The sequence below is a fragment of the Chlorocebus sabaeus genome, chromosome 12 (assembly GCF_047675955.1).
Source record: "Chlorocebus sabaeus isolate Y175 chromosome 12, mChlSab1.0.hap1, whole genome shotgun sequence".
NCBI lineage: Eukaryota > Metazoa > Chordata > Mammalia > Primates > Cercopithecidae > Chlorocebus > Chlorocebus sabaeus.
The window spans coordinates 22,873,667-23,124,370 of NC_132915.1; the positions used below are offsets into that span (position 1 = coordinate 22,873,667).

At 38.1% G+C, this 250,704-nt stretch overlaps 1 protein-coding gene across 1 annotated transcript; it reads right to left on the reverse strand.

The window, feature by feature from the left end:
• Nucleotides 1-33,021: 33,021 nt before the first annotated feature.
• RORB (RAR related orphan receptor B) lies at nucleotides 33,022-225,809 on the reverse strand. Its single transcript, XM_007969506.3, has 10 exons — nucleotides 225,061-225,809; nucleotides 93,181-93,266; nucleotides 88,788-88,929; nucleotides 80,689-81,090; nucleotides 62,685-62,806; nucleotides 61,158-61,290; nucleotides 58,214-58,321; nucleotides 56,085-56,195; nucleotides 52,067-52,179; nucleotides 33,022-38,785 (listed from the first exon to the last, which is right to left on the reverse strand). The coding sequence occupies exons 1-10, from the start codon at nucleotides 225,065-225,067 to the stop codon at nucleotides 38,630-38,632; spliced, it is 1,380 nt and encodes a 459-aa protein (XP_007967697.1). The 5' UTR covers nucleotides 225,068-225,809; the 3' UTR covers nucleotides 33,022-38,629.
• Nucleotides 225,810-250,704: the final 24,895 nt, after the last annotated feature.

Sequence of the window (250,704 nt, forward strand, 5' to 3'; positions counted from 1 at the left end):
TTTGAGTTGTTGTTGTTTGTTACTGTAGTTTTAGATGAGATCTATTGCTCTGGTTCTAGAAATCATGACACAGATTCCCTTGTTGTCTCTCGTTGTCCTTCTCAATTAGTCACCAACATCGAGCACAAAGGAAGGCACATAATATGCTTTCAACAATATTTGTTGAAAGAAAAATATCTTCAAGTAACAGTGGATTTCATTCACTAGGTAATAAACCAGATTTGCACTTTTAATCTAGAAGGAAGTAATTACCAATTCCTTAAGACCCAACACAATTCTTTTGATCTTTCTCTGTTTTAATTTTCTAGGAAATAGCTTTTAACAACCTACACCTTTTCTATTGAATTCTCACCCAGTTCTTGCCCTTATCACCGTTGGTGAGCATACCAGAGTGCGGTCCTTCACTGGTGACTATTGAAATGAGATGATAACTTTCCAGAAACTGCCTAGAAATAATCATCACTTTATTACCTTTTGAAAAGAAGATTGATAGAAAAGTCATTTGAAAGATGGTTCATTACCATACCCTAGTATGATTTCTTTACTCACATCTCTCTAAAGCATGAGAAAGGGAGGATTATTCTCTGAGGTCGGAATTTGAAGGCTGTGTGTTTGCCTCTTTGAAGTCTTGGTATTTAATTTTCTGTAGTCATTTCTTGGGCAATTTTCTAAGAAACTAGTTGAAGCTGATTTATCATAAGTTAAAGTCAAATGACAGAAAGGATTTTTCTCCCTTAACAGCATTTTATTCCACAGAGGTTAGCTTCTGAAGGAAAATGAGACTTAAATAGCATTTCGAATCTCTAGCCACATGGGTGGGTACACAGAACAGAAAGGATTCTGGAAACCACACTGATTTTTCATTTAGCATGGTTATTATTTTGTGACTTTTCTTTATAGACCATGATGTAGACATAAAGTACTGTATTTTTGTGAAACATCCTCCTAAAAATAATTAGATAAGTTGCTTAATTTTTCAAAGAAAGACTTTTAGTTCTCAAGGGATAATAAACCTTGGTCTCTTGTTCTCAAGCATTTAATATAACTTTATATAATTCATTTAACCTTTCTGTTAACCCCTAATGCTGAAATGGAGATGAAGATACTTTTTCAAATGAAGGTGAGTGATAATGAGAGATCATTTATGAAGTTCTCTGAGAATCTCATTTAAAAGACTCCTTGTGAGCATGGAATTCAGTTCAATAAATAATAAGAGGTTTTCATTTTTGATATTATGTGGTAGTGATTTAATGTTTACAGAGGATGCTCGGTGGACCTATTTCAGCATGAACCCAAGTGATTTCTGCTATTTCTCCCTTTCCAAGGGGAAAGAGCTCATTGCTGCCTTTTTGTTTTAAAACTTAATTAAATAGTTCAAGATGAGAAAACTCACCACTTCACAGTATGTCTTATTTATTTTGCTTTTTGATGGATTTGGGTTTACTCAGCTAATTTCTTTTGCCATCCTTTGCCCAAAGAAAGCATTCCAGGAGAAAAAGTAAAGCACCAAGCTGGCACCATCATTGGTGGCATTTTGAGGCATGAAAAGAGAGTAGGTTCAGAATCTTGATACTTATAAAACTTGAAGGTTTAAAAAAATTTGGCTGGGCGTGGTGGCACACGCCTGTAATCCCAGCACTTTGGGAGGCCGAGGCAGGTGGATCAGGAGGTCAGGAGGCTGAGACCATCCTGGCCAAAATGATGAAACCCTGTCTCTACCAAAAATACAAAAATTAGCTGGGTGTGGTGGCGGGCACCAGTAATCCCAGCTACTTGGGAGGCTGAGGCAGGAGAATTGCTTGAACCTGGGAGGCGGAGGTTGCAGTGAGCCGAGATCACACCACTGCACTCCGCCTGGGTGACAAAGTGAGACTCCATCTCAAAAAACAAAAACAAAAAAAATTAATTTTAATGGTGATTTAAATTTTGTCAGTATTGGGTTGTTTAGGAATAAGAAAATTCTGGTCTATAACTTACCAGCATCTGCTTTTAGCAACTGACTTTCTTTAGGATTTTCATCTTACAGTGCATTTTTTCATTGTAATTTTAAAAACTTCCATCTGCTAAATTAGTCACAAAGTTCTTCCAAGTATTATGGTGGAGACTCTTTTGCTAATGGCTCTCCCAATATGGACATAACAATTGCCTTTGGTTGGAGGGATTTGGGGAAAGCACCAGTGATGTCTCGTGACTGCACTTTGGCTTTGAATAAATCTTTTCTTCTGTATCCTAATGGTCACCCCCCAGCAGGTCACAGGACTTCAGGTGCTTTGGTAACCAAAAGAAACCCTTGGTATGTTGCCATGTTTTAGAACTCCCTAGTCAGCCTGGAAATTTTGTTGATAAGGACTTGGGGAGCAGAGGTGCTGGTAAAAACGATGAAGAGGAGGAGGAGAAACGATCATCAGATGTGTGTGTCTACTATGGGTGAGGTTAGAGAGTGTCATAGATGGTGGCAGGATTGGTGAATTATTTTACTGAGAAAGTAGGGCGTGGTGTGTTCTGGAAGATCACATGTATCTTGCAGATAAAAACAAATATAGGCTGGGCTTCATGGGATGGGATGTTTGCCTACCATGAAAGGGCTTCTGGGGATATCTTAGAAGGTGGGGTGGAAAGAAAGGTGTGGTGGTGATCTGTGATTAGGTCCTTAGTTTTGTGCAACTGTTCACTGTATATCCTACTTAAGAAATATTTTTTGAGCATTAGCACATGTTGTGCACTGACACTAAGATTCAACTTATTAGATAAGATCCATTTCTGCCTTTAAGGATCTCTAAAACAAATAAGGCGTTTACAATATGCTGATTCATCATTGCTCAGCCACGATCATCATCATGGTTGTCATACGTATTGAGCAGTCATTATGTCTTAGGCATTGTGCTAAATGTGCACTGTACATAATTTCATTTAATCTAAATAATGACTTAATGGGCCAGGACTATTATTCCCATTATACATATTTTAAAATACTGCTTATGAATTAAGTAACTTGACTAAATCAGCTACCAAAAGGAGAGCTGGGATTTGAAGCTAGATCAAATTGATGACGTAGAATTCTATGCAATGCTAGCCAGCACACTTGAAAGTACTAGAGCATGAATCCCTATGATGGTTTGAAAGATAGATTTGAAAATCAGGACCTAACTTAGGCTATCAGAAGAGAAAAAACAAAATGAAGTCTATAGAATGTTTCCCGATGTCTTCTCTGCTCCTGTCATGTCAGGAAAATCTTTCTTGCACAGTTAATGGCCATCTGTGGCCCCCGTGAGTCCACGGGAAAACCAGTCCCTCTTGGCATGTCGTGAGGGAATGGGTGGGTTCTTTTGAATCTGGTACTGTCAGCTGGTGAATTTTTCTGCCTCCATTTGTATGTCTGCCCCTCCCCTCCTTTTTCTGGCTCCTTAGACAATTTGTTGGTCAACACAACAATACTTACCATTTGAAAGCATTTAGTGACCTGCAGTGTATCAATTTATAGTGAGAAATAGAACCTATGCAAGTTACAAAACTTTTATCAGCCTGACCATCATACGGTGTCCCTGGAGGCCATGGAAGCTGGATTATAATCAAGAGGTTGCTTGAAGTGCATGGAATCAGAACAAAGAGAGGTAAATAAATCAAATTTTTACTGGTGTCAGGCTAAGACATCCTGTTTCATCTCATCTTCTCTGGAAGGATGGGCCTACCAGTGGGAGTGGAATACTTCAGACTGATTCCAAAGAATGCAACAGAATTTCAAGCAACTCTTAGATCAGCCTTGAGAAACATGGACTGTGATAAGAAAATATTTATTTTCTCTTTTTCCACCCTCTCTCACCTTTCTCCCTCTCTCTCACTCTTTCTCTTTTTTGTCTCTTTCTCCTCCCTTCTTTATTCCTTTTTTCTTTCTCTGATGCCCTCTTTATGTTACCTGTTTTTACACTTATTGGCTACAAATGTGGATCAATAAACATCACTGATTTTAAGAGATACCAATTTTCCCAAAAATGTAAAATTAGAAAATGTGAGCGCTAAAAGGATAAATAAGAAAAATTAAATCCAAAGAAATTGTGCTTTACCCCAAGTTAATTTCTATAACTATTGTTAGAAGACAGACTATAACTCAGGCCTCCTAAGTCACCCTTATTTAGTCTAATAATAGCCTTATTTGTATGTTAAAGCAAATAATTTTCTCTTGTGTTAAAATTTTAGTTTTCCTGAAAAATATTCAGATATGTATATAGTTAAATTTTAAACTTGGAGATCTTTTTAAGACTGTCATTAAGATGGGCCAAGTGATATTTTAGTTGTCTATGTCTTTTAATGAGGATAATTCATTAGATATGTGATTTCAGAACTCTAGTTGCAAAATGATATTACAAATTAATGATTTTTACCAATTCTCTTTGCTTACTTGTATGTGCCTCTGTGTGTGTGTGTGTGTGTGCGTGCATATAAATAAAAGGTAAACTATTTGGGTGATTTTTCAAGTGAAAAAACCCTGTAAGATTTGGATTTCAAATATTTCATTTTATTTAAATCATTTATAATTATTTTCCATTGTCATTAAAAAAAAAAACCTATTAGGCTTGTGGTACCTTGAGTTTTTCTAGGGAAAAACTAGGATTATAGAAAATTCTCTAGGCCTTGGAGCCAGATGGATTTGGGTTTGAAATGAAGCTCTGCCGCTGAGTAGTTTGTGGCCTTGGGCAACTCGTTTCACCTCTCTGAACCTCAATCTGTTATCTGAACATGGCAGGAAAATCTGTAAATATACTGAATTGTTATTCCTTCTTGCTGTTTTCTATCCCAACAAGGTAGTGGATGGTCATGCCTCAGGACGTTAATGGCATACCACAGAGGTGGCAAGGCCCCAGTATGACAACCTCCCTCCAAGACTTCTGGAAATGGAATGGAGCTGTTATTGGAGTTGCTGAGGCAGAAGGTGCCTTCCTATGGGAAAGAGAAGAGAGATTCATTTACAGAGATAGGGAAGACGATGATGTGTTTGGTAAGAAGTGTAGGCTAGTGCATAGATATCAGGAGGACTGACCATAGCTATAGCCTAAGAAGTCATAGGAAGCGATAATGTCCATGCCAATCGTGGAGCAGATGGAGTCACTTGCCTGGGAATCAACTACGGGGCCCTGAACTGTAGTCCTGATGACTTAAAGGTGAGAAACCCTCCCATATCTTCCAGGCCTCCTGTGAACTACCTTTGTCCTCACCCAAATTTGACAGACAGTAATTCTCTCATCATAGGGGACCTATATCTAGATTTAGACAAATAAGGTAGTGTACCATTTCTTGTGACAGAGCGTTATAAAGCAAATTCATCTGTGTAATAACTTAATGTCTAACAAGCAGGATTATTGCTAGAATTAGGGATGATGTACATAAGGCACTTGGTACAGTGTCTGGCACACAAATAGGCATGATGGGAAATTATGAAAAATGTCATGAATAATTTTATTTCCAAATTATGAATTATTATTTAAGTTATTTTTTTTAATCACCAAAGCTATCTCAAATCCAAGATTGGTAAAGCTAGAGCTGCTTCTCTTTTTCAAAGACTAAATAGTTCATGACATAGATATTAGAATGTCAGTATTGAAATGGTTCTCTATGATGTGGGCTAGGCAACATAATAAATAGGCACCGAAATGTGAAGACTTAACACAGTGAATAGTTATTTCTTGCCTACTTAAAAGTCCAGGGCAGTGGCAAGTCATTGGGTTCTCTGCTCCCCACAGTCTTTCTGGGATCCAGGCTGACAGGGTTCTGCCGTCTTCAACAGATGGATCTCAAGGTGGCCCTGGGGTTTCTCAGCCCAGTCACCTGAAGAGGAAAAGAATATGGAGGAACACACACAGGAAATTTTAGGGGCCAGCCCTAGAAGTGGTACACATCCTTTTGTTCACATACCACTGGCTAGAACTCAATCAGAAGGCCATGCCCACCCACAAAAAATGCCTTCTAGCAGTGTGTCCAAGAAAAAGAGAAAAATGATTTTAATGAACAGTTAGCAATCTCTGCCAAATTAAGGATTACCTATTCTGGTCTAATTCTTCATTTAATTGTGTATGGCTCTGGAAGTTGGAGTTTTTTGGGGGATGGCTTTTCCAAGTGGGTTTTTTCTTTATACAGAAGTACCTAACACAGAGTTTTTCTTAGTTGGAACATGGTACCGTTTCTACTAGCTCTCCATGTCTTCTTGCACTAGGCATCTTCAAAATCTCATGAAACATATCCCCTTTCATTTTCTCATAATTCATTTATAATGGCCAAATCGGTTGGATCCAGGAAGTAAAATCTAATTGTAACGAGAGTGGCTTTATTGAGTACTGTTGGTTTTTGACAACTATAAAATATTCCCATTGTAACTCTCCTCTTGCTGCTTGACGCCTATCTGTACCCTCTGCCTCCCCATCCCTCTAAGCAACATCATGTGAAATCAAACATTTCTTGTCCTCCTTTCTAAATTGCATACAACCAGCTAGCAGGCAAATAGGCCATGAGGTAAAAGCAGAAATTTACATAAGGATCCTATTAATATACCATACAAATTAGGGTCCTGTGGAGAATGTTTATTCATTTCCTATACTGAATGGCCATGATCACTGTAAATTTTCACCATGGCAAGACCTAATATGGAAGTGGAAAGCTTGGATATACATAAGAGATGGTAATTGACTAAATTTTATAAAGAGAGTTTTTTTGCTTGTTTGTTTTTTTGGGATTTGAGGTGGAGTCTTGCTCTGTTGCCCAGGAGTGCAGTGGTGTCATCTCAGCTCACTTCAACCTCCGCTTCCTGAGTTCAAGTGACCCTCCTGCCTCAGCCTCCCAAGTAGTTGGGTTCACAGGTATGTACTACCATACCCAGCTAATTTTTGTATTTTTAGTAGAGACGGGGTTTTACCATGTTAGCCAGGCTGGTCTCGAACTCCTGACCTCAGGTGATCTGCCTGCCTTGGCCTCCAAAATGCTGGGATTACAGGTGTGAGCCATCACACCCTGCCAAAGAGAGTTAATGATCATGTACCTTTTCCACACAGTAGAAGACCTTAAAGAGCGCTCCAACTTTAAAGGTTGTATTTATAAGCTTGAAAATGATTTTTAAGCTTGGATCATTTCTTGAAGGGCAATGGGTGGGGAATTGAAAGCTTATAATGAAATGTTACAATTCATCAAATTTTAAAATTGAAGACATTTCTTGAGTACTATTGTGAAAATTTATGATCTGCCGGGTGAGGTGGCTCACGCCTGTAATCCTGGCATTTTTTGGAGGCCGAGCCAGGCGGATCACCTGAGGTCAGGAGTTTGAGACCAGCCTGGCCAATATGGTGAAACCCCATCTCTACTAAAGATACAAAAATTAGCTCGGCATGGTGGCAGACACCTGTAATCCCAGCTACTCAGGAGGCTGAGGAGGAGAATCGCTTGACCCTGGGAGGCGGAGGTTGCAGTGAGCCGAGATCGCACCATTGCACTCTAGCCTTGGGGACAAGAGTAAGACTTCATCTCAAAAAAACAAAAAAAAAAACAAAAAAAAAAAAAAACAAAAGAAAAGAAAAGAACATTTATGATCTACCTTTTTTTTAAGCCCCAAGAACCACAGATGACAGAACATAGCTGAGACAGAGCATGTGATCTTTTCATAACTCCCCGGTGGCTGCTTGGTTTTTATTTGTTCAATTATTGACTTATGATTTAACTAAGATCAATTTCGTGCCTAGTATTTGTGAGGCACTATGCCCTGATTAGTAAGGTGGACACTCATGGGTTCGTGAGAAGACAGACATAAAATTATCTCCTTGCACCAAAAGCTATAGTAGAGGCATTTGCAAAATGCTATTGGAGTTTAGCTAAGGAGAGACTTTCTTTTTCGGGTGGGAAGGGAGGGCTTAACAAAGAATGATAAACGGTTTACTTGGTAGAGGAAACAGCATCTGGGGGAGATGTTTAGGGAATGGTGAATAGTTGTGTGGCTAGTTCATAGGGCATACCTTGGGATAAGGTAAAGAAGATAGCAAAAGATGAAGGTGGAAAGAATGGGTAAATGTGTTAAAAGCCTTTCATGTAATTATAAGGAGTTAAGTTTTGTCACGCAGGTTAGAGAAGTTAGCAAATGTTTTAAGCATAATTAATTCTAGGTCAATTTACTAATTAATTACTTCTGCAAACATTTATGAATCGTCCACTGAGTGCAAACTGCTTGGCCTTAGAAGTGTAACAGTGAATAAGATGTGGACTCTGCCCATGGGAACTTATAGTTTGGTGAATGATTACAACCAGCAGAGATGGCTCTAAGGTTTCTTGGGAAGAGCGTTAGTTGCTTATATCATCAACCTCTTCCAAATGCATTTGATTTCACCATTAATCTCGTTATTAACTTTTATGTGGCTGATGGAAGTTTCCTCAATCTTTGTCACGTGCGTTTTTGAAAATACTGCTATCTTATTGATCTATAATGTAAACCCTGTGTGAAAACAATGTGCTTCATGTACAAGCAAGAAAAATATCCCTCATCCACCCTTTCAATCTGGTTGTCCCCTCCTCGACAAGTTGCTGTAACTATGTGTGCACTGAGGGATACACAGCCCCAAATTAATTGTTCTGGCAGAAGGTGGTAAATGTAGAGAGAGAGACAAGGTACATCAGAAGCTATTCTGTGGGCACGCAGTATGTGTAGCCGGGGTTGGGGGTAGGGGCATGCGGAGGCTTCCTGGAGAAGGTATTGTGGAAGAAGATAGGAAAAGGACATTTTGAGCAGAAGGTATGTCTGGGGAAAAGGAGTGGTTTGCTTTGACTGGAGCATCAAATGTTTCAGAACGACTGTTTTGTTTGCTTCATGGAGGAGAGATTAGAGGCTGAAAGTGGGAGAATGATGTGGTCACCTTAATAAATACAAGATTTTAAAGATAGTGCTCAGGTTCATTTGACCAACATCTCTTCGTTTATGGCCATCCAGTGAATTCAAGAGAGATGTGAGAGGGAGAAAGGAAACACTCTTATTGACTCAACAAAGCTCTCCCATAAGTTCATATTCTTGCTTCAGGAGATCTCATAAAACAATGAAAATCATGGCCCTAGTATAAACTACCAAACACTTCTTCTGCCATAGTCTAGTTTTTAAGGTTGTTGGCATCTTTTATATGACCTGTCTTTTCTGAGATTTTGAGCGTCACATATTTGACTTTGCTTAGTTTCCCTTGGACTGAATGAACCACCTGGATTAGTGATAGATTTTGAATGGACCAGAGAGTCTGAACCTGGGCATTCAGGAGAAACATGCTGAGAAAAAAAAAACACTTAAAAAGGACTGCAGAGCCACATGTGGTGGCTCGCGCCTGTAATCCCAACACTTTGGGAGGCCGAGGTGGGCAGATCACTTGAGGTCAAGGAGTTCGAGACCAGCCTGGCCAACATGGTGAAACCCTGTCTCTACTAAAAATACAAAAATTAGCTGGTTGTGGTGGCGCATGCCTGTAATCCCAGCTACTCGGGAGGCTGAGCCACGAGAATCAGTCAAGCTTGGGAGGCGGAGGCTGCAGTGAGCCAAAATCACACCACTGCACTCCAGCCTGGTTGACAGAGAGAAACTCTGTCTCAAAAACAAACAAACAAATAAACAATGGCCTGCAGGTGTGCATAATTTTAAAAGATAGAAAATGGCCTTGCTCCTATATACTTTTAGAGTAAGGAAAGACAACTAAATGTTAAAAGTTCTAAGCAGGGAAGTAGAATTTCGTCAGGCCTCTGACCCCTGACCCTGCTCAAAGCAATTCCTAAATGATGAGTAGATTATAAAATTGTGTATCTCTGACTGATGTACTTTTGAGTCCACAGAGAAAATATTTCAATAGGCTTTGGCGAATTAGCCAAAAACTCTGCACTGTTCTCTGGGTGAGGGAGGATTTAACTGCCCAGGGCTCTGCTCGCGGCCACTTGCCTACCTGGGAAGATTTGGCATTCTTTGGGAGGAAGAAGGCCATATAAGGTTAAGGCAGTACCAGCAAGCTCTTGCCCTGTCTGCTGACACAGAAAGCTTCTGTGCCTTCTCATCTTGTGTTTGGCCTCACTCAGTTACAGTAACCTCCTGCTGGTCCCGCTGTGATCAAGACACTCACCCCAGCCTCCATCCTGAGCCTCCCAGCCCCAGCTAGGATTTGAACTCATGGTCCCGAGAGCAGAATGGATTAGTGCTCAAGGGCTCCCATGCTGACTTCATCAAAGCTTTTCTGTGCACATCTCCATTATGTGAACAGCTCTGTTAACCAAACCTATTATCTTTCCCCCTTGGTTTTCAACTTGAGAAAGGGAAAGCAACTTCTTTAATGGCCCACAGATTGATGATTAACATTTTACATGTCCCTGCTGCTAAGTAAAAGAACTGCTTTGTGGACAGTGAAAATGCCTAGGAGAAGGAAGCGGGAGTCAACTTGGTTTATTAAGTTGTGCTGCTTCATTAATCACAATCTTTTTTTATGGCAGCGCTTAAAGGCCCATCCATTGTACTTCTCAGGAATGGGGTAGATCAAAACCAAGTGCTTTTAGTGCACCTTTGACATCTGGCATAGCAGCCGGCTATCTGCGATATTGCTCTCAAGCAGTATGGGGAGCTGCATTTACTGTGACCATGCTGGCCCTTCTGATTTAAGCTACTGCAGAGGGCAATGAATTACCTTAAAGGAGCTCTACTGCAGAACTCCAAGTTTTATGCCGGACCCCTGCCAGCTTCCCCACTTTATGAGTATGAACAATCAGACAATTGAACTGATTTGACTTTGCCACTCCTGGAGTTTCATTGCTGCGAACCTGGGGATGTAATGATGGCAATGCCATGCTAAGTGCCGCTCTGACTAGCAGCCGTGCCTGCTGCCCATTCAAGTAGGGCACCCATTCTTGTTAGCTGAAAACTGCTCTGATTTGCAGCAAGGGGGAAAAGAGATCCCATGCAATCAGATTAACTCAATTCTGAATGTTATTTTCATTTAACACTGTGGAACCAGGCAGTGTCCCAATTTTTTTTTTTTAATGGTAAACTCATTAAAAGGCAGGGCTCTTTTGCAAGATGCCGTATAGCACTGATGTGGAAGGCACCTGCTAAGTCCTGATACAGATTGCAGACACACACGTTCATAGAAACTTAGAGATTGCAGACACACACATTCATGGAAACTTACATATATAACACACATATACACCTACTCCATAGACAGGCTTAGGCTGTCTTATACAAAGAATCAGCACCATTAATATTTATTGAATTGATTAATTAATCCAAGAAGATAAAACATTTCCCCATCCAGGGACAAAAATTTCATTGACTTCTGCAACAGTAAGTGTTAGAAGACGATAAAATGCTATTTACCAGCTTTCAGGGAAAAAGTTAAAATTTATTATCCAAGAATCCTCTATTCCACTAATTTCTTGTTACTGTGTGAAAATGCAAAAAAAAATCCAAATAAGCAGGATTGCAAAAGAATAGTAACTTCATGGTTTTCTTAGATAATGAAAAAAAAGACTATTTTCAAAGACATTTGTCAGACCACTGAAAGATGAATCAAATGCAAAGAAAGGAGGAAATAATATAATAATTAACAGTGCTTGCTATGTGCTAGGCACTCTTCTGGGTACATATATTTATTTAATTATTCTTGTGCAAACCAATGAGATGTAGCTACTATTATTATTCCCCATTTCCAGTGAGAAAGCTGAGGCATAAAGAAGTTCACTTTCTTGCTCAAAACCAGCCATCCAATAAAAGGTAGGGCCAGGATTTGAACCCCAGTATTTTGGGCTTCAAACTTTGCACTCTTAACCCTGACACTATGCTGCCTCTAATAAGACTTTAAACATAATCACAGAAATTAATATTGATGATTCTGAATTATTACCTCACTTATTATTTACAAAACTGAATGCTAAAAATATTTTTGTTCTAAATGATATGCTGCAAAACCCAAGAAAAAGATAATAAGGACAAAGGAAGTAGAGTAACTCATCTTTTAAGCAAAGATACTAAACATATGGCTTAAAACAAAAAATAAAAAATAATTGTTTTGACTTTGAAATTGATGATTACATGAGTATAGGCTTAAGCACATTCTTAAAGAAAAGATTTACTATAACCACTCATAAAATATTTAAAAGAATATCTAGCTATAATTCAGATCAAATATCTATGAAAGACATCTAAAAACACTGGATAAAGACATGAGAATCTCTAGCTAATATATTATGACTTAGGATTAACAGGACCCAAAGACAGCCATGTAGAATAAAATAGAAAACAAAAATATAGAAATCAGTCAATGTGACAATTATTTATAGTAATAAACATAATTTATAATGTCCCAGAGCTGACATAGGACAAAAGATGGGAGAAGTGGGTGGATACTTTACCTGGGGAAAAATAAATAAATAAATAAATATATATATGTATGTATGTATATATGTATGGAATATATATATGGAATGTATATATATATTTTAAATTTTTTGAGATGGAATATCTTCTGTCACCCAGGCTGGAGTGTAGTGGCACAACCTTGGCTCACTGCAACCTCCGCCTGCCAGGTTCAAGCGATTCTCTGGTCTTAGCCTCCCGAGTAGCTTGGATTACAGTGGACCTGGTATATTTTAAAGAAAGAACAATCAGGATTTGCTGATAGATTAGATTCCTGAAGATTCCTCATTTTACCATGTAAACATTTACTGCATTTAATTAGGCATGCTTCCCCCCCCCCCCCCCCCCAGTAAATGGCCTAAAGCACACTGACCCTTCTCAATCTGAAACATCTTTTTTGATTTAGCCTGAATTATTCCTCCTATTCCAATTTTTTTCTGTTCTCTTCCTTAATTGGCTAGATCCCTCTGACTTGTTCTTTGTATCCAGTTATTATTTTCTCAAATCATTTTTATCCCTTCATTCTTTTCTTTGCATTCCCTAAGTGCTTCTCAAGTTTGTTTCTTATTTTGTTTGTTGGTTTCTTTTGTTAATCAGGGGTTGACATTTTTGCAGTCCCAAGGGATGCATTCATGGCTAGACCGTCAGATCAGTGGTCACTCCTGAGACGTGGTAGACTGCAGTCTTGTGATTGGGGACAAGGAGGGAGATAGCAGCAGAGGGCCCCAACCTTCAGCAGATGGGGGGCATTCAAGCCTAGGGATCCTGGCAGATGGAAACACGGGATCAGCAGCAAGGAGAGTTCATGCTTACCTGTCAAAGATAGTGCTTGATCCCATAGATTCTCCTCTCTGAGTCAGCAAACAGTGTTCAAGCAGACTCAGTTGCTGGGAGTTTAAAAAAAAAAAAAATTATTTAAAAAGCTGCGCTGCTTAGAAGCCTAAGAGGAATAAACTGATAAAATCAATAGCACAGATGTATATGTAATTAAATTCTCATACTAACTGGTGATATCTGTTTGTAGCTCTCTCCCACTGTACCCAATAATCTGATCTGTCAGAAGCTTCTTTTACAACTTTTTCAGTCAACTTTTTGTTTTATTGATCAGTTCTACATAGTTTGGATTAATTTCTGCTCTTTATATTATTTTCCTTTTACAATTTTATTTGTGTTTATTTTAACTTCTTGAGCTGAAAACTTAGTTCAGTTTAGATATTGCTTTCTAAACTGTATACACATATACATATGTTCCACTAAGTTCCACTTGGTTACATCCCATAAATATTGGTATTTAGAACTCACATTATTTTCATTTCTAAATCGTTTGTAATTTGATTTCTCCTTTAATCCAATCATTACTTAGAAATTTATTCTTAAATTTCTAGGTGCTTTGATTTTTTGTTGGTGGTGGTGGTGGTGATGATGGGGTCTTTATTTTCTTGTTTAACTTCTGATTTTTCCATTATGGTAATTTCATGCTTTTGGAATTTATTGAGACTTTTTGTGACTCAATACAAAGTAAATTTTTATGAATGTTCCATGTGTTTGAAAATAATGTGCATTTTTCCCAGGGCTTTAAAAAAAGAAAATAATGTCCATTTTTTGTTTATTGGGTACAGAGTTAAATCTTTTTATGTAGTAGATAAAACTTGTTAACTGTGTTATTAAAATATTTTCTAAATTTTATTTTTTAAAAAACCTGCTTGATCTAGGATCTAAGAACTGTATGATTTTTGTCTTTTGTGGGTTATTCAATTTCCCCTTGGAACGCAAATAGATTTTGCTTTATATATTTCTTTTTTTTTTTTTTTTTTTTTTTTTTGAGACAGAGTCTCGCTCTGTCACCCAGGCTGGAGTGCAGTGGCCGGATCTCAGCTCACTGCAAGGTCTGCCTCCCGATTTTACACCATTCTCCTGCCTCAGCCTCCCGAGTAGCTGGGACTATAGGCGCCCACCACCTCACCCAGCTAGTTTTTTGTATTTTTTAGTAGAGACGGGGTTTCACCGTGTTAGCCAGGATGGTCTGGATCTCCTGACCTCGTGATCCGCCCGTCAGGTACACAGCAAAAGTAGATAATGGTCGGGCACAGTGGCTCACGCTTTTAATCCCAGGATTTTGGGAGGTTGAAGTGGGCGGATTACTTGAGCCCAGGAGTTCAAGACCAGCCTAGTCAACATGGCAAAACCCCATCTCCAAAAAAAAAAAAAAAAAAAAAAAAGCTGGGCATGATGATGTGCACCTGTAGTTCCAGCTACTCAGTAGGCTAAGGTGGGAGGGTCACCTGAGCCTGGGAGGTCGAGGCTTCAGTGAGCCGTGATCACGTCACTGCACTCCAGCCTGGGCAGCAGAGTGAGACCCTGTCTTGAAAAAAAAAAAAAAAAGTAAATGGCTATAGGTGAATTTAACTTTTTGAAATGCTAAATAATCCAAACTACAATTTTCTTGATTTTTTTGTCTGATTACTATTTCTGCATACTAAAAAAATCTTGCTAGCATTTGTCTATGACATTTTTTCCATTAATTTCTGTCAATTATGAGGTCAACACAAATACCAATTAGATATTTGAAGAGGTTTTTCTCCATTGGTGGAAACCTATCGGATATTTTTTCCAATATTTAATTTTTGATTTTTTTTTGCGATGGAGTCTCGCTCTGTTGCCCAGGCTGGAGTGCAGTGGCCGGATCTCAGCTCACTGCAAGCTCCGCCTCCCAGGTTCACGCCATTCTCCTGCCTCAGCCTCCCCAGTAGCTGGGACTACAGGCGCCCGCCACCTCGCCCGGCTAATTTTTTGTATTTTTTAGTAGAGACGGGGTTTCACCGTGTTAGCCAGGATGGTCTGGATCTCCTGACCTCGTGATCCGCCCGTCTTGGCCTCCCAAAGTGCTGGGATTACAGGCTTGAGCCACAGCGCCCGGCCTAATTTTTGATTTTTATAGATACATAATAGTTACACATATTTATAGGTACATGTAATATTTTGACACAAACATACAATGTGTAATGATAAAATCAGGGTAATTGGGGTATCCAGCAGCTCAAATATTTATTTCTTTGAATTGGGAGCATTCCATTTCACTCTTTTAGTTATTTTGAAATACACAATAAATTATTGTTAACTATAGTTGCTGTATTGTGCTACTGAACACTAGACCTTATTCCTTCTCCCTAACTGTATTTTTGTACCCGGTAATCATCCCTTCTTTATCTCCCCATCCCCACTACCCTTCCTAGCTTCTGGTAACCATTATTCTACTCTCTACCTTCATTTATTTTTTCAGCTCCTATATATTAGTGAGAACATGCAATATTTGTTTTTTTTTGTGCCTGGCTTATTTCATTTAACATAATATCCTTCAGTTCTATCTGTGTTGTTGCAAATGACAGGATTTCATTCTTTTTCATGACTAAGTAATATTTTATCGTGCATATGTACCACATTTTCTTTATCCGTTTATCAACTGATGGGCCCTTTGATTCCATATCTTGGTTATCTTAAATAGTGCTGCTATAAATATGGTGATGTGGCTGTCTAGATGTTTCCTTTTTTTTTTTTTTTTTAATTTTCTTTTGAGACAGAATCTCACTCTGTTGCCCAGGCTGGAGTGCTCTGGTGCAATCTTGGCTCACTGCAACCTCCACCTCCTGAATTCAAGCGATTCTCGTGCCTTGGCCTCCCGAGCAGATGAGACTACAGGTGTACGCTGCCATCCCTGGCTAACTTTTTCTATTTTTAGTAGAGATGGGGTTTAACCATGTTGGCTAGGCTGGCCTCGAACTTTTGGTCTCAAGTGATCCGCTCACCTCAGCCTCCCAAAGTGTTGGAATTATAGGCATGAGCCACTGTGCCTGACCTAGATATCTCTTTGATATATTGTTGTCTTTTGGATAAGTCATTTTACCTGGAGTAAGATGATATCTAATTGTAATTTTAATTTGCATTTCTTTGATTTTTAGTGATATTGAGCATTTTTTTCCCTACGTGTTAATCATTTGTATGTCTTTCTTTTTTTTTTTTGAGACAGAGTTTTGCTCTGTCACCTAAGCTGGAGTGCAGTGATGCGATGTGATCTCGACTCACTGCAACCTCCACCTCCCCGGTTCAAGTGTTTCTCATGCCTCAGCCTCCTGAGTAGCTGGGATTTCAGGCACACGCCACCACACCCGGCTAATTTTTGTATTTTTTGTAGACCCTAGGTTTCACCATGTTGGCCGGGCTGGTCTCAAACTCCTGACCTCAAATGATCCCCCTATCTTGGCCTCCCAAAGTACTGGGATTAGAAGCCTGAGCCACTGTGCCTGGCTTGTATGTCTTCTTTTGACAAATATCTATTCAAATCTTTTGCCCATTTTAAAATCAGATTATTATTTTTTTGCTATTGAGTTGTTTGAACTACTGATATTTTATATAGTCTGGTTATTAATCCCTTGTCAGATGAGTAGTTTGCAAATGTTTTCCTCCATTCTGTGAGTTGTGTCTTCACTGTGTCAATTGTTTCCCTTGCTGTGCAGAATCTTTTCAGCTTGACATGATCCCATTCATCCATTTTTGCTTCTGTGCCTGTGTTTTTGAAGTCTTACTCAAAATTTTTTTTTTAAATATTTGTTTTTATTTTTCTTTTCTTTTCTTATTATTATTATACTTTAAGTTCTAGGGTACATGTGCACAACGTGCAGGTTTGTTACATATGTATACATGTGCCATATTTGTGTGCTGCACCCATTAACTTGTCATTTACACTAGGTATATCTCCTAATGCTATCCCTCCCTACTCCCTGCTCCCCACAATAGGCCCCAGTGTGTGATGTTCCTCTTCCTGTGTCCAAGTGATCTCATTGTTCACTTCCCACCTATAAGTGAGAACATGTGGTGTTTGGTTTTCTGTTCTTGTGATAGTTTGCTCAGAATGATGGTTTCTAGCTGCATCCATGTCCCTACAAAGGACATGAACTCATCCTTTCTTATGGCTGCATAGTATTCCATGTGTATATGTGCCACATTTTCTTAATCCAGTCTGTCACTGATGGACATTTGGGTTGATTCCAAGTCTTTACTATTGTGAGTAGTGCTGCAATAAACATACATGTGCATGTGTCTTTATAGCAGCATGTTTTATAATCCTTTGGGTATATACCCAGTAATGGGATGGCTGGGTCAAATGGTATTTCTAGTTTTAGATCCTTGAGGAATCACCACACTGTTTTCCACAATGGTTGAACTAGTTTACAGTCCCACCAACAGTGTAAAATGTTCCTATTTCTCCACATCCTCCCCAGCACCTGTTGTTTCCTGATTTTTTAATGATTGCCATTCCAACTGGTGTACTAGTATAAGATGGTATCTCATTGTGGTTTTGATTTGCATTTCTCTGATAGAGAGTGATGATGAGCACTTTTTCATGTTCTGTTGGCTGTATGAATGTTATACACCAGTAACAGACAAACAGAGAGCCAAATCATGAATGAACTCCCATTCACAATAGCTTCAAAGAGAATAAAATACCTAGGAATCCAACTTACAAGGGATGTAAAGGACCTCTTCAAGGAGAACTACAAACCACTGCTCAGTGAAATAAAAGAGGACACAAACAAATGGAAGAACATACCATGCTCACGGATAGGAAGAATCAATATCATGAAAATGACCATACTGCCCAAGGTAATTTATAGATTCAATGCCATCCCCATTAAGCTACCAATGACTTTCTTCACAGAATTGGAAAAAAACTGCTTTAAAGTTCATATGGAACCAAAAAAGACCCTGCATTGCCAAGACAATCCTAAGCCAAAAGAACAAAGCTGGAAGCATCATGCTACCTGACTTCAAACTATACTACAAGGCTACAGTAACCAAAACAGCATGGTACTGGTACCAAAACAGAGATATAGACCAATGGAACAGAACAGAGCCCTCAGAAATAATACCACACATCTACAGTCATCTGATCTTTGACAAACCTGACAAAAACAAGAAATGGGGAAAGGATTCCTATTTAATAAATGGTGCTGGGAAAATTGACTAGCCATAAGTAGAAAGCTGAAACTGGATCCTTACTCCTTATACAAAAATTAATTCAAGATGGATTAGAGACTTAAATGTTACACCTAAAACCATAAAAACCCTAGAAGAAAACCTAGGTAATACCATTCAGGACATAAGCATGGGCAAGGACTTCATGTCTAAAACACCAAAAGCAGTGGCAACAAAAGCCAAAATTGACAAATGGGATCGAATCAAACTAAAGAGCTTCTGCACAGCAAAAGAAACTACTGTCAGAGTGAACAGGCAACCTATAAAATGGGAGAAAATTTTTGCAATCTACTCATCTGACAAAGGGCTAATATCCAGAACCTACAAAGAACTCAAACAAATTTACAAGAAAAAAACAACCCACCCCATCAAAAAGCGGGCAAAGGATATGAACAGACACTTACTCAAAAAATCTTTACTCGGATCAGTGTCCTGAAGTGTTTCTGCAATGTTTTCTTCTCAAGAAATATTTTTAGTTTCAGGTCTTAGACTGAAGTCTTTAATCCACTTTGATTTGACTTTTATATATGACAAGAGATAGGCGTCTAGTTTCATTCTGCTGTGTTTGGATATCCAGTTTTGTGACCACCATTCACTGAAGAGACTGTTCTTTCCCTAATGTATGTTCTTGGTATCTCTGTCAAGAATGATTTGGCTTTAAATACATGGATTTATCTCTGTGTTCTCTATTCTGTTCTGTTGGTCTATGTGTCTGTTTTTATGCCAATACCATATTGTTTTGGCTACTATAGCTTTGTAGTATAATTTGAAGTCAGGTAATGTAATGCTTCCAGCTTTGTTCTTTTTGCTCAGTATTGTTTTGGCTATCCTAGGTGTTTTGTGGTTCCATATAAATTTTCGGATTTTTTTTTCTATTTCTGTGAAGCATGTTATTGATAGGGATTGCACTTAATCTGGAGATTGCTTTTGATAGCACAAACATTTAAAACAATTTTAAATTTTTTTATTTCAATAGGTTTTTGGGGGAACAGGTGGTGTTTTGTTACACGAATAAGTTCTTTAGTGGTGATTTCTGAGATTTGGGTGTATTCCTCACCTGAGCAGTGTACACTGTACCCAATGTGTAGTCTTTTATCCCTCTCCACCCCTCACCCTTTCCTTCAAGTCCCCAAAGTCCAATATATCATTCTTATGGCTTTGCATACTCATAGCTTAACTCCCATATATGAGTGATAACATGTGATGTTTAGTTTTCCATTCCTGAGTTACTTCACTTAGAATAATAGTCTCTGATTCCATCCAGGTTGCTGCAAAAGCCATTATTTTATTCCTTTTTATTCCTAAGTAGTATTCCATTATGTGTGTATGTATATGTGTGTATGTGTGTGTGTATATATATATGCACCACATATATGTGCCATATGTGTGTGTGTGTGGATATATATATGCCACATTTTCCTTATCCACTTGTTGACTGATGGGATTGGAGCTGGTTCCATATTTTTGCAACTGCAAATAGTGCTGCTATAAACATGCGTGTGCAAGTATCTTTTTTTATGTCTGTTTTTCATAGTGTGATGGTGCACACCTGTAATCCCACCTACTCAGGAGGCTGAGGCACAAGAATTGCTTGAGCCGATAAGCCTAGATCACACCACTGCACTCTAGCCTGGGTGACAGAGAGAGACTCCATCTCAAGATATACAGATGGTCAAAAATGATATGGAAAAATGCTCAACGTCATCACTAATTATCAGGGAAATGCAAATCAAAACCATAATGTGCTACCAACTCACTTCTGCAAGAATGGCCATAATAAAAAATCAAAAGATAATAGATGTTGGCATGGATGCAGTGAAAAGGGAACACTTTTACACTGTTGGTGGGAATGTAAACTAGTACAGCCACTGTGGAAAACACTGTGGTGATTCCTTAAAGAACTAAAAGTAGATCTACCATTTGATTCAGCAATCCCCTATTAGGTATCTACCCAGAGGAAAAGAAATCATGATATGAAAAACATACTTTCAGTATTTTATAGTTTTCATTGTAGAGATTTTTTATAGCTTTGGTTAATTCCTAGGTATTTTATTTTATTTGTAGCTATTATTAGCAGAATTAGTTTCTTGGTTTATTTTTCAGATTGTTCACTGTTGGCATATAGAAATGTTACTGATTTTTTGTATGTTGATTTTGTATCCTGAAACTTCACTGAATTTATCAGTTTTAATAGATCTTTGTGGAGTCTGTAGGTTTTTTTCCAAAATATAGATCATATAATCTTCAAAAAAGGATAATTTTACTTTTTCTTTTCCAGTGTGGATGTCCTTTATTTCTTTCTCTTGTTCTATTTGCTCTGCCTACGACTCCTAGTACTGTGTTCAATAACAGTGGTAAAAGTGGGCATCCTTGTCTTGTTCCAAATCTTAGAGGAAAGACTTTCAGTTTTTCCCGTTCAGTATGATACCAGATATGGGCTTGTCATATATAGCTTTTATCAAGTTGAGGTATGTTCCTTCTATACCCAGTTTTTTAAGGGTTTTTATCATGAAGTGATGTTGAATTTTACTGAATGCTTTTTTGGCATCTATTGAAATGATCATATGGTTTTTGTGTTGTTCATTCTGTTGATATGATGTATTACAATTCTTGATTTGCATATGTTGAGCCATCCTTGCATCCCTGGGATGAATTCTACTTGATTATGATGAATGATCTTCTCAATATGTTGTTGAATTTGGTTTGATAATATATTGTTGAGGATTTCTGCATCTATGTTCACCAGAGATATTGGTCTGCAGCTAGTGGTGAAGCCAGCTAGGACTGAGCTCCTCCTACCAGGGCAGGGAATTATCCTCCAGGCTAAAATGCTTCCCCAGTGAGCACTTGCAGAACTCTTCCCTGTGCTGTGTTCTTCTGTGATAGGGAAATGCTAAGTTCCAATGCAAAGTTCCACACTCACTCCACTCTCCCTCCCCCAACACACGGATTTTCTCTCTGTGTGGCATTGTCTGGGGTTGGGAGATGGGTGGAGCAGAAATTCAAGACTGTCCTTCCTACCCTCTTCAATGACTCTTTCCTTGAAATTATATTCAAATTAGGTACTGTGATTGCTCACCTTATTTTTTTAGTCCCATGAAAGTGCTTTTTGCATGGATAATTGTTCAATTTTGTGTTCCTGCAGGGAGACAATCACTGGAGGGCTCTCTTAGACTATCTTGCTCCGCCTTCTCCCTTAAGGTTCTCTTTTAAAATAACACATATTTATATTTTAAAAAAAAACAACCTGATTTGTGATTCTATATATTCTTTCTTTTTAATTTTTTTTTTCATTCTTTGCCTTGCTATAAAACTCTATAAAGGGTAATTAACACATCTGTTACAAATTAGTGTGTATAAATTTATTTTGTGTCATTTTATTATATGTTTTCTGTTCATTATGCTGTCTATTGTTTCTCTTTTTTCCAGGAATGTAGTATGCTTCTCCATGTACTTCAATTTTTTTTTCCACCTTACAATAAGAGTTTGTAAGTGTGATCATATGAGATTTTGTACATTATGGTATTTATTACTGTAGTCAGTGAATTTTCTTCATTTCATTTCTTATTGATACAGTACTTTAAAATGTAGATTTTTGCGTATGTTTCATCAATGCCACTATCTAATAAAATTATCTTTTTACTTTGAATAGATTGTTGGAAAATAGTCTTTTTGTGTTTTGTAGATATACAATAATATTGCTTATAGCACAAAGATGATTTTTTTCTTTTATTCTGATATTTATTCCAAATATATAATTCTTTTTATCAGGTATATATAGTTTCCTTCTATTCATATATTAGTCAGAGGTTTTTTTATGAAGTATGTCTTTTTGGAGGCTATTAGTAAAACTGCAGGCTCTTCTTCTTTAATCAATTCCTATGTAACATTTATTTCAACCTAAATTTTATGTGGAAAGTTTATTTTATAGCTTTTAGGAATCATTTTTCTTTCCTTTCAGCATCTGCAGACAATAAAGCAGGTAATATTACTACAATAATAATACAATGTGATGTATCATTTATTTAATGGTATAATTTAATAACTTTATAAATGATCTTAATCTTGAATTTCTAGTAATCTAAAGATCTCAAGGTCTTTATATTTCTCATTTGTACTTTATTTTATAGTGGGAAATTGTACTTCAAAGCTGGATTTTGGAAGTACTGTTTGTAAATACTAATTTTCTGTAATACTTGTTTTTCTCATAATGGGCAGTTGTGTTCAGATAAAAATATATGTGAAAGATGTCATAAGATATAAAGAACTCTGCAGTGGTTATTCACTGTTAGTATACTAAGTACTCAGTCAGTATCTGTTAATTCAGTTTGATACCTAACTTGGCCACCTTAACAGCATATTTCCTTTTTCAATGATCTATGTCCTTTTGAAAAGGAATATGTGATCCTGTGCCCAGGGATGCGTTAGGTATGTAGGAATTATTTACTTACAGATGAATTACAACATAAAACCTTTTCTAAAGGCAGATTTTGGGGCTTGTTTTTACAGTCGATGCTGACAACACATCTGTGAAATACATGCTTCCCAGTGGTCATTTTGGTCAAACATGAAGCTGAGCAGATGCATGCTTGAGCTCCAACCACCTGGCAGGCCTTTGTTGACTTGGCAAGAGTCTCCAGGCTGGGAAATCTGAAGAACACATTTCATTCCAGCTGAAGGCAGGATTATGAGTTGATGATTTGCTGTGAGACCCAAGGTTTACTATAGGGATTTATATTCGGAATGAAATGGGAAGCTTGGGGATTTGTATCCATCGGGCACAAGGACCAGGAGCCAGAAGGTGAATTATAGACTAAAGCTGTTTCACCAGCTGGTGAGACTTTGCAATTCAATTCCAATGCAGGTAGAACTGCATTCATTAACAGAGGGCAATCAGGCAACCTGGCATAGACCTTGCCGGAGTCTTTACCTACCAGGGAAATGTCTTTCCACAAGGGAAGTGGAGACTTAGAAAATATTCCCTGTGGTTTCTCCTAGGTTGAGTTTCATGAGCCATTTCCCAAGTAAAGAACCTCAGAATGTCTTCTTCTGCTTTGTGGTCATCAGATGTGTTCAGGTACCAGAGCTCCTGGGAGTCACATGTTCCTTACAGAAAAATAATACCTCATTATCAAATATTACTATTAGTCATAAAATAATTTAATAAACATTTTGGTTTTAAATATTATTTCATGGGTGGTTAAATTCTAGTATAAACTTAATATTAGCCAAGGGTTTCTTATTTTATGAGCTCTAGCTTCAACACACAATTCCTTGCCCATGGACAGCTAAAACTCTTCTCAAGATTTCTGTGAGTTTCTGGGTATTTAAATCCTCAGCATCACAGAAATCATTTTGAGGTTTTTACAAAAAAATTGAAAGTGCATGGGAATGGCATTGTTCACTGAGCAGCAAACAACTTAAAAACTATACCTGAGCCATCCCTGTTCTTAAAATCCTCTGGGCCATTCTGCCACCAAGAGTTTCTCATTGACGTGTTGGTTCATCAGTGCCCAAATTGCATGATCTCATTGAGTCTTTTCTTGGTCTCTCCTCCCCTGGTTTCTTTATGCACTTCTTCTGTCTTAGAGAGCCTTGGAAACTGAATTATTCTCTTAAACTTTTAAGTACAAAGCCATACAGAATGGTTTTGTACTTAATGGACAGAATGGAACATTTTATGTTCAATGGACATTGTCTTTCTGAGCAGGTAGTTGTGATTTTAAGTAACAGATATTTTTTCCTGGTTCACCAATATAGATGAGTGGCATCCAGTCCCAATGTTTTAAAAAAGAATTATAAGAGAGAACAATCAACGATTTATCTAGCTTGTGGATGACCAGTCTGGTGAGGGAATAGTGGTAGAAACACTGGGCTAAAAATAAGCTTCCCAGGTAGGTATACTGAGCCTCTGTAACCAACCTACTTCTGACCTTCCTCTTCCACTCTCCCTCCATCATTGCTCACCATGTATTCAACTGCCTATGGAGCCAGGCAGGTAGCAAATGCTTACAAGAAGAAAACCAGAGAAAATATGTCCTGTCTAAAGGGAACAGCCTTGACTGGGTTCTCATCAATTTTTGCATGTGGGAATGTGGGAACCATGTTGCCATATCTTCTGGTTTTTACAAAATAATCTAGAAATTTTGATTTGATACAAAATTTTCTAATTAGGTATAAGCCTAACAAAACATGTCTGGGGGCAATATTTAGAATGCAGCTGCCAGTTATTCTATGTTCTAGACCTTTCTCTCTGTCTCAACATGCTTCTTTCACTACATGTTGTGACAAACATCTTGGCATCCTTCAGGGCTCAGTTCAAATGGCCCCTTTTCTCTGTTTTGTCATTCTCCCCTATAGATATTCCCAAATAGTTTTACGCACTTCTTCACCACTACTACTTCTTCTCCTTGTCCTTCTCCTTCTCCTTCTCCTCCTCCTCCTCCTCCTTCTTCTTCTTCTTCCTCTCTCTCTCTCTCTCTTTTTTTTCCTCCAAGTCTTGCTCTGTCACCAAAGCTGGAGTGTAGTGGCACGATATCAGCTCACGGCAACCTCTGCTTCCTGGGTTCACGTGATTCTTGTGGCTCAGCCTCCCGAGTAGCTGGGATTACAGATGTGCGCCCTCACCCCACCTGGCTAATTTTTGTATTTTTAGTAGAGACGGGGTTTTGCCATGTTGATCAGACTGGTACTTCTTTGTGGTTCCCAGAATTATCTCTTCAAATACCTCTTTTTAAATGTGTCATGGCATTTTTTTTTCTTGTTTCTTTTTTCGTTTTTTTGTCTTTGTTTTTTTGCTGGTCTGCCTGCTTTGCCACATTGTGAAAAACTTAAAGATAGGGACCATGGTAACCATCCTTTCATCCTTAGAATCTGGCATAGTACTTAGCACGTAGTAAGCTCTCAACATTTGTTGAATGCATGAAGGAAATAGACATGATTCTGGGATCTGAGACCTGAGATCTGTTTTCTGCTTTACCTCTCAAATTCTTTTTGCTATAAGGCAAGGCATTGTGATCAAGTGTAATGTACACTGCCTTTGAAAAATTATTATTCCTAATATTTGGGGGCAAGCAAAACAAATAGCTGATACAATCTATGTGGAAAACTAATGTGAAAAAAACTTACTGGTTGTATTGATCAAATGTCTGGGCTCTTTCCTTGAAAAGTCTGTTTTTGAAGAGTATTTTCCTGTGCAGTTTATTGACAGCGATTGGGCAGGCATTTGTTCTTGCCAGGGTAGGGGGGAATGTGTGAGGAAGGTACAAGGTGGAAGCTGGATGAAACTGTAAGCATCTGGAACTCTTTTTTTCTGTAATGTGAATTAGAAAGAGCAATTTAAATTTGAATCTATGTAAAAAAGAGATTTAAATTTTACTAAGGAATAAATTAGTATTTCCCCCAAAATACTCTCAGATGGTCATTCAACCATCTGAGAATTGAGGTCTCCACAAGTTTAGATTAAAATTACTTTTAGAATTTAAAATCCTAACTTCAGGGAGGAATGGTATTTTCAAAAGCAGAATTTAAATAGAGAAAACTTAGAGCTCCCTCCCTGTTATCCTGAAATAATTCATTTGATTTAAAAAATCAATAAACGTGAAGATTTTCTTTTAGTTGGAAGATGTAGAATTAAGATCTGTGCCAAGGGATTATTTTAATAGCAAACATTTTTATGACTTTTTTCTTCAAGACTAGAAACATTTTAGGGCTTAATGGCTTTAAGCACAAGACAAAAAAAATCAAGTTTCTGTGTATGTCACGTTTTTAGATTGTCTACTATGTGTGCAGGGAATTCTGAGGTGTAATGAACAAGAATTCTGTAGCCAATGATGTGGATGTGTGGTTTGAGAAGAAAAAGTTTCCGGCAACTGAGGGGCGTGAGAGTTGCTATTTATTTTGGGAAAGTCTTTCCTGACTCTTCTCTCTCCACTCGCCTACTTCCAACCCATCCCACCTTAAAATAATGTTTAATCTTTCCAAAGGGGGAAAATCCAAATGGCATTAAAGCCAAGCAAGTTTGAAGACTGCAGGACTTTAGGCTTGTAACATGTGGTGAGGATGGAAAGTACAGAGGAGGAAGTTGTTAACAGTCTAGATGATACCAGGTGGTAGCTCAGTATGGCTCACAGCTCGGGTAGAACTTGTCCTGCCATTTGGTGAGTCTCTTCTGCTGCCACTTGGAGCTGTAAAGGAATTCTTAATTCCCTTCCTCATCCTCCTGGTTAAATATTTTTACCTTGCTGCGAGAAGGTGTTGTAAATTCTTTTGGTTCATGTTTAAATACACAGTGGGCCATTCGATCCCTGGAAAATCTGCATGAGTTAATAAACAAATACCCTCTTCACATCAGAGGCCTCTGTGGTATCTAGAAATTGAGATTAAGTGCCTGTGTTCTAGAGTCATCTTAATCACTGCATATTCCTTCATGATCCAAACGTTGCAGATTGAAAATTCTTCTCTTTGGTGCCCCATGTGAGACACAGTAATCTTTGCAAAGCCCTCAGGAGCCTGGGAGTCAGCTTTCTACCCAGTGAAAGTCCTTGAAGAAAGGAAGTACAAAGAGGCTTAGGTATGAGTCAGAGGAGGGAAAATAAAGGAGGAAAAGTACAGATGAAATTCTCAAAAAAATTCTTTTCCGTGATGGACAGATATTCCTTTATTCTTCACACATAAGGTTTGAGATCAGGTATTTTCCCACCGTGGGCCAACATGCACAAATCAATCTGTGTTGAGCATCTTTTTATCCTGGTGCTTTGACATCGTGGGCCTCACTGATGCAGGAAAGACTGCCCCTTCCAGGGCTACCCAGTTCCTTGAGACAGTTAATTATTTGCCTCTGAGCCCACTTTTTGAATGCAAATTCACCAATCCAGAGTCCATACTCCCCACTATCTTTATTGAGCTCTCACACAGGGTGACGTTAGCCCCCTTGCCTAATCGCCTAGAGCCAAGTACTAAACAACTAGAGACAGCCACCACACCACAGAGTCAACTGAAATAATTCAAATTAGTCAATCCTAAACCTCCTTAGTCTACTTTACCTGTTCCTTTTCACAACCACAATAAAGGGTCTTACCCACATGTCCCCCTTGTTCCCTCTGCCTCCTGGCACTTACACCGGTGCTTCCCCTTGTGCCCCAGGTGGTGTGGCATGTCCCCTTCTCTTGGAAACTGTGAGTAACAAACTATCTTCTCAATGGTAATTGTCTCCTGATCTCCTGGCTTCACAATACCTGAATATTAATAAAACCTACACTGTAACACAAGTGCCTGCAAAAAACATGTTCTAAATGGGTATAACTGGCATCGATGACATAGACAGGATCCCTGATTGGTCTCCGTGTCAATAATCTGTGTTCCTGGTTGTTCTGATGATGTTCTTCAAATGAACACAACTTGTTTTTATGAGCAGATTAAATTGTGAGGGATAGCAGGGATAAGGGAGAATTTTTATTGTGCAAACAACCAGACTGCGAGCAAGGACTGAAAGATGTATCAATTTTATTGAAGGTTTTTTTAAAATACTTTAAGTTCTAGGGTACATGTGCACAGTGTGCAGGTTTGTTACATATGTATACATGTGCCATGTTGGTGTGCTGCACCTATTAACTCATCATTTACATTAGGTATATCTCCTAATGCTATCCCTGCCTGCTCCCCCCTACCCCATGACAGGCGTGTGAGTTAATAAGACAGAGATAGGTTTGGACATGCACTTGCTCTGCTTAGTCTCAATGAGCAGAACTAGCTATAACCTGGGGAAAAGATATGAGAGGAAAGATTTTATCTCACTATTAAGAAACTAATTAAACAATTAACATTATTAAAAAACCAAATGGGCTATGGTGGGTGATAATGAGTTCAAGAGTAGAGCTAAATAGAGAATAACAGATAATGTGTAGTGACATCTTATGATTTTGTCTGTAGCTGGTGTAGCAGTTGTAATAAGGGTTACTCTTTATAATTATTTATATCTTTTTCCTCTGTATATCCACCTTTCTTGGACCCAGACCATAGATTCCACGAGGGCAGAGTCTGTACCTGTCATATTTCACGATTGCATTATCAGTGACTTGGTTGGCATTGTAGTGGGTCAATAAATACTTGTTGAATAAATAAGTTGAATACATGTTTGTTGCAGTATCTGATGGAAGATGAAATGAGAAACTTTCCTGAATTTCTTTCATATTTGGGTCAGGACTTCTAACTGTTCCCTAAACCCTGTTTACTTTTCTCTGTGGGCACACAGAACTAACTAGGCTATGTATCTCAGCCCCCTCCACTGCTGTGGTGCTATGGGATTAATTCTGGGTGATGAAGTATGGGTAGGCCTAGCCCATGTGAATCTGCTGTGTAATCCTGCATATTCTTTCTTGCTTCCTTCATCTTCTAGCCACATGCAAGGCATCTAGCGACTAGATAGGTATCTAAAATGACATTTGATCTGCTGTTTTGACTGCTGTAACAGAACATATGATCACAGATATAATGGTTTCCATCTCTTAAAAAGTAGGACCTTTTCTAAAATTTCTTACCTGGGCAGGGATATACTTCAGTAAGTAATCAGTTATCCAGATTCTCTACTTTTTGACTGAGATTTTGTGATTTGATCAAACCAGACTGGAAAGTTGGAGAAGGGCATGCCAACACCAGGCTTTGATGCCGAATTTGCTTTACACATTAGCCTCCCAGATCTCTCTGTTTCTTGTTTTCTGCCCAGCTGAGTCTTCCGTGAACATCCGAGAAGATATGTCTAATATCAAGCTCCTTCTCTTGTTGCTTTTGGCTAAATCTTTGGAGAAAGAGAAAGACCATTCTTTCAATGTCCATTGCCAATGGGCCACCACTTTCCTTCTCATTGCTTATGGTGAAAAGCATGTCTATGTCTGATGACTCTGCTGGAGGGTGATTTTCTCAAGGGCAAAATCAGTGAAATCACAGCAAATAGTTGGGAAGCTGGAAGTAGAAAAGGAGAGCAGACTCCAATAAATGTAGTTGACACATTTATCGAGTGTCACCATGCCATGGCCTACCTCATAATCCCGGGTGGTTTAAAGGTCTCTGAGACACAGCTGTCAAGAATTTTACAGCCTCTTAGAATAATATTGAGTCAACCAGTTAAGCTTAGCAAGTTCAAGTTCAGAAAACAATGAGAGAAAACTTACAGCATGGTGGCTTTGTGATCTGAGACACCTCACTGCCAGATGTTATTAGAAGTTTCACTTCACTTCTACCTCTTCTCTAAATGGATCAAGGAGCTGCTGCCACCTGGAATATGTGGCCACACCCGGGCTATGCCTTTGATAGTTGCCATGCCTCATGCACACTGGCCTAGTGTGATTGTGGGAATGTGTCGCCAGGACTTGCTCTTAAGTAAAGAAGAGGATCTATGAACAGAACAAAGCTTTGTGCATAAAACGGGCTTAATTTATAATTTTTGATAACTCTGTCAAAAGCTAATAATTATCATGTTATATGGTCCAAGCAGAATTTTAAAATGATAAGTTTTACCTTGTATTGCAATGCTGCATAGATCTAGGTTTCTGAAAAAAACTTTAGATGACTTTTTAGCCAAGAGTTCTAGGACCAGTCATTGACGACAATTGACATGAGCCTGGGATAGGTTGAGGTAATATGTTTGCCATCTCTGACTAGACACTTGAAGACCTCATTATAAACCAAGGGACCTACATGGTGCTCTCACAGAACCATCAGTGCAGTTCTCTGTTTCTGTAATCTCTCAGCAGAGCCACATGGGATCTGAATGTCTTGAGTAGAGATATGGCTTGAAACATACTGGAAGGCTTTTCATTGGTTCCAAAGACCAGCAAAGGTTGGAAGAAACTTTACAGAAGGGTTTCCAGGGCTCATCCTGTCACTTGCATCAGTGCTTTTACTTTTAAAATCTGTTAAATGTTGCTTTAAACTACTGTACTTGGAGCATTTCAGCTCTGGGGACCCCAATCTGCAGCAACTTCCAAGCACCTGAAAAATTGCTGACCTCTCTTGGAGCTACCTTTTTCAACATCACTATGAGTCTGTGATTATCCTCAATTGCTCCCTAATCCAGCTCCAAATGAGATTCAGAGCATTCATATGTTGGTGGGCATTGATTTTGGTAGTGGAGCAGCTTGATTCAAAACAAAAAAAAATCAGACCCAGAGACTTAATCATTAATTATCTGAAAGCTTTCATCAGATGTAGGGATTGTCACATCCATTTCAAACCTGCTGCACGTTATTTCAACAAAGTGCTTGCAAGGGAGTTGCTTATGGTTCTGCTAGCTGGGGCTTCCTTTTATTAAAGTGCTGAGAAAAAGAGTTATTATCTTTGAGAGATGCTGCTCTCATTTTAATTGTAACTTGGTAAGCTATTTGGCTAGCATGGACTCTGAGTCTTTTCTCAATGAATATTTCCAACACAGGCCAGGTCCCTGAGGACACAAGAATTCCTGAAAAAAAAAAAAAAAATTAACCATTACTTACTAGAAAAAGGAAAACTCTGTAGGTAAGAACCCATGGGGTAATGTTTTCAAAGCTAAATCTTATCTTTTCTACCCATTCGTTGTTCCCAGGGGTGAGAGTGGGAATTGGGGTGGGGAGGAAAGAAAACCATTAGGCAAGTCCTTTTTTCTTTTTCTTCTTTTAATTTTGTTCAGCATTAAAGGAGGGAACTTCATAAACATTGATTGTCATTTACAGAAAACATTCAGAAATCATGTGTGCATTATCCGGGAATGCTAACAGTATTGAACTAATAATTTACAGGACATAAAATAAGGACAAAAACCTATTACATTCTAAAGTAATATAAAACTCTTTTTTAATTGTTAGGGAGTGCTGTTTTATTCTAGTATATTTATAATTAAAAAAACTCAATGCTTACTTCCTAAATGACTCAGGCTGCAGTTTTACTCACATACACAGAAATTAGGGCTTATATATTAAACAAGGAGAGAGAGATCAGAAAATTGTAGATTTTAAAACTATATATGTCACTGGGTTTATTTGTGATTTGCCTTTTGCCTCTACCGGCCAATAAGAATACATGGTAATAATGTAATTAAACTCCAGAAAAATCAATGGTGACTATAAGAGACATTATTGTTTTAAAAAAGTAGAATTATTATGCTTTTTAGAGTGAATATTTTTATTTTACATACTTGTGGCAACACAACTTTTATGCATTGCCAACAGTGGTGTGCATGCTAATGAGATGCAAACTGTACCCCTCCCATGCTGCCCCCCAGGTGCAGTAGGTTAATGGGCACAGCCAAGCCCCAGGCAGCCCAAGGTTTCACAGGACTTAGAGTCGCTCTTCACTTTACAAGTGTAGGCTGGAGCTGAGGTGAAAACATTAAATCTCTGAGCGCTGGAAGTATATGAAAATCATTTCTCTCAATCCTAAAAGCAAGGAAGCATTGTCAGGGATTTCAAAAATATTGAAATGTCTCATTTAAATCTAAATATCTTTTTTATTATTATAAATCGATCATCATAAAATACTAGCCTTTTAAAGTCATATTTGGGATGCAGGAAAAGCATCAGTTTCCACGACTTGCTCCTGCCTGTGTTGCTATAGCTCATGACACCTTGAATTTTCCTCCCTCTCAGTCTCTCCCCAACCCTCCCCCAGGTTCTTTACAACATTTATTTGGTGAAGGTCAGTTATGGCTTCAGCAAATGTGTGGTCTGACCTCAGGTTATTAATAAGAAATAAATGTGTACAAAAATATTTTGTTCATCAGAAAGCGGAGTTTGTTTTCTTTAAGCTATTCCATGCAGAAAGGATTTGGACAAAGCCATTTGCTACAAGGAAAGATGACTTAACTCAGGCCTAACTTTTTCTTTTTTTAAAATTTTCCTTTTTCATATTGTCTTGTTAGAGATGGAGTTTGCAGGTCTTAGGCCAATCTTCGATACAAACTCTTTGGAGCAGATTTAATTGACAGCCCTGTCCCTTTCTCAGTCATATTACAAAAAGAAGCATACACTTAACACCAATGACCCGTCAAGATGCTTAAACTGTTACAACCAGTTTCCATTAAAAAACTGAGAAGTACATAACACGCAGAAAGGAAGCAAGTACATATTTGCTCTTTGTTGATTTCCCCCTCTAAAAAAATTGTTACAAAGTCTTATGCTTAAACAGAGACATAGAAAAATCAGTGTACTCACTGTCTCCAGTTATTTACAGCAAAAATTACAGAGACAGCATACATTGTATTAGACCTTCCACAAGCATATATTAAAAGTAATTACATTTGAAAAAATATTTTTATTTTTCCTCTACATTTCTACAATACATACTCAGTTTTCTGTGGGTGTAATTTTTCTTTCTTGTGTGTGTGTTAATCAGATGAAGCAGACGGCACTGTGCTTGGATGTGGGATTTGTAGCTTTCCAGACATACCTAATGTGTGTCTACGGTATGGTTGTGACAGAGGCACGCGAATGCTTGCCACCAACCACTGCCAGAAGAGTATAGTTGAATACAAGGATCGTGCTGCCCAGCTGGGGTGCAGATGCCCCGTGCGGCCCTGAGCGGGGCTCATTCAATTCCGGTAACCCTTGTGCTTTATTTTTGGCCATGAGAACAATCACTGAGCTGCTTTCTCTGATCCACTGGAGGCCATGCTTACGGTCACGCAGGAGGCAAAGATTGCTATGGCCCATTCACATCGGAGGAATTTCAGCAGCTTAGGAAAAAAGTGCACAAATAGAAAACCCCCATCTGCTGCATAGGTCCACGGTCTGCACTTCCAAACAATGGAGGACTACATGATCACGACTATAGAATAGATTCTTCACATACGACGAAGGGAAAACAAACACTTGTCACAGATGTTGAAGTCACACAGTTAAAGAAACACGTCGAGACCCAAAAGAATCAAAGTCACGTATTTGCCTTTCAGAAAAAAGTGGCAAGAAATCTAGCCCCTGGCTCTATGAAGAAGGGAGTGTGGGCAAGACAAGTTGACGTGCCTTTTAGAAGCCGTCACTAAATTGAATTGTTTTCATTTTTAGACTGTTGGCTATTTTGTAAACTGACCTCCTGTTATATCCTCTAGTTGTGACAATCACATACGAAAACAAAATAGAGTATCAGAAGGGGAAGATCTCCATCCCCTCCTTCCAAAACTAATATCGTTCTAATATCGCCCAGGGTTGAATCTGGCCGGACTTGCCGCCGTTGAGCTGGTCCCAGATGCGATGTTGCTTTAAACCAGAGGCTGCAAGCTGACCATTTACGGGCCCTCTTCTGCTCAGTGATGTATTTGTTTGGTCTGCACTAAGCTCTGAATCAACTCCCATTATGTATAATTTCAGAGACTTTATAAAATTCAGAAGCTCTAGCAGCATTCAGCTTCAGCTAAATCGTGGATGTCCCTTTTTTCACAGGGCATTTCCTGGCCAGCTTGTCACTGGGCTGCTTCACCCATTTGCATTAAGCCCCCCGGCCCTTTTAGGCTTTCGAATTTTGAGCCCCTGCTTTAAATGGCAAACTACCCTCTACCCTGTACCCTCTGGTCCTGAGAGCCAAAAATGAATAGAGTGTCAGCTTTTTTTTTGAAAGACCCCCATAGTTTCCCACATCAGGTCTTTACTCTAGCTGCTGCTTATACTGGCAGTTGGAAACAGAACATGAAATAGCACTTCGTCTAAAGCAGATGGTAGGCTTTCCCCTCTTCTTTATGCCGGGGGCTTTGTGCAGAGTTTCACTACAGAAGCACACTTTAAAATTATTGCTGTTCTGTTGGACGGTGCTTCTGTCAGGGCACAGACATCCATGGCCTGAATTGACTGTCAATTGTAGCAGCTTCCTTGGAAATAAAAGTTTATAGAAAAAAAAAAAAGAGTCAGGAAGAAATTATTTCTTCTAATTTCCAGTAGAAGTAGACTTTTTCCTTACTTCTATAATGAACAGAAACAAAGAACATAGAACAACACTGCCATTATTTGCATCTGATTGCTGTTTTTGAAAAAAGCTGGTAGGTTTTAGGTTGTCCCTGGGACCCAAGACTTGTTTTTTGCCTTCAAGCCTGGGACACATTACATTGTAGAGAGTGAGCATGAGTTGATCTTTGTGGTTTTCTACAAACAGTTTAACTTCACTGCTGTGAAGTTATGCTTTGAACAAGGCAGCTATGATAGGAAATGTACTGACACCTCCCTGGGACCTCTTGTTAATATGCAGAGTTTATTATGATTCAAGATCTCTTAGAATCTACCAAAGAAATCTAATCACTCAGGAGATCGTTATAGTCTCTGATTTTACCTACTCCGAGGTACTTTAGTCCAGAGCCCTGAACGCAGTGCTAAAACAAGGGAAATTCAGAAAGGGTATGTTTGTGGAGAACATCTCCACCTTCAGCTTTCAGTCTTTGGGGGATAAAAGAGCTACCGAAGGCAGGGCGGGGTGGCTCATGCCTGTAATCCTAGCACTTTGGGAGGCCAAGGTGGGTGGATCACTTGAGGTCAGGAGTTCAAGATCAGCCTGGCCAACATGGTGAAACCCCATCTCTACTAAAAATACAAAAATTAGCCAGGTGTAGGGGCATGTGCCTGTAATGCCAGTTATTTGGGAGGCTGAGGCAGGAGAATCACTTGAACCCAGGAGGCAGAGGTTGCAGTGAGCCGAGATCTCACGCCACTGCACTGCAGCCTGAGCAACATGTTGAACAAGATCTGTCTCAAAACAGAAAAGGAGCCACAGAACAAGGGGCACAAAGATTAGCTGAGTCATGGACAGTACGGGTATATGCGGGTGGTCAACCCAGATTTGGAATCCTTTCCTGTTCTATTTTCCCTCCAAAATTACCCTTTCTTTTTATGGACCACAAATACACTGAAGTTTGAATTCACCCAGTTTCACCTCCCTTGTCCATTTTATCTAATGCCAGTTAGATTTCTGTAATTGCCTTGTTCAGGATCTGTATAGAAAAGTTTGGATTTGCAGGGAGATAAAAATTCCTCTGAATGGGACAGCTAGATTATTTGGCTCTTAGCGGAGTTTAGAAAATGAGACCAAGTTGTCCTTACTTGGGTGCAACTTTTCAGCAAGTCCAAATAATTCAGTCCAGTTTATGACATGAAGTTACTGCTTGTTGGCCTGAAAGCCTTGTCAGAGAGGTGCTCTCAGCGGCATAGTTAATGTATACCATTCACGTTTTGTTGTCATTTTCCCGTTTTTAATTTTTTCCTCCTTCTTGATGTATTTTTTTTTTTTTTAATGAAACATCCCTGAGTGGACACAGTGCAACATCTGCATCGAGCAGTGATTGTCATTTATGAAGCACGAAGTGAGAAGCCCAGATTGTGGATTTTTTTCTTCCAGTGCACACTTGATCATGAGTGTTGTGAACATTTGTTAGTCCTCATGGGGAAGGAACAAAGTTCTGGGATTGTAGGTACAAAATACCTTGACATACAGTCATAGGAGATCTTCGAAGGGCACCTTTTTAAGGCTTTTTACCATTGAAAACATGACTGGATTCTCTTTTAAGGGAAGGTTAGGCAACTGTAACCCAAACTAGAAATATCTTGTCTCAACTAAGTGGGCTGAGTACTTCCTGGTTGCCATTGTTTTGTTCTGGTTCAGATGCTAGCTCTGTTTCCTTCCTCCCAGCTTCAAAAGGTCCATGCTGTCCCAATGAAATGCTTACACTAGTGGAAACAACACAAATTCAAAAGCAGTACCTCCCAAGGTAAATGTGGGGAACAATCTTTTTCCTATATCACCCATGGGAAAAGGGAGGAATAAATTCTGAGCCACTTCATCAATTGAGCCAATTTAAATCCTCTAAGGTAAATTGGAGGAAATAAATAATTCCCTCTGCAACTGAGCAGGAATTACAGGCTGACAATGGAAAACACCAGGCCAACAGAACAATGAAAACAAAGTTTGACATAAGTTCAAAGCTCAAAGGGAAACACCAAGTAGACACATGAAGCATCGCCTATCACAAGCCAATCATAAAACATACATTGCATTTGGAAATGGCTTCGTTTAATTGAGTGCCTTCCATTACCCTGTTTTCCTAGCAATCAGTAGAGTAATCTTTCCATTAGAAGGAAATATGACTCTGGGAATTAATTCTTTATACAAAGAGCTAGCAGGAGTGACATTTACACCAAAAAGAATTGAGTCCCTGTAGCAGCATAATAAGCAGTCTACAGCTGTCTTCTTAGAACCAAAGGTAATTTGGTTCAATGTAGTTAAATTAATTGAATATAACAGTAGTTGAGAAACAGATTCATTATTTTAAAGCCTTTTTGTTTTTCCCCATTGGTTTAGAATTCATCAATCATGAGGTGAGAAAATGTTCCGTTTTCTAAAAGGAAAAGGCGACACTACTGTTTTGATCATCAATCAAGAGGTCTGTGGTATCTTGGAGATGCTGCTCAACCATGAACTTCAGGAGAGCACAGAGATTAAAAAAAATAATAATAAAAGTTTCCACTGATGGAAACTTTACAAAGCAGGGGTGTGTGTGTGTGTGTGTGTGTGTGTGTGTGTGTGTGTAGCAAGGAGAAAAGGGCAGTTCTTTAGGAGTTGGTGGCTGGGATATGATTACAGGAGACCATAATTGTCATTGTCTTATACACAAACTTCTCTCCTAGTTTTTTTGTTTTGTTTTGTTTTGTTTAAGTTTTATTTTGAATCAGAAAATACCAAAGGTATAGGTCTCCAGGACACAGGCAGAACAAATTTCTTGGAATATATGCTTTTCTTATGATTAATTTCATTGATGAACAGGTGGAGAAGTGAGGATTTGTACAAGGAAGTCTAAAATCTCGGATCCCAATGTCATCCTTGTATTCTTTACTTCTAAAAATTGCTAAAAAAAAAATTCTAGGGTAAATGGATGATATAATTGTAAATTGCATAGGAATTAGTTTTGCCTTTGGGGTACATTAGATCTCCAGAATAACACAGATCTTTTTTTTCTAATCTGTCGAGTTTTTGCTACATTTTTATATTATAACATTTTATAATATGCTTCCTCCTTTATTGCCACTTTTCCTAATAAAGGTATTAAAGAGAAGGAATATAAAGATTACTTCTTTACTTTAGGTCTTCTCTTTCTATCTTTTCTTGCCAAAACATGGTGAGAGAGAAAATGTTTACATGAAATGGCATTGTTGCCCTGGGTTCTGATTTATTCTTTTAATGTTTCTAGAAAAAATTGCTGGTAGTCATAATCCACGGATTGTAGTTTTCAGTTGAAGACACAATAAGCACTGAAATCAAGCTTCCTTCACAACTGGAAATCCAAAAGAGAAAAGTGTTTTTATGTGTTCTGGTGAAAAATAGAAAATACCTACTATTTGGTCAAAAAAGTCTTGGACCTTGCAATATTATCTGTGGCCTAATTCTTGAAACAGGAAAATGGCTCCAAATACTGCCCCCTTCCTAATCATCTTGACAAGGCTTTGATGTCACTGACAGAAATAGAGTTTGTATACAGAGGCCACACATTATGTTTATTCCTTTGTAGACTTATTTCTGAGTTCGTACCGTCCTGCCATTGACTATAGATGAAAACTCTGGCTGGGAAAACAAAATCCTGATTGTCTAACATAAAGGTAACATATAACGCAGAAGGTAAATCATAGAAGAGAGCCTGACTGAACCTCCATTGCTAGTAGGTATGGTATTTAAGCTACAGTGCATGTGCATGTATAAGTAATAGTCATATATAATATGCTCACATATTATATACTTATTACATACATGCACAGTACTTTCCAAGACAGCTACAAATTTACACATGCATCAACTACCTAAAAACATAGAAATAGGTAAGCCTATTTAGTGGAATTTTCTTAAATTATATTTGAACAATCAACAGGAAAAGTAATCATGTAAAGTACCGCTCTTTTCTTGTATATATCTACAATAAAATTCTATAAACAGTTGTCTCCCAAAACATACCCGAATAAAATTAAAAAAAGGATAACACCCAGTGTCCTATATTTGTATATTTATGGTCATTTCAAAAACAAACAAACAAATAAAAGAGCCCCACTCAGGTGCATATTTACATTCTTCAAACTGTAGCGGTGAAAAATAATTCTATTAAGTGCAGGACATTCCTAATGTTGCAGTAGTGACATTTTTCTTAAGTCTTCATGAACACATTGCTTTTGTCTTAATGGTGATGCATTCCATGACTATGAGACAGTTCTCTTGTCCCCTTCATTTGCAGCCGGTGGCACAGTCAGGATTAAAGAGCTCCTTGTATAACGGAGGAAACAGTGTATTCACTATCTCTGGATGAGATTGCTTAAATACCTGCAGCTTCTCCCCGTGCAAGTTGCAAACTGCCGTGATGGTTGGTATCTTGGCTATTAACTGCAGAACGGAGAGACAGAGAGGGAGATAGAGAGGGAAGCTCATTAGTGGAATCAGTGTCCTTTCTGGCCCCAGATGAAGGTAAACGGCTTTGGAAAAAGATGTTCAGAAAGAAAGAAGGCTCACTTTCAGCTTTTTCTCTTAGAACAAAACAAAATAAAATGTATTCCCTGCCCCTCGCCACTCTATCTCCTAAAGGAAAAATAAAGAGTAAGGAAGCAGGCAAGAAAGCAGGACCAAGATCCCTGATTCATTGCTCTTAAATAAGTATTTATGAGAGGTTTTCTAGTTTAATAGTTTTCCAGTTTAATAGTTACAAGTGGGTGCTCTGTAGGCAGGCTACCTGAGTTCCAAAAGAGCTTAGTAATGACGTAGCTGTCACTTTGTCTGTGTCTCAGTTTTCTCATTCATAAAATGGGCTTACTAACAGTACCTGCTTCATTGGGTTGCTGTGTGGACTGAGGGAGGTAATTCCTATAAAAGTGTTAAGAACACTGGAGATGTGAAGTGTAATTGTTAGTGAACATTATTATCACCCGTAATTTCCCATAGATTTTCGTAACATGAATTTGTAGCTTTGGAAGATGATAATATTTAGGGATATACAACCAAACTGTATGAGGTGTAATCTATAATAATCTGGACTGCTTGGCTATCAAACTCACTAGCCCACTTGTATAGTGGCTCTCTAATCCATTTCCACTGTAATGCATAATATGAAACACAAGGAGAATTTGGGCGGTCACTGGCACTCAGCTTCCTTAGGAAGGTGTTCTAAAAATGAGTGGAAGGATATCCACTTATACTTGTTAGGTTTTGATATACGTATCATGTAAGATGTAATTTTTTGGGTTAAGATACCCAGAAGACAGTGTTTAATAATAATTTAAATGCTGTGTGGGCCTTAGGAGATGAACAATTCCAGCTTTTAACACACTTATAGTTTAGGAACACTTCGAATCCATCACTTTTGTGTCAAAATTAGCTTAAACAAAAGTCACTGTGATTAAATTATTGTGAGAGAAATGTTCTTGTGTAGAAAACACTCTTACAAAAGGTAAGCATGATAGCTCATATAGCTGACTAAAGACACACTCGAAAGTGATGAAAAATACAATTAAACAAAACCTATTCTCGTCACCAGTTAGGCTCATCATCATATTCCCTACCCTGTTCAATAACCAGAATCCATTTCAGCCTTCGAAATAAAAGAAGAAATAGATAATTAGTTGCCTTGTGGTTTTTAAAAATCAGTAACTTCCACTCTTTCATTAACTTTCCTTTTAACAATTAATGACTATATAACCATACTAGGAGCAATTTAAAAACAGCATCAGAATTAGGGCTGTTGGCACATTCAGTAAAGGGATCTAGAACATGTAAAGAAGTTTAGAGTTCAGACTTTCCAATCTTGACCATCTCCACTGCTATTTAAAGACGGGGATAGACATGAAAAATGAGGAATCTTTGTCAATAGAATGGATGCTAAATTTTAGACTGAGAATCAAAACTTTATCTCCAACATTATGAATTTTTTTTTTCATTCTTGATACACCACAAGGAATTGCATGCCTAATAGGTAGCAGGCACCTTGGCTAAACACTAGAATGCACAAAACATTATGACTCTTGTTTCCAGTCTACTTGATGAGACTGATGAAATAAGTTTACCACACAATCAAAAGCAGACTGAAAAACTGTGGTGAGTGCCAAGGAAGAATAGCGGGAGGAAAAGTGGGATGGAAGAAGGTGCTCTGACTTGTGGCAGGCCCGGGAAGGCTGCTCTGAGAAAGTGACATTGAAGCTGAGCTCTGATGGAAGAGTGAGAGAGCTAATTAGGAACTGGGGCAGAGGGTACCTACATAACATGCCCTAGGATCATGTGCAAAGATGCTGTAGCACTTGGCACTCTGGAAGAACCGAAGGCAGTTCAGGGTCGCTGGAGCAGTGGGTGAGGTAATCCCAGAGAGGTGTGCATGGCCAGATTATGTAAGCCCTCATAGTTCACGTTATGTTCTCTGAGAAGGTTTTAAGCAAAAAAGAAAGATGATTCAGAGTCCCATTCTGAAAGACTCACTTTGGGTCCAGGGTGGAAAGCTGTGTCTTTTCTATATTTTCATAGGTACACAGTGTTCAAGTGTCCACTTAACTAGAGTCGCTTGGGAAATTATTCAAACTCTCTTAACCAGCTGGCTCACACAGAAGGAGACTACAAGAATTTAGGAACAGTTCTTGTACATTGTAATTCTCCCTGAAATAGCTGTTGAATGCAGAGTGGCATTGAACGCTTTCTACAATCATCTGCAGTTGAATTGATGATGTGCAGAGCTCCTGAAACTTCCAGACGCAACTCTATAATTATTGTCAATCTTGTCAATAACAGTGACTGAGGAGTTCTTAAAAATGCAGATTACTGGGACCTACTCCTGGAGGATTCAGTTGCAGTGAGTTTGGGTGAAGCTCAGACTCCATATTTGGAACAAACATTCCCTACAGACACTGATGCAGTGGGTTCATGGGATCGACTTTGAAAAACACGGCTTCCGGGGTTCAAATGTTATAAATTTACAACTGGCTTTCAAAATTGAAAAGTTGAGCCAGGCACAGTGGCCCAGTTCTGTAATCCCAACTACTCAGGAGGCAGGAGCAAGAAGATAGCTTGAAGCCAGGAGTTCGAGACCAACCTGGCCAACATAGCAAGACTTTGTACCTTAAAACATTTTAAAAAGTAAATTATACATTGAATTTGAAACAGTCCTGTGAACTACGTGTAGAATTAGCTGGTTTTCCAGGAGGCAGACGTGGAAGTTCTCACATGTAGAGAGGGAAGGTTCCATGTGCTTAGAGCTATTAGTTTGGTGGGGGTCAAGTAATGAAATTCCTGAGTTCCCTGTGATACACAAATACTACATAGAGAGGATTAGTCTGTTGATAAAGAACATGGGCTTTGGGGTTGGGCTGCCTGGGTTTGAATCCTATTTCTGTCCTTTACAGCTATGTGATCTCTGGCAAGTCACTTAACCTCTCGGCTTTCTTATCCATCAGATGGCGATTATAACAGTCCCTGCCTCAGAGGGAGGTTGTGAGGATTAAGTGAGTCAACAAAAATTTTTTTATAGTGGTTCCTGACACACAGTGGTGATCTATGTGGTAGCTGTCATGCTTCCACTCCCACAGTCTGAGATATCTCTCTTCCTTTCAGGAGAGGAAGAGTCAAGGCCATGCTTTTCCGTCAAAGGACATGGAGGGCAGGAAGCCAGCTTAGCTCTGAACCAAACTCCAAAGGTGGAGTCATTAACCAAAAGTTAATGCATGGCAAAGTCAGCCATTGACGTTTATTGAAATGAAAAAGCAAAATCATATTGATTTTTCATTCTCTTATAGCAATTCAAGTAAGTTGCTTATTTTACTAACTGTGACTCACAATGTAGAATCCTATGTATAACAATTCTTGAAGCATTTTTTGGCTCCTTTAGTGACAGGGTGGTGTGGGACATGAAATGTATAAGAGGATGACTGAAACCCTTTTATAGTTGCTCATTTGCCCTGGAAATATTTAATTACGTGACTGGTTTTGGGATGTTAATATGGACTCTTCCTCCTTTCCTGGAAGAAAACTGGGATTTAAGAGTCCGGTTCAGGACCCAGTTCTGCCTTCTTTTATGCAATTTGGATCTAGTTCCTGTTGCTCATCTGTAGAATGGGCCGGATGGTGGGAATTGCTTTCTGTTAAAGAGCACCCAGACCGCTTCAGCAAACAGCACCGAGAAGGCAAAGAGCTCTCCCAGCGTCCGTGCTCTCGGAATAGGCTGACTGCAAGACACCCAGTCGGCTGTGGAAACAGAAGTGCCGACAGGGGCATCCATCACCCTGAGGCATGGTGGGCCAGGAGGCCATGCGGAGGCGGCAGCAGCACTTGTCAGAGCCCAGAAGAGCCTGGTGTAGAGAGCAGCAGGCAATCACTTACTGCTCATTAATATTATGCACTGCAGCCAGGGGACCCCCATTTCAAAGGGAGCTCAGAGCAGCCTCCACAGCAGTTAATAGCTCAACAACTTTTTAAACAGCTGGGGAAGTGATCCAGAAGCACTTGGAGATGGAGGGGGTAGTCAATTTTAAATCATCGTGAAATTCCTTCATGTTTAAATAATCCCCATAGCAGAAGTAGACAGAGGGTCTATCAAAAGGCATTTTCACACCCATCTCTTTCTTATGACAAGCATTTCTTATGAGAAGGGAGCTTTAGCTTCTACCTACAGGGGTCTACAAGAAGAAAAAGCAGCTGTTTGAGAAGAGATAATAATCCTATGCTTCTCTCCAGAGGGCGGTTTTATGAGAAAATTCACAATTTTATAACTGGTACATTTGATGTTAGAAAAATGGAACATGCAGAGGGTAAAACTAGTGATCTTGTTCATGCGGGCTTCCAGGCCACCAAGTGCCCTCCAACCTAAAGCAGGAAGCCAGCCATGGTTTGATCAAATTGGAAGAAGCTTCAGTAGCACTAATGAAAACAGGACACATAAAGTGAAGCTGAACACATCAATTTCACATGTCCATTTGATTTTCTTTTCTTTGTTTCTTTTTCTTTTCTTTTTTTTTGTTTTTGGTTTTTGTTGAGCCAAATCTAGTTGGATTCGAATTATAACATTAAACTTGAGATATCTTTCCAGGTCATAAGCCCTGCCCCCACCATCCTGACTCCATCCTTAGCATCTGTGTGGCAGTGCCTGTACTTTCTACCCTGGGCATGGCTGACCAAAGTGGAAGTGGACACTTGACTCAGCTGGGGCTGGAATAGGAAATCAGACTGAGAGTCAGCAAGCTGCTGTCTAATTGTAGCAGAAACTACCCGTAACCTAAGGAGCAAAGAACTAGCCATATTTCATCACGTGAACCAGGGAAGCACAGAAAACTGGTACTAAGAGAGGGAGAAGAATGAAGTAGATACCTATGGAGAGATAAGTGTGTAAGACGAGTAATTTGGAAGGCTTCCCAATTCATCATTCCAGTACTTTCCTGATTGATGGCTGCATTTTAAACCTTGGGTTCTGTGAGATATTGCTTCATTATTTGTTTTATTTTTATTTTTTATACTTTTGCTTAACCTAGTTGGAGTTGGTTCCTCTTGTAACCAGAGTCTTTTTTTTTTTTTTTTTGACAGAGTCTTGCTTGTTGACAGGCTGGAATACAGTGGTGTGATCTCGACTCACTGCAACTTCTACCTCCCGGGTTCAAGCAATTCTCCTGCCTCAGCTTCCCGAGTAGCTGGGACTACAGGTGCATACCACCACGCCTGGCTACTTTTTGTATTTTTAGTAGAGATGGGGTTTCACCATGTTGGCCAGGATGGTCTCGATCTCTTGACCTTCTGATCCACCCACCTCAGCCTCCCAAAGTACTGGGCTTACAGGCCAAAGAGTCTTAATGAATACATCAACTTGCAATTTGATGAATGAGGAGTAATAGCAAAAGCTTTCTTCTCATTTACAGGCCATTAATCTGATGGACAACCCTTGGAATTTCTGGATGTTGTACCATTAGTATATGCCAGCAAACCATAAACAGTTAAAATACATTGAAATAATCTGGCTTATCAGTGGAGTTCCTCAAGGAAACCTGCCATGTGTTATTCACCATTGTCTCCTTGCACCTGGCACGTAGTACCTATTCATAATAAATGCAGGTTCAAACAGAAAACTATCCCAGGAGAGAGCTGGCTTTCTTCAGTCTAGATTTGAAATTTAAAAACTTGGGGGATCTGTTGAACTGTTTTCTATAATTTTGCCTATTCTTGCATTCGTTTAAAGTATATTTACTGTTGGGAGGAAGCGTGAGGGAGGCTTTGGGGATACCAGTTTTACCTCGGCAGTGGTCACACGGGTATGCTAACTTTGTGATAATTCACTAAGGTATGTACTTACGACTTGGGAACTTTTCCCTATGTGTGTTATACTTTTTTAAAGTATAGACATTTCAAAATATAAAACAAAGTCCTGACCAAATAGAAATGCAAATGGGGAGACTAAGACCACGAGTCACATTGTCTGGGTAAGGGCTCCTCGAGTGCTGATTAGACAGACTATGCTGTTCAAGATGAAAGTGAACCCAAATCTCTAGTCACACCTGCTAGGAATTCTAATATAACACCCAGGTTTTTTTGGTTTTGTTTTTTGTTTTGTTTTTTGGGACGGAGTCTTGTTCTGTCTCTCAGGCTGGAGTGTAGTGGCGCGATCTCGGCTCACTGCCACCTCCGCTTCGTGGGTTCAAGCGATTCTCCTGCCTTAGCCTCTGGAGTAGCTGGGATTACAGGTGCCTGCCACCATGCCAGGCTAATTTTTATATTTTTGATAAACATGTGGTTTCACCGTGTTGACCAGGGCTGGTCTTGAACTGACCTTAGGTGATCTGCCCACCTCGGCCTCCCAAATGCTGGCATTACAGGCATGAGCAATGGTGCCTGGCCCATCCCATTATTAATCATAGTGAAGTCTATTTTGATCTCAGTGAGAAAGTGATAAAAATCACTATAAATGATCTTTTGCAGTTTTCATTGATCTCTCAATCACTGGTCCATAGACTCCATCTACAAATCAACATGATTGTTTTCCCTAAATCTGAATGATAATGCACTACCAATGTGACCAGAAATGATTTCTTTCAAGTGCAATTTCAATTATTAACATGCAAAATAGGATTGTTTAAGCCTTCCATCTTTTAAGCTTTTTTTTTTTTTTTTAATTTTTTTTTAGTAATTCATTATTGTTATAACAGGAAGACAAGCTTCTCTCTCATATGGATGATATAGTTTTGTTATCATTATGCTAGAAACAAACATAGGAGTTAAGAAGTTAGTGAATCTGTTGGCATGTACCTTTCCCAGCTCAGCTTACTGCAATTCTCCCTGGGAACGTGCAGAGGTCTGAGCTGGAAAGAGACTTTTTCTGGGCCTCTCAAACATTTAGGAGTAGCTGCCAAAACATTAAGAGTTCAGGTGCTGGAAGTGGCTTAACTGGGTTCAAATTCTGGCTCTCCCACTTAGAAGCTGCTTAACCTTAGGCAAGATATGTAATCACCTGAAGTTTCAACTAATGAGAGTATAGTTTTGAGAATTAAATGTTAATCTATTTAGAATCTATCAGCACAGTGCCTGGCCCAAAGTAAATGCTCAATTCCTTTCAACTTTTGCCATTCTTTTTATCAGTCATGTGATTCTGATCATGTATTTCTTTTCACTGTAGTCAGTGAGGCACTTATTTTTTTCCTCCACAGCATGTGAACTTGTATCTCATCTATGTCTATTTATCTTGCATATTTGACCTGCAGTAAATATTTATTGAGTGAACAAAAATGATAAAAATGAATTTTAGAAACACTTCCTACTTTGCCCTATTTCCACGTGAATGTTTCTTTTGCACTATGAAAGCTGTGGCTCTGATGTTGTATTAATATATCACATTATCATTATATCCTGCAAAGTGAAGGCTGCATACTCTAGATAGTGTCTCACCTGAAAGCTGAAGGTAATGCTCAGGTTCCTCACCTGGATAAGAGGATTTTGCTCAGACAGAATGATGGAAGCAAGAGAATGTGTCTGGAGTAGGCAGGTGAATCTTCCTCTTGTCTGAACCCCAGAGATTCTAGATCAGCCATGTCCAATAAAAATAAAATGTGGACTACAGATGTGACCTAAAACTTTGCAGTAGCCACATTATACAAAGTTAAAAGAAAGAACAGGTGGAAATTAATTTTATAATCTATTTTATATAACTTGAAGTACCTAAAACATTATTATTTCAACATAGAATCATAAAAAGTATGAATGAGATATTTTCCATTCTGTTTTAAATCTGAACTCTTTGAAATTAGTATATGTAAGTCTAAAGGCCTAGGAAGGAGAATCTTGTACCGTAGATGCCCAAGGTAGTGCTGGCCACGGCATAGTAGGTCAGAAGTCAGGAAATCAAGGGAATGCCTCCCTTTCTCGTCTTTCTGCACCTTGTTGGAATGGGATGGGTGCGTGATGGGGAAAGGTGGACTTTGTACACTTGATTATCCGGAGTTAGACCAATCTCCTCTCTCTACGTCGTAGCCTGTATGGATTACGTCTTTTTGAGAAGTCTGGCTTCTTAGCAGTCTGTGGGGGACCCAGAGAAAGGCCTAGTGTTTACTCTGGGGCTCAGCTGTGTGAGGGAGGATTTGCCTCCTCTGTGGCCCACGTGGCAATGGCAGTGAATCAAGCAAACTATTTGAGGAGATGAACTTCAAAGTTCAAAGTTAGCACAGGCTTCAGTCATTCTTCTAAGTCAGGATATTCTCTTTCCATGGGTACCCTTAGATTCCCACTGCATTTTCATTAACATGACATAACCTTAGACTACACTAATTCCTTGTGGGTGCAGGTGTGTGGTTAGGACATCTACATGGTTAGCAGGAGCTTAGAAAGAATAACAGGAAAAGAGAGAGCCCTGCGGGGGACAGGATACAACTTTCTGACCAGCCAGAAACAGGAAGAGAGAGAGGGAGACTGTGAACTTCAGCAAAGTAACTATAGACTCCTCTACATCCTAGGAGAATTAGAAAGGATTTATCAGCATAGAGCTATGGGCCTAAAATCACCCAGAGGTGTGGTGTGGCCCATGATTCCTGGAAAGCTTGCATGTAAAGCACATGGTGAGGCACAAGCACTTGAACATGTTTTCAGAAGTGAATTGAAGGCATGGTACTCGCTGAATGTTAGTTGTGAGAAAATAAAAAGCAACATTCTCTCTAAGCCTGCATATGGTGAGCTGAGTGGGCTTTGCCTCTGAGGGATATCAGCAGTTCTCTATGCCTTCCTGTTGGATATATGTGTTGTTATAAAGTTAGCTATTTTCAAACTTCTCAATACAGCTTTGGGCAAGAACACACCTCCAGGAGTGTTGTATCTATTTTCAGGAGTGCTGGGAAAAATAAATATGCTATCTAACAATATTTCATGACTCTAATTAACCAGGAGGCACAAAAGGAGGGGCTAGACTGGGGAAGGCCAACATTAAGCAAGGCTCCAGCTATGGGCCTGACCTGGAGGCTGCATTTGGGAAAGGGCTGGACACATGCATTTGAGGACAAGATGTGAGCATGACACCACAAATCCAAGCTTTGGCCTTGGCTGTGAGCACACCGCCACAGCCTGGTCCCAGCTGGACTGGCCTTCCTTATCCTCCACCCTCTGCACCTCCCGTCAGGGCAACAAGAATGGCAGACTCAGTGACTTTAATAGAGAAAGCCCTAGAATGGAAGCATCAACAGTCTTTACAGTTCAAACATTTACTGCCCTATCTCTCACCCTGTCTCTACCACTGGCAGTGGTCCTGCTGTGCTAAACTGAGTGGGGAAAGAGCATCACAGGTTCCTAATCCCCACAGCTGTCTTCACTGAGGAAGTAAACCTCAGAAAGTGAGTCATGGCGACATCCAAAGCACAAGTCACGGAGCTCTTCCTGGAAGCCTCACGGGCATCCTGACCTCTGGACTTGGGCTTTGCACACACTGGATGCTTTGCAGCTTTGAGGTTGGAGTATCGTTCTCAACTAAATGACCATAGTGCACTGAGTACTAATTTGGATCCATAAAGCTTGGCAAAATCAGTCTTTTTCTTCACTTATTGTAACAGTAAAATATCAAAAGCATCCTTAAAACAATCTCACTGGACTGGATGTTGGAAGGCAGCACAAGATGTCAGGAAGAACCTTTGTTTGTCTCTTTAGGGAGTCAAAGAAGATAATACTGAAGAGACCTTAAAGACCATGCAGCCCAACCTACTCATTTCCCAGACAAGAAAAGTGAAGCCCAGAGAACAGATGGGCTGCCTCCTCTAGTCATATGGGGATTAAAAATATATATGTATATTTATTTTATATATATATATATATGTGTGTGTTTTTTCCATGAGCTTTAGTGAAAGTGACCAGTGTTATCTCATTTCCTGGCTTCTCAAATCCAAGATCCAGCCAAATCTATTATTTATAGACTGAATATACCTTATGCTTTCCTACCTCCATGCCATTGCCCCCATCACTTGGAATGTCATCCTGCACTTCTCCAACCTCCCAACTTCCATATTTTGAAATAATTTTTATCTATCAGTGATTAGCTCAAATATGCCATCTCTTAGATAAAAATTTCTCTGTGAAATAATTGTTTTTTCTGTCAACAACAACAGCTACCACACAGGAACAGCACTTACATATTACCCATTATGGACTGGGCAGCTTGCTTACATTTTATCTCATCTAGTTCTCAAAATAGCCATATATTGGTATATCTTTAGTCACATGTCCAGGGACACTCAGCTAGCAAGTGGCTTTGATGGTTTATTATAAATATGCTATGTACCATAATTATGCTGATAAGGAGAAGAAACTAGATTCTTTAATAGGGTCCCCCCCCACCCCATCAACTCTCTCTTTTCCCCAAACCAAAATACAGGTTAACACATGGGGATTGAAATCTTCTAGTTAATATTAGGATACATAATCCTCACGTTTTCAAACCTTCTAAGGTTAAAGTTTGGCCCACAGTAGAAGGCACTGCTACCTGAACTTTAATTTCAGGAAGTGGGCATGTGGAAAGTGTGTTGGAAAGTGTGCTCTTGCAGGATGCAGTTCAGTGATTGTGGATGAGCCTTGTACCTCTAACCTGGTGTCTGTTAACACCTATTCAGGGTTGAACACGTCAGCGGTAGAAATAATCTGTGCACACGTCACAGAAGGCAGATGTACCCTCTACCTACTGGAGATTTCACTGGAGCCCCTGGACTTCAACACAACATTTTGGGCACATGTGCATTTTTTTAGAGACAGGTTTCACGACATTCACTGGAGTCCCCAAGGGATCTATGAATAACAAATATTAAGAATGGCCCTGTTTTAGAGGTATTGTGGAAGGCAGAAGAGCTCCACGACTACGATGGCATAAGGAGCCTTTCTGAAAAGATAAGAAGAATCTGTGGTGGGATGAAACAGTTTCTGTCTCATTTAAATAAAATATTCCTTTTCGGGAATTGTTGAGAGGGCATCCTAGACAGTGATGGTACATTTGTCCGGAGTGTTAAAGCAGCCAGGAGCTAACAGGGCTCACTCCATATTCCTAACCCTCCAGCATTTGGTAATGGACATTTGAGACTTAGACAAATGCAGTGACTTATCAGAAGCCACAAAGATCACAGATGAGATAAATGAAAATTCAGTTCTCATTCAATTTCACGGTCAGTCTGCATTCGTTCAGATAACACCCTATTAAAATGATAACTGTTACAAGAAAGGGGCCACACAAAAACCCAGTATCTGCACGTGGCCTATAGAAGCAATGCTTTGTCACCTGGTTCTAACCAATTTTATCCAAGAAATAATCCTCTTCCAATGCTTTTTCAACTTTGCAACATTACCTGTCTATAAGAACCGAATTGTGTACTTTTCCAAATAAAGATGGAGAAAGGGAAGTTAATCTGATCTACAGCTGACATAATTTTGTTTCTTGCCTTCAAATATCTTTTGTTCTTCAATTTCTGTCTTCTTCCTACCTCACATACCTCAGATCATAACCAGGACAGTGGGAAGTAGAAAGTGGTGAAGCACAAACATTTTACCCTCCTAGGGGAGTAATAATCACCATTTCGCAACGTGCTAGAATCTCATTTGAACATCACAGCACATCTGTACAGGAGAAGAAATGGTAATCTTCATTTTCTAGATGATGAGACCATGGTTTTCATACAAGCAGACAATCCTCCCAAGCAAGCAGAATAGCAAGAATTTTCATGTAACTTTGTGTTTTTTCAAGACTTTAATTTTAGGATGGTAAATATGGGGACAAAAGTCTTCAGGAGATCCCAAATGCAGAAAACGTCCCTCCACATTAATTAACAAGATGTATTTATGCAGATACGCTACCAAGCAACTATAGAGACACACGCATATATTTACATTATTGTCTTTTCTGCCCAGTGAATCTGAAAGAAAGCATGTTGAAGTTCTGCTATTGATTGGGAGAATACAGGTGCAGAGAGTAGGTGATTTGTCCTTGACCACCTAATAAATGAAAAGTTACGTCAAAGAGAACTATTGCTCTATAATGTGGAAATGTTCTTGCTAGTGATGCGTTAATTTTAACAAAATGTTGCCATAATGAAGCAGCATATTTAACTCATGGAGGTTTTTTATAGCAGTACTCTGTATGTGCAAAGTAAAATCTGATGGTGTTTCCAAATAGAGTCTTTACCATCCCCCTTTTTAAAACAAAGAACTTCAAGGGCAGAGTGGGAAGGTTTTAATGATAAAAATATAAAGAGTAGGATTCCTATGATCTTCAACGAAGAATAAGCTCAATTTCTTAATTTCTTACCCTCTAAAATATTCTGGTTCTTAAGAAATCAAAGATACTTTAAAATCTAAGATAATTCTGGCTGCCCAAAAATTTCAGTTCTTGACAAATCAAAGGTACTTTAAGATATAAAATAATGCTGAATACCAATCATTGAGAATTACCTTTTCCTTTGGGATTATTTTACTTTGGTAAACACTTTTTTTCAGTACTCTAATTAAAGATCATTCTTAATTAAGCTGAATCAAGAAATTGATGGCATGTTGCATGAATTTTGTTCCAGGGAAACTTGCCCATTTTGAAAGAACGTCTCAGCATGAAGAGATCAGCGTCGCAGGGAAATTTACAAGTCATCGGTCTGATCTTGCACTCTGGGTAGGAATGTCGTTTATAACATACCTGAGAAGTGACTAGGTAGTACCTACTAGAACATGACCTATGACACGTAGCTCACTGCTTTACACAGTAGTCCGCCCCCCCCCCGCCCCCCGCCCCGTGCAACAATTCTTATCATTTGCTGGTTCTTATTTTGAATAAAAATCTACCTACTTTTAACTTTGTCCAAGACCTGGCTCCTGAACCAGCACAAAGCCCTCTCTTTCTTCACATATGAATTTTGAAGACTTGTTTCCTTGCTTCGAGTGTTTGTTCTTCTGATAAAACACCCTTGGTTTCTTTGATTTGTCTTCCTGCACCTTGGGTTCAGATCTGTCAATATCATCCTTCTACAAGAAAGCTCTTTTTGCAATCTATTACAGTTCGCTAGTCTCTCTTTTAAATTGCATACCTCAAAATTTATGCAGTCTTTGGTAACTTTCAGAAATTACTGCTGCTGAGAAATTTCCCTTGATTTATAAGCAGGCCTTTTTTCTCACTGTGCTCTCTTTTGGTTGTGGTGGCTCTGTGATCTGGGGACCTACCTTTGCCAAGGTCTCATCATCCAGGTGATTCTTCTGAATCACATGTTGAAGTGCAAAATAAATTTTTTCCTGAAGCTTCTGGACCTTCCTTGGTTCTATAAGCCAGGCTCGGTCTGATGAAAGAAAGAGTAGATAAGTGGAGGGAACATCAACTTTATTTTGCTTCACCCACATATATAAGTGCCAAACTTCAGACCCATTTCATATTATTTAGTTCTAAGTTGCTTCTGAAGACATGTCATTATTTACATAAAGCATAAGTATTTCATAGGCAATACCATGATGCCAGGAATGCACAATATTATGACACAGGAAATCACTTTGCAGAAAAGGACACAATGGTTCAGATGATCTGCTTCTTTGTTTCTTATTGTCTGTGACAATTTACATCTCTCACTCTTTGCTTTGGACATATGCTTAGGTTTTCTTTCAAAGTAGAAGTTAGCGATTTGTGAAGAAGAATTATAGAAGTGAAGAAAATCACAGGAATATTTTTGGTGTTCAGGATCCCTTTTCCTTTTCTCAGCTTATTTTCTCATCAGATATAAAGCTGAAGCTATGTTAGAATTTATGTAGCATAAACATAAATCAGTTTCAAAAATTCACTTCTAAGTTCTATTTTCCTATATTGAATTCTTAAATGGTGAATAGGATAATCCCTTCTTTCCTTCCTCCCTCTCTTTATCTGTTTCTCCCTGCCCTCAGACCCTCTCTCCCTTCTTTCCTTCCTTCCCTCCTTTCTTCCTCTCTTTTTTTCTCCCTCCCTTCCTCCCTCCCTCCCACACTTCTTTCCTTCCCTCCTCCCCCTCTCCTTCACTCTTTCCTTCCTTCCTTCCTAGAAGATTTATATACTGTGGTGACAAAATTCAGCCCAGTGCCTTAGTTTGGACCTTTATGGAAGAGACACTCCAAATCTTCAAATGCCGAACAAATACTCATGGAAAAGAACTTGAACATGATCTTTCTGAACACAGTTCAGGTCAGGTAAGAAACTCAATTCTGTAACCCTATACAGGATGAAGACAAGTCTAGCCAACAGTTAAGCAAACCCTTACGTAAGTAAGTACAAAAGCTTTCAGTGACAATTGTCAATCAGAATACATTAAGTTCCCCTCCCTCTCCCTTCCCTAAGCTGTTTGGAGCTGAATAAACAGTGGCTTTTATGTCAGGACCCTGGAGAAAGAATAGGGGGCTGTCTGGCAGGAGATGGAGCCTACATAGGCTGGAAATCTTTTTGAATATGGCACTAAGCCAGGGTGGCAAATGAGGTATTTGGAGTTCGTAAAGCCTCTCAGTGTGGGTCTGCTAGCAGCACTGGAAGAGTCCCCACTAGGTAGAGTAAACCAAATTGCATGCTTCCAAACTTCTCAGAATTTAATGATGATAGCATGTTTTTTTTTCTAGAAAAAGGCCAAACAGCTCAGCTGATTTCTAATTCAGAAGGTAGAGGCTAGCTTTTCTTCTGGAGTGATCATTTTCACAGATCGTTCATATTTAATATATTTGATATTTCATGTCTTAAATATTTGCTGCTTAAAATTTACTGACTTGCTACAAATATACCTAAAGAGAAGAGTGACTCTAACGCTTCCTTTGAGCAAACAAGAACTAGAGGAAAACCATCTCCCTCATCTATAGATCCACTGGCTTAGATTTCGTTTTCTATTGAACTATTCTCAATGGAAATAATCAAATGCAATGAGAAAATGGTAGAAGGAAAATTATTTGGCATGTGGCTGCTAACAGAGAAAAGTATTCTTGTCACTTCTTCCATCTATCTTTGTGCTTCCAAGCCTGGGAAACTTTCTAGGGTTTAAAAAAAAAAAAAAAGGCCTAGAGGAACAGCTTGATTTTAGACAGAGCCATAAAAGAAACTGTTAGTAAAAACACTCTATGTGATAACTAATTTCCATTTTTGATAAAGTGGTTAAATAAAAAACAGTAGCAAATTAAAAATATCCTGATAAGACCATCAAGAATCGTATTAGGAATAATAAAGCCTAACAGATAAAAACTGTAGACATTAGTGTTACTGGAAAATAGAGCTACAATGGCATGTTAAAATTATAATATGTAATCTTATATCACAGGTAAGATTAATTTCTTTCAGTTTCATTGAAAAATATAATAGGGCATATATACGAAAAGAGTTCTGGTCTCTACAGATAAATGGTTAACAGAAGAAATGAGTCTCTTGCCTTAAAAATTAGGCAAGAATTTGTTTTGCTTTCTGTAGAGACTTGTCAGTGATGCTGTTATCCCTTAACCGAAAATGTAATAGAACAACAGCTGAGTAAGTAACTGAATTCTCATTCTGGCTAGAGAGCCATGTATTTATTACTATATTATTGTCGTTATATTATTATGATTATATTATTCATTATTATATTTTAAGCTGGCATATACTTTGTTTTGTTTTGTTTTGTTTTTCTGAGACAGAGTTTCAGTCTTGTTGCCCAGGCTGGAGTGCAATGGCACAATCTCGGCTTACTGCAACCTCCGCCTCCTGGGTTCAAGTGATTCTCCTGCCTCAGCTTCCCAAGGAACTGGAGTTACAGGCACCCACCCCCATACCCAGCTAGTTTTTGTATTTTTGGTAGAAACGGTTCTTCACCATGTTAGCCAGGCTGGTCTCAAACTCCTGACCTCAGGTGAACCGCTGGCCTCGGCCTCGGCCTCCCAAAGTGTTGGGATTACAGGCATGAGCCACCACGCCAGGTGTAGCATATACTTTTAAAAAGTATTTCACTCACTACAGTTCTAGTTGATCTATAAATATTGTCATACCTTGAATTCTTTAAAAACTTGGCATTTCTGTGCATTTTAGAACCAGCAGAGGTCTTAGTTATTATGGAGTCCGTCCCTCTTATTTTATAGACGAGGAAACTAGGGCTCTGAGGGGTCAAATGTTTAATATCACACAGATACATAGTGACAGAGCTGACACCAGAATGTCCACCTCCATGTCTGAAGTTTTTCCTCTTCTACCGGGCAGTCTTCAGTATGAGTAATTTTCCCCTCTGCTGTCCTTACCTCCTTTTAAAACTTCTGATACAAGTGACCCTTCTACAATGTGGGTTTGAACTGTGTAGGTCCAGTTATATGAAGATTTTCCTTCTGTTTCTGCCACCCCGGGACTGCGAGACCAAACCCCCCTCTTCCTCCTTCTCCTCAACCTACTCAGTGTAAAGATGACCAGGATGAAGACCTTTATGATAATCCACTTCCACTTAATGAAAAGGAAATCTGTTTCCTTTTGCTAATAATTTTCTGAGTACCATTTTCTTTTCTCTAGCTTACTTTACTGTAAGAATACAGTATACAATACATTTAACATGCAAAGTATGTATCAATCAACTGTTTATGTGATCAGCGAGGCTTCTGGTCAACAGTAGGCTATTGGTAGTGAAATTTTTTGGAGTCAGAGGTTACATGCAGATTTTTGACTGCATGCAGGGGACTGATGCTCTGACCCCTGCATTGTTCAAGGTCCAATGTATTGCTAAGAAAATAGGCACTAGCATTTGTCTGAAGTGAGCACATCAACATGAATTTGGGCAAAGATGCCAACACAAGAGGTATTTAAAGAGTAGTAAGTGTTCCTTTTACTTATGTAGGTCCCCATTCTGGAGCTTTCATGTAGGTACATTTCTACTGTGTCTCATCCAACTGGACATTTATTTTCTAGGTACTTTATTCTTAAAGTCAAAATAGAACTTGGCTGTAACTCAGGCCACTATTGGTCTTCCTTTATTTGTTAAGGAATGATTCTGCTTATCTGAATCTGGAATAACCCCTACCCCATGCTCTACTCTTGCTTTTGGGCCAAAATTGGTCATTTTAATAAACTTGAGGCTACTTCGCTTTTCACTGTCCAAAAATATCAGAAGCTTGGTCTTTACCAAAATACAGTTCTGTTAAAGTTTCTCCCGAACACTTTGGCTTAGGCAGGTGTCATCAATGTTAAAAATAGTAAAACAAGTTTTTAAAAAAGGTAAGAGAACTGAGACTGCCCTACCTGGAGATATCAGAACAGCAGATGAGAACAAAGCGATCTCCTCCTCGGTCAGCTGCAAGGAACACAAATTCTTTGCAAAGTCAAATGCTTCATTCACTAGGTCATCAGAACCTATAAAGGAGAAGAAAAATGGAATAAAAATACTTGAACTTGAAATGGGGCAATAGTAAGAAAAATCTCATAATCAATAAGCTATCCAAGGAGGTGCATACTAGACTTCTAGAAAAGATATTTTTTAAGTTTCTAATTATGAAAAGTGATTGACACTAATCAAAGAATGAGAAAATTGGGCAACATCTTGGCCAGGCAATCGAAGTTAACATTACCTACCAACAACAAGCAAGTAGACCTGGTGCGTGAGCAGTGTCACATCTGCCTGGGAGTCCATACTATGATTATATCCTTATAAATTTGAAATGCTTTCACATTAAAGAATATAAAATAAGTGATTTGGGGATCCTTTACAATAGAGATAGTATTCATAGAAAACCTAAAACATTACATATAGGGGCTGAGAATTGTCAGTCTTCGTAGCACTTGAAGCTAGCAATGTAAGGTATTCTGATCTTTTAAACTGAGACGTTAGAAATATCTTTTGGAACAGAGATGAGATACACTTCAGTTTTGCAATTTCCTTGGAAATTTGATTAAGGAGCTAGAGTTCATTTCTTATTACCTTCTAATGAATGACTCACAGGTCAGTTGCTTAGCTGTTGTGAATTTTGGAAAATAATGTTGCATCTCTACACTGATCCCTGGTAAATGTTTATTTGATGAAGCTGGAAATATTCTGAGGTTGCTTGCCAAGGCTTTTCCTCCTTTCTTGAAAATCTAGCCTTGGAGATGACATGGATGTGTATCAACTGTAGAAGGGAAACATTGCCAGCCCCGATGGACTTGTTGTTGGCTGCCATATCAACTAACAGCACAAGAGGTGAAAGGGCAGTGGCCTTCTTTGGTGTCCATGAGCAGGATATGGAACAAATGGCACTATCAATCGTTAAAACGTTTCCTGGCATCAGCCCATCTTTGCTAATGTTCTTCCTATCCATGCCATGCACTGATGACTGGATGTGATGATATACAACACTTCCAAACAAAGACTGACTCTGTTAGTGCATTCCCGCAGGAATGGTCTGGGATCATTGTGGACAGGTTGGCATGAACTCTCTGTGCTCCCAGAACTTTGTGAATTAACTTCTGTGGGTGAGAAACAAGTAGAGGAGCTCCTCTTTGAATTAACTATCTTAACTCATGATGATAAATTGACATAAGAAACTTAAGAGGTCACCCCCATGGATGACCAGGGGTCTACGCAATATACAATAAAGTTGGAAAAAAAAAAACTGATCTCACAAAGAATGATCCGTAATTCAGCCCAGCTCTTTTAGCATCAGTCTCTGGTTCTTTCTTTTTCTTTCTTTCTTTTCTTTCTTTCTTTTCTTTTCTTTCTTTCCTTCCTTCCTTCCTTCCTTCCTTCCTTCCTTCCTTCCTTCCTTCCTTCCTTCCTTCCTTCCTTCCTTTCTTCCTTCCTTCCTTCCTTCTTTCCTTCCTTCTTTCTTTCTTTTTTTTTTATAGGGTTTCGCTTTGTCACCCAGGCTGTAGTGCAGTGGTGTGAAGATGACTCACTGTAGCCTCGATCTCCCAGGATCAAGTACTCTTCCTGCCTCGGCCTCCCAACTAGCTGGGACTACAGGTGTGTATCACATGCCTGGCTAATTTTATTTACTTATTTTATTTATGTGAGATGGAGTCTTGCTCTGTCACACAAGCTGGAGTGCAGTGGCATGATCTCGGCTTACAGCAACCTCCGCCTCCTGTGTTCAAGCGATTCTCTTGCCTCAGCCTCCCGAGTAGTTGGGATTACAGGCGTGAGCCACCATGCCCATGTCTCAATAGGGTTGTTTTCAGGAGGGTCTTCAGTTCTCTCTTTCTTTTGTATTGGAGGCCACAGTTACAAGATCAGGAGAGGCTCGCCTGAATTAGAAGCTCACCTGGTCCATCCCTTATCGAATAATGAGATACTGGTTCACATCAAAGAATCAAGGCATTTCATCTGCCAATTTCAATCTAAGTGGAGAAACTGATGGTAGCTAATAAAATTGTGTCCTCATCAAAGGGAAACTTACCTAAGGCTTTGAACATTTGCATTCCTCCATATTTTCCTTCAAACAGAACAGTGTTGTTTAATGGGTTGAAGGCACGGCACATTCTCACTAAAACCACTTCCAAGCAACCTATGAGTAAAAAATAAAAATAAAAATAAAGTAAAAATATACATATATATCCAATAATAAGAAGTTATTACTGCATATAGCTAAGAGACTTTCAAGAACTTTAAAACACATAGAGAGACACATACAGACACACAGGCACACACCTGCAGCAATCCCTTAAGTTCCTTCCCCTAAAATAACTACTAGGTTGGTGCAAAAATAATTGCAGTTTTTGCCATTGAAAGTAATGGCAAAAACCTAATATATTTGCACCAACTTAATATGATAGAAATAAAGTTTTCTTGATACTTACATGAAGAATTAAGGAGAAAATATATTTTACAGGTGGCTAAGCTGGAGGGCAGTGACATTACTTGTTGAAAATAAATTTCTCTCTATTTTTTGACTAATATTGAAGCTAGTTCGATTCTTGAATTCGCAATTGATGAAATGCGGGCAGGAATTGTGTCGGCAGTGATAGGCAGCCATGATTATTGTATTCACTCTTGCATCTCCAGGACCAAGAAAAGTTTCTGGCGTGTAGTAGTTGCTAAGTAAATATTTATTGAATGAATTTGTTTACTACCATTGTTTTTCCCTTTGAGCACTATTAACATCCTGAGGAAATACTGCTGCATAGCCTCTCCATGTTTTGGAGAAATGGACTTTTGCCCCACAGTGTAGTTGAAATTAACAGCCAGACTCAGCAGCCACAGATTTGTATGAGAGCATCACACTGGTGATTAGCCTACAACTTTGGTACCTGTCTTAGGCCACCACTTCATCTTTGTGTCTCTGTTTTATTTCCTTTGCTGTAAATATGTTTGCTGATTTCTCTCTGCTTGTCTTTGGTATGTCACCTAGCATAGAGGCTTATACATGGGGAGGATTTTCAAGTATTAATTGAAGGAATGCTTTTCTGACACACACAGTAGATGGGTACCATTTATTGAGTATCTACACAATCGAAGGAACTTTCTTTGGCCTCTTACATTCATTTTTTATCTTTGCTCCTTACAGTAGCTATTTCAGATGAGTTTATTAGCCCTATTTTATGGAGGAGTTACGCGAGGCTTGAAAATATTAAGTACCCTACCTTTTTGACTAGAGTCAACATTTTTACACCAGGTAGAGATGTTAAAGATTATATGGTTCAGTGGTTCCCAAATGTCAGCCCATGGATTGGCTATATCTGAGTCTTAGTTAGAGATACAGTGAACTGGGTTCCCCTCCAGGAGATTTGGATTCCATGGGACTCACAGTGCCCATGTCTCTGAACTGTCAACAGTCTCCTTTGATGTTGTTGATGTAATTCCGAGTTTGGAATTCATTGTTTCTAGTCCATCTCTTTATTTTATAAATGAAGAAACTGCTACCTAGAGAGTTTAGCTCAAGGTCATATATCAAGATTTCACTTTTCAAAGAGGGTCAGAAAAAATATCTTCCATCCCATATGTTTTCTAGGACCTTACCACTCCCCTATCAAGTAGTAGAATCCATGTCTCCTGTCCTTAAATCTGGGTGGGCCTTCATGACTGATGGTATATAATGGAAATAACAATATGTGTTTTCTGAAGTTAAGTTAGAAAAGTCTATGCATTTCTGCCTTGTTTTCTTGGGGAGCTAGCTTTTGGAGCATAGTGATTATGTTGTGAGCAAATCCAAGCAGTCTATGGAGGGTCTCACATGGAGAGGAACTGAGGCCCCCAGCCCAGTTCTAGGCTGTGAACCAGCACAACTCATCAGCCATGTGAATGAGCCAATTTGAAAGTGGATTCCTCTGCCCTCAGCTGAACTGACTCAGTGAATGCCACATGGAGCAGAGATAAGGTCATCCCTGCTGAGTCCTGCCCAAATTGTAGCTTTGAGAGCAAAATAAATAATTCCTGTTGTTTTAGTTAAATTTTGCAGTGGTTTCGATGACTGGTACATCAAGTTGGCACTTCAGTCTAGGTTTTCATCAGCTTGCGTCATTGGGTAAAGAAGCAGCAATATCTTAGAATAACAGTTATATTTGGCCCAAGTTCAAATGCCAACTTTGCCATGTACTGGTTTTGTAATATTGAACATAGATCTTCACTTCTCTGAATCTTTTCCTCCTCCTCTGTAAGATGGAAATAATAATATAGATCTCACAAGATTACTTGAGATGTCATAGGGAAACAAACATATATGTGTGTTATTTTACATATAAGTATGTTATTATTATCATGGCTTAGGACTATGAAAATTCACATAAACACCATCGTGGTTCTTATTTTCTATTTTCAAAGGGGCCCAAGAAAGACAAATAATTTCTTTTTCCTGTTTGGTAATAACATCTGCAAAGTCAATCGTATGCAGAGTTTCTTGAGCTACTTCCGTTAAAATTGTGTGTGTCAGAGAGTGTGTGAGGGAAGGGTAGGGAAAGATTAGAGTACCGTGGAGTTTCTCCTGGTGTATACTGGCTGCAGGCTATCCTCATTAAAATGATTGGAAATGACCACAGAGGCAGAACTCAGCTAGCCTGCATTTTTTTTTTCCTTTCACAGAAGGCAAGGAGTACATTTTAGCGCCGGCTCAGCAATTCAGCCACCTTGACACGCTAATTACTTGCACTGCCTGTCAAGCTGCGTATCTCAACCTCCGCAATTAATAGCTCCACTTTCAATAAGCAAAATTGTGTTTGACTTCAAAGGGGAACTGAATGAGTATCAGGGCATTTTTATTACTGAGCGTTTCCTCGGGGAGTTGGCTGACAATGTGGGTGGTAGAAACGAGCTGCATATCGGAAGGAGGATTTTCTAGAACCAACACAGTGCTAAGGGCTGACCACATCCTTATCTGAAATAGGCCCCCCATGAATCTTCTTGCTTACCTGACTTCAGAAGTAGAATTTGATCATTTTGACAGAGCTCCATGAAGCCTGTTATCCGCTTTGCAAACTCCACCACGTATTGGATGGCGTGAGTGATCTGGATGGCACATTGTTGCCACAGTGCTTCCCTGGACTTCAGGAGAGAAGACACGCAATGTAAAGAGGGCAAATGACTTATGGAGAGTCCACAGAACACTCAGATTTGCCTTCCTGGTGTTCACCTGTCAGTTGGGGCCCAAGGAGGGAATTTATAGGATTCCTTTAAAAGAAGACGGCACTACTTTTATTTTATTTTTTCCCTAAGATAACATTTTGACCTGTTTGGACTTCAGTAGGCCAAAATGATCAAAGTACTGAGGCTAAAATAACAGCAACATTGTTTATAGTATGTAAGGATAGCTTTGTTATTTTCTTTACTATTTTTTCCTCCTTTTTCTCCTTCTCACCTAAACGAAGCCTGAGTTTGTAAAGAAAATAACAGATCTATCTTTATATACTATTAATATAAAAAGCAAAGCTTTGCATTGAGGGATAGTGGTTTCATTCACAGGCCTCCATGACGTCATTTTCATGGGTACCTGATGGACACTAAATTTGTATTATTTTTATGTTGTGTCTTTTTTCCAGACCTACAGAGATTGTTTTTTGGCATAAAAAGAATTCCGAGGAAAAAGGCATTATATTAAGTCAAATCATTCTCCTAAGTTCAATAGAATCCCCCAGATATATTTAGTCCTTGGGTTATTTTTTGAAATGTGTTAATTCTAATTTGTATTGACCATAGCGACCCAATACCTTTGTTTCCCTCTTTATATAAAAATACTAAGATATAATTGTTCTGGTGGAGAAAAATCAGCATATTGTAAACATTTATTTAGATATACACATACTTATATATTTTATTAAAGTTCCATCTACTGGTAGATTTTGTAATTGGGGATCTCTATCCCAAAGTAATATAATGTAAATGCTGAAAAACAACAATAAATTCCTCTTAAAAACTTCTTCAATAAACCCAAAGAAATAACATAGTGTAATAATAAAAATACGGGATGAGTTGTTCCTTTTTTTTGGACTCTTTTTAACATATAGGGCAAGAAGAAAATTTAGAAAGCTTTGTTCTATATATTTGTTGTGTAAGTTTGTGACAGTTACAACTGCTGTGATTATTACATTGCTCCTGCTCCTTGCCTTGACCCAAGAAGTCATCAAGAGATGTCCTAAAGTCATTTGATGAAGGCACAGTCTCTGTAGTCACTCAAATAGGGCAGTGGTTTTCAATCAGGGTAGTTTTGCCTCCTTAGAAACAGGTGGCAGTATCTGGAGACATTTCTGGTTGTCACAAGTATGTGTGAGGGCAATGCCACATCTAGTGGGTAGAGCCAGGGATGCTGGTAAGTATCGAAAAATTTGCAGGATGCCCTTACAGAAAAGAATTGCCCAGCGCAACGTGCCAATAGTGCTGAGTTTGAGCAAGACAGCAATAGGGTAATCACAGGAAAACTTTCTCATGGTTGCCCAGAGTACCTTGCTTTGATAAGCTTTAATTTCTTCATAGGTGTGGGTCTGCCACGCCAGCTGGTGCAGCTCTTCCATGGTGTACTGACATGTCTCCAAATGGGACTTAATGATGTTCTGTGCAATTCGATCTGTGAGAAAAGATATCAAGTCAAAGTTTTGTGAATAAAATCACTCTGCTCATTAGCTTTTAATGTGTTTACTATAAGAATGCCTTTTGGAGATACTCCAACTGTATTAAAGTGTCTTTAGCATTGCTATCTATCTTAAAATCTTCAGACAAACTCTTTATTGCCTTTTTTCAACTTTCAGTATTTTAATCAAAATTTACTGCTTTCCCCCAGATCTTTTGATCACAACTTAGGGGTTTTACAAGTTGTAAACCATTCAAAGGTATTTATTTTTTAAAAAGACATAAAATTATCATATTTCTTGCTTTTTGGCTTGAAAGTCAACTAACAGTTTTAACACTTGTACTCCAAAACACTTTAAAATGTTTTGAAAATCACTAGAACCCTATTGTTTATCTCAGAAAGGGGGCATTAAAATATAAATTTATTTTCCTATATATTTTTTAAAAGGAAGCATTAAAGAATAAACTAAAAGAAAGGCTATGTATAGAGGAAATAGGGAATAGAATGCAGGGACAAGGAAAGAAATTAAATTTTCTGATAATATTTTTGTAGGTTTGACTTTGGGGCAATGTAAACATCTGACATAATAATAGGAGAGGTGGTATACACAATACAATATTGGCTTATGAGTTGATAATGATTGGAATTGGGTCATAGGGACCACTATATTCTCTTTTTAAATTTTTTATATAATAACCTTTTTTTAAAAAAAGTTTAAAAATGATTAAATGATTATATTCACAAAAATTAGTAGCAAGCATAGTTTTGGGCAGTTTATCTCAATCAAATTGTACTTCACATTGTATCTTAAATACCAATCATTTTGGGTTTTGAGACATGAAAGTTGAGCAATAGAACCAGATAAAAGAGCTGTCCTTAAAAAAAGCCTTCTGTGGGAGATCAAGACCTCCTGGTCAGCATGGTGAAACGCCATCTCGACTAAAAAAACCCACAAAAAATTAGCCAGGTGTGGTGGCACACTCCTGTAATCCCAGCTACTCAGGAGGCTGAGGCAGGAGAATCACTTGAACCTGGGAGGTGGAGGTCGCACCACTGCACTCCAGTCTGGGTGACAGAGCAAGACTCCATCTCAAAAACAAAGCAAAACAAAACGAAACCAGCCTGCTGTGAGTCCCCTGAAGGCGGCTGGAGCTAGGAGGCGGTCCCTTGTCATCCCACCTGCTATTTGAAAATAAAATTTTCTTGTATTTCAGGGTGTGCCATTTCAAACGTAAGTTCTGTTCTTTCTAAATGGCCAACCCCATCTCTCCAGGACAGCCCTCAAAGCAGCATTTGGGTGTCTCCTTTCTATCTCACTCAGCTTCTGGTATACAGGGTACGAAGTAAATTACATTTTAGTGAGGTAAAAAACAAAAATTTGTAAATTTAAGCTTCTAATAAATTTTCTAAATAAAAATCTCCTATAGACCATCACCCGGCACATTGGGAACACCGAATAAATGGTAGCCACCGTTATCCTTATTAGGACAGTCTGCAGAGTTTGTCCTCAGGGGAGCAATATGATGACTCTAATGGAGATAAAATTCAGGGGATATATTTAATTCTGCAATCCATCCTACTGAAGGAAGATATTTCAATATTTATTAGAGTTTTTCAATCAAAATAAAATAATACATGTAGAAGATGCTACCAAAAGCTAACTTCTGATGATAGTTCTACTCTATTGGGTTCAGCATTGAGCATTTCAAGACTTGCATTGCTTATGATATTACAAACTCCTTTCTTTAGAAAATCCTGTATTCGAAGTTTTATTGCACATTCTCCTATAGTATAAAAGGGATAAAAATTCCTCTATCCATCATATTAAAATAGATTGGTATGTCATGGCTCATCATTTTTCAATTTCACTGGGGCAGTCTAATTACTTAGAATCTAGAAAACATATTTGCTCTCCAGTAGGTATATAATGATAACGAAAGATTTTATGGCTTTATAGTTTTCAAACTATTATCTTCTTGGTGTAGCTTGTTTTCATCTTCAAAGACATGCTGATGTGTTGGTAATTTACAGGCTTCAAGGTTTATAAACAAGACGATCATTGCCACTCACAATTGTATTATGAAAAACTCTATCTGTTCCTTTATGATATCTGCCTGGAACTATTGGCTGAAGCTTAAGAATTCTCTGGCCTTCTGATATCAAAATATAGGAGTCTATGGTTTACGAGGAAGGGTAGGTACAATAAATACGTGGGAAGGTTAAGGAAATAGGAAATTAAATCCACATGCATGCTTCAGGACTCAACCCGGATGGCCATGCCTGGCGAAAGTTTCCCTGCCAACCATGTTCTCAGGAAGAAGGGCTGGCTGCCATCACACTTTGATTCTGCCTTAATTGAGCCCTTGTTCCAGTGAGACTCCTACTGTGGTTATTTGAATCCCTATGTTTGTCCCACACCCTTCAAGATTATGAGCTCTTCAAGAACTGGATAGCAGATCCCAGTATAATGTCTTCACATATTCATTCACCAAATATTTTTGAGAAGGTACTCTATATCAGGTCAAGGTATAGATTAAAAAACAAAGATTTTGGCTTTTCTATTCTTTTCCTTTCTTTTCTTTCTTTATCTTCTTTTTTTTGAGATCAAGTCTCACTCTGTTGCCCTGGCTGGAGAGCAGTGGCACGACCTTGGCTCACTGCAACCTCTACCTCTCAGGTTCAAGCTATTCTCGTGCCTCAGCCTCCCAAGTAGCTGTGATTACAGGTGCCCACCATCATGACTGACTAATTTTTGTATTTTTAGTAGAGACAGAGTTTTCTCATCTTGGTCAGGCAGGTCCCGAACTCCTGACCTTAAGTGATCCACCTGCTTCAGCCTCTTAAAAGTGCTGGGATTACAGGTGTGAGCCACCATCCCTTACTCTTGCCTTTGTTTTAAAGTATCTTACAACAATATAATTTCATATCATGATGCAATAAATGCCCACAGTTATTGTGGGAGCCCAAAGAAGAAAGTGGCTCACTTAGTCTGGGGGTAGGGGCAGGAAAATAACCATAGAGGAGATGCCTGGGTCTTGAAGGATGAGCACAGTTTGCCACATGGAGAAGAGAAAGATGCATCCCAGGTAGAAGGAATGATAGATAGAAAGCTAGCTGTAGGCTAGGTAATTTCTGACATTACATCTTATATATTTACAACCTTTACTTCTTTACAACCAGCCTCCCCTTTACTGAGGATAGAAGTGAGGTGTAGAAAGAGCAAGTGAGGGCCGGGCGCGGTGGTTCACGCCTGTAATCCCAGCACTTTGGGAGGCCAAGGCAGGCAGATCACGAGGTCAGGAGATCGAGACCATCCTGGCCAACATGGTGAAACCCCCATCTCTATTAAAAATACAAAAAAAAAAAAAAAAATTAGCTGGGCATGGTGGCAGGTGCCTGTAATCCCAGCTACTCGGGAGGCTGAGGCAGGAAAATCCCTTGAACCAGGGAGTCGGAGGCTGCAGTGAACCAAGATCAGGTCACTGCACTCCAGCCTGGCGACAGAGCGTGACTCTGTGAAAAAAAAAAAAAAAAAAAAAGACCAAATGAGTCTAGACCAGTTTCTATGGAGCTAGTAAGCAATGTTTTGAAACCGAGTCTGTGTTTCCTGGCTTGAATTTTACCAATTCAGAGATAACTGGTAACCAACCAAAGTTGTAAAATATTATCCGTTTTTTGGCTTATTTATTTATTTTTGAGACAGAGTCTCATTCTGTCACCCAGGCTGGAGTGCAGTGGCATGATTGTGGCTCATTGCAACTTCCACTTCTGGGGTTGAAGTGATTCTCCTGCCTCAGCCTCCCAAGTAGCTGGGACTATAGGTGCACACCACCATGCCTGGCTAATTTTTGTATTTTCAGTAGAGACAGGGTTTCTTCATGTTGGCCAGGCTGTTCTCGAACTCTTGACTTCAGGTGATCTGCCCGCCTTGGCTTCCCAAAGTGTTGGGATTGCTGGCGTGAGCCACCATGCCTGGCTTTGGTTTTTGTTTTAGCAAGGTGACTTTGGTCATGGTAAAGATGGGATGGCATTAGTGAGTACATGAAATTAATCAGGCTGTTGCGAAAATTCAGGCAAGCTCTGAGGAAGGTCTGGACTAGGTCATAATGACAGAGGTGGAGTGGAGGAGCTAGATTCAAGACAATTTTGAAGGAGAATACATGGGACCAGCAGATGTGGCACTGAAAGAAAATATTAAATATAGTAGGTGCTCAACCAATGTTGAGTTAGGGAAGATAATGCTGAAGATGATCCGTCCATCCCTTCTTCCTTCCTTCAATTGTCTGCTTTATTTTGCAAAGGACTTGTAAGAGTTAAGATTGATCCTTTGTTTGATGATCTTAAAGCCTAAGCACTCAGATGGCTTTGAAGTCAAATGGTAAGCATACAAAATTATTGTCCATATCCTTGTGGTGGGAAATACAAGTCAAATCTCTTTTGAGCATAAGACTTATTATGAATGGCAATGAAGGCAAAAGCACAGTAGCAGCAATTGCAGACACATTCCTCCCCCACTTTCTCTCACTGTTCTGCAGTGCAGAGGTGAGCCACGTGCAAAAACCAACTTGACCCTCTCAAATCTCAGGTTGATACAAGACACGGTACAGCTAGACTTAGTCTCATGGGAGCAAGGCTGGAGGGCTCATTCTGTCAATTAGAAAGATGCTTGAATGTCCAAGGAGATGGTTTGCTTAGACTGAGAGTCTGCAGTTGTGAAAAGAGAAGGATTTAAAAAGAAAGGCCAAAGGAGAGACAATGAATACAGTATGCAAATTCCTGTTGGGAGCCAAAGGAACTTTCAAGAGTCCTTGCTTGGAAAAGTAGAAAACGTAAAAGTAAATGTAGTCCTCTCTAGGGACCAGCCACATGAGAAAGTCCAGACAAAAGAGACTGAGGTAAAAGAGCAGAGGATATGGAATCTTTCTGGGCAATCTCACATCCTTCATCTGTTACCCTAACTTGGATTGCAGCTGTTTTCAGCTCAGTTTTTGTTGGATTCTTTGACTGGCTTGGGCTGCAGATGGTACATGTCGAAGAAGAAGTCAGCATGCTCTGTGCTGGAACAGTAAGTCCAACAGGAATATTGCCCAGATAACTAACTGATGGGAAATTCCACCACCTCCAAAGGAGATGCACACAAACCCTACACTCTGCGATTCCTGAGACCAGAGATGAGGCTGGAGAATTCTTAAGTGGGTGTGAAAGAAAACTTGTAATGAAAATGCAGCTACATCTTCTCAGTAGTTAAGATTTCCTACACGTGTTCAGTGAGACAGAGGTTTGTTCAGTTTACTAAGAGTATGTGGGCTGCTTTGATAGTTAATATAATCATGTAGAGGAAAGAGAAAAACAATCGTATATGCTCAGTCTGTCCAGTCATTCCTTTTAACCATGATAAGGAAAAAGTGAACATTGATGCAGGCAAGGAAAAATTGGGTGTGTATTACAGGTTAATATTAAGTCCACATTCCTCATTTTCTATTTGTTAATTTCATGAACAATCACTTGCTATCACTTTCTTTCTCTTCCTTTCCCTTCTATATTCTCATATGTATAAACACGTAAAACTTCCCCCTCTGCAAAACTGCTGTTTTGTTTTCAACTTTGGCCCTGATACTATTCTTCGTGGAAGGCTTATTTGAATCCAAGATTTATATTCAACTAACAGAATTTGTAACTTTATATATTAAGCAACTTTATGGGATAGAAATGGCAATGTGTGATTCAAATGAAAAAAAAGTCTTAGAAAGTGTTAAAATAATTGATATAGGTAAATATACTTCTGTATCACTTTGATGAAAAAAATATTTTAAAATATTGTTAAAATTGTCACACCTCCCTAGAAGTCTTAAGGGTAATCTTTACTTTTGATGTGGGCAATAAGAAGAGAGAAATTAAATTTTTGAAGGGAAAACTAGAATAAAATTGATGGCAATTCTCAATAGTGTGTGCAGTAATTATAGAACCCTGGGGCTGGAACTAACCTCCTTCCTCCATTTGCAAATGGACTGTATCTAAATAATCCTAGAAATTGGTTGACTCTCCTTTCTCTCTCTCTCTCTCTGTCTCTTGTCTCTCTCTCTCTCTTTCTCTCTCTGTCTTTCCCTGAGACTGTAAAGGACTTCTACATATCCTATCCCATCCTCAATACTCTTCATTGTGATCTATTAATAAATCAAAGAAGAAAGTCCAATGTAAGGATTTACAGCATGATTGAGATGTGCGTGATAAGGTTTATACAGGCAGGTAAATAGAGTTTTAAAAGGTCAATTATATCAGACGATGTAAAAAGGTGTAAGAATAATATTTTGAAGCAATGTTTAAAGAAATACATGAAAAATAACTTCTCTTACATATTGATCCACATAGCTAAGCAAAGTTTGGAAACAAGTCATCCAAATTACCTAATTCTATGTAGAAAGAAAAAGGGCTACATCTGCTTATTTTGGTGAGAAAGAAGTAAACTGACAAGCAAGGTGACAATGTCTTGTTTATAACTGTGATGTTATAAAATGAGGACCAGCTTGCAGCTACTAAAATAGCAAGTGACCTTCTGTAGCTCTGATTTCAACCACTCAGCGGGTTTTTTCCACCAAAGCGGCTTATTTTAGCTTCACTAGACATTTCAGCAAATGGCGCTCTCCAAAGGCTACGGTGTCTCAGACACGGATTGCACGGGTAGTTTCATTAGAATCCCACATCCTGGGAGTGGGGAAAGTTGAGTATATCTTTAAAAACTGCTGCTTTCAGTGTTATTGCCAAGAGCACCCGAGGCCCAACTGCACCAAGGTGAGAAAGCTGAGACTCAGAGCTATATATAGCGCTAGAGGGTGCTGCTCCTGAACTTCCTAATTCTCTACCCCCACTTCCTCCCTCCATTTTTTTTTCCTCATGAGAAAGAATGGTTTCTTCTTGGTGAACTATACCCTCTATTCATTTTTCTCCACAAGGGACTTTTTTTTTCTTAAGTTTTAAGTATTCTTCCTAAAGTACCGTATCTCAGCCTCAATCGAAGTGATTAATGAATTTTTAATTTGTCACTTGCCTTAAGGATCTAGAGTACCACTGAATTCTCTGTTTAGTTTATACTACTAGTGCGAAAATGGAATTCTTAGGGGATTCACTTTGAATTAGTGGCAGGATATCTCTATGGACTTGCTCAAGGCATGTTTTAAGTGCCTACATTAGGTTTTCATAATATCAAGATTTCCTAGAATCTGTGCTTAGGCGGTAACTAAAACATGTAAAAACAGTTGGTTGAAAGGTGAAACATTTAACCAAATGCACACACATTTTTCCTTTTTCAAAACAGACTGCCAGTTTTGTTTTCTGTCATTAGATAGAACAAGTGTAGTGGTTTGTCACTGATGGCAATGTCAGAAAAGACAATGTCATTTAAAGACCTTTCTGATTTTTCTAATCCCTAGAGATGGTTATTTTTAGCATAAATAGAATTCTGCTGTCAGAATAAAACCATCAATATATTTAAGCTTAAAACAGCAGTCTATTAGTGATCTCTAGATTCAAAGGAAGAGTAGTAGATTTAGAATTTCGTTTCCTCAAGGTTTTTAAAGCAGAAATTGGGGGCATCAATAATTTATAACTTATTTGTTGGCTCTGTTCATGGTCCAACCGCTCATTACTTCCTCCTCAATTAATCGGGATAGCTTTCAGTCTCCTTTACACGCAAATTCTATTGCCAACTCACATATCAGAGAATGGCATAACTGATTTTTACTTCATGCAGACCTGAATATTCTAAGACCAATTTGCTCCTAGAGTTCTTCAGAAAAAAATATGTTGACAAAATGTAAGCTTATGCTGTTAACTTTTAAAAATGATAAAAATATAATAAAATACAGTTCAATAAACTATGAAATGGAAAAAAATTTAAAAATCAGATTAATGCAAGTAATAGTAATAGCTGGGCAAAAACCGAATGAATAGATTAATAAAGTAATTAACATTTTCTCAAATTTTAGGAAGCTGAAGTAAGATAGCATTTTTTTTTTCTTTTGAGTTGGAGTCATGCTCTGTCGCCTGGCTGGAGTGCAGTGGTGCCACCTTGGTTCACTGCAACCTCTGTCTACCTGGCTTAAGGGATTCTCCTTTCTCAGTCTTGCAACTAGCTGGGACTACAGGCACCAGCCACCACACCTGGATAATTTTTGTATCTTTTAGTATAGAGGAGGTTTCACCACGTTGGCCAGTCTGGTCTCAAACTCCTGGCCTCAGGTGATTTGCCTGCCTCGCCTCCCAAAGTCAGCCACCGTGCCTGGCTTCAAGTAAGACAACATTTTCTAATAGAAGGTAAGAAAGCAGGAAGTAAAGCTGAAAGAATCTACATAGCATTTGTGTTTAAACAGAGTATATCTAAAGCGGGGGAAAAAAGCACAAGCAGCAAAAACAAGTTAACTATCTAAGAGGGTGCTGTCTTTATTTAACAACAGAAAGCTGTTTTGGATCACAAGCATTTTGCTGTATTGCAAGTGTGTGTCTAATTTTTGGGAAATTAGAGTTTCCTTTCTTGAAATCGGGTGATGAAATTGAGAAAGAATCTATTATAAAAATATTACATTTAAAAGTGAACTTTTACAGTAAAAGATCTCCTTCACAGAACAATCAGAAAGATGAATTTACTTAAATGTCCTGCAGTTGATGAGTTTTAAGGGAGTTATATAGTAAGACCAAGGAAGCCAACATGGCCCCTTTCAGTCTTTTAGTTTGTGCATTTGGGGAAGTCGCTTAACCTATTTAACTCGTTTTTTGGGGTTTGATCCTCCATCTGCAAGAGGATTTGGCATCGGCGATGTTTTCTAAGCGCTGTGTGAAGCTTGACAACTTGAGGCTGAAGAGGCTACATGAGAATTTCCTTCCAATTATTTTGAGGTGAAGTCCCGCTCTGTCACCCAGGCTGAAGTGCAGTGGTGCGATCTTGGCTCACTGCAGCCTCCACCTCTCAGGTTCAAGCAATTCTCCTGCCTCAGCCTCCCAAGAAGCTGGGATTACAGGCACATGCCACCACACCTGGATGATTTTTGTATTTTTAGTGGAGACAGGGTTTCTCCATGTTGGCCAGGCTGGTCTCAAACTCCTGACCTCATGTGATCCACCCTCCTCGGCCTCCCAAAGTGCTAGGATTATAGGCATGAGCTGCGGTGCCCGGCCGACATGAGAATTTTCTTTGTTTTGACACATGAGGGAGAAGCCTTGCAGAGTTACAGAGGGTGAGAGTACAGTTTACAGGCTTAAAAGCACTTGAAGAGTCTTAGATAGGACAAACCAAAACAGCACAATCCAGAGGCCATGAAAATCTTCCTTCAGTCTTCTTAAAAACTGCACCTCCACATGCTACCAAAGGACAACAAATGGGTCACAGATGATGAAACCTCATTATGAAAATTGCTCAGGGCCATCACTAGGATTGATTTTCACCATTTGAATTTTGTTGACATGTGGATTGATTGTTAATTTAAACAGATGCCATCTCTCCCCCACCTCGCCACCCTTTTGGAGGTTTAGTGAATTCATTTCTGACCTTTTGAAGAACTAATTTAGAGGTAATCTTTGGAGGCCATTTTTATATTTTCAAACACCCTAAATTTTAAAAAGTACATTGGTAATTTAAATAATGATTTAATTGACTAATGCTTAAAAATAGTGGGTTTTTATGGTTCCTTATTGTGTCAAATTGTTCCAGAACAAACCTCGCTGGAAACCACATAGCAGTTCCCCAATAGGCCTCATAAACACGCCTCAAATATAAACAGCAAATTCACTCTCCTCAGTATTAAGATGATGTTGTCAAGAGAAAGCTTACCTAAACAAAAAATAAAATAAAACAAACAAAAATTTTTTTTCCAGTTGGGACAATTTCCAACAGGTTTCTCCACATTTGCAAACATCACAGAAATAAATCCTGTATTGGTTAGCAGAGAGCACCCGTTAAATTGGTTGCATACCATGGTAATCACACCAGAATATACTAATCTCCATCAACCTTGTGATCAATTGGCATTTCTGTGTTCCATAGCCCGTGTGGTATTTTAACCCTTACCAGCTCTTCCAAAAATGGGTGCTTGAAAATGTGGCTAATACATTCACCCCCACCAGTGGAAAAGTAATTCAGAGCTCTGAGAGCCAATGTCAAACCCTGCAATGCCTTAAAAGTATGGCTTCTCTGCAGTGTAACATCTTGAAATACGATTCAATGTGGAAACTGTCATTAGGGACTGATTCTGAGGTCACTTCATAAATAGAAACATTTCCTACTCCTCCAAGTCACAGGCAGAACCTCCTGAAATCTCCTTTCCTTTTGCTTACTGTAGAAGATTTTATAATTACTATGGCTTTTGAAGTTGAATGTATAAAACGGAGTTGGCTTTCCAGTAGCTTCTCAATAACATTTTGTTCTTGTTGTTGTTGTTGGTAGATTCTAGAATCTTCTTTCGAGGTTCTGAATTCTAAGACAAAATGTGATCCCAAACTAGTTATCTCCAGGAGAGATACACTGAGGAAGATAAATTTTGCACAATTTCAGCTCAAAATAAAAAAAGGTGCTTTGGAAGATTAACGTAATCTAGTGAATTGCTAGCACATAGGGAAAACTGTATTAACAGAGGCACAAGCATGTAGTGACTGATATGCACACGTGTACTGTAAGTAGATATGTATGTCCATGAGTACTTGAATTGAGCATATATCTGTGTGTTATTTGTGACGTAAATCATATTTATATTTGTTTGGAAACTGGCTGGTTACAAAGTGCTTTGTATACATTCTATCATTTATTGCAGTTGTGGGGAAGCACTGCACATGTTATTAGGTGATTGTAGACCATCATTGCAGGGTTATGAGAGGATATCTAGAAAGATATGCATTCAAATAACCTTAGGGATTAACTGTAGAGTCCGTGGTTCCAGGTATCGTCTACAATAATTCATGGCCATAGACTGGTTAATACTATAGGTGTAACCATGATAGGGGTCCTAGGAATATGACACACTGGCCCCAAACTGGAAGAATTCCTTTTTGAGACAGAAAGCAGAATTTTGAAATTAAGCAGGCTTTGGGAGATATTCTGGGGTTGGCACAGAACAAGGTGGTGTTAAAATTTCAGAAGAGTCAAGAAAGCCGCCCTCCAATGACCCAGGTGACCCAGGTAGGTGGGTTCCTTAGTAGTCAAGAACATATCTTCTGCCAGGCGTGGTGGCTCACGGCTGTAATATCAGCACTTTTTGGAGGCAGAGGTGGGTGGATCACCTGAGGTCAGGAGTTCAAGACCAGCCTGGTCAACATGGTGAAACCCTGTCTCTACTAAAAATACAAAAATTAGCCAGGCCTGTAATCCCAGCTACTCGAGATGCTGAGGCAGGAGAATCGCTTGAACCTGGGAGGCGGAGGTTGCAGTGAGCTGAGATTGCACCACTGCACTCCAGCCTGGGTGACAGGCAGACTCGGTTTAAAAAAAAAAAAAAAGAGGGCTGGGTGCGGTGGCTTAAATCTGTAATTCCAGCACTTTGGGAGGCCAAGATGGGCGGATCACAAGGTCAGGAGATCGAGACCATCCTGGCTAACACGGTGAAACCCCGTTACAAAAAACTAGCCGGGTGAGGTGGTGGGTGCCTGTAGTCCCAGCTACTCGGGAGGCTGAGGCAGGAGAATGGCCTGCTCCCGGGAGGCGGAGCTTGCAGTGAACTGAGATCGCGCCACTGCACTCCAGCCTGGGCGACAGAGCAAGACTCTGTCTCAAAAAAAAAAAAAGAACCTATCTTCATTTTATGAACATATTTGCTTTTTCTTCAAGAGGAGCTTGGAAGTGATCAGGTTGTAGTGAACTAGGGGGGACAGGTGTGTTTGCCCGAAAGCTGCATCTGTGCAGCAGCTCACTCTTTAATTGGATTGTACATGAACTTGGAGTGGTTTGGGATTGGCTACAAGCCTTTCCTTGAGCTGCTCCTGGTTGTCTTTGACATTCATTTTAATCTGATTTCTTTTTTTTTTTTTCCAGGAGGGTGGATGGAGAGAAGAGGCTGGTGCACAGTTCTGACTTGGCAGTGGTTGTTAACTGCAAGTTTGTCATTTCACTCAGTGAAAGCCCCGAGCATCGTCCTGCTCTCCAGGAGGGAGGTGTGCTGGCTACTGCCATAGACAAGTTATTCAGCATCATTCAGAATTGCTTAGTTGCTTCCCAGTCCTCTCCTCTCTTCTACCCTATTCTTGTCTGTGTCCGTGGCTATAACAAGGGGGGAATATTAATGCACATGACCAAAGCTCTCTGGAAGGTGAGAGAACCATAGTCTTTAAAAGTCATTTGGTCCAATTGTCTTATTTTTCAGATGGTGAGACAGAATCTCAGACAGCTGGACTAATTTTGAATACGTTCACGTGGCTAGTATGCAGAGTTAGGACCCCCAGTCTCAATGTACTTTCCCTACATTGCTTGCAAAGGGGGTGTCGTTGGGGTGGGGGTGAGAGAGAAGTTAGATGAGAATGAAAGTTCACAAGATGTCTCCTCTCAAGGCAAGGAAGAAAGAGCTAAACACTGAATTTTCCTGTCCCCATACTGTTCAAATAATTTTTCTTGCTAGTTTGGTCTACTTCTATCTGTTTTAATGATGTATTGGACAGTTACTTCTAAATGGAATGCCTACCTGTATTTGATACAGGTTCTATCACAGAACACAGGAAATATATAGCAAGAGTTAAGTTCTATTCTCTGCATCATTTCTGCGTGGGTAGTTAGATGTGCATAATAGATTTAAACAGTATAAGATATTTATCCTTAAAAGCATATGCCATTAAAGGTGCTGCTTTAAGACCAAAACATCTTCTTGGGGTTCTTAATAAGCCACAATTGAAACACCACCACTTTTAATAGAATTCTGCAAAATAAAACACTACTAGTAAAATCTTCTGTATTTTTATGTAGCCTTAATAGAATGAAGTAGTACATTACAGTGACTAGATTGCTTTTAGGCCAATACCTCTTTGTAATCTCCTTTAACTATTAATACTCAGTTTCTGTAATAGGTGAATTTTTTTAAAAAGAGATTTCTATTTATTTATGATGCTTAACATTCCAGGTTCTATAAATAGAACACAAAAGCAATATGAAAATAAGTCTATGTTAAAGACTATACAAGAAGAGATCAATTAATTCACATTTCACTGTCTTTATCTGGAGAGAAAATTACTGAATAGAAGAGCAAACCAAGGTAATGTTTGTAAAAGGCAATGTATACCCTTAGCATTGTAGCTAATTTGATGGATTTTTTAAATATAAAAAAGCGTGTTGTTTGGCTGTTTGAATTGTCTTGTTATCTGGGATCTTGTAGATACATTGTCAATCACTTCCAGCTTAAATGAGCTTTCATTAAGAGTATTAGTCCTGCAGAATTCCCCAAGTCATCTGAGCTCGTTAGTGGTGGAGCAAAGACAAGATGTTCTACTTTCCTTTTCTGCGTGTTTACGGAGCATCTTTTAGTTAGCTTCCTCTCCTTGCCACCAACCACTGCAAAATTTCATCCCTAAAGATGTAACACATCCATCACGCCAGCTTGAAGTAAAATTCCAGCTAAACCCAGTTCATACTGCTGTCTAAATATTAATTTTCAGCTTACTTGTTGCCATTCTTTTATTTCATGGCTTATTTTTCCTACAGTTTTAGGAAAACCCAAGAATGTAACTCCTGAAATGTTTCCTGGTTTTCTGTTTGCTTACCCACATTTTATCCCCCTCAAAAGTAGGGGAATAAAACATTCCTGATAAGAGACGTGGCTCAGGTTGATCAATACCTGCCGTCTCCCTCACCTCCAGAAGAATGTGGTAGCATCCTGCCCAGAACGCATTCTGTGGGATGTGGTGAATTGCCATGACTGTTCATTTTCATGGTATCTCCTAGATGGTGAGGGCAGAAACCTTGTTCTGCTCTTCCTGAGGGTATGGTACATTTCAAAAATAGGTATTTAAAGAAATGCCTGGCAATCTAGGACAGTGACTTAACATTAACCTTAGAATTTAAGTTTTATCGCTTAACTAACTCTGTATCCTAGGAACATCACTCACTGTTTCAGACTCTCAATTTCTTCATCTGTACCATGAAATGGTTTCTTCACTGCTCACCTGAAGGAATTGGCATGAGCCTCAAAATCACTAAAATGCGTGAAAGGATTTTCTACATTTTTCTCCATATATCAAACATTATCATGAGGGGCCTTAACCTAGGAATTTTGTAGTTTCGTTGGTGAACTTTCAGCAAGACAAGTTTGGTTTTTGGGAGAATATTCCTGACTCTGCTAATATTCAAAAACTGACTTTTGGGGATCTGCATGCAGTTGCTTAAACAGTTGTGTTATGGTTCTTACATGTGTGTTTTTATCAAACATTTTAAACTCTTGATATCTATTCTATATGGACTGATCTAAAAACTGGTTTTTAAAATCGATCTGCTTTTAAGATGACCCAATATCAGAAGCATAGTGACCTAGTTGCACACATTTCATTATTCTCTTAGAATCCAGAGGAAGCAGATCAGGACTTCTGGTGGCCAAGGGTGATGTTAAATTTTTTTTTGGTGTGACATAATCTCAAATTCACCCAGTTGGGATGTGGCAAAATCCGATTTTCAGTTTTATATGCATAGGGTTTTTTTTCTATGGCAAGTTGCCACCAACCAGATTGGTTTAGATGCCCATTAATCAAATCAAGTCAAAATGACAGCGTGCGTACTCTGAAAGCTCCGGTTTGCAGCGCCTAGAAGGAGGTCAGGTAGGCAGCAAACACCAAACCTGTTTTGCTGTGAGAATGGCAGTCAGCTTGTGAGGAGCTGCCATTGGTGGGAGGAAATATAGTATAATGGTTAAAAGAATGGGTTTTGATGTTACTTAGATATGGGCTCATATGTGTTCTTTGTTTTTTACAAGTTGTATAACTTCTAAGCCTCGATTTTTCCATCAGTAAAATAAATACACAAATACTTACATAACAGGCATAATGGGATTGTTATGAGGATTAAAATAGGACATTGCTCATCACAGTGTAGGAGCTCGATCAAAGGTAATTATATTATCTGCAATAACCAGTGATATTAAGTAATAGTCCAATAAAATATCAGTTATATTATTAATAATAATGGTGCTTACACATGATAGGTATTGTACTAAGAACTCATAAATATTAACTCATTTAATCCACACACACAGATAAAGACTGTTACTGCCCTGGGTTGACAACTGAGACTCAGAGAAGTTAAGTAAATTGTTTAAGGGAAAAGGCACAACTGGGTTTTGAACAAAGGCACTTTGACTCCAGAAGCAGAGTTCTTAGCCACCATACTATACCACAGATGCCTTCCTGCCCAGTGATACTGTCAAGGATTTAATATTTTAGTGAAATGAATGTCAATGTTTTGGACGGTGCAGGAAAGATAGTATATTATACTCTTGTGGCTCTTCATAGGTACCTAGATTCAACACTCAGAATGTGTTTGTGTCCACTAGGTGGCATTGCTGTTTTAACGAAATGTGAACCAAGCCAATATTTAGGCTTAGGGGTCTGCTAAATTTGAGAGCACTGGCAGGACGGTACATTTGGATCCCTAAATGTCTGATGAAAAAATCCTCCAATATTTGAAACATATTTAAAGATATCTGAAGACTAGAGGTTGAAACAATTGAGAAAAATATATGTGAGTTTATTTTGCATGTCAACGTCTGTGCAGACTATCTGGATAAATTTTGAGATTCTCTAGTCTTCTATCAGTTCACAGAATAGACTCAGGGTCAGAGGGGAAAAATGACTTGTTCAGGGTAACCCAGACCTGATGGTTTGGCTGTAGTTCTCTTTCCATAATATTTCCTATGGTTGCTAAATCACAAAAAAGTTGTGATTTCTGAATTCTTAGAAGACTCCCCTTTTGAATATAGGGCAGAAGATCGCTCCACTGTTGCGAGTTTTTGTTGTATAAGGATTCAAACATGTCTCCCGAATTAATAGTAGACTCAGGAACTTAGATATTAAGTAGTATAAATGCAAAGGAAGGTGCCTTTTCCCTCTTGAAAAGATCGAATGACTGTTTTAAATGACCATCCCTATTAGTTGACAATGCAGTTTATGAATTGAGACCCATGGCAGGTAGCAGGTTAACAGAGAAGTGGAGGGACTCTGGAATCAAACTGTCTGAAGTGAACCCTGGCTCTGTCATTTAGTAACTATAGGACTCTGGGAAATTATGAGACATCTCTAAGCCTTGGTTTCAGCACCTGTATAACAGAAATACTCTTTTGATTTATCTTTTAAGATGTTCATGAAAAGTAAATGTGTGAAGGGCCCATGATATAGGAGAAACAAGGTAAAGGATGACAGTAATAATTGACTATTTTTGTTATTATAGTTGATTTTTTTTTTTTTTATGTCTCTCAGCTGTGAAAGTCATTACAGGTGCTTTGTCAACAATGTTACTCACTGTCACCTGCTGAATTGCTAAAAGGGAGAAAGAACACTTCAGGTTTATAACTGTGTACCATCGCTTCTTCCTCAACCAGATGGTACAAGTAGCCAAGAACACGGCCATGTATTTCATGATGTGTTCACAGCAGCTTAATTCAAAACACTTGTAGGCTTTAGGCTCCTATTTGCAGGTTAGACAGAGAAGGTGACTGAGCATCCAGCACAAAACAGTAATAGCTAAGAGTTACTGAGCACTTCCTGAGTGCCAAACATTGCTATGTTTTATACGTATTAACTCACTTAAGCTTTACAATGTCCCTGTGAGCTACAAACTCATGCTTTCCCCCTTGTAAAGATGAAGGAACTGGGATTGAGAAACTTGCTCCAGCTTAAATAATAAGCCAAAGAGCCCGGATTTAACCTCAGGCAGCACAATTCTTAATCGCTCTGTTCTGCCACCTCTTTGGGTAACGTGTCAAGAGCCCTCGAAGGTTCCTGAGCTCTAACCTGCTTTCTCCAGTACACTAAATATTGCAGTGAAGCCTGGGATCACATCGCCACTGTTTGCTTAGCTCTTCTGGGTTACTGATAACATGCAACCCTGTTACCCAGGAGAGTAATGTGTTAAACCTACTTCGATATTTTTATGGCAGTTAGTTGATGAGATTAACTGGTTAAACATTTAATAGACTCCTGAGTTTGACGGAGTAAAACAAAGTTGCAGCGGGTCAGAAGAGAGCTTGCCTAAGACAGGGCACTCTTGAAGATCGCTCCTTAGGAATCGAAGGAAAGAGGATCAGCTTTCTGATGCAATCATGCCTGTGACTAGCTTATTTGTTACTCTCGTGTTCTGTAACATTCCAGACTACACTCTTTTCATTGCTGTAATTCAGAATCCCATATGGAATTCTTGAATTCAGATTTACAAGAGCCTTGGCGGTCTTCTGGTCTATCGCCCTGACTTCACCAAGAAGGAAGCTGAGATACTGTTTGCTTAAAGTTTGTCCCCATTTATCTTAGAGGAAGAGTTGGGCCCCTGTTCGTTTGGTTATTCCCACTTTTTCTATATCCTTCAGCAATTTCACTTTGAATAGCATCAACTTTGAATACATGCCGAAATTTCCCTGTTTATACCAATAACATTTTCCCTTCAGTGAGAACCCAAATTCAACAGATAGCATCTGTTCTTTACAGATAGCATCTTTCTATTTATAATTTCTTCTTTCTTCCTTTGCTTGAAATAAACTTTTATGGGGCGGGGAAAAATGACATTTATTAGAATATATTTTAAAATAAATTTGTTTTCTCAGTAGAAGCTGTGAATCCAAGTAATTCAATTTAAATCTAAGAAAATGACCATATCAAATAGGACCAAGGTAAATTCAAAGCAGAATCTCAAAAAAAGCCACTGGGAGGAGACTTCCACTTACCGATTTCGGTCATGGTTATCCCTGGTGCTAACTGCCCATTGTTGAAAGAGCTATAGGTAAACAAGTTGGGTACGGATGTGAGGTCGTAGATAGGTTCTTGCTTTATCTGTTTGATTCCAGTCATGTCAAGTCCTGACTGATCAGGGGACGGCTGACCGGAATCGACGTTGTAATAACCCTCAGACTTGGGCAGGTCAATGACGTGCCCGTTGGCGTAAGTGCCGCTGGTCTCGTTGTTCAGGTTGCTCAGGCCGTTGCTAATGCTGCTGCTGTACACCCTGGCAAGGGCTTCTGCCTCTCCACTCTGCTGCTGCCGCTGTTCCTGCAGCCGCTGCTGGTGCTTCTGCACCTCAGCATACAGGCTGTCCCTTTGCTTCTTGGACATCCTCCCAAACTTCACAGCTGGGTTGGAGAGAAAAGCAGAAAACAGCACTTGTGGTTATCATTCGCGTTAACCACCTCGGGTACAACGGGTCACGGGATGGTTGTCCCTTCAACATCAGATGCACACATGTCTAGCACCATCACTTAAGAACCCATTCGTTTGCACGCCACATCTGGGGAAAGGTTATATTCAGAGGGTTCCTGTCCTGGTTGACGCCCACAGTGAGAAATAAATCAAAGCCAGGAAGAAATGTAAAAACTTATGTATGTATTTCTCATTGCCATGAAGATAGAAAGCATGTCTTCCTCTTTTTTTCTTACCTGTGAAAAAAAATCGCAAAAAACCAAAATACCAAATACCAAAAAAACCAAATACCAAATTAGCAATAGTACCCACTATTAAAATGTTAACCAACTAACTTTTATTCATTAGGATTACTAGATCGCTAGATTGGACCCTAGTATTTCACTTTCAAATCTATTTTCTGTTTTCTTTCTTAAATTTCTCTTTACTTTTTACAATAATTTTATTTAAGAGACAGGGTCTTGCTCTGTTGCCCAGGCTGGAGTGCAATGGCATGATCATAGCTCACTATAACCTCGGGCTCCTGGGCTCAAGCAATCCTTCTGCCTCAGCCTCCTGAGTAGCTAGGACTACAGGTGCTTGCCACCAGGTCCAGCTATTTTTTTTTTTAATTTGTGTAGAGATGGGGCCTTGCTACATTACCCAGGCTGGTCTTGAACTCCTGGCCTCAAGCAAGCCTCCTGTTTCGGCCTCCCAAAGTGCTGGGATTACAGATGTGAGCCACTGCACCGGGCCAGGTCGATTTTCTAAATAGTGTGTTGGGTAAGACCAAAGGCATGGGGCTGGATGATAAACATAATTTTAAGTGACAGCATCATTTGCCTTCAGTTGGCTTTTGGGATCAAATGATAAGAATCTTTGGAAAATAGCAATTTGGGGCATCCGATGCCCAGCAAGTGATCAAAACAGTAACTATCTTTTCTCATTCTACCATTCCCAAGTTTTATTTTTCCTATGTCTTCTGGCAATATTCTCAGGCAGTCAGAGGAAAAAGAAGGCAGAAGTGCTGCAAGTAGTCACAGAGTAATATCAAGGTGCTTTCATTTCAGTGTGTTGTTTCTTCAGATACTTAACCTCCTGAACTGCTGTGAATATTGACATTTCTCCTCACAGGTTGTCAACTGCCTTTTTAGGATGTGAACATCCTGAGTCACAGGCCTACCTTCTTTGAATTATCAAGCATTGTTCAGCTCATGTTAATAGTGGGGGCTATGGCAAACTTGGAGGCTCCTGTCTGAGTTTCTGTTTTCTGTTCTTTTGTGACGGTATGCCCACCACCTCTTGGTGCTAGGAGCTCAGAGAATGAAGAAGGAAATGGAGTTTAGAAAAAGGCTCAGTTCCTGGATTCAATCACGAGGGTTGATGCTTTTCTGAGAATATCTAAATGGTGAAGTGCTTAAGAACTCTCTAGCACAAAGGGAACACAGAAGAGATTCCCACAGTCTGAAAGAGCTGCCATTCACCCTTCTCCTCCAATATTCTTCCAAAATTCATTTTCTTTTTCCATTGGGTACAGAGGTACCATATTTATCTGAGCATAGGCTGATCAGAGTGGAGACTGTACTTCCCCATCCCCCTCACTGGCGGGTGTGTAGGTGATTAAGTTCTGATTCATGGGAAGTAAATGGAAGTGTCGCATTCACTTGTGGGTATTGGGGCATGTTTTCCTCCTTCTTGCCTGCTGGATTGTGGATTTAAGGGCTGGGCTTAAAGAAGCCAAACTCTTTCTGTATCTTCTTAATCCTTCTTAAAAACCTACATTCTGGGGCCAGGCGCGGTGGCTCACACTTGTAACCCCAGCACTTTGGGAGGCCAAGGCGGGCAGATCATGTGGTCAGGAGATCAAGCTTATCCTGGCTAACATGGTGAAACCCCGTCTCTACTAAAAATACACACACACACACACACGCACAGGCACACACACACACACAATTAGCCGGGCATGGTGGCATGTGCTTGTGGGCATGGTGGTATGTGCTTGTAGTCCCAGCTACTCGGGAGGCTGAGGCAGAAGAATCCCTTGAACCCAGCAGGCGGAAGTTGCAGTGAGCCAAGACTGAGCCACTGCACTCCAGCCTGGGTGACAGAGGGAGATTCCATCTCAAAAAACAAAACAAAACAAAACACAACACAACAAACAAACAAACAAAAAACCGTACATTCTGGCTTTCTGATGCTGCCTAAGTAGGAAAACAAAGTGATAATTATCTAGTAATTTTTTCTGTGTGAGGACAAACAATCTGACTCATTCAGACTAAACTCCCCTTTCCATTTTAGTGGTTGGTTTTATATGGTCTTGAATTATTTAGATCATTGTATTTAACTTTGTTTGTAGAGACACTACCTTTATTAGATTCTGATTCTCAGAGACAAATTTATTTGCTTACTAATTGAGGTGACATTTCCAGTTTGTCTATGTACCGAATTCTACAGTAACTTGTAAGGCAAGCTTCCTCTGTATCTTTATATTACATCTTTCTAAGCAATTTGTTACATATTATTCTCTAGGGGAAAAACGCCTTTTGTATAGGAAAAAATAAACAACTATAAATATTGATTAAGAAAGAACTTCCCCTTTTCCCCCAGGAAAGGAGGGCTCTGTATTTGCTGCCCCTCTGCCCTTTGCGTTTGGGTAGGTTCAGAATAGCTCTTTGTTGTAGAGTTGTGGAAGTGAATACAAGGTTTGTATCCACTGCTATAGATCAGGATTTTTTGTTTTAGCTAGGGTAGATCTGCTTTCTGATTTATTTTAGTATAGTAATTTTGCATTTTATTGGTTTGAAATTTATAGGAATTAAAGACTGAGAATAAGAAACTCTTCTAACATAAATATAGAAATGTGTGTGTGTGTTTTTGTTTGTTTGTTTGTTTTTTTTTAAAAAAACCCTTTTTCCATTTAATCCTTGCTTTAGATTTCTGTTTACTCTATATTTAGGTGAAATATACTTTGTGGAGGACTGATTGCATTAATGACCCTGATTCCATCTTATCATGGAAAGGGCATTTCTTTCCACGCCCTTCCACACGTCAATTTGCAGTGCTCTTTCATTCTTTGCAGGCATCCTGCCCAGGGTCATGTGACCTACTGTGGACCAATGGAATATTGACAAATGTGACACAGCAGAGACTTGAAAAAGGCTTGTGTGATTGTGGACCTCACCATGACAAGGACATGCCTGAGCTATCTTGTTGGAGGATAAACTTACTGGGGGATATGTGAGGCAGAGCCAAACCTCCTTGGTCATACCAGGCAATGCCATCTACAATCAGCAGAGCCATAGAACTGACCTGCCGCTGGTGTACGCAGAAATCTGCTGTTAACTACAGACATCATAATCACCAGCTAACAATGTCAAAAGAGTATGTTGTGAAGACCTCTGCCATGGTTAACATCTAAAAACTCAACAAAGAAAAGCTCTGCATTTTTTACAAAATTGACTTATCAGGTCACTGAGCAACTGAAATACTTTCAAAGAAGCAACTTAAAACGAATACATTTTAGAGTTATTTCAGGTGTAATCCTAAATCAAAGACTTCACTGACAATGACTATAATGCTATTCTATGATTAATTTTTCATTTATTTCAGAAACATTGATGAGTCAGTGTTTCAGTTTTATGCCCCTTCTTGCAATAACAGTGGTGACAAATTTGGGAAAAAATTACACTACATGGCCAAAATAAACCCACTGACTTTCTTAACATAATTCATTTTCACTATTTGTAAATACATTTGTTGAATGCATAGAACTATTTTAACAAAGGCCATGTTAATATTTCAAATATTAGCATTCTTCTTATCACTGCATATTAATCAGACTGGCATATATTTTAACTCTTTGCCCCTCTCAAACTTGAATTATTCTGTTAATGACATTCACTTGACTGTAAAGACAGCCTCTTGTTAAACTGCTACCTCTTAAAGAAACCAGCACAATTCTGTATACATTGCAAGTGCTTTATAAATATTCAACGATGACGGTATTTGCTCATAATATGCTCTTAACCCTCCTTTTGATCCCATAATAGCGAAGAACAATTTTATGTGAAAGTATTGGAAATCATTTTATATTTATTTGAATTGTGGTATTCTAAATGGAATGAAAGTTTTTGATATTTGAAAAATAAAGTCATAGCTCCTTCAAAGATTTCTGTTTACATAACACATGAACATGTGTTTTTGGTTTCAAGAGAGCCCAACTGACTGTCATTTATGACTTTCTATAAATTTCTAAAATTATTTTATCTACTACCTTTGGTTGTAAAGTTATCTATATTTACATTTTGCTGCTTACCAATGAAACTGGTCTTAATTTAACTCTTTTCAGCTTCAGAGATGTGCCTCTTCTGCCACCCTTTTTGTAGTGCTGTAGGCTTTGTATTAGAAGTCTGATTCAATCTAGCTAAACCTATTCATTATTTTAAAATCCCTCTCTTCTCCTTCCTCTTTTTCTCCAACAGAACTCCCTGTGATGTTGAAATGTTCTCTGTGCTTTCCAATATGGTAGCTGCAAGCTGCATGCTCCTAATGAACACTTGAAATATAGCTAGTGTGACTGAAGAACTGAATTTTAAATTTTATTTAATTTAAATTCATTTACATTTAAATTATTTATATAGTGACATGTGGATTGGGCAATGCAGTTCTGGATAGAAGCAGCTTAATCTGTGAAACCTGTCCTTTTAGGGCAATTTCTGTCTTTTTGTAGAGACATGCCACTCGGGAGGACATATTCTAGTGAGTATCAATTTGTAGTAGCACAATTGGAAACAGTTATCCTGAAGATTCCTTTGTAAAAAGTGTAGGAAAAAGAAAAAAAATAAAATGATCGAGAAGATTCAGTGGGCTTATGCATGCTTCCAGTTCACACACAGACACACACACCCATGCACACATGCCTTCACCTTTTTATACACATAAAGACACATGTATGTGTATTCCAAGTGGATTTGATTTTTGATTCTTCGCTTAAGCTAAATTTGAACAAATTCATTATTGATAAATTTGATGACTACTGATATATTTTCGATAGCTAATACACCAATATAGCAGTGAAATTTCAGGAGAGAATGAAAATCCAGTGTTTTCAACAGTTATTTTAAGCTGTCTCCTAGTGGCCACAGTAAACAGCCAGGTATGGTGAAATAAACATTCTTGGAGCCTAATCGACAGAGAGCAAATGCATATACCAAAATGAAGATGCCACTTTATCTCTGAGGGAAGTGGGGGGCTGTAGAAAGCAGTTAGGTATGAGGGCATCTCACTTTGGCTATTGGTACAATTTCTAAAGCACTTTAAAAATACTTGCTGAATCAGAAGAAGGTAGGGATTCTTCTGATTCAGAATAACCCTGCCTTTCATTCTTGACCCCTTACTAGACATAGGGAATCAACCATAATTTCAGGGCTTTTGAATCGTTCAATACTACATACTAGGCAATACTTATCAATAGGAGAGAAAACCTATTCGGCTTCCCTGGTATTAGCATAATTTACTTGGCATGAGGCACCCGTTCTAATTAAGGTTCAGACCAAACTTTCTCTGTGTGATATAGTGAAGAGGCAGCTTTTTCTCTTATAGAGAATCATTTGTTTTCTCTCCTGCTTGAGCCCCTTCTTCTCCAGATTCCCCACCCCACCCACACCCCTGACCATTTCTCCTCATGATAAATTTCACATAAGATGTGCTTAGGAGGCATTTTTGAAGATGTCCCAGACAGCCTCAGGATTGTCTCTGGACCTGAAGTTGAAATGAATCATTCTTAATCCTCAGTGTCCTTAGACACTATATTGCTTTTATTTGCATAGAGGTTTATGTGCTGCAATGAATTGCTTCCTCATTGAGCATAAATTGTGGCTCTGTCAAATGACCCTCCCATCCTCCTGACACATTTCTTTTATGTTATGGGATTCAGACCGTCTAGATTTTGTGGGCTGATGTCACTAAATCTGCTGAATCTGCCTTGGGTCATATATTTATCTTTTGCCCATAATTCTGTTCACCAGCACAGACACAGACTTGCCCTTCCAGAAAGATACTTCCTTTCAGTGTAGGAAGAAGTAACAAAAACAAATACCCTATGGCTTATCTCTTTGCACAATTATTAATGGGGCTTTTAGGACACTGTGAATTAATGTGTTACCTACTGCCATATGGTAGAAATGAAGTGCAAAACCATCAACTCAGATTCCCATATAATTATACCAAATAAGTATCTGAAACTACTCAATCCTCTCTCTTAATTTATTTGCCTTGATTATACAGAAGTATCTATTGCTATAAATTTATCTTAGAAGTAAATACATATGGTTAGTGAGTCAAGTAAAACAAATAAAACAAAAAAGTCAGTTAATAGAAAAATTTTGGAAACTTCATCTCTGTAGCTTTAGAAGCTACCTATAAACTGAAGGGTTTCAGGTCAGATTCTTTTTTTTTTTTTTTTTTGGTCAAATTTATTTTATAGGTGTACTTTTGTGCAGGACAAATTTAGATGGATTGGGAATTAGAGAAAAGGTAAAGAATCTAGTCACTCATGAAATCCCTTTATACTAAATGCATGCCAATTATTCACATCTTTTTAAAACTTGGAAGTTTCTTGTTTTGTGTGCGTTTATACAGCCTTGAATTTCACCAGAGGGAGTGCGACCAGATGCGCAGAATCCACAGTGATTGACATAAAAACAGAAGGTGTCGGGGCATTGTCTATGTCTTAGGCTCTAGGTAGAAGGGATTTCCATCGTTCATTCAATAAACATTTAGGTGTGTGCTTTTAAGCAGAGCCTGATGTTTTAGTGGGAACAAGACAGAAATGGCCCCAGGACTCAGGACCACTCACTGTATGACGCAGGGGTGATGTGTCCAATGTCAACAGGGAAAGAATTACTTTGGATGAATGACTGAAAATGGAAACAAAGCTAGGTGAAATTCTTCGTTCATCTTGTTTGAGTTCATTTGTCCTCTTTCATTACTCTAAGATGTTCCCTCAGGAAACCAAGCAATTCAGTGTGGGTAGGTGTGAAGTTGGAGTGCAGATGGTATCATATTCTGAGGAGGACATCACCTACACAGCCCTTCCAAGACTTGGACTTCGCTCTAGTCTTTGGAAACTTCATTATGGGCTCAGATAGTCCAGTTCCTCCTCTGGGTAGCTATGACCAGCCAGCAGGACTTCCAGGCTTCCCATAGAAGCATATGCCATTCCTTAGTGTCTCCACACAGTAAGCAAGCCCAGTCAGACCTACCCAGTGAACATACTCGGATGTGGTCCTGGTTTGCTTAGGACTTTTGGGCATTATCTCTGAAAGTCTCATGTCCCAGGAAATCCCTCATTTGCAGGCAAACCTAGACAGATGGTCACCTTCAACCTAGGCCTATGTGGCTTCCGCTAAACCTAGTTAGCACAAGTTGCTCCATGAGCTACAGTAAAGTCTTTGTTTTCTTCTTATTTCGTAGGCAATGCTCTCTTTTTGTATATTCTTACTTTTCCTTTTAATGCACTACCAGCACGATGATTTTCTTTTCTTCTTATCCCCAATTCCCTCGTCTAGAATTCTTCCAGCAGCTTAAATAGACTCCAGCAAAGCATCCATTTGAAAGGGCTTAAGTAAGAAACAGGAATGTAATGCCTTACCATCTCTTGACATTCCCAGGGCAAGACACTTCTGCAGTCGGCAGTGTTGGCAACGGTTTCTGTTGGTTCTGTCAATTAAACAGTTTCTCTGCCTTGGGCAGGAATAAGAGGCATTGTTCTGCTGGCTCCTCCTAAAGAATCCCTTGAGGGAAAAAGAGAAGGGGAGAGAAACAGATTTATAAGAAGGGAAACAGAGAATATTAACATATACATTTGCTACATTTTCTGCAGTGAACATAACTGAGTTTAATTTTTAAAGCTCTTTGGATACCTCTTCTCATATGGCTTGCAGATATTTCTGCTGGGGAAAATAGATGCTATCTGCAGAGATATGAGGGTATCATTCATTTACCCATTCACTCATTCATTCATTCCTTGAATAAATGTTTGCTAAAGACATTTGCAGCTGTGCTGTTCTATGCAGAAATAAACAGAAGTTTCTGTCCCGCAAAGAGCAGCGGGGAAGGAGTAGCAAAGGAGAGTACTAAACCAAACATGACAGAACTTGGTGGGGACAATCACATAGGCTTGTATCAAGTGCTGTGGTGGTGAGGAACTTGAGGTATTGGTAAGAAAAAGCAACACTGAGGAGTATGTGCTACTGTTTTCTTAGTTTCTAAGATGTGTTTTCCCCCACCATAAACTTTTCGAATTTGGCTAGAATGCAGCTGAAAAGTGTTTTATTTTTCTACCTTTTTGAGGTGTCTTGCTATGTTGTTCATGCTAGAGTGCAGTGACTATTTGCAGGCAGGATCATAGTGTACTGCGGCCTCAGACTCCTAGACTCAAGTGATCCTCCTGCCTCAACCTATAGCTGGGACTACAGGTATGTGTGTGCACCGTGGCTGGGTCTTGAAAGTTGTTTTTTAATAACCATACTTTTGAAAAAATAAAATATTATATATAAGCTGTTCAACAACAAAAAGTATTAAGTAAAAACTGAACGAGTGGTCTCTACTTGGCCTCAGGTTACTCAGTGTAAGATGTCTTCATGCAAGTACATTTGGGTTCGTCAGGTACAAAATGAACTGCCAGTGACCATATACTGCTTCTCTAAATAAATCCACAGCTGAGTTGATTTTTTAAAAAATTTTTCCTTAGTTGTCTTATAGAAAACTCTGTTGGGGAAAATAAGCATTTTCTCCAGAGATAGATTAAGTTATCATTCATCCATTCATTGACTCATGTAATCGATTTCCTTAATCACTCTTTGCTCTTGAATTGTCTAGAGAAAAAAGGAAAAGTGCAATGTATCATGAGCAAAATGATGGTCTACATTAAGCTTTCTAAGACAAATTTTGGGAAAAGATATCCCACAGCATCATCTTTTGGAAGGAGGAAATCTAGAAAAGTTCAGGAATGGTAGATTCAATGCCTATCTTGCAGAGAAGCCTAGAATAGATCCTTTGACTTCCCTCAAACAGCTTCTTTGTTTCCTCAACTATCTACAGGAAGAAGAAGCAGAGCCAGGGCTGGGTGAGCCTAGTGAGGCAAACACTTTGCCCACAACATTTAAAGGTCACCTAAAATTTTTGTAATTAGAAAATACAATATTTTAACATAATGTGTTAAAAAATCAACATCAATGCAAAAATACCCAATAACTTAAAGAAAGGATCTGTGTTACTGATTTTCCTTTTGTCTTGAGCTCCAATATGGCTCAGCATGGCACTGGTGAAGAGAGCTTAGTCAGTCTGTGAGGAATCTCAAACATGGAGGTGTGGTCGAGGATCTCCTCAGAGAGAGTCCCAACTGGCTTCGCCATTCAACAACAAGGACTAGTGTCGTCCCCATACATCCACGTGCGTTCCTTATTTAATAAACCAGTGATGGCAGAATGAGACACCTGACTGTCCAGTTTGACTGAATTCATGGAGCATCTTAGAATAGAGATCAAACGTAAGCCCCCAGGGATTGAAATGATGTACTTTATATACTGTGAAAACTGTCAGAAAGCATAACCTCAGTCCATCAGTCTTGATTAAAGATGACTTGAAATTTACATTTTAAGACAGAATTGTGTAGTTTTTATCTTTGGATACTCTAGTGCTACTTAGCAAAAGAGTTGACAGGACAGAAAAGACTTTTCTGAAGTCACAGCTACAGCCCTAATTTAAGACCAATTTGACATTAATTACGACACATTTCTTGCTTATCTGTTGCTCATTATTGCAAATGAGGTTTTTGGCATGAAAGAGAGATTGTGTTCCAAATTTTATTGAATGAATAGAAATTTGAATAAGTGCACAAGCTGAATTGATGTTATTCAGAATGGGTTGTTTATGTTGACTTGAAAACAGCATTATGAAAACTCAGAGGTTGATACTGAATGTGCTGACATTGACATCAAATTCTGAAGAGAATTTTGAAGTTTTCTATTTGCAGAAAATTGTAGCATATATACAAATGTGAGTTTTTCCATGAATTAAAAAAATAGTGTGGTGTATAGTGCCATTTTAACTAAAACCTCAGAGTATGCTTCATAATAACAACATAATTTCGTTAATTGTGGATTCTTCCTTTACATAGAAAAGATGACACTTGTTCTTGGCTATTGACCTGTTGGGTTATATTTGCACGTTAGTTAAATCTTTTGGAAATTACTGTTTAAAATATTTTGCTTTTTAACCTGAACATATCCCCATCTTTTGAAATCATACATTTTTCAAATAGAGCTTACACAATCAAATGCCAAACATCACCATTTTGACATTGATCTAAAAATCAGTTTTAGTAGATATTATGTAAACCAGAGTTCTCAAGATTGCATAACGAGCCAATATAATGGTAGAAATACTTTCAATGGAGAAGATTCTGACTCCTAAGTTATTATTGTTTTTGAAGAAAACTATTTGTCTATCTGCCTAGAGGATGTAATAACTTATTCAAGGAGGGTAAAAAGTTGCTGACATAATTTTGCTTTCTTGTTTATTCTTGATGAGTTGAAAAATTGCATTAAAGTGGATAACATGCAATTCTTAATTCTAGGGCTGCAGAGGAACAGAATGCAAAGAACAGCTCATGATATTCACAAATAGATTATCACTAATCATCTTTAAAGTACAGCAGTGTGTTCACAGGTTAGTACGTTAATATGCTCCCTCTTCTTCCCTCTCCCACTTTATTCTTATTTATTTCCTTTCCTTTTCTTCACTCCGGTTTTAATTCCAGGACTCACGCCTTTTTGAGACTATTATGAAGACACTGTCAATTTATCACACAGTACCAGTATTTGACAGTTACAGTATGTTTTGCCTTGTGTACATTTGAAAGCCTGTTTAAGATTAAGATTAGATCTTAGACTCTATGACTGTACTACCCCTCCTTCAGTTTACTGATCTTAAAAGAATAATTCACTTTGCTTGCATCTTTGATCAAAAACACAATTGCTCTTGCCAATAACTTTACCAGCATATTACCTTTCCCTCCCAGACCGTGGCTGCATTTTATTTGTTCTGTTTACACATGGTCCTTTAACTATAGCTATAGAACTGTTTAGATTTTCCCTGGCTATTATGTCTCTCACACTCACTTTCTTTCCTTCTAAGGATTCGTTATTAAAACTTACTGTTAAATTTCAAAGTTCTTTTATTTCAGATTCAGTCTATGTTTACTGCTATTCCTTCAGCTCTTTATTTAAGAGAGCAACTTGCTTAGAGGAATTAGTTTGCCACGGGAAGGGTGGGTGGAATCTGTCTGGAAGTGGAACGCTGGATTGAGACTGAAAAACCCTGTGTTTTTGGCCATGCTCTGTTCTTCACTGTCTGAATCAATGATGTTGATCAGATGACATAATCTTGTTTATACCTCAGGACCTCATTGGAAAATGAAGGGGTGCGTGGGGGTAGGTGAGTTTTAGTTGATTTAGAGATAATCTTGTTGGCTTCTAACATACCACGCTTCCAGTTTTCTTTTCTTTCTTTCTTTTTTTTTTTTTTCCTGTAACGTGAGAATAAAGGATGGCCATATGCATATTGTAGCTGTTACCTTCACTTCCTCTTTCTCAAGCAGATAAATATGTACTTATTAGTTTATAATCTTTATTTTAACCTTTAGTTTTTTCATATGGTAGTAAGTGCCTTGGAATTTACTGGAGACAATACTGCTAAAACAGCAAGAGTCAGTATTTATATCTCTGTAAATGTGAATAATTCAAGGTTTTAAATACGAATCCATTTTTAAAGAGCTGCTGACCAGTTAGACAATAACAAAAAGGTAAAAGGCGAAAGAACAGAAAATCAACCCTCCCACCCACCACGCGAGAATTCCTCAATGTCAGCAGCAGGCAGAAGGATCCTTTAGCAAGCCTTCCTGAAAAAGGTGTCACCTCGTCTTGTGAGGTACACAGATGCCTGAGGCAAATACAGAACCGTGCGGTCTGAAAGTCCCATACCTTGCAGCCTTCGCATGTGATGACTCCGTAGTGGATCCCAGAGGACTTATCGCCACAAATTTTGCATGGTATCACTTCAATTTGTGCTGAAAGGAGAAAATACACATTTTGAGCATACAAAAGTTTTCTTTCTCCTTTCACTCTTCCTATCTCCCCATCTATCTCTGCCTTGATGTTTGTATTTGAAAATACTGGATGTGGGCGGTGGTATGGGAGTCATCCACTAGTATTTGCATGGCTGTCCTAAACTTCTTCTAAGTCAAAGTACATTTCTCTGCCATTGTTTGCTTTATTTTTCTCAAACTAAAAAAATATAACCAGAAACCAGTTTTCCAAAGTCTTGCATTCACTGTTTTCTCCTTTGTGAACTTGACCTTAAAAATAGTGGGACTCAAAAAGCCTTTGAACCCACAGCTTTTCTTTTCTTATTTTGCACTTGAAACACTAAGTTACTGAGAGCTTTCACAAGGCCTTATCTCAGTGATATTTAAAATAAATACATAAATAAAGCAAAACTATGGGATGGGGCAGTGCATGGTAGCTTTATACATTGTGTGGCTGGATATTTACTTACAAAAATGCCAATAATAAATCAGTCCAATATTTATTGAGCATGCTGTATATGTTCTCTAAGATAATAAAGGCTGTTGATGGAGGATAAGATACGCTAATTATACAAATAATCTAATTAGTAAAATAAAATTAATACAAGGAGAAATCAGGATGAATTATGAGGGTACTAAATATGAATTCAATACAAACTGAAATAGTTTCATTGGAGATGAAGGCATTTTTGTTGATTCTGAAGATTGTGCAGGATTTAGTTAGGCTGAAGGGAAAGGCAAAGGGCATTTCTGTAGGCAGGAGGGAAATTAAAAAGATTGGAGGCCTGGGATGATTGTGGATTGTGATCATTGAGACAGTAACTTGGCTATAATGTAAATTCAGGTCAGATGATTGGCTAGAGGGATGATGCCAGATTATGGAGTTCCTGGGGTTAGGTAGCGGGGTTTTTCACCTGATCTCACTGGCCATAAGGAATCAACGAAGTGAACAGGGAAAAGAAATGATGAAAGTAACTCACCTTAGAAAGGTGAGTTTGGCAGGCTACCCATAAACAAGCGGAAGACCAACTAAAGATTACTTCTAACTTGCGTGTTAGGAGATAAAAACATGGCTTCTTACATCACTGGCAGGATAAATGGAGAGGAAGATGTAAATAGAAAGATGGTTTAAAGGCGAAAGCTAGATTATATAATTAAAAAAGGGAACAGATGTGGAAATGGAGAGTCAAAGGTGACTCCTAGCTTCCTAGCCAAGAGGCTGAGATAAAGTAGTAGGTTTGACAGAAATGGGGTTCTTGGTAAGGCAATTACTTTGGCGGAATACAGTGGGGCATGGGATTTCTATTTTCTATGTGTGCAATTTGGTGTAATGTCCTGTATATAGAACCTCTTGGTAAGATGATTTTAAATAATCAGCACACAGGTTATGGATGAATCCATGAGATAAAATTTATTTAGAATGTAGTGATTCCTATGTCTGATAGTATTCTAAGAGTTGTTAAAATTACACACACTAGAAGATCTGCTATTTCCTCTTCCAATTTAAAATAATTATGCAAAATATACTTCAAAATGCTTTGTATATCAATCTGCCACTTGGATGCTTTTCTACAGTTTCTCACTCTTGAATATACAAAACAAATAAATGCAAGACATTGCCCTCTTTTTCTTATTATTTTACATTTTTTAAAAAAGACAATACTTAGCTTTAGGGTAGTACATTACATTTTTTAAAAAGTAAATATTTCACAGAAATTTCAAATCATCTTTGTAAGCAAAAATACCTCAGTGTTATGTGCCTATTTTTCATGTGAAAAAATTGAGGATCCAGGTTAAATTCTGCTTTTGAGTTGAATTGGGAATTGACAACCAGAAATTAGCTAAATATCCTGATACTTCATTCAGTAACCATTCTCTGACTTCCACACAGACAAAATAAGATTACAGTTTTAAATTCCTGTATTTCTCCAATAGCTCCAGCTAAAGAGCTAAAGACAAACAGCATCAGAAGAGACAAAGTCACCTAAAATACTTATGAGACTAAGTATACGTTTCTTTTCATTTCTTTTTATTTTAGCTTTTAGATTACATGAGCTAGTATTTGTTTTCAAGATTTTGTGATAGGAGAAAACTATGAGATTTGATGTTATTCTATTCTGTCCTTCCGGACTCCAGTCCTTAGTCTGCTAATGATTGGAGCCACGGCCAAGATAAAATATCTGATCTTATGTTTTCTGGTTTGTAAAGCATAACTGACAAACTTCATAGATTTGGGAGGATCAGATAGATATTTTACATGAAGCACCTTGTAAAATGGTTAAGGAGCTAGGAAATGTTAGTCTTCATTATCATCATCATCATCACATCAATCATCCTTGTTAACTGGTTTTCTAAAACTTTTGGACACAAAATATGGCAAGTTACACTATTATTCCTTTATCAAAGATCTTTTCATTTAAAAATAATCTAATGAATGACACTGCAAGTCATTTGTACTACGGGTTTTTTTTTTTTTTTAGCAATAACTTTTCAAATGTTGGATTGTTTACAGCGATTATAAAATTGACTGAAAACCTCAGGTATCCATCGTATGGTTTTTGGCTTATATAATATTAAGTCAAAGGTTCTCTTTGCATAAATTACTCCCCAGGGAGTAGCTTACACGTGGGAGAATCTGCTTCAATAAGTTTTTAATTATAAAATGATCTAACTTTAAAGGAAATGAAAATAGAGATAATTTGCCCCCTGGGGTGTGACAAGATGTTTTTGAAAGCCACAGAGGTTATCTTACACAACTTTGGAAATACAAATGAGATAAGGAACATTCGATAGAGCATCTGCATATTTATACATATTTATAATCCTGGCTCAACATGTAATCCTGAAGAACTATAAACATCTTAACAGCATTTTTAAAGAGAAGTAAGTCACTCAAAATGGTATATGTATACAGCTGTGTATGGAAAGGGGTTATCGGTTTGGAAATCTGTGACCATTTTAACTTATTGCAATAGAATAAATCATCTGAGGTTTATGATAGGTAAAGGTAGATTAAAGTCATTTAAAGTACTAATTCTTTTCTCTCTTGTAAGGAAATAAACTGCTTCTGAGCTACAGTTTTATAGTTTATACTATTTGTTTGTTTGTTTGTTTTTTTGAGACAGAGTCTTGCTCTATTGCCAGGCTGGAGTGGAGTGGCGCAATCTCAGCTCACTGCAACCTCCACCTCCCTGGTTCAAGAGATTCTCCTGCCTCAGCCTCCCCAGTAGCTGGGACTACGGGTGTGTGCCACCACCCCCAACTAATTTTTGTATTTTTTGTAGAGATGGGGTTTCACCATGTTGGCCAGGATGGTCTCAATCTCCTGACCTTGTGATCTGCCTGCCTCAGCCTCCCAAAGTGCTGGGGTTACAGGCGTGAGTCACCACACCTGGCCTATACTATGTATTTTATAAAGCACATCTTCCAGACAGCATTTCACAAACTGATTAGAACAACAAATCCCATTATTGCTTCAATGCCTGCCATTTCTAAATATCTTGCCATTATAACAGTTATAGCCTCTGGTGGAATTGTCTTGCAGTGAATACAGATCTAGTGACATGCTATTGACTGTGGTTTCCAACTGAATATCTTGGGAGGATTTGGTTGTTTGGACTTCACCAGCTGTTACAATGAAGGTAATAGAAGGAAACTGAGGAAAGAGTTTGACTTTTGTACTTTTGCTTGACCAGTGGATTTATTCAACAATAGTATTCCCCAAGAGACAAACTTAGAGGAAATGAAATGCCCTGAGAGATGGCTCTAGTGAAGTTTATTCATTTTTCATATTTTTCAATTTCTTATATATTCATTTCACTTACATTTTTCTATTGGTAATCCTTTGTGAAGGCTATGGTTAAAATGTTATGTATTAACTAATATTTTTGTTTATAAAATCAATGCTATATAGTTTTATCTTTTTTGAAACAATATTCTGACAGTGTCAAAGAGTGTCATGAAAAATTTAAAATAATTTGCTGCTTTATTTTATATTAGAACAATTGATGAAGTACAATTAGTTTACTATCTAGCGATCTGGCAGGCAGAGCCTATTCAACAACTATGGAATAAACCAAATTTCTTTCCCCTTCTGAAGTAGCAATTCTCTCCCCCGAGTTCCCCCTGAAAACTCCTTCTTTGTTTAGAGTTCCTTGCCACAACTTCGCACAAATCTACCATGTTTTCACTTCTTTCTGCGTATCAAAACACACATATTTTTAGTTCTGCCCCCTCAAAACCTCTGCTAGTAACAGCAGGTGTTAAGATTATATAAACTAATCCAGCTAATTAGTTAACTAGAAAATGTATCACTTTGATGCAACAAAATACCTTAACTCTTAAAAGCATCCATTAAGAATGGTAATAATAATAGACTTCTCACGTACTTTCTGGTTGGAGGAAATATTTTTACTGTGTTTGTTCTTATGGCTCCCAATTCTCACCATTCCAACTCTTACAATTCAACTTGCCCATTCCTATATTCTGGGCATTTTAAATCAATTGAAGACAGAGACAAGATCATACTTTGTTTTCTACTGTGTCTAAAGGAGAATTTTTATAACTCCTTAAAGTAGTTCTAAATGTTTTATTTATTTCAGTATAACCACAAGATTTGATATACTCCTTCTTATAAAAGAGGCGAGAGGCAATATTAATTTTTTTTGAGTCAGGGTCTCACGTTGTCATCTAGGTTGAAGTGCAGTGTGATTGTAGCTCACTGCAGCCTCAAATCCCCAGACTCAGGGTATCCTCCCATCTTAGCCTCCTGAGTATCTGGGACTATAGGTGTGCACCACCATGGCTGGCTAATTTTTACATTTTTTCATAGGGATAGACTCTTTCTATGTTGTCCAGGCTGGTCTCTAACTTCTGGCCCCAAGTGGATCCACTTACCTTGACCTTCCAAAGGGCTGAAATTACAGGCATGAGCCACCATGCTGGATCTGATTTTTCATATTTGGGGTAAAGAGAATGAACCAGAGATTGTGGGGCATATATATTTTGGAAAAGGCCCCCAAGTGATTCTTGTACATGAGAAGGCTCCCATTGGGAATTAAATGAGTTAAGTTATTAGCTAGGAATTTTCTCTACCATATAAATCACCTGTGAAGGTGGAAAAACTCAGAGACAGGCCAGATCTGAACATTTTAAAGAGTCAACAGTATTTCTCTCTATGTCTTCTCCCTTTTGGTTTGGGGCTATACTTGTAGCATCTTTGTTTTCTGCTCTCTCTCTCTCTTTTTTTTTTTTTTTTTTGCCTTAAGGACATCTGACCCGGCTATGATTCCTGGACACCGGACACTGTATTCCTCGACACAGACTACATTCCTGAACATTGGATTCACCTGTCAGCTTCTGTTTCCCATACTTTTACAGTTATGCTAAAAGTGGGCAGTGCAATTAAATCTCTTAATGTCTGAGTAAAGCACAATTTACACATGTAGAAATTTCCAATAAAGATGACTATTTTGGTTAAAAATCCTTTTGCAGATGGTCTCAGTAGCCCAAGTTGTATCTCATCTACCCAAATTGTATCTCATCTACCATCTGCGACAAATCCAAGTTAAAATCTCTGTTTGTACTCTTTCCCTCTCTCACTGGCAGACTGATAAGTATCTCTATTAGGTACAAAATATTCTGATGTCACCTAATAACAAACCCAAAGGTCTGTGATGCAGCAGATATCCCTAGGAACCAGTTCCACTGTAACTGTGATTCATCAGACAGTAGCCCCAAGGTTGGGATGCTATAGGAACTTGGAAAAATAAGATCCTCAGAGGACAAATATAAAAGTCTTGAACTTCGTCCCGTATACCATGCTAGAAGGTGGTGATTCTAAAAGATTCCTGTCGTTGGATTGTGCCCACGTGTATCTCATCAGTGCAGAGTGCATCTCAACATCAGCTTCCTGCCTGAATATGCAATACAGTGCATGAAATTCAGTGCACTCTAATTTCTACTATAAACCTCTCACGTCTATCAGCACCTGGGGTCTTCTCTGTAATACTCTGGGTGGTGGGCTGTGTGAATTTTCTGTTCCAATGGCTGAGAGCTCCTAAGTAACTTAAATATACATTTGGTTTTATATTAGCTTTATATTACTTTAATTCCCAATACCATTTATCATTGAAATCTAGATTAAGAAAAAAATTACTACCGTATGATAATGACAAAAGAAGATCATTTTCAAAGGCATCATGTGTAGGATTATCACAATAGAGGCTGATTTATCTTTTACATGTGAACATTTACCCCTCAAAGGTTGTTCGCTCACTCCCCAGAAGACTGAAACCATAGAACACAAGACCAACAAATAACGACAGCAATTAGTATAATCATTAAGAGAAAATACTGATAAGTTAAATATTCCCCTTGTAAACAAAGTAAATCACTTTATAAGTTGCAGTGGCTTTAAACTCATACTTTAGGAATTAATTCCCATTAAATTCCTCTTGTCCTGTCAACATTTTAATTATAATGGGATAACTTGTGCGTGGAACCTGACGTTATTCAGGTTGAGTGAATGTCTTCCATGACCACTCAAGGTGTGGTCCACAGACTTGTGGCATTGGCATTGCCAGGGATCATGGTAAAATTGCAGACTACCATGACTCACTCAAGACCAGCTGAATCAGAATTTGCTTTAGGATGAGATCCCGAGGCTAGCGTTTGAGTTTGAGAAGCACTGTTCTGTGATGTCCAGGTAGCCACAGTTTTAGCAAATGTAAGAACTGATGGCATTTTAAATTTTCCTGGATTCTGGAAAAGTGGTTTCTGCTTTTGCCTTTTAGGTATTTCCTTTGGATTATAAAGGCAGTAGGATAAGTGAAAGGTTAGAAGAAAATAAAAAAAAAAAAAAAAAAGAGAAAACTCTGGTCACTAATTGACGAGGCAGAAAAGAGAGAACACAGCATATTCCTGAAATATCTTGCGTTACTGTAATTAACACCCAGTGTACCAGGCTTCCTTTGCAGATTTAATGATTGTTACCTGCACCCACATTTTCTCCACATTCTAGCAATGCTTGGTAATGACACCTCCCTCTTCTGTACACTCACTCTTGTGGTTGTGGCAACTAGCTCGCTCCTTGGATACTCAGTACTGACAAAGGCTCTCTTGAGAAGGTTATAAAACATACAGTTTTTCTATTTTGAAAATTGGATGGTACAAAGTCTACTTCTTTTGATAAAGGTAAGGGAGATCAAGCAGTTTTTTGAAACCAAGCAATGAACTCATTTTAGCGATTCACGGTAGTTCTGGAAATGCAACACTTGAAAAGCTGTCCTGTCTCATTGAGACAGATTAGTTAACACGGAGTTCAATGGTCATGATGGATATTCATGGCATTCCTCTCATCTGTCGTGTGCTGTCCTGAGACTTGCTGACTCAAAGTGTGGTCCCTGACCAGTAGCATTGGCCTTCCCTGGGTGCCTGATAGAAATGCAGCGTTTTGCTCCTACCCTGGGCCTATAAGAATCTGAGTTGTGGCTGGGCGCAGTAGCTCATGCCTGTAATCCCAGCATGTTGGGAGGCTGAGGCGGGTGGATTACCGGGTCAAGAGATGGAGACCATCCTGGCCAACATGGTAAAACTGTGTCTCTACTAAAATACAAAAATTAGCTGGATGTGGTGGTGTGCACCTGTAGTCCCAGTTACTCGGGAGGCTGAGGCAGGAGAATCACTTGAACCTGGGAGGTGGATCCTGGGAGGTGGAACCTGGGAGCTGAGATCATGCCACTGCACTCTGGCCTGGGTGATAGACCAAGACTCTGTCTCAAAGGAAAAAAAAAAAGGGAATCTGGGTTGTAACAGCATCTTTGTGATTCATATACACGATAACATTTGAGAGGTTCTAAAAAAGAGGAAAGCAATACATTCTATAATTTACCCCTCAGGATCTCTGTTCCCAAACCTCTCCTCTCTGTGAAGAGAACTTTATCTATCTCTTGCTTTCTATATGAAGACATGTACTCTACTTGATAGCTCATTTTATCCAGTTATGAAAAGAAGAAACAGAATTATTTGCTTCAGTAAATAAAACTCATCTATCTTTAGTTCCTTATTTTTTTTCTAAACCCCTTTCTCTAGACTACATTTAGTTAAAACCTTCAACAGGAAGCCTGTGATTACACAGCATCACCTTCACTGAAGGACAGGGATACGGCACACCACAAAACCAGGTCTCAGAGATAATTTAGAATGACCAGGCAGAGTTTATTCCTTGGAGAATAATTCAAAAAGAGCAAAAAATGTCGTTTCAGACAATGAAAAAAAATACAGATTTTCTATGTTGAAAATCAAATTGCATTAAGAGAATGGAGAGACGTCAGGACTGAGAGAAAATATTGTGAAACATGTATGTAATAAAGTACTTGAATCCAAAATATACAAAGCACTCTTAAAATTCAAAAAGTGGGTAAAATACCTGAATAGACACTTCACAAAAGAAGATTTATGAATGGAAAATAAGAATATGAAAAGATGCTGAATATCATAAGTCATTAAGGAATTGCAAATTAAAAGCAATGAGGTGCCACCATAAACCTATTAAAAAAACCGATAATACCAAATGCTGGAGAGGATGCAGGGCAAATGGATGCTTGCTTGTTGCTGATAGGAATGCAAAATGGTACACCCACTTTGGAATGCAGTTTGACAGTTTCTTACAAAGCTATACATAGTCTTACTAAATCACCCAGCAATTGTGTGCCTAGGTATTTACCATTGAACTGAAAACTTATGTCCACATGACAACCTGCACACAAATATTTATGGCAAATTCATTCATAATTACCCCAAACTGGAAACAACTAAGATGTCCTTCAACAGGTGAACAGACAAACCAACTGTGGTACCTTTGTACATTGTAACATTATTCGGCAATATAAAAAGAGCTATTAAGCCAAGAAAATAAATGTTGGAAACTTAAATGGATATCACTGAGTGAAAGAAGACAGTTTGATTCCAACTACATAATATTTTTCAAAGGGCAAAACTACAAAGATAATTTAAAAAATCACTGGTTGCCATGGGTTTGGAGTGGGGGAAGAGGATGAAGGGTAAAGAGCAGGGAATTGTTAGGGAAGTGAAACTATTCTGTACAGTACCGTAATGACAGGTACACATCATTACAGATTTGTCAAAGCCTATAGAACAGTACAACATGAAGAATAAATGGTTAATAATAATGTATCAGTATTGGTTTATAATTGTAACAAGTATACCATATTTATGCAAAATAACAATAGAGGAAATTGTGTCTGGGGGTTAGTGAGTGCATAGAACTCTATGTACTATCTGCTCAATTATTTTGTAAATCTAAAGTGGTGCTAAAAATGTCTATTAATTTTTCAAAAAAGTGAATTGCACAGAGGTGCTTCTTTTGTTGGAGGTAGTGAGGAGCATCTGAGATGGTCCAGCAAAGACAAGTAAGGAGTACGTTAAGAACAATCAACTCTCACCACTCAACTACATAGAAACTGAACAACCTGCTCCTGAATGACTACTGGGTACATAACAAAATGAAGGCAGAAATAAAGATGTTCTTTGAAACCAATGAGAACAAAGACACAACATACCAGAATCTCTGGGACACTTTTAAAGCAGTGTGTAGAGGGAAATTTATAGCACTAAATGCCCACAAGAGAAAGCAGGAAAGATCTAAAATTGACACCCTAACATCACAATTAAAAGAACTAGAGAAGCAAGAGCAAACACATTCAAAAGCTAGCAGAAGGCAAGAAATAACTAAGATCAGAGCAGAACTGAAGGAGATAGAGACACAAAAATACCCTTCAAAAAATCAATGAATCCAGGAGCTGGTTTTTTGAAAAGATCGACAAAATTGATAGACTGCTAGCAAGACTAATAAAGAAGAAAAGAGAGAAGAATAAAATGGATGCAATAAAAAATGATAAAGAGAATATCACCACCGATCCCACAGAAACACAAACTACTATCAGAGAATACTATAAACAGCTCTACACAAATAAAGTAAAAAATCTAGAAGAAATGGATAAATTCCTGGACACATACACCCTCCCAAGACTAAACCAGGAAGAAATTGAATCCCTGAATAGACCAATAACAGGTTCTGAAATTGAGGCCATAATTAATAGCCTACTAACCAAAAAAAGTCGAGGACCAGATGGATTCACAGCTGAATTCTACCAGAGGTACAAAGAGGAGCCGGTACCATTCCTTCTGAAACTATTCCAATCAATAGAAAAAGAGGGAATCCTCCCTAACTCATTTTATGAGGCCAACATCATCCTGATACCAAAGCCTGATCTTCCAGATACCATCATCCTGATACCAAAGCAGAGACACAACAACAAAAAAAGAGAATTTTAGACCAATATCCTGATGAACATCGATGCAAAAATCCTCAATAAAATACTGGCAAACCAAATCCAGCAGCACATCAAAAAGCTTATCCACCATGATCAAGTGGGTTTCATCCCTGGGATGCAAGGCTGGTTCAACATATGCAAATCAATAAACATAATCCAGCATATAAACAGACCCAAAGACAAAAACCACATGATTATCTCAATAGATGCAGAAAAGGTCTTTGACAAAATTCAACAGCCCTTCATGCTAAGAATAATCAACTCCTGTAATCCCAGCACTTTGGGAGGCTGAGGTGGGCAGATCACGAGGTCAGGAGTTTGAAACCAGTCTGACCAACATGGTGAAATCCTGTCTCTACTAAAAATACAAAAATTAGCCTGGCATGGTGGTGTGTGCCTATAATCCCAGCTACTCAGGAGGCTGAGGCAGGAGAATCACTTGAACCTGGGAGGCAGAGCTTGCAGCGAGCTGAGATCACGCCACAGCCCTCCAGCCTGGGCGACAGAGTGAGACTCCGTCTCAAAAACAAAAACAAACAAAAAAACCCCAAGAAAACAAAAACAACTCAGCCAACATCTGTTTATTTTAGACCACAGTTATGTGCAAAACCAAGTTTCTATCTTCACAATTAATACTATAATTCTACAGCCACACACGTTTATATCACCTGAATGCAAGGCAGACAGATGACTGCTAAATAAACCTAGAAGAAGACGATGTTAATATGAACTGGGGGAAGCTGGGAAGCTTTGGTGCTGAGGTGGCTTTTGAGCCAGGTCTTGGAAATTGAGCAAGTTTCAAGTAGTAAATACTGATGGGAAAGGGCAATCTTAAAGTTGGTGGTTAAAAAGTGAAAAAGGAAAATCTAATAACAAGAACAAAATTCCAGATGACATGTTTATTTTGGAGACTTAGTTAACGGGGTTAAATGAAAAGTAACTAGTAGCAGAACGCTTCCAGAATTATCAATCCTGCCTTAATCTGTAGTCACTAACCATATATCAAGTTGAATCATATGAAATTGCCACCTTTTTGTGCAAAAAATGGTTAATATTGCTGATTTCATATAGTTCGACCAAGTATTATTCACTGTATTCTGAGATGTAATTCCTATACTACATTGTTTTCCAGAATATTTGGAAAGACCAAGGATTTAATGCATGCTTGCTAACTATAAATATAAAGCCATTAAATTAGATACTTGGAGTCAGACAATTCAAAGATTGGGACAATAACCTTTGGCCCTCCACCCCCCACAATATACACACACATACACACACACACACACGAGCAAAAGTCAAGTAACTAAAGTTTGGTGTAGAAAGCATACATGCTGTTTCTCATTGTATTCATTGATAGACACAGTAGAGACCATTCCTGAAGTTCTCAGCACTTGTTCAGAGAGTTTGAAAATAAGCAAAACATGTCTTTTTCTGGTTGGTGGCAAAGAAAGACTGAATCTCTTGAGTGTGTTAAAAAAAGAGACGAGACAGGACGGCAGAGAAAAGAAGGAGGCTATGTTCTAAAATATAGTGATCAGAACCAATTTCAATGCCTTTGTTTTAGAAAAAAGAAACGTTGTAAAATAAAAGTGACATCATATCTTCTCATGAGGTGTGTGAGTGGATTATCACCCCACACTGAGATAATGTCCATGTAAGATTAGAATGTTAGGACTCTATTAACATTTCTTTTCCTAATCTAATAGTAACCTTATTTAACTGGTTCATAACATCTTACCAATTTGCCTGTAGTGTTATTTGTCCCTTTTTCACGTTTACAGACACTTTTGATTTTTAATGTGCCTTTAGCCACTGATGCCCCAAATACTTATATATACAAACTATAGAACATAGGTGAGATATTTACTGGCATGCGCACGTGTGTGTGTGTGTGTGTGTGTGTGTGTGTGAGATTGTTTGGATTATCTAAAAGAGCTTTGACTTTTTTTGAACATAGATGATACTACGACTATATTGTCAATTTCTGCACTGAAAATGACGTTGTTACATAATTTATGTTCCAGCAAATTTGCAATTTAGCCTCCATTGCTTCAGAATTGAATCTTGATATAAAAGGAAATTATAGAATTAAAGAGATAATTTTAGTTCTTATTTCATCTCTAGAGATAAGAATGACTTTAGAGGTCAGAGAAAGGCAAGTTTGAGTTTAGTTAATCCTCACCCATGGGGTCTTTTTGAAAAGGAGACATACAGAATTTAAAGGAAAGTATTCTCATTTGCACGCCATATCAGAAATTGCTTCAGGAGCAAAATGATAATTTAGAATGTTACTCTAGAAGTTCCCTCTTACAATTTCACCCTATGCGAAATGTTACAAAGGCCTGGTGTCAGTGTGGGACTGAGGTGGAGGTTTAGTCACCCAGCAAATGTAGAATTAGTGAATAGCTCCCTCAAAGACTGACGCGTCTGTTCTGCTGATACTGCACACTTTCTCTAAAGAGATTACCAGCATAATCCTAAATATTATGGGACCCGAGATATCTTATATTTGAGCGCATCAGATCCAGCATGCTGCACCTAATCCCTAACAGCTTTATTCAGTGTTTATGTAAGCTGGTGAAGTTGTATGAACATGTCGACTGTCCCTTATTCCCAGAGACAACATCACTGTGTATAATTGCCACAAAAAGTAGTGAGAAACGACATTATAATTTTCAAATTTCATTTTAACAAATTTCCATCTTTCAAATTCCTTTTTTTACAAGTAGAACAATCTAATGATCTTTTGGTGATCTATACTAACATTTGAACGGAGATACTTATGGTTGTTCCGTTTGTTAGCTGTGTTTCTTATACATTAATTTGTAGCAAAGGCATGTTGATGCTACCATGTAAATTGGATTGGTACAAAACATTTCTTTTCCATTTTTTAGACATTTGAATTACTTCTAAAGAGGCAGAGTTTTTTGGGGGGGCAATATTAGACGAGAAAACATTACCGAAAACTAGGAATTACTAAGTATAACACCAGGTATTCTACTGTAGGAATTTTTTTTTTTTTTTAAACTACAGCTTTAATTTGGGATACTCATTTTAATTCTACTAAAATTTAAGTGGAGAAAGAGAAATATCTGGTTCTCTTTGCAAAAAGCAAAAACACATTTGCTCATATAGTTCATTTAAAAAGTGAATTGTGTGTGTACATAAACCCCAAAAATCGACCACTATGTTTTATATAATTTTACAGTAGAAGATAACTTCACGTTTTTTTAAACGCAAAATCAGAGGAGAAAGAAACATTTCTGTTCACCTTTGAGCCCCTGCTTATTGTAATTCAGACCCAAAGAAGATTAAGTACATAGACGTTAGTATGTCTAGTGTTATTAATTTCTAAACAATAGCAGCAACAATCCTGAGTAAATCTGTCAGTAGCAAGGATAAATACTTAAAGACTCCATTGATGTCAGAAATGCAATCTGCTGGTTATAGCTTATTTCACTAATAAAATCTTTAAATGCATATATTTTGAAATTGGTAATTGCATAGAAACAGTATTTACTTTTTTCCCTGCAAATACAAGCACCAGGAAGCTATAAGCATTGTGAAAAGATGTGATTCTGAGTTTATATATTAAAGGAGTTCTAGTTTGATAAGTATCTTTTTTGAACAATGCAGTGTCTATATTATTTGAAACAATTATATCAATTTACATTTTAATATTTCCAACTGTTGTGCATTGCTATCTAGTACTAGCAAGGAAATGACAATAAATCATTTTACCCTGAAATATTCTTAAAACCAGTGCTCCAAATTTGCCTATGTTATGAGATAATGTGTGTCTAGGGAATTATGCACTAACTTGTAAAAAATTTCGGAGAAAAACTGAAATGTAATTCACCTCATTGTTAAAAATCATTCAACCAAATAGCTATTATGTTTGAAAATACATTTCTTACATGTGATAAAGCATCTGGTATCATATATATAAATCAAATGGATTTTTTTAAAACTTAAAAAAGTAAAATGACTATGATAGCAATGCCGATGACCAAAATCAAAGCTACAAAACTGTGAGAAGGATATTCACATGATTAACCTAATGTTAGTATAATGTGGTGGATAACTACTTGAATTTAATCTCAAAACTTATGCATTTGGTAGTTCACTCCAGGGTATGACAGTATTTATATACAAATATCTTCTCCAGTGTAAAATTAAGCCTGAGTGACTTGTTTCACTGTATACATTCCTGAGTCAGAAAACATTTTATTGTTCCCACACCTAGCTATCAATTTATTTTGCTGAGAGCTTATAAATGCTTACTTCCTTGCCTGGGGGATGGTCCATACAGTTAAATGTCAGAAGAGAGAAGAAAATGTAAAACTCACCAGTGGCGTCAGCTTTAGTTTTGAGCTGGTTCTCACACATTTTGACGCAGCAATTAAAAGTCTAACTGAAAAATATGACACTTTTCACTGGGGAGGTCTGAAGACTGTCCCTGCGTTAACCCACAACTACAGTCCTAACAGACTGCATTAATGAGATTAAATGAAAGAGGAGTTAAAGGCATCAACGGCTCCATTTCATTAAGTAAGGGTGAAAGGCTGCTCAGGCGCTGAAGGTGGGAGGGAGAATATCGGTTTTTCTTTTTGATGCTACTTATTCGCTAAAGAATGCAGCATTTACTTAATAGCAATCAGCAACTTCAAGATGTTCCCACCCCCAAATTATGCAGATACATATAATTTCTGCACTTAAATTCCCCTTTGTTTTCATCCTGTTGGAAACAGATTTGATATGCATATGGCATGTAACAAAAGTTATCCCTGTGACTATAAAAGTACAACATAAATTTTCTTCAGAACTAGTTTGTCTCAAATTATTTTGGATGAAGGATTGCATCAAGGTATTACCATGTTCCTATCCTGTCAGATATTGGATCACAGTTGTCTATGAAGTAGTTAATACAGCAGAGGAGCATTTTAGAGTCTAAGAAAATACGCACACCTAACAGGACTAGCAGTAGCAAGAAAGCGTGAACACCAGTGTAGAGACACCACCAGGTGACCTCACCCGGCCCCACACCTGAAGTCTAAAGTAACTTCATTTCCCCAGTGTGCCCTGGTGCTCCCACTTGCAAGAATGACGAAGAAACAAAGACAGAAATTTCTGATCCTCGCTAGGAAGGCTAAATATATGAATAGGTAAAAATTGCGTTAACTTCCATGGGAACAAAATATGTTCTTTATATGAAAGCAAAATGCCTACATATGTATTAGCTTTATTTAACTTTACTTAGAGTTGCTCAATTGCTTGCATGATGAATCTCAGATCTTTCTCTTTGCTCTTCTCATCCCCTACCACCTTTGACAGCTCTTGATTTCTTTCCACTAATCACTTATCACAAACCGTTTTCTTCTTAAGTTTTTTAAAATAAATTTTATTATGTATATTTAAAATATACAACATGATGTTATAGGACACATGTATTGTATGTAGTAAAATGGTTACTATAGTGGAACAAGTTAACATATCCATCATCTCGCATAATTACCCATTCCCTCCTGTGGAGGCCATTATCCGAAGTAAATTAACACAGGAACAGAAAACAAATGGTTTATGAACCCTCCTTTTGTTCCTGTCTTCTCTTAAACGTCTCCACTTTTTCCTGGCTTACATTGTAGTAGAACTGCTTTTTGATGGGGAGAGAGGCAAGGGGTGGACAGGAGGCTGGGAAATCCATTCAAGATTATTTTTGGCATGGTAGAGCTGAACTTAGTGGTTCCCAGCTGTGGATGCCCACTGGGATAACCCGGAGAGCTTAAAAATATTGATGTCCAGGGATTTCCTTCTTACTCTCATTGATTTGTTTGGTGGGCGGGTCGGGGGGAGCTGGGCCAAGGCATCTGGAATTTTAAACACTTCTAAAGTAATTCTAATGGGCAGCAGGGACTGAAGACCCTTGGAATGGTCCTCAGAATCACCGGAGACAAATGGCATAGATTCCTGACCCCAGCAACTACTGAGTCAGAATCTGGGGGGGGGTCTGGGGATCTATATTCATAAGCACTTAGGTATTCGTTATGATTAGATACATTTGGTAAAAACTTTAGCAAAGAATCTTGGGCTTTGAGTTAACACATTTGGTTGTCACTTCTTGGGTAAATTACTTAACTTTTTGTACCTTAGGCTACTCATGTCTGAAATAGGATTGTAACACTTACTCATTAAATCATAAAAGGAGTAAATGTGAAAGTGCTTAATATTATGTCTGAAACACTTGGGAATCAGTAAACGTAGTTCAATATGAATCTTCATGCCTTTGCTCATTGTGGCGATATGCATTTTGGCTGTTAACTTTGGTTATCATTCATTCATTCAATATTTATTAATTAATTCATAAGTAACTCCCACCATTTGTACTTGGAAATAAATATGAGGAAGCTCACAGTCCAGTGTGTATTTAAATCCTATGGATTTAATCCTATTTGATTGTTTTCATTGTAATTGTTAGTTTTCTGTATTATACAAGAAATAACATTCTAACTTAGAAGATCTGTAGGTAATGAAGATAAGTAAGAAAACCATTTAAGAACTTCTTTTTTTTTTTGTCAGAAAGAAAATCGATTTGGGGGATATCAAATATTTGATGCATTATTGTTCAAATGTGGAGACAGAATTGTTCCCTGTGAACTATTTAAAGGTTATTAAATATTAACTTGAGTAAATGAAATTAGTAGGCACCCTTCACAGGGTGCTGAAAGCCAAGTATTAGGTGTAGAAACTTATACATCTTTATGTCTCCTGAGCCTTGATAAAAATCCAACTCCCGCTCTTGCAACCAGGAAGTGGGTACAAAAGAGCATCAAAGGAGAATTAATAGCATCTTGATGCAGCGTATGCTCATTGCCTAGAAACAAAGGGCAGAGTTGGAGATAGGAGCTCAGATAGGAGGGGTGGATCTAGCCTGTGTTCAGGAAAAAAGGAGGATGGCTGGTATCTCTCTAAAGTTTCAGTCTTATCACATCACCTTCCTTATCAAAAACTTTTCAGCCCTCTAGGTTCCACAAAACAAACCCAAGCACCTCCTTGGCCTACCTTTCTACAACCTGGGCCAGCTCTGTCTTCAGGCACTCACCTCTGATCCTAGATCAAAGCCATCCATTCACCTGAGCCATCCCAAATGCCTCACGCCTCTGCCTTTTCATGCCACCTCTATCTCCTCCTTGAACTTCCTGACAGCCTGTCTCCACTCTGCTCCAATTACCCGCACCTAACCTAAGTTTGAAGACCCAGCTCAACTGCCACCACGTTTGCAAAGTGTCCCCTGACCATTCACCCACAGTAATTTCTGCTTACCTTGGGATCCTATGTCCCCACCACTCATTTGGTCCTGGTACTCTTCAATAATCCTGTTTATATGCTTCTCTTTCACCTTGACTATAAGCTCCTTAGGGATAAAACCCTCTCTTTATGTGTCTCCCAGTGTCTAACATAGGGATTCGATAAAATGAATGGAGTTGGCTGGGCGTGGTGGCTCACGCCTGTAATCCCAGCACTTTGGGAGGCTGAGGCAGGCGGATCACCTGAGGTCAGGAGTTCAAGAACAGCCTGGCCAACATGGTGAAACCCCGTCTCTACTAAAAATACAGAAAAGTTAGCTGGGCCTGGTGGTGGGTGTCTATAATCCCAGCTGCTCAGGGGACTGAGGCAGAAGAATCGCTTGAACCTGGGAGGTGGAGATTGGGATATGTTTGTTTCCTTGCTTGCCGATGTTTAGTGGGGATGAGAGATAGTTTAAAAAGAAAAGCACTTGCCTCTTTTTATTCTTAATTTAATCATAGGTGGTTCTAAGTGTAGGAACAAGGAAGTTGAAACAAAAAAAAAACTTCTCTTGATTTCCTGTTTTCCGTTAATATACAACCTGTCCCTTCATCCCCTTGATCTGGCGTTTAATTGTCACTTTGAACTGTTGGTCCCAATGGTTTAGGTCTGTTTCTGTCTTGTTGGTAGATTTCATTTTCTCTGGTTAGGGATCTTAACTTTAGAGGCAAGAAGGAGTTGATTTCTCCCCTGGGTAGCTCTCCCTTGACCCCATCTCAGAGTAGACAGCGGCTATTACGCACTTTTCACACTAACATGGTGCTTACAGCCATCCCTAGTATCAGAAGACATTACGCTAGGTGGACAGAAACTCCAACCACCCACCGCTGCCAAGATTCGGGGGAAATGAGGGTTGAATTCCCTTAAATAGAAGAAATGTCATAAAAAATAGCTTGATTTTATAGAACCCATCCCACGGTGGTTCTTGAAAAGTGTAGTCCCCAGACCAGCAAAGTCAGCGGCATCACTGGGAAGTTGTTAAACATGTAGACTCTTAGATACCACTCCAGACCTACTGATTCAGAGACTCTGGGACTGAGCTCAACAATCTATGTGTTCACTAGCTCTCTGGATGGTTCTGAGGCATGCTGATGTTTCAGAACTGCTGGTTTGCACCATGGGTTTTCTAGTCAGAAGGAGCTAGATTTAATAAACAGCTCTGTTACTCACTAGCTATGTAGTCTGGATAAGTTAATTTTCAGATGTTTCCATTTCATCATCTGTAAAATGGTGATGCTATGGTCTGAATGTGTGCATCCTCCCCAAATTAATATGTTGAAATTCTTACCCTCAGGATGATGGTATTAGGAAGTGGGGTCTTTGAGAGGTGATTAGAGAATGAAGGCAGAGCCCTCATGAATTGGGTTAGTGTCATTGTACAAGAGGCTCAAGGGAGCTGCCTTGTCCCTTCCATCATGTGAGGACCGGAGAGAAGACTGTGAACCAGAAAGCAAGACCTAGGCACTGAATCTGCTGGCGCCTTGATCTTCGACTAACCAGCCTCTAGAACAGTAATAAATAAATTTCTGTCACTTATAAGCCACACAGTCTATGGTACTTTGTTATAACAGCCCAAACAAACTAAGACAGGTGATAAGAACACCTACCTGATAGAAGTGTTGAAGAATTTAAAGTGAGATAATTCCTGCAAAGCAGTCAGTCCAGCCCTGGGCACACAATAAACATTCAATAACTTTGAGCCATTACTAGGATACTATTTTCGTGGAGAATAGAAAGTGTTCCATACTTTAAAAATCTCTGTTATTTTTCTCTACACGTTTCTCAAAACTTGGCTGCACATTAAAATCACTTGGGGAGCTTTTTAAAAAAAATATCTGATTCCTAAGAGATTTACATCAGACTAATTTAGCAAGAATTTTTGGGAATTGAAACCAGGCATTTTTATTTTACGGAAGATACCAAGATCATTATGAGGTGCAGTAAAATCTGCTGTTGCAATGTATTATAATCAGTATTGTCATGAGAAAGTGTTGTGAGATTAAAAGCAGCTGAGAATTAATCATCAGTAATGTGAGATGTTGTATTCATTATTTCCATGATTTTGCCCAAATTCAGTAGTACAGAAGTCCAGAGAAATGCCAAAAGTCAGGTTCTAGAACAGGGTTTCTTATGCTTGTCGTTGATATTTTGGACTGGATAATTTTTTTGAGGGGGGAGCTGTTCTGTGTATTTGAAACATCCTTGGCCTCTATCTACTAGATGCCAGTGTCGCCCCTCACCTATGACAACCAAACAGGTTCCCAAATGTTGCCAAATACCCACTGGGGACAAAATAGGCCCCAGTTGACAACCACTGTTCTAGAGTTTCAGTGCCTGGACCCAAATCCAGGCTTTACTATGTAACAGTATGATTAGTGCAAGTTACTTAATCCCTCTGTGCCTCAATTTCTTCTGTGAAGTAGAGATGAAAATTATACCCAACTGATAAAGTTCAGTTTTGCTGTTTGAGAAATAAAAGAGAAAATGCATATGAAGCACAGGTGACAGTGTCTGGAACATGGTAAATATTCAGTAAATATCAGCTATCAATTATATGTTTATTGATAGTCTTATTTTGATTCCATTCACTGAAAAAAATCTTCTCCTGAAGTCTTTACATTGAAGTCATGTATCCTTCTGGAGGCAGTATGGGTCATTTAAAAAAAAAAAAGAAGTTGTGTGTCCATTCATTAATTCATCCTTTGAGTTGAGAATCAGAATACCAACTACTCATTACCTCCTAGGGTCAACAGTTGGTAGGTGACAAAGAAAAAAGCAAGGGTGAAAGGATGTGTCAGAATTAGAAAAGGGTTCTGTTTCTACACTTCTCTAGCTATGCAAGGCTGGGAAGTTACAGCTCCTCAGAAACATTGTTTCCTCATTTGTAAATTAGGAAAAATAGTTACTATTTTGTGTATTTGTTATGAGAATTGAATCAGATAATATATGTGAATGCACTTAAGCCAATATCCTGGTATATAGTAGGCACTCATTAAACACTTAATTCCATTAAAATTATAGATGAGAGCATAGAAGGAAACAGTGTGGGAATAATGTGGGTGTATCTGTGTCTTTCTGAACTTCGTATGACATCATTTCATCTGAATTGATGAGTAAGTAGTGAAAAATATTTTTTCAATCATGACAGCATTTTGTTCTGTCAAATCTGCATTGGCAAAATGTATCTGAAGGGTACTTACTAAAATTCAGTATTATTAATGTAGTCAATTCTTTAGAAGGCTAAAAGAATGGGTTAATCTGTTTACAGTTTGGCAAATGCATCATTTGTGCTATTGAGCACTAATTATTTTTTACAATTCACTAAGAAACTTGAGCAGTTTAATTTTTGTGCAATGTAGAATAGGGATTATTGCTTTAATTAGTAGCAAAATTATTCTGGTGACTGGGTTTGCAAATATCTTAACTTTGATTCAAATCCATGTTATAAAAAACCGTTCACAGTTTCAAGTATTTTCCCAACAGTACTTCTATTTACTTTTCATCAAAGGGAAAGTTACACAGATAATGGAGTAGAAAACAAAGAAACTAGCAATTTTCTTATTGGATGACATTAGGAGTAGAACCCAAAATTCAAACAACAGAAATCTTGCGCCCTGATTGCTCATTTACTAATATGTTTCCCAGCTTCTTTCCAATATTTTTTTATTTTAAATCATAAGAAAACAAGAATGACTTCACAATATCATGTAAAATAGAGTCTTTCTGTTCCATTATATTGTATAAGTTATTAGATAGAGAAAATATGTAAGGTAGATTTTGGGGAATAATTTTTGTTTGCATAAAAAGTGCTAAACATTTTTTATATTAAGTAAACATCCCCTAACTCAGTAGAAATCGAAGCTATTTAGGAATAGAGATCTGGACATTAGAAAAAGACTGTAACAATCACTTCTTAGATTTTGACATTTGTTCATTTACCAAATACCTCTTTGTTGAGTGGATATTCTAGTACCCGAGTTAAGTACCTCACTTCATGGAACTTTCAGCCCAGAAGCTTATTGTGCAGGAAGAGAAATAGACTTTCCTGGTTCTCATTCAGCATCTATTCAACAATGGGGAGTTCAGCACGTTGCAAAACAAGTTCCCCTGTTGCATTCTCCTGCAACCAATTACGATTCCCTCCAGCCCATATGTAGGTAGTATGCCTATGAACCTTGCTAAAATAAAAACACAATTTCTGTGTTGCCTTCGTTGGTCTTATTAGTATAGAAAACCCTATGAGAAATGCTATGAGATGAGTTTGTCATTACCTAATATCTGGTATGCCCAAGATGACTACCAATGACACCACTTTACTTCCCAAGTCGTAAGGCTTTAGTCAGTAATTCGTCCTACAGCCATGGTGTAGAGTGTCTGTAGTGTCTGCAGTACATGTGTGTCTATATGAATACATGTATATATGTATCTAGATATACTTATGTACATATGTATACACTTATGTGTGTGTATGTATATATATAAATATATGTAGAGTATAAACATGTATCTATGTGAAACACATCTTTGTCTGCTTTTGAACGTAGGACATTTCAATTATTTCTAACTTCTGAAATGTTTTCATTTATCCAGGAATTACAAAGATTGCCATCAAAGAAGAAACACATCTGTAGTCCCCCAATATACCTTTCATCTGGACACTTACGCTTAAGTAAAGTGGCAAGCCTCACCGTTACAACCCTCAACTCAGTGGTGAGCTTCAGTCCTGCCTTAATGATGTTTGTTCTACCTCCTTGCAATCTGAAGTAATTTCCCTGAGTGGAGGAGAAACCATTCAAAAAATAGACAAAGAAATTGATAACGTAAGAATCTTTCCCAAGGGATCTTAACTTGGAAGTTGACTTCAGATAAGTCCCTTCAGAAGCCCATATATGATAAAGACTTCTATTATTCGGTGTCATGGGTGAAGGTAGTAATTTTGCATGGTGCTGAATATGCAGCATCACAGGATGAGCTTTGATTGTTTTAATCCAGGATACATGGCTATAAGCTGCTGCACCCGGGACCTATATTATTACGCATTCGTGCATGGGTTTCATCCGTGCTAGCTCAGAATTTTCTACCAAAACCATTCCTATCTCTCATGAGTCTGGTCTTCCATTGTGGTTATCACAGCAACAAGAACAACAACAAATAGAATAGCTGCTTCTTTATAAACATTCGTACTTTTTAACCCTAAATGTGTAGGTTTGGTTCATTTATTGCTATTCTTTAGATCTCATTCTGTTTTTTTTCTTTCTGTACAAAGGCACCAACAACATGTACTCATTTACATAAGAACACAACAACCCTGTCAGAAAGAATACAAGTACAGTCATTAATGTTAAACCACCTCAGCTCTGTTCCAAAACCAGCAAGAGAGCTGAGTTTCTCATCTTATATCTTCTAAGGAACATATTCACCAGGAGACAGCTTAACAACCAACTACAGTAAATTTACTTAAAAATGTAGAAAAGTCCAAGAATGGTAGCATTATCTCTGTGTGCAGCCCAAATTTGCATTCGTTGAAAGAAATTTGTCCCTGAGGTATCTTACAAGGTAGAACTGTGTACGGTTCTTTTCCCTCACTCATCCTGGGACATCTCACAGCCAACCAAAATCATGAATATTTTACTGAACAGAGTGAGAAACAAATGAGGGATGTGAAGCCATATGAACAATTCACATTGCCAAACTAAATGCGGACTTAGCGTCATTGAAGAACTACATCTTTCTAACTCAAAAGTGAAAACAGGAGTTTAGTTTACTTAAAGGTAAAAGCAGAAAATTCAGATAGGCAACCAAAGGCAAATATATCATACCATTCATTATCTTCATTTTCTGATCTCTCCAGGGTCCATAGAATTAAACAGTAGTAATAGCTAGCATGGGTTGAGAACATATTACAGTACGTGCCAGGCATTGTGTTAAGATATTTAAAGGCATTATCTCATTTATTTAATCACAACAACTCTGGGTGGTAGATGTTAGTACTCTCAAGTAACTGGTGAAGAAACTGAGGCACAGCAGGGCTAAGGAATGGAACTTTAGATTGGCGATTCTCCACATGTGTTCCTCCAATGAGTAACATCAGTACCACTTCCTGCTCCTGTGTATTTTTTAGAGATGCCAATTCCCTGACCCACCTCAAACCTACTGAGATGTGGTCCAGGAATCCTAGGAATGAAAATTATAGCAATCTGTGTCTTAAAACATCTCCAGCCTGATTCTAATGCTTGCTAACATCTGTGAAGAATGGCTTATATTACACAATTAATAAGGTGGATCCATGTCTGTTTGAGCATTTAAGCCCGTTCTCTAAATCACGTACACTATATATAGACTCGTTTACAAAGGTGAGTGAATTTAGAGCATTTCAAGAAAGACATACTTTTTAATGTTTAAGTATTAAATATTGATATTTCTTCTATTTGAAGAAGTCTTGAAGAATTGTCCTTCCAACCCCCATATTTTCAGTAGGGCTAGGTGATCTTTGCCAACAAAGACAAACTACATATTACACAAGCCTTTTCCTCTTTAATTTAAGGAGCAGATGGACACTGGGTCCCCCCCTCGCTAGGAGAAATTTGGTGGCTACCATGGTGGACACACCGCCTATACTGTGGAAAATACGGTATGTCACTGTTGTTGAAGTTTAAATTCCCCAAAAGGCCTCTGTTGGGATACTACTGGTCCATAGGAGGTTACTGACCAAAAATACCATGAGTTTTTGGTTTAAGAGTCTATCTACAATCCTCCTAACCCTCATGAAATGTGACTACCTGCTGTAAATCCGTGTTTCCGAATGAGAATTGTCACTTGTTTTTTCTTTCTACCTTTTAATCACAGACATTAGGCTGGGTCGGCATTTTCATCATTACCATTTTTACTTATTATCATTAATACCTATGCTATACTTAATGTTGAATGTTATTTCGGGACTGAATGAAAACATATTAAACTCCAATTTCCCTGAAGAAAGAAAAAAGTACAAAGAGAAATACATATGCAATGATCTCTCTCCTTTCCTTTCTAGGATGAAGGGTTACTACATAAAACTTGGGGGCTTACCTTATTTTATCAGAACAAATGAAAAAGTACTGAATGTGAATACAATTTACCGAATGTAGTAGCGTTTTCATTTCCATTTTATTTACTTTTTGTTTCGTATCCCTAATACTTACCAGTTGTTCAAGTTGCTGTCCTAAGTACCATTAACTGGTAAATTAAAATTATTTTCAAACTGCTTGAAAAGCATTATTAAAATATAGCTGCTTTGGAGGTCAACAAAGCTTGGGGAATCTTCAGTGATGAATGTCATATCAAAGACTTAAAAGACTTCTTCTTCTACCTTATTTAAACAATTTATTTTTTCCTGAGCTGAGATGAAAATTGCCAAGTAGAAATAATTGCTATTTAACACCACTACACTTACTAACAAATAATAATTGGGTGATCTAGATAAATAAATGTTGAATTATTGTCTGATGTTAGAAAATTAAGAGCTGTATCCCAATGGCTAAAGAATTTTTCAGATGAGTAGGAACATTTTACTAAAGAACAATATATATTGTCAACTCTGTGATAAAAACACTCATAGAATGAATAACCCAATTTGCCCATGCCCTTGCAACTAATGGGTCCAAGAATAGTTAATGCTGGGAATGTAAAAATGATCTTCTGTTTGCTAAAGGCAGTTGATGGGTGATGTGTTGAATGTACAGCTGCCTTAGGTATGTTTTAGAAAAGTGCTTATTCTGATTTTCTGAAAAGAGATTAAATGGCCTTGCCAAGGAGTTTATATTGCTTAGAGTATAAAAAAGACAGCTTCCTTAGCATACCTCAAAACAGGTAAAGATTCAAATAATATTTACTCAAAAAAATGAATCAACCTGTGAATTAAGACCTCATCAGTACTGGATATATCCTGCCCTATTCGAGATTCTAGATCATTAGTTTAGAAAATAATAGAACATTTTTAAAAGAATTGTGTTCTACGTAAATTAGAGGGATATGAGAAAAATAAAATAATATTTAGTGCTTAAGTTACCTTTCCATATACAAGAATATAGTATCAGCTTGCACTGCTCCGTTCACATGGAAGGGAATAAACTTCTCTCTCCTCTTTCCTTTTAGCCTAATGGTTAGGATGATGACACTCAACCTTTTAAAAAAATTATTACAGCACACTTAAGCAAGGCAAAGACCTCACAGTCCACCTACCCCACCCACTATCACTCTCCAGTGGATTTCCAGCTCTCTGTGTGTCACACAGGCGAAATAGCAACGTTACAATGTGTTATGTTAGCCTGAACCCTCGGTAGAGTGATGTATTAGAGCATCTATAAACTATCTAATAACATGTTCATTTTAGTTTGTGAATACCAACATTTTAATAACTCCTAGTAATCAACTAAGTAAGTTACTAGTGAATTGGTCCTTATTCTTATATAAAAATGAAACTCAGCAGAATAGTTATCTGTGTATTATAAGACCTGAAATAAGGACTTCTGATAGTTAATTAGAGTCTTGCCTGGAGGAATTCATGATCCTCCCAGCGGACTGAGACTGAATCTTTGGGAAACACCAGTTTGTGGCATGAGCTTTGGACTTGTACTCATGTTATGACTAGTCCACTTAAGAGATGCATCCTTAGTCAACAGAATCAACTTCTCTGTGTCCAACTTTCCCCATTTATCAAACTGGTGCCATGATTCCTTCCTCATGTTTGGCAAATAGAAAGCGGTGAGCAGATAGATGGTGGTCACTACTGAGCCTCATCCTATCGCTGAGCTCACTGCCACTGCATCAAAAAGAGATGCAAAAGCCCAGACATGATGAGTGCCTGTGTTTTCTTCATCACAGGAGGCTGGGCATCCTCTCCGAGAGCCACTACTGGGCATGTGCATGTTTTGGGGTTGAGTACCTGAAACTCTTCTGACTTGGCAGATCATGTACCAAATAGAGCTGTCCCGACAGACCATGCATTCCTTCCCCTAGAAGCTAGTTCTTATTCCCTACAATTCCAAGACAGGGAAAATCACACCTACTGATTAATTCAGCAATAAATTCTTACCAAACGCATACTAAATGCCTGGGCTTATACTCATTTACACTAGCTAGTTATCCAGCTAACAAGTTGCTTGTTATTTTGGGAGACCATTATAAACATTATCATTCTTATACTAATTATAACAGCAACAGTTGTTACCATAAATAATAATACTTTATATTTATTTAAATGGCACTGTACATTTTTAATTTAAAATTTTTCACCATTTGTAAATGAAACCAATTTATACAGTGGAGAATTTCTCTACAGAGCAGAAAGAAAGGCATTCAATAGCCAGATATAGGGAAAGGAATTGCCAACAAAGTATAGGATTTCTTTTGGGGGAGAAACGTGCTATATTACTCAAGAATTGTTAATTTTCTTCTCCTCTGTGGGTACGACTCAGTTCAAACAAAATAGCTTAGGGACATAACAGTCCATTAGTAAGGTCAGCTGCCAAGGACAGATCGTCACTTGTCATCATGTGTATCCTGTTATCATTAGGGCTTTGGAACCGAACACTGCATTAAGAATTTCTCAAATACAAATCCAGAAGTCCTTTTCTCACTATCAGAATGTCCACCTCTGCTGTTTTCATTTAGTACCATACACAGTGCCAAAAGGTATCATGCATGCATCTTTAACATTTGTTCTTTAAAACAACAAGATAGGATTCCTTCATTTAGTCATTGCTTGGAAAATTATTAAGTGCTTATGATGCTTCCGGTCCAGAAACTCATTAAACAGTTTCTATAACAAGTTTTACATCTTGGGATTTTTATCTGAGGGAAAAGCACAAAGTTTTGGCAAAAAGGTCATTTGGAAGACATTTTATTCAGCCTGGGGAGACCGTGCGTGAGGGTTGTCTTCCAAGGTTTGTGATGTTTCCTCTAAGCACAATGAGGGCAGTGGTGTTGATGGAGGACCTGGATGGAAGTCAAATGTGCCATGATGACATAGTGGGGACCCTGGCTCAGCATGATGCAGGGCAGGAAGTGTCGGTGTGGGACTGGCCAGCACACCGTTCTGCTGACCGTGTGAGAAGCTAAGTTCAAGGTCTACTTTTGCTTTTAAGGTGTTTCCTTGTCACTGTAGCCAGTGTCAAAATTAAGAAGTTGCTTTGCTTGTTCAACTCATCTCTTCTAGTGGGTGAATGAATCTCATCTAGGCTGAGAAAAAGGAAAACTCATTCACTTCCATTCACCCCCTAAAACACAACCAGCGATTAGGAATTTGGAGGGCAAGTGCCCGCATGACTACAACTCCTTATTTCTTTTGCTCTTAATCAGAAGGTCTCTATAGACAGGTGGGCAAATAGGATTTCTAGCAATGTCCCATGGTAGGAAGTTCTTCTATATGGGAAAATTTGGAAATCTCACAGGAAGTTTTGTAGTGAGAAATCATAGAGAATTGAGTAGTAATCTTTTTTAAAGTTCCAAATTTAATGTGGTGCCCTTGAGGAGAACTTTTATTCACATATGTTAGAAGTTGTTTATGCATAAAGTATTTCTGATATGATAAACAAGGAACTGGTAAAACTGATTGCCTTGGGGAGATGGTTAGGCATGTGAGGGGAAAATATAATTGAAAACCTTCTCTACTACTAAAATATTTTATATATATATATAATTCAAATATTCTGTGTGCAAAATTAAATTAAATTAACATTTAAAATAAAAAACCACAATTGTTAAAGATTACTTTTAGTGGATATGTAATATTTCTTCATGTAATGTGCCTTAATTTATTCAAATTTTTTCATAAGTGAATATTTAAGTTGTTTCTAAGCTTCTTTTCTCTACTATAGATTGCACATGTCTGTTTACTTCTCTTATTCCTAGAAGAGGAATAGCTAAGAAAAGGAGCATAATTATTTCGAAAGTTCTTTGAAACATTGCACATTGCATGAGCATGTCTATCTCATGGCTCTTACAACATTGAATACTATTATTTTTAAAAAATAGTAATTGCTAATGTAATAGGTGAACAATGGCCTCTTGAAAACTTCATGTTATAATACAATAACATATTTTACCCCAGATTGCCTTCTACCTGCCATTTAACATGAATTTTTGGTTTTTATATGTTTTGTATCAAGCATTAGTCTAATAGAATTATAATTTTAAAGGGAAATCTGCTCAATCCTAGATAGAAGTCATCTGTAGATTGCCCATAATTTTGGTAAACTATGCATTATTTTAGATATTGCTGGGTAAAGAATAGAGTTAATTATCAATGTAGAAGATGTACTGATAAAATAGGACATACACTTCAATAAAAAATTTCATATATTAATGTTGTTAACTCTAAAGCCTTTGAAATATTTTAATATCTTGGTATCTGAGTCTATCTCAGTAAGAAAAGTATACCAAATCTAGCAGGAGACCATAAACTCAGTTCCGTAGTTTAAGTTGGGACCAGCTATGGCTCAGAGGATGATCTGAAATGACTGTTGGGGATGATGGACTGTGCAGCCCAGCAGTGATCCCAGAAACACCAATCACCTCAGAAGGACTTCATAAAGTTTTCTACATCTTCATTAACTTTCAGCAAGATGGCCAAAGCACCTCAGTGATGAACAGAGAGGTATAATTTAATTCACTTTGAATATGACTTTCACCTATAAATAAATGTTTCCATAATGTGATTAAAGACACCATCAAGTCTGAAAATACTTTTGGTCTGTCTAGTGTCCAAGATTTTTTGATCATTTATTCCTTTAAGACATTGTCTTTGCCCAGGAATTACTTTCAAGAATAAAACCACCTCTAGGAGAAATACTGCAATCTTGAATGTGAATTAGTCTTTTACGAGTCTGGAGCTTATTGCTAAGACACAGGATGGGTAAGTTTTAATGTAGCTGGGGAGAGGGACATGTCCAGAGTTGCCCTAAGTGTCATTATTGCAAACTAGTCCTTATAAGACTGCTAAATTGTTGGCTATCTGAGAGGCAGACATAAGTCTGGGCAGGAGATGGCAGCATAAAACGGGAAGGTAGAAATTCACTAGAGAAAAATCTCAACTTCATAATTTGTCTAGTGCTAGTCCTCAAGTTTCTTACCTGGTTCTTAGTGGCTCCACAGCTAGTAGTTTGTAAAATAACTAGAATTTCTGGAATGTTTAAAGTTCATCCCACGGTCTGGCTCAATCACTATTCCTGGGCAGTCATTAGCACCCCAGAGGAAGGTCAGGTATGGGGCAGGTAAAAAAGCCAGGGCATGGAGACAGAGTTCTGGCCCTGCCACGACTCAGCCTTATGACCTTGGGCACATCATTGAACCTTACTCCTCAATGTAGCTAATTATGTATTGCTACATGGTTACAATGTGGTTGGTGGTATAAATTGAAATACTGTATTTTTAAAAGTTTTGTAAACATTTTAGCATTTACAAAGCCTTTTAAAAGACCATGCTAAATACAACACAACTCTGGAATGAATGTTATTGTTAGTATTACTACTATTAGTAAGGATTCTCTGGGATTGAGTGCTCTTTGGGGAGAGCAGAGGAAAGGAGATAGTAGATAGCATTCAAAATGTTAGAAAATCTGTGGGCTTGTTTTAATTTCTTTAAATGTGTCTATATTATTCATTCTGATTGAAGTAATTTTCATATTTTTGACCTTAGAGGCCGTTGAATAATAATTAGCATTTCAATTTGTGGCATTTTTTTTTCTGGTGGAAAGACTGGAGTTGGGAGTCCAATGACTTGCTATACACAAGACAACAAGCATATTTTTACTTAATTACATAGGTATGAGTTTAAGAAGTATGGTCCAAAGGGTGGAGTGTGGGGAGAATGGGGAAATATTAGTCAAAAGGTACAAAGCCTCTGTGCTATGGTTTGAGTTTGTCCCCACCAAAACTCTTGCTGAAATTTTATCTCCATTGTGGCAGTGTCAGGAGGTGCAGTCTAGTGGGAGGTGTTTGGGTCATGCAGGTGGATCCCTCATGCATATCTTGGTGCTGTTCTCATGGTCGTGAGAGAGATTTAACAAGTTATTGAGGGAACAGACTATTCATGAGAGAGGGGATTGTTGTAAAGTGAGGTTCCTCTTCTGGTTTGGTCCTCTCTTTGCATGTGTCTGCTCCTCCTTTGACTTTCTTTGCTGTTATGATACATCATTAAAGCTCTCACCGGAAGCCAGGGACATACCTTTGACTTTCCTAGCTTGCAGAGGCATGAAATAAATAAATCTCTTTTCTTTATAAACTACCCAGCCTCAGGTATTCTGTTGTAGTGACACTAAACAGGACACTCAATTAGGAGGCATGAGTCTGATTATTATTATATCAATTGCACAGCATGCTGAATGCGGTTAATAAATGAGTACTGTATACTTCAATATTGCTAAGAGGAAATTTCTTAATGTTCTCAACACAAAACTGTGAATTAGTATAATAATATTCCATGTTGTATTTGGAAATCATAACACAACTTTGTACCCACAAATATATACAACTATAAACCATACTTTGTCAATATATAATTAAAAAAAACAAATTTAAAAAAAGTACAGCCCAGTTGGAAAAGTGTGTGTGGGTCCAACATGCTGACCCACTCTGTGGTTGAAGGAGATTCAGTTATAATTGCTCTTTTTCTCTGAACTGCAGATCGAGAGTGCGCTGTCATGATCTTTAGAGGGGAAGGAATGGTAGATTTTGCCCAGTGTTTGGAGGAAAAACAGAACCTAAAAAAGATGATCTCCTAGTAGGTTGTCTAGGAATCACAGACTTTGAGATAAAGTGGCCTTAGAGGTCATTAATCTACTGCTCTTCACCTCCAACACCCAGGGCCCCAATCGATTGATGGGCAATTGACACACCACGCCAAGAGAGTGAGTTCGAGCTGCAGATGAGCACAGTCCAATGCAAACATAATGCAAAATATACGTGGAATTCAAATTTCTTCTAGTAGCCACGTTAAAAATGTAACACAAACAGCTGAAAATAATTTCATTAATGTAGTTTATTTAACCTTATATATCAACTATTATCATTTCAGCATGTAACTAATATAATTTTTTTTTTTTTGGAGACAGAGTTTCCCCCTTGTTGCTCAGGCTGGAGTGCAATGGCACTATCTCGGCTCACCACAACCTCCGCCTCCCAGGTTCAAGCGATTCTCCTGCCTCAGCCTCTGGAGTAGCTGTGATTACAGGTTCCTGGGGCCATGCCCAGCTAATTTTATATTTTTAGTAGAGACAGGGTTTCTCCATGTTGGTCAGGCTGATCTTGAACTCCCGGCCTCAGATGATCCACCTGCCTTGGCCTCCCAAAGTGCTGGGATTACAGACGTGAGCCACCACGCCCAGCTACCAATATAAAATTATTGAGAATTTTTACCTTCTTTTTTCATACTGTATTTCCAGTATGTGTTTTACATTTGGACCACATCTCAACTTGTTTTCATTTGAATTTTCTCAATTTCTTTTAACGTTAAATTTTCAAAGATTGGAGTGAAACATAGTTCTGCCAAAATGATATAGTTATGCTTAATGGAAAATATTTTAAATCGCTTTGATATTTAAATTTAATAATGTTAAAAATTTCATTTATTCTGTGCATGTTTCAAGTGCTCATTCACCCCATGTGGCCCTGTGGCTGCTGTATTTGCTGGTGCCTCTCTACATAATATTCCTTTTCAGTTATAGAGTGAAGACTTGATATTTGCAGTCTGGTGCTTGGCTTACAGAAGAAACTCAACAAATGAGTTTTGACTGACTTGAGACTAAAACTTGGGTATTCTAATTCATTTTTCAGATGTACCAGTTACCAATGATCTGGTATTGCTCCTACTTCCTGTAGAGCAGTGGTTCTCAAAGTGTAGTCTCCTATGGAAGCATCTGCATCACCTGGGAGCTTGTAGGAAATGCAAATCCTTGGGACCTAATTTCAGACCGACTGAGCTAGAAACTCTTGGGGTTGGCCCCAGTGATCTGTGAGAACTACTGCTGTAGGTCTAAACAAGTCTTATTTTCCCTAGGGCTTTCCCTGGGAATGAACGGATGCCGAGAGAGCAAGAGCTTCTCATTCTGCAGTGCTGTCTGATAGCATTTTCTGTGATAGTGGAAATGTTTTATATCTGCACTGTCTAATATGGTAGCTACTAGTCACATGACCATTGACCATTTGAAATGTGGCTAGTGCAAATTAAGAACTAAGTTGTAAATTCTCTTTCATTTTAATTAGCTTAAATATAAATTTAGAGAGCTGCATGTGGTTAGTGGCTATCTAATTAACCTCTTTTACCAATAAGCGGGAAAAGCATGGGTTCAGTAATTGTAGTGAGGAATCATCAATCCAAACTTGGAGTGAACTCAGGGTTAAGTCTGAGGCAGAATCTTTGAGGCAACAGCCCTGTCTTCTCCAGGGATACTCTCTGAGAATGGAGAAAAAATGGATTCACTGAATCAGTGTGTGTTCCAAATCCAGGATTAGGGTAATCAAAACAACCCGTAGCCCATTGTTTGTTCGAGACCTGTGGACTTACATTTTCTAGGTCAGCAGTAGAACCACGAAATCTCACAAGGAGGCCACGACACACAATAATCATATTTTGTATTTAGTGATTGGTCAAGCTGTTCTCATCCTCTGGTCCCTGAGTTATCAGAACTGGAAGTCTATTAATTTTTTAATGACACAGGCTCTCTGGCTGTGCTGATGGTGACCCTTTTTATTTGTTAATTCTCTTTTCTAAAAAGTGCTTTCTGGAGCTGACGAATCTCTCTACCTTTGCCCTGGACTCTTCATCCCTCTGCTGTTCTTGGGGGCAATTACTATGATTTCCTGTGCTTCTAAAGTACAGGTGTTTTCCATAATGACATAGAGAAAAAGAAAATGACTGGATTTCAAGGGATGAGGATGAGACAGAAAGCCCTCAGTGCTACAGCTCTTATTACTCAAAATAAGAGTAAATTAGAAGAAAAGTGACTTACATTTTTTGTTCAGGTCATCATGCCTTACTTAAACCAACTCAAACTGAGTTTCCCTGGACACAAATCATACTTGATCATGAGATTGAAGTGGGCTCTATGGAGCTGGGATGTAGCTCCTGTGGAAATTTACTAACTAAGACAGAGGGACTACACAGTTCTGTGGGACCTCTGAGGCCCATCGCAACATGCTTGGTAAATTAGGTGCCCCTAAAAGAGTAAACATGACCCCAAAAAACTCCAGCTTCTCAACCTGATCCTCACCCACCTACTCTTCCCATAGAGAGGAAATTTAGTTTGTATTTAGTCGTAAATCTTAGATGATGGCTAGACCATCCTTAACTTGCAAGTGGAACCAAAAAAACAACATATGATGAACAGAGGGTGTCACATAAACTGGTAAACTGGCAAAACAATTCTTTCTTTGACAAAAGGAAAGGGATACCAAGCTGTTGTTTTCAATTGCTCCACCTGAAATCTTGCCAAACACTGTGCTCTCTCTACCTCATCGATCTAATGCTTTAATTGGCAGACAGTAAAGTCTGATGGGAAAGTAATGGTTTCTTAAATACTTGAGAATGAAAAGCAAATCAAGTTAGCACAGTGTAAAAGGCAAGTAATTACATAATGTCAATCTTGTTTTATACAGTTTAGTCTTAAACAGCATACAAAGAAAGGGCATGGTCAGGAGTGAATAAAGTAAGACTGCTTTGTTAGGTTACTTAAGCTCTGCTTACTTTTGGTGAGCCATGAGCTTCAGGGAGCCTGTCTCCATGTTGTCACTTTCTACTGCCTATCCTAATGTGTACTAACCATTGACAGGATGATCGTCATTCTGAGCCAAGGATTGGTCTCAGTTCGTAGGCATGTTTCTGAACAGGAAGATAACCTGACTGTATTATGGAACCGAAGCAGAGGGTCACAGCATACCTTATGGTTCTGAGAGAGTGACTCAATTGGTGAAGGCTCCCCAGTTTTTGGCTATGTCCAAGGCTGGATTTATGGCTTCAGGATGTTCTTCATCCTTAGGGCCTGGGTTTTATCATCCACCAAAAAGGGACACCCTCAGGGACTGGATGTATAGAATAATCAATGGCGTGGTCAGGGACATACACGTAAAAAGGGAAGGATATCCTGGTGTCGAGAAAGATGAATTGGAACTTATAGGATAGATGAAAATTGGGATATCAATGAAGCAGCTTCCCTCCATCCCTCCTTCCCTCCTTTTTCTCTTTTTCTTTCTTCTTTTCCTCTCAAATGAAAATAGTGGAATTTTATATGCATGTGTTCGTGTGCATGTGTGTACTCTTTACAAAAGCTTTATAGGCTGCAGCCAGAGATGTAAAGAAGAAAGTAGAACTGCAAGTAATACTATTTCCCAGAAAACAATCACTGTTAAGAGTTTAGAATATATTTTTATGAACTTTCCCTATGCATATTCCCAACTTTTGTTTTATTCTCTGTCTCTCTGTCTCATATATATGAATGTGATGATATAAAACATTGTATTAAGTATACTATATCAACATATATACTACATACAGATTATGTATATGATTTTCATATTTTGGATGCAGATAGCCCCAGTTTTGAATATGCCTTAAGGAGTAGGCAAATAAGGACTGTGGTTCTTTTGTTTGGAGCTTCCATGAGGTTTGATTGAAATAACCATCAAGGACCTGGAAATTTGGGTTGAAGTATGAGAGGGGTGTGCTGACAGCTGTGAGTGCTTGGATGCATCGTGGGCAGTGCTATGCAGTGTTTATACCTGCACAGCTGGTGCAGGTAATGCAAAGGTCTCACTCGTGCAAAAGGCATATGGATAACTCAGGGTCCATCAGGGTGAATGTTCCTTATTTCAGTCAATTGACATTATGCTAAGTAAGTTTTATTCTTATAAAAACATACTGAAGTCTCAGCCATCCAGAATTTTATAGATGGAGCCTTTGCAAATTCCCCAAAAATACTGTGGTTGCTATTTCAAGCACCATTATTTTTCTACTGGAGGCTCTTTGCATGGAGTGCTTTCTAAAATATATTACATAATTTTTATTTTTTCTGATTATAGTATTCTGAATATGAGTTAACTTTTTGTGAAGACTCAGCTCCCTTTTCAGAACCCATTGCACTGATGTAATATATCAAGACCCAGGTCTTTTGAGGTATGTAGAAACGTTGGTGTTTACACAAAAATGGCACCAGATGGTCATGCTTTATAAGCTCTTGTGTCTTCTATTTGTAGGTCTCTGTTCCTCTATTTGCTGAGAATCTATTGCTCTTCTGGCTGGATTAGTGCATTTTCCTGCAGCAACATTATCCACCATCCTGTCCCTTCCTTTCTATTGACTCCAATTCACCCCTTCTTATGGAGGACTTGGAAAGCAGATATCCAAGCTTGCTGGAATTATGTGTAATGTAGAATAAAATGGAAAAATAAAAATAGACTCAGCATAGGCCCAGCCTGATTTTACATCCTGGAAGAGTGATGAGGTTTAGGAATGAACTTTGCCACCTATTTTGGTTATTTAGAAGTTCTTCTTCCTCTTCTGCTTTTTTTTTTTTTTTTTTTTTTTTTTTTTTTTTTTTTTTTTTTTTTTTTTGAGATGGAGTTTGGCTCTTGTTACTCAGGCTGGAGTGCAACGGTGTAATCTCGGCTCACTGCAACCTCCCCCTCCCAGGTTCAAGTGATTCTCATGCCTCAGCCTCCCAAGTAGCTGGGATTATAGGCGTGCACCACTGTGTCCAGCTAATTTTGTATTTTTAGTAGAGATGGGGTTTCACCATGTTGGTCAGGCTGTTTTTGAACTCCTGACCTCACGTGATCCACCCGCTTTGGCCTCCCAAAGTGCTGGGATTATAGGTGTGAGCCACCGTACCCGTCCTCTTCCTCTTCTGTTTTAATCAAGTCATGGTTATGGTGCCTGACTTACAATCAATAACAATTTGTTGAGTTGAATTAAGCAAAACTTACGGTATGTATCTTGGGAAAACATCACTAGATGTTTCAGTAATGGATGGACAAAGGGCTGTACCTGAAGATACCTTGAGTAGAAAGCTGCTGTGATTCTCATCAGCCCAAGAAACAGTCAATAGATACAAGGAAGACTTTCCTAAGGATCAGAAAGCTCCTTGCAGGCCTCCTGACGGCTTCCCCTAGCTCTCCTCATCCCTGAATCATGGTGTTTGGAATGTTCTTGATAGACTCCCAGTGCCTCCTTATCACCCACCGCAGGTTTTGACACATGTTGCTGACCATTACTAGCCATTTGGGTCTGGCTCTTCAGATCATGTACAGGTGGTACTTGTTTTTCTCTCGGAAGTACTCTTCTTTTCATCAGCATGTAAGTCATCTATTCCGAGGCAATGGGTGGTAAAAGAAGGGTTTCTTTATGCCCTTGGCTGTTTCCTATTATCCAGTTCTATAGCAATGTCATGGGGATATTCCAAAGTACCTGGTGGCCAGCCACGTGGGAAATCTCCCAGGGCAGTGCTTCCCAAACTTAATGTATGTAAAAATCACTTTTATAAAATAGATTCTGGTTCAGTAGGTATGAGATGGGGCCTGAGAACTTGAATTTTTAATAAATCCTTCCGCTCTAGGTACTACACTTTCTGTAGCAAGAAAGCAAATTCTTGTCTTATCATTCCTGAAGTTCTGCATTCCCACTGTTTATTTTTCTAGGGATGTGAGAATCCTGAAGCAGGAGATTGAGGGTTCCAAGAAGATTCAAGTGAGTATGGATGGCTATGGTCAGTTTCTGAACTATCAAAATTTGAGCCATTGTAAACAGTCATCTACTTCCTATTTTGCAAAACCAAAAAGAAAAAACACTCCATAAAAATGGCACACTGTCAAAACAAGCAATTATCCTTTCTCTCTCTCTCTCTCTCTCTCTCAGTCCCTCTCTCTCTCACTCTCACACGCACACACACCCCATACAAGCTTTGAGTAGCATTCTAAACTTTAGAAATAATGAGAAAAATGTTTGGTAAAATATGAAAGTCAGGGTCTCTTCTACTTGTTGTACATTAATAAATAAAACATATTTAATCTATCTACTGGAATCCCTGTGATATAAACAATTTAGTGTGAATACATTTGGCTTCCAGCTGTCAGTGAATTTAGGTAAATCCAGCTTTAAGAAAAACATGTTTTATGTGAAAAACAATTTCAAATTCCATGAAAGCATCTACTTATTATTTCAATCATATCACACTAGGGCAGTAAAATAAAAAATCAGACTAGTCTCCAGGATTTTATGATCTATGTCCACGTAGTATCAGCTATCCACATTAAATTAGAGTGTTTATGGCTTTGTTTTATCTAGATTATTTGCCATAAATCTGGAGTTTTCTTTTCTTTGTAACTACAGTGTGTGTAACTTTCGTGTTCTCCTAAAATGTTTTCAAAGCGAAGGGACTCCATCTTGAAAAGGGAGTTAATGAGGAGACCGTGATGGTTTACCTGCTGAATAGACACCGATTCACACAGTGGAAAGCGGTGCATTCACATGCATAGGATATCACAGTCCCAAATCTAGACTGGGGCCGTTTTTAAAAGGCAATATAAAGCTAGTTGAATTTTAGAAGTTTCAGTCTACACTAAGGTCCTTTTTACAAAAACTCAATTAGAAATTTCAGTGCTTTCTAATGCTTGGAAGAAGGGATCTTCATCGTTACCCCTTTTCACTCTATTCAGCTGGCTCTGCTCTGAAGCTTCTTTTAAAATAACCAAATTGGCCTGGCACGATGGCTCATGCCTGTAATCCCAGCACTTTGGGAGGCTGAGGCGGGTAGATCACGAGGTCAGGAGATTGAGACTATCCTGGTTAACATGGTGAAACCCCATCTGTACTAAAAATGCAAAAAGTTAGCTGGGTGTGATAGCACACGCCTGTAGTCCCAGCTGCTCGGGAGGCTGAGGGAGAAGAATCACTTGAATCCGGGAGGCGGAGGTTGCAGTGAGCCAAGATTGCACCACTGCACTGCACTCCAGCCAGGGTGACAGAGCGAGACTCTGTCTCAAAAGCAAAACAAAAAAATAGATTAGGAAGATTTTTGAAGTGAAAATACAAATGTCTCCTAAAGGGCAACGATGTATGTCTGCAAAATCTAAAATCCCCCTTGGGGCCTTGTGAGGTCCATACAGAACCGCTATTTGGCTGGACCAGAGGTCTCACTTGATATGAAAGCATATTGTGGAAAGAGCTCGCTGTGTGCAAATCAACCTGCTTGGCATCTTATATGGATTATTTTATTCAATCCTCATGATGATTTTCATGTACAGGTGAGGAAACAGAAGATTAGAGAGGCTTAGTAAATTTCTTCAAGCCACACAATATGTATATGGCAGAAACAGGACTTACACTGAGACCATGGTACAGCATTTTAACCACTACAACGCTTAGACTATAACCCAGATGATTATATAGGTAACAAAGTATTTCTATTATAATTTACAAAGACTCGTAATTGCTCTGAAAGCAATCAGTCTGTCACCAAATGTATCTGAGAGCTTACTGTGTATCAGGCACAAAGCTAGGCACTTAGAGTGGTAAACAAAAGACACTGCATTTCAGTCCAGTAGACAGTACTGCTACTCCTAGAGGTCTTAGTACTCCCAGCACTGCTGCTGCTACTACTACTATTGCTACTACTACTACAATTATTGTCACTACTGAGAGCTTACTATGTCCTCAGCAGGATTTTAAATACTTTCTATACATTGCCTCATTGAGGTAGGTAATGCTGTTATCCCCGTGTTACAGATGAGAAAACTGAAGTGCAGGTAAATATTAAGTAACTTGCCCAAGGTCACACAGGTAGTGAATGGAGGGGGTGGAATTTGAATTTAAGTAGTCTGACACCAAAGTCTATGTTCTTATCCACCACAGAAAGCCACTAACTATAATAAATTAATTAATAGCAAGTGTGCAAATTGTGGCAAAGAATAGGGCATGTATAACTGGAGACGCAACCTGGTGTCTGTGGTTAGAAAGGACTTCCCTGAGGAAGACCTGATGCTTGTGGTTTGGGTGGAGCGCAGAGCATGCAAGGCCAGCAAGTCCCTGGGGGAGGAGACCGTGGGGTTCATGTGAGGGCACATGAGGAGTCTCCAGTGACACTCATCCTGTGCTTTTTTTCCTTTTCTTTTTAAATTTTGTTTACATGAATGTGGAGACGAAACATCTAAGAGTGAAAAAGAAAATGAATATTTATTGAGTTTTAGGCACTTTGTTAGCCACAGCTGTACAATACATTATTTTAAATTATCAAAAATGTCCTATGAGAGAAGTCTTGGTATCATTTTAAGAATGAGGTTTACAAAGTGACTTGCCCACTGTCTCATAGGTTGAAGCTAGGATTTGCATCCAGTTCTGGTCTGGGCTCTTATCACTGACCCGTGGGGACCCTATTTGAGGAGAAAATTTGGGGCCATGGTTTGTGTGTTGGGGGAGGGAGGTGGGAACCTGTGTAGTCATATTTCAGGAATGGAAGAAATAGAAAGACACAGGAACCCACTTAAAGTTTTTTGTTCTTTTAGGGCCACAAATTCTTTTATTTAAACATTGAAACTCTCTACTTCCTCCATTCCACTTTCTGTCTTTCCTGTCTGTTTGCAAAATTACTAAATCCTTAGATTGACTCTAACTGTGGACAAATGATTCCAAGGAATATTCTGACCTAAAACATGGACAATTATTTTCAAGTGATGTTCCTGAGACGCTCTGTAATTGGACGTCCAATAAGTCCTCCCTATACTGTGCTGTGAATGTTAACATCATGTTTCATTTTAAAGGAAAGTTATGATTACAATAATGATTTTCCTAAGCATGAACATGAAGCCTTCACTTCTTTTTGTGTCCTTTGTTTTTTTAAAAAATCATCATTTAATAGTCCTAGCCAAATCCAGAGGAGAACAAAAAGAAATAAGAAACATTAACAGGGAAAGCAGGCCAGAGAAAAATATACAACTGTTTTCCTCAGAGGATTAAAAGATATCTTGCTTTGAATCACTTTGTACCCATGAAACAAGGTAATACATGTGCTTTAGCTGACTAAACAAGATTCCATTGATAGCTTAAAAGCTCCAGTTCTTATGTAATGAATATACTATTTCATGTACTAATGGCCCGAAAAGAATGAGAAATGTTTTTTATCTTACTTTCAGAAGGAAAGTTAACTGGGTGATGAATTAAGAGTATAATACCTTGTTCTAAATCAAAGAATGCTCAACCATAATGAATGATGATCTATAATAATATTACACCATATATAATGGCATATATTAGGATGAGAGGTAGACGTATTTCCATCAATAACTTTGGCTCTTAAAAGCATTATTTTATGTGTAGATTAAAAACATAGGTATTGATTTCTTTTAAGGCAAACATCAAAATTCATTGACCTGACTTTGCAAAAGTCAATATTTTCCTCATAAGACAGTATATCCATATGTTTACTGAACCACAGAATCCCTTTTTGTACTGTTCTACATATTCCAGATGTCTTATAGTTAAAGAATATTAGAGTCAGAAGGAAGCTTAGCTCAAATCCTTCAATTTCCAGACGAGGAAATTGAGTCTCACTGAGAGTGAGAGACTTGCCCTAATTATTACGCTTGCCCCACTATCACGCTGGTGGAAAAGCAGGCTTGTTTAAATTTAGTCTACTCTTCTCGCCACCATTTCCCCCGCCTTCATTAAATATTTTGAAAACTGTCTTCTAAACGCAGAGAAAACTTACGTTTAAAAAACTCCTATGAGCAATATAGAATTCTATAACCTAAGAGCCATGTGTGAAAGGGGAACAAGAATCAAAATCTAGTGACAAATTATGCACATTTATATTGGAAGGATTTTTTAGACTAAATTCACGCCAGTTTAATCTGGTAGATTATTGCAGTAATGGCTCCCAATGTTGCACATTTCCCTATATCCACACTTTCTGGTAGTGCCTCCCACTCTGCCTTTAAAATTGGCCATGTGATTTGCTTTGGCTAATGGAACAATAGCAATCCTAAGAGTAGCAGAGGTTGACATGTGAGCACACATTGTGCCTTGCCATCACTTGTTGCTCTTTGGAATGCTAACATCACATGTGAAAAAGCCCAGGCTAGCCTACTGGAGGATAAGTCATGCCAGCTGAGGCCCCCTTCCCTTGACCAACCATCCTCCCAACCCCAAACATGTGTGTGAGGTCATCCTGGATCATCCGTCCCTAGCTGAGTCCTCAGCTGACCTCAGAGATCAGCTAAACTGACTCAGACAAGAAAAACCACCCAGTTGACCCACAGACTCACAATTAATAATACATGTTTGTTTTACAGGTTCTTAAGTTTTGGGGTAGTTTGGGGGACAGTAAGGCTATGACTGAAAAACATAGAGAACAATATATAAAATAGGCAAGAGGGCGATTCCAGGTTAATCCATGTAGTCTGGCAATTCTTCAATAGTTCCAAGAATAAAAACCATCCAATGCCTCTTATCTTTAGAGGTGACAGAAGTTTGCATATAACAGTAACTTCTGATAAAGAATTTCACATATCCCACTGGAAGATGGTTAGGAAAAGACATGCTATGAATCGTATCTGATGGGAGCAACAAAGCTCTAACCAATGAAAGCTCAAATCCTGAAACCATCGATTCAGAACACCGTGGATTGACTAGGTTGGACCTCTTTAATTATTTGATCATTATGAATTCATAAGTATTTATATCATTCATAGTATTACTTTCAGTTTAGATCAAGTTGCTTAATTTGTTGATGGAGAAAGTTAAAATTCAAAGTTAAACAATCTGATCTGTAAGGCAGTACCAGCTAACATCTGTACCAAGAGAATGGACAGATTGGTTAGGAGCTCACTGGGTATCAGATATGACATTTAGTATGGAGCATGAGGTTAAAAAAAAACTGAACAATACATCTACATGGACATGGACACGAGAAGGCTACAGTGTTAATCACATGATTAAACCAAAGTTAAAAAAATTTTGTTCAATCTCATTGTCCTCCTGAGTGATACTAGCACGTGCTCTGGTAATCCCTGTTCTACTCTAAATTTAAATACAGGGCAAAACACAAACAAAAACATTTGCCAGATTTAGAGAAAACATTCCAACTTTGTCCATGTGGAGTAGCATAAAAAGTAGGAACAATGATTCCCAAATAAAATACTCTGAAAATACACACACACGCACACACACAGACATTACATACACAGTCATTTGCATACAATTTCATTGTTTTCAAAACAACAGTACAAATACAAATAAATAAAACACGCTTCTCTTGTTTTTTTTTCTTTTCAGGTAGGGTCTCACTCTGTCGCCCAGGTTGGAGTGCAGTGCTACGATGTTGGCTTACTGCAACTTCCACGTCCCAGGCTCAAATGATTCTCCTGCCTTAGTCTCCCAAGTTGTTGGGACTACAGGGATGTGCCACCATGCCTGTCTAATGTTTGTATATTTTGTAGAGATGGGGTTTTGCCATGTTGTCCAGGCTGGTCTCGAACTCCTGAACTCAAGTGATCCACCTGCCTTGGCCTCCCAAAGTGCTGGGTTTACAGGCATGAGCCACCACACCTGGCCCAAAATACAGTTCTCTACAATATATCTGTTAGCTCTAGATTTTCTATGCCATTAACATCTGCGGGTCATTAACACTTTGGTAAATTTATAAGTACCTTATGCTCTTTAAATATCCCCTGTGAAAAAAGGGCTGTGTAGATTTTTAAAATATCTGAATGCTCATGAGCTTATATAGGGTTAAAGTTGAGTGGCGATATGCATAAACCAAGTGAATAGCTTTTTATAGTGGAGAAAAAAGAGACTAGCTGATGGTATATACCAATGAGGCTGCTCTTCATAATCTAATGGTCAGGGCAAGGCAAAAGGTGGACTATAGCTATCAGCTGCCTTCTTTCTAACACAGAATTCAGAAAGAGGAGAGGACTTTACCAAGATTACCAAAAGGCACTACATTTTCAGTTTGACAACTTCAGAATAATTTATGAACCGGTTAAAAAATTTGATAGCAGACACCTGCTTACATTAAAAGAAAATAAAAGTGTGGAGTTTCATATAGAATATGTTACTCAACCTTTGGAGAACTCCATTTCCTTTTGTATTTCGTATATTTTTACTCTTTCAGTCCTTAATATATTTTGAAATTAGGCTAGGGAGAGTAGTTTCCAAAATTTGGCATAAAAAGGCCTGCTTTGGAATAGGTACGTTTTCAGACCCATCCTGAGTCGTACTTTTGGAAGCTGTCGATGGGGAGGATTAACAATTATAAAATGCTATCAATGCCCTCAGTAAAACATCTACATTTGAAAAATGACTGTACTTATCTATTTGAGATTATAGTTATTTAGTCTGCAGGCAATACTTAGTGTGGGTATAGGTTGGGTGGCTCTGCCATTACCCTGAAGATCTCTGGCTGGACCACTGCGTTAGGGCTGAGATTGAAAGGGGGATGGGGACCCAGTCCACCAGAGCCCTGGGTGTATCATCACTTTCAACACATTCCATAGCATTTGTTTTTGTATGGCTGTTTTGTCTCCAACAACCCAACTTCCCATCCATTGATAGCCAGTGCTAGTGCTGGAAGCTTTTGTTAGCATAACTGGCTATCCACTCTGAAGGCAGCTCCCAGACTCATTCTGTGGCTCCTGCCTCCCTTTTTCCTATAGCTCCATGAGTCTGAGGGTCTTGACAGTAGCTACTGTCTCCATTACCAATGATGTATCTCCAATACCAACAAACAATGACTTTAAATAGAATAAACTAAAGTCTTCCTGGGTGTGTTTCATTAATGGCTTTCTGTCCTCTGTGATACTGGGCTGAAATGAAGAACAGTAGACTCTGGGCTCTGAGAACCAACAGATAACCTTTCTGATGCAATGAATGGCATGGTGAAAGTCCCAGACTGCTCTTTAGAACAAAGCATACCACACTTCCTGCAGAAATAATAAGAAACTAACATTTAAATGAGTACTGACTATAAGCTGAACATTGTAGTGAGTCCTGTTTTATCTATTATCTCATTTAATCTTCACAACAACCCTATAAGTAATTATATTATCATAATACCCATTTTGCATAAGAAAACTGAGAGGCATAGAGAGGATAAATGTTTTGCCCAAGATTATGCAGCCAGTACAACTCCAGACAGACTGGCTCCCAAGGAACTCTCTACCACTCCATCATACTATCTATACATGCTGCAGTAATGACACAGCAGTATTTAAAAAAAAAAACTACAACAAAACCCACATAATTGGTAAGACTACAGGGAATAGCAATAAAATTCTGTATGATTTGCTGCACTGAGTCTACCAGTAATAGCCTATTTCATGATATTAATATTTTTTAATTCTCAGCTTCTCCAGCCAAAGTCTTGAGGTTAGAGAAAGTGTTTGTGGCTGTCAAGACTGGTACACGGAGAGACAGCGCAAGCTAAGTCCTCTGAAACGTTATCTCACAGAAAAAGTTGCATTTTTGTACCAGTTCTACACAAAGACAACATTTGCATAAGCTTGAGCAACACCATCTAAGTACTCAGTCTGTCTCGTAGTGAGCTTATTTTCTGGCTGGCAAATGCTGAATTCTGCCTTATAGAGGGAAGAGACATCTTTTACTAGTAGACGGCCCACCAGAACTAACACTGAGCATATTTGGATTCAGCTTTGAGAATCTCAAAAAAGTTGAGAGGGTTAGTGCTAAATAATATTTACTCCTTAGATGTTATACTTCAGCCATATGCCAATATCCTCACTCCAGCCTGAGTTCTAAGGATGGATAGAGCTGGTTTCTGGTCTGAACTGTTCATCTTCTACAACTGACAGAACATCAACCTGGAGGTAACTTTTGGAAATCTGTTTGATTGAAAATGCTCCCTGGACAAAACAATCATTTGGCAAACAAATAACTGCCTGTAGAATTAGTAACCCAAATTAAGGATATCATAAATATTCGGAAATAGAAACACTCCTGAACAGAGAGGTAAAGCAGTATCTGTTTTGCAGAATTACCATGACTGTGTACAGAAAATGGATCCATTGTTTCTGGAGGAACTGTTTGGGTGTTCGGGGAAGGTGCTTGGGGGCATGTGCAACTTTGAGAGTTGTCTGCATGGGTACGTGGCAGTTCCTCTTTAGTCTATCAGCTGCTTTATAAGCATCTACTGAGGCAATAGTAAGTTGGTAAAAGAAACACTTACATGACCGCTACATTAAAAAGTAGGTTTGCGTCAGTCCTTGAAGTGGTATGCCTTGCAGACTTTTGGGGAAAGAGGGTGGGTACAGGGAGCAACGTATGCATTCCCCAACCTTCCCCTTGTGTACTTGGGGGCCAGTCCATGTGCCACATTGCTGCCTTATTCATGAGTAGGGCCTGTAGGACATATGATCCCATACAGACACCTGAGCAGGTCCAAGCTCATGGGTCATCTCTTGAACATTTAGTAGCTCTCACTTTTCTATCCCTCCTACAAAGAAAATTTTGATGCCTACCAAAAAGTGAATCTTTTTTCTTTTTTACAAGATACACTACTCAGATCCTACTACTGTTTGTCTCATGCATACAGGATCTTTAGGAATTTGCAAGCTAAAGTGCCTTCTGAGACACAGTTGAAGGGAGATGGGCACAAGACTACAGGGTGTGTGGGCTGAGGTGAACTAGTAAGTACCTGCTCTGTCCAAAGGAGCAGTGGCTGCTCAGATCCAGCTGATTGTTGCTAAGCAAGTATGCAGACTCAGACATCTTCCAATCTTGCACTGTTGGTAACTAATCCTAGTGTTTTAAGGACACTGTAAGGGCCAAAAACAACAACAACAACAACAACAACAACAACAACAACAACAACAACAACACTGTGAAGGGTATTTGGCATGCAGTCTGCCAGTTTGTAACCTCTGTAAGGTTCTCTTCAATTTAATAATTTGCTCACATTTTTGAGTAACAATGGCATTCCTTATCTGCCATTCATGGGGCATGAGCTCTGAGCCATTTTTCTAATATGGGGGAAATCTTCCAGTGGCCCATTTGTCATCTTGACTAGTTCTTTATTGTACACATAGGAAAAGTCAGCTGGAAATTCATAATCGAGAAAGGTAGGAAGCCAATTACCCTAGAATGGTTAACTGGCTCATAAATTCAACCCTAAATCTTGGTCTGATTAATATCATGGCCTAAACAACTAAATATGGTTATAAACTTTTTAGTCTTATAATTTTCCCACTCCACTTAAAGCACAATGCTATTTTGAGTGTTATTTCTCCTGACAGAATGCACTATTTCATCCATGCTGGTAACTTCAAGAAGAGATATAAATAGACATTGAATAGATGATAGAATATTTATACTGTCACCACAAACCCAAGGAATCTGATTTTTCTTTGAACTGATTGATACAGATGAAAATTCTTCGTTTCACTTCATGAGTATAGACTTTAAGAGCTAAAATAACAATGCTATTTTTTAGAACGTAAAATAATAATCTACAAATGTATAAAGTACATAGCAGGCACCTTTGAGTTTCTGAAGCCCTATAGAAACTGTGGCATAAAATATATAATGTAATAATCCATCAGAGGAACGCCCTGTGTTCTCATGCCTACTTGCACTCATGAATTCAATAACAAATGATGCTTGGTTCTCAGGGGGTAATCAGTTTATTAAGAGAGAATTTCATTGCAGACCAGAGCCTCTGAATAGATGGATGCAGATCTCCCGACTTTTGTAGGGAGAGTAGAAGATTAAAAGAGGAAGATTTAGGATCACATTTTATGGTTAATGTCTCTTGCTCCTTTGTATATTGGTCTGAGGTCTGCAGACTTCCTGCTCAAGCAGGTGGAGACAACTTCCAAATGTGTGGTGAGGTTGTGAAGGCAATCAATTCATTTCTGGTAACCCTCACTTGTTAATAGAAGCCTTCCTTTGGTTTTAAGTTCCTGGGATAAGAGATGAAAAACGAAACAAACCTGGTTTCCTTAGTAAATGATCTCTTCCCCGTTTTTGCCCTGAAACTAGTCTTAGTTTATCAGTCAGCTGATGTAGCAGTAGAGCACATGGAGAATGTTTGTTTACAGCTCCAGAAAGAGTAAACCTTTTCCTAACCTTTTCCCACTATCTGTTGTATATGTCATGGGTGCATTTTCTGGTCTCTGAGATTGCATGGAGCCTTTTCTCTGGGGCTTAGGACCTTTAAGAAGGTTTCAAGGGTTGAGGTTCTTAAGGGGCTGGTGAATATTTATGAGGGAAGAAGGAAGCTAGGAAATACATTCTTTTTTATTATTATTATTATACTTTAAGTTCTAGGGTACATGTGCACAATGTGCAGGTTTGTTACATATGTATACATGTGCCATGTTGGTGTGCTGCACCCATTAACTCATCATTTACATTAGGTATATCTCCTAATGCTATACCTCCCCACCCTCCCCACAATAGGACCCGGTGTGTGATGATCCTCTTCCTGTGTCCAAGTGATCTCATTGTTCAATGCCCACCTATGAGTGAGAACATGCAGTGTTTGGTTTTCTGTTCTTGTGATAGTTTGCTGAGAATGATGGTTTCCAGTTGCATCTATGTCCCTACAAAAGACACGAACTCATCCTTTTTATGGCTGCATAGTATTCCATGGTGTATATGTGCCACATTTTCTTAATCCAGTCTGTCACTGATGGACATTTGGGTTGATTTCAAGTCTTTGCTATTGTGAATAGTGCCACAGTAAACATACGTGTGCATGTGTCGTTATAGCAGCATGACTTATAATCCTTTGGGTATATCCCCAGTAGTGGGATGGCTGGGTCAAATGATATTTCTAGTTCTAGATCCTTGAGAAATCGCCATACTGTTTTCCACAATGGTTGAACTAGTTTACAGTCCCTCCAACAGTGTAAAAGTGTTCCTATTTCTCCACATCCTCTCCAGCACCTGCTGTTTCCTGATTTTTTAATGATTGCCATTCTAACTGGTGTGAGATGGTATCTCACTGTGGTTTTGGGAAATACATTCTTATTTCAACTTAGGGACACAGAGAAATTATGTAAGATGTCTGTGATTCTGTGCAACCAAGTTCAAGGACTACTCAGGAATAAGCCTGAGAGGGAAGAAATCAGACTGCATCCCCATCTGAACTTCTGGCTCCTTCCCACAGCGGAATGGGGCAAAGCTTCATTCACATCTGGAGATTCAATGGAGTATTGGATTCTGAAAGAGCTATGACTTCCCCTTATTTACTTGTGGACTTTCTAGAGAAATTTTCCTGTTACTACTTTTGCTGTTATAAACGTTCCCATCATGCAGTAAAAGTAACAGAGGCACAGTTTATTTCGGTTTCTTCCCCAAGGTAAGATGACATCATTATAAAACACTGGCTAGCTGAGTTTTCTTGTCACCTGTGTGGGCTGATTTCTGTGAATTGGTTGGGATCAGCAGTTTAAGGAAAATGCAACTAACTGATTTACTATCCCTGATGGACATATTTTGATGGCCTTAATTCTTTTCAGAAAAAATAGTATATTCCTAAAAAATCATTATAGAATTATTTTTGGAGCACTGCAGTGACACACAAGAAGTGATAATCTCTCTAGTCTTCCCATTAGCCACCATCAATTAGTGTACCAGCAAGACTTTACTCTTGGTCTTACACTGTTTGCTAGGCAGTATCTCACAGAAAGATGATTCTGGATCCCAATCAAGGAACAAGATCTATTAGAATAATTTCACTTTCTTAAGTATCCATGCAAATCTTGGCAAAAGGTAACACTGGGTTAGCAAATTACCGCAGAAAAACATTCAACTGTATTTTATTCAACTGTATTTTGGAGATTCTTTGTGTCACAGGGAAGTTTATTTTACACTGGCTGATGACTTCCTAATCCCTCCAGTTACACTCTTGTTGAGGTATATTATATCTGTGCCATTTCCAGGTTTTACTCCTGCTAAATACGGTTGTCACCACTTATTCAAACAGTTATGTTCTTAAACCCCTAGCGGATGCCTGAAACCACAGACAGCACCAAACCTTCTAAATACCATGTTTTTTTCCTATACATACATACCTATGATAGTTTAATTTACAAATTAGGCACAATAAGAGATTAACAACAACAATAATAAAATAGAACAATTATAACAACATACTGTAAAAGGTTATATGAATGTGGTTTATCTCTCTCTCAAAATATCTTAATATATTCAGATGATAGTTAACTGCGTATAATTGAAACTGCTGAAGGTGAAACCGTGGATAAGAGGGCACTACTGTAAAACCCTTTAAGGCTTCTCTGAAAATGCCACCCCTGCTCTCCCAATGTTCTGTGGTCAGATAAGGCTTCCCCAAAAGAAACTGTCCACTGACAGATGAGAGCCAAGGCTGAGTGGTACGAATTGAAATAAAAATCTGGTATTTTCCATTTCGTATTGCTGGGGCTTTCTGTGTTACTCCCTTCCTTTGTGGTGAGTGTGATACCATAGGAAAAGTCAATGAAAGGGCTTCTCAAGTTCAGGTTTGCAATTTACATTCTTAGGCAAATAAGCTGGTTATCCAGAAGCTTTGTTAACCATCAATATTTTCATCTTGTGTCAATCCATGTTTTGTGTATTGCAACATTGTAGCTTTTAACAAAACCAGGAGAAAAAAAAAGTGACCCACCCCTCAGAACTCATTTAATTCTGTTGCCCCGGAGGAAAGCCTTTGGAAGTTCAGCCTGTTTAAAATGCTCAAAGATGCTGCCAGCAACTTAAAACAGGCAAACTGAAAAAAAGAAAGAAATATAAAACTGTGAGAGTACACTTTGCAATGTGTAAATCATTAATTAATGTGTTTAATTAATTAATTAATGTGTTTAATAAATAATAAAACAGCAGTTTTGCTACTGTCCAGCACTTAATATCTATTTAGTTTAAAGTTCTATGTTCATTTGCTTGACTTGCTGAAAGTCCTATGAAATGGGATGCTTCTTATAAGACTAAATATTACTTACTAAATGTAAATTGTTGCTTATTAGTCTAGATGAGGAAACAATGGAGTAAACATTAGAAAATCTCAAAAATATAATTCAATGATCAACTAAAAATCTTCATACATAGGATTAATACAGTATAAACACTGGTTCGTCGGGAAGAGACATTCGTCTATTCATATACATAAAATCAAGGTCGGTGAGTGCTCTCTTTTCACTTGCAGATAATTGCTGATTGGCGAGCTGGAGTACAGCAGGGCAGGCAGAGGACGAGGGATGAGGACATGCTGAAACACATCAACCAGCAGAGTACCTGATTGGTAATCAGAACTCGTGCAAATGACTTGGGTGGAAAGATAGAACCCCAGTAGCAATTTAACCAGAATATACTTCATATAGAAACAGTGCCAAACACTAGAGGCTTGTACCATTTTAACTACACTGGTGGTATATGGTATTAAAAAGCTATGCTTAAAAGAATCTTCTACTCCAAATAAACCTTAAAATTCAAAATAAAATATCTTTTACAGCATTTTATGTCACAATTTAAAGAATTCATTTGATAAGGCAACTGTATCACTTGGTTGTCTTTTCTTATTTCATTAAAAATTTTTTCTTCCATCTTTTATTTTAGGTTCAGAAGATACACGTGCAGGTTGGTTACATGGGTAAACTGTGTGTCATCGGTGTTTTTATGTGGTTGTCTCTGTCTTCCCAAAGTCCTTCATTCCCTAAACCTAAACAAACTTCACTCAACCAAATAATGTGGCAATAGGACCATCTCTAGGAATATGTTCAGTTTGGATCTTCCTAATGCTCTCTATAAACATTTATTGCCTTCTTTCTCACATGAGCCATTAACGACCTAATATAATCACTATCTTGTCCCCTTCCTAGACCCCTGTTTTTATCATATGATCTTGGTGACTGGAAACACTAAAAATTTAGAGAGGATTGCTCTTGGATGACCCCTACTGTCCTAAGACTTTTAGTACAAAGAAAAACAGCAAGCCTAGTGAAAAATGCCCGATAAGGAGGCAGAGTGTTTAGTTCCAATTTTATCTTCCTCATTTGCTCCTGTATGACCTTGAGCAAGCCACTTACTTTCTCAGGTCCTCAGTCTCCTGATCTGTAAAATGGGAGGGTGGGTGGGGATTAATACTTTATCCAGTTAGGCTGCATAATATTTTCAGATTTCTTTCAGTTCTGCTACTTAGGATTCTTTGAGTTGGGACCCGAGAGCTGTGGAGACAGTCTCAAGGAGGGTCCCAAGGTTCCTTTTAGTTAAGAAACCAAACTGAACAAAAGCAATTACTGCTTGGCACCATAACCAATCTGTCACTGTGTCAGGCATTTTATACAGGTTTTCATTTAGTTCTCATAACAAACCAACAGAGCCAATGTTTTTGCCTCCATTTTATAGGGTGGGAATCTGGGGATCAGTGAGGCTAAATAACTGGGAAGTAAAAGAGCTGGGGCAAACCTGCTTATCTGGTTTTGGTGTCTCTGCCCCATTTCACTTTGTATCCGTAATGGGTGTCGCCTTCTGCTAACTGTCTCTCGGGAACTGTTTTGCTCTTGTTTTTGGAGGCCATCTATCATTCACCTTGCAATTGCATGCCCATAGCTCACAGTTTCTTCCAAATAGAAATATACACATTACTTTGCCTCCAGACAGGTATTTTCCATTTGAAGAGTATGTACTGTGATGCCTGATAGTGCTCCCTAGAGCAAATTTAGGGTGAGGAAGAACAAAGGAAACTAAGTAGATTCCTAAAAGTAGACTGACTTGCATTAAAGCCCTTGAGTACAATTGGAGGTAGTAATAATTTGGAAGACAAAGGAAAGACACTAAGATCATTCTTAAAAGGAGGATGGGACTCTTTTAGAGAACCATTTTGACATTAGAGAAGAAATTAAATCCAATTCATAGAACTGATTGTACAAGAAGAAACTGATGAACATAGACAGAGAGAAAAAAAAAAAAACAGCAAAATTCAATTGCTTCACTGTGTAAGAAGATAAGAAACATGGTTTTTAATGGGTAAACATTTTCATCTTAAGCATCTCACTTAAGCAGAATACATAGACACACACAAGCAGTCTTTCTTGTAACCTGCATATACTTGAAACCTCTAGAGCACTGGCCTTGGAGGCAATGTTGGCGGGGTAGAGCATTATTTCTGCATCCAGACTGCCTGGACATGAAAACTGGATTCTCCTCTTATAGGCTGTGTGACTGTAGACAAATGAATGAGCATTACTGCCACGGTTTCCCCATGGGTTCATTATGAGTATTGACAGAGTTAACATATATAAAGCACTTGCTGGTACATGGCACGTAGTACCCACTAGTGAAGTGTTAGCTATTATTATTATATAAGAATGTTCTTTAAAAAAGGCTTTTGGAACCCTACCAGCATGAAACTAAAAAAGGCTTTCAAAATAACATTTTCTAAGCCCACCAATTGCTTTCCCAGGCAGGTTAAAAAAATGTACACTGATTAAAAATTTCATTTTAAAATGAAGCTATAAAGATTGATGGATAATTTTCCAAAATGAAATCCAGAGGTTTCCCCGCTAGTCTTAAAAAAATTGTTTGCATTATAATCATCGTGACATGTACAAGGACAATTCCATTTTCTCCCTCCTACTGAGCCCTCTTTTGTCCCCTATGAAATCTTGAATTCCCTTCAAGTCTCTTTCTCCCTAAGCCTAGCTAATGCTGTGGTCTGCCACTGTTGCCCTTATCCCCACTTCTGTGATGTTTCCATACTTCAAGGCAGGCCACAGAATGGCTGGCATACAACTGGGAATTCCTGCAAGGCTCGTCAAGTTAATAGTGATTAGCTGTTACAGACAGGAGCCAGGATGGGTGTACATGGTCCCAAACAATGGAGTCTAACATGCATCCACAAAAGCTTTCATCTTGAGAACATAGCCTCTTGTAAGATATTACCAGAAGTCTCAAGGTAATTGCATTTTACTGGAATCAAACCTAACAAGTATTTTATAATTAAAGATCATGCTGGTTTCCTTTACTATCACCTGCAACTTAATCATGTACTTGAAGCTTCCCACAAATAGCGAGGCTGTTTAATATTTATTGAACACCCACAATTACCTTTACATTTCATTTCTCTGGAAACACGCTCCTTTGGTTTGGCTTCGAGAGACCTTGAAGAAGACCATTATTTTATTAAGAAGGAGGCAAAGAAATCCTGCGTGACACTATTAATAATAACACCAGCTCACATTTCACAGCGCTTTTTCATTTACAAAGTGCTTTTACATTCATCATCTCATTTGATCTTCATAACATTGTGTCTGATTTGTCCTTCCTACTCTGTGGAGTCTAATATTCCCTGTGCCACTCTATAAGGAGACTGCTTTTTATCCCTCCCTCTTTTGACTTTTAATCTATGCAAGATTTTAGGAGGCAGATCTCTAACTTATACAGCAAACCGCACAACATTTTTCTGTGTCAACTGCCTTGTGAGCTCTACTAGTCAGATTTTTTAACAATTGGGCCTTTTGAAATAATGAGCCTATTCCTTGGTGAGTGTCCAGGCATATACATTTGTCCTGGAAGATAATAATAGTAAATGAAAGTTAGAAAATTTTGCAGGCAATCCATAAAAACATAGGCTTTCCTGTCAGGCAGGTGAATACAAATCATTCTGGCTCTACCACTTCCTGTACTGCTCCGGGGGCTTCAGAAAAGTTTCTCAAGCGCTCAGGTGGAGAGAATGGCAGTGTTAAGCCGTGTCAAATGAACAATCGACTTGGGTGAAAAGAAGGTAACTGCGAAGCGAATGCAAAGCCCTGCAGGTTTTCCATCTTCCCTTTGTCCTGGGACTGTCTCCAACGAATGGACATTTTCCTGAGCAATTCTGGAGCCATCACGGAGGCTGAGACTCAGTTTCCTTGTTTGTAAAATGAGAAGAGTAATACCTGGTAATGTAAAATTACCAGGGTCATTTTAAAGGGTAAACAATGTGATTTGTTACACGTCTGGGCATAAAACTATAGTCTTGCGGTTGTTGTTATTGAGAGAGGCACGGTCTACCTTTGTTGTATCAGTCCAGGTATTCAAGGTGTCCATACTCATTGTCAACATGGCACAAGCCGTTTTTCGAGGGTTTAGGACACACTTTAAGTAATTTCAATTTCTTATAGTTATTTACTTCCATATTCCTCCTACGCAATACTCTTTTGGCCCCCATCAGTGCTAAGTTTCAGTCTCACAGAAGCTTCACTCAGCTCTGAGCAGTGTGATTGGGACTGATGGTAGGAAAGGGCTCTCATTTGTGTTAAAACTCCTTCCTGAGGCATTGCTTTCTGTCTTTTCCTCTTTATAATCTCAGAAGTCACTAGAATTTTAAGATTTCTTCCTGCTTGTGAAAATCATATCACTAGTGGCTTGGATTCTCAATCGTATGGCTAGTTTATGGTTTTTTAATGACGTTTTCAAGTTGCAGGTTTACATGGTAAATTTACCTATGAGTTACGGGAGATCCCAAAAGGTTGGAGTTTGTGCCCAATTCTGACTGCAAGGTTTTGTTGTTTGACGATAATCTGGTTGCACTATAATGTGGTTGGTGGTGAAGGCCTAAGGACACACAAACAGCCATGTTTCTACCAGATTCCATGCTTTACTTATTTATTTCTTAGAGCTCTTTAACACTACTATTTATGCAATTGTTGTTAGCAGCATATTTAAATTAATAAAGAAAGAAATATTACGGGAAAATATCTATGACGTAAAATGGAGAAGATAATTTGAGGACAAACATTGAAGTAAACCATCTTGAAGTATCAAAGTGATATAACAACACAGCAGAATACTGGCTTATTTTCCCTCGTAAACTTTCTGTTAATTAAGATCACACTTTATTTATTTGATACTGTATTTACGGAGGACCCCTGCAACCGACTCAGGGCTGGGTCTGTTTGCTAATCGGGTAGTGGGGGTTGTATGTGTGAATCAAAGCTGTTCCTGCTCCTTTTCAGGGGAAGGAGTGGGTATGATAATGAGACTGCCAGATGATTGGGAAAGACACAATGAGGAGGCCGTCAATAAAAGCTGTGGAAATCTAGAATGGACATCGTCTTCATCTTGCTGGATTGATGCGGGCATCATAATGGCGCCTCTGTTCCTTTAAAATACTGCTCAGATAATGGCCTGGCCTCCCACGCATTCCGAGAGGGTGCCTCTAGCCTTACTGAAACCCTATCCTGACTACAGACCTTATTTCCCCTTGCAGCTTTGATACCCTGTCCAGCCAAGTTATCCTCCAGAGACACAGTTGCTGTTTCTTTCGATGTGCTCCACAGTGGTTTTAGAAACTGCTTCAAGAGCACCTGAGGACAGAAATTCCCTCTGCCTTCCCTACCCTTTCCCTCTCATCACACACAGATGTTGTCAAGAGTTTCATTAGTGAAGTTCTTTAACATTAATCTATGGAGACAATCTGGCAGTTGGTTATTGCTCTGAAAAGCAACCAAAAGGAGTTGGAAACCAGACAGTAACCGGGAGATTTTTGGCCAAGTGCTTTGTCCTTGTGAGTTTTTGAAGCAGTGTAAGTCATTAGCAAGCCCCTGCTAATTGAATTTGATTTCATGTCAACACTGTCACAGTCACATAGAGTGCATCAATAAAATCCCAGTGCTGTTTGCTGCAATCATTAGGCCCAGTTTTTTTTTTTTAAATAACAAAAGCTCGGCCTTCGGTTGAAGGTTGTCACATCAAGCTCAGGGAATACAGTGCTTCCTGGCCTTCCATGGAAAAAATTCAAGCACTGACGTTGTCATTTAGAGTGGAGCCAAAATTGAATGCGAAAACACACTTGTACAAGTGACATGCACAAGTGGCTGAGTGGCCCCTCACTGATATCTGATGTGCAACCCCCTCAAAACAGTTACAGATCATGCTTGAATTCTTTACAACATGTACCAGTTAATTAAATGTCCAAAATGGCACCACATACTTTATTCAAAAAAGTGAGGTCCATGGAGTTAAGATGTAGAAAAAAAACACATAGAAAAACTCTCTAGTCTTCAGTAATTGAAGTACGTGTAAAACTTTTGTTACTTTTACCTCAAGTTACATACTTGATAGGTTGGGAAAATGGGCACCTGACTAAATTACCAAAATTGTTTAATACAAAGAAGATAAGATTTTTGTGATCTACAATTAAAAGGTTCTGAAGGGTGAGAACTTGCCCTCTCAAATTCAGCTACGATTTGCTAATTTTGAAACAGTTGTTTGATAAGCAGTTTCCTCACATTCTTACCCTTTGTGCCACACGTGAAGGGAAAATTGGGAGTATCTTTCACAAGGTGGCACTGGGAATTGTTTTAACTTATATTGTCATGTTACACCCGGATGAGGAAACATATAAAGTAATTAAGTGAAACCTACTGAGGAAAACCGGGATTGCGGCTGAATCAAGTGTAGAAAGAAAAAATATTCCAAGGGGTTTTCCTTACCGGTTTTAATTTAGCTTTGGGCAATGGCAGTGTGATTCTGCTGGTTTTGTATCTTGTTACCCTCAAGAGCACCCTTTTTCCCTCCTGTGACCCGCACTTCAAGGGTGATACCATCACCTCATCAATTGTCAATGCTACCAGTTCAATAACCAGCTATCAAGGTGGGGCATCTTTCTTGACGAGAAGCAGATCTTGGCTCTCTCCAAAAACAGCCTGCATGCAGTGCCAGGTAACCCCAGATTTCCTCAGTCATCTAAGCTCAGGAAAAAGACTTCACACCTGTGCTTTCTTTGGGACATGTTCATAGTCAAATAAGGATTGTATTTCCTGTGACTGGTCTTGAGACATAACTGACCATAATATTTTTTTTCCTATCAGTACCTATCATAACCATCTTCTTTTAAAACCAGTGAAAAGTGTCTATATTAACAAATGTTATCTGTGCTTCCCTATCCTGTTGAATTTAGCAGTCTGAATTTTAAAAAGAGACAGAATGATGGAACTTTTCATGTAGTGTCGCATGGTACAATAATAGTTACTCTAGGGAATTAGCTTTCACTAAACCCTAGCAAGAGTCGCAAATTAATATCTCAGGTGGTGCTATGTTAGAGTTTAGAAGGCCTTCCCCAGGTAGAGAAAGAAAGTTCCCCAGAGGTCTCTGCACTATGCAATATCATGTTATGCAGAAACCAGGTAAGAGCCTCAGGAGGGCGGAGGGAGGTGCAGAGATGCGCACCGACTGGGAATGTCCACGGAAGGAATTATCACCGCTTCTTTGTGTGAGGAAGATGGCTCAGAAAGCATTTACTACAACCTGTGCTGGAAATCCTGCCTTGCAGCCTTGCCTTTCCTCTACGAGAACAGGGCTATATTTAACATCTGCAACCTCTCATTTTATCAAACTGTAGGAGCATGACATTGTGGAGGTCAAAGTTACCATATTAAAAATCAGAACTCTCATTTAAAAAATTAACCTCAAATGTAAAAGAAATTAGTTCACCTTTTACTATTATGAAAAAATAATGTTGAGTAATATTAGATGCTCTCCGGCAGTGGTATTATTTGGTTAAAATATCAGAGGTAATTTAAGTAAAAACAGGATACAAATTTAGTTTTTAAAATTCTTTTAACAACGATAACCTTTTTCAAGTAAAAATGTGAGATAGTGAATAGAGAATTCTATCCTTTTTTTTTTGGAGAGAACAACTGTTCCCCAACTCTAGTAATTAAAACTATCTGTTTTTTTTTAAAGGAAAGTAGCACGTGCTGTCGTGAAAAATACTGCTCCAGAGTACTCTGTGCTGTGTAGTACTGTAAAGCATCAATTTTCATGTGTCTGCATACCACAATATTTCGTGCATACCGCGAAACTTTAATGCACACATTTCTCCACAGGTTAAATTATTTTCTATTTTGTTTATAACTTTTCTATCTATAAAACTAACAAGCATTTAATATTAATTAATGCACCTCCCTCCGCCCTCCTGAGGCTCTTACCTGGTTTCTGCATAACATGATATTGCATAATGCAGAGACCTCTGGGGAACTTTCTTTCTCTACCTGGGGAAGGCCTTCTAAACTCTAACTTCCAAATTCGAAGTCTAGAATTTGAGGGATGGATGATTTAGTCATGGTTTAGGTGAAATTCTTTGTTTCAGATTTAATCGAGACAATATGCGTTTTAAGACTTTAATTCTGCTTATAGCAATTTAACCATTTTTTAGGAAATGCTCCGACTTTGCTGTCGATACCAACATCAACCACACGATGTCACCAATAACTGCAGTACCGACAGCCTTGGGACGAAACTAATGCACACATTTCTCCATAGGTTAAATTATTTTCTATTTTGTTCATGACTTTTCCATCTATAAAACTAACAAGCATTTAATATTACTTATATTATTTATTATTAATTTACACCACTAGTGCGATTCCCAGAATTTACAATTTTTGAGGTTTACTTTAAAAAATATTAATAATAAAATGTAAAAGTAATATCCTTTTAAAAGATCCATTTGCTTAGTCACCTTCACATATGTTCTGATGATATAACTCAGAAGTATAATAAGAATTAATCAAAGGGCATGTATTGAACACTATTTTTCAGGCTCTGTGGTGAGACACATTCATACACACACACACACACACGTGTGTGCACACACAAATTCATAAGCTGTAGTACACTTGAGTCCTAATCAAGAATTCTTCTAGAACTCTTTTCTTATGTGAAAGCTAGAAAGAATAGAATAGTCTTGCCCCCCTGAAATTGTACCACGTAATATTTATGTGTTCTATAATTTTTCTTTTTGGCATAACACAATATTAATTAAAGTAACATTTGACCTCTTTCCATGAAGGTAAAGACAATCTTTTCTATCTCCAATTCTTCCCACAAATGTATTCTGAATTTGCAAGGTTAAAAAAAAAAACATATTGTGATTGTAAGACCAACTTTTTCCCTTGAAATGGTTTATCATAATATTATGCTTAATTATGCAAATACGCTGGAGGCTTTTTTTATGGATGCATCAGCCAAATTCAAATACATTAAAGATGACAAATACATATTCATTTACACATTCAGCACATATATGCCTGTATGCAGAATTCAATTAATTTACAAATAAATTGATACATGTAATGATACAAATATTAAAAAGTGAGAAGGTATGGAACAAAGCTATTTGAAGAATGCTTATGGAAAACGTCCTTCCATTAAAAACAACAAAATTCTAAGGAATTAAATTTATTGTGTGGATTATTCTCTGTGTCATTCCAAAGAAGATTTCTGAAGAAGGAAGAACTTTAGTGTTATAAGATTGACAGTTTTACTAGCTTTAAAAAATATCAACTGAAGTTTTATATTGTTAAAATGGATATACTGTTATTTTTAAAGTAACATAGGAGGGGAGGAGAAAATAAAAAAGATCTTAATCAAAAACTTTAATGAGATCTAAAAAAACAGAATAAAAATTTCAAGAGTTTCTAAATATTTAGTGGAGAAAACATGCAGGTGAATCTTCAATTTAATAAGCTAGATATTTGGCCTTATTTATATACAATCAAAGAAAGAGAAATGTATATTTGTATTAGAGTTGTCAGATAGATAGATTTGTGAAAAATGGAGTATGTAATTTTCTTTTTATTATTTTCCTGAGGTATGTTAAAATCATAAACCAAACTTCAAATTTTTTAATTTTGTGGATTATTTTTAAAGTCACCTGGTTTCAGTGATGAGCAGGGGCTTATAAAAACAACACACATTTTACCTTTAAGGCTAGGATTTGTGATTGGTTTTTACATTTGCTATTTCAATGCAACACGTCAGATTTACAAATTAATCTTATCCCCAGACATCCAAAAATACAAGGTAAATAGTTTTTACTTTTTTTGGTATGTGATAAACACTCTTGAATTGACCTTACTTTTAAAACTGTCATCATAATGAACTTTCACAAAAGAATACCATTGACATTTATAAATAAACCTGCCTATGGCTACACTATACACTATATACTTTAATATACATATACATTCCTAATGTCTTTGAGTACCGTCTTTTTAACAACAAAGTTAAAAAAGCATCTCATGTATTCATAAAAACTAAGAAAAATAAACACAAGCTTTATAAAATAAAGCTTGAAATAATGACAGATATACCATTGTATTAATTAATGACCTCCCAATTTGGACTTTCATAATAATAATAATTATTCCATTTTATAATGATTTATTAAGAATTTTTCCACTTGTGTCTGGTGACTAAAGTGGATTCATATATGGTTATTTACACAATAACATATCAATGGTTTATATTTATCCTAGCAACAACCTGCTCAGCTAACAAAAACCTTAACATTGGTACATTCACACTAATGTGTCTAGCTAAACACGTTATGTTTTCTTAGAAGAGTTCTTCTAATAAGGGCTTTTTCGAGTGTATGATTGTCAATATTTGATAAAAGACGAAAGATTTTCATAACTTTGTAACTGTGACACTATAAATATCTTGAGGAAACTGCAAATATTTTAATATACATTTATACTTATGATTTTAGGTTTAGATTTTAAATATTCATTTCACTCTAAGTGATAATGCTAGTACAAACTATTGTAATATTTTTAAAGACAAACTTCCAGTTAATTTTCTTTTTTTTTTTTTTTTCTGAGACAGAGTCTTTCTCTGTTGCCCAGGCTGGAGTGCAGTGGCACGACCTTGGCTCACTGCAACCTCTGCCTCCTGGGCTCAAGCCATTCCCTGGCTTAGTCTCCCGAGTAGCTGGGATTATAGGCGCCCACCACCACACCCAGATAATTTTTGTATTTTTAGTACAGACGGGGTTTCACCATCTTGACCAGGCTGGTCTTGAACTGCTGACCTCATTATCCACCCACCTCAGCCTCCCAAAGTACTGGGATTACAGACGTCAGCCACCGTGCCTGGCTCCAGTTTAATTTTCTTAAGGAAGAATTGATTGCTCCTCTCATAGTCATATTTACTGTGCTAATTTTCATAATTTTAGGTGACCTCTCTCAATCCCTTATAAAATGACCTAAAACATACCACGATAATTTTGTTGAGTTTCTATTTTCAAAAAAAAAAAAAAAAAAAAATACATAAATAGATGCTCTAGGCCAATATGGAAGCAAAATACTTTTCACGTGAATCAAGCAGCTTTTGGGAGTGTTGTCCAGTGCTGAATTTTATTTTATTTTGTTTTGTGTGTCAAAACTGCACACACTTAACTTGTGAAAGGTGTTATAAAAATTTGGAATATTGAGTTCTGTTTGGAATATTGACAGCAGGAAGAATTGGGGATGATATGTTAGCTTATTAACCAGGATAATTTGTCCGTGTAAATTACAGATTTGTGGTTAATGAACACCACAAATAAAAGCCTCTTGAGTTGCTAAAACCCTGGGTTGTAAAAGTAAAATGACAGTAGGCTTAAAAGCTCTATGACAAGTCACCTGGCAGTTCTTGATGCTTGCTCTGGAATTCATCAAAATATGTTTTCTTTCATGGCACTTCCATTCTAAAGAAAGCACACATACATGCAATGTCTTCGAATGAAAGGAACCATTGGCTCAGAGAGAGGAACACTTCAGAGTTTTGAAAATGGGGCTGCCGTCTTTATCTGTCATAAGTGGTACCATTTTCCTTATGACTGGGAACGAAGTCTCAGAATGAGGGGAGACTGTGGTGCTGAATTCAATTCAATTTAACAGATCCTGTTAAAACTATGGTTTCTATTAAACCACAGGATCTATTAAAACTATGGTTTCTGTGGAGACCATCATTTCCCCCTACATTTATCATGTTCCTGTTCCTGAGAGCTGGGAAGAACTCAACTTCTCTGTCCTCGCCATTACCTACTCTGAATTCCTACCCCTTTCCCGATCTTGGTTATGTGAGCTCAGTAACCAAGAAGAAAGCGTGAAGATCCAATTCAATGTCATCTTGTGTCAATCTCTGTTTCCTTCCTTTGGAATCCATCCAGCTTTCCTAGCACTAGAGAGTGTCCTCCTAAGTAGAGGGCATTCCGGCCAGGCGCGGTGGCTCACACCCATAATTCCAGCACTTTGTGAGGCCGAGGTGGGTGGATCACTTGAGAACAGGAATTCAAGACCAGCCTGGGCAACATGGTGAAACCTCGTCTCTACTAAAAATACAAAAAGTTAGCTGGGTGTGGTGGTGTGTGCGTGTATTTCCAGGTACTCAGGAGGTTGAGACAGGGCAATTCCTTGAACCCAGGAGACGGAGGTTGTAGTGAGCCAAGATCACGCCATTGTACTCCAGCCTGGGCGACAGATCGAGCCTCTGTCTCAGAGGAAAAAAAAGGGTTGGAAGGGGGGCATTTGTTGCCCCAAATGAGGTAGGCAAGCAACAGCTTTTGGAAAACCAAGACCCACAGAAACTTCTGGGTTATTTTAGGTTCCTACATAGGAAGAACACTCACATAAACGAATGACAATGTCAATATGGCTGAATAACTGATAAACTTATGACATCTCTGATTTATTTGGGGCTATCAGCCTTACATCTTACCCTGCTTCTTTATTTTATTTATTTGTTTTTTTGAGACGGAATCTCACTCTGTCTCCAGGTTGGAGTACAGTGGCACCATCTCAGCTCACTGCAATCTCCATCTCCTGGATTCAAGCGATTCTCTTGCCTCAGCCTTGCGAGTACCTGAGACTGCAGGCCACCATGCCAAGCTAATTGTTGTATTTTCAGGAGAGACGGCATTTCACCATGTTGGCCAGGCTAGTCTCGAACCCCTGACCACAGGTGATCCACCCGCCTTGGCCTCCCAAAGTCTTGGGATTACAGGTGTGAGCCACTGTGCCCAGCCAGAAGGGCTTATTTTATAAAAGATGAAGATTTGGAGAAGAAGATATAAAGAACCACTGTGGAAACACAAAACTGTTGATAGTAGTAGAGACAGAATAATACAACGAATACAACTAACAAAATAATAGAAAATAACATAAATAATGTGTTCTCAAAACATGAGAAGAAATGTGCATGCATTATCAAGTATCTTCCCAACAACTCTATGAAGCAGAATGATTTTGAGATTCTAACTTAAAAAGTTTAGATTTCATAGAGCCAGAAAAACATGAATTGCTGTAAAAGCTTTTGAAGAAAGGCATTAATGGAGAGCATATTTGGGCTAATGAATTTCCCGGGTCTTGGATTTTATCATTTCCTCACTCTTCCTTTCATCGTTTGAGGTGACAGGGGTTGGTAAAGGACAGCAGAAGAAGGAAGCAGATTTAGCATTGCCCTCAATAGGTAGCACATACATTGATGACTGTGGTCTTTTTCACCTATATTAACACTTTGTCAGTGCCTAAGAGCAACTTTGGAATGTATGAAGTATTTTTATACAACCCTTTGAACGAGGAATTTTAGGATTGGAGATCATCAGAACATCTTCAAAGAGCACTTGTCATTTATCAGGGAAGTTTCATTCGAATCAGGCAATTCTGATATTCATGTAAGATACATGAAGGGACTCTGACCTAAGTGTAAGTACAGACGATGAAACTAGGAGATCTCACTCAACAGCGTATCCATAGGACAATCACATATAACCTGAAAAAGATTTATTTTGCCAACACACAAGCAGAAAAGTTTAAATTAAAATATATGAAAAAGAAGATGCTTTTTAGGGAAAAGCATGGTCTAAGATATTAGGACACGTCTTTACATTTCACTTTTTGAATAAATGTAAAGATAAATAATTTTCATCTTAACTTCACAATTGAAAAATTTAACTACTGAGGGGTCATGCGTCTGCCTATCAAACTAAAAATAAACAAAACCACTTTGATCTCTAAGGTACAGAACTCTTATGAAAAAAGTTTGATGCTGATATTTGCCAGCAAAAATGAGAGCTGGCAGTGAACAGTGACGAAACACATCATATATGTGACGTTACTCAACATTGATTTTGATGTTACTATGTCTCAAAGATTCATTGTTCTTCTGCTCAAAGTCACTAGATGTTCAACCAAAGAAGAAACAGTCAGAAATCCACCTGTTGGTTCTGCCTAGCAATTCTCAAATAGTAATTTTATTTGTATACATTTGTGAATAAATGGATTTTTGCACAGGGCCCTTTCTGCTGAGTGAGTATATTGCAAAGAGTGTGCCTTTGCAAAGAGTGGGTGTTTTTAGCTCAGAGTTATCCTGATATCTGGTATTCATGTCATTAGTTACTGAATACCAGATTCAAGTAACACATAATAGGAACCACCACTGACAGAGATGTAACAACACAATAGGAAATTTAAAGAGATGCTTGTTTTCTTTTTCTGTGTCTGACAAGTGCCCATTACAGTAAAGAGATCTTCTTTGTGATAGTCGCCACTGCTCAGAAATGCCAGTGAACCAATATTTACTCAACCCATGCTGAGAACTTGTAAGCAGAAAGATGTTCTGAATGTGTGCTGCCAATCAGAAAGCCACACTTTCTCAATGCCACCAACCCAAGCCTAAGCTTCTGGCCTCTTTACACCTTTCAAAAAAAAAAAAAACTAAAACTGAGAAATTGAGATCCCATTAAATCTCAACCTGTCAGTGCTTTCTCCTAGTCTATTTCTTTTTTAAAATCTTCTTTTTCATTTCTAAGTTTTTTTGAATCCTAGTGAATGCTATATATTTTAAAAAGGAGACTTAAATAAAAACCATGTTTACATTAACTCTACCTACCTTTCACCAGCTGCATATTTACTGACTACTCAAAGAACCAGAGTTGGCTATACAAAGTAATGACTGCAGAAATGCAAAGGGGGAAGGAAAACAGAGCAACCAAGAGATACAGCAGCCAAAAAAGTACAATTCTTTTCAGCAATATACCCAAATGGGAGAAAATGGTGGGCTTGCAAGTTACAGTAATTTGCAGTTACATAACTCACAAGGAAGTAGATGCAGGAAAGGAAAACTACACTGGAAAATGGTTTTCTTGGAAAACAATTCGAATACAGAGGCATAGGCATTATTACTTTGAACATGAGGCATAAACACAAATCCTTATGCTTCATTTGCTTTTTCTGTAAGTTAATGAATTGTGATTAACTTCCTAGTTCTATGCCTATTATATAGCAATGATAATGATCTTTGCAGCTACATCATGGGGGAGATGGACAGATGTTAGAGTACTATCTTTATGGAGACTCAGAGGGGCTAAGTGCCTCCTTTAAGGTAACATGGCCCAAAGCAGGTGATACCAGCAACTAAGACCAGGTTTTCTAATTCATAGATTAGAATTCTTTATATATTTTCTTGTGTAGGACATTGCACATGACAGCTTGATGATATGTGTCAAAGAACAGAAATGAGAAACGGGCATATTAAATTTTGCAGTGGCTATTCTCCATTTACCTACAGCTGCATTCTCTTGCCATTGTTTGTCTTGTTTTGGGCCTCAGAAGACTGGCACTTATGACGGACATCACTGGTCTTTCCTGCCTTCTGGCTTCGAGTTATAGTCACCATTGGAAGGCATCTATTTCCACTCCTGTCTTTGGCACAGCTGTGGCAGTGTCTGCATCTCTCTAAGACTTGCTTTCCTCAGTCTCTAACTCACTCACTCCAAGGTTCTACCTGGAAACAGGCTCCCCTAGAGTTGTAGCCACTTCCTCTGTTGTTAGCTCTGTGTGCCTCAGCATCCCTTGGCCCTGCCCATACCTGTGTAGGTAGTCCCTTCATTACAAGTCTCTTCAAGACACATGACTGTCAAAAATGCACAACTTCAGTCTAATCACAAAGGAACACTGAACACATCCATACGGAGGAAACATCAATGAAATAACTGGCCTTTACACTTTAAAAAATGTTAATGTCATAAAAGAAGAAAACGAACTGAGGAAAGAGTTCTGATTAAAGGATACTGAGGTCTGGGTGTGGTGGCTCACGCCTGTAATCCCAGCACTTTGGGTGGCTGAGGCAGGTGGATCATGAGGTCAGGAGTTCGAGACTAGCCTGGCCAATATAGTGAAACCCTGTTTCTACGAAAAATACAAAAATTAGTCAGGCGTGGTAGCGGGCGCCTGTAGTCCCAGCTACTCAGGAGGCTGAGGCAGAATAATCACTTGAACCTGGGAGTTGAAGGTTGCAGTGAGCCAAGATTGTGCCACTGCACTCCAGCCTGGCGACAGAGTGAGACTCCGTCTCAAACAAACAAACAAACAAACAAACAAAAAGACTGAAGAGACATGACAACTGAAGGCATGCGTGATCCTGGATTGGACTCCACTTAAGATTTTTAGTTTTTGCTAAAAACAACATTATTGGGAAAGTAGGTGAAATATAAATAAGGTCTATTCATTAGGTAGTGGCAACATATCATGGTTAATTTCTTGATTTTGATTAGTGTACTGTAGTTATATGAGATAATGTTTTTATTTTAAGAAATGCACATTAAAGTATTTAGCGAAGTAAAAGAACGTGGCTCCACCTGCCTTAAAATGATTTTTAGATGGGGGAGAGGGAGAAAGGGAGCAAGAATGAGAAAGCAACAGTGATAAAGTGTTAATAATTGGGAAATCTGGGTGAGGTGAACATGGGAGTATTTTTGCTATTCTTGCAACTTTTCTGTAAGTTTGACAGCACTTCAAAATAAAAAACATTGAAAAAGAGTTTTCAAAAATCCTAGTTGTGTGCTATCTCATTCTAAGTTCCTCACTGACATGGATTCCAATGTCCATGTTGACTGGTGTTTGTTAAGAAATGATGATCCCACCATTCAACTCCTTTATTGCTTCAGAGATACATGAGCCAACACTGGGTCATGGTGAAAGAGTAGGGAGAAAAAAAAAAAAAAGACAGCTTCCTAGTACATCCGGTGTAAGAAGAGGCAAACTAGCAAGACAGTGATTGGAGTGCCTCCCAAAGCATTCAGAGCTCCACCTCCGGTCTCAGATGGGATTCCCAAACAAATGAAAATGTATAAATTTCTTGATATCCTTGGTATAAAATGCATTGCAGTAATATTATATATTACAGATAAAACAATTTATTCATACATACACACAGAGAAGATTACGGGAATCACAGTACATTATAAAGTATTTTACTTGAATTCCTACTTCATTGGATCTAACTTTGAGATACCAAGAATAATATTTGAGCATATCCTTATAGGAAAGATATGGAGTCACACCTGACATATAATTGTGTGTACAATAAGACAGTAGACTGAAATATATAGCGCATTTGGGTATAGAAGTTTTCAAGGGTTCAAGGGTAACAGAGTCAAGATTACTAGTGATTTGCAAGACCCCACCTTAAGAAAATGGTCTAGGTAAACATCATCAGCAATATGACATATTGACAACATGCACACTGAAAGGCATACAATGTTTTATGATATTCTGGCTAAAAATGCATATAAGCAATCTACTTATGAAAATATCAGACAAACCCACATTGAGTGGCGTGACATTCTACATAATACCTGGCCAGTACTCATCAGAAGTGCTAAGGTCATGAGAGACAAAAAAGACTGAGAGATTCTCATAGATTAGCGAAACACATCATCAACTAAATGCACACAGAATTCTGGATTGGATCCTGGAAGAGAAAAATGATATTAGAGCAAAAACTGGTGAAATTTGAAAAATGTTTGTGATTTAATTAGTATTATTGTACCAATGTTAATTTCCTGGTTTTGATCACAGTATTCTGGTTATATAAATTGTTAACATTAGGGAAAGTTGAGTAAAGGCTGTGTGTGAACTCTCGTACTATTTTTGCACCTTCCTGTAAGTCTAAAATTATGATATTTCAAAATAAAAAATAAAATATGACTAAGGACTCATTCTTCCTAATAAAGCTATCACAATTCTAGTTTGAATGTTTCCAATTTTGTAGATGAACATGGCACATTAAATCCTAAAATGTTATTTTATACTAGAAATAAAAGATTTATTTTATTTCTATTGTTTATTTCATGTAGTTGGTACTTAGAGACAGATGTCAAAACATGATTGTATAGGCTTATGTTATTTATAAAAAAAATAAGATATTTACTTTAGTACCTTTCAGGGGAATGTATTTCTTTATTAACTATTTCTCCTGATATTTCACTCCTCTTTTTGATTGACATTTAGAACAAGAACGAGAGAAACATAGAATGCAGCGATGACTACTTAATGAGCTGAAATAGTCCATTCCTCCCATCTCGGGGAGAGACTCAATGAAGGCCTCTCAGGAAGTTGGAGATTTCTACTCCTACAATTTGATTCTAATATTTCCTCTTCTCATTCAGTTATCTGGGAGTATGTAGAAGAGTGTGGCTTACTCTCTTACAGAAGAAGGGAAGTTGAGTCTATTGGCAGCAACATCATCTTTCATTTGACTCAGGAGCTGGGAGGAGTAACTTCTTCTTACCCACACTACAGAATGAAAGCAAAGACTACAGTCTCATGCTGGATGTCAAGGTTTAATCCTGATAACCAATGTGTTTTCAGATAGAATGAAGGCAAACAGTGTACATTCCCATGGCTCTAACTGGACCGTGTAACAGAAACAGAAACCCATGTTGTTGTATGAAAGAACCATTTATGTGTTTTACTTCTGATTTTTAGTGAGGGCAAGTAATTATGAAATTACAAATAAACTGTGATAATCACATACCATTTATCTATACGGAAATACGTTTAGGTTTATTATCATATAAATTTATTATTTTATTATATAAATTATTATTAGACAAATTTATTAGAAAAATTTCCAAAGAATGACTAAGATCTTTGGAATCTGCCTTAAAATTTAACTCAACCACTTTTGGTCTCTCTTTGGAAAGATATCAGATGTTTCTACCAAATCTAAAAACTTCTGAGAATATATGTATTTTCTTAGATCTATCAGAAAGCAACCCTACTCATGCCACTTTCCCTGATGTTTTCAGTTCAATAACCCGGTTTAGAGTTGGAAGTGATTGCTCACAGATGGAGACACAGTGCTGTTTAACACACTTTGTGTGGATGACGTTCTTACATGGCTAGAGATGCTCTTTAACACACTTTGTGTGGATGGCGTTCTTACATGGCTAGAGATGCTGTTTAACACACTTTGTGTGGATGGCGTTCTTACATGGCTAGAGATGCTGTTTAACACACTTTGTGTGGATGGCGTTCTTACATGGCTAGAGAACTTAAGGGATGTGGCACATTGAGCCTTCCGCCCTACTTCGAATTCTGAGTACTTTCATGAAGCCACACTGACAAGCACACAACAAATTAAAAACATTTTGCACTTCAAGTCGTGACTTGCAATTTGAACTTTGTAGACTAAGCTGTAAGGTAAACACCCAAACGATGCTTCTAGAGATGGTTTCTTACTCCTAAACGACATATTGTATGACACAACCTTGAGGTTCTCACATGTCACTGAAGAATAGTGAATAGAAATGGGTAAATTGTAGAGGAAACAAATGCTCCAATTCTCTTGGCATTTTCTGAATACCTTTGCTTTAGTTTTTTGAGATGTGAATTTCAAGCAGGATTCATTCCATACGACTATTCAATATTAATACATTCAAATGACATTTTGCGAATGATTTGCAATGTGGTCATATGACATTTATGCGGAATTCTTAGATGTTTCCTTACTGTCCTTGCTGGAAAGATCCTGAGAGTCCTAACTTAAATACTTTCTATATGACCTTGAACAATGCCTTTAAAAAAGGGGAGGCCTTGTTTTTTTTCATAAACAAGGGAGGGTAACAGTATTACATCTACTGTATGAGAAGGTTATGAATATTTCAATATTGCTATCAAGGTGCATTCATCTCTTTGGTAGGAAAATGTCATAGAAAACCAGAATATTACTATTATTATCCTGTCTAGCCTGAGTGATCTTTAAAGTCCAAAGGTCCTGTCTTTGTGTATAAAAATCCAGTCTGAAATATCTGGATTTGTTGTTAAATTTCATCAGGTTTTTAGCTCTGTCAATAATGTGCAAAGTCAAAGGTGAAACCGTAGCTATATTAAAAAGAAAAACAACTCACCACGGTTTAAAAACATGCAAGGAATCATGGTAGCTAAGGTTATATGAAATGGGTTTCATGGGTCTGGGTCGAGGGAGTTGTCATCCAGTAACTCCACGCAATACCAGTCTCATTTTCAGATTCTGGCAGGAGCAGCTAGGTCTAACGTGTCTGCCTTCCATTAATTTCTGTACCTTGGAGCTTGGGAGGCAATGTATAATGACTCACTCTACCTCTTCCAGGGTTTTAGAAGCCTGGCATTCTGGTATATACGGTAAATAAAATGATTTGTTAAAAAGACACAAATATACAAGGAAATATTGGGAAATAGTTTATAGAGATCTGGTGCCTTGGATTTTTTGAAACAGTAGTAGTTTTATATATTTTGCCCCCTGCCCTGGGCCCATGGTAGTTATCAAATCATATGCACAGAGTTTGGAAAATATGGCCACCAAATACAACATTTTAAAGTGAACAACCATGCTCCAGTCCAAGAGACTGAAGTCTTAATTAAATGGATCAGTTACACTCTCCCTAGAATTTTCTTTTCATAATTGTTGCTAGCAATGACCACTTACATGTGTCTGATTTTAATAGACTCTCTTCAATAGGGATATTTAATATAGCACTCAAGTACTTATATCCTTTCTACAGCTAAAAGTCCCAGGATGACTGGCAAATAACCAGGCTTAAGGCTTATGTAAAATGACATCATACAGATTGCAAAGCTCCTGAAGACAAGCAGGGCTTGCAGATTCTCATTGTTTCTCCCTCTATCTCTTCTCAGCACTTTGTCCTTATTCTTCTTACGTTGCATTACTGTGATATTTTTAAAGTTCTGTCTCTCCAAATACACTGGAAATTCTGAAGGTCAGGTACCATAATCCACTCACTCCCTACAAGGGTGTTCAATAAATATGAGCTGGATGAACAGGCGAATGAATGGATGCAGTTTATGATAACAAGTGAATCTTCCATTCATTTGAGTTCTAAAGTCAACATATGTATCTGTTTAATATAGGCTTAAAATGGGAAGGCGAACTAAGTTAAAAAGGTAGTGAAAGAGGGAAAACTGGCAGAAGTAATAGGCCTATCTCAAAGAAGTGCCCACACAAGGACAACAGATTCTGAATGATGAATAATAACAGTCCCCAGCTCTGACAGTCACCCGTCCTGCTCTAGCTCAACTGAATATCCTTTCAATCCGTAGGCACACAGGCTGGATGTAGCTATTTGAGGAACAGCCGCAAAAGGAAGGGTAGCTCTGAGGGTTGTGAGAATTCAAATGGAATATAACATTAATCAAGATGTTCACAGTATGGGAAAAATACAGTAGTTTTAAAAATAGCAATATTTACATAAAGTAAATATTAATGAAAATGTGTACACAATGAAGCATATATAAGTATCTGCTAATAATTGTTTGCTCTGGAGGACAAGACTATGACAGGCCATTTTTATTTTCTTGTTGTTTAAATATTTTCTAAATTTTACACAGTAATTGATTATCATATCTTAAGTTGTATAAACTTAAAACTTATAGAAAAATACATCATGAACCAATAAATGTGCCTCATAAGAGCAACCAGAAAGAAATCAAACATGATGTTTCCTCCTTGTTAGGAAGTCAAAAGCAAAACCAAAAAAAGGAACAAGACAGAATTTTAGTCTCTATGCTTCTGCTTGTTGCAATTTTGTGCTGAAGCCCTAATAAGTTTGTCCTGGTTACTTGAGTTGTGAGGGATATTATAAAGAATCCTCAGCCATTACATAATTAAGGCCAAAGTTGTGGAAAACCATGTTAACAATGATAGTGGGATCTTCTGTAAAAGCAAAATCATTTCCTTAGTCCAAATCATAAGTATTGGTATATTTGCATACCTGAATACATTAGTGTGCATGAGGTTGGATGTTTCAACCACAGGTCACAGATCTCCTGACCCAAATTGGCTGAAACAATTAAAAAATGTATTAACTCCCTTAAAATATCCAGAGACAGGAAAAGCTCAAGGTGCAATTAAGGTTCAGATTGTTCTCTTGGCACTATTCTCCTCTGTGTGTAAGGCTTGTTCCTCAAGCTGGCTTTCTGCATGGTTCCAGATGTTTGCCAGCAGCAACAGGGGTTACCTGCTTCCTCATTCATGTCTGTGGAGGGGCAGGAGTAGCTCTGTCTCAAGTATAGAAGAGTAGCTTTCTCATCTATTTATTTGAGCCAACAATGATGTTAGAGAATGCCATGTGATGACTGGCTTAAGCCTGTTTCCCAGAGCAATCCCAGGCAAAGAAGAGGTTACCTTGATTCATTTAGACTGATTCAATCTGATAATGGGGATGAGAATAGGATCAACTTCACCTGCATCTTATGAGCTACATGGGGAGTTTGCTCCTGGAAGAAAGCTGGGAGGGGAGGTACTAGTGGGTAGAAAAAAGGGAGAAACGAACACTAAATAGGCAAGGACATATCTACTACACGATAGTATAGTCAGAGTAAAAAAAAAATTATCAAGAAATGAGTCAAGACAACCAGAATCTATTGACATTAACACATCATTTGACTGTGAAGAAAGCCACAAAATTTCTGGGTTTCAGCTATTGTAGCAATAGCAGGATGGTGTGAAAATATTTCTATGGCCCCATTCAGCTCCATTATCAGATCATTACTCATTTCCTACCGCCCCCATCCTGGCTGCCTGCTACCCAGCACACAAAGCACCCACTACAGCATATAGGTAAATACTTTTAAAGGAATGACTCTCCTGGTGAATTTTTTTTTTGTTGTTGCCATTTATCTTATGGCAGATCAGCCAATTGCTATGACCCAGCAAAGTAAAACAGTGTGTGGTGCAATTATCTGGGAAATATAAGACCATCTATGCCATCAGATAATGCAGGGAAGGGTGGGCTTTGTTTCCTGAACAATCTGCCTGGTCGCTGTGGATGGTCCCCAAATCCTCAGATAAATGGACAGGGCTCCACTTTTCTTTGACTGCATAACTCCAGTTCTTTGTGAATCAGGATCAAACTCCTTGCTGTAGAGATAAGATCATTTATGCCACATTTTAAAAGCAAGAGTTCCTTTTGAAAGGCTCATTTTACTCTTTTAGTGTCATATGACACTCTTTCACCATCCCAGAGGGTCCTACGACCTACAGCAGAGGCCCTTGTGTTTCTACAATAACATATCTCAGTAATAAGTATAATAATAAGTATATAAATGAACTGGATTCATATAATGCTCTGTCTTCCCACAAATAGTTCCAGGGACTTACAGAAGTTATTTCAACCACTAGCCTTCACGTTGATGGCTATACATAAATGTTTAAATTTCTAGCAATAATTATATTATATCAGCATCAAAATTACAAAGGCAGAAAGTAACAACATCAACAATTTGCAATAGAAAACTCCATCTCAGAAAAAGTGAATTTAAACTTTGCAAATACATGCAAATAAGGAACCATTGATATTTTATGACTCAATTAATTTTAAAAAACCACCAAAATATATTTTAATAATGTGAACACTGCCTAAATTGTGGAATCAGCTGTATGAACTCGAGAAGTGACTTCTCTGAGAAATTTCTGCTGGGCTTACAGATGCTAATACCTTCTTATTTTCCCACGCTGACATCATATGCAAACTACCATGTCAAGAACGCATTTGCAGAATACATAAGCAGTGGAATGAAACATTATTAGTTCTTATTTGCAGCTGCTGCCAACCCCTGAGCCCAAGCTCTAATTGGAATTACAGTGAATTTAAAAGCAGTGGACACTCCAGGATCTGAATAATGTACAGGGAGCTGCCATCCAAGACCCACGTTCTTTCAAAATGCATACTTCTGAAAACTCAAAGTTAAATAAACCCTTGAACTTCATGACTTGATGAATGCAGAGTTTTAAAGATATGTGACTTCAAGTCTTTGCTGAATTATGTATAGATTTGTTTGAGCAACAATAAATTTAAAATGGAAACGTACCATATACTTATATGTATTAAGGTTTTATTTCTCTCCCATCAAAAGTAATTTTCAAAGAGCCGTTGGTTTCTGGATTCTTCTCCTTCGAAAAGAGCAAGCTCCCACTTTAAATGTCTCCTGATTACTGGCTGCTTCTCAGGCTAATAAAAGCTGCTAAATCACTGCTAGGACAAAGGTCCCCACTGTGGTGCATGAAAAAGAAGATTTACAGTCATATGCTATGCTGAACAGCCTTGTCGAGGGCAACACAGTGCCCTGCGTCTGTGACAGGCTAAAACAAACCGCATGCCAGATCTGATTTCAGACCTTACATAAGAGGCCAGCCAGGCTGTAGCCTCAGTGCTTAGGAGAATAAACTGAATTGAGAGGGGGGCTGTGAGGGAGAAAAATGGGGGCCAGGCCGTGCAATTAGCATGTGCCTAGTTTTAATGACTGATTTCCTCAGATAGCCAATTCCCAGTGTTGATTTTGCTTCTGTGCCCACGTTTCTCTCTAGGTCTTTTTTTTTTTTTTTTTTCTCTCTCTCCTCTTCTGTACACAGACACATTCTGATTGAGAGAAACACCACTCAACCATTGGGGTAACTGTATCGTATTTGGCTATATTCACAACTATAGAAAGGAGATGCTGGGCAACGTTCTAGGATGACAAGATATCTTTTTAGTGGGGACTGAATTCTTAATGCCATCTTACTAGCAGAGAAAGCAGGGGGCACACTGCTGTGGCCTGGTGCTACCAAATATTCATTGGTCATCTGAATTTTCAGGCTAGTATTTCAACTATCTTTCCACGTTTACTGAGACCTTTGTATTAATTCAGTCCTCAATAAACAAACAAACAGAAAGCTTGTATTGAAGCTATGATCAGATAAATGCTTGTGAAGATAGATAGTGGCCTTCTATTCTGTTTTTTTTTTTTTTAAGTTATTCAAATTACATCTGGAAGAGGCTGGACTTTGGGTTGTTCTACACTCCCTTCTAAGGTTTAGCTGTGGCTAAACAGGGCTGGCTGTGTCTGCTTGTTATTTATGCAGCTTTTAAATAACAAACTCCTGCAACTGTCCAAAAAGAAATGAAAAGCCCAGGTGCTTCGGTGAAGCATAACTTTCCCTGATGTAGGATAGGAGGGCACAGACAAAAAGCAATGATTGGACCTAACCTGGGCTTCTCAGGTTGCAATGGCAGAAAGAGGAAGGAAGTTCAGTTCAAAATGCAAACACATGGCACTAGGAGTCAGGAGGCCCAGGTTCTGGTCCTGATTTTGATGCTAAGCTGGATCACCCCAAGCAAATTACTTTACTTTTCTGGTTCTCAGTTGTCTCACCTGTGCAATCAAGAGTTTGGAGTAAATCAGTGGTTATCAAACTTAAGTGTGGATTGAGAGCTCCTAACAAAAGGGCTTGTTAAATCACCAATTGTTGGACTCCATCTCTAAGGTCTGATTCAGCAGGTGGGGCCCGAGAATTCACGATCTCCAACTGTTAATTGGAAATTAACAATTTCCCACGTGATGCTGACACTGTGAGTCAGGGAGTCACTCATTGAGAACTGTTGAATTAGATGACTTCCAAGAGATCTTCAAGTTCTAAAGTGCTACAGATCATTTCATGTCAGTTCTAGATGGTTGCATATTGTTTACGCCTGGGTCGAAAAAACTAAAGACTGGCCCCATAGCTCAGCCTACTCTGATTTTAGTAGGAAATCATAAGATCCCAATTTTCTTTGAAGTCATTTGCTTGATACTTAAAACAGAGGGTGTAAAATAATTGAAAGTGCAAAGTAATTTTTTCAAACAGGTAAATGGTCCATCAATTAGTGGCTGTACAAATTGGCCTGCAAAGATAGGTTTGGTGATTCATTTAAGTTCATGCTTATAGAACTTGTGCTTTCTCTTGGAATCCATTTACTCCTTGCGTTTAAAAATCACATTTTTGACATAAACTTCACCTCACTGTTGAAGACTACCCTCAGTGCCTGATACATAAGTGGTAACCTGTTAGTCACTGGTAAGGTATGTGATGCCAATTCTGGTTATAGTTCTGTTACTGACAAAATATAGCCTTTGAGAAGTAATTTTACTACTCCGGGTCTCAAAATTCTTATGGATAAAAAGAGCATTCTTACCCGGAATTCTTAATATTTATTTATGATTCTGAATTTTCAAATATGTAAGTAGATGAAATGTTTGGTTCCTGAAACAGAACCAAAATGCAAATGAAAAAAGAGGCAAACTACGTAAGTCTCATCTGGTGGCTCCAGATTCAGGAAGAAAAATAATTGTTAAAACCCATCTGCTCTCACCAGGACTACCCAAAATTGGTCTTCCTGCTTCCACTTCTGCTCCATACCCCTCTGTGTAAAATCCTCCAACAGCTTCTCCCTGCTCTCAGAATAAAACCCAAACTCTATATCAAGGCTCCTTCCCCTCTCCAAACTCATCCGCCTTAAGTCAGCTTCCCGTGGCTTCCTAAACTCCACGGTGGCCTTCTTTCTGATCCTTGAACACTCCAAGTTTATTTCCTCCTCATGGTCTTTCCACCAAAAACACCTGTCTGAAATGCTGTCTTGCTTAGGTCTGCCCTTTGGTTCAGATCTTCAGACAGTTCTTCCATGACTGCCAATCTTTCTCCATTACATTGCCCTGTTTTAACGGCATAACACTTACCATTATTATTATTTTATGTCTTTATATCTTTATTGCCTGTCTCTCTGTGAGGGCAGAAATCTTCTCTGCATTGACCACCTTATACTGAGAGCCTAGAAGGGTGCACCGTGCAGGATATGTGCTCAATATATTAGTTTATGGAATGAATGAGTGAATGAATAAGTGATATTATAAACATGATATGGAAGAAGCCCTTTTGCTCAGTATAGAAACATGACCCTACATTGAACGATTAATAGCTAAACACTTATACTGTGTATATTACATGCTAGGCATTTTTAAAGTTCTCTGTTTATTAATATATTAATATTTAACTCTCATAACATACTTGAGGATGTAGGTCCATTATCATATTCCACATTTTACAAAGGAGGAAATGGAAGCGGAGAGAAGTTACTTGACTTGCTCAAAGTCAGAAAGCCAGGAAGTACATGGCCAAGGTTCAAACTTAGGTTGTCTGTTTTCAGAGACTGTGCTCTTAATCATTATGTTATAGATGATAAGGTGAAATTCTAAAAATCCTCCCCACAAAACATATCCTTGCCAAACGATTACCCAGTAACACTGGATCACTTCTGCTGATGAGATTCTCATTACCTTAGAATCAGCCCATTTCTTACAGTGAAAGCTCTGATAAGAAATTCTCCCTTTTCTGACCCCAAATTTCTCCCAGTGCTACCGCCACCCTTCAGTTGCAGCTTCACTCCTTGAGGCCTATAGAACAACTGTAACCTTTCTTCCACCTGCGCCCCCAGCATTTGCAAGCCGCTCAGCATTGCCTCCTTGAATCTTTCCTTCTCCACTGACCATCCCTTGTTCTTTCAATGGCCTCTTGTACCTTAGCTCTCTTACTATAGTGGCTGCTCTTCCTTGAACACGCTCCATCTAGTGTATATCCTCTAAAAATTTGGTCCCCACATTGGATACCGTATTTTTGGTATGATCTAGTCAAAAAAAAGGGTGAAAAAGTACTTCATAATAAACTTCTGAAAATCAAACGAATGGCGACCACTATAATTTTTTTCCCAGGATGAACTTTTGCATTCCAATTTACTCTGAGAGATTTCCATGTACACTGTGAAAAAACCTAAGATTAAGCTAAACGAAACTACCTACTGTTACATCTCTAGTTATATTGCATAAGTTGTGATTCCTGAATTAATTTCCAGTATAGTAGTCTGCCCCAATCTGTGCCTTCTGTGGTTTCAGTTACTGGTGATCAACCTTGGTCCAAAAATATTAAATAAAAAATTCCATAAATGAACAATTCATAAGGTTTAAGTAGTGTGTTGAAATCTCTCGCCATCCCGCTCTGTCTTGTCTGGGACATGAACCATCTCTTTGTCCACTGTATCCATGCTGGTGACGCCCTCCGCCCCTTAGTCACTTAGTAGCTGACCTGGTGATCATATCAACTATTGTGATATCACAGTGCTTGTGTTCAAGTCACCCCTCTTTTATTTAAAAATAGCCCCAGTGCATTTGCTGGCGATTTACATATGCCAAAAGAAGACATAAAGCGCTTTCTTTAAGCGAAAAGTGTAAAAGTTTTGACTTACAATAAGGAAAAATCATACTGTATATAGGGTTCACTACTATCCAAAGTTTCAGGAATCCACTGATGTTCTTAGAATATATCCCCCCTCAGATAAATGAGGAATACCATAATATGAAAACAACAAATTTAATTTGTGTCGGTGCACATACATTATCTCTAGATCGGCACTGTTCCATGGAATAGAATGCAAATGTTACATGTAATTTAAAACTTTTTAGTAGCTGCATTAAAAAAAGTAAAAAGAAATAGATAAAATTTTAAAATGTATTTTGGTTAATCCAATATATCTAAAATATTATTTTTACATGCAAGCAATATAAAAATTATTAATAACGTAGTTAATGTTTTTTGGTAGTCTTCAGGATCAATGGTACATTTTACACCTATAGAACATGTCCATTTGGACTGGCCACATTTCAACTGCCCAACAGCTAGTGGTGCCATATTGGACAATGCAGCTGTAAATGCTCATAGAAGAGATAATGCCTGGCAGATATTTATTCTTTGGGCTACCCTTTAGAGTCTGCTATTTACGATTACCAGTATATAGGATCAACCTGACAATTGCTTTCTTCCAGAGTAGCTGTATAAGGAAAGAGCAAACGGTTTTAAGTGACATCCTTTTCTGTCAAATGTACCGTCAAGTGGTAATTGAAAGGTGGAAGGGACCAAAGTTGGTACTGGCCAATTAAGTGAAACTTGCCCAGAGCTCGAAATAAAAACTACTTCTCTAACATTGGAAACTAATGGAAAAGTATTTCTCAACCCTAGCTAGGCAATAGGACCACTTGTAGAGCTTTCAAAGCTTACTGTTACCCAAGCCCCACCCTGGTCTGCTAAATGAGAATTTCTGGAGATAGAGCTCAGGTTATCCTGATCTGTGGCCAAAGTTAAGAACCACTTATTATAGTCACTTAGGGCTGAAAAAGTGTGTCTTTCCCAAAAGAGTAAGTTCTGCTCTCTAAAGTCATCTAGATCGGTATTTGCAAGTGACTAAACAATCTATATTTTCATACATAGATTGGTTTTTTCTTCTTTAAGTGAAAAAATGCCAGAGATTAAAAATACATTCCACTTTTAAAATATCAAATTAGTTAACAGTGGGACAACATAAAATATTTTACAATACTTAAGAAAACATGGATAAGAACATTTTGAATTCATGTTTTTAAATTGATGCAATTGCTTAGTGTGGCCAGAAGAAAGGGAATTAGAAATACACATAGTCGGCCGGGCGCAGTGGCTCACACCTGTAATCCTACTTTGGGAGGCTGAGGCAGGCAGATCACCTGAGGTCAGGAGTTCACGACCAGCCTGGCCAATATGGTGAAACCCCATCTCTACTAAAAACGCAAAAGATTAGCCGGGCGTAGTGGCACGCACCTGTAATCCCAACTTCTTGGGAGGCTGAGGCAGGAGAATCGCTTGAACCCAGGAGGCGGAGGGTTGCAGTGAGCGGAGATTGCGCCACCGCACTCCAGCCTGGGTGACAGAGAAAAATTCTGTCTCAAAAACACAGACACATAATCCTGCAACAGTCAAAAAATACGCATAATCCTACAAGCAGTCTTTTTTTCCCTCCTTCCTTCCTTCCTTCCTTCCTTCCTTCCTTCCTTCCTTCCTTCCTTCCTTCCTTCCTTCCTTCCTTCCTTTCTTCTTTTTTTTTTTTTGTGAGATGGAATTTTGCTCTGTCGCCCAGGCTGGAGCGCGGTGGTGGTGATGCGATCTCGGCTCACTGCAACCTCTGCCTCCCGGGTTCAAGTGATTCTCCTGCCTCAGCCTCCTGAGTAGCTGGGACTACAGGCGCCTGCTCCCATGCCCAGCTAATTTTTGTATTTTTAGTAGAGACAGGGTTTCATCGTGTTAGCTAGGCTGGTCTCGAACTCCTGAACTCAGGTGATCCACCCGCCTCAGCCTCCCAAAGTGCTGGGATTACAGGCGTGAACCACTGCGGCTGGTCGACAAGCAGTCTTAAGCAATGTGGATGAGAATATAAACAGCTACAACTTTTCACAGAAAGCAACTGAGCAGTACGCATATTTCAAAAGTCTTTAAATACTGATACCATTTGATGCAATATTGCATTTTCATGTGGTCAAAGATTTAAATAAAGGATTGAAAATTTAAATAAAAGATTGAAAGAGCATTATTTTTAATATATTTTATTTAAAAGAACACAAATATCCAATAATGATGCAGCTATTAAACACATATGAGGTATTCATTATCCATATTATGGATCACCATGAAAGTTCATGAAAAATAACAAAAACCATAAAAAAATTCCTTATAATATTTTAAATGAAAAGAGTAGAATACTAAATTTGTTTACGGTATTATGTTTAGAAAATAAGGTTGGAAGAGAATTCACTGACATATTTTAACATGTTTATTTTTTCTTTATGTTTCTGCATTTTCCACATTCTCTGCAATGCCCAGTTATTACTTTTGAAGCTCACGCTGCTCTCAGGGTGGCTGCATTGAGCCACTCCAGGGAGCAAGAAGCTGCAACATAAATGAAGTTGTGCAGTGTACTGTTTGTGCAGCAAACCCAGATTATGCTGTAAATCCACTTATTCTGAAAAAGTAAATTGCAAAATAAGAAACACTAAAAAGAATTAATCTGGACAAGAAGTAGTGAATTCCATGGGATAAAGAAAATATTTTCTAACCAGAAAGCTCATTTCCAGTGTAGGGTTTGTCTGTGCATTATTTTGAAGTTACAGTTTTCTTATACTTCTCAGCCAGCAGAAACTGCTGCTTCAGGGAAGCTGAAGTTGTGAAAATCTTTCCAAATATAAAAATTACCTAATTTATAATCTCAATGAAGACAATACTATTCAATGAAAAAAAGATAATTTCCAGGATAAGAGAAAGTGATCATAAGACAAGCTGCAATAATAACAGCTAGCTCACACTCATTAGCTCTTGATCTGCCCCATCCTTACCCTCTCCCCACACGGGCATGCCGTTATGGGTAACATTATGACCTGGCTGCTCTTGCTAAAAAACATGGGGAGTCATCTTTGAGTGCTCTCTCATACTCCATATTTAATCCACCAGCAACCTATTTGTTCTTTCTTTAAAAACTATATTGAAAACTCAACATTAAAAAAAATTTAAACCATTTTCAGAGCTACATTTCTGGTCTAAGTCCCTCTTATTTCTAGCCTGGATTATTACAGTAGCCTGGTAGTCGGTCTTTCTGTTTTCTTACTTGCCTCCTTTCAGCCTATTTTCTGCAGCCAGGAGGATTTTTAAAAAACATGTCAGATAATATCACTCTCCATTCTACCCTTGAATGAATTCCTATTTTACTTAACATAAAAATAAATTATTTACAATGTTGTACAAGGTCTTATGTAACCATGGGTCATAGGAGTCACTACCTCTCCTCCCCTCATTAATTCTGTGACCTCATCTTCTCACACATTGCTGTTCTTTTAACATATCAGGTGCCCTCCCACCTCAGGGCCTTTGCATGGGCTATTCCTTCTGCTTGGGGTGCTACTGAGCAGATATCCACATCCCTTACTCCCTTACCAACTTCAGATCTGGGTACAAATATCATCATTTTGGTGAGGACTCCCTGACAACTCTATTTAAAATTGCAAGCCTCTTGGGTTTACTATTAGAATTTCCCAAATCGTCTGTGATAAACCTCCCATCTTGGTTCCCCAATCATAACTCTATCTCCTTCAATATTGACAGAAGGTCTTTGGTCCTTGGTTAACTGACAGATTTTTAATCATCACCTATTTTCCCTCCTCTCTAGCTCTAAATCTTAGTAGGCTTTACCATCCTTCTTCTTTTCATCCTGCTTCCCTCCAAGTTCAAACCGCCTCCTTATTTAAAGCCAGGTTCCTAATACCTCAGATCCCATCTCTTCCTTTCTTGCTCTGTGCCATGCTTCATCAATGATCTCTCTCATGCATATTTTCTTTTAGTTTTAATTCTCTCCACCAACCTACACACATACTTGGCTCTCTCCTCTGAAAACAAAATGAACCAAAACAATCTAACAACTTTTTTTTTTTTTTTTTTTGAGATGGAATCTCTCTCTGTCACCCAGGCTGGAGTGCAGTGACGTGACCTTGGCTCACTGCAGCCTCTGCCTCCTGGGTTCAAGAGATTCTCCTGCCTCAGCCTCCTGAGTAGCTGGGACTACAGGCACGTGCCACCATGCCTGGCTAATTTTTTGTATTTTTAGTAGAGACAGGGTTTCATCATCTTGGCCAGGCTGGTCTCAAACTCCTAAATTTTGATCCCGATATTCTTCTGTCTTCACTCCCATTGTCAGTATTATCAAAACATAGCCCTTTATTTGCATCACCTCTAAACTCACTCACAAGAGATAATCAGGCTCCATCCTAAACCTACTACATCAGAATCTCTAGGTGGGCTTTGATTACATGCATTAAACAACAACAGCAATCAAATCCACAGGTAATTCAAATGCACAACAGGGTCTAGACCTACCTAGCACTACAGTCTCAGTTCCTAGCAATATATCTGCCACTTCTCTCTGAGAACTTTTCCCTCTGAGCTGTCTGTGATTAAACTTCTATGCATCAAAGCCAATGGCTTTTTCTTAGCTTTCTTCTTCCTGAAACTCTCATCAGTTTATGATGCCATTGATTATGTCCTTCTTCTAAAACCTTTTTCACTTGCTTCGGTGACAGTGTTCTACACTAACTCTTCTTTTTTTTTTTTTTTTTTTTTTTTGCTGCATTCTTTGTTAGTACCTCTTCCTCTTTCTGCCCCCTAAAGCCAAACAATCCTCCAAGGTCTCATGTCAACCCTGATCGCTTCTCTTACTATATCATTGATGAGAGATACAGCTGCTTCAGCAATTTCAATGATGACTTTTCTGAAGATGATTCCCTAAACCCTGGCACATCTCTCCTTTCAAGTGGTAAACCCAGATTTCCACCATTTTCCCCCAGGAACCTCCAAGCTCCTCTATCTAAAATCAAATCAATTTTTGCTTCCCATCATGGCAGTTTGAAATCTTTGTCATTTTTAGATTGCTTTATCCAGATCATCCCCATTGATAAGATGCCAAAGCTCACATATTTTCCTTCTGCCATGCCTTTATATTTATCCTTTTGTCTATAACTATAAAAATTTTCATGAGTATCACTCTTCTGGACTAATACAACAACCTGTACATATTTCTCTTTTGCCAGTTAGTTTCCTTTTATTTTTATGCCTTTGCATTTTGTTAGATGACTATGTTTGAAATAAAATGTTGACTGTGTCATTGCCCTGATTTAAAGGCTCTACCAAAGGTCCATCAATTATTGGCTTATGCCAACGATAATAGGTATACATAATCTGGAAAAAAAAAAAACAACTTTCAGGTAAAATAAGAGTTACTCAATTGTAATTTCCATATTGCAGGTTAATATTCTAAGGAGCACTGCAAGTCTCCAAAAAGAGTGTCTGAAGTGTTTCTGAATGTAATTGACCTGGGAACTTCTTTCTCTCCTGAGAAATTTCCCCAGCCTAATCAGATTAGTTTTCTACAACCTCTCTCCAACCTTCTCATCTCTGTCTTCACCCTTGCTTGTTTTTCTTCTTGAGGGTACTCTGCTTCTTTCTCTGATTTTCAAAGGCTTTTCTCAGACATTACCTATTTCATGAACACTTCTCCTGATTACCTATACTGGGAAATTGGATTCATTCATTTCTGAAACAGAGAATGAGTTAGCTATGATAATGTTAGATATATTTACTATAAATGACTTGGGTTATCTCAAAAAAAAAAAAAAATTCCTGTGGGCTAGTTGTTTGTGTAAAATAATGGAATGATTTGATGCCTAAAAAAAGGCAGCACAATCTTACTCCAACTAGAACTACCAATGTGCTCCAAATCCCCATGCCTGCAATAACCTTGGGTTAAACACTGTACCAGAAGATCTCTTTTGAGGCACAAAATTGGAAGGGAGGGCCTGTGAGTAAATTAAGTCATGAACTCCATGCAACTTAATACTGGTTAACTAGATAGCACTCACTTTGCAAAAACAGAAGGAAGAACCCTCAACTCCAATAAGCACTGCAAAAAAATCCTGCTCTCAGTGGATATAGAAGGGAAGAGCAAATTTGCAGTTCTGTAGTACGTAGCAATTTCCATAGGACTGTCAATACCTTCCCACTTTCAAGAGCTGAAATATCCCATATTGCTAATCCTGATTTTAGGATGAGGCGAACGAGCCTCCAAGGAGTTAAATGGCCTCCCTGTTTGTGCCTGACCACTCAGTGGCCATGCTGAATGCAAATTCTAAAGATCTGCTTTCAAAGTTTATGTTTATTCCTCTAGATGTGATGGGGACCTGACTGTGACATCTGTTTCCTTCTGCAGGTGGGGGTGGACTCAGCTGATCAAGCTGGCTGGATAGAGGAAGGGTTTTCCCCTCAGGATTCCTCTGCACACAGAGGAGACAAGTATCTGTGCACTTGTTTCTGCCAGGACACCATGGTAAAAGCATAGAGGAGGGCTGGTCGTGATGCAGTTTCCTAGTCAGGGACTTCCATGAGCTACAGCATTGCATGACAGCCCAGTAAGGCTGTGTTTGGAGAGAGAAGAATAAGCAAGAAGGGAGGCAGGTGAAGACATTTAGGCTCTGAAGATGAATGTCAATTTAGCACAGAACTAGGCTTCTGTATCAGGCCTGCAGCCTCAGAGCACGTTTATTTATTAATTTAGCCCCACTGTATGCAAATGAGAAAATTATAAGCAATCACTGGAGCACATCCCTTCCCCCTACCTTTGGCTTTAACAATGTACGGTACTGAATTGCGCGGAGACATCCTGTGGTCTCCGGAACCTGAAGAACAGTCTTTGCGTGTGTGTGAGTGAGGAAATGAGGGCTTGCTGTACCGGTGTGGGCCTTTTCAGCCTCCGTCATGTGACCAGATAGCAATCAACATCAATAGCTGTGTCCTCAAATCAGAAGGATAATGATAGAGAATGGAGCAAACAGAGGCACCGAGGCAAGCGGCAAGCCTGAGAGTGTTTGGAGGAGGCGGGAACAGAGGCCGAGTAATGAAGACAAAACAAGAAAGTGAAAAGGTATTGTGTCTGCTGACAGTACATTTCACTGGCTCTCCTCCACCAAAGAGAGTCACTGGTACAATATCCTGAAAGATTTCATCCAATTTAAACCCTAGGTCAAGGGATTGGAAACAAAACCCTCCAGCAGCTTGAGTCTAGCTTCAAGGTGTTCTATTTAATTGCAAATCCACATCACAGCCTAGTTTACACCTATATATGAAACTAGGTTTCATATTATATGCATTTAGCTGAGACTGTGTTTCACAGTAATTTCCTCCCAGGCTCTGATGAAGTGATATTAATTTCCTTTGCATTACTACAAAGAAAAATATCTCCCAACTCTCTTTTAAAGATCATTGATAAGGGGATTATATTAGTTTTTGATAGAAGTGATTAGGGAGATATTATTTACTGACTCAATTTGTTTTCATTTGGACATATGTGCATTATTTCAAAATAGTTCCAACTCCTTTGCTTCCTCCTCTATCAATTGAAGATTAAAAGAAAATATTAAACTCAAATTCGTTGAACTTCTGGATTTACCTAGAGTAGTCTTTTGAAAACAGCCTCATGATTTCTGGGATTGATGTGGTCCTGAAGTCAGGGCTAGAATAGTGTCTGGCACACACAAAAAATGGGCTCAACAAATCTTTGTTGAATGAAATAATAAAGAATGAACAAAGAGGATTCTTTGAAATTAAAAGAGCAAATGGGCCTCTGTTGTTTTCCCACAATGCACGAGTTGGACGAGTGACATGTGATGCAGCTCTTCCTCAAAGGGGTGTTCCACACCGTCCTGTTGCTCACATATCTGCCTGTACCTGAAGCCTGTAGATACCGCTAGGGATGAAAACAAGTATTCTCACTTGAGGATGGGTTGCCATATATGGTGGAAAGAAGCATGCTGGTGCCTACCAAGCTCATTGGTGTGATTAATACCGAAATCAGTGAATGATTGAGTGGTGCGAGCGTACCTGACAGAAGGGCTTTGATGGGCCCGTCTGTCTGAAGGCTCTCACAATCAGGGACTGTGAGAATTAATGATGTGCAAATGGAATGAACATGTGCTAAGTACCTAAAATATGCCAGGCAGTATGCTGGGCATTTTATATATGCTACAGTATTTAATTTTCATAACCTGTCTTTTAAGGTAGATTCCGTTATTCCCATTTTAAGCATGAGAATGCTAAAGCTCAGAAGGCTTGAGTACCTTGCCTGGCACTACAAAGAGAGGCTGTGCAAAGACCAGACCTTGATCCAGATTCTTGTACTCCCAGAGGCTTTCCACGATACCCCACTACCTTTTAAGTGGGCCCTGAGAACCAAGATTGAGAAATGTGTTCTTGGGAGATCCTTGGAAGAATTCTTAGATAATTAATATTGGAATTATGAGCATCTTGAGTAGAGTTAGCCATAATTTTTGGAAAAAGATACTGGATAAGAAGCAGGAAAGGGATGATTTTGCTAAATCGGAGAAGTAACATCTTTTATCAGTTGTGAAAAACTGCAGAGTATCTTCTTAAGTATTGCCTCTCATTTTCTCTCCCTATCTTTCTGTGATTCTAGTTACTTTTATATTAGACCTTCATCTCCATTTCTCTTCCTTTGTTTTTTATATTTTCTAGCTCCTTGCCTTTCTGTGCTGCATTGAGGATAATGTCTTCACTAAGTCTCTCTTCGGTTGTGCCTACTTTGCAATTTAATGTCCACTGAAATTTGATTTCAATCAATATATTTTTCATTTCTGTAAATGTTTTTGCTTTTTTGCAAATATGTTTGGTGTTATTCATTGTCTCCTGCTTTTTACTTACATAATATGTATCACTTTTTATTTCTTGAATCATAGGAAGCATACTAATTTCATGTTTGGATCCTGTAATTCTAGTATCTGAAGTTTTAAGGAATCTAGATTTTCTGTCTGTGTTTCAGTTAGGGTATTTTGTTTACTTTAGTGTTTTTGTCATTTTTGACTGTTAATTTATCTTGTGTAGAACTTTGTGTGAATTCTTTGAAGTCTGAATTGAAGTTTCATTTTTTTTTTTTTAAGAGGATTGCATTTGCTTCTAGGTAGGTATCTAAGGGTACTGTCATTTATTTAAGGTAAATTTTTATATTGGATTGGGCTCCCTCTCACCCACATAGGTAGTATAAATTTGGGCTGAAAATCCACAAGAGGACAACTTTGTAGTATTAATTCTTAGGAATGTTTTTGTAGTCGTTAAATCTCAAAAATGATCAAACGTCATGGAGGTCTCCTATTAGAATCTCCATTAGGAGAAGTTCCTAAGATTACTATTCTGTCTCTTGTACTCCCCGCAGCTATTGACATGAAAGCTCATGAGGGTTGGTAGATAGCTCAGAAATAAAAGCTTAAATGCCCTCCTTCTCCTTTCTAGATTAGGTATGTTTGAAAGTTTATTAAAGGGAAGCTTATTTTTCTACCCAAACCTTTGTATTTAAACTTTGCAAATCTCTTACAGTTTAAACACACATCAATTTATAAATAGCCCTGTTCCCAGAACTACATCATCTCTAAAACTTCAAAACATAGTTTAGGAAAAGAATCAATCACAGGTTAAATAGAGTCAGTTTAAGAAAATGAAGGGAGGCTGGAGGATAAGATGGCTGTTTACAGGGGAGGGCTGTTCTTTTGCATTATGCACATCACTCTAAGTTTTTATGGCAAGAATTATTTTATCATTTAAATCTGTCTTTTAAAATATAATTGTTTAATATAGAGCCCACTTCTCTTGATTCTAGCTTTGTCATGTGTTTTTTTGTTTGTTTGTTTGGTTGGTTGCTTCTCAAAAGCCTTTACTTTTTTTTTTTTTTTTGAGATGGAGTCTCTTTCTGTTGCCCAGGCTGGAGAGCAGTGGCGCGATCTTGGTTCACTGCAACCCCCACTTCCAAGGTTCAAGTGATTTTCGTGCCTCAGCCTCCTGAGTAGCTGAGATTACAGGCATGCACCACGACACCCGGCTACTTTTATATTTTTAGTAGAGACAGGGTTTCACTATGTTGGCCAGGCTAGTCTCGAACTCCTTACGTCTGGGGATCCACCTGCCTTGGCTTCCTAAAGTGCTGGAATTATAGGCGTGCAGCACCGTGCTCGGCTCAACAATGTATTTTTAAAAGATGTTTTCTCAGGCACCTTCATAGATGCTGGTGGGGGACGACATGATACAAACACTACAGGGAGCAGTTTGGAAATGTATATGGAATAACAGATGTATTTAACTCTTCGACTCTGCAATCTCACTTTTGAAAATTTGTCTGACAGATTTACCTGCATATCTACAAGATGATATATTTATGTGGTTTTCCATTGAAGCTTTGTTTCTAAAAGCAAAAGACTGAAAGCATCCCCAATATCAACAGAGAAGCATTTAAATTAAATATGGTACATCTATTCAATGTAATACTATGCACCTTAAAAAAAAAAGAATGAGAAAGATCTCTGTACCAATAATGAGAAATTTTAAGTAAAAAATGTAAATCACAAATTAGAGGGTATTATATTCTACCTTTTGTACAACTGAGGAGGAAGTTACCAATAGATTTTCTTATTTGCTGTATGCGTTGATTTACTTAATGAACAGATAGCTTGCACATTCTTCGATGTGTTTTCTGAATATTAAACCACTTAATACTCATTGAGACCCTTCGATGTGGATACTGTTTTCTTAATTTTTGCAGATGCAGAAATTGAAGCACAGAGGGGTTAAGTAACATGACTGAGGTTACACAGCTGTAATGTGGAAGGATGCAAAAGAAAGTAACACAAATGATAAGATAGAGGCAGCAGGTCGGGGCACAGAGCGAGCCGATCGGGCAGGGGTGGGAGCAAAAGCCCTCAATATATTCCCTGTTATATTTTTTCTTCAAACTGCGTGGATCAATGACATAAACAATATATATATATATATATTTTAAAAAGTATACAGCCTTTTTAGTTGTTTTCAATGCAAGTTATTTAGTTTGCCATATTGCTAGTAGAGGAAGGTGCAAAGGTGCGAAAGTTGATTGTAAATCTTGTTTATTTCAGTCTCCCCTCTCTATCACACTGAAAAAAACCTTTTCATTCAAATGAAAGTCTTTCCTTTTCCCTTTTAGATTTGAAAATGATGATTGCTTTTTTGTCTGGGAGATGACTTAGGGCTGAGGCAAGGAGCAAAATTACTCTGTTTCTTTGAAAAAAAAAATTTTTTTTTGTAGAGATTAAGGTGGGTAGGTGATTTGGCACTTTAACCACAAAACCTAAGGTTTTCTGGATTGGGCTTGAAATAATTTCCTTCTACCTACACATGGAATTCATGGTAAAAGCTAGCTCCATCTCACTGTCCCCTGGCTTCCCTGCTATTCTTTATTCCCTTATCCAGCTTTATTTTTCTTCATGGCATTTATGTATAAATGCCATTTGTATCATTTTTTTCCTGTTGTGTTCATGATCTTCTTCACTACAAATGAACAAAACACTCTGTGAGGGCAAGAGCCTTGTCCGGCTTCTTAATGCTGTAGCCCAGTACTTTAAAACAGTGTCTCAAATGTGGCCTGCTTTCCGTAAATATGTATGAAAGTTATGAATAGAAAGTTCCCGTTTATATTCGAAATGAGCAATTTTGTACATGACATTTTGTTTCTTTTGTTTGTTCTCATGCGAACAACAGCCAATCTTGGAAAGCTGTGCACTCATTTTTACAGCATGATAGAAGTAGTCTCTCTAAAGAGACTGCATTTCAAGGGGTGTTATAAAGAGAAACCAGCAACGTCTAAATGAAATCTTAATGCAAAACATGCCTATAAATTTAAAACTAAATATATGTCATTATCTCTAATGTTTGCTTACAATTTTCTGCTGTGGTTCTTAATTGATTGCTTACTTCCATAAGGTATTCCTCAACGTGTGAGGTGTACTCATGAATACCATTCTACAGCGTTTGTTTTAAAATTTAACTTGGTGTTTCTAACCTTCGTTGAACGTGAACTTTAGTTTAGCTTTTTAAATATATATTTCTATATAATCATAAGTGGGGCAGGGAGTGTAGGTCAGAATTTTGTTTTTGTATTTAATTAGTGTAGAGTTCATTAGCAAAAGCATTTCAGGAATGAAAACAACAGCTACCACCATCATCTTCTTTGAGGTGGGCATTATTATGTGTGTTTGACTAATTAAGGAGCTGGGGATCAGGGAAGTTGAGTGAATTGTCCAAGTCACACAGCCAGACAATCTTGGATTAGAAATGCCAAACTGCCAGCTTTATCTGACTCTAAAGACTATGCTCTTAATTATGACTGGACTATTTCCGTTTTACTAATTAACCCTTCCTTTTAATTCTGTTTATTTATTTATTTTTTTGCATCTTTGTCTTTTGCTGTAAGCTACTAAAAATTACTTTATGAAGTAGATCAGGTATAATCTGTACATACATATACATATATAAATAAATGTCTCCCAAAATTTTTTGATTTTATTTGTATATTAGTTGATTAATTAATAATTGCAAATAAATAATCACAATTGAGGTGCACAGCATTTATAATAGTATTGCTGAAGCAAAATACCAACAGAGGAAGCACTTTCACAATAAATTATGCAAAACAGATAATCTCTTGAAAATTTTTCCCTGCTTTTCAAATCCTAAAGTGTTATTTCTTTCATTCATCTTTAGTTTTTTAACTGAGGGAGTGAACAGTGGACAAAACCAAATGAATTTCTTTACTGTTAACGTTTCTTTTACTATTTTAAAATTATCCAAGAGTGCTTCTTGAGAACAAGAATACAATCATGCATCACTTAACTTGGGGGATAAGTTCAGAGATACGCATGTTAGGTGATTTCCTTGTTGTGTAGACACCACAGAGTGTACTTACACAAGTGTAAACCGTACAGCTTACTATATAGCTAGGCTATATGGTTTAACTATTGCTCCTAGGTTACAAATATGTATAGCATGTGATTGAACTAAATACTGTAGGCAGTTGTAACATAATGGTAAATAGTTGTGCATCTGAACATATCTAAACATAGAAAAGGTATAGCAAAAATAGAGTATAAAAGATAAAAGTGGTATCCCTATGTAGGAAACTTACCATGAGTGGAGCCTGCAGGACTGGAAGTTGCTCTGGATGAGTCAGTGAGTGAGAGCTGAGTGAATGAAGGCCTAAGACATTACTGTACACTACCGTAGACTTCCTAAACACTTTACACTTAGGCTATACTATATATATTTTTTAAAGTAATTGTGCTACAATGTTACAACTGCTATGACATAACTAGGAGATAGGTATTTTTCAGCTCCATTTTTCACTCAAATAAAAGTCTGATGGTACCCTCATCAGACCAAAATGTTGCTATGTGGCACATGACTGTATTATGTATTTCATTAGTTAACATGCATCTTTTTGTTATTTCTATGTCTGTACTGCTAAAACTCATCAAATGACATTTAAAACTTCAAATGGCATGCAACTAGTCCGCAACAAAGCTCTTTGAAAATGTTTAATGTTGGACTAATGAATAAAATGCTTATTTTTAAAGCAGAATGAATCAAATTAAATGTTATTCGTGTTTTTAAGAAAACAAACACCTGTTTGATGATTTTTTTTCAACTCTTGTTAAAAAAAACTAGAGTTGAGGGTTTCATGTGGGCGAAACAAATTAGCCTTTTTAAGTTTCAGGAGATGCTGTGGGGACTTTCTTTTGAATAAACAAAAGTGAGTAAGAGAAAAAAAATAAAAACTTTAAGAACTAGAAAGCCATATGCAGAAAAAGTCTTTGCTTTCCGATGCTTAATACATTATTACTTCATTCACCTCTGTTTACTACATAAGAGTATACACAGTCTTTATTCTTCAGGTTCCCAAGCAAAAGCCAGATTTTCGTGCCAGGAACCATGGGGAAGAGACCATGATGAATGATGAAGGAGGCACCATGACATTCTAGAAAACTACATTAAATTCAGATAATAAAGAGCTGCATTCTATTTTCAGCTTGGCTCTTAACTGGCTCCATAACTTGGAATAAGTCACTTAACCTCGTGGGCTCAGTTTCCTTATTTGTAAAATGGGTCTTATCACTGCCTTATATATATTACCAAGTGGTTGCAGGAATCAGTTCAAATTCAAATAAGTAAACTGCATGAGCAAAGGATGAAAGTGCAGCATTAATATAAGAGAGAATTCTCCCTTGTGTGGGTCATGGGAATAGTTAAAACATTATAGAAAAGTTTTAAAAGTCTCTCTCTCTCTCTCTCTCTCTGCAAGTTAAAAGCTTTTTGAATGGCACAGATTAAACTACTGTCTTTATTGCTGTCTCACCAGGTGACTGTGGGCTAGTAAGCTGATGTTTTCTTTTTGTAGTTCTTACATTTTCAGAATGTTTTTTTTTCTTGCTATGGAAACAACTTAACAAATGACTCCAGATACACAGTCCATTTCTGGAACCTTGAGGTTACTGACTTGATCTTATTGCGACGGGAAAGTCAGAGTGAATAATTGGTTTAGAATAATATAGTCAATTGAGTTTGCCCTAGAAAGTGAGAGAAGGGAGGTTTAGAGTTGTTTATAATTAATTTAACAAATATTTGAACTAATGGCTCTGTCATGTCCCAAAAAGAGGTGAAGGATTTCAGTTAATGTATTTCCAAAGACTTAGATGAACTTGAAGAACTAGTTAACACAGCAAGGATCCTCTCTATTATCCTATAGAAATACATCAGAGTTAATATAATTTTGCTAATTTCCTCTTCCTCTTCTACTACCTCTTTTCTTCCTCATTCTCCTTCTCCTCTTCCCTCCCCTCTTCCTCCTCTTCAGCATCATCAGAATCCTACTCAGTTTTAATGCAGTATTTCAGCCCCCCACCTTTTTTTTTTTTTAGCACAGTAAGTATAGCAACTGACTCCTCTATTTTTTAAACCTTTTAAAAACAAGATGTTATTTTAATTATCTAAATCATGATAAACCATAAACTGACTAAAGTCTTGTCTTTTCTTGGTGGAAGTAACTGAACAGAAGAATACTTCTTGTAAGCAGAGAAATGCATTATATTTTATGAGACTTTGTAATAAATTTACTTTTTAGATATGACTCTATTGTTTCCATTTGGCGGTATCTGTTGAATCGATGACCTAAGAATGTCCTAAGACCAGGACCTACTATCCCTTATATCCATAATTTATAGATAATCAACAACAGCAACCACTTAAGATCCTATGTCATTTTATTTTCCAGTCATTTGTTCTTACACTTGGCTTCTTAAAAATGAGTAATGTTAAACTATATTTAATGTGTATACTACTAACCTATAAATTCCAACACACATGCATTATTACTGGATTTTTTTAGCAAGTCCCCGAAGTTTTTTCTGAATTTGGATAGCTCATGGGAATTATTGTCACTTCATACCCTGAAACATTTCTGAAGCAGCCAGACATCTTCTTTTGTTAATATGCTTACCACAAAATGGCAAAGGAAGTTTCTCTAAAATCCTTACAAATATCAAATATCAAAACCATTTCTCAGAGTTCTTAAATTGAGAGATAAAATTGTCTGCGGGGGCGTTGATTTTACTAGGGTAAACAGAAGCCTCCTGTGATTGTGTTTTACTAGAACTAGGGAGAGGAAGATTGGAAAATGTATTCCAAGATTTTTTCCATTCTGCCATCCTAGGCACAGCCCTGGAATCCCAGAGACACATACACATATTCTCATTAGCTGGGCGTTCTCTTGATTTAGCCATTCTGAGTAACCTAGAAGCAGGTGGGAAAAAGATCTGCCTGGTCTTTATTCATTGGGCAATGTAAATCCCTCTCCTGTAACACAAAGATTTGTTTTTTCATCTCCTTTTTCTGTGTATTTTAATATAGTGAATAGAACAATCTGTTTCTTTTTGTGAAATGTTGTACACACAGACACACACATACACACACACAACACACACACACAACCCTATGTTGCCCTGGGAAAGACTGCAGTTTTCGTGTAAAATAACTGCATGTTTCACCTTGTTCTCCAGGGCTTCAAATTGCCAATCTTGTGATGCGCTGTCACAACTTATGCGTGACTGACTGGTTACAGAGCCCGCTGATCTATATGGAGAGGTGAGAATTTGTCACTGTGCATAAGCAGAAAGATCAGTCAGATACAGTGATAGATCTGTTCTTTGCCTGGATTCGTCTGCTGCTATATTAGGGTAGCTTGGCAGCTGCCAAATCCAATTGTGAGCCTGGTTTTGTGGTTGAGAAAACAGAAAAAGACGAAGTAATGTCCTGACACAGCCACTTTGGGGTACACTAGCTGCAGAATGAAAATATTATTGTGATCATTATGTCAAAATATTCCCTTCCTCTGTATCCACCATAGGGGGTGCAGCAGCAACGTCAGCATCTTTTCTCAGGCATTGCAGAGGGAATTTATATATGGTGGCACTGGGGTTCAAGTTAGCATCTAGTGTGTACATGGGTAGACAGGCAGGCTCACCCAGAACTCAGTCTGACTTTTTCCAGACTGCTAATTAGAATTAGCATCTGTCATTAAAAATGAAGCTATCACTCTGGTGCCAGGGGCAAAATATGGTCAAATGACCCTTAAACAAGCTGCAATGGTGTTCTATGAAAATATTACAGATTTTGTAAAACTCATTAATGATGCTGAAGACAATGCACTCATTAGATTGGAGGGTATAAAATGCACACAGTGGTTTATCTGCTTTTGTGTTCATTCACTCAGCTGTGTTCATTACTATTCATGTGGATTAAAGAGGGGAGAAGAAATAAGATCAAAGAAATAATATCAGGCCATTATCAATCATATTTAACCAGTGCCCTTTAACTACCAACCTCCATTCACGATTCCATATCTGAGAGAAACTTCTTTCTCAGAACCCTCTTAGCTCCTTAAGGGAGTGCTAAAAGGCATTTAGTTTATTTTTATCCCTATATGAACCTTGCCATTTTAACCATAGGAAGAAAATATCAAACAGGGAAGGAAAAGATAATTATGAAATAGTAGAAGGAACGGCTTCAGAAAACCTAAACGTGGGCTCAGTCCTGAAGAACACCGAGTAGAGATATAAATAATTTAGTCAACAGAACAGCTATCCTGACACCACAGTAGCCATCCACTATTTGGAGAGATTTTCTCCCCAGTTCAGGATTAAAGAAACAAGTCAATAGTACAGTGTCCTTCTTTAATGACCCCTTTACCAACCCCTAATGCACAAGTTTTTTTCAAGAATGTTATTAACTTTTTAACTTTTCAGTAAGAGAACGAGTTCAATATTCTCAAAAGTCTGAAATTTCAGCATGAATATATTTAGTAAAAAGGAATTAGACATTTCTCTAGGTTCCTCCTAATTAAGGAATCATAACTACTATAGCTGATGGATATAATAACAAAGCCAAACATGTGAGAACTGACACCATTGTCTCTCTGGACTGATGCTCAGCCCTGCAATAAATTTAAATAAGCTTGACCAGGTCCAACCAGATTAAACTAATTTTTCAAAAAAGTGTGTGTTGGGGGGTAGGTTTTTAAAAGACAATAAAATCATATGCATTAGAGCTGGTTAGCTCTTGGAGAACTACGTTGTGATGAAAAACATACATGTCGAAGGGACTCCGCTTCTATTTTATCGTCATTCGTACTTCTCCAGGTTGGGGATGTTGCTGTCACTGCCACTGTGAATAATTTTTCAGGACATTTTACAGAACATTTCAAAAGTGTAGATATCATCAATTCCCAGAATGGGAGCAGCTGAATGAGGGCTCCTGTGGAACTATAAAGTCCGGCAAAATTTTGCATAAATATGAGGAAAGCCCCAGGAAAAACATTTTGACACTGACTGGATCCTGTCGTGGGGAAGCATCTATCATTTTCCTCATGGGGAAGTTACATTTGTGAGATAATTCCATAAAATGGATTAGAAAGTCTTTGAACAACATTTGTGTGGAGCAGAGGTAGCAAACACAAATGCCTAGAGAATCCAGGCAGGTAGTGTAATGAGTAAAGCAAGTTCAGTGGGCAATGGAAATACAGAGAAAGTGATGCCCGTTTCAACATGGAAGCCTCTTCTCAGCTCCAGATATGCTGCCTTATGGGAGTGGGGGCCCAAATCTCCTAACTTTTTAAAAGAGAAACTGGAAATCTGAATTTTTGCAAATTTCCTGAATTTAAAATGTAGGTCACTTATTCAAAATGAGCCCCCCCAAAAATAACAAATACATATATATATATATTTGTGTGTGTGTGTGTGTAGAAAAAACATGCATATGTATATAAACATATATGTGTAATATATATGTTATACATATATGTATTTTATATATGTATACACACACATATATGGAATTCATCACACCAGCTGCCATTTTTAGCTCTTGGAACATGCTACCACACTATCCACATTTACTAAGGGTCTCCTGAACATAAAGATCACTACTTATGATCTGAAAGATTTGTTGGCTATGTTGAAGACAAGAATTTTACTCCTAAAGAGTATGATGTATAGCTGAACCAATAAGGAAAGTAACAATGTACAGTATGGTACTGGATTCTTCACTCTGATTAGTAGCAGTAATAAGACTAAAATAGGCTTTTGAGGAATAAAGATCAGGAAGAGTGAAGGAGAGTGGGAAGGGAAAAATAGAAACTAAACTTAGAGTGGTGCTTTGGAGCTGGGTATCAGAAATGATCACTAAGCAAAAGTGGGGAGAGCTGGAGAATCTGTTAGATTTGAATGATCTTCAAAGATATACACATCTATGTGATGTGACTGTTGAAACAGGATTGTTGTTGAAATAGGATTACATTTACATTTAGCCACTTCCCTTATGTATAGAATAGCATAGGAAATAATTATATAAATATTAGTCGTTTACTTCTTAGAAACTAATATTGACTCTAGAGATCATAGATAGCTGATCAAGGATAGGTAAGCTTGAAACAAAATTTCTGATTGCAAATGATTCCACAGCATTATATGTTCTTTTATTTTTATTCACAGTGACAGTGTGTCAGCTTAGATAAAAAGAAACACTGGAGGTTTTTCACGGGCTTCAGACATCACATAGCATTAATTCTGATGAAAAATTTTCAAGATGTGACTTTAAATGGCAATGATTTTGACACTGTGAATTTCAAGACTAGGAACTCATCACCCCTCCAGATAAACTGCACCCCATCTGCAAGAAGACAGCAGTCTTTATACAAAATTTCTCATGTAAAGTTTAGTATGTTTACACTCAAAATTTACCAGGGGAGGGTGGATAGAGAAAAGCTATTCTGAGTTCATTTGTACTTATGTTTCTTTCAAAAGAAGATATCATTAAAAAATGTAGGGCTTATTTTTTTCTCTTGTATATTAAAGAAGCCAAATAACAATAAAACTTGATTGTCATTCTATTTAAAGAAGGCAATTATGCAGTGGTTATACATATCCTAAGCTCAGATGTCTGAACCTAAGATGTCTGAGCTCTCTAAACGGATCTCGTAATAGAATTGCATTTCACAGAGGGATAAAATGGTATAAAACCCCAAGCTTGGTATTTCTGAAGTGGGAATGCCATTCATTCAGGAGGGGAAATTCAGCTTCTCAGTATTTCCAGATCTTCAGTTTATCTTGGAGATAATACATAGAAAACTGGAAGCTTTGGGGCCACTTTTGATTTGGTTGTGCACATGGACCTAGTCTGAAGGTGGCATCTTGCACCCATTGTGGGTAGGCAGCTTTTGGGTAATGGATGCATTTTAAAAAGCAGAAAACTTGACTTTGATCAATCATTGTCACTTTGATACAATAATCAGTGAAATCCCAGTGTTTAGGCCATCAGTTTACATCTTTACAAAGATGTGAGCTCACTCATACTGACTGATAACTATTTCAACGTAAACTGCCTCCTTAACAAAATATTCTCAGGTACTGAAGGTTTTTTTTCATGACACAAATAGCATCATTAGGGGAGTACTATATTGCAGGATAGTATCATTAACAATATAATAGCCTAGTGCCTTACAAAACAAGGAAAAATAAAGAGTTATAAATAAATTCACTTCTGGGATAAGAATAACATTTAACAAATGAAAATGATAGAAAAGAAAAAAATTTTAAAAAAATATCTCAGTCATTGGGAAATAAACAATTAGCCTACATTAGAAACAACGCCACCTTGAGGCCAGCGTGGAAGGATCAATGTTCTTAATTCATACCTACCAGGAAGAAGGACACAAAGGAAAATGAATAATTTCAAACCACAAGCCACAGGTGTTGGTCTGATTTGCAGACCAGTTCCTTTTGGTTATCAGCATAAATGTCACAGTGACAATTTTTCCTCTACTTGGTCCATTGTCCCTCGATCTACATGACAAGAAAGACCAAATTTCCTCTCTAGGTGGCCATATGGCCAGTTCTACTTGCAGAAAGCAATGTGAAGTTTTCACAGCAGCATCCATAACACGACCAGTGTCACCTTTACAGATACTGGCTTCACTTTAATCTTGGGGCTGTATTTGGCTTCAAATTCAGGGTATACCAACTATGATAGATTTGACTTTGCTAAACCTAAAGAAAAGGTGGAGAATTTTCAGTCAACACCCAAAAGAAATGACTAGAATTATGTTTTCTTCCTCAACCACCAAAATCTAATAGGGAATACAATTTTACTTCTACTTGGAAAATATTTTGCTAATGTGACCTTTCATCCTACTTGGAGTGGAATTTGGATTTATCTCAGAGATTTGCAGAAACAGAAAGGGAGGATCAATTTTCAGAAGAAACATGAAGTGTTTATACATTTGGGATGAGAGACAGGATATTTATACTACAGAATCTTGAGTGGGCACACCATCAGTCTGATGCACTTTTTTTTTTTGACATAGCTGTGAAGTGTTGCTAAATTAATATGCAAATTTATTATTTTTAATTTATTTATTTTAATAGGTTTTTAGGGAACATGTGGTGTTAGGTTACATGAATAAGTCCTTCAGTGGTGATTTCTGAGATTTTGGTGCACCCATCACCCTAATATACCAATTTAACTTTAAAAATCTATAATTTAGGACAGAAACCAGGGAGCTAGTTTTCATTTCCCTAGGTATCATGCTTTTATACAAAGATACATAATAATAAAAATGACAGTATCCAACATCTATTGCCTGCTGTTATGTACTAGCCACTGTTTAAAGCACTTTTAAGGTACTTTATATTAGCTCTTTTAAACATACTGTTTATATTTTAAAATGAACACAGATTTACTATTTATTATTAGTAAAATTTACTATTTTAATTCTCAAAAGTCATTGAGCCAAGTACTACTGTTATGCCCATTTTAAAGATGAGAAGTTGAGACAAAGAAAACCTCAATTTTCAAAGATTTAAATATTGGAGAAATATGCAGTGATCCTACAAGGAGCAGAAACTATGGAGACATTTTTTTTTTTTTTTTTTTTTTTGAGGCGGAGTCTCTCGCTGTGTCGCCCAGGCTGGAGTGCAGTGGCGCCATCTCTGCTCACTGCAAGCTCCGCCTCCTGGGTTCACGCCATTCTCCTGCCTCAGTCTCCTGAGTAGCTGGGACTACAGGTGCCCGCCACCACGCCCGGCTAATTTTTTTTGTATTTTTAGTAGAGATGGGATTTCACCATGTTAGCCAGGATGGTCTCGATCTCCTGACCTTGTGATCCACCCGCCTCGGCCTCCCAAAGTGCTGGGATTACAGGCGTGAGCCACCGCACCTGGCCTGGAGACATTTTTTATGGTTAAGAACTAAATTATTAAATCTGATATCAGTGTTACTTTTTTTTCTAGCTTTGCATTAACTATTCTTAGATTATAAATTTCTTATTTATCTTCTTCATTCTTCTGTTCAGTCCTGTTTCCATGACAAACTATCCTCCTTTCTTTCTTAATTTTTCTACAACAAATCAACCTTTAGAAGTCCTTGGGTTTTAATATCTCTCCCCTGTATCAAGAAAAATAAATGTTACTTATCATCTAAACGTCCATGCTTGGAAATTCTGTAATAGCAGGAGGAATTTTTCTTAATTATGAAATATTTGGTGCTTGCAATAATATTTTCCCTACTCTTTAACTATCTTCCTAGATAATGAATAGGGCACTTCTCCTTAAAATGGCTGTCAAATAAAGAGAGTTCAATCAACCATTTTTTGAAAGAAGCTTCAAAAATTTGAATCCTGCTGGTCTGAAATCTTAGCTCCAACACTCACTGAGTGAGTATGTAAGCTTAGGAATGTTATTTAATCTACCTTAATCTCATTTCCTCATGGAAAATATGGCATTAATAGCAATATCCACTTCATGGCATTGCCTATCCAGTGCCTGGGACAGAGTAAGCACAAAACAAATGTTGGTCACTCTTCTGGCCTGTGCAACAAAACCTAAAGCATAGGACATAGAATAGCACCTAGTAGCTCTTCAATAAATGCTAGCGCAACATTACAAAAGAAGAAGAAAATAATTTCAGTAATATTACAAAAGAAGATGTTACATCCAGAAGAAATAATTTTCAGGTTATCCTAAACGGTATTGAAAACCCAATTATGCTCACAGCTAGAGTGTAAAAACTACTTTAGGTATATCCACAGTCTGTCTCTGTCTTTCTCTCATTTGTTCACAGTTTACAAGTGGAAAGGGTAACAAGACTTTGGCCTGGCATACTCAATCCTGGATTCAAACATCCAGAGCTGCTGCTTTTCCCACCGCCAGACGGACGGCTGTGCGAGGAGAGATTAGGAGACACTTGAGACATTGATGCCTGAGGCTTGCAGTACTAACCAGAATAAACATTTTTCTTTTTTCAGTAAAGCAAATATGCAGGGAGCAGCTGCGCTAGGAGAGTAGTATTTTCACAGTTACTTCTAGTAATAACTGCACTTTAAAAGTGTTTCAACACTTGGACTCTAAGAACCCCTCAGTCCCTTTATGTAGATTACAGTTTCACTCAAGTTGGGTAATTTCTTTCTCCTCTTCCTTTGAGGTCTCTCTGGTCCTTGCCCTGGTAAAAAAAAAAAAAAAGATCTCTGGTTTTATGCCACTGAGGTTTAGGGAAAAGAAAGTGACAGATTTGGAGTTTCTTTTAAAAACACATAGATAGTTTAAAAATAAATTATAGCAAACTATATTTATGGTCATCTGTTGATCGTCTATATAGATCTCTGTCTTGGAAGAGTAGCTCCGAAACCCCATTTGGAATCATGTGAAATTACGTCACCACTCACAGCATGGTGTTAGCAGCCATCTATCTTCAAGTGCATGAAGTCAACCTGCTACCCTATAAACACGCTGCTGCTGGTGAGATACACAGAGAGAAATATTTTGGAAGAGTGAAAACATTCTTAGTCAAAGCCTGGGCTCGTTTGTAGTGACAAAATGGATTTGAAGGGACAACTACTAAACTCCCAAGACAGGCACAGGAAACGGTGCAAAGAGCACTGGCCTTCATGTGATCAGACTTGGAAGTCTTCGACGAAACATGAATCGCGGCCGGTTGTGTTCTCTCTTCTGTAAAAACAGGGGGTTGAGCTAAATGATGCCGAGTCTGTAAAATCTAAAATCATTTTTGGTAATAATATATGTTGTTTAAATTTTGTCATATAAAAAAGAATTCCCTGCAATGCATCCTCTAACAGTCTCTAAACCTCTTCCTTGCTTTATTATTCTATGTAGAACTTACTATCATCACCACCAATACTTTCAGTTTCACTTATTTTAAAATTATTGTCTGTCCTTCCCTTCTGGAAAGTAGGTTTCATTAGGGTAGGGGGTTTTGGTCTCTTTTGCCACAGCTTGATTCCCAGATTTTGGAACAGCGACTGGCACATAATAGGTGTTCAGTAAATACTTCAGAATGAATGATTCATAACTGTTCATAATTTAGCATCTTGTTTTCCACAGTAGAGTATGGTAACTAAACCTACTCCTCACATCCTATCTAAAAAATGCTTGAGAATAAATTTCTAATGTGAAATCTGAATAACAAGGTCCTTTCACGCTGAAAAATGTATTACTATTACAGTAACAGATAATGGTCGATTACTCATGCCTATGGTTTCTAAATTCTCATGAGTCTTTTGGCTAGCTTTAATTAATAAGGATGTCTTTCACAAGTTGTCTTTTGAGAGTAGCTGTAAATCTATCAACATATAATATTAGCACTTGATGGAATTTAGCTCTTTAATCCCAACGTTCCATTCAGGGAGGCTTATGTTTGTAAACCTCCCTGAAATGCAACCCCTCCAAGCTCTCTCTAATCATAAGTCCAGTGATAGAGCCTGATGCAACTCTCTTTGTGGCCTTTGCTTGCTTTTTGTTTCTTAAAGCATCAATTTCTAAAAGGTATATTGGCCCCCTTTTTTCTTCTGATCAGCCATGAGCATCTCCCATCTTTGCCCAAAGTGTCTCTCTTATATTATTGCAGATGTGATGCATTCTGAAATTGGTTGTAACTACACAATTTTAAAAACCAGATACCACTGCAGCAATACCACAGATCACAGTATATTGGGCATCCAAGAAAATACACCTTCCTCAAGTTTCTGGCCCAAATGTGAGTTTTTGGTAGTTGACAGGAAGTTTGTGTTGGATGTCTTACAGATGCATCCTCATTAGCTAGAAGAAGTCATGGAAAATTCTGAGAAGTAGGCATTTGATGAAAATAGACCCATTCTATTGTGGCAGAGCAGCTTTGAAGATGAGAAAGGAGAAAGTGTGATGGAGGAGGCACTGAGCAGGGGAAGGAAAGCGAGCTCCATGCTGGGATCACTGTTGCTGACTGCCCAGTTGGGGCTGGATAAGTCTTTTAGGGTTTTCTCATTGGCTGCTCAAGCCACCAAGTTAAATGTAAACCTTTTATTTTCTAAGGGGAAAGTGTGTGAGAGTTAACTGGAGTAATGAATCTCAAGCTTTAGCTTCAGAATTATGTTGGGGAGTTTTGTTAAAGTGAAAGTGAATGTTTGTTACATTATTGGGTCCCTGTTACAAATTTTGATTCAGTAATCTGCATTTCAAATAAATTCCCTTGTGATTCTGATGCAAGCCAGGAGTGCCTACTACAGCTTGAGTGATTCCAAATTAGAAGAGTTTTTGATAGTCCATTTTGGTTTCTTATTGTGAAAGAGACCGTGTGTGAAGAAGCTGTAAATTAGATTCATCGACACAAACAACTTTTTCTTAAAGTGACTGTATCCCATCCTTGTATTTTCTAACTAGTCATTTTGCAATTTTTCCCCCTATACTTTAAAAAATTTAGTAATTAACTCTAGTACATTTGCATTTGCTTTCTCAATGTCTCTCAGCCTTGGCTCTATGTGAAAATCACCGGAATCTTTAAAACAGATTCATTTGGTTGGGAATTTCAGGACGCAAAGGGTTCCTGAATTTCATCGAGGTTCTGTTAGAATGGGGATGGAAAGCAAAAAACAGTAGAATTCTATACTTATTACAAAAACTGAAAATGTATGCTCTTTAATTTATTCATCTTCCCATGGGAACATCTGAACTTAAATCCGGTTTCCCACATACCTGCCTACTTGCTGTTCATAGAGTGAAAATTCTGTGTGGGCATGACATCCTCTTGTCCTTTTAAGAGGGACCAGGGAGAAAATCTGGCTGGTTTAATAAAATGCGAAATGTAAGATGGGAAATGGAAGATCATTTGATCAATTATGTATAAAGATAAACCTCTAGCTTTCTCTGTGAAAGAGTAACAATACAGTTTTACCACCCTACTGCCTAACTTTATTAACTAGACTATATAGCTGTTTGGTTTCCCATTGGTTTCTAAAAAAGGATCTTGGGAACATGACTTCTCCCACCTTGACTTTAGAATGCATTTTATATGGCATGCAAGCCTTTAGCTAGTAATGAAAAATCAATATAACCTCCAACTCTTTATAACTTCTACCTTTTTCTTACAAAGGAATTATTAAGTCACAGTAGTGATTACAGCACATAAAACACACTTCTTTCTCCATTCAGTTGACAAAATGAAGTATTGCTCGTTTTATGAAAATCAGGAGTCTCATATCGTCATTCTTGATCTAAAGATTATATAGCTTTGGGTTAATCTTTTGTGTTTATTTACCAGCATTAAGAATGTAAGTCACTAAGTGGAACTTGGTTTTAAGTAAGATTAAATATAATTTGATGAGTCATTATTGGGTACTTTGTTTATCCTTAGCTTTGTGCTATGGCAGATTCCAGGTGAAAATAATAATTTCCCTTTCTAAAGATTTTCCTTATTAGATTATTAGAATTTTGAAATGTTAGGTATTAGGAAATTAGAATGAAAGACATATTTTTCAAAAAATTTTTAACAAATTTAAAGAAAAATCAGGTTTCCAGATGTGATCTTTGCAGGCTGTATAATACTTTTATTTTTCTCTTTCATTGTTGAACATAAAAAAAGATAAATATAATTTTTTGAATGTGGTTTTTCATATTTGAATTATAATGGTTGATCTAAGCTTTGATTACCAGATAAGGGAAGAATCAATAGTGGTTGAAAAAAAGTATTTACATTATGCAAATAGAGAAGACACCATAGACATATTTTGAACAAACAATAGGATAGGTATTTAAACATTACATTCTGCTATAAATTAGTGGAACCTTTTATGCATGCGTTTAAATCAACAGCTCATGTTGTAGAGAGGAAACGAAAAGGTCAGCAAAAAATAAAGGTAATTAGCTTTTCAGTAGAAGTCGAGACCTTTGGATTTCCTTCAAGATCTCTTAAGACTTAGCATGTAAGAGATTATAATGACTCTGCTATAGTATCAATCATTCAAGGCAAGTTTTTTCCCAATTTCATTATCCATAACATCTAGTAAAAGTGAATCACTTTTTGGATATTGCTCTTGCTCTGACTGACCTTAACTGTTCCTTCCTCTGGAACCCCACTTTTCTTCAAGCCTTTCCACAGTCTTCTCTTCACTTGCCATCCATGACAAACTAAGTCTCCTCTCCTGTGACTTCCTAGCACCTCACGTAAAACCCCACCCTGGTATATCCCATTGTACTGGAATTACTGGTTGGTTATGTCTCCGGCTTTCTGTAGATGATGAGATATTTACCTGGTTCCTCTTTACTCCCTTCAAATTAGCACAGGTTTTGGTACATACTATTTGGTTAAAAAAAAAAAAAATTATGTTGTTAATTCAGTGAATAAAGTCATGGCAATATTTTTCATGTCACAAATTTCAAACTCTGGTGTGGTGTGCCATTGACTCATTCTCAAGAGCATTTCACAGCTCAGGAATTAAAGACTGACTATGAAACCAAACAGCCTCAGGTGCATATATCAGTTCATTAAAAGTCAGGCCACACTTAATATTGATTCAAGAAGGAAGATTCAACAGGAAACAAAAGATTACTTATCCTTATTTAAAGAATCAAGTTTAAAAAGTGTTTGGATTAACCATCTTCTAGACAAAGAGTTTGGAAAAAGCGTAACAGGTGATTTTTTTTCCTTTTAATGTTCTGATTATAGGGCACTGACAATCAGGCCAAGAATTTTATTTTGAAAGCTCTGGCTTGAGTCCTTTAGTTGTGAATTGTTTATATATGTACAATAACACAGATATGGGACAATCATACTTTTAAATCAGATCCATGGCCTGTAAACACAGATTTATATTTTGCATCTCTCCCAGTTAACGAAGATACAAGAACAAGATTTTGCAATCTTTTTTTCCTGAATCCAATGGCAGTTGTGATAAAGTTTTGCTAAAGGTGGAGCTCTTTAAAGGAAAGCATGAAAATGGGCAGTTGGAAGACAGGAAGAGGAAGATGCAGGCCAAACAAATGCTTTGAAAATAAATTGGAAAAAAATTAGAAGACTACTGAGATAAAATCAATGAAAAAGAGGGAAAAAAGAAGAAAAGATGAAAGGATAACAAAAGAAGAGAGAAAATGAATCGGTCTTAAGGGAGAGAACTATGAGATAATGGAAAAACTGAGAAATGACAGAAAAAAATAGACTTGTAAGAAAATGTAAGGGAAAAACATACGACTATAGAAAAGTAAAAGACTATGTTTAAATTTTAATTTTTAAATTAAAAGAGGAGGAATTTGAGAGAATCAACAAATAACAACCAGAGTTAAACCTCAAGAAATATCTACCAAATGTTTATTGCTTGTTACGCACTTAAACTCAAGTGGCACCATCCCTACCCTATAAATCAGTGTGATGTGCTAGGTTAATAAGAATTAGGTAGAGCTAGAAGTAAGAAAAGAGGTGTTCATGTGCATTTTACATTCTGCTTCTTTTTTTAGGCCAGTAGTGATTTGCAGTGACGCCCCTATTCATCAAAACACTTCCTTCTATTCTTTAGTTGATTATCTGGGTACAGTGGAACACCAAACAATGACTTTGGCTTACAGGTTGTTCCTTGTGAAGAATAACCTACACAGATTCTGATTTATGTTGTCCTCTTTTTGGTAACCATTTTTAAAAAACTGAATATCAACACCATCCTCTAGGGAAGCAAGTGACAGACAATGCACTGCATTGTAAATAATTTATTTTAGCAAAATCAAAGAATTAGGATTTACCCTTATTGAGGCAAACACCCATCCACTGCTGTATTACCAGTTTGTGATCAGTTATTGGGTTAATAATGTGAACTCAATTTCTCAGCCTTTATTTGACCTACATACAGGTAACTCAGACAATAATGCAATAAAAATCACTGTGTAGAATAATTTTGCTTAGTTGTTCCTGGAGAGAAGGTGAATTCTATCTTCTATTTTTCTAATGCTTGTAAGATTTTGATGTCAGTTACTTTGGATCTAAAACTGCTTGATTTCTATTATTATATTAATGATGCATCAAATAATGGGCATTTTCAGCATGCTCAGTGGAAATCAATAAGTTCAACACAATGCAATTCTCCAAAGACAGTCAATTTTTTAGAGGGCTGAAAATGTAAAACAAATTGAAGGCATGCTAAAATGCAGTAATTTTACTAAGTTTACTGCTAACATTCAGTAATTATAAATGTTTTCTAGAGAAAGTTATCTTTCTATTAATCCATCCATCTTCTACTTTGTTGCAAAAAAGTCTTAAGTGACTGCTCAATACATTTTCATTGAATGTATCAATGGTGTGACGGCAGAAAACAAAAGCCAAATAAGAACAGAACCAAGGCCTGTTGCAGACAAGAGCAGGAATTAGTATAGGATAAAATACACGAGGAGCATATTTATAAAATGTCAAAGGTCTGCAGCAATGTTGCTTCACTAGTCCTTATAATTTTATAGTAAACCATCTAAAGAGGCTAACTGTACTTTGATAATATTACAGATTAGGAAACAAGGTATGGTTCAATTTTCTTGGTGTTTTCATTTAACAGATACTCGTGACAGGTACTGTATTCAGCAATAGGGATAAAACGATGAAACATTAGCCTGTGACAATCCGAGATCAGGAGTAAACTGTAGAAGCCTGGCTCTCTTAGTTTATCCATGTCACTTGCTCAGTAACTTTTCCAGATGACATAATCACGACATTGCAGGAGAATCCTATGGAAAAGTTCTGAAATATATTATTGAAAGCTGTGCTATTTACTATAGAGATATTGTTCATTGTTCAAACTTTTATTTACTGTGAAGACTTCTTTTAAAGTTTCAGAAAAGGTTCACTTTGGTGTGTGTTTGATTTTTTTGTTTTTAGATTTTGAAATCTGAATTTAATTTTGTACAGCGGAGTAAATTATGGCCCCCTGATTTATCCAACTAAAAGGTCATGGGCTAATCCTTTTGGATTATGGTGAAAGAAAAGAAACACTTTAGTTAATTATAGAATGAGTTTGCATGATGTATCACCCCCAGATCTGTTATGGAAAACTTTCAAGGGATTCAATATACATGTGGTTATTTTTCTGGATGATACTGTTGTTGTTACAGCTGGACTTCACCATCTGAATCATCCTGGGCTTATGATTAGACCCTCAAGTGAAACATTATTTGGAATAAATTATCTTTCCAGAGTGAAAACAAGAGTTTCAGCTCAAACTTGGTGATTAATGCTGTGGTACAATGAAGTTTTAGTTAACAGCAGGATTTAGAGACCAGGAAGACACTATGTTCATGTATTTTTCTAGCTGGTAGGGAATGCCGATTGGCTTCTGGTTGCCTAATAAACTAAATACAGGGTTAGCCACATGAAGATGATTGACTCAATTTAACACCTTGACCTGGTTAATTAATCTGTCAAATCATAGGATGTTACCATTTATTTTCATGTCTAACAGACCTGCAATAGTGTGGAGCTATAGATAGGAAATAGACTGTAGAATACATAAGACTCTAAGGTTAGTCATAATGGTTAGCTCGTTATCAGGCAAGATGCAAGATCAACAGAACCACAGGCAGGTTCACAATGTGCAGAAAAAAATGCCAGGCCCAGAAATATAAAAGGTATATTAAATTCTTGGTAGCTGTTTGAAACCAACTTTTAAAAGTTGAACGATTGTATATTATTGCTATCTATCAAATAATAACACAACCAGTTAAGAACCTGCCAATTTATCTCACTATCATCTGAATTTGATAAACAAAAATTAATTTTTAAAAAGAACCTGGTAGATTTGGTATTTATTGCCTTATTTAATTCTTACACCTATTCAGTGATGTAGCTGTCATTGGTATCATATTGGACAGGTGAGGAAACAGATGAAGAGGAGTGGGTAAACGATCCTAGCCGACACTGAACATAAGTAGGGCAGAAAGACACTTATTTTCAGAATTCAAGGTTTTCAAAGTTGTTTTTTGCTTTCAGTCAGTCTGCCTTTTACTACTACACTGCTACAGCCATCCACAAATATAATACGGGTTCTTTACACTAACAACGTTATATTTGTGTGGCAAAATTGCTTGTGAATGACTGTTTAGATTTTGTGGCTGCATTAGATGAGAAAGAATAAGAATGTCTAGGTCTGGTCTTATCCCTCCCACTGATTGTCTGGTTAAGCCGCTGATTTTTTTTTCCTTTCTTTTCTTTTTGTACAGCATTGGAAAAAATGTCTTTCTTCATCGTCTGCGAAATCCTTAAGGGCAGACTTTATTTTTTTTTTACTTCTCTCTCTAAGTCTCTATGTGCAGTTAGCAAAGCGGGCTTTTTGGTTTTCAAGGATAATATATAGTGCATTATCGTACCTGCCTCTCAGAGGTATTTTAATTGATATGTAGTTAATGAAGGACGTGGTGATGTTCTTAGAAATTGCTGTGAAATGTGAATTAAAAAATGATCAACGGGACTAGTGGGCACAGCTTGTCAGGCATGTTTTTAATTAGCATTTATGTAACTTTCCTATTTCTGGGCATCCTTGGGAAGACACATTTAATTTAAGAAATTAAAAAGGAAAATTTATTTTTCCAAAACGTTTCCTGACCTTCACAGAATAAAAACCAGTGAACCCGAGCTTCAGAGACGACAGACTGTCGGGAATTGTAAAGATGATTTGGGCAGTGCATTGTTTGGCGGGAGGAGCCCAACCTTCCACTAACAGAAAAGTCTACGTCAGCATTTACTTAGAAAATTTCTTTTAAAAGAGTTACAGAAGCAGTCCGCAAGTATCAATATTCTCTGTACAAACTCATATCTTTGTTCTGTTCTCTTGCTCTTGTGCCGTCTCTCTCTTTTTGAATTTCCTATAAAAGCTAAATTAGGTCTCAAGGGTTCTGCACCACTAAGCAAGGATCTCTTCTAGTCCATTGTGATGGAAGTAAATGTACTCAGGAGAAAGATGTACTTGAAGGAAAGGCTAAAGAATCTCCCTTCATTGAATTCTCCTGTCTCCCACACAACCTACCCACCCTGACTTCTCTAAATACTTCCCGCGTGCATGCGTCTACACACTCCAACTAGCCCTCAGCAACATTGTGCAGTAGGTAGGATATTTATCTGAAATCAGCACAACCTTTCTGGCCCCATCTCGACTTTGTCAAGAGGGGATGGAACTATCTTTCAAGTTTTCAGGCCTTTGAGCTTTTTCCTCATATCCCTATGAAAATATGTTTTTAGGAAAGGATTCGGTAAACTCATTTACTGGAGTATAAATAAAATCTAGGCTGAATTTCTCTGTAAAATATACTTTATCATAGCATTCAACAACAGCCATAGTCTTCTTTTGATATATGTGACCCTTACCTTACTACAGTTCTAATGAATATTGTATTCTTGGTGTATTGTAAGATAATGAGACCATGTAAAAATTAACTGTAATTCTAACAAGTTGGAGAAAAAGCATATTTTGGGGGACAGGTCTACTAGACTTTAAGATCACAAAGGACACTGTAGTTCAGGATTTTGGAATTACATGGTTCTGAGGTAGAATCCCAATGGCACATCTTATATCTGTTTGATTTTGGACAGGTTACCTAGTCTATAACAGCCCCTGCTCCCTCAAAAACTAAAATAACTGAAAACCAATCCTTGTAACAATGTAAGAAAAATTTTATACTGGAGGGCATGAACTCACGGACTTTGAAAGCTGGAAAGTACTCTGGAGACAACCACAGCCCACATTCTCATTCAGAAATGAGGAGGGTCGGAGGGCCAAGAGGTGACTTGCACAGGCTCCACAGTTAAGGGTAGCAACACGCCTCTTGATTTAAATTCTAGAAGTCTTTCCACTGAACCCCCAGAAGACAGTCTGTCTTTGGTGAGATAGCAAAGTAGCACTATGTTGGATACTCCTTGCACTTGGGTGTGAGCCACATGTTCTCAAATTAATTCAGGTTGTCTTAGGGCCAGTTGCAGTGTGTGGTCATTGGTGGCAATTTTTTAAAATGCCCGTTCAGTAGAAAGACATGCTTTCCGATGTTTTTCAACGATCATCCTCTCATGTCACACGTTCAATTAACAATGCCACGGAGGGAAGCTTTCATCTTATGGATGACTTAAAGAAGAAGATAAATGAGTGCATTTCCCTAGACCACTCACTTAGCTTTGGCTTGACTAGAGTAAGGGAGGTGTACCCCAGAAAGGACCTCTGAGACAAATGAGACACCCAGAGGAGGAGGTCAGCTTGAAGCATCTTGCAGCCATAGGTCAGTAATGGGGAGGGCAGAGCTGTTAAAAATCTGAATTAGAATCCCAGTTCCTTCAAATACTATCTAGGTAACTGGACAAATGACTTAACCTCTCTGTGCTTCATTTTCTTCACCTGTGACATAGGGATAAAAATAGTACTAATCTCAAGGGTTTATTCTGATGATTAACTGAGGTAATTCATATGAAGTATTCACCACAGTGCCTTTCACATAGTGAGTGTTCAACAAGAATTACCTATGATGGTGAAGAAGATTTAGACTAATGCCAGGGAATGTGAACCTTATAACTTATTTTTATTTATATTACACATTTATAATATTTTTCCAAGATCATTTCTCTCATAGTGACATTTTAAATATAATTTTTTCTTTTTCTGGAAATTAAACACTAAAAGGTAAAACAACGGTTTTAGGGCAATGCCCACTAGAGTATGGGGCTAGCCTTTTTAAAAAAATACAATTAGATTAAAATGTCTGGTAAGAAAATATTTCTATTTCAAATACAAGTTTGTTTATCAAATGCCTTTTAAACATTACAGCATTAATCTATATAAAACTTTGTATTCGGAAATAGGTTCTGCCCGAGAAAGCAGGTTTTTGACTGCTAACAAGGTGCTAATATCCACACCACCACGCCGTACCTTTCTGCCAACTGACTTGGCTTGTATTTAATTAGACCACAAGATGTTGGACTGAGTATAGTGCAAGTTACATAAGTTTCACAATGTAGCTCTCCTGATGTCAGTACCTTTCGTTACAGCAGAAAACACCATCGGAATCATGGGAATAAAGGGAATCTTCAAAATGAAATGATGAAGAAAAACACTGATTCATTTGAAGAAAAAAATGACGACAGAATTTCAGTTTTTTTAAAAGATGACATGTGCATTTTGCAGGTGTGTATTTGAAAGCAGACTCAGATGAAATTTTGAGTTTTTCTAATGGAAAGCATATTTTTTAGTGGGAGGGAGAGGAAAGGCTCAGCTATTTCAGATTCTTGGAAGAATCTTCAAAAGTTATGTGTAAAATATGAGAAAATAAAATAATAATTAGCTCCCATTGAAAAAGGGGTGAACTCCTTCATAAAATACTCCCCTGAAAGAACAAATCCCCTTCCACAGCTATGTAAAAACCACAATGGGTATAATAATATTCAGTGAGATGGTATGTGAGGAAACATTGCAATTTATATTTGGTAAATGTTGTGTCTATAAATTTTTTCAACCAGATTGTGCTAAACAAATGTAAATAAATATAAGGAAAAAACACCAGACTCAAATCAAGTGTACCAGGTATGTTGGGAACTGTTAGGTGGGAGGGAGGACACTTACTATGAGACAGGTTTTAGGGAGGTAACTGATATGTCAGTTAGGCTGACATTGCTGTCACTGAATGCCAAACCAAGTCCCCAGACCGCCTCTCTGCTTCATGCTTGACTCCTCTTTTTATTCAGTGACCCCTAAATCATTAAGAGGCAAGTTTTAAACACAGAACAGTCACAGATTTCCTTTTTTCAAAAGTTCAAAAGCTAGGCCCCCAACATTTTAAATTTATCTCAGTACAACAAAACTCCTATTTTGACATTTCAGCATCTCTCAATTCTTTCTTCTAATAACCAAATCTCTACTTCCCAGTGAGAACTCCCTTGGAGGCCTATTGTACTGGGGTAATTATACCTATATTATAGATGTTAGTCTAAGACTGTCTGAACCTCAGCTTTCTCATTTGCAATGTAGAGATAACAATACTTCACTTTTTTTGTGTGTGACAATAAAAATTCAAGAACAATGTTAAGCCACTTAGTGAGGGCTAAATATCAGGTGCAATGCTAAGCATGTTATGATGTTATCTAATTTGATTTAACTCTTACAATGAGCCTATGATGAAGGTATTATTTATCTTCACTTTACAAAAAAAAAATGATAAGCAGTAGAGGTGGCACTGGCACCTGGACTGCTTTACTTCCATGCCTGGGATTGTAACTAGCCCCTCTAGGAGGTCAAGGACCAAACACAGTATCTGACACATAGGGTAGAGTCAATGTTAGTTCTCTCTCTTATGCTTTGTTTCATTTGGGGTGGTGCACACACATGATTTCTGCTGCCAAGATTTTGTTCCCTCTGTCCTTCCACCTGAAAAGTTTCTCTGTGATTCTTTGCCAGTGAAATTCTACACAATTTGAAGGCTTGGCTCAAGTGACTTCTCATAGAGTTCTTCCTAATCACTGGGATATTGATCTTCTTTTTAAGTCATCTAGCTTTTACCGGTTACAGGTGTCATTTGGCAATGCCATAGTATGTTGTACTCTTACTTAACAATTTGCATCTGTCATTTTGCAACATTATAGGTTCACTTTGCAAGAAAAGTGACAGCATTTTGGAATGGTGAGAACACAGACTCAGGAGATAGAGTGCCTGGGTCTGAATTCCAGTTTTGCCATTTACTAGATGTGTGACTTTGGACAAGTTACTTAACCTTCCTGTACCTTAGCCTCTTCGTCTATCAAATGGACCTAATAATAAACACTGTTTAATCACAAATTTGCTGTGAGGATTAACTAAGTTAATATTTATTAGAAGTTAGATGCAAACATGACACGTAAGTGCTTTAATGGTGTTAGTTTGTTGAATAAATACATTTTCTTCATTGAATCTTTTTCAACAACTGTGTAATGCTTACAGCATACTAGATACAACAGATGTTTGTTGATTTATTAATTGGCCAGGTTTTTATTTACCTTTCCTCATGCATAATTAATTTGAATTTTCAATGACCTATTATGGAGAAGATACAGAGTTGGAGTTGAGGATTCAAGGCTGTCTGACCTCAAGGGGTTCAAAAATATAAAAGACAAATATATGAGAAGTTATACTTGAGGGTTAATTAATTATTCAATATTATGTTTGATAATTATTAGTCAATATTATATTGAAATAACGGTATTGAATTACATACAAAATTATATTGAAAAAATTGAATACTATAACTTCATTCTAGTAACTGTGGTCAAGCTGCCTAGTACTTCTAGAAATAGAGCTCCTTGGCCAATATCTAAGCTCAATGAGGTTTACAATTGTCTTATTCTCCTCTATCATTCATTTTACATATATATAATTATATATATTATTAAATATATATTATATAAATATCATTTAGCATATTTTAAATATACTGTTATCCTCTTAAGGCTTAAATGCTTCTACTCATTTATTCAACATTTATTGAGTTTCAGGTTTTGTGCTAGGTGATGGGAATACTAAGTTCAATAAGACATATAACCTGTCTTTAGGGACTTGATAGTCAAGTGTTGGGGTCAGCAAACTACTGCCCACTCCAATTAAGCCTGCCACCTCTTTGTGTAAATAAAGTTTTATTGGAACATTGCCACGATTGTTCATTTACACATTGACTGTGGCTATGTTTGTGCTACTCTGACATTTTATGCTACAAAGTCAGAGAAAAGAGACCACATGGGCCACAAAGTCTAGAATATTTACTATTTGGGGTTTTACATAAAGGTTTGCAGATATGTGGTCTAGCGGAATGTACTGAAGCGTCTCTTTGAGGAGGATACCGTTTTGATTTCAGGGTTGCTGATTCTGAGGTTGGTAGTTATTCACAATTTCTGCAGAAAACTGGCACTTTAAAAAACTTGAGTGAAATAAGCAGTAGCTGTTGTCCAAAGCTTCTCAGATATGATTGTGCCTGGTCATCTAAGAAAAGTTAATGAAGAATGAATTATCATTCTGGGTTCTTTAAAGAGTTTGAAATAGTTGTTGCCCAAGTACTTGACTAATGCAGTTTCTAAGTAATAAGGAGACTGTGTTAATACGGACCAGAAAAACCATGGCTGAACACTGTGGAACAGGAATCGTGGGACCCACGGCATTCTTTTTTATTTCAGAACTATTGTAAGAGCAGATTACATAGTATATACAATAACACTGCAAAGAATGTAATTTTTGAAGCATTTTAGATTTTATATATTAAAATAGAACTAATGAGTTTCTATTTAAATATACCCATAGAATCTAAATCTCAAAATGTTTTAATAGCCATATCATACATTTGAAAAGAAAATGCATAAACAAACTTTTTTTACAGGGATTTTACAATATCTACTTTTCTCCTTGAATTCATGCTTTCACTTTCTGCACATGATTTTATTCTAATGTCTGAATTCTCATGTTTGAAAATCTTTTATTAGTTACTAGGTTATACCTCTCTCCAAAAAAAAGTATGTATTTTAGATTTAACCATTTTTTTCCTCTGTGAACACAAGTTCTGAGTTAAAATTCCTTCTAGATTGAATTATTGTCATTATCACTAGAACACAATTGATAAAAATCACATACATATATTACAAATTTTATATTTATTAGGTCAGTGCAAAAGTTATGGTGGCTTTTGCTGAAGAAATGGCAAAAACTGCAATAACTTTTGCATCAACCTAATACTAAATATAATAGTAAATATTAAAAGAAAATTTACCTTTTAATGGACCAGAGTGAGGTTTTTTTCTTTCACTTAATTCTGGTACTTTTGCTTGACTATTATTTACTACTAGAATGTAATGGGGTTTCACATCGATTCTATTTATGTTTTGTTTTTTAGGAATGCAAGTGTTGAAAAACTTATTCACATAAATATGCAGAGGAAAGTGGAACTAATTTTGCCATAGCAATTGAACTCACTTCTTTAAACTCATTCTGAGATATATGCCTCAAATCACATAGCATTCACATAGCATTCTATTATCAAAAACTATTTTTCATGACCAATAACTGAGAATTTGAATACATCTTCCTTCAATTTCATTGAAAGTAAACTACCTGACTTGCAAAAGACGATTTTGCCCATTCATTAAAATCACTCATTTTCTCAACATCAAAATCAATATTTCAAATTGTCTGTTTTTTACTGCAGTGGAAGTTTTCCATGTTGGGAACCATGCACATAATAAGATTTGAAAGGAGTGAGAGAGTTCAATCTTTCTTTCGTGGAGTGGAAGTGAGATTATTGTAAAGGGGAGGCAGAAAAGAGGAAGCAGCTTTCTCAGAGAATACACACAAAAAACTAAGGATTCTAAAATGATTCCATTCAGAAAACCTTCATATAGTCCTAGGGCAACATTTCTCAATCTCAACATTACGGGCATTTTGGACAGGATGGTTCTTTGCTTTGTGGGCTGTCCTGTATATTGCAGGATGTTTAACAGCATTCCTGACTTCTACCTATGGGACGTTAGTAGCATCTTCTTAGTTGTGACAACTCCACATTTTTCTAGATATTGTCATATATCTCCTGCAGGGCAAAATCACTGCCTGTTTTGAATAACTGCATTAGGGGTGTTAGTACTAATATATGAAGACTACTTTAGCAGTGAACATCATAATGAATTCTGCCCTATTAAATAGCGATGAGTTTGTAACAGTCTTATGAGCAAATTGAGATTCTTCATTTACCACAGAGTGTAGGAATATTTAAAGCATTCCCACAACTCTGCCAGTGGGAATCAGTTCATCATTCATCTTATATTTTGTGAACTGGTATGTATGTGTTGGTATTCTTTAACATCCTTAGGAATTGCAGTCTTGCAGCTTTGTCAGGGGATAGATACGAGCTAGTTTAATAGAGACAAATTGAAGGCAAGTGGACTAATTTTTCTGTATGAGTATCCTGATCTTTCCTCTAACATTTAAAATAAATTTCCCCCATTATGAGCCTTTAGAGACAAAAAGAGCAATATTAATCCACTGTTAAAGAATTTAATAAGGCAGAATTCTTCTTTTCTCAATGATGGAAAAAGTTTTTTTAAATTCGTCTTCTTCTTATTATTATTATTATCACTTGTATTATTGCTATTTCTGGTACCTATTGTGAATTGTAATATATGATTCTCAAAAAGACCAGACTCTAAGTTCTTGAGAGTACAGGATGGAATTCTATTCACCTGTGTATCTTCAAAACTTAAGATAGTGTCTGGTGCATAATAGATCCTTGATAAATGTTGGATGATGAAGGAAAGAGTAGTTGTGCCAATATCAAATCAGTTAATTGCCATCAAACTTTCAACTTTAACCTTATCATCATACTAGATGACCTCAGGCAAACGGAAGAGCTAAAACACAGTGAGTGAAAGATAAAGCATAGCCTTATTACTATGCCAGAGTAATTGAGCATTCATTCACTTTGACACTTTTAAAAAAAATTTTCTTTTGCTATATAGATGAGGGCTTGCTATGTTGCCTAGGCTGGTCTTGAACTCCTGGCCTAGACTTCTTACGTACCAGGACCACAGGCCTGGGCCACTGTGCCTCCCACACTTTGACACTTACAACTGATCTACAGAGACTCTGTGGGAAAATTTGAAAGGATAGAAAAAAAAAGAAGAAGAAAATAGTTTCTAAAATGTTAATATCAAGGGTTGATTTTTAACAGTTTTATGTTTTCTTCAGTTGCTCTTTTATAGATTTTTATGTATTTTAAGTCATATAGTACATACAATTTTGCATTTTACTTATTTTTTGTTAGTCTTTATGCTTAGTGGTCAGGATAATGTCCTTTTTGCTCACCATTTTATCCTCGGTACCTAAAATAAATGATTAAGTACATGTAGATATTTAATGCTAGTGAAGTACATTGAATATATCATGAGTATATAATAGTATACACAGTGAATACACATTACATGAAAGTATGTGGTAAAGAATATTACAACTAAGGTTTTCCTATATATTGAAAACATCATGGTGAGACTGCAATACGTTTTTAGAAACAGGTCTTTAGGTGTAAAGTCTTTTTTTGTGCTTTAGTTTAGTTCTTTGGAAAGATCCCAGAAGGTGAATTACTGAGCTAAAGAGTATGATATTTTTAAGGGTTTAAGTTAAAAGATTGTACCACTATAAATTCCTGCTACAGAATATGAGGGTATCATCACAACTGCTATTGTTTGACAGGTGAAGATGCTACTCATTCTGTTTGCATTCTTTAATAAGTGAAGTTGAGCTCTTTTTTTCAAATGTTTATTAACCACTTATATTTCCTCCTTTTATAAATCAAATATTTGTATTTTTGATTTGGTACAATTTTTTGAAGTGTGGAAACTGAATTTTAAAACTGTTTAAAAAGCGCTCTTTTATATTTTAGAGTTTTCTTTAGTCTGGCTACTCTGGACACATTCCTATTCATACCTGTCCTGAGTATCTCAAAAGATTGCTGTGTGTGTCATTTAGACAGTGGCTACATAAGCTTATTGAGAACGATGAAGTACGAAACACACAAGAGATTATTATACATTTTAACTGCTATTACATTTGTAGAGATGAGACTGCATCTGTCAGCTCCTCTCAGGTTTACATAGTTCCTCTCTTAAATGTTTTCAGAATTTTCCTTAAGAACAGCTGCAGAACACAGACTGACAGAATTAGTGAATATGAAGAAACATACCACTATATCTAAAACAGAGCAAGCAAAGAAGATATTTTACATGCCGTGAAACAAAGAGGATCACCTGAGATAAGTGTACAGTCTTTTCAACCTGATACTGTTAAACACAGTAGATACTAAATATAAGATGAAGAAAACCCAGTGTGGCTCATTTTCTTTCTAATAGCATCTGTGGTCAAATTTAGTCAAGTTGTGGGTGTCAGGACCATTCTATAATACGATCGGTTGGAGTCCTGCAGAATAAATGACAGGGTAGGGTTGGTATTTCAAGCTCTGTTTTTTATAGTACAGTTTATGTTAAAGAGGCCTGAAAAATCACTAATAGTAGACTAATAACTGTGCTTTAAAGAATTGCAAATAAACTTCATTTGAAAGCATAAAAATTAACCACATAAATGATAGCTTGATGTAAGGAATATTATGTTTCAGCCAAAATGCAAAACAAATTAAATTGCAATATTGTTAAGGAGGAGCAGAACTCTGCATTTCTTTAGAATTAATGTCAAATTTAATTGTTTTTTTTCTTTATAATGCTGGGCGCAATTAGACATGGCACCTTCTTAATGTTGTCAAGGTTCTTTCCTTAAGAAAACGTCTTATGCTTGTACATGACATAGAAGGATGATAATAGGCCTTTGATATAAATAGTGTGTTGATGAGAGGTCCAGTCTCAGTCAATCAGACAAAATTAATTAAACTCAGGTGGATAAATGGTGGTATGCTAGGCTATTAACATAGTTTTTTCATTGAAATGCTTATAGCTGAAGATAGAGAACCTTCCTCTTAACAGGCGTAAAAACTAGAGGAAAGAATTGACAAGCTGAGGGTCAAATGAGTGCATTCACATCACAAACTAAAAGTGTATGTTGGCTGTTGAAGGAAGATAAATTTTTTTATTGTCTTCATAGCTATTTCTGACAAAATTGCTGCCTTAAAGCGGATACAGATTCTTAGTGAGGAAAAAAAATCTATCAATATGCAATTTTTTCAAAATTTTGAAATCCATATAAAAGAAAATCTATTTGTTTATAAAATTAAATATTTGGAACTTTCAAGGGAATAATTACGGAAAGATAAAAAATTTACCACTTATACATTGAATTTGTTATTATTTTGACTAGACAGATCCAGTTTAGAATCTATAGATGTTTCCATAATACTTATTTTATTTTAGTTAAAATGGTAAACGCCATTATCATTATTTTGGGAGTGAAAGCTGTGGAGAGCTATGGTTTACCCAAGGGGATCTTGTGATTAAATAATAGTTTTACTGTATTATTCTCTATTCTTTATGTGGTCAAAACACTGGTGAGAGTTGTGGTAACAAGTTTTATCTGAAGGGCCAGTGCTGGCCAAATGGTAGCAGAGGTTGCATTCGGACTTAGCAAGTATTAATGCCATGATTGATTAGGGATATCTACTATCAATACAGGGGTGGCAAAAAATAGTATGGCGAGAGAGAGAGAGAGCATAGATTAATAAAAATAGAACTGGATTTGGAGGCAGGAACCCTTGTTTCCAGTCAAATTTTGGTATTAGACTCTTTCAACAAATGTCATCGATTTTTCTCATTTAAGAAAACGGGACATAATTAATATTGAACATTTGAGAAATTCAAATGAAACAAATATTATCTAAGGAATTCCTTAAGACTTTTATAAGAAATGTAGTTTTGTTGTGCTTGAGACTGTTACCTTGGAGGGTATTGTTTCTTAGACATCACAAGTGTTCAATAGTTAAGATTCGCTGAGTTGCATTTAAACCTTCTTCACTATAGAAGGGGTCACCTACAACTGTGTCAGATATTTCTCTTTACTTTTAAAGCATTATTTTATTTTTAAAAAGTATGTTTTTTACTCTTAATCAGTACACAAATCAACCATGTTAGATAATCTCTCAAAAATCATTAATGAACATAAGGATACAGTACAATTTTGGTGGAAAAAATTCCAAATCAATTTATTTTATTACAAAAGAATACTTTCTAAAATCAATCACATAAATTTTAATTTATTCTGACATGAGCAACAGCCAGAACTTATCTTTGGTAATATTAGTAAACAAAGTAAAAACACAACTGGAAGGGTATTAATGCTGTCTGACTAGAATATTTCTGAGTTGTCCTTGTGATAATTTACTTCAAAAGCTCTTTTCCTTTGGTTGTTAACTTTTTTTTTAATCACAAGAATGAAAGTATATATGCAAGGATAAAAGTGCTTAGAATTAAGCTTATTAAAAAGTAGTCAGCATTTAAGTGGGAAAAAAAGTCAGCATATTGAACTGTTTGTTTTAAATTTAATTTTAGAGCAAACAGATTAATAAGTTAGGATCCTAAAAAATTCTAAATAATTTATTTAAAATATTTTATTTTTGTCGAAAACAAACTATTGCCAAGAAGCATGTACCTTAACGATATGATGTGTTTTTCCTGAACAAATGTTCCTGTATTCTACCAGACTGTGTGGCATTTGCTCATACTCAACAACTGTGGAAATTTGGAACAAGGTTTCTTCTCCTTTCTTTAAAAGTCTTTAATTCCTTTGCATGTGCCAGGCACAATTTATATACAAGTTAACAGGAAATGTTCTGTGTAATAATTTCATTATTTGTCCTGACAATGATAATGAAAGCCAGTTATTCATTAGGAACTCAGTATGTCCAAGTTCTTGGAACTTGTGTGTTATTGTTTAGTTCTGGACTCTGGAAGTCAGCAGCTGCTGGATGGTTAAATATGATTTGAGTGTTTATTCTGATTCAAGCTATATGATAAAATTTTTACTTTGGACACTTAGAATATGAGTTTTCATACTAATGCAAATTACAAACCCACATGAAGCCCTATGTGGTCCTTTCCTTGGACAGGTAAAATGACACTTTTTAAATGTAGCCTGTCAAATACAACTGGTTTCACTTATTTTCATTACACTAGGCAAATAAAAATAGTATGTCTGCATTTCATGTTCTCAGAGCTAATTACCGGCAACAACACATTTAGATCTTATTTAATAAGATTGTCTTTAAATTGCTTTTTAATGGAAAAACCAAAATAGTGGTTTACTGTTTACTAAGTATGACGCATATTTACATAAAAGCTAGAGTAAAAACACTAGACTCACGTTATATGTAACACTTTAAGTAAAACGACTATTCTCCAAGGGTTTAGCCTCCATTCACCAACCAGAATAGTACACTGGCCCAGGCATAACATGAAGTGGTTGTATGTGTCCATTGTCACATAAACTAGGAACACCAGAGACAAATTGCAATAAGGGGTGGGGGAATGAGTGTCCAGAAAACTGGTTGTCTTATTAAATAGCTGTTTAATCGAGGCTAGTAAAAGTTACAGGGGCCTTCCAAGCCTTTTTGGAAAAACCTCAGGAAATGGAATCATTCATGCAGTTCTTGAATTCTTCTATTTGCAAGAAAAACCTGGAAGTACCACAGCCACTATGTTATATGGATATCGTTACAACAGAAGGGCACAATTCCCTCGTCTAATATATTCTATGAATACTCAGCATTTAAAACAATTATTTATGTTTCAAGACTTAAAAGGTATGACTGTGTGGTCTTGCCCACTATGTGGAAATTTGAAGATGAGATTCATGCTAATGCAGAGGGTTATGGCCAAGAGTGACAATTTGGCTGCTTGCAAATTTCAAATGGAGGCATTTGCTTATGTGAGTTTATCCCAGCTCAGAGCCTCTTTTTCAGCTTTGTGGTCTCAGACATTTGATTTTACCAGCGTTTCAGAGTAGATCAGACATTAGTATGAGGACCCATGTTAACTCAGTTCACAAGAGCTAATGTCTAAGACCAGAATGACAAACTATCCTTTCGAAATGACAGAGCTTTAACTGAGGACTGTAGTGGACACTTTTCCCAGCCTGATCAGCAACTCACTCACAGTGCTGGGGTGGCACCGGCTAATATTTGCCTCTCACACTCAGGTTTTTATTACTAAGAGTCTCCAGAATTTTCCTTCTTTAAATATGCTGAAGAAAGAGAATAGCTCAAAAGTCAGCAAGAACACTATGTGTTGACTTTATAACTTAATTTTCAGGGTACAGTGTTATATCCAAGTATGTGGAATGGGAGAGTTTAAAGAACATCACTGTGGCCCTCAGATATGGCCTGCGTACTCTATTACTTCAATGGATTTTATTCTACTTGATATCTAGTAATCTAAGATACTCTCCAGAGCAGATATCACTACTTTCAGATCACAGCTTGAACATTAAAGAAAATGAAACTCAATATATATCTGCCATTTCCCTTTTTAAAAAATAAATAAGAATTTTCCTTATAAAAACAAACATATATGGATATTATAAAGTATTTGTACGTTTTCTTTTTCTTGGTGATACTTTTTTAAAAACAAACGATACCCTCTTCCTTACACTGATATTCATCTCACCTTCAATATATTTTCTTTTTGTAATTTAAAAAATTACCTTAAAGGATTTTTTTTTCAATTGTCACTTGAGAATAATTTTACTACTAAAAGTTTTGAGAGGAGTACTATTATTTGTGCTACGTCAGATTATGTTCTTTTTGGGATAGTTCTACTATAAACTCAATTTCACATAACACCAACTATATAAGGCAACTAGGGAGTACAACTAACAGTAATTTAATAGACCTCATTTACGATGAACAAATTAACCTAAAGAGGGAGTTCTACTTTACTTATCTTGAGAGGCCTATCTCAAACATCACTTCCCCTTTGAGAGCTAGTCTGACTTTCTGGTAGCATCCTTGCCATGTTCCATTGTGCTTTCTCTTTGATCCTAGCTTCGACTATACAGATGACTGTGCTTTATCAACCTGAGCATCCCTGGGGTTCAGCCCTGTACCTTACTTTGGGTGGATGTATCCAATAAGTCTTTAGTAAATAAATATGTGAGTCACATACATTTCTTTTTATATATATGACTGTAAAAGATGACATCATCTTTGAGCTTATTCCTTTTAAAATTAAAACTGAAATATTTTGGGGAAGATGGTATCATTCTTGTACTTGAGAGTATAACTTAATTTGGGCTCCTAAAAATGAGTTGATCAATGAGTTTGACAAAGTTTTCAGAACAGATGAGAATCAAGCTTAGTTGGTTTCAGATAAGGAGAGACATTTGTATTTGAAAATATGAAAACAAAACAAAATAAAATAAAGCTGGTCAGAAAATTAAAATTAAAAAAATCTACATTTTTTGCAGCTAATAATACTCATTTATTTCATGCCAAGTTCTGGTTATAAATGCCAAGGCCTTTTTAAAAAGCTCTTGCTGTTTCTTTTTTAAGGATAATTTTGTGCTTAAATTCAGAATACCATTTGTACATCTAATTCAGTCCTAAAATATTGTATATCTCTGGTTGTCACATGATTACAACATGATCTAGTGAAATTCAGTTAATGGTGTAGCAGTCTTTAAAAGAAGAATTCTATATTGAGCAATTGAGTGAGAATTTTTTAAATACACAATTTAAAATTAATTTATTGCAATATTTATTGAAAAAAGCTTTACTATGAGGTAAACTATGTAAGAGTTTTCTTTAAGTGTCCCGAGTTTTTCATATACTCTACAGTGCCAAGATATTTGGTTCATATGAGCACAAAGTAATAAGTAGGGTAGTAAGAAAAGCATAATTTAGTAAACAACCAGATTAATTTGATCTTTCTTTACTGATGTCCGTGATTCCCCTAAATTGGAGAAATATAAGCCAGGACCACATGATATCATAACTAATCACACAAAAAATGACATTAATAAATACCCATTCTAGTAATTTTAATGTCAGCATACCCAGCCAGTTAATAAAATATTTACTACGCAGAGGTGAACATGTTTAAGTCAAAACAAATTACTTTTGTTCTTTTATAAGAGCATATTTTTTGAGTAAGATTTTAGCCTCATATTTTGGCAGAGGCAAGATGTTCGGTTTGGCTTTTGTAAAAACATGCCTGTATCAAGAATATCCTAATGTAAATTTAACACAAAATGTATCATTTAATTATTACTATAAAGTTGTAATCTGTTTACAAAATTTATAAAATAACTACTAACCAAGCAGCATGCATGACATATTGAGTATAAAATACTGTACCTTCTAAGTGTTATTTTTTAATGTTTTAAATGCTTACTATGCAAGGTGTACAACAACGTGGGCAGAATATTATTGAATAATTCTCACTCCTCAGATATGCACTAATAAATTTGCACTTATCACAGAGCCACCAAATCTGGGACTTGAGATATTAACGGCCACATGGATATATTTTAGAGGTTACCTGAGCAAGCCAAAAATCTAGGTGGTTTGAAATATACAATAATTTTGTCACATTATGATCATAATATTTCCTTTCATAAGAATCTACCCCCAGTGCCATTAGTTAACCACATGGTTATTATATGTAGCTTGATTCACTATAAATGCCGTTATAACACCTGTGGTTTCCCTCATTAAGAATTGAATGCATGGGGTCAGGGGTTGAAAGGGCAGCATATGCGCTATGAAAGAACTAGTTAACACAGCCTATTATATTGGTGCACTGGTAAATCTCATTTCTATTCATCAGATGATTAGTTCAATCAATATTTATTCCTCTATGCTTCCTTTGTCTTGTGCTACAAAGGAAACATCCTTCAAATTCATGGCATAAACCTTGTTATCTATGAATTTGTTGCTTAATTTGAGAGGGAATATTTTATTTACTTGGCAGTCCTGAATTCTTTGATTCCCTTTCCCTCTAATTATCATTAGGTAGTATAATGGAGTTTTGTGTAGATTATTTATAAATAGATGTTATTAAGAGTTTCTTTTTTATGAGACTCTAGTACCACGTGTATTCATATCTTCCCTTTGAATGCTCTGGAAAGTTGCTTCTGTTTCTCTAAATATGTTTGAGTTTGGAAGTCTGGATTGTGAAAGCAAAGATAAGAATGATTTTCTCTCTCAAATATTCATTCTTCTTGTCTGAGTGGGTGGTTATAGGCACATACATATACATATTGCGTATCAGTGTGTATCAACAGACGCCTCCAAAGACTGCTATTATCTGCTGGGGATTCTGTTAAGTCAGAGATTCTATTCAAAGTAAGATAAATATTTGCAAAAAGCTGTAATTGGAAGATGATTAAAAAATTACAGGAATAATACTTTTTGTTTAGAGTGCTTATTTCATCAAAGGTCATCATTCATTATATCACAAAAGATTTATTTCATTAGTCAGCTTGATTTCTATCATTTAGATAAGAATAGATAGAATAACAGAACTACCTCTAGAATAAAAAACATACATTAACTATTAAGCACAATTTCCATTTCTAATATTTACTTTTCTATATATTTTAACATCACAATAAATGTTTTGTTAACGTTAATTAAACTAATGCCAATATAAATGAAGCCTTTACTTTTTTTTGTCTTTGTAGAATAAACACAGAAATAGTTTAGTCTAAAGAAATTATCCTCTCATATTATTACAATGTCACCTCAATCACTAATAACTTTTGCACTCACAACGTATGTGCTCATGAACCTTTGATGTGTTTCAATGTGGCCAGAATTTGACAGTCTTCACTTTGGAATTAATTCTTATTTCCTAATATGTTTACTTGTAAGGCTTAAATTTCACCAATGCACAGTGGCACTGATATTATTGTTCACAATTTTAAGCCTCACTTTATATACAAATTTGCAGAATCCCAGCAGACCCATGCATATATAATTTTTTAACTAATGATTTTTAAAGTTATAATGTTAAACTATTAATTGAATGCTATAATATGTACTTTAAATTAGAGGTATATTATTCATTGCAATGGAATAATCTAGTAATGTGCTGTGATTTCTACTTTTATATCTTAGAACTACTATAAAGAGAGGTCTAAAAACCATATAGGCCGTCTTATATTTCTAAAAGGTGAATACAGTTTTATAAAAGGTGATGTCATAGCTGAAAAAGCAATTTACTTATCTTTTTATGTAGAAAAGCTTTGTGTATCAAATCATATTAAATCCCTGTTGACAATTGTGTATACACTACTTTTGGGGGAAAAAGTAGGTATTATGAGATTTAAGTGTCATTTTCATGAAGACCAACCCAAAAACTTTGTAAGTTTTTGGTGTAATAAAATTTTTGTTCCTGTAAAATTAGGTTTCATGGCTTGGAAACACTTCATTTAAAATATAATCTATGCAAATACACTCCTGAATAGTTGTTTTTATGGCTGATCATAGTTCCGTGTTATCAAATTGCTGCCAGAATAAGTAAATGTTAACATTCATATTTGGTTAAGAGTATAAGATAATGTTTTTATGTATGTTAAATGATCACATCAACCACTTTAATAATGATGCAAAAACTCATCTTTTAGGGATTCTCTAATGAGCAAAAGCTATATTGTGGTTGACGGAAAATCCAAAGATTAGTAAGTTTTAAGTAAATGTCATCAAAGGAGTTTCAATCTTGTGTCCCTCAGGTTTATAAAGTTTGCTGCTCAATTTCTTCATCTACATTTTCCTCCTGGTTTCCCAATTTCTGATTGTTAGAAAATATTGAAAAGTAAAAGCCTTGGTGGTAATAATACCTATCCCAGAAGTCCAGTATGTCAAGCACTTCTGTGTCATAATACTTGTTACAAACTCACCCATGATGCTGGGGGAGGAAGGAGGACAGAGTCACTAGAAGGTACCATTTAAGAAAATATTTTATTTTTATGGCTATATATTATTTCATCAATACTTGAAATACAGCTTCAGAATTTCCTGTTAAACTGTTTGAATAATTACATTTCTTGGAATGAAGACAGCGTACTGATGATTACTTAATGAGCAATTATTAATGGACTACTAACAGAGATGTCCTTCCAGCAATGTTTTTTTAATTGCGGGAGGTGGAATGTTGGTTAGAAATATTTAATTGGAACTTGTGGAGGAAATTAAGAGAGAGAACTTGTTTAGGAAATCTAAAGGCTCTGCCAGCAGGACGTTCAGAGCTCCATACTTCTGAAGGGCTGCCATACCTCTGAAAGCAAGCTGCCTCTTTTCTAAAGTTTAGCACTTAGTAAAAATTAACTACCTGCAAATAAGAGAGGAAAACTAGACTTTAAAAAAGCCAGACCCAATCCTTGTTTATAGCAAGCATAAAACCAGATTTCTAATCCGCCCTAGCGACAATCACCTATTGATTGCGATGACATCTGTGCCCCTGTTTTTGGAAGCGGGGTTTTCCGTGGAGGCAGGACTGAAAAATCCGACCATTTCCGCGCCCCTGTGTAATAAACAGCCCACAGATCTTTCAAGAAGGACCCTTGAAACCCACACCTCAGCTCACTTTTTTCTCACCTAGTGATGGGCCCAATTAAAGGTCCTGCCTTCCGCCTTCAGAAGTTATTCCTTTCAGTAGTGAAATCTACGGAGAAGCCTCTCTGGAACTTCTGTGGTACCCTCTCACAGACAAAGGATGAAAGGCTTTGTGCGCCACCAAATACAACCTCCTCCGCCCCAGGCCAGAGTAAGCCACCGCGCTGTGTCCGGGACTCAGTTCAGCCGTGGGGCAGGACAAGGACGTCAAAGATCAGGGACTCTTAACCCCTTTCGTTCCCCGTAGCTTCCCTGGGGATAAAGTCTCTTAAATGCCCTAGGCGGGGGAGGAGTAGGGGGTGGGAATAGGTTTGCTGGATTGGCCCCGAAGGAGACCACTGAATCCCAGATCACCTTTCCATCGCGCAAAGCGCCCTGATTCAGGACAGTTGTCAGCTGCAAACTGGGGAGCCCAGGCGCTCACTAGGACCACCTGGGAATGGAAAGCGCGCGCGTGTGCATGAGGGAAATGGAGTGGGCCCACGGTAAAGCCCAGGTCTAAAACGGTCCCTCTCCCAACAGAGGGTGCTTAGTAGCCCTGCACGAGCGAAAGCTGATTCTTTTCCCGCTTTCACTTCTTAAGTTCACTCTCAAGTTCAGCCCCCAACTCCACAAGACGTCAGAGTAGCCTGGATCTTTTCTCAATCCCATTCTTATGGAACAGCCTCTCATACTGCGGAAGGGCACTGTCCGGAGATAATATGAAGAGGTAGTAAAGAAAGACACTAGGGGTCAGGAAAGGGCAACCAGGAAGGGCGATAGAGCGACCTGGCCATCTTTTAAGCTTACATTTTCTCCAGCGCGTTCCCCTAAGGCCTCCTGAGAGCTGCCTCAAATTAGAAGTTGTGAGGGGTCCTCGGACGCCTGGCGAGGCTGGCGCCCTCTGGGATAGGTCTGTGGGCTTAAACTGCTTTTCTCAAGGTAAGCATGAGGAACAGCGCCTGGCTTTCAATCCTTCCAGCTTCTGGAGTCCTCAAAGAGACCGCCGTGGTGAACCGGGACAATCATCTGCAAACTGCTCCTTCAGGAGAGGCTAGATCAAGCTACAACCCACCCCCACCCCGCGCCGCACTCCATTCTACCATGTAAGGAGTGAGCGGCTTTTATGCCCTAGGTCCTAGTGCCGGGTCCGAGTTGAGGTGGAGCATGGTTTCCAAGAAAGTATGAACCCAGCCACAGGGGGAAAGTTAGAAAGGAAGAAGTGGAGGGACGAACTGGCAGCTGCAGACTGGGACGGGTGAAACCGAAAGAATGGATGGGATGGTGAGATGGGCTAGAAAAGAAAAACAAAAGATTGGGCGTCTCTTACTAAGCCAAGGTTCTCTACTCGCCAATTGCCCAAGTATAGTTTCTTGAAAGAATTTAGACAGTGGAGCATGTAACCAACCCTCAACCGGTACAATCAGCTGGAGCCAGCGCGCACACACACGGGTGCCCCACTCCCAGCGAGCCGGCCAATCAAGACCATCCCATCAGGACGTCCTTGTTTCTTATCTACAGTCAACCCCCTCCCCCATGGACAATCTCTCTCCGTTCCTTCTTCTCCTTCCCTTTCCTGACACATCTCAGCGTCCAGCCAGCAAATCCTTGAGTCCAGGCTCGGGGCTCACCGCGTGCAGGAGGGAGTGGGAGTGAGACCCGCTGCCTCCTGGGGTGCTCCTCGAGGGGAACAGGGGGAGTGGGTGGGAGAGGATCACAGTCAGTGGAAGGAGGAGACCAGTGATTGTATCCCAACTCTCCCAAGTGCTCCCTGCCTAGACCACCTCTCTCCGAGTCTGGGATGCAGGAAGGTCTGGAGCTGGCCGTTACTAACTTTCTGTTGTCAAGACCCAGGGGTACTTGAGAAGGCTAGAGAAGAACCCCCGATGAACAGCGGTGTGGCCAGGAAGAGAGACTGGGGGTGGGGGTGGGTGCCCAGAGCTTGCACAGATCCCCATGTCAGGCGGACACCTGCCTGGCTCTTCAGTAAAAGAGTGAAGAAAGGCCCAGCACAGCGCGAAGGAAACCTGAGGTCTCCGGCAAGGCAGGAGAGGAGACCAAGTGACTCCCCGAAACCCACCCGCCAGCCCTTCGAGAGGCCCAGAGTTCAGCCGGAGCAGGTGTAACGCTACAGTCCCCGGCGCGCATCCCCGCAGACCCCAGCTCGCCCGGGGGTCCCGCCGCCGCCATCGCCTGCGACTGCGAGGGTCCTGGCCCGAGGGTGCACCAGCACCTCCGTCCACTACTGGCCCTTTATCTGACAAAAGAGCCGGAGCCCATGGCTCTCCGGCCGTGAGTAGTGTGGCCTTTCCAAGCCTCCAGAACTTTCTCATTACAACTTTTCCGGGGTCGCACTACTCCCTGGGCCGCGCGGGCTCGGGCACGAGGACCTGGCCAGGGCGCAGCGACTGCACGAAGGCGCGCGCCAGAGAACTAGCTGTTCCCCCAGCCGCGTCCAGCCTCGCAGCACTGCTCTTCTGCTTGCTATTCCTGCGAAGGGACATGCCTGCTGGCCAGGACGCTAGTGGGCCTCGTAATCTGGCGAGTGTGTGCCCGCGCGTGTCCACCCTGCCCCCGGCCGGGGCGCCCCGCGCACCCAACCCCGGCCGGCGACCACTGCGCGCGGGGCACTTCCAAACTGCTCCTGTCCAGAGGCATCCCTCACTCGGCTTTCTCCATCCCGCGTCCGCTTCCGCACCCGAGAACGACAAGCAAAAATGATTCAGTGCAACTCAAGGACTGGTAGGAACCAAGTAGCCTGTCTCCCCTCTCCAAAAAAGCGCCCTCCCGCGTCCCTCCAGAACTCCCGAAAGGCATCAACACCTTCCCACAACTTTCTACGCCCAGGCCATTTGCAGCCCCACCTGCGAGAGCGAATTCGGGAAACTGCGCCTGGACAACCTCTTTCCCCTTAGACTGGATGCCCTCCCCTCCCCCATCTCCCCGTCTGGCTGGAGTTGGCCGGACTCGGGGAGCCTCGGTGCCTGCAGACTCGCTTACCTCGCATGGTGTGGCCGCTCTCCCGCTCCGCGTAGTCATGAAGCTGCTCCCAGCCCGAACCCTGGAGAGCCCAAAAATCCCGCTCAGCACGAGTGAAGAAGGTGGTCGGCGAAGAGCTGCGCTGCCGAGAAAACCATCCCTTTAGGCGGACGCCGTGGCCGCAGGGTGACGTTTGCCGTCGCCGCCGCTATGTTAACAGTTTTGATGTTGGTGGTGACTGTTTTGATGCTTGTTTGTTTGTTTGTTTGTTTTCAGGAAGGGTGAAAAAAAAATGTTCTGGCTGTCTGGTGCCTGGGTTTTGTTTTGGTTTTGTTTTTCTTTTTCTTTCTCTCCAATGTGCTTGCTTTTTAAAAATGCCACCGCCTCCGGCTCAGAAGATTTCTTTTGTGATCACTTGGACTGAGGAGGAGGAGGAAGGGCAGCAGCAGGAGGAGGAGTTGGTGGTGGTTTTGTTAGTTACAAAGAAGAGGGAGAAGGAGCAAGGGGGAAAAAAGGAAACAGAAAGAAAAGAAAGAAAGGCGGTGTGGATGGCAGAGCATGTGCGTTTTCACATGACATCTGTGCCTGTTAGCGGATCCACAATGTGAATTTTCACTGTTCAGTTACAGGGAGGAAGGGAGCAGCGAGAGAGAAAGAGAGGGGAGAGATGGAGAGAGAGCGCTGAGAGGGGCTTATACGCGAGGGCGGGCTTGGCCGCGACTTCCAGGCCCCGCCTGCTGTCAGCGCAGCCGCCAATCAGCGCCCAGCAGCGCCTGGAGAGGCTGGGACCGCGGGGAGGGGACGCGGTGGAGGCGGAGGGTGGGGCGGGGGCTGGGGACGAGGGAGTCCGAGGCGGCCGGGGCTGCGACGGGGAATTGGAGACTGTCCGAACTGGGCAGAGGAGAAGGGCCGACCGGGAAAGTCGGACAGATCTGCAGGTGACAGGCACTTCCGATTCCAGCAGAGAAGGGGACACTGATCACGGAAAACCTTCGGAGGCAAGAGACGCGGGGCTCCCCGGGTTTCACGTTCGGTCCTTCTCTCGCAGCCCCCACGGGCCCAGCAGAGTTAGTTTTGAATTTATGGCAGAGCTTTGCCGAGCGCTGTTTGGGTAAACTTCGGTCTCTGGCAGGGGTTTCCATGGGCAGGTGGTTTGGGTGTTGGTGGTAGAATAATGCAAACCAACTTCCGTCACTTTTAGCACAACTAAAATGCAGTCCCATGCAAGTAGCTGTCCCCTTCCTTTAAAAACGTCTGTCAGATGCTCCCTGACCCTCTTCTAAAAAAAAAAAAAATTCGTGTATGTGTTCTTTTGTCAGGGAAGTTGATTTTTATTAGCATTTGGAGAATCCCCTTGAGAGATGGACTACAGGACTGAAGGAAAACAGCTCAAACTGGCGGTGTAGCCACCTTACTAATTCAAGAGAAATGGCTGTTGCTAGAAGGTGTGATTGTAGGGTGCTCTTAAAAAGGTTTTAGAAGGAAGACATTGTTAACTTTAGTTGCTATCAGAAGACATTTACCCTAGTTAGATTGGTAACTGAACATAGATCAACTTATTTGTATTCTTTAGGTGAAAATTGTCATCTATGACCATTTATTTGTATTCTGATAAAAATCTAATACATATATCAAAACTTCCTTTGCAAGTTTTTCCTCCTCAGTTGACAAAATAAGCATATAAATGATTACATCTACTTCCTTCCCAATAGTAGGAAACTTCTTAAATACTTGTGTTAATTGAACACCCTAAAAGATTCGGAGGTGAAAACTTTTGCCTCATTCACTCAGTCTTGAGGCCGGTAGATGTCTACTCATTAGCATACCTGTTGGCACAGCAGGCCTCATCGTTACTTAAGTATCCAAATAATTTGATTTTTGACTGGTATTTATTCATGATATGTCATATAACACAAAGTACAATGTAGAATTGGCAGTTATTTAGTTAATTAGGTCACTCTACACTGCCGAGTAGTTTTTTCCTTCCTGATTAAATAAAAAATGAATTATCTGCTGAATTTTCACCAGTGTGTAAATTGACGTAGCCCTGCTATATGCCATCCCATTTGCAAACCAATGTGTGATTTAGGAAAATTTTAGTATTAAGAGTGAAAGTTGATTGAGTCATTAATTAAATGAAATGAACAAAAGGAAGTTACTGTTCAGAATAGTTATTCCTTTATAAATACCTTTCTCCTAGAATTGTAATTGACACAGTAGTTAATCTTTTAAGATAATATTTAAGGCTCCCTGGTTTTATCATTTTTAATCAAGTAAAATATATTCATCATAACCCCGTTAAAGCTGTACAAAGTTATGCCTAATTTAGTCACTTCATTAAAAATTGCTGAATATAAAATAGTCAAGAAACAAATTGTGACTATATCATTTTAATTTTGCTGCTTCACGCAGAGACACAGGAATATTGAAAATTCCAAAGGCTTTGTAAACATTGTGTAATTATTATTGTTGTTGTTATCATTTTAGATTTCTATTTCTCTTTAGGGTAAACAGGAATTTCAAAATTCAAAAATTTAAACACTTCAGTGATTTTAACTTTCCAAACATTTATTGAATTCTGAATTTTTTTTTGATTCTGCAATATCTGTAATCCTTGAAAAAGGTAGTCAACAGATATATAAAAAGTATTTACCCCTCCATACATTTTTATATTATCTTTGTTTTGTAGTTTCAACAAGGCATACTTTTCTTAGAACATATTTCTTAATTGCTTCTGAGTATTTTTGAAGAAATTATTAATTAGAAGACTCTATCCTATTTCATTTTTCAAAACTATGTATATAATCTCTATATATGGTGATGCAAAAGTATGTATTTTCTCTTTAAACGCTGATCATTGGTTAAACTGTGGAAGCCTGGGACCTTTTGGATCTTTTTAAAAATTTAAAAACTGGTTTGTTAAGTGTTTCTAATAATTTTCACATTTATTTCAAATGAATGGAGCCCATTTATGTAAAATAAATATTAAGACTTTGAATGAAAGAAATATTTTCTAAGAACTCACAAAACACGTATATATAATCTGATGGTTTTGTAACCTATCTGCCAGCAAATAATCATATTTCAAGTGGCATAATAATATGTTACTATAATGTCCTTGCTCATATGAAGTACAGTATCAGTAATTTTATTTGAATGATTATGTTTGGTTTCCTATAAGCTTGAAACTGCTTTTTGCTGTGGGCCTGAAGGATTTTCTAAGTTGATAGTTACATTTTGATTAATTTAAATGACAATCAGTCACATAGCACTGTCCTCAATCTCAAAAATTGACATAAGATTCCAGTTAGGCTTGCCTGCTTACTTGTTTTTCTGACACATTAGCACCCCTCATGTTGAGCTGTACCACGGAGTATTAATGACAACAAATATCCTGAAAGAGGCAAAGTTTTAATGTAAGCCAACCAGGTAGGGTGACCGTGGTATTTTGGATTATTTCAATCCTAAAATGCTTAAACAGGAAGTCATAGTTCATGATATTCTGAGCTGGTAAGTCAGAATATTCCCTGGGCAGGGAATATTTTAAATAATTAAGAATCTTGAAGGGACATTAGCAATACTGATCACAATGTTACATTTAGGAATGACTGAAAGATTGGTTATGTTTAACTCTATTTAGGGAGCTGTGTGGTTGTGAAAATTGGGAAAGAGATATAAAGCTGCTATTAAATATTGGAAAAGCCAGAAAAATGTAAGAATTTTTAACATTCAAACCTTTTACAAGTGGGAAGGGTGAAGTACTGAGCTCCCTGTTGCTGAAGGCATCCAAAAAAGGGTTGAATAAAAGGTTCTGGTAGAGATGCTCTATTATACAGATTTCTATACTAGATTGGAAATTGTCTAGATTACCTCCAGGATCCTCTGTAGCTCTAAGTGTACAGTTGGCTTCTGTGTTCATGGGTTCTGCATCTGTGGATTCAACCAAGAGCAGAGTAAAAATAAATTGTGTCTGTATTGAACATGTACAGATGTTTTTCTTGTCACCATTCCCTAAACAATACAATAATTATTTATATAGTGTTTACATTGGCATTATAAGTAATCTAGAGATGATGGAAAGTATATAGGAAGATGTGCATAGGTTACATGCAAATACTACACATCATTTTATATCAGAAACTTGAATATCTGTGGCTTTTGGTATTGGTGGCAGGTCCTGGAACCAATCCCCCACGCATACCAAGGGATGCCTGTATTCACATGGAGTAAAGGTTTCTACCACTGCCCCAGCAGGCATCAGAGCCATATTTCCTACCTGAGAATACAAAATTCATGACAGCAGGAGCCAGGATTTCCCTAGAGTTTGTAAGAGGTCCTGGTACTTTATAGGTGCTTGATAATTATTGGTGGAATGAATGCTTTCTAATCTTTCAGACACTGGATGTGAACCACAAATGGAGTGAAGACCTGAATAAGATCCTTCTTTCTTAGTTTCTGTTGAACGGAAGGAGGAGGATGGGGAGAATCTGCATTTTAAACTCTCCTAATTTGGGGAAGCAAAAAATAATGGTTGAGATTGGTTATGTAGTTATAAAAGAAAGCTAAAATTTAGTTATTTTCATATTTATTACTATTCTTAATTTAATTAATTAATTTTTTGAGAGGGAGTCTCATTGGAGGCTGGCGTGCAGTGGCGCAGTCTCAGCTCACTGCAGCCTCTACCTCTTGGGTTCAAGTGATTCTCCTGCCTCAGCCTCCCGAGTAGCTGGGTTTACAGGTGTCCGCCACCACGCTCAGCTAATTTTTGTATTTTAGTGAGACATGGTTTCACCATGTTGGCCACACTGGTCTCAAACTCCTGACTCAATTGATCCTCCTGCCTCGGCCTCCCACAGTGCTGAGATGACAGACGTGAGCCACTGTGCCCAGCCCTATTCTCAATTTTATTCCCAGGTACTGAGTCTTCTTCATAATCTTTAAGTTATTTAAGTTCTGCTTCATTTTAAAGTATAGATGCAAGTTCAACAAGTTTTCAAAATAATAAGAAAAGCAAATATTAAAATAGAGCATACACTTTTGTAATAAATTGGAAAAGGTGATAAGGGCCAAAGCATGAATTAACCCCAGTATGTGGGAGAGGTAAGGCTAGCTTTCGGACAAGGACAAAACATGCAGGTCAGGAAAACAAGAGCTAACATTTATTGGATAAATCACATGATCTCTCGATCTATCTAATTTCTATTTCTTACAAGAGTCTACATGTTATACATTATATTTCTTCCTCTTCCCCACCTTTGAAAAATTATTTTATGGCTAAAAGACCAGAGGCTTAAAAAAGTTAACTTATCTAAGATCACAAATCTTAAAATGCTGGATCCAAGATTCAAACCCAGAAGTAGCCACTAAAATGTTTCATGAGTGCAGGAACTTTCTTCACTTCATGTTATTTTTTCAATGTTGAATCCACAGAATCTACAGTCTCTTGCCTGATAAATAGTAGATGTTTAAAATACACTTGTGAATAAATAAACAGACATTTGAATCCTCGTCCACTACACAGTAGTGCATATGTACATTCTCATCACTAAATGACATTAAATAAAGAACAGTGAATTTTGACTTTAAAAATAAAAGGTCACTCTGAAAAATTTATGGAACAATGATGGCCTGATTTGGTCCATCATGGAGTTTAGGAAAATACTTCTGCAATAAATATTTCAGGTTGTAAATAATGTAAGCCTGAATTAAATGGGCACCAGGAAAAAGGGGGAAAATGAAAAGGTTGGATGCATGACACATTTTGCAGGCAGAAGCTATGACGTCTAAGGCATGATTAGACCAGTGGTGCTCACGGGCAGAGCATTGGGTAAAGGGAGAGAGATGTCAAACCAAAGCTTCACCAGTAGGAGGCTTATAGAATGAATATCCCACTAATCTAATCAATATATAAGGAAGGAAGAGAAGATTCTTGCTTAAATAGGGGAAAATATTGACCTTAATTTTCAATTGTGCATATCAGTGACAATGTACAGCAGATAGTTGGCTATAGATAGAACTAGAGATTTGGGAATTGGTTAGAGATGAAAGTAAAGATTTATGACATTCAGGCCAGGAGTGTTGGCTCTCGCCTGTAATGCAGCACATTGGGAGGCTGAGGCAGGCAGATCACTTGAGGTCAGGAGTTCGAGACCAGCCTGGCCAGTGTGGTGAAATCTCGTCTCTACCAAAAATACAAAAATTAGCCAGGTGTGGTGGTGGGCATCTGTAATCCCCGCTACTTGGGAGGCTGAGGTGGAGGTTGCAGTGAGCTGAGATTGCACCACTGGACTCCAGGTGACTGAGTGACACTCCATCTCAAAAAATTTATGACATTTAGAAACACCAAGGAGAATAGAGACAATATTAGATTTAAATATGAACAAATAAGTACATAAAATAATAGAAAATAATAGAATTACATTTTTTTTGAGACGGAGTCTCGCTCTATCGCCCAGGCTGGAGTGCAGTGGCGCGATCTCGGCTCACTGCAAGCTCAGCGTCCCGCCAGTCTCCTGCCTCAGCCTACAGAGTAGCTGGGACCACAGGCGCCTGCCACCACGCCCGGCTAATTTTTTTTTTTTGTATTTTTAGTAGAGACGGGGTTTCACCTTGTTAGCCAGGATGGTCTCCATCTCCTGACCTCGTGATCCACCCGCCTCGGCCTCCCAAAGTGCTGGGATTACAGGCGTGAGCCCCCGCGCCCGGCCTAGAATTACATTTTTGTGTATATTTATATGATATTTTAAATAGGGTCAAACTTGTCTACATCAGGAAACCCAGACACCATAAGGTTAGATATGTTTTCCTATACACAAAGTAAATATTTTAAATGGCAAAGACCCCAAAACAAAATCAATAGGCTGGAGAAAATATTTACTGCCGCTGTGACAGATGAAAGATTAGTAGCCTTCATAACGAATGTATGCAAACTTACAAATTGATAAACATTAGATTTAAAAAAACCCTAAAGCTGAGGTTGGTAGAGAAGAAAGGGAAGATAATGTCTTTTTTTTTTTTTACTTTATGGTTTTTGATACAGGTGAATAATTTCTTCTTCATGTTTACGGCTCTGTGAATAAGTTGAGAAGTTCCTTTCCAGATCAACTGACAGGGCTTTAGGATAATTTCTTGTATATTTATTGAAAATATGAGTTAAAATGCAAAAATAATATTTTGTATAACTTCACTATTCTTACTGATAGTCTTTAAAATTTATCTTGAATTGGCTACATTTCTGTACCTTCACTGCCTTATCAATCTAAGCTATTGCTTAGATTGAACTTACCATTCTAAGTTCCTCTCCTGCCTAGATGGGTATAATATTCTTAGAATATTTTCTCTGTCTCCATTTTTGCCTCTCACCCCATTAATTTCCCAACTGGCAGTTAGAACTTTTAAAATCAGATGATAAACATTCCCCTGCTAAAACACATTAGTGTCTTCCTATTGCATTTAGAAAATAACCCATATTCCTTACTGTGGCTTAGAAGTAGGGTGCATATATATTATAGTTTGCCCTGAAACCCTGCATAATTATTAAAAGTGCCCCTTTCATTTTCGAATGTGTTCCTGGTTGGGCAATGCATAATAGAATTATCCTGATGATAATAAAGCTCTGCTGGCTTAAATATTACGGTCTCAGAGAAATCGTCCCTCATAATACCACCTAAGAGAGAACTCGTTTGTAGTTCTTTATAAAAAATCTGTTTTCTTTATAGTATATATCAGAATTTATGATTGTTTCTTTTATTTTCTAATGAAAGAATTCAATTAATTTACAATTAATATTATTATTAGCTGCAGGAGGAAGTCACCATTTCTTGTATTTTGTATTGTATTATCAGTGCCTGGTACGATGCCTGACAGTTAGTACATGCTTAGTAAGTTTGTTCAGTGAATCGATAACTTTGACTAATTGCCAGAAATAAAATGATATAAGTAATAGTTCCTTTTCTTTTTGAAAACTTTGTTCACATATTTGCTAAGATGTCTCCAGATCTCATTATGGCCACATTAAAAAAATGCATGCAATATTGTTTTTCCTTTCAAAGCAACTGACATATAGTGATGATTAAATGTATTGGTTTGTGAGTAAATAAAACAAGACAACAAAAACAAACAAAAACTGATTTTGTCCCCAGATCTGCTATTTGCAATGTAACTTCTAGCTGGTTGTGAACCTACTGGTTATGGACTGCATGTTTGTGTCCTCTCTAAATTCATATGTTGAAGCTCCAACCCAACCCCCATTGGATGGTCTAAAGAGGTAGGGCCTTTGGGAGGTAAATAGGTTTAGATGGGCTGTGAGGGTGGAGCCCCCTCTATGATGGGATTAGTGCCCTTATAAGGAGAGGAAGAAACACCAGAATTTCCTCTCTCTCTGCCATGTGAGAGTATAGCAAGAAAGTGAGCTGTCTGCAAGCTCTGAAGAGGCCTCTCACCAGACACCAAATCTGGCAGCACCTTGATTTTGAACTTCTCAGCCTCCAGAACTGTGAGAAATAAGTGTTGTTTAAGCCACTCAGTCTATGGTATTTTGTTACAGCAGCCTAAGTTGACTAAGGCACTGCCTGAAACTCAGTGTACATATATATATATATATATATTTATGTAGTTTTTTTGTGTGTGCCTATATACACACACACACATAGAATATACACACAGTTTTTTTACATGTATGTACTGTGCATATATATATATATGTAAAATAAGGCTAATACACTTAAAAGGATGAAATGAGATGTACTAGTATAATGCTCAGAACATCACAATCAAACAAAAATCATTAACTATTGAAAAATTTTATTGTTTTATTGGGAAAATCTGTTTCATGTATTGGTAATAGCAAAATTTTCAGTTCAGGTCATTTAGACTTTGCTTGTTCATCATACTCTACAGCTACTGTTAAGTGCTCAAAAAATGTACAGAATATAAACTAATTTAATATTTACCCTATTATCAGTTATTTTCAATTTGATTTTTCCCAACTGATTTGTGACTGCCCTTTTTTTCCTTCCGTATTATATTTTAGATTGATCAGTTTTGGATTACTTCACTTACTTTCCTTCTGTTTGCATGCTGGCTATACATTCTTTCACTATCCTACTAGTAATTTCTCTAGAGATTAACATGTGTCTTTGGGTTATTATAATTAATAGAAACTAGTACTCTTACTACCTTCCAGTCAATGCTGAGACCTTCAACATTTAACTCCAATAATCTTTCCTCACCTCCTGGATGCTGTGTTACTGTTGTCATGCAATGTTAACTCTACATATATTTTAACCTTCTTAAGATAATATTATTCCTTAAGATAATATTAATTGCTATTGCTATTATTGTTATTATTTTGTCTGGTCAGAATTTCTTCAGTTTTCCCCCATACACAGCCTATCTAGTTTTCTTGAATTTTTTGTGTTTCCCTTTGAGATTATTTTACTTAACTGTCTTTAGCAGTTTAGTGGGACTTTTAAATGTATGGCCCTTATTCATGTAATTCCATTGTCTTCTGTCTTACATCTTCTCTGCTGAAGAGTCAGCTATCAGTCTTATGGTTGCTCCTTTGAAAATCAAGTGTCTTATTTTTTGGATCCTTTTGCAATGTCTTTGTCTTTGGTTTTCAGCTGTTTTATTGCAATGTGCTTAGGTGTGGGTTTTCCTTTTAATTGCTCTCTCTAGATTTTGAAGCAATTCTTGGATCTGTGGCTGGGTATCTTTTAGCATTTGGAATGGTCTTGATATTTACTCATAAATGTAGTTCTCACCTCATTCTCACTGTTTTCCCCTTCTGGAGGGAGATGGTGTTGCATGCATGCTAGAACCTTTCACCATGTCACCATGTCCCACATGTCCCTTTCAGTTTTATACGTAGTTTCCGTCTTTTGTGTTCTTTAGATTTCCATCAGTATATTTTATACTTACCTGATTTCTAATTTATTAATCCTTTCCTCAGCTATGTCCCATCTTCAGGTCTGTTGTCAGACCTATCTACTGAGGCATTTATTTCAGTTACTGTTTTCAGTCTTATAATTTCCATTTTGTTCTTGTTTATAGATTTCAGTTATCTGATAAAATCCTCCATCTTGTCCTTTATTTTCTTGAACATGTGAATGCACAGTTACTTTAAAGCCCATGTCAGATAATTCCAATATCTAGGTCGTCTGTTCATTTGATATATTGTTAATTTATTCTCTAGAATTTTTAAATTGAAATTCTGGGCATAGTTTATAAAAATTAAAGAATCTCTGGGTGATCAAAATGCTGCTTTTTATGGTAGTACTTTCTTTCTCTGTTCCAGAGAAGATTGGAATGAACAGAGAAAACACAAGTCAAGATAATTTTGAAGATTTGAATTTGAAAAAAATTTTGCTGAGAAGCATGTACATAGGCCAAACTTGACTCAGGGTATTTTCCATGAAGATTAAAGAACTTACTATGTATTTCCTCTTTGCAAGCATCAAAATTGTTACTGGTATATAGCTGCATGTTTATAATATCACTAAAATTACTGTGGTCTTTTCAACACACTCACCAAAATCAGATCATTTCTTAGTGCAAAATGTTTTTATCTTTTCTATTGCTTAAAGGAGTGGATGGGAATCTGTGTTTTCCCTTGAGATTCTACAATTTGGTGAAAGCTCATCCTTGGAGTTTATTGCCACATTTCTTTCCTTGAAATAAAAACTGTGCAGCTAGCTGCAGCTACCTTGGGGACTAAGATTATAATTACCATGTCCCTCCCTTAGAATGCATCCACATACAGGCCATAGGTTGCTCAGTTTGAATGCTTGGCATTCCTGGGACCTGATGGCATTTTGATAAATGATGCACATACATAATTTGAAAAATTTTAAATGCATTGGCAGAGATCAGGAAATGTTCGTGTTAATAAAAGCATAATTTTCTGGATCAAAGCAGATAAGGGAGGCCAATTTTCTCAGATGAGGAGAGCTGCAGAATCTGTTTAGTAAATGAGAAGAGAGGTTGAGGGAAGATGAGCCCTTTAAATGAGAGCAAAATACTTTATCAATGTAAATCAATTTTAGAGTAGTCCCTTTTCCTCTTTGAAGGGACACTGGGAGTAAAGGAATGAAATCAGCATGCTTTTTTTAAAAAAATTCCAAGCAAGTCTACCTGAACTCCCTAGTGGGATGGCTACAACCTCAGTCAGTTTATATCAAAATGTGGAAAAAATGTTTTATTTGAATGCAAATTCTGTTAACGTGACAGCCAGGACTTAGAAGAAGGAGAGAGAAAACAACAACACCAAAAAACAAAACAAAACAAGCAAACAAACAAACAAAAAATGAGCATTAGATGAAAGGTAGGAATAAAGAATAAAGAAAGGAATGAGAATTAAGGGATTAAAAAGGCCTTGAGAGAGACAGGGAGGGCATACATATGTCTTTAACAGAATGGTAGCTAAAGTGCACTGTATATTTCATATATTAGAATTATAGAATGACTATAATTTTATATTATAGAATGACTATATTATAGAATGACACATTATAGACTGCCTATAATAAATGAGAAAGAGCAGGGGTGATGCCTAAGGATGGTGAGCAGAAAAGGAAGAAGAGGGTTACAAAGGAAAAAGAGAGGAGGACAAAGGACGGGGGCAACTTTTACTTTGTTTATTGGCTTATGTGAAGGGGACTTGATCACTTAGGACCGAATTGATTGTCTGTTTTCCTGAGGAGTAGTTCTGGCATTTTTGTTGTTTGTTTGTAATTTTTGCAATTAAGTCTCAAGGGTCTTCTCCTAATGGCCTCTGTAAACTACCAATCCCTATCTTTAGCAACCATGGTCTACTCTGGGAAAGGGGAGTGATGGGCTTTTCTGCTTGGGTTTAGTTTATGTCCAACATGCAAACATGAAACCAATAATACAAGGCAACGTTCACAGCCCCCCAGTAAAAGTTTCAGAAAGGCTTGTTTTTCTTTACTGCAAAGCAAGCACATATCCATTAACTAAATTGCTTTATGAAGTTGTAAAAAATATTTTGGTAAAGCTGGTATTGTTCATTTGGGGATTATGTACATTTAATGAAATTAGTGCTATGAGACAGTTATATGTTAAAACGGGAAAGAGTTCCTTCCAAATATCAGTGACGCTACAATACAGTGAAGGTACAACACGTTTAAGTGAGTCTTTTTTTTTCTTTTTTCCTTCAATAGGTTTGTTATACTCAAAATGTACCAGGAACAGGAACAAAAGTATTTTATAAAAGAATTAATTTTTTGTGGTCTAAGAGTCCCAAAGGGTTATGTAATCAAAGTGGAAGCAGAAAAGCATGCTTTGAAAATAATTGGTCATGTCACACTTAACACATGTGCAGTGTGTCCCCAGAGAAGACTAGTGAAGTTATTTCATGTATTTAAACGGGGATAAGTTGATAAAGAGTTGTAGAGATTTGCTTAGATCCCTTGTATCCACTATCTTTGCTTCTGAAGATAAGGGCAGGACATAAATGAAATGGGTAAATGGAAGAGTTCGCGGAAGCAAATAAGTTTGTGTTCTCTGCCACTTCCAAGGGGTCCCTTGCATAAACTTCCTGCCCCAAGAGATTTGGAAATGGAAGAACAGTGACCAGCAGAGGGAGTAGTGCTGGTGCCAGGACCAGATTTAGCAAACACCTAAACTTTATTGGTTTAGAAGGAGCCAGAGAACTTGACCACAGCAATGATGGCAAATAACAGGGACCAGCATCTTCCCATTTGTGGGAAGCTAATGGCAGGCTACAAAATCACTATCTTTTTTTTTTTTTTTTTTTTTTTTTTTGAGATGGAGTCTCGCTCTGTCACCTAGGCGTGCAATGGCATGATCTCGGCTCACTGTAACCTCTGCCTCCTGGGTTCAAGCAATTCTCCTGCTTCAGCCTGCTGAGTAGCTGGGATTATAGGTGCGCGCCACCACGCCCGGCTAATTTTTGTATTTGGCACAGACGGGGTTTCACCATGTTGGTCAGGCTGGTCTCGAACTCCTGACCTTGTGATCCACCTGCTTCGGCCTCCTAAAGTGTTGGGATTACAAGCGTGAGCCACCACACCTGGCCCAAAATCACTATTTTAACCTCAAGTCCATTGAGCTCAAAATTAAGTAGAACAAACCATACTCATCTGCCTTAATGGTTGTTATTTCACTTTATTTTTATTAAAGTAGCAGATGTATGACTGAGGTATCAGGGAAGTGAAGATATTAATTTTTTCAAAGTTGTCTTTAATCAAGGGTAGTTTATTATAGTATGTCTTGTATTCATTTCTCATATGTTACTACCTGTCCATAGAGTCAATTGTTTTTTTCCTGGCAAATCTATGTTTCATTTAAATGTTGAAATAGCTAAGTCTTTATTAACCTGGGTGCAGATTGGCCTTCTAACCTTGGAAGTCTACCTTTTCTGGTTAATAATAGATCCTTAAACTAGCTCTCAGAGAGCCCTACAATCTCCAAAAAGGATCTTTCTTTCCTTCCTTCCTTCCTTCCTTCTCTCTCTCTCTTTCTTTCTTTCTCCAGAAAGAATCCTTCCTTCCTTCCTTCCTTCCTTCCTTCCTTCCTTCCTTCCTTCCTTCCTTCCTTCCTTCCTTCCTTCCTTCCTTCCTTCCTTCCTTCCTTCTTTTTTTCTCTCTCTCTCTCTTTCTTCTTCTTTTTTCTGATAAATTCTTACTCTGTGCCCAGGCTGGAGTGCAATCATGCAGTTTTGGATCACTGCAATCCCCACCTCCTGGGTTCAAGTGAGTCTCCTGGCTCAGCTTCTTGAGTAGCTGGGATTACAGGCGCCCGCCACAACAGCTGGCTAATTTTTGTGTTTTTAGTAGAGACAGGGTTTCACCAAGTTGGCCAGGCTGGTCTTGAACTGCTGAACTCGTGATCTGCCCGCCTTGGCCTCCCAAAGTGCTGGGATTAGAGGCATGAGCCACCACGCCCGGCCAAGAATTGTTTTTTCTAAAGGACTAATGAACTTGACAGTGACAAAAGAACAGAAAATAGAAACATTAAAATGCCTAAGGAAAAGGAAACAGGTTTTGATCCCTGTGGACTGTGATGAATGGGGACCAACTCAGTGTCTGTGCAAGCATCCTGGACTTGAGAAAAATGTGGAGGATGTAGTTACACATGATTGAGATGACTTCAGCTCTAGGGAGGAAAAAGGGAATTATTTTTGAAAAGCATAGTTTAAAAAGCAGACTTTATAAAGCCATCACTATATTTACAGGTGGATTTGTCATTCATTTAAAGATTCAACAAATATAGATTTAAGTAAAATCTGCCACTTCAATTTCCTATACATTTCAACAAAGGGCAAACCTTGAGTAAATTCAGTTGCAAAGACAGTAAAAATTGTTAAAAATCATTGAAATTTATTTAAACAGAAGGCCTTCCATAAAATGTTCTAAGATACAGATAAGCTTGAAAAATTATTGTCCTATATAATTTTGCTTTATAATTTAAGTAGGAAATTTGTAGGAATTTTACAAACAAAAAGAAATACCCTAAAGCCAAACTATTAAGCAAACTAAATAAATAGATAAACTCAAATGTACTAATAAGATGGTCTTATAAATCACATCAAAATGATTGAGAGTTTTTAATAGACTTATTTTTTTAGAGCAGTTTTAGGTTTATAGAAAAATTGAGCAGAAAGTACAGAGAGTTCCCATATGCACCCTCCCACTTCCACAACTGTTTTCTCCATTGATAATATCTTGCATTCATGTGGTAAGTTTTTTTACAGTTAATGAACTAATGTTGATATATTATTATTAACTATTGTTCATAGTTTACATCAAAGTTCATAATTTGTGTTGTATATTCTATGGGTTTTGACAAGTCTATAATGACATGTGTACACCATTGTAGTAGCATACAGAGTAGTTTCACTGCCCTAAAAATCCTCTGTGCTCCACCTAGATATCCCTTCCCCCCCACAATCCCTGATAACCGCTGATCATTTTACTGTCTCCATAGTTTTGCCTTTTCCAGAATGTCATATATTTACAATCATACAGTATAGAGCCCTTTCAGATTAGTTTCTTATACTTACTAGTATGCATTGACTTTTCCTTCATATCTTTTCATGGGCTAACTCATTTTTTTTTTTTTTTTTTGACACCAAATAATATTATTCCAATATCTGGATATCCACAGTTTGTTTATCCACCTACTGAAGGACATCTTGGTTGCTTTCAAGTTTTGGCAATTATGAATAAAGCTGCCATAAATACTCATGTGCAGATTTTGAATGGACATAAATTTTCAATTTATTTATGTAAATACCAAGGAATGTGTGATTGCTGGATCACATAGTAAGAGCATGCCTAGTTTTAACAAGAAACCACCACACAATCTTTCAAAGTGGCTATAGCATTTTGCATTCCTAGCAGCAGTAAATCAGAATTTCTGTTGCTCAACATCCTTGCCAGCCTTTGGTGGTGTCAGTGTTCTGGCTTTTCACCCTTTTAATAGGTGTGTAGTGGTATCTCGTTGCTATTTTAATTTGTAATTTTCTAATAACATATCATGTTGGGCATCTTTCCATATGCTTATTTGCATTTGCATGTCTTCATTAGTGAGGTGTTTGTTCAGATCTTTTGTTTAAAAACGACCCCAAATGTTATTTAAAATCACGTTTTAACCACACTATTGTTTTTATATTCTCTTTTTCCATTATTTTGTTCAAATGCAAAAGGATTTTACTTAATTATCATTATGTACATACAATTTTATATGGTCCTTTAGAAATATTATAACATATCTTGTAATTATTAATACAATTTATTATAAATAAGCAGGTATATTATAATTAACTTAATCATTTCCTTATATTGGATATTTAGGTTACTTCCATTTGTCAGGCAACGTTTTTAAAAGCTTTCTTTTTCTTAACAAAGCAAATTTATAAATCTTTCTTTTTTTTGAGACTCTGCCATTCAGGCTGGAGTGCAATTGTGTAATCACTGCTCATAGTAGCCTCAGACTCCTAGGATCAAGTGATCCTCCTAAAAAAACCTCCTGAGTAGCTGGGACTACAGGTGTGTGCCACCACACCCAGGTAGTAATTCTTCTTCCTCTTCCTCTTCCTCTCCTTCACCTTCTCCTTCTCCTTCTCCTTCTCCTTCTCCTTCCTCTTTTTCTTCTTCTATTTTTGTACAGAGTCTTACTATGTTTCCCTCTATGATCTCAATAGAACTCTTGGGCTTAAGTAATCCTCCCGCCTTGGCCACCCAAAGTGCTGGGATTACAGGTGTAAGCCACTGAACCTGAACCCTGTAGATTTCTTTTTGAGTTGAAAACTGCAAATTCTGCTTAATCTTTTTTTTTTTTTTTTTTTTTTTTTGGTAGATTAAAGTGACCTATGTTGGAAATGCAGAATTATTTTGTAGATAAGCTTAATAGAAAACATGTTCTAATGGACTTGTGGGCGTGGTGGCTCACGCCTGTAATCCCAGCACTTTGGGAGGCTGAGACAGGTGGATCACAAGGTCAGAAGATCGAGACCATCCTGGCTAACACAGAATTAACCGGGCGTGGTGGCGGGCACCTGTGGTCCCAGCTACTGGGGGAGGCTGAGGCAGGAGAATGGCGTGAACCCAGGAGGCGGAGCTTGCAGTGAGCTGAGATGGCACCACTGCACTCCAGCCTGGGTGACAGAAAGAGACTCTGTTTCAAAAAATAATAATAATAATAATACAAACAGGAGATTATAGATAGATACGGATCATTTTTACGTGTAATAAAATGCTGATAAGGTTTTGCCCTGGTGGAGCCCCCAACATATGATAGTTAATTTAGTGACTGTGAAAACCCAGAAGGTAGAAAAGTGTCTTCTAGGGATATAACCCTATCATAAAAGCTCCATGCCTAGTCAATTCTTTGAAGAACTTCTCAAAGGTGGCACAGTTTTGATCTTTGGAAGTTTTAACATGTTCTCTGTGATCCTAGCATTTCTAATTAGAACCTTGACATTTCTTGTGACTTATCAGAATCCTGCATTGGCAGGGAGCTCTGTAACCACTTCACTATGCTAGAAGAATGAGGTCAGGATGGAGGTCTCTGAGCTAGAAGGATTAGGCCAGGAAAAGGGTAAGGATTCAGAGTCAGAGACTGGTCATTTACTCCATCTCTTCCTTGTTTCTCACTTTTCATACCAATCCAACAGGAATTTTTGAGAATGAAAGGAAGTACCATATACAAAAGCACCCAGCATCTAATTATTATTATATAAATGTTAGTCTCCTCCTTGGAACAACTCCTCTTGTGCATGGTTTGTTGAAATTCTAATTGTTAAGGAAAGACAATTCTGTAGCATATCTGCATGGTCAGGATTCTATAGGTTACAAGTGACAAGAAAAACAAGCAAGCACTTAAAAAATAACACTAGCTTGAGAAAAACAGGCAATTATTGGCTTATGGCCAGAAGGAGCACAGTGGGTTATGGGACTTCACACGGTATCATCAGGCTTGTCGCTTTCCATCTTCTGAGTGTGTCTTACTTTGTGTTGTCTTTCTTCTCATGTCCCTAGGAGATGACGAAGCTAGTTACCAGATGTTCTAGCTTATATTCTACCATCTGAGTAAACTCTGTGCAAATGGCATATCTCTTCTAACAGTTTCAGCAAAAGCCCCAGATCTGATATCAATTGTCGTGGTCTGGATCATATTCACATCCTTGACCCAGTGGTTGTAGGTCTGATTGGCAGGTCTAGAAGGGGTCCTTGGTGACCTGTGAAGGGGTCAGCCCTACTGGAATTATGTGGGAGGAAAATATCCCCAAAAGAAAATGAGTTGACCGTCAAAGTTGCATGTGTGCTTTTTTCTTTTCTTTTCTTTTTTTTTTTTTTCTTGAGACGGAGTCTTGCTTTGTTGTCCAAGCTGGAGGGCAGTGGTGTGATGTTGGCTCACTGCAACCTCTGCCTCCTGGATTCAAGCAATTCTGCGTCAGCCTCTCGAGTAGCTGAGATTACAGTCACGTGCCACCACGTCCGGCTAATTTTTGTATTTTTAGTAGGGTCAGAGTTTCAGCATGTTGGTCAGGCTGGTCTCAAACTCCTGACCTTGTGATCTGCCCACCTCGGCCTCCCAAAGTACTGGGATTACAGGTGTGAGGCATCGCGCCTGGCCCACATGTGTGCATTTTACACATTTGTATAGGGATTTCTTTTGTGACCCTTTCTAAGGAACATTGCAGGAGGGAAAGGCAGTGAAAAAAATCACATCTATTCTCATTTGTTCTACCCCATGGGAAAAAAGAACTCCTGAATCAACTGCTCATGCCACAGGAGTTACAGGACAGCCAGCCTTGTGGAACATGAGGAGCTGCCACCCTCTTCTCTTTACACCTTCTACCTGGTCCAATTCCACCTTGTTTCCCTGAATTGTCACTGAGCGTTCTATACAAGTGAGGATAGTGTTTGTAAATCGCAGAAAACCAAGTTTATCTGTGGAGAACCACATGGAGAGTTATTATTGTTATTTTATACTATATGAAGGCCAGAGGTAGGCAGGCTCGTACAGTATCTTCATGATTCCATCAGGGACACAGGGCCTTCTGTCTGTTCCTTAGATACTCGTAGGATATGGATTTTGTCCTCTTGCATTTTTCCCTGAAGATCTCAAGATATTTTCTCCACTTCCTGCATTACCTCAGGAAGAAGCAGAAGGCAGAGGTCAGAAGGTGCATGCCAGCTAACTGTCCTCCCTTAGAGAGAGAGAGAGAGAGAGAGAGAGAAAGGGGCCCCTGGCAGCTAGGAACTGGCCTGGCGCTATCAATGGGCCTTGTTGCTAGGAGCTGACCTGGCACTCATGGCTAGGCCTTAGCAACTAAAGAGACAGTGCTAGAGATACCAGAATTATAGTGAGGGTTTTGGAGAACAGGGGTGGAATAAACCTTTGACTATTCACAAGCTGGACTAGATTTGACTTAACAGTACACGGCCCAAGTGGACCACTGTAAATACATTTCAAAAAGTTACATTAATTCTCTGTCTGGATTTATGTAACTAGTCTCAGAGAAGGCAAACTGAGACAGCAAATGGCAAAACTGTGAAATACAGTTTTATTTGCACACAGGAGGACCTAGTTTTGACATTTTGTTAAACAACCAAGATTTATTCCTTAAAAAATTAAATAACACAAGTGATACATAAACACTTATGTATTATGAAACATTCAAGTATTAAATAATATGAGAATATAGAGTGAACATCACAATTTCCTTTCCCTTCCTCCACAATCTTCCCTCCCTAGCAGGAACTACTGCTAAAATATTCGTGCATTTATTAGAGAACTGTTCACTTTACATTCACACTTGTAATTTTAGTTTCTTTTGTGTGTGTGTGTGTGTGTGCGCATGTGTGTGTGTGCGTATCATTGTCTTTCCTTATACATACAAGTTAATCTCTTACCGTAACAAGTAGAACTGCTGAGTCTAAGGTTTAACTTTAACCTTTTGCTGGATGTGACCAGACCCCAGAATGTCCTTTTCCAATTTCCATGGCCACAAATGGTGTATGAAAGTCGTCATTTCCTCTTACCCTCACCAACCCAGAGTCACTCACTCTTCAGTTAAGAACTTGCTACTCCATTGTTGGTTTAATTTACATTTCCCTGATTACTACTGATGTTGAGGACCCTTCCATATGTTTATGGGCCGTTAGGAATTCTTGTTCTATGAATTGTTTATCTTTATTCTTCCCTTGCTGATTTGTTTGGAGTGTTTATGTAGTACAGATATTAATTCTTTGTTGCAATCATACGAGTTAAAAACTTTTTCTCTCTCTCTGCAGTTTGCCTTTTAGCTTACTATAATGTCTTTTTCTTGTAAAATAATTTAATATAGAATGATCTGAAAAATGTTTTCCTTTTAGCTTCTGGGTTTTGTGTTTTACAATGAAACTTTTCCTTATTCCATTCTTGTAAGAATTTTCTCCCATATTTTGTTCAAATACTTTATAGTTTGGCTTTAGGTTTAGCCAGGAATCTGAGCTTTCTCATTTAGTATAATATAGGTAGGAATCAAACGTGTCTTATCCTACATGATGTAATGGAATCAAAATTCTCGGGTCCATTTTCCAGCTCTACTGTTTGCTGGTAGTTTAGAATGACTAGCGTCTTCTGTGCCTCAGTTTTATTATCACTAAAACACGAATAACACTTTTATCTACCTCATAGGATTGTGGGACTGATAAAATGAATTATTACATGAAAAACACTTAGAATAGTGTCTGGCATATTGTAAACTCTTCTTAATATATGCTAACCACAACAAAAATCCCCTAAACTCCCCAAAGAAAACAACAACAGCAACAAAACAAATGCAAACTCTCCTCTAGTGAATTGATACATCATATTTACTATAATATATATACGCAAATGGGTCTGTTTTTGGATTCTACTCAGTTTTATTGATCTCATTGTGCCACTTTTCTTTATTTACTATAACTTTAAGATGTATTTGCCGTCTGGAAGGGCATATGCCTCTCATCGTTTGATATGGTTTGGCTGTGACCCCACCCAAAATCTAATCTTGAATTTTAATCCCCATAATCCACATAAGGCCCATGTGCATCCCATAATCCCCTGGGCAAGACCAGGTGGAGGTAATTGGATCATGGAGGCTGTTTCCCCCATGCTGTTCTTGTGATAATGAGTGAGTCTCATGAGATTGGATGGTTTTATAAGCATCTGTCATTTCCCCTCCTTGCACTCACTCTCTCCTGCCACCCTGTGGAGAAGGTGCCTGCTTCTCCTTTGCCTTCTACCATGATTGTAAGTTTCCTGAGGCCACCCCAGCAATGAAAAAATGTGAGCCAACAAATCTCTTTCCTTTATAAATTATCCAGTCTTGGGTATTTCTTCATAGCAGTGTGAGAACAGACTAACATATTGTTCTTTTTTTTTTTTTTTTAATTATCCTCCAGCATGTTTTCTTCTACAGATGAATTTTAGAATTTTGTTTTTAAGTTCTATAAGAAACATCTTGTTGACTTCAATAAAAAGTGTTAGGTTCCACAGGAATTTATTTAGGATTTTAATTACATATATGAGTTACTTTAGGGTGAATTAATATATTTACAATATTGAATTTTCCTGGAAGATGGGTTCACATGTCATACATTACTCCAAAAATTTTTCTTGTTTTATGTTCTTCAGCAAAATGTTAGCATTTTCTTCACATCTTGCTTCTGATTGTAAAGTGGCTGAAGAACGCCTGATGCTGTTACTGTTAGTCAGACACAGGGACAATGGGAGAGTCTTGTCATATCTTAGCAATTTTGACTTGGTCAAGCTCCCATCTCTGAATTAATTCGTGTAACTAGAAGAAGGTATGTATCCACAACTGCTTTGAATTTAATTAATGGACCCCACCTGTAACTCCTGGGCAATAGGGAAATTACCTAAGAAGGTAGAATAAATGGAAATGTCAATTATTGCAATTTTGGGGTATACTTTTCTCTTATATTGACATTTGGCCTGATTTTATTTTTATTAATTTATTTTTTACTAACTATTTTCCTTGGGAAGGATTTCTACATTGCATGCTTTCTGAGTCCTTGTATGTCTGAGAGTGTCTCTTGTTTCCTTATTCACAAAATAATAAAATGTTTAAAATAGTCCATTGTCTTCATTTATTTTTGTGTAGTAAATGAGAAATTTGATGCCTACCTGATTTTCTTTCATATCTCTTTCTTTGGATCTCTCTTGCCCTTTCATCTTCACCATGGGATGATACAGCATGCAGGCCCTACCAGATATGCACCCCTTGATTTTGGACTTCCCAGACTCCAGAACTGTGAGAAATACATCTCTTTTCTTTATAAATTACCTAGTCTCAGGTATTCAGCAAAAAATGGACTAAGACAGTCTGCTGTCTGCTTCCTTGAAACCACCAAGCCTCCTTAAGTAATTTGTGTTTTATTTTTCTGTTTAAGTCTATGTAAGTTGAGGTTATTATACTCAGCATCTTGGGCAGTGCTATACTGGCAAGCAGTGGGGATAGCGAAAGCAGTTAATTTTCTAAATAGCTGGAATTTTTTCAGTAGTCTTTTTCTAGGACTGAGGAACAAGAGGGCTGGGATAGTTTTTCTATGAACTGAGTGCATCCTGTTACCAATCTTTTGAAACCCTTAATTGGCCTCAAGATTGAAGAGATCTGCCCCATACTTTTCCAGAGGACGCTATCCTTCCTCTGAGTCTGGTTCACATTGTGTTGTGGAGACTCCTGTAAGTCTATGTCATTGTAATTGAGAGCATCTCCTTAGATGTTTGCAGGGTTTTCTTCAGGCTTAAAAAGTATCCTGCACTTCCTCCACCTCCTCCCCAATTGCCCTACAGACCTCCTACTGCTTGAGTCACCTCAGCTGTACCTTGGCTAAGGAAAGAAGCAAGTATTTAGGCCACTGTCTTCTGAGAATTACCTCTGATTTATCTTTAATTTTTTATTTATTTCTGTATTAGTCTGCTTTCACGCTGCCGATAAAGACATACCCAAGACTGAACAATTTACAAAAGAAAGGTTTAATTGGACTTATAGCTCCATGTGGCTGGGGAAGCCTCACAATCATGGTGGAAGACAAGGAGGAGCAAGTAACACCTTACATGATTGGCAGTAGGCAAAAAGAGAGAGAGAGCTTGTGCAGGGGAATGCCTCTTTTTAAAATCATCAGATCTTGTGAGACTTATTCACTATCACAAGAACAGCACGGGAAAGACCTGCCCCATGATTCAATTACTCCTCCACCAGGTCCCTCCTACAATACATGGGAATTCAAGATGAGATTTGGGTGAGGACACAGCCAAACCATGTCATTTCACCCCATCCCCTCCCAAATCTCATGTCCTCACATTTTGAAACCAATCATGCCTTCCCAACAGTCCCCCAAAGTCTTAACTCATTTCAGCATTAACTCAAAAGTCCACAGTCCAAAGTCTCATCTGAGACAAAGCAAGTCCCTTCTGCCTATGAGCCTGTAAATCAAAAGCGAGTTAGTTACTTATTAGATACAATGGGGGTACAGGCATTGGGTAAATATAGCCATTCCAAATGGGAAAAATTGGCCAAAACAAAGGGCTATTGGCCCCAAGCAAGTCTGAAATTCAGTGGGGCAGTCGAATCTTAAAGTTCCAGAATGATCTCCTTTGACTCCATGTCTCCCATCCAGGTCAGGTTGATGCAGAAGATAGGTTTCTATGGTCTTGGGAAGTTCCACCCCTCTGGCTTTGCAGAATACAGCCTTCCTCCTGGCTGCCTTCACTGGCTGGCATTGCCTGTCTATGGTTTTTCCAGGCACATGATGCAAGCTGTCAGAGGATCTACCATTCTGGGGTCTGGAGGATGGTGGCCCTCTTCTCATAGCTCCATTGAGTGGTGCCCCAGTAGGAACTCTGTGTAGGGGTTCTGACCCCACATTTCCCTACTGTACTGCCCTAACAGAGGTTCTCAATGAGGGCCCCACCCCTGCAGCAAACTTCTGCCTGGGCATCCAGGCATTTCCATACATATTCCAAAACCTAGGCAGAAGTTCCCAAACCCTGATTCTTGACTTCTGTGCACTCACAGGCTCAACACCATGTGAAAGCTGCCAAGGCTTTGGGCTTGCACCCTCTGAAGCCATGGCCTGAGCTCTACATTGGCCCTTACAGCCATGGCTGGAGCAGCTGGGACACAGGGAACCAAGTCCCTAGGCTGAATACAGCATGGGGACCCTGGGTCCAGCCCATGAAACCACTTTTTCCTCCTAGACCTCCAGGCCTGTGATAAGAGGGACTGCTGTAAAGACCTCTGACATGCCCTGGAGACATTTTCCTCATTGTCTTGGTGATTAACATTCGGCTCCTCATTATTTATGCAAGTTTCTGCAGCTGGCTTGAATTTCTCCTCAGAAAATGGGATTTTCTTTTCTATCACATTGTCAGGTTGCAGATTTTCCAAACTTTTATACTCCGCTTCCCTTATAAAACTGAATGCCTTTAGCAGCACCCAAGTCAAGTCTTCAGTGCTTTGCTGCTTAGAAATTTCTTCTGCGGATACCATAAATCATCCCTCTCAAGTTCAAAGTTCCACAGATCTCTACAGTAGGGGCAAAATGCTGCCAATATCTTTGCTAAAACATAACAACAGTCATCTTTGATCCAGTTCCCAACAAGTTCCTCATCTCCATCTAAGACCACCTTAGCCTGGATTTCATTGTCCATATCATTTTCAGATTTTGCTCAAAGCCATTAAACAAGTCTCTAGGGAGTTCCAAACTTTCCCACATTTTCCTGTCTTCTGAGCCCTCCAAATTTCCCATCTCTGCCTGTTACCTAGTTCCACAGTTGCTTTCACATCTTTGGATATCTTTTCAGCAATGTGCCACTCTATTGGTACCAATTTAGTACATTAGTCTGTTTTCACACTACTGATAAAGACATACCCCAGACTGAGCAATTTGCAAAAGAAAGAGGTTTAACTGGACTCACAGTTCCATGTATCTAGCGAAGCCTCACAATCATGGCAGAAGGCAAGGAGGAGATAGTCATATCTTACATGGATGGTGGCAGGAGAAAAGAGTGAGAGCTTGTACAGGGACATGTCTTTTTTAAAAATCATCAGTTCTTGTGAGACTCATTCACTATCATAAGAACCGCATGGGAAAGAACCACACCCATGATTCAGTTACCCCCCACCAGGTCCCTTCTACAACACATGGGAATTCAAGATGAAATCTGGGTGGGGACACAGGCAAACCATACCAATTTCTATTTCTATTTTGTTTATTTATTTTTGAGACAGGGCCTTGCTCTGTTGTCTAGGCTGGAGTGCAGTGGTGTGGTCATGGCTCACTGAAACCTTGCAATTCTTTCACCTCAGTCTTTTGAGCAGGGACTACAGGTGCATATCAGCATGCCTGGCTAATTTTTTAAAGAAATTTTTTATAGACATGGAGTCTCAGTATGTTGCCCAGGCTGGTCTCAAACTCCTGGGCTCAATCAATCCTCCTGCCTTGGCCTTCCAAAGTACTGGGATTGCAGGTGTGAGCCACTGTACTCAGCCTGATTTATCTTTTGATGGGCTTGTACTCAAGAGAGGGTCTGAGTCTACTGTAAGTCTATTTCTCTTTAGCAAATGCAAGATGCTCTGTCCATTTTGGTACTGTAAATCTTCACTTAATGTCAGAATAGGTGTTTAGAAACTAAGACTTTAAGTGAAATAAGGTACTGCTGTGCTCAATTAACATTATTTTGTTATAACATTGATGAGAAAAGTATTGGTTTTGTTATACATCATTTTGCTTAAAGTCACAGTTTCAAGAACCTATCTATGATGTTAAGTGAGAACTTATTATGTATCATTTGCCTTTTGTAAAACTATTTATATTTCTAAACTCATAACTTAGAAAAATTAATATATTTTTGTTTAAGTTAATGATAGGCCATCTGGAGGATGTAATAGTTTTTCAGAATATGCTAGGAGTTAACCATTTTTTAGTTGCCATGAAAACTCATTTTATCAAATCATTTATTTATTTGACAAATAGGTTTGAATGCTTTCTTTTTGCCAGATACTGTGCTGAAATGTCTTTCAGAATCTTCACTGCTTATTATGTAGCATAGACACTCCTGGGGAGAGGGCTGTCATGTGAACTTGCATGTTCTATTGTTTGTTTCAATCAGTTTTTATTTAGC

Coding starts and splice junctions, on each gene's coding strand:
- RORB (XM_007969506.3), bottom strand. Junction 88,930..93,180: donor TCACATGCGAAGGCTGCAAG/GTATGGGACTTT, acceptor TTTTCCCTCAAG/GGATTCTTTAGGAGGAGCCA. Junction 81,091..88,787: donor CCTGGGAATGTCAAGAGATG/GTAAGGCATTAC, acceptor TCTCCAACCCAG/CTGTGAAGTTTGGGAGGATG.